The sequence below is a fragment of the Peromyscus leucopus genome, chromosome 15 (genome assembly GCF_004664715.2).
Source record: "Peromyscus leucopus breed LL Stock chromosome 15, UCI_PerLeu_2.1, whole genome shotgun sequence".
Lineage (NCBI taxonomy): Eukaryota > Metazoa > Chordata > Mammalia > Rodentia > Cricetidae > Peromyscus > Peromyscus leucopus.
Genome location: NC_051076.1, coordinates 69,065,879 through 69,354,236, shown reverse-complemented (window position 1 = coordinate 69,354,236; position 288,358 = coordinate 69,065,879). Strand labels below are relative to the sequence as shown.

The 288,358-nt window shown below is 48.4% G+C and overlaps 4 protein-coding genes, 2 long non-coding RNA genes and 3 other non-coding genes across 16 annotated transcripts; 3 read left to right on the top strand and 6 right to left on the bottom strand.

Moving 5' to 3' along the window:
* The first annotated feature begins 24,389 nt into the window (after positions 1 to 24,389).
* On the top strand, positions 24,390 to 24,461 carry Trnag-ucc. The gene has a single exon. It is a non-coding gene; the product is annotated as a tRNA-Gly (tRNA).
* A 1,077-nt stretch (positions 24,462 to 25,538) lies between these two features.
* On the bottom strand, positions 25,539 to 31,156 carry Inhbb (inhibin subunit beta B). The gene is given in 3 exon segments (XM_028879812.2): positions 25,539 to 28,172; positions 30,674 to 31,012; positions 31,015 to 31,156. Coding segments are annotated over 3 exon segments (1,236 nt in total). The 5' UTR covers positions 31,136 to 31,156; the 3' UTR covers positions 25,539 to 27,396.
* A 52,408-nt stretch (positions 31,157 to 83,564) lies between these two features.
* Positions 83,565 to 121,634, bottom strand: Ralb (RAS like proto-oncogene B). Of its 2 annotated transcripts, none has more exons than XM_028879810.2 (5): positions 121,449 to 121,634; positions 97,281 to 97,443; positions 91,094 to 91,302; positions 88,231 to 88,408; positions 83,565 to 84,121 (listed from the first exon to the last, which is right to left on the bottom strand). In XM_028879810.2, the coding sequence occupies exons 2-5, from the start codon at positions 97,392 to 97,394 to the stop codon at positions 84,002 to 84,004; spliced, it is 621 nt and encodes a 206-aa protein (XP_028735643.1). In that variant the 5' UTR covers positions 97,395 to 97,443; positions 121,449 to 121,634; the 3' UTR covers positions 83,565 to 84,001. The 2 variants fall into 2 exon arrangements, with proteins under 2 accessions (XP_028735643.1, XP_028735644.1); XM_028879811.2 differs by lacking the exon at positions 121,449 to 121,634 and adding an exon at positions 121,068 to 121,163.
* Positions 121,635 to 123,010: 1,376 nt separating this feature from the next.
* On the bottom strand, positions 123,011 to 123,874 carry LOC119089122. Its single transcript, XR_005092954.1, has 3 exons — positions 123,615 to 123,874; positions 123,383 to 123,503; positions 123,011 to 123,043 (listed from the first exon to the last, which is right to left on the bottom strand). It is a non-coding gene; the product is annotated as an uncharacterized LOC119089122 (long non-coding RNA).
* A 16,729-nt stretch (positions 123,875 to 140,603) lies between these two features.
* Tmem185b (transmembrane protein 185B) lies at positions 140,604 to 142,500 on the top strand. The gene is given in 2 exon segments (XM_028879809.2): positions 140,604 to 140,978; positions 140,981 to 142,500. Coding segments are annotated over 2 exon segments (1,050 nt in total). The 5' UTR covers positions 140,604 to 140,761; the 3' UTR covers positions 141,814 to 142,500.
* A 21,736-nt stretch (positions 142,501 to 164,236) lies between these two features.
* On the bottom strand, positions 164,237 to 165,785 carry LOC119089169. The gene is made up of 2 exons (XR_005093041.1): positions 164,742 to 165,785; positions 164,237 to 164,692 (listed from the first exon to the last, which is right to left on the bottom strand). It is a non-coding gene; the product is annotated as an uncharacterized LOC119089169 (long non-coding RNA).
* A 116-nt stretch (positions 165,786 to 165,901) lies between these two features.
* Epb41l5 (erythrocyte membrane protein band 4.1 like 5) lies at positions 165,902 to 287,300 on the bottom strand. 7 transcript variants are annotated; one of them, XM_028879804.2, is made up of 25 exons: positions 287,094 to 287,299; positions 281,487 to 281,668; positions 272,759 to 272,863; positions 260,000 to 260,042; positions 257,747 to 257,825; positions 255,742 to 255,786; positions 255,275 to 255,327; positions 252,249 to 252,369; positions 252,035 to 252,122; positions 250,754 to 250,842; positions 249,677 to 249,746; positions 241,865 to 242,034; positions 240,577 to 240,683; positions 238,657 to 238,684; positions 231,474 to 231,513; positions 230,983 to 231,098; positions 205,478 to 205,641; positions 194,462 to 194,559; positions 191,429 to 191,557; positions 186,870 to 186,931; positions 177,268 to 177,358; positions 175,255 to 175,329; positions 170,194 to 170,235; positions 169,371 to 169,504; positions 165,903 to 168,628 (listed from the first exon to the last, which is right to left on the bottom strand). In XM_028879804.2, the coding sequence occupies exons 2-25, from the start codon at positions 281,664 to 281,666 to the stop codon at positions 168,565 to 168,567; spliced, it is 2,193 nt and encodes a 730-aa protein (XP_028735637.1). In that variant the 5' UTR covers positions 281,667 to 281,668; positions 287,094 to 287,299; the 3' UTR covers positions 165,903 to 168,564. The 7 variants fall into 7 exon arrangements, with proteins under 7 accessions (XP_037067377.1, XP_028735637.1, XP_028735638.1 ...); XM_028879805.2 differs by having other exon boundaries at positions 169,371 to 169,501; XM_037211481.1 differs by having other exon boundaries at positions 205,484 to 205,641.
* Positions 240,843 to 240,949, bottom strand: LOC114700246. Its single transcript, XR_003735647.1, has one exon. It is a non-coding gene; the product is annotated as a U6 spliceosomal RNA (small nuclear RNA).
* LOC114700247 lies at positions 259,330 to 259,454 on the top strand. Its single transcript, XR_003735648.1, has one exon. It is a non-coding gene; the product is annotated as a small nucleolar RNA SNORA51 (small nucleolar RNA).
* Positions 287,301 to 288,358: the final 1,058 nt, after the last annotated feature.

Below are 288,358 nucleotides of genomic sequence, written 5' to 3'. Positions count from 1 at the left end.
ATCCCAGGCCCACCCCAGGATCTAATTCTTCCAATCTGGTGTGTCCTGGTGTTAGGAGAGGCTTTCTGCAGGACCCTCTCCCGCTACCACTCTGACAGCAGTCAAGGTCATTCGGAGCTGGTGGATTTTATTATTGAGACAGGTTCTTATGTAGCCTAGGCTGGCCTCAAACTTCCTATGTAGCTGAAAATAACCTCCAACTCCTGACTCTCCTGCCTCCTCCTCCCCCCACCCCCCCCCACCCCCACACCCCCCTGAGCGCTGGGTTTACAGGTATGTGCCACCATGCCTAATTATGTTGTCCTGGGGATGGAAACCAGGACTTCATGTCAGGCAATAATCTCCCCCGTTTACCTGTGTTCCTGGCCCCAAGCTCGTAGAATTTTTAAAACTTGTAAGATTCTCTCTGGCATTTGTGAGAAGCCAGGTCAGGGCTTTCAGAAGCCAGAGGGCACAATTAAGCCGTAATTGTCCTCTGATTGTTCAGAGTTCACCAGCCTTCTCTCTTCTAGGCTGTAATTGTTCCTTGTCCAGGGTTGGTGTCTGGATGAAAGCCAAGAGCCTGCTCCCTGGTGGAAGCTGTTCTCGGCCCTGGCCTCGGGCAAGGGTTCCCACCCAGGTCTCTTCCATCTGTCCCCGCAGTAGAGCCAGGCTCTCGGCCAGGCCCACAGGTAGCCTGGTCCTTCTCCTGAGACCTCCTGTGACAGCTGTTTCCGCCATTACTCAATCAGGCCTAATAGGCAGTGGATGATAGAGAGGAGGGGCCCAAGACTCAGAAATCCCAGCAGCTCACTATGACCACCCGCCCAGGAAGAGAGCAGCCTTAGAAGGGCTTCCAAGCGTTTCCTCTGTGGATACATGAAAGAGCACTCTGAGAATCTATGGGACAGCCAGGGCTCAGGGTCATTAGATAGCTGTGACCCAGCAGACTCAAGCCCTCGGGGCACTTGGCCAGAGCCCGCCAATGGGTCCAGCTCTCCTTCCTGAGTCACTGAAGGATTCCAGGGATGTAAGGATGTGGGTGGAACCTCCGGAGAGCCTGGCTTGCTTGCACCTGAGGTTTCTGAAGCACTCCACCTCCAGGGCTCCGGCGGCTCAGTGCCAACCTTGTTTTCCACACCTGTGAAATGGGCAGATCGCCTGTGACTCATTCTACCCTGTGGGGGATCTCAAAGGCCTAGGAGGTTTGTGGGGGTGATGTCCAAAGCTGCATAGCACTCATGGGTTTCCTATGGGTAGAGGGTGCTCAGTCCCAGGCATGGAGGGACAAACTCTTGGCCAACTTCCCAGAGATCACATGAAGGTGGAAGCGGATGTGTTGTTGAAGAGGGTGGGAAATCATTAAATATACATTGTATAACAATATGAAACTCTCAAGGGGTATATTTGTAAAGGATTGTTTTATTTTTAACTGTGTGTGTGTCTGCATGTGCATGTGGGTACTCTCAGAGACCAGAAGGGGGTGCTGGATCCCTTGGAGCTGGAGTTACAGATGGTTTTGGAGCTGCCCAGCAGGAACTGAGCCATAACAGAGCCGTCTTTCCCACTCAATAATTAAGTTTTTAGAAGCCATTCACGCACACATACACTGGGAACATCACATATATGTGCATGAGGAAACAGCAGCCAAAGATGTCCTTTGGCCTCTCCATGCCCACCGACACACAGACACCAAAAGTGGCTGCGTCACAGCTCCCAGGCTCTCCCAAAGTGTGGTCATGAAGGTCTAGGGTTTCCCAGGGATTCAGCACTTGGGACGCAGAGGCAGAAAGATCAGAAGGTCAAAGTCACCCTCAGCTGCACTTAGAGTTCAAGGCCAGCCGGATTACATGAGAATGTTAATATTCTGATCCGCCCCTTGAAGTCCCACCCCTTGGCACCGCCCTCTGTCCCGATGTAGAAGCCTCGTTCTAAGGAAAAACCCTCCCCTTCCTCTCTCTCTCTTCCGCTTTTCCTCCCATGAGGTGTGCACCCTCAACCTCTCTCCCCCTCTCTCCCCTCTCTGTCTCTCTCTTTCCTATCTTTCTCTTCATCTCTCTATTATAATAAACTCTCCACTAGGATGCAGCATCTGGGTTGTGAATTACTGGCTGCTGCCGCCGCCATGCCCAAGTGGCGTCCATTTGCCCAGCCCGCCGCTGCACCTGCCCCGCATATTTCCCTGCACTTGAGGGATACCCTCAGGGGTCCCCCCCCCAATGCAATAATTCATAACAGAGACCTGGTCTCAAAAAAAAAAAAAAGTGGGAGAATGCACTGTAAAAATGGCTCAAATGTTAGTACGGCTGCCTTGCAGAGGACTGGGGTTTGGTTCTCAGCACCCACAAGGTGGCTCGACCCTCTGTAACTCCAGTTCCAGGCGATCTCACACGTCCTCTGACCTCCATGTGGGCACCAAGCACAAAACAGGGGCCTAGAGCACAAGGACAGGGTGAGGAGAGGACCAGAGCGCCAGGATCCTAAAACTGCCCTGCTGTTGGTTGTTTTTACTCTTTTTTTTTTTTTTTTTTTTTTTTTTTTTTTGTTTTCCAAGACAGGATTTCCTGGAACGCACAAACTCACAAAGATCCACCTGGCTCTGCCTCCCGAGTGCTGGGATTAAAGGCGCGCACCACCACCGCCCAGCTTGTTTTTATTCTTTACTCTCTGGGGGAACCGCCACCCAGCTCCCAAATAAATACATACAGAGGCTTATTCTTTCTTATAAATGCCCAACTTTAGCTTGGCTTGTTTCTAGCCAGCTTTCCCTAACTTTAAATTATCCTGTTAATCTTTTGCCTCTTGGCTTTGATCTTTCTCTATTTCTGTATACCTTTCTTTACTTCTCTCTGTGTAGCTTGCTATGTAGCAGCTGGGTGGCTGACGCCTGGAATCCTCCTCCTTCTCAGGCTACTACTTCTTTTTCTTCCTTTCCTCCCAGATTTCTCCTTCTATTTATTCTCTCAGCCTACCAGCTCTGCCTATCCTTTCTCCTGCCTTGCTATTGGCCATTCGGTTCTTTACTAGACCAATCAGGTGTTTTGGACAGGCACAGTAACACAGCTTCACAGAGTTAAACAAATGCAACACAAAAGAATGCAACACACCTTTGCATCATTGACCAAATGTAGCACATCTTAAAGTAATATTCTACAACACTGAACCCTTTGGGACTGGAGGGCAAATTCTCCCTCAGACTCACACAAGGGGCCTTCCCACCCTCATCTTGCAGCCCCCCTCAGCCTAGTGCTGCCCCACAGCGCCTCACCTCTGCCCTTCCCCTGAGCATGCACCTCCAGGCTGTCCCAGGGGGAGCTCCGTGTTGTTGTCCAGATTCAATTGCAAGACCATCCTTGTGGACAGTGAGCGGTGTAACCTGGGCCAAGTTCTTTGACATCTCTGATCCTTGCTTTCCCCAGATGAGAGTGTGGTAAAGATTTCTCCTGCTCAGACAGTGCCTGGGGACCATGAATGTGAAGAGTTGCTATTTCCTTCTGCTCTTCCTTACACTTCCACGGGCTGAGCATTGAAGGTCAAGGTCACTCGGGCTGGCTGCCCCTCAAACCAGAGCTTGTGCCTATACCAGGGGATTTGGTGGTTTTGTCTTTTTCACGTGTGTGTGTTTGGGGCGCACTTGTGTGCGTGTGAGGGCCAGAAGACGACCTCAGATGCCATCTTCAGCAATCTGCCTTCTTTGAAACGGGGCCTCCTACTGGCCTTTAGTTCACCAAATAAGGCTAGCCTGGCCAGCCAGCAAGCTCTACAGCTCCTCCTGTCTCCACCTCCCCCGTGCCAGGACTACAGGCACACACCATTGTGCCCAGCAGTTTTATATGGGTGCTGGGGATGGAAACCAGGTCTCCCTTTATGGACCAACTCCTCTCTCCAGGACCCGCGGATTTTCACTCTTCCTATTTTGACCAAGCCGTGTTTACTCCAGCTTGGACCCTCGCTGACCCTGCTCTAGCCCTTGGGTCACCCACAACTGCCCTCTTCGTAGGAAGTGGGTCCTGATACGTTCTGGGCCAGGAAGGCTCCGTGGCTGTCGGTTGGCACACCCACGGTCCGTTCTTTGGCTGCCTCCCTGACGGAAATCCTGGCTGCCACTTGGCACGTGCATCAGTTGAATGGACCTCTCCAGCTCCGAGCACCACCCAGGGCAGACCATCCTCTCCACAAGTGCATCCACGTCTGAGAGGCTGCCTTGCTTGATCCCACAGCCGTTCGAACAAGGGCCCCTTAGCCCATTTTACAGGCAGTGGCAAGATGGCCCAGGCAGTGGCAAGATGGCCCGTGGGTCTGCAGGAGAGTGCCCAGATGGTTGGCCGCTGTGCCCCAGGTCATGAAAACAGCTCTGGCTTCCAGCCTGAGACCCTTGGGTGGCCAAGAGTGCACCCCAATGGGAACAGAAAACAGCTCTTTCGGCAGGGCCGGGGATGGCCCCCAGGGCCTGGTGTGTACTAGCCGAGCACTAGTCCACTGAGCCATCTTTTCACCTTCAGTTTTGAGACAGAATCTCACAAGCTGCCCATGCAAGGCCTTGAACTTGCCATGGTCCTCCTGCCTCAGCCTCGGGATTAGCTAAAGTTGTAAGCATGAACCATCATGCTGGGCTCCAGACTAGGCTGCTGCCCAGCCTAGGACTATTCATGTCTCAGTCTCTGCCATGAGAGACTCAGTTGCTCTGCCTGTAAATGGGGAGAGGCAGTATACTCCAGGCCACACCAGAGGAGAGTGATTCTGTGGAGAACTCAGGATCCATTGGTACCCAGCAGCACTGGGGACAGGAAGAAAGAGAGATGTATGAAGCCAGGGTCTGGAGAGAGACAAAGGCACCTGTCACACGGCTCCTGTTTATAGAGTGCTGCTTGTTAAGCCGGTCCATCACATGAGGACGGGGGTCCTGGAGAGAGGGGGAGGTGAGCCATGGAGAAGGACTTGCACACAGTAAGCAAAGTGCTGGGCAGAGAGGGAGCTCCAGAGGTATGCCACCCCATCACCCATGCCCGCCACCCTGAGGCCACACGCTCTGTTCCTCCCTGCCCAGTCTCAGTAGCCACCAGAATGGAAAGAAGCTCCTGTGTCCCTGGATGAGAACAATGGAAGGCAGGGGACTTGAGCAGGCTGGATGTGGGACAGACTGTCAGAGATGAGAAGAGAAGGGTCCTGGGTACAACTCCCCACATCAGGGGTACCCTGAGGGTATGGGTGACCCTGCAGGGCCTGATCTTGGAGGAAGATATCCTGGGGTGGCATTCCCTTCCCCACACTTCCAGAACAAATAGGCATCATGTCCAAGTGGTTCAACCACAGAGAAAGAACATTCACAGAACAGAGAACACAACAGGCACTGTGCTGTACATCATCCCATCTCTTCAAGGGGGAGAGGAGGTACCAGTTGGGTTCAGTGTCTTGATGTAACCTAGAGTCACCTGGGAAGAGAGACCCTCAGCTGAGGGATTGACCAGGTTAGGCTGGCCTGAGCGAGTCTGTGTCCGTGAGAGACTGGCTTGATTGATGGTTGGTATGGGAGGGTTCAGCCTACTGTAGGTGGCACCATCCCTAGGCAGGTGGGCCAGGGCTGTGTAAGCAAGCACACTGAGCGTTAGCTAGAGAGTGAGCCAGTGAGCAGCGTTCCTCCACGGTTTCTGCTCCAGATTCCTGCCTTGAGTTCCTGCCCTGACTTCCCTCAGTGATGGATTGTGACCTGGAAGTGTAATCCAAACAAACCTGGTGTTTATCACAGCCACAGAGAGGAAGCTGAGACAGGGCTGGGGCCCGGCAGAGATACATGCTCTGCGCGTGTGTCTGAGGGTGTCCTTGTCTGCATGGCTGTGCATGTGTGTTTGTGGGTGTGCTTGTGAATGAGCGGGAAGGAAGGCCAGAGACTGGCATCAGGGTGCTGTCGTCCTCAATCACTTCTCCACCATGTATTTTTGAGGTGAGGTCTCTCACTGAACCTGCAGCTCACTATTTTGGCTCGAATGGCTAGCTATCAAATCCTCCTGCAACGCAGCCCGACCCCTAAGATCTCTCACCTCAGTCTCCACACCCCAGCACTGAGGTCATAGGTGCCCATCACTATGATGAGCTTTTTTCTTTTTACTGTGTATTTATAGTGTATGTTTGTTTATGAAGCGTGTGTGTGTGTGTGTGTGTGTGTGTGTGTGTGTGTGTGTGTGTGTGTGTAATATGGGTGTGAGCATGCCACAGCACAAATGTGACATTCAGAGGACAATGTGTGGAAGTTGTGTCTCTCCTCCACCGTGTAGGTCCTGGGATCGACTCAGGCTATCGGGCTTGGTAGCAAGCACTTCACCAACAGATCCCAAGGCATTTTTTTGTTTTTTTACGTGGGTGCTGAGGATGTGAGCACAGCTCCTGATGCTTGTGCAGCCAGCCGAAGTCCGCTGTCCAGTCTTTGAACCAGCCCATTTTACAGATGAAGGAACTGAGACTTAACAAGCAGGCTGAAGGGGAGCCATGATCAGCTCCGTGGCTGTGATCAGGCCAGGGTGGGAGACTGCTTTGAATACGACTCCCGTCAGCTTTGGGTTAGGACATTATTTAACACGGTTGACTCAGTTTCCAAACCTGGAAACTGGAACCACAAACACTTCCTCTTTCTCTGGGTGACTGTGCTGAGCTCAAGAGATCACTGGAGTTCAGTTTGATGATTCAGCCGGAGCCCGGCCTTGGCACCAGCCGCAGCCAAACCCACAGCTCACACTTTGTCTAGGCTGAAGGGCCTATGGCAGTGGCGGCACCCGCGCCTCCTCCTTCTTCAGATTTATTACGTCGTGTGTGAGAGTGTTTTTCCTGCATGTGTGTATGCGCACCACGTGTGTCTGGTTCCTATGGAGGTCAGAAGACGGTGTCAGACCTCTTGGAACTAGAGTCATGGATGGTTGTGAGCTACCAGGTGGGTGCTGGGAACCAAACAGAGGTCCTCTGCAAGATCAGCAAGTGCTCTTGACTTCTGAGCCATCTCTACAGTTCATCTATCTGCTAGCCCGTCCTCTTCTTTTGAGAAAAGGTCTCAGGCCGGGAGTGGTGGTGGTGCATGCCTTTAAACCCAGCACTCAGGAGCCAGAGGCAGGCGGATCTCTGTGAGTTCAAAGCCAGCCTGGTCTACAGAGTGAATTCCAGGACACAGGGAAACCTTGTCTCGAAAACCAAAAAGAAAGAGAGAGAGAGAGACACAGAGAGAGACAGAGAGAGAGAGAGACAGAGACACAGAGAGAGACAGAGAGAGAAGAGGAAAAAGAAACAGGGTCTCGTGTAGCCCAGGCTAGCCTCGAACTCTCTTGGTAGCCAAGGATGACCTTGAGCTTCTGCTCCTCTGTTCCCACCTACCAGATGCTAGGATACACGGCTGGTTTATGCAGAGCTGTGGGTGGAACCCGGGGCTCTATGCACGAGAGGCAAGTTCTCTACCAACCCAGCCGCATCTCCTGCCGCTGTGCCCAGTCTGTCTGTAGACCAGTGGATGATTTATAACTCGCTGAGGCTGAACTAGGATTGCATGGAGTCTGACATGGCGGGGAGGGGGAAAGGAATGAGGAAGGAGTCCCCCAGGCAGTGGACAGGGCGCTAGGGAGGCCTGAGTGAGAGAGGAGATTACTAACCAAAGGAGGAAGGAATGCCAAGGTCACTGAGTCCGCTGACTAGGGCCACCAGGATGAGCACGCACTCACGCTTATGAGCATCCTGTCAGACCCCGGCCACCACTTACGAGCTGAGTTACTCGGAGGTCCAACTGTGAAGGGGGGCCCCAACTCCCCAGCCCTACCAGAGAGTGACCACCTTATAACCAGCCCACCTGGGAGCGATCTCCGGTCACATGGCAGCTTAGATTCAGGAGACCCAGAAGGCTGTCCTGATACAATATGAATCCCAGACCTGTGCTCTCCGGGGCTATAGTCCTAAAGAGAGCGGTTAGTTTGGGATCTGGGTCCAAACAGGACAAACTTAGGTCGTCCGTCCCCATACACAGAACTCAACGCCCAGCATTCACCATCTACCCTTAACATGGCCCTAGACATTTCTCTCGGCTTTTGGGTGACTCCTGAGGGCACAGTGGAGGGCCAGGAAAGGGGGTCCTGGTCACAGCTGGGGCAGAGGGAGATGAACAAAACCAGCTTGTTTTATTTTGAGACAAAGTCTCGTGAAACCTAGCAGTAGGCTGGGCCTAGCAGTATGCAGGCAAGGATGGCCTTGAACGTCTTATCCTTCATTTCCACCTCTCACACTAGGAAATGACTTCCTCCATCACTCCCAGCTTATGCTCTGCTGGCCGGTGAGCCTAGTGAGGTGCGCGCTCTAGCAGCGGAACTCCGGCCTTATCCTGAGAAGTAACTTTAAACATCAAGTGCAGCCGCCTGACCTTCTCATTTCTCGGAGCCGGAGCTCCTAGCTGAAGCCAGCCAAGTGGACAAGGCCTGGATGAGGGGATGTTGCCTGGGACCCCATAGCTAGGCAGCCACAAAGGTGTCTTCCTCTGGGTCTCCAAGTGCCTGACCTGTGTACCATACTGGCCCGGCCTGGCCTGGTTGATTGCAGAAGCGATCTGGGGTCCTCCAAACCCCAGTGATGGCTGGACAAGATGGTGGCCAGCACCAAGGATACCCAAACCTGCACACCAACCCCAAACAGTGACAGGCCTCAGAATGCTCCCGGGGACAGGGGCCCACAGCGTCCTGGGTTCCCACTGCAGAATTCCATCACACAGCCAGCCCACCTGGGAGAGGCCTCGGGTCACGTGGTGCACCGGCCAGCTTCCATTGAGGAGACCCAGCGGGCTGACTTGGTACAATATGGGTGCCAGTCTGCCAGCCCTCAGGCTTCTGGGAATGCCCAAGTCTGTGCCAGTTTGGAAAATCAGGAGTGCGCTAGCAGCCCTGGGCCAGCAGGGGCCTTGGGAGCAAGGACCCAGGGCAAAGGGGAGCCCACAGCTGCCTTGGCCAGCCCCAGCCCTGCTATAGATTAAGAAAGCCCCCCAGGCAGCCACAAGACACAACAGAGATAAAGGACTATCTCATCACAGATGGAGCAAGGGAAAGCGGCCAGGGCAGGCTCGCTCCAGACTGCCAGCGGTCCCCTTGGGGAGACAGGAATGCCCCCCCTCCTTAGGAGTCCTTAATGCTCCAAGATGTAGAGCCACAGAAGTGACCCAGACACTTACTCGGCCTTATCCAAATTCTGTGCTCACTAAACCCTGAGCTCCTTAGACATGGGACAGGCGGGCGTCTTGGGTGAGGGAGTGAACTGCCCAGTCCAAGAAGACGCAGCATTAACTCTGCCCTCAACCTAGTTAATGGCTACAGAAATGGCTACAGTGTGCCTCGGGCACTGAACCCTAGGAAGGAGTGGCACCTCCCCAGATCTCCTAGGGAAGCCAGCAACTGGGGTTGACATGGTTTACATGAACTCAGGACTCTGCCACCGAGTCACACTCCTAACCTGGTGGCTTGATCTCAACACCCCAATCTTTGCCCCTGCTGTGTGCCGCCCAGAAACTCCCTCCTTCCTTCAGGTCTCAGTCCAAGAGTCCTCTCCCCAGAGAGTCCCCCTGACTTCCTCTTTCTTCCCGCTCCTGCACTCCCCTCCTTCTGGGAAGCGCTTTCTTCCACCATCAAAAGGGACCGGTTTCCCTGCAGGCCCCTCTCTCCCGAGAGCCCTGAGGGCAGAGGTCTCCTTCAGGTCTCTGGTCAGGGAAGGCTGGCCAAAGATCAGGTCCCAGAAAACAGGCCCTTGGGCTAAATCTGAATATGGAAGTCCGCTTTCCTTGCACTATTCCTGTCTGGAGGAAGAGTCCCTTTCTCTTTCAAGAAAAAAAAAGAGGAAAGTTGGAGCCAGGTGTGGTAGCTTCCTATTGTAATTCTACCACCACCAGGAAGGTAGAGATAGGAAGACCCAGAGTTCAAGGTCATCTTTGGCCACACAGAGAGAGCAAGACAAGTGGGGAAGAGAAGAGAGAAAGAAGCTGGCTCCCCACCCCACCCCCCACTCCCCTACTCCCCCACCCCTGGCTGTGTGGGGTCTGAGGGCAGGGCCCTTGAAAGGTTCATTTCCAGGAGATTTCAGCCACCTCCGTGCTTAGGTTCTTCCATAGAATAATGTGACTGCAACTTTATTTGCAATAAAATGAATTACAGTCTGGGTGTGAAGGTGCACGTCTTTAATCCCAGCCCTCCGGAGACAGAGGCTGGTGGATTTCTGGTTCCAGAAAGTGACTCAGGGTAATGGCTCTTGCCACCAAGCCTGACCCAAGTCCCACCCCTGGTGAAAGGAGAGAATCAAGTTATCCTCGGGCCTGGCCACACCTGCCATGGCACACATGCACCCACGTGCATACACACACATACGTAAATGTTTATAAACTCCAGCAGTACATAATACAAGCAAAGGCTCTGAGAAGTCCTGAGCCAGAGTTTATTCAGCTTTCCTTAACCCAGGATGACGCAAGCACCATAGGCCTGGAATGTTCCTTCCAGTCCGTACTGAAGTGGTCAATTCTCAGATTAAAAAAAAAAGGCTAAACCGGGCAGTGGTGATGCACGCCTTTAATCCCAGCACTTGGGAGGCAGAGGCAGGCGGATCTCTGTGAGTTCGAGGCCAACCTAGTCTACAAGTCAAGTTCCAGGACAGCCAGAACTGTTACACAGAGAAACCCTGTCTTGAAAAAAGAAGGAGGAGGAGGAGGAGGAGGAAAAAGAAAAAGCTGGTAATGTAGCTTAGTTGGTGGTATACTTACCTAACATTCAGGAAGCCCTGGGTTCAATTCCCAGTACTGCGTAGACAAGGATGGAGATGCAGGCCTGAGGCTGGCACCCTGGAGACAAGCAGCAAGATTGGTTCTCAGAAAAGGGGTAGAATTCTCATAGTTTTTCTTTCTTTTTAATATCCGTTCATCTATTTTTGTGTACGTGTATGCACATATTTTGTTACTGTTTTGATACAGTCTCTCTACATAGCCCTGGTTGTCCTGGAACTCTCTATGTAGACCAGGTTGGCCTTGAACTCACAGAGAGAGATTCACCTGCCTGGGCCTCCCAAGTGCTGAGATTAGAGGTGTGCGCCACTTCAGCCCACTATGTGTGTGCATTTTGTGCATCGGGGTGCACATACGTGTGGAGCTCAGAGGGCAGTCCAGCTTTTACAGTCCGGGGCTTCTCAGGCCATTGGGCTCATGCAGCAAATCCCTTCCAATGCCTTTATATACTGGACTACCTCACGGCCTTCACCTTCTTCCTTCGTGTGTGTGTGTGTGTGTGTGTGTGTGTGTGTGTGTGTGTGTGTGCAAGAGGTCAGTCTCGGGCGTCCCAACTCAGGCACTGTCCACCACTGCTGTTTCCCTTGATCACTCTCCATCTCATTTGGGGTGGGGGAGGGGTGGGGTCTCTCACTGAACTTGGAGCTCACTGATTAGCTGGACTGGCAGCTGGTTCCTCAGCCCAAGGGATCAGCAAGCGCTTTGCCGACAGGACCATCTCCCCAACCCAGAAGCCTGTCTTTAAATGCTCTCCTTCGTGTTCATTTTCCCCTGCGAGGCTCCTAGAAAATTGATCCGATTTTCTGGAGACATTGCTAGAAACCTCCGCACAGCAGCAGTTCCTGGGTCTGGTCTATGAAGAGTTGGGCTGCCTCGTTTGCGCTCAGGTGGGAGAGGCCATTTCTCCTGGAGAACCTTCAGGATTCCGAGTCCCTCCCAGCTCCTGCCAACCACCCTTCTCCTGGCGGCAGCCCTTTTAAAGACGAGGTGCTTCGCGGTACTGCCCCCACCCCCCAGGAAAGAGAGTCCTTGTGGCCCCAGGCACAGGGAGCCCACTTTCACTGGGCTCGTCATCAAGTCAAGACAGGACACCAATGGGTAGAATGCCATTGGAAGCCAGGGCCAGGTTGGACCGAGAGAGGGGCATTGCAGAGGGCAGAAGGAACAGGATCTGGGACCGCAGAGGGCAGTGCTGGAGTCCTACGTGAGGGGGCGTCAGTCAGTGCAGGTCAGTGGTGGTGGGAATGAGGTAAAGTCAGAGGCTAGTGAGGGGGGGGGGGGTGAGGAGAGGGAGGAGAGAGGAGAGGATGAATGCCTGCCTCTCTGTGTGTGAGAATAGAGCTGGAGTTTCCCAGGTATACGGAAGCAGAGCAGGGTGGCCCAAGACTCTGAACAGATGGAGGAACCCCCCCTTCCTGTACAGAAGCAGATGCCCTGGAGGCCTGAGCCAGGGAACCGAGGCTGCAGAAGGAAGCCGAGGAGCCAAGCTTGGAAAGGAAAAAGTAAAGCTATCTCCACTTGCAGATGACATGATCTTGCACACAGAAAATCCCGAGGAAGCCACCCAGCAGCTATTGGAAGTGGTCGGTTAGTCAAGCGCAGACTCAGAATACAAGGTCTCTATATGAAAGTTCAAGGTCACAATGTAAAAGTTGCTTGACCCTGGCCTTGATCCCCTGGACCACATAAACCAAGCATGATTGCTCAGGGCTCTAATGTCAGCACTAAGGAGGGGCAGGCAGGAGGATCAGAAGAAGTTCAAGGGCAGCCTCTGCTACATGCTGAGCTTGAGACTAGCCTGGGCTATGTGAGATTTCCCCACACATACCTCCCAAAAAAGACGAAAACAGATAAACTTAGAATAACCCAGAAATGCTACGCAGGGGTATGAAAGTCAGAAGACAGCTTTGAGAACCTGCCCTCTCCTTCTATCATGTGGGTTCTGAGGGTTGAACTCAGATCACCAGGTTTGGCACACTGTCCCCCAAATACACAATAAATAAATAGTAAATAAATAAAAGAAACAACAACAAATTGGAGCTGGGGAGAAGAGCTTGCCACAAAAGCAACAGTAATCTGCATCCCTTTTCCAGAACCCACATAAAAAAGTCGGGCCCGAGATCTCTGTAAACCCAGTGCAGAGAGGCAGCCAGGCAGATTCCTGGGAGGCTCCCTGGCCAGCAAGCCTCGCTGAATCTGTGAGCTCCAGGTTCAGTGAGAGAGCTTGTCTCAGAATATAAGGTAGAGAAACAAATGAAGATGTCCTGATGTCGGCCTCTGGCCTTGCACACACACACATACACACAAACTAACAAAGAATTTGACACCTTAGATAAGCAAATTGCTAGGTTTGCTGGGTATAGGAATTAGGCCTCAATCACACCCCTATAATTGGCAAAGTGAGCCTTTAATCTCAGCACTTGGGAGGCAGAGACAATTGGATCTCTGTGAGTTCAAGCTCAGCCTGCTCTACAGAGCAAGATCCAGACCAGCCAGGGCTACATAGTGAGACCTTGTCTCAAAACACAAAAACAAACAAACAAAAAATTGACAAAAAATTGGCAAAAAATAAAACGTGTGCCTGGGGTCTCAAGAACGGCTCAGCAGTCAAGAGCATTTGCTCTTCTAGAGGACCCAGGTTCAAGTCCCATCACTCACATGGTGGCTCACAACCATCCATAATTCCAGTTCCCAGAGATTGGATGGCCCCTTCTGGCTTCCACAAGCACAGACGCGTATACATGCAGGTAAAACACTCACACACATAAAATAAATCTAAAACATTGTTATAGTAGTCTTAAGTCCACACAAACTCAGCCGTGTTTGGGGTGGAGGCAGGAGGCAGACCCCATAGCTAGCATGGCCCCCTTCCTAGCTGCTGAACTCACCCGTGCTCAGTCTTCCGGAGAGTCTTACCTGTCTTCCCCTCTCCTCCACTTCCCAGACTCCCGACCTCTGGTCCACATGGCTCCACATCAGAGCAGAGAGTGTGGGCTCAGGTCTCTCTCCTGAGCTCTTGGTACCAGACCCATGGCTACCTCTTCTAATGCCATGACAATAATAATGACCGTGAAGTTGGGGGGGGTAATATTTGATGTGTAATTATTACTTATAAAGTGCTTTATAGGCATCTTTACATTTAATTTATTAATTTATATGTATGAGCGTTTTGCCTGCATGTATGTATGCACCAAGTGCATGCCGAGTGCCCACAGAGGCCAGAAGATGGGGTTTGGATCCCCAGGAAGTGGAGTTATGGGTGGTTGTCTGCCATGTGGGTGCTGGGAACCCAGGCAGGTCCTCTAGAAGATCAGCAAGTTCTCTTAACTGCTGAGGCATTTCTGCAGCCCCTTTTTTCCCCCTTTCAATTATATTTATTCATTTATGGTGGGGACTATGAGGCAGGGTACGTGTGGCGGTCAGGGGACAGCTTTAGGGAGTGGGTCCTTTCCTCCCACCATCCGAGCCGTAAGTTAGGTCGCCAGCCTTGGCAACCGGCACTTTTATGGCCCGGGCCATCTTGGGGCGCTATAGGCATTGTTTCATGGTGGCGAGGGTGTGTTTGCTTGCTTGCTGAGGCAGGCTCTGCTGGAGCTCAAGCTAGCTTAACACTCCTAGGTAGCAGCTGAGTAAGACCTTGAGTTTCTGACCTTCCTGCTTCTGCCTCCGGAGTGATGCGATTACAGGCCTTGGCCACATCACTGAGCCCGGTTTTATGTGATGCTGGAGACGAGTCCAGGACTCCCTTCATGATGTTAGGGAGCTCTAACAACCGAGCTCCGTTCCCAGTCAGATGTTGTTCTAAGTCTCACTGTAATTTGATGAAGATAGCATTGTTATTCTCCCCATTTGCAGAGGAGAAAACTGAGGCTCAAAGAAGAGCTTTGCTGAAAAACAAAACAAAAAGAACAAGAGCGGCGGATGCGAAAAATGGAAATGTAGTCTTTTGGCTGATTGGAGTTTGTCCTGAGAAATCCTCACGATCCTTTCTACCAGCTTACCCACCCAGCCCCCGCCTGGTGTGGCACCTCCTCCAGGTTGCCTACCTGCGTGTGCCCTGCTCTCCCCTCTCTAGCCCTCATACCCCTTGTCTGGTCTCTCAGGGGAAGGACAGCACTGAGATGACTTCCGGCGCCTCCAGGTTTCTCGGGCAGGAGGGTCCAAAGAAGAAATGACTCAGGCCCACGAAGGGAGGGTCCCCAGCTGTGTCCCAGGAAGAGAGCAGCATTCTAAAAGGAGGTGAGTCAGGGTCCAGATGAGTAAGGCACACGTTCAGACAGACAGACAGACAGACAGGCAGACAGGCAGGCAGGCAGAAGGCAGGCAAGCAAGCAGAACTTGGTGCTAGAGCCTCGGCCTTCGGGCTGAGGTGCTTTGGGCTCTCTGCAGGGCCTGTCTGAATGCTTACACTGTGGAATGAGGCTCCGTGGACAAGCCCCACCCCTGCCTTTAGGCCTCCAGAGTATCCAAAGGACAACCCCGTACTCCCCGCCTGCTTGCTGAGGGCTCAGGTATTTTCTGTGCCAACCACAACCCTTCCCCAGGGCTCTGTGATCTACTTTCCTACCTCCTGCCTTAGAAATAGCTCATCACAGCCATTTCCCCACACGCCCTCCTGAGGGCGATCCCCCCCCTAACACCACTTTCTCACAGCCTAGGAATTCCTGAGGGCACAGCTGGCCTTGGATGATGTTCAAATACATTTTTCTTGAGTGACAGGAAGGAAGGAAAGAGCACAGGAGGAAGGAAAGAGGGAGGAGAGGCTCCAGGGCCTTGGTCCAGCTTGTCCTTGAATTTGCTAAGTTTACTCTTCTTGTCTTCCAGCTGCTGTGTGACCTTGAGCGAGCCGAGCAATGTCTCTGAGCCTCCCTCACCAGCAGCCAGGAGAAAGGTTAGATAAAGTGAGATAAGGACCTTGCAAGCAGAGTCCAGCCACAGGATGGATGCAAGGCCAGCTTGGCTGCATCTCGCCAGCCTATACTTGAAGCCTCTAGAAGGTGCTAGGGAAGGAGGCAGCAGTAAGTTCAACCTGGTGGTGCATGCTAGAGACAGAACCCTGGACCCTCTGGGGAGGAGCTTGGAAAATGCCACTCAGGCCCCCATGTCGCTGGCCATGTGCTCCCTCAGAGATTGCTTGTCTGGGGAGTCCTGCATCTGAGACGATCGAGAACACTTGGTTGGGCCTGGCTGGCTCTCAGCCTGTCGACATGCAGGAGCCCCTAGACTTAACATGCATGTACCTAGACAACATGCAGAGTTTCTATGAACCTGACATCTTTTGGGCTCATGCGCCACCCACCCCCACTGCCCCATCGGACATCTATGTCACTTGAGTATTGAAATCATTGAAGGATCTGCAAAAGCTTGTTCTTTAAATTTAATGTACTTATTTCCTAATGCAATTAATTAATTTTTAAAAACATTCTCATGTAGCCCAGGCTAGTCTCCAGTGCACCTAAGGATGATCTTGAACTTCTGATGACAGACATGTGCCACGATACACAGTTTATGTGGTCCTGGGGATTTGAACTCAGGGCCTCATGCACATTAGGCATGCACTCTACCAATTGAGCTGCTGCCCCAGCCTCTGGATTAAGGATACCTGCGGGAAGGCCTTAGAGCATTAGGAGAACCCAGGGAGTGGTTGCTGTTATTACCTCATTTAATGGGAACCAGCACAGGACATGAACATCATGTTTAGTGCCATTATATGAAGACGGAATCTAGGCACAGAAAGGTTGTGTAACCAGCCGTAGGACACACAGCTAGGGCAGGGTGGAGTGGCATTCTGGAAAGCCATGCTTACTCTCCCGAAGGATTCATCCTCTTAGTTTGGCCTACCTACACTCTTGGAAAACTCCTTGCACAGGAAGGCTAGAGGCAGGAGGAGCTGGCAAGTCAGCATCCCACACTACCTCCTCCCGGACATGCTCTCCCCCACGCCACCCTTCCCCCCTCTGAGCCTATGCTTGCCCGGGAGAGCTACGTGCATAACTGTCACGGTGGCATTTGGGGGTTCAGCCTCTGCTTAGCAGGGGCCCTGCAGCCAGGCGCGCAGCAAACCCTTGAGAAGTAGCTGGGGCTACTGCATCAAGTGCCGTTTTCTGTGAGGCCTCAGGAAGTTACGGCCCCTCAATGGGCCTCAGTTTCCCCATCTGGAGAATGACGCAGAACTTCTTGACCTTCCTGAAACCTCAACAGTGTCCTCTCCCGGACCTCTCAAAGCACTAAGCCTCCAAGGCCTGCCTCCCAGGCACAACCGCTGGATGACAGTGTGGGAGATTTGGTCTGTGACTGTGTCCCCCCAGAGCAGCCCCTGACAAACAGCGCACCCAGCTAGCCGTGCCAGCCACTTCTCTGCCCGTGGTGCACAAACTGTTGGCTTTCGTGGATGGAGGTTCTTCCAGACTGGCTCCGAAGAGGCGTTCTGTCCTTCCACTGCGCCCAGAGTCACCACCAACGGCCACCAAGGCCACAGAACAATCCCTCAAGGGATGCACTCCTGGGGCTCCAGCTAGAACCTGAAGATGACTTGAAGCCACCCCCAAAAGTCTAAAGTCCACCCCGCTTCTCTCACAGTCACAGTGTGGGCAACTGTCCCCAAAGGAACAGGGTCGTCTGCCTTTGTGTGGGGACTGAGAGGCCTGAGCACAGAAGAGGAGGTCTCTGAGCTGCGGCCATGGCACAGCAGTGGAAAGGACTTCCTGTTCTTCCCGAAGATCAGAGTTTGGTTCCCAGGTCCCACGTAAGGCGGCTTACAACCACCTATAACTCCAGCTCCCAGGGGAGCAGGGAGTCGGGGATCCAAAGTCTCTGGCCTCCAAGGCACTCGTACTCATGTAAACATAGACACATAATTTAAAAAAAAATTAAGTGATACTCAACAGACAGGGATACAAATGAATGAGCATGCACGAACCAGCTGATTCCCAAATGGGCTAGGGAATTATCTGAGGTTAAGAAACTATGGGGCGAGCCAGGCAGCGGTGGTGCACGCCTTTAATTCCAGCACTCAGGAGGCAGAGGCAGGCGGATCTCTGTGAGTTCGAGGCCAGCCTGGGCTACAGAGCGAGATCCAGGACAGGCACCAAAACTACACAGAGAAACCCTGTCTCGGACAAAAAAAGAAAAAGAAAAAGAAAAAAGGAAAGAAACTCTGGGGTGATGGGTCCAGGTGGGATAAGGATGACAATCAGCAAGTATTAAGCACTGGCTGCATGCATGGCCACTCCCAGCACTCAATTCAGCAGTGTGCGAGCAAGCCTAGCCCCAGCCCTCATACGACGTAGCTTTGTTCCTATTCCGGGGCCCACCTAGTTCCCCTGGTCTCGACACCTTTCTCATCCTTGGTAGCAAAGACCCAGAGCTCAGAGCCTCAGACAAGAGAGCAGCAGCCTGGGTGTCTGGCTGGCTCTCAGAGCTGATTTGAGTCCTGTGTGCCTTCTTCTCCTTCCCAGGCACGGTTGGAGATTAATTATTAATGCTGAAATAATTGGCATTCATTACTGTGCCAGTCATCCACGGGGGAGTGGGCCCCACATTAACCAATTCATCGCTTGGTGATTGATTAATTAAAGCCGAGCTTTTACAACACACCCTCGGGTGACGAACCACACTCTCCCTAGGGTGGAATACAAGAGCAGGAAGAGGCACCTTCTCCTGGGTGCCAGAGAGGAGCCAAGAATCTAGTGCAGATCTTTATTTATTGGTGCCCTGGCCCCAGGTGACACCCGTGTGGATGGGCCTGGCACCTGCCGGCGGCGGCGACGGCAGCAGAAGCTCGTGTGTGAAGCTGAGCGTTGAGACAAATTGCAGGCTCTGAGTATGTTGTTCTATGAATCATCTGTGGGGCACAGGGTGCTCTTAAAAGCAAGAAAATAACAAAGGTGTGGTCAGCAGCACTGTCTGTCTGAGCCGGAGCTTACTGGCTCCCTTAGCCTCAGTTGCTGCAGCGCTCACATACACACACACACACACACACACACACACACACACACACACGAGAGAGAGAGAGAGAGAGAGAGAGAGAGAGAGAGAGAGAGAGAGAGAGAGAGAGAGAGACCTGAGATTAGCAGTAGTGTTAGTTTTGAGCTGGACATGGTGGTGCAGGACTGTAATCCCAGTACTCAGGAGGCTGAGGCAGGAGCATCATGAGTTTGAGACCCGTCAAGATACACAGTGAGTTTCAGGCCAGCCAACCTAGGCTAGAGATTTGAGATTCCCGTCTCATAAAAGAAACAGGAGTGGTTTGCTTTGGTTTGATGTGTTCTGAGATAGTCTTGTGTAGCCCAGGCTGGCCTCCAAACTGGCTATGCAGCCAAGGACCTTACGCTTCTGATTTTCCTGCCCCACCCCCACCCCGGTGGTGGGATTGTAAGTATGTGCTACCACACCTGTGCAGGGATCGAACTCAGGCTCTGCGCATGCCAGACCAGGTAAGCACTTTATCGTTGAGCTGATCTCCAGACCCCAGAATTGGGTCTTGAGTACCTATTATGTCCCAGCTGCAGGAGAGGGCAACCTTGAGTCACAGGGACACCCAGCACCCCTAAAATCAAGCCCTTTGGCCTCTCAGGATAGTGGGAAAGCAGAGGAGCCCAGGAGAGGGCTTCATGTTCTCTAAGAATCTGGCTCCCATCCAAATCTCCCTAGGGTGAAGCCTAATCAGCTAGGCCACGCAAGTCGGGAGGGCCGTGAGATGCCAATGGACCAGAAGCTCGGGCAGGGGGGCCTGCCCGCTCTAGCGGGTAAGGAGTGCAACACTGGAGACCCCTAACTTCCTGCCAGGGCTACAGGAGTGCCAGTCACTCACTTGAGTGCCTCAAGGACCAACCAGGCTTAGAAAGTCTCCTAGTCCGCTGTGTGACTGTCCGGCCTGCAGGGGTGGGCATGGTCTTCCGGGAGGGCCTGGCTCACCTCATTGGTTCTTGGCTGAGTGAGTGACGTCTCAGAGTGAGGCCCCACCCCAACCCCAAAGAACAGCTTTTTCTGACCTCAGGCCGGCAACAAGCAAGGTGAGGCCTGAATGGGCTTGTCTGTGCTCAGAGGGTTGCCTGGCTGCCTGCGAAGGACAGGCCAGCAAGCCCTGCCCCCAACCGCGAAGGTGGACAGCCCCAGAGAGTAGCGGCAAGGACTCCCTGGCCCAGGGTTGCTGTCCCAATAGCCCCCTCTACCTACAGGCTTCTAAGGGAAGGACTGACTCTGGCGGCCCCAGCACAAGGGCTGACAACCCTAGAACCATTCCCAAGGGCTCAGAGAGGCCCCGGATTGTTTCCATGGGGCCAGGGCCCCTGAGTCATAGAGATATCCCCTGGGGTCACACACAGCTACCTGTGGTGGCCAGAAAGTTCTCTGTTTCCCGTGGGATGCTGGATTCCCCAAGACAAGACCATTTTTACTCTACCCCCAGGCCGTCCAGTAAACAGAGTGGGGAAAAAACTAACCCCATCCTTCATTCCACAGAAGGGCTAGATTGGTCCCAGAGACCCACCCTCACCCTCCATGTCACTGGCAGAAGCTGGCAAGGCAAGAAACAGAGGTGGGGGATGGGCAGGGGGCAAAAGGAGAGAGCAGGAACCCTCCTGCCGGGAGGTGAGCTACCAGCTGCCTGGCAGAGTGGACTGTCAGGCCTCTGTGAGCTGACCCAGGGCTCCCTGATTTTGCAGCCCCTGCATGGACCTAAGGCCACCCTGCATTCCCACCCCAGGGAACAGAGAGAGGGCGCGGAAGGTTCCTGCCACCCCTCTCCGGCCCCTCTGTTTTTTGGCCTCGCTACCCTGTGGGAACTTTGCCCAAGGAGTCTGGAAGCTTTCTTTGAAATCCCAGTTGGGGGCTGGGGATGTCGCTCCATCCATCCGTCCGTCCCGTGGTGTGCTTTGCCTGGCAGGCACACAGCCCTGTGTCCTATCTATAGCACAGCATGAAACAGGTATGCCAGGTGGATTACCTGCCCGGAATCCCAGCGTTTGGGAGCGGGAGGCAGGAGGACCACAAGTTCAGAGCCATCCTGGCCCATCTCGAAGGGAAAAGAAAAGAGAAGGAAAAAAATCCCAGTTGGAAGTGCCCTCGGTGTGTTCAGTCTGTGACCCTCCACAGCCCTCAGCCCCGACTGACCCCCACCCACCCACCCCCGGCCTGCCATGGCCAAAGAGAGAGCCTGTTCCTGCTCACAGATGGGCCCTTCATCCTCCAGGATGAACACCGCAGCCTCAAGAACTCCAGGTTCCTAAAGCTCAAGGACTCCTGGGCCCCTAGGGAATATGGAAGGGGGACAGCATGAGGAAGGGCCCCTGGCTCCTCTTGAATAGCCCACCTCCAAAACCTCAGCTTCCCCATCTGTCAAATGGGCTCCACCCTCCCCCTCACCAGGCTGTAAAGATAAATGAGCGGCAGAGTATCCGATTTAGAGGAGATGGTCAGGTTGGGAGGGAAGTACCCAATAAATGTTCCTCTGACGGGACCCAGGCTCCCTGCTGATGGTCAGCAAGTGCCGGACAGATGCAGAAAAAAAGGTGTGTGCTTCAGAGGTACTGACCTGACGTTGGTAGAGGGCTCACCTAGTACGTCTGGGGTTCCAATCCCAGCATCACCTAAACTTCATGTCATGGCATACCCCAGTCATGCAGTGTCCAGCATTCAGGAAGTGGAGGCAAGTCAGGATAAGGAGTTCAAGGTCATCCTCCACTACCCAGAGAGTTCAAGGCCAGGCTAGGCCACGTGAAACCCTATCTTAAAACAAAACAAAAACCTGGGGGGGCAGAGAGACGGCCCCGTGGGTGAAGGTGCGTGCTGCCAACCCAGTTCAGTTCCCAGGAACCACATGGAGAGACCCACCTGAAAGCCGTCCTCAGAATCCCACGTGATACCATGGTGCCAGCCTGCACAGAACCCTGCCCTGGCAGGCCCCTGAAGTAGGCACTCTTAGCGTCTCATTTCATTAAAGAAGACTCTAAAAGGTAGAGCAGACTGGAGTCCACTGGCCAACCTGCTGGACAGCTAGCCAAGCTCTCAGTGACTACTGCTGGAGTGGTCCTGGCTACCTCCTCCTCACCACCACAGAGCCAGAGGCTAGGCCAGCGATGGCCTCCCTGCTCAGCCTCACCCTGTCCGAAGCTTGCCTCCCCTCAGCCCACCCTGGCCCAGCAGCCTTTTATCTCACAGCTGGCCCGGAAAGGAGCAGGGCACGTATGGCTGTTCCCACTGCTGGGCCCAGAAATGGCAGTGTGCAGTTTATGCCACTGCCTGGGCTGGGGTCCAGGCCATAGCGGGCTACTTCATAAGAACACCGAAGACACTGCTCCCCAGCCTCTCGCTGGTAGGCCCCAGAACAACCGCCTGGTCCCTTAGCCCACTTGGACAGCCCAGTGTCTATAAGAGACTCTGGAAATGACTGTAAGTTCCTGCTCTTCTATTGGAGCTAAGCTCCCTTGAGTGAAGTTGCTCTGCTCCTTGCTCTGGCCTCAGTGTTGCCATCTATATAATGGGGTGAATGGCAACCTGCTGTCTTCCACACCCAGGTTGAGAGAACTAAATTGAGATAATATATGGATGTCATAGAAAGCTGGCACTCAGTAAATGTTCCTTAAGTGAATAAATAACCAGATGAAAGCTCCACTTTAAAAGCATTCTGTCTTTGGGTTTACAGAGACGTCAAGATAATGCCTTGGCACTCATTGGTCTGAGAAAGGCGGCAGGGGCTAAGATGCCACATTAAGGACACCTACCTAGACCACAGAGTGGTGCCCGTCCACCCCCGCCCAGCCTGCCTCGCTGCGGCAGGTGAGTGACTGGAGCTCCTGGCTGTCAACAGTGGCTCGAAGTGCAAGGCCAGAAGTGCCACCCATCTGAGAAAGACAACGGAAATGGCCGGGCGGGCTCGGGTGTGGCTCAGTCAGTGGTGAGGGCTGGGCTTAGCAAAAGTGACATCCTGGGCTCGATCTGCATGCCTGGTGGCACATGCCAGCAATCCCGGCAGTAGGATAGTAGACACAGGAGAGTAAGTTCAAGGTCATCCTCAGCTATGTAGCCAGTTTGAGGTCAGAACGGGTAAATGAAGCCCTTTCAGGGGGAAAAAAATAGCAAAGGCATACCATCTTCGGCATCCTGATTGGTGGTCTGTGATCTCCTAGGCCTCCCCTCCTTCTTCTCACTCTCCCCACGCCCCCCCAATCCAGTTTCCAGTCAAGTATCCTCAGATTGGCAGGATTCTCTAAGCCCCACACATGTCCATGGACACCCCCAACAATGTTCCTGCCAGGGACCAGTACAGAGCCTGGCATGCTGAGGCTATCCTGGGCTATCCTGAGCTCCAGGAGCCTTGCCACAGACCAAAGCTGCCCAAGTCCCTCTCCCAGGACTTCCCCTGGAGCTGGGGTAGGAACCCTTGTAATAGTAGCATACTGTCACGGGGGCAAAGCGCCGGCTGTGAGCTGAGCTGCGGGGCCCCTCGATGTCCCATTCTGAGCCAGCCCAGAGGACCTTGAAGAAAACACAAACCAAGGACAACCTGGGGCTCTAACACTGATCTTCCCCTGCCTGCCTGGGCTGTGTGGGAGAGGGGAGGTAGGGTCGGGCCAGTCTTCCCCTCCCCCACAGCCCTCACACTCATGGCCTTGAGCTCCCCGGAGTCATCCGGGTATCTTTGAAGGTCAGCTGAGAATGAACTCCACGTGGTGGCTACAGGGCACGGCAGAGGATAGAAGGGACCACTTGGGAGGACTGGGGATAGCCGCCTTCTGCCTCTGTCTGTCCCACTGGTCCCAGACAGGGCTGGGATGAATGTGAGAGGTAAGAGCCTAGAAGCCAGGAGACCACAGGGAAAGGGAGGATCTCTCACAGGCCAGAGGCACTGGTTCAGCAATGCTTCTGGAACTGGCAGTGTGATGCTCCAAGGCCATCTGCAGGAAACCTGGGTCGCTTGGGCCAGGACCTCCTGGGAAGAATCGGGGTGCAGAAGAAAGAAAGATGTAGACTGGGAAATGAAAGCCATGGGGCAAAAGCTGTAGCTGTTAGTGGAGTGCTCACCTGACATGCACAAAGCCCCGGGTTCGATTCCCAGAACCCCATAAACCATGCAAGATGACACACGCCTGTAATCCCAGACTGGGGAGGTGGAGGCAGAAGAAGCTGGGATTCCAGGTCATCTTTGGCTACATAGTAAGTTTGAGGCAAACCTGAGGTACCTGAGAGAGAGAGAGAAAAAAAAAAAAAAAAAAAACCAAGCCAGCCCAGACCCACAGAGGTACCTGGCCTCACTGTACCTGCTAGCCATGGTAAGCGTGTGGGCTGGGCCCACGGGAACACAGAGCAGGGCCGGGGAGCTCAGTGGCTGTCGGCCCTCTAGCCCCAGCCCCTTCACATGTCCTTCTCCCTCTGGTCACCTTTATTCTTCCACCTGCAAAAACCGTCCCAGAGCAGAGCTGGAAGACTCGGTCAGTAATGTGCTTGTCACATAAGCATGGGGACCTGAGTTCAGGTCCCCAGAACCCATGGGAAAGCCAGGCATGTACCTACAACCCAGTGCTGGGGAACTGCAGACAGGGGAATTCTCCAGCACTTGCTGGCCGGCTAGTCTAGCCACATCAGTGAGCTTACACACAACATTAAAAAAATAAAATAAAAAGCCCACCGGGGCATTGCGTTGGTGGTATAGTGGTGAGCATAGCTGCCTTCCAAGCAGTTGACCGGGGTTCAATTCCCAGCCAACGCATGTCTGCTTTTGGTTTGTCGGGCGGTGGTGGCGCACACCTTTAATCCCAGAATTCGGGAGGCAGAGCCAGGCGGATCTCTGTGAGTTCAAGGCCAACTTGGGCTACCAAGTGAGTTCCAGGAAAGGTGCAAAGCTACACGGAGAAACCCTGTCTCGAAGAAGAAGAGAAAAAAGAAAAGCCCACAGTGCCTGCAGGGCTCAGATAAAGGCAGTTTATAAGCCTCCAATCCTCACAAACCAGTGGGTCACCTGTGACCAGGGACCCTGTCTTGGTGGGGTGACCTTGGGTAGGGTGGATCTGGGCTCTCAGCTCACCTCCCACTCTTTGGGAAGCAAAGATGCGCAATGCAAGGTCTGAGACGGCAGGACTGAGCAGGTCTCTAAATCCTACCTGGTGGTTGCTGAGCTGCTGTGATTACTAAGGCCAGCCACCGCCTCCTTCTACTGGATAGACTGCCATGGCAAAGGGTGATTAGCATACTCACAGTCCTGCCTGCTTACCCTCTAATGACAGGATCTGAACCCTATTCCCTCCCAGTCACCTACATCAGAACCTGGAGGTGAGCACAGAGGCCCGGGATGTTGGAGAAGGAACTCACCTTCCAGGCTGCACACTCCCTTTGTGGCCTGGAGCCTTAACCGGCACCTTCAAATTTTTCATTTACCCGCCACCCCATTTGTATGTGTGTTATGTACAGCCTGTGTGTGGAAGACCAGAGGACAATTCAGAGGAGCCAGATCTCTCTTTCCACTATGCGGGACTCTGGGCTCGAACTCAGGTCACCAAGGTTGGCACCAAGTGCCATGGTACTTTTGAAAAGCAAAGCGATCCAGCTTTGACAGAACAGAAGTAGTTGGGGACGGGGATGGTAAACAAATGTGTAATTCGTTAATTTGCTAATTGCCTCCCGGCTGGTGTCCCACCACCTCTTCCAGCTTCTGTGTGACATATGTGTCAGGCAAGGGCCCTGGGGGTGTCAGGGCACGCCGTGGGGGCCGCTGGCATCGGAGCCGGACACCTGGACCAACCCCTTCCTCCCAGCTGCCCGCTGCCCCAGACATCACACAAGGCAGGAAGCCCATGGCACTCCGTCTTTTATTTTCTTAAACTGTACATGAACGTAAAATACTTAGACAGTCAGTGTGTGGGGGGAAGTTGTTTGGTTTTAAGTTATTATGAAACAGAAACTAAGGAGGGCTTCATTAAATAAACTAAAGATGAGAACTTACAGATACACACCTGCATTCTACCATCATTTTTAATTCTACTTTCTGGGTGTGTAAGAACAGAAGAGACACGTCAACTGAATAAAAAAAAAAAAAATTCATTTATACCCTGAAACTCTGGCAGGCCACTCAAGGGGTTGTTTAGAACCTCTACCTCATAGAAGATGGCCTTACCATCTAATAAAAATTAAAACTGATCCGCTGGCCTCTTTGGTTCCAAAATTATGTATAATACATTTAACTGTATTCATTTTTTTTCTGCTGCTATAAAAATAACTTTTTTTCAAATGGCAGTTTCTGACTAACCATGCAGCTAAATCAGTGCAAACATCGAAAGCGATCATTCGCTTAGAAAAGAAGCAAAGGATTTCATTTCAAGTATAAAAATATAAAAGAGACGTACGAGTCCAGTTTCGCCTAGTGTGGGTCAACCCTTTAAATTGCATAGTTCACGTGGCCCTTGGACATCCACCAGGACAGCAGCCACGGCGGCTCTTGCCCCGGGGCCACTTCTGGACACACGTAGGCCTGCAAGTGCCACTGTCCTGTGCGCTCACGCAGGACCGCAACTGCTTCGTGGGGCAAGCGGGTGGGCGAGTGAGGCGGGCAGGAGCCATGTCCACGGACAACCCTGGAGCCAGGGCCCGCCCACGGGGTGGGGGACAACTTCTGCAAAGCAACTGAAAGCTTTCCCGTCTCTCCAAGACCAGTTAAGCAACTCACCAGAACACCTCCGCTCTACCACGGCCTCCCCTGGGCTCTTCCCCTGGCCTGGTGGCCATCCATCCCTGTCCCCGCTCCCGCAGCAGCCCTAGGAGGACGTCCCCAGCAAGGTGATGGCAACACTTTTTCCCTTCTCATTTAGAATCCACTTCAAAGGTCATCGCTCATAGGCTCTCTTTTCAACTCTGGCACAAATGACCTGTCAGTTGTTGGAGACCAGATTAAAGCATAAAATTAAGACCCTTCTCCTCTCCCCCCACCCCACCCCAACCCCTGAAAACAAACACACACACACACATAAGTCACACCAGGGATCCAAGCGACAGACAGTCAAAGGGTCACTGTCCCTGCTCCATGGTCTCTGTGACAGGCGAGGCCCTCCTGGGCTATCTGCCCTCTCCAAGAACAGGGTGGCACAGCTCTGCTGGCCTCAAAGCATGAAGGATGCCAGGCGGGGAGTGAGCAGGCAGGACAGCGCCAGGCGCTGCGGCGAAGAGCCTGGGACAAGCCAGGGGCACACGGCCCTCCACCCGCCTGTGCTCCCAGCCTGCTTTTCCTCTCGGTGGCTCTCTGGCTCACTCTCTCTGTGTCCTGTCTTTGTGCTTTTATGTGTGCTCAGAAGGCGCGATTCAGAGTGCCCGGCCAGCTGGTGGGAATGGTAGCTGCTCACCCCATTCTCTCCCTCCGACTGACAGGCATTGGTAGCTAAAGCTGCCATTTGTCACCGCATCCGTTTGCTGGTATCCTGGAGGCTGCTGTGTGGGTGGCGGGGTGAGCCTGGCTACATGTGTCTATGCGTGCGGTTAGGAGTCTCTCGTGGCACAGGAGGGTTCTCCCTCTGGTTCTGACTGGTTTTCTACGAAGTAGGAGAACAATTATTTCAGGCCTCACCCTGGCACTCCCCACAGCCCAACGGAACCACCACACTCAGCTCTCCTGCTCCCTCCAAGCCCCGCGGGCCTGGGCTGCGCACACACTGCCGCGGTCAGGCACAGCCACACTCCTCCACGATCATGTTGGGCACGTCCCGCTTGACAATGTTGTACTCGTCATCAAAGTAGAGCATGGACATGGAGCTCAGCTTGGTGGGGATGCAGCAAGAGTTCACGGGCCCTGGGTTCAGGCCCCGCATGCGGTACTGGTTCACCACAGCGGTGTGGAAGGAGGAGGCTGAGCCAGGGACTCCAGCCAGGTAGGCCGGGCAGCTGCCCTCACAGTAGTTCCCGTAGTAGCCAGTGGGTGCAATGATCCAATCGTTCCAGCCGATGAGCCGAAAGTCGATGAAGAACTGTTGCCGGCAACAGAGGCTGGTCCGCCCATCACACTCTAGGCCCCGTTTGCGGATCCGATGTCTGCTGTCACCTAGGCGGGCCTGCACCACCACAAAGGGCCTGTGCGACTCCTCACCGGGGTCCACAAACACGGGCACCACGGCCAGCTCCTGGCAGCTGTCACACTGTACATCCAGGTTAAGGCGTCTCTCACCCCGCTCAAATAAGGCCTGGATGGCCTCTGTGATGGGGAAGGTATGCCAGCCGCTCCGCTTCAGGTCCACCTTCTTCTCTACCACATTCCACCTGTCACCGTGACCCTGTTCCTGGAAGTACACCTTGACCCGTACCTTCCTCCGGCTGCCCTTCTCCAGGACGTAGGGGAGGAGTTTGAGGTACAGCCACAGGCTGGCCTGCACCACAAAGAGGTTCTGGTTGCCTTCATTAGAGACGAAGAAGTACAGGCGGACCCGGGAGGAGGCGAGGCCATCTGTGGAGACGGGGAAGAACGGGCCAAGTTAATTCCACGAGAACACAAGGCAACAGGGAATGGACTCTGCTGTGTGATGTCGGGAATGAACAGCTGGAAAGCGTTACTGACCAGAAATACCATTCCTGGGGCCCGAGCCTCTGCCCTACCCTGCCAGAGGCAGAAGACTCACTTCCCATTGAGAAAACAGGATCGGGTGGAGCCAGAGGGTCCAGACCTATAAAAACCCTGCCTCACCTATCCCAGGCCAGGGCTCCCTGGAGAAAAGACTGTCGGGCCTCAAAGCTCAACAGAATGACTTGTCAGGAGCCCAAGATCTTAACAAGTTGTTATGGGTCTCTGAAAACAAAACTGAGATCGCAGGGAGGATTTGGGTAGGTTGTTTTAAATGGGCTCTCCCCCCCCCCCCCCCGCCGCCCCACACCCCTACACCCCCGTCTTCTTTCTGGTTAACTTAGGGCATTGCAAAATCAAGCTCAGCCACCTCCAGCCTCTTTGCAGTGTTTACCTAAGCAAGATCTGATCCAACCCCAGCGGACCTCCACTGCAAACAAGCAAATCGTGCTCAGGTTTCTGACACAGAAGTGTGTGTCCTGTAAGCTGCAAAGTGCAGCCCTGGTTTCCAAGGAGTTCCAAGGGACAGGACAGCAGCCTGGAAAACTCGAGGTCCCATCCTTGGGCCAGACCCTGGCTCGAAGAACATGGCAGTTTGAGATCTCAGGGTGGGGGGTTGCTAGTCATCTCGATAATGCATTACAGCCAGAAGAATAGCTACGCCAGACAAGGGACGATGTCCCTCTCGCAGTACATTTCGTCAGCCCTTCCCTCTGACAGTCTCTGCAGACGTGGCTCTGGTGCTATCCAACCTCCCACTAAGACCCCCCCACCCCGCCCCCAGCCCCTTCCTCAGTTCTCACTGGCTCCTCTAATAACACTGACGTCTGACTTTGAAATAGGGGAAACTGCAGCCTTAAAAGCTGGTCTTGGCCGAGCTGCCTGTGACCTGAATCTGTTATTTATAAGTCAAAGAGCTGGCTCCGTGAATCGGACCAGAAATATAACAGCCCCTGCTGTCATTTTGTGCCACCAGGACCAAAAGGCCTCTCGACCTTCCCGAATCACATTTCTACTCTGGGCCCCAAAGCACCTTTTAATCCAAGCCCTCTAATTGCCTGTCGAGCTTTCCCTGACTCTGGCGGACAGCTAAAACGGCAATGTATTTCTTTCTAAGCACAAACCAGCCTCGATTGTCTCCGCCTTTCTCCACACTCGCCCATGCAAAACTTTTCATCCCTTTTTATCCCCCGGCAGCAGCACAGGCAGAGTCTGCCTGGTGCCTGGGAGAGTAGGGGGGCATCTGCAGCCAGAGGCATAGCTGATTCCCCCTCCTCTTCCCAGGCTCCCTGCCTGTCCCCCACCCTGACTACATCTACATCGGGCTTCCCCCTCTGAGACCTTCTCTGGAGTCCCCTCAGCACAAATGGGGCTGAGCTCTCGGCACAAAAGCCAGCCTGGCTCATTCAAGTCCTGAAAAGGACAGCGATATCTAAAGCACTTACACCGTTTCTGCCCAGGAAATTTTCCTTCTTCTTTTTAAATGTCCTGAAGGTATTTTTCTCCCCTCCCCTTTCTCTGATTTCTAATATTTAGAGAGTGGACAGAGATTTGCAGCGCGGGGGCCAAGGACGACCCTGCAGAAAGGAGTCCCACTCTTTGTTAACTACAAACTCTGCCCCTCTCTCCCGGACTAGAGAGGGCTGCCGCGGCTGCCAGGCAAGCCGAAAGGCATGGGCTGTGCCTGAGCCTCGTCTCTGCGTAAATGATGGACCTGTTGAGAAGCTGCCTTCCGCCGACTCTGGTGCCCACACAATCGGAAGGGAGGTTGCCTAGCTCTCCCCACCGATGCTTCAGCAATCCTGGCAAGCCTATGCCACCGGGCGATGGAAGCGGCCCCAGGGGCCTCTCATGCAGGCTCTGGCTGGCTCTCTCTCTCTCTCTCTCTCTCTCTCTCTCTCTCTCTCTCTCTCTCTCTCTCTCTCTCTCTCCTCTCTCTTCCTCTCCTCTCCGGCCCACGTATATCAACAAGCACACACATCTCCATCTACACTGTTAAGCCTACACTCGGATCGTGGGAAACAAAAACATTAAGCAATCACCAAGCAAGTGCCCGCAGAGCCAGGGCTGCGCGCATCTGCCGGGAGGGGGACGCGCGCCCAGAGGCGCTGGGGCCCAATTCCCGAAAGCAGGGATGAAGGGCAGGGTGCTTTCCGGGTGCTTCAGGGAAAGAGAAGCAGCAAAGGGTCTATGGTCTGGGTGCAGAGGGTAGGAGAGGTCCGCCACCCTGAGACAAGCGCAAGGCCACCGCAGAATGGCCCAGCTCGGAGCCTAAATGCCCTCGGGGCGTGCGGGCTGCAGAGGCGGCGAAGGCAGCAGGAGCTTCCTAGGAGAGGGAAGAAGGGAGGGATCGCGGCCGCCGCTGGCTTCCCCAAGCCCAAACCCACCTGTCTCGGCAAAGCTGATGATCTCGGAGACGCGCTCCTGGCCGTCGGCGCCCGGGCTGGCGTGGCCGTCGAGGTGCGGGATCTCCACGCGGCCATCCTCGCGCACCTTGCCGGCGTGCAGCTTGCGCAAGGCCGTGACCATGGCGGCCTTGGGCACAGCGTGCGTGATGTTGGGCCGGCCCCGCAACTGCAGGCGGCTCAAGATGTGTCTCTTCACCGCCTCCAGGAAGTCACCGTCCACCCGGCCCAGCTCCTCCGGTCGCCGGAAGCCGCCGCCGCCGCCGCCGCCGCACGACGTACAGGTGTCCTGCGAGCCACCCGGAGCTCCGGGTGGCGGGGCGGGGGCGGTGCAGCGGGCGACGGCGGGGGTGTGGGGGAGCCCCAGGCCTCGGGTCCCAACCAGCTGGCCGCCAAGAGCAGAAGGCAGGCGGCCCCCAACGCCCGACCGGGCAGCCCGTCCATGGTGCGCCGCTGGCGACGAGGGCGCCCGCCGCGAGGCGAGGCGAAGCGAGCTCAGGGCCGGGCTCCGGGCTCCGGGCGCACCGCCCCGCCCCGCCCCCGCCCGGGCCTCCGCCCGCCCGCCTGCCGGGAGCGCTGCCGCCGGCTCGCAGGGGGAGGGGGCCGGCCGGGCCGCGGGGGTTCCCGCGCGGCCGAGAAGGGGCGCCGCGGGGACCAGAGGGGCTCGCGGGCTTTTTGCGGGAGGGGGGGGGTGGGCGACCGCCGGGTCACTGGCGTGCGGGCGTCTCGGGGCGCCTAGGCATCTGCAGCTTGCCCATCCTCTCCGCGTCGAGGGCCACCGCAGCCCCCCAGGTCGGGTGAAGCGAAAGCGATGAGCGGCAGCAGTGGCGCTGGCGCGGTGGTTTGGCTCGCCTGGGCTGGAAAGGTGGAGAGAAGCACCAGCGGACGCAACTCGCTCTGGAGACGGAAGCGAAGGTGCCGGAGCCCCCCGGGCGCGGCGCTGCGGAGGGCGCTGCGGCTGGGGCCCCGCGACCGCACCTGAGCGCCTCGCCCTGTCGCTGCTCGGAGCGAGGACAGGGCCGCCCGAGGCGGCGGCGATGATGGGCAGGTCGTCCCCCCTGCTCCGGGCCGGCGGGAGGAGCGAGCGCGGTGCGGGGGAGCGCCGCCGCGCGGGCCCCTCTTACAGGCGGCGCCGAGCCCTCCTGGGCCGCGGGCCCTGCGGTCCTCCCGGCGCGTCACCCGGCAAAGTTGTCTCCAGGCTCCCCCGGGCGCTGCATCCACGGGCGGGCGGGCCGCGGCGCGCTTCTCCGGGGCCTCTGCTCCTCCTTGCTTCCCTGAGCCTGGCTGCCTGCACGGGCCGGCCGGGGCGGCGGAGGAGGGAGAGGCGGTGGCAGGGCCCTTCTCGCTGCTGTCTCTTCTGCCTGCCGCGGCAGTGGCGGCCAAAAGTCTCTCTGTGTCCCCGGGATCGAGTGCCCTGGTTCGCGCTCCCACTGGCACACGCCGCAAGGCCGGGGAGAGAGCGAGGCGGCGGTGGCGGTGGCAGCAGCGTCCCCGCGCCCAGCCGTGGCTCGGAGTGCAGAGCGCGCCCGAGGAGGAGTTCTTCGCTTTGCCTTCTCTTCCTTTCCACTCCCTGTTCTTTTTTCCCGAGGGGTAAAAAAGCGGCACAATCTCCGTATGTGCGCGCGCGTTGAGATAGACGTTGGCAGGAAAAAAAAAAAAAGAAGGGGGGAGTGTCGTCCGGGCCGTGCGGGAGGAGACGGTCCGCGCCTCCCTGCTCGGGCTTCCCGGGGGCGGAGGGGGAGGCGGATTCTGCAGGTCGGTGCTGCCTGATCCTCCTCCCACCCCCTCTTCCCTCCGCTCTTTCTCTTTCTGCCTTGGCGAGGAGGGGCGAGGAGATTCTTTCCTCCTCCCCCCCCACCCCCGCCCAGTGATGCCAGGCCAGGCCACTTTTGCTACCTCGAAACTTTCCCACCACGTGAGTGCCCAGGACCCTCGCCCCATGGGACGATGGATAAATGGCACCGACGCTCCAGGAGTAGGGTCCGGGCGCTTCTGGACGCCCCTTATTCAGGGCCGTTGCAGGCCTTGCCCCTGTCCCAAGCTGTCGCCCTTCACAACCAGGACAGGCGATCCTCACTCGCCGCATGCGCCCCAGACCCTCCAAGAAGCGATCCTTCGCTGTCCAGCCTGGGGGTGGGGTGGGGGCAAGCTCTAATGCAGCAGAGAAGCGGTGCGGGTGGATGCCACTCCCAGACTGCAGCGCCCCCTTCTAGCGTCCCAGGCCACCGTCCCAATGCGCGACGGATTAGCCCCCTGGGCTAGAAGAGCAGAGAGGCGGCTGGCGCTGGAGGCTGGGCCAACTCTGCCATAGTCGGCCAGAGGGTCTGCCTGCATTGTCCCATCTTTGAGGACCCAAAGCCTCTGGAGTCCCAGGGCTTGCCGGAGTGATGGGGTGTCCACTCTCCCATTCCAGTCTCGGCACACTTGGCCTCAGACAAACCCAGATTCTAGTGAGGGGGTCAGGCACTACCGGCTTTGAATCTAGCCCACCGTGTCCAGCCTCTTTCTCGTCTGGAAAAGGGGCTCTGTGATACCTGCATCACACTGGCTCTTTGGGCCGTCCAGACTAAGCCAACCTCGCAGAAGCGTATAAAAAGACGGTTCTGGGGTGTCTTTTTTCTGGCTGCCAGTGGTGAAGGAGAGTCTGACTCCCAGCCCTGACTAGGAACCCCAAGTGTAACCCGTTTTTTCTGTCCCTTCTCCCGACCCTACCTGGGTCTGAAACAACAATGCTCGTAGGACACAGTTCCCAGAGACCAGAAAGCACCGCCTGCCCCTCCCCCGCGCCGCCCCTTTGCTCTCCAGGACCCTTGCCCACAGCAGGTTCACCCAGCCACAAGTAAGACTGCGAGGTAGAAGTAAGTGTACGGTTTTTGTTTTCCTCGGCATCGGGACGACCCTGCCTAAAGAGACCTGGGACTTGGGGAGGGGAGTCGTTCCACCCAAAAACACCCATTGCGAACTTCCCAAGCCAGCCCTACGCTGTGGACCTTCGCCAGAGCTGCAGTTCCGCGGAAGCACGAAAGTCTGGGAGCAGAGCGCCCCCTCTCTCCCAGTACGAGGAACCGACCAGAAGTCTGCGGGGCAAAACTAGGGCGTGTCTGACTTTGCCAACTCGAGTCTGAAGCAGGGGGCCCAGCAGAATCCTGAAGATACGAGCCCTTCTGCCCTCACCGGACTCATTCTTTGTTGTTCCCATCCTGCGTCCTCCCCGCGCCCTACCAGGGGCCCAGTGAGCCTTTGGGCAGGAAAGAGATTTTCCTGGCACCTGGGACAGCCCATCCTTGAAGATGGTCCTGAGCCCACCTGGCCGGTCTCGGTTTTTTGTGTGCATCTTCTCACCAGGCACCACACACACTCCGGTCCTCTGGTTCTTTCCGTAACCAGAACCACCCACCCACCATTTGGCAAATTTGCTCTCAGTCTTTAAAACATAGCCCAGTCTTTCCTCCTGGGTGAAGCCCTCCCTGGCCCTCTGTGCCCCCGAGGAAGTGATTTATTTGATTAGGTGCCCAGTGCCTGGCTGGCCGCCTCATTGCCTGACTTAGCTCCAGCACAGAGGCTAGGCCTCATGGGCCCTGTCTAGTGCCAGACCTGACAGATGATCAGGGAGGGCTTATGAAGGAACCACTGATGAATGAACGGGAGAGGTCATTAAGCCAATGAGAGGTTTAATGCCCCCCTCCCCTCCCCCAGCACCCGCCCTGGAGGACACTCCTGGCCTCCCCTCCTCGCCAGCCTCAGTTGGGCTGGACAGGACTGGGAAACAGGAAGGAGAGCAGGAGACCTGCGCTTTGCCTTCAGGAACTTGAAGCAATCTGCCGGTTGACCTGGCACCGAAGAGGCAAAAGCCACCCTGTGCTTGCGGGTGGGAGGAGGGTCCGTGCTTCCAGCCCCGCTGCCTGTCAACTGTAGGAAGGTAACTGGGTCAATCGTAGTCAGAAACCATCTGCTGGAGAAGCTGGGATTATCCTGCCCTCTGCTGATCCCCCCGCCCACGGGAGCCGAGGGTGTAAATTGAGTTCTTCCAGATCACCTTGTATTTTAGCGGGCGGGGAGGGGGCCACCCATCCCCTCTAAAGGGAAAGGACTGGGTTCCTGTGGCTTCGAAGGCGGGGTTAGCACCGGCCTCGGTGTTCCTTCTGCCGGTGACTCCAGCCTTTCCGTCTTGGCCAGGGATATGACTGCGCCTGTCGATTTTGAATACAATAATGCCTATCGATGCTGTAACCAACGCCCTGCAAGAGGGCTGTACAACCAGGCCACCCCACATAGGGTTCTGGCTTCTTGCCACTATCAAGGAACTCACGCTCCATGGCAAAAGAGAAAGAAAAAAAAAACCGTGGCAACACTGGATGTGGGCACACAGTAGGTGGAGGAGATGTCATCTAGGAGCCCAGAGCATTTCCTCTCATGCCAGATTATTGTTATTTTTCGCAATCCACGCTAAGCATCAGCGTAGGACTGACAAAACCTTCAAAGAAACAAGATGGACCGTAAGAAAAAAACAAGCCTAGGCGCCGGGGAGAAGTCCCAGCTTGGGCCTGTGGTGCATGCATGAGGGACCTGAGCTTGATCGCCAGACTCCATGTCAAAGAGCTGATCATGGGCTAGGGCTAAACAGAGCTTAGAGGGTGAGGTGCTTACTTGCCTATAAAGAAGCCCTGGATTCCACCCCAGCCATCCTTAAACTGGGCATAGTCGTGCACACCTATCATCCCAGCCCAGGGAGGTAGAGGCAGAAGGACCAGAAGTTCAAGGTCACTTCAGCTCTACAAGGAGTTTGAGGCGAGCTGGGGCTACATGAGACCCTGTCTCAAAAACAAGCAAAACAAACAAACAAACACCAGGGTGTGGTAGAACGTGCCTTGTCATCCCAGCTGGGGAGGTAGACAGGTGGATCCCTGGAGCTCAGTGGCCGGCCAGCCTAGCCTACTCAACCAGTTCCAGGCCAGTGAGAGATGCTGTCCTGTCCAGGAAGAGGAGGAGGTGGAGAGTGTCAGAGGAAAGACACCCAACGTTGGCTTCTGGCTTATACACAGACATACACACACACGTATACGCATGCACAAACGCATACACACTACGCCTTATGGCTCATTTACAAATATTATTGAGACCCCTGGTGCAGTGCTTGGCCACACAGCCCCTGCAGGGTATGGGGGGAAACACAAGACCCTTGGCGAGAGGATGGGTTTGGCAGAGCTGGGCTCAGGGACCTGGCGTTCCCTTTCCAAGCACTGGCAGAGAAGCCCCTGTTGTTATTAGACAGCCCCATCCTCCATCATGATTCTTTAGGACAGCTCTGGCTGCATGGAAGGAGCTGCGTGCTGGCCCGGGGCACAGGCCTGCAACAGCTGTAGCAGGACCACCAAGGGGCAAGGAGCCAAGGCTGTCGTATGTGTCGTGGTGTGTGTGTGTGTGTGTGCGTGCTGGTTGGTAAGAGTGAACATACAAGGCAGTGTGTAAGTCCGAAGACAGCACAGACTATTATTCATCCCTTAGGTACTTTCCACCTTTTGTTGGCAATAGGGTCTCTGATTGGCCTGCAACATCACCAAGGAAGCCAGACTAACTGGCCCACGAGCCTCCAGGGACCTGCCTGTCTCCACCCTTCCCTTCCTGCCGCTCTTTTACAGGGTCTAGATATCTGGACTCAGGACCTCACACTTGAAAAGCTGTGAACCCAGGATGCAGGCTGACTGAACTGCTCTCTAGCCTCAGGGAAAGAGAACCATGGGGACTTGCTTTAAAAGCCCTTGTAAGAGGCCGGAGATCTGGCTCAGTGACTAATGGCTGCGGCTCTTCCTTTCCATTCACACACACACACACACACACACACACACACACACATACACACAAAATCATCTCATTAAAGCCCAGACACCCCAGGCTGTCCCCTATGTTCCCGCCAGGGCAGATGGCCAGCTCACATTTCCTAAGGCCCCAGAGGTCCTGCTTCTTGGGTTCACAGTCTGGTGACACACACGCGTAAGAACTGGACCCTCTGGAGTATCCACCTGGAGCTTCCCAGTGCCCAGCTCAGATCCTGTCCTAGTCCATGCTTCATTTCAGCTGACGAGCTGTGGGGCCCACATGGGCTTGGTTGGCATTCTCTACGGCAGCAATCTGAGTCTCCCACACATCCGCTGGGTTCATTCACATCGCCACGGAAGACCGCCACACATCAGCTTCAAGCCCCTCCTCAGGCACACAAGTGTGGTAGGCACCGCACACCTCCTTCTGTGCCTCGTTCTGCTGCCTGTGTAGGAATTTGTTTTTAGGATGGGTCTCATGTAGCCCAAGCTAGCCTTGAATTCAAAAGGGAGCTTTGAATTTTTGATCTTTCTGCTTTCACATCTCAAGTGCTGGGGATCCAGGAATGCACCGTCATTCCCAGTCTATGGGACGCTGGGGATCAAACCCAAGGCTTCCTGGACTACAATGGAGCACACTACTGAGATCTTTCCACTGCCCTGCCTAGACAGACCTTTTCTGAGACAGAGTCTCACTATGTCATATGTAGCCCAGGCTGGCCTGGAACTTACTAGACCAGGCTGGCCTCAAACTCGCAGAGATCTGCCTGCCTTGGCCTCCCGAGTGCTGTGACGAAAGCCATTTGCCTGACTCGACAGGCATTTTAACACTTGTCATCTACAATGTCGCTCTTGGGTTTTCTTCCTCGGCTCCTGGACCCGAGCCCCATCATTTTGTTATCACGAACCACCCCCAAGGCTCTGTGCTCGGCCCTGCTCTCGGGGAGGGTCCAGAGCTGCGAAGGAGTCGGCTTGGAGAGAACACTCCTTGGCTTTCCCTAACAGCATCAGGTTGGGTGCAAATAGGATTTAACATGCTTTGAACACTCGGGAAATATTTCAACAGCAGGCCCCTGGGGATGGCTGTCCAAGTCGATATATTTTCTACATTAAAAAAAAAAAAAAAGAGGCGCTAAATACAGCAGTTGGTTAGTGGCCCACTTCAAATTGCTAATCACAAACTCTTCCTAGCACAGAACTCCTCTCTGATCATTCAATAAATATTATGAAATAGCCAGGTATGGTGACACACGCCTGTAATCACGGCGCTCGAATGGTAGAGGCAGGAGGGTCAGACATCCGAGGCGATCCAAGTCACATGACACCCTGCCACTATAAGCAAACAAATAAGGAAAGGATGCCCAAGATGGCTCAGTGGGTACAAGCACTTGCTGCACAAGCTTGAGGACCTGAGTTCAAATCCCACCACCCACATACAAAGCTGGACATGGCCACAACCTCAGTTCTAGAGTGAGGAGGAAGGTAGAGACTGGAGACTCCTGGAGGCTCGCTAACCAGCTGGTCGAGCTGAAATAGCAAGCTCTTGTTTCAGTGAGGGACCCTGTCTCAAAAGAGAGCAATAGAAGAAGATACCAGAGTCGGGCTTCGTCCTCTATACTTACGTACACAGGAGAACATGTACATATACATTAACACACACACACACACACACAGAGAGAGAGAGAGAGAGAGAGAGAGAGAGAGAGAGAGAGAGAGAGAGAGAGGCAGAGGCAGAGGCAGAGGCAGAGGCAGAGGCAGAGACAGAGGGGGGATGGATGAGCTAGTGGCTAGGAATACAGCATTGCATAATTCATCACCCCTGACACCCCCATTCCCACTCCCAGCTCCAGGCGCAAACTGTCCATCTCCTGTGTCCTGGACCAGCATGCAGCTCCTTCCCTGCAGCCAGAGCTGTCCTAGGCTGGTGCTGCTTTCTAACAGCAGCGGCTTCTCTGCCAGGACTTGGAAATGAAAGCCAGGTCCCTGAGCCCAACTCTGCCAAACCCACCTTCTAGCGAAGGACCTTGTGTCCCACACCCAATGGGGGCTGTGTGGCCAAGCATTGTACTTGGTTCTCAACCATATTTGCACATGAGCCCTAAGACTCTGTGTGTGTGTGTGTGTGTGTGTGTGTGTGTGTGTGTGTGTGTGTACCTGCAATGCAGTCACCTTTCCATCTTATTTTACTCCATTAGAATTGGCTCAGGCTTCATCTCCCCAGCCCAGCCTCCTGATTGGTGCTCAGAACTGTTAGTTTCAGTTCCTGTCCTTTGGTGGCTTTTGCTCTAGCTGGCCACTAGGCAGGCGTCTCCTTCACCCATTTACCCTCTTCCTTCCCTCTCAGGCTCAGAGCCCAGAAACAAGGAACTCCAACTTTCCTCTCGCCTAGGGCATAGAATTCTCGGTGCCTCTTCCTTCCTATGGGTCAGAATGTGGGTTACAGAGAAGGGGAAAGATGGAGGCTTGAAGAACCAGACTTTTCTTGATAATTGAATGTGTTTATATCTAACCAGACATTTCCTGCTTGGTGAGGAGGGTAGTGTTTCAGTTCTGGGCCATTGAGGATGAACATGGATTTTGAGTTGCTATCTGCATTGGTAAAAGATTCTCAGAGTCAAATAAGTGTGGCCAGGGCAGATACGATGGCTCAGCATGTAAAGGTGTTTGCAAAGCAAGCCTAGAGACCTGAGTTCAACCCCCGGGACCCCCACGGTGGAAGGAGAGAACTGACTCTCACAAATAGTTCTCAGCACACACACACACACACACACACACACACACACACACACCAAATGAAATAATGAATGAATAAATGAATGGACATAATTTTACATCTTTTTAAGTGTTAAGCTAAAGTGTGGTGGTGCATTCTTTTCATCCCAGCACCTATGAGGCCGAGGCAGGCTGATCTCCCTGAGCTCCAGGCCAGCCTGGCCTACATAGTGAAATTGTGTCTCAAAACTAAATAATTAAATAGGGTGACAGAGAGATCGTGTGATGGGTAGGAGCCCTGGCTGCTCTTCCAGAGAATCTGGGTTCTATTTCCAGCACCCCCATGGCAGCTCACAACCATCTGTAACTCCAGTCCGGGGGATCTGATGCCCCCTTCTGGCTGTGTGATGCACAGACACACATGCAAGCAAAATACCCACACACATAAAATAAAAAATTCAAAATTAATGAATAAACTGACTTAAATAAAAAGTGTAGGCAGAGCTCAGGCTCCCAGCATCCTCAATACCCCACTGGCTCATAGGCCCATGTTAGCAGTCCTGTCTGCCCAGAGGTTCTCTGCAAATGCCAAGGAGTTGAGGTCTTGCCTTTATACACCTTTCCAGAAGAAGGAGAGGTGGATGTTTGTCTAACATGCACCAGGTCCTCAGTACAAAATAAGGTGGCCACAGTGGTATACGCCTATAATCACGGCACTTGGGAAGTAAAGGCAGGCAGATAAGGAGTTCATGGTTATCCTTGACTATATAGTGAGTTGGAGGCCAGCCTGGGCTACATGAGATCCTGTCTTTAAAAAAAAAAAAAGATACAGAACATTAAACACGAATTTTACTCTTGTCTCCCTTAGCTTGCCTAAGCCTTCTCATACAACTTTCTGCTGGTCCAAAAATAACCGTGCAGAGTATAGAACTGCACTCAATTTCAACACAAGGGCCTGCCAGGGCATTGGTTTTCATCAGATCCAAGGCCCCAAACTGCTTCAGCAACATTCTCTCAATGATCCAAAGAAGGCAGCCCCCCTGTTACCACCCAATCCTGTTACGATGGGTGCAGAACGTGCTGTTTGAGACTGGAGCTCAGGAGCCATTTGGTGATTAAATCCAGGTCCACTCAGACATACATACTGGTGATCACTCACTGTCTCCTCCATGAGGACATGATCTGACTTCTGGGCCCTCAGCATGACTCAGCTCATTCTGCAGAACCCTCCATCTTCCCCATCACCCACCCATGTTTTGTGTGCACAGGTGTGCATGAATGTGCAAAGCCCAGATTCCAACTTCGGGGGGCGTTTGTCAGGTATCCCCCACCTTGGTTTTTGAGACAGTACCTGCTGCTGGCCAGGAACTTGCCGAGCAGGCCAGGCTGTCTCATCATGAGTCCCAGGGTTCCTTGCTCTACTGCGATGCCTAGCTTTTTCACACAGATTCTGAGGATCAAGCTCAGGTCTTTGTGCTTGCAAGGCAGGAGCTTAGCCCCCTGAGCTAGGTACCCAGCCCCCAACCTTGTCTGTTTGCTTGCTTGACACAGACTCTTCTTATATAGCCCAAACTGGACTTAAGCTCATAATTCCCGTGTCTCAGCTTCCTGAGTGCTGGGATCACAGACCCAGCTCCAAACCATACTCTTTGACTCATTATACACTTGTGAGAAGGGCCCGGCTTCCGGGTAATGAGTACTATACCCAACAGTGACAGGCCAGGGTCCTGCCCTGCCTCAAGCGCAGGTACCAGACAGGCAGGCATTGGGTCACTCTGAAGGTCCAGACACGGAGATGTCTTGGTACTGTGGGGTATGCAGAGGGTGAAGGAGAGGAACTGGGCTGTGGGAAGAGATTCCTGGGGCACGCTGAGGGTTGGAGTGACCCCGGAGGAGGTAGAACCCAGCCAGTCAGGGTCAGGAGGGATGTCTGGCAGGGTCTCGCAGACAGCACACTTCTACAGGGCAGAGTAGGGTCGTGGCGACTTCTCAGGGCTTCCTGGCCAGCCTGGGCCACTGGTTCCCCTCCCTCCGGTGATTACTCCTGTCATTCGGAATTTTCCACTCCAGGCAGCCAAAGTCTGGCTTCAGATACTTCAAGGAGACCTCAAGCGGAGGGTGAGGGGGGAAAGTGCCCCGTTAGGGAGCAGGAGGGGCAGAGAATTGGGACTTGGGGGGGGACAGGCAGGAAGGGGGGTGGAAAATGATGACAAGGTAGGGTCACACAGTCAGAGTAGGTCTCAAGCACCCGTGTAGCACAGCAGAGTTCCTGAAGGAACCCGGGGGCCGCCTCCACAAATGTCAGTGAGGATCTTTTAATTCCCTTCTGGTCAGGGCCAGTGAAGGCTTGGGATGGACACGGCACACTCACTGCCTTGGCGAGTCTCTGCACCTCAGGATTACATGCCTGCCTTCTTACATCGGAAGTCAGAGTCTGGGGTTGTGAGGTGGGAGACCCATGTCCCTTCTTCCTTTCCATCACGGATGCTGGCGCGTAATTACAGGACAGTTGCCGGAAAAAGGCCCAAGCCGTAGAAACAAGGAACACACGACAGAGCAAAGCTTTGCATCCTCTGGGTCGAGATGAACCCTAAAAAGGGCAAACCTAGTGGCCCTGCCCAGGTACACAGAGGCATTTAGTGGGGGACTGTGCTGGTTCCAGTAAAACAAGAGGACAATCAGAAAGTAAGAAAGACAGAATGAGAGCCTCCGAGGTGGTTCAGTGGGTAAAGGCGCTTGCCACCAAGCCTGACAACCTGAGTTCAATGCCCCAGGACCACAGGGTGGGAGAAGATCCAACTTCTGAGCAAGCTGCCTTCCGACCCCCAGTCACATGCCATGGCATCACTCACCCTCATCTCCACCCGCCCCCACACACAAACAACAACAAAATTTTATTGGAAAAATAAACAAACCTAAACAAGCCGGGTAGGCGCAAAGCATGGAAAGGAGCCTGAGTTTCGTTCTGCGGGTCATGGGAAGGTGGTCAAGACCTTGTCAAGGGCTTCCGTGCTCTGATTTGCCCAATGAGATCACTCTGGCTGCAGGTGGGGACGGAAGGGAGGGAGGGTGCTGATCTAGGTGCTGTTGCAACAATCCCGATCCGGTGAGAGACGAGGGGGTTCGGCCAACGCCTCGAAACGGGGTGATGAGAAGCAGCTGGATTTGGCCCCTGCTTGGGGGCTGTGCTGATGGGACTTGATGACAGATTGGCTGTGGTGGAAAGGAACCCAGAGGAAGCAGGTGGATCCACGGGGCATGGTGGAGCACCTGCAACCTCAGCGTCTGGGAGGGCCGAGGCAGAGAACTTCTCGTTCCAGGTCCGCAGAAGCTATGTCGGGAGACCCTGGCTACCCGCAGGGAGAAGAAGTGAGGGCTAGAGGAGGCAAGATGCTTCAGCGGGTCAAGGAGCTTGCCGAGCAAGCCTGGAGACCCAAGGTGGATTCAGAAGCCATGTAAGGGGAGAGAGAGAGCGAGAGCCGGCTTCACAAAGCTGCCCTTCAACACCTCCTATCTGGGTGTCACGCCACGTGTGCCACGCGCCACACTAGCTAGGTTGGTGGAATGCTTCCTGAACACGTGGGACATCCCGGGTTTGAGCCCCAACACGGCATAAATGTGTGGTGGTCCACGCCTGTACTCGAGGAGGTAAAGGGAGGAGGATCAGACACCCAAGGTCACCCTCGGCTACACAGATATTTCAAGGCCAGCCTGGGCTAGAGACCTTGCCTCCAAAGAGGGAAGGGAGGGCACTTGAGACGGCTCAGTGGGTACAGGTGCTCTGCTGCCCAGCATGACGGTCTGAGTTTGATCTGTGGGTCCCACATAGTGGAAGGAGGGAACTAACTCACAAGTTGTCCTCTGACCTCCACATGCACACACACACACACACACACACACACACACTAAATTTCTTAAATGTAATTTAAAAAAATTTTTAAGACTGGCTGGCCTCGAACTCACAGAGCTTCTGCCTCCCAAGTGCTGGGATTCAAGGTGAGTGCCATTGTACCTGGCAAAATGTAATTAAAAAAAAAAAGTTTCAGTCGGGAGGTGGTGTCGCACGCCTTTAATCCCAGCACTGGGGAGGCAGAGGCAGGAGGATCTCTGTGAGTTAGAGGCCAGCCTGGGCTACAGAGTGAGTTCCAGGAAAGGTGCAAAGCTACACAGAGAAACCCTGTCTCAAAAAACCAAAAAAAAAAAAAAAAAGTTTCTTTAAAAGGGAAAGGAAAAGGAAGGACTGAGAACAGGGCTGAGGCCATCGCCAGGTAGGATGTCTCTGAGAAAGTTGGGTGGAGGGCACAACGGAAGTTCAAGTAGATTGGCCTGAACTTGGCATCACCAGGCACTATGCTGGCTGCAGAACAAGGAAGCGGGTGTTGAAGTTTGGGATTTGGGGCGGAGGTCAAACAAACGAGGCAGCTGCCAGCACCTAGAGTGGTCTCAAAAGCTGGGAGCAGGATGAGTTCACCAGCATGAGCTGTGGACGAGGAAAGATGAAGACCACCGAGCCTGGCCCCGGGTACTTGAGCCTGCAGAGACTGGAGTGCCACAGGGGAGGGAGAATGTCCCGACCAGGGTGTTGAGAGGGAAGCAGGGCCAGGCTGGGGCGGCGACTGCCAGAGAACTGGGTAGCCGAGATTGTGGAATGTGATGAGGGAGCCTGTGGGTCCACGAGGGGACTCCCAGCAAGGGTCAGAGCTAAGGAGGGTGTGTGGCCAGATGGGTTCCCCCACTGTCAACCTCAAGTACCCCAGGCATCCCCCAAAAAAGGCTGTTCCACTCCTGCTCAACAAGATTCCCTGAGAGGGTAAGGGAAGAATGGGGGACCTGGGGTGGTTCTCCAGGCTTGCGGCGTCACTTTAGAGCCAAGTGCCTCCCGAAGGAAGTCTCTGCACCAGAAACACATGAGTACATCACCCAGTAGCCAGCCAGGGCTGCTGCTCCCTGTCAGGGTCAGACACCCTGTGTCTGAGCAGAGGTCTGAATCACACTCTCTGAACACTCTGTGTCAGAGTAGGTGCTGGTGGGTCAGTCCTACATCTCTGCGTCTTGTCTACACTCCACTGCTTGAGTAACCTGGTTGTCCCCTCCCTAGGCATGAGAGGATGAAAAGGAGAAAGGCTAGAATCACTGAGGGGTAAGTCCTTTGTTGGAACTCCCTCAACACAGTCAAGAGTAGAGAGAACAGTGTGTGGGCTTCCTCAGGAAGAGAGCAGCCACGTGTTCCTAGAGGTCATTTCTGGAGATAAGTTGTGTGTGTGTGTGTGTGTGTGTGTGTGTGTGTGTGTGTGTGTGTGTACTCAAAGGCCAGAAGGGGGCGTCAGTGTCCTCTATCATTACCATTCTCCACCTACTCCTTTGAGGCAGGGTCTTTCCTTGAACCTGGGGTTCAAGTTTTCTCAGGTAGGCTGGAAGCCAGCAAGTTCCTGTAATCCTCCTGTCTCTGCTCTACCCCACTTCTGCTGTGTTCCAGGCAAATGGGAGACACACTGTTTGTTCTGTGGGTGCTGGGATCCAAAGTCTGGTCCTCTTGTCTGCATAGCAAGCCCTTTTAACCTCTGAGTCAGCTTCCCAGCTCCTAGTATTTTTTTGTTGGTTTTGTTCCTGCTGTTGTTTTTGAAACAAACAGGCTTTCACATAACCCAGGCTGGCCACAAAGTAGCTACATAGCCAAGCATAACCTTGATCATCCTGCTTCTTTTGCTTGGGGCAAAAAGCATGTGCCACTGGGCCTGACTTCCGTGGTACTGCAGACGGAACCCAGGACCTAGTGAACGTTTTATCAACCAAACTAGCCTGTGCCCTGAAGTTGGTTTTGCTAGCTGTCCACAGCGAGATTTCCCACACTGCAAGTTATCAGATAAGACTGCCTTTTGAGGGACTGGAGAGATGGCTCAGCAGTTAAGAGCACTGGCTGCTCTTCCAAGGGACCTGGGTTCAGTTCCCAGCACCCACATGGCAGCTCACAACTGTCTGTAACTCCAGTTCCAGGGGATCTGACACCCTCACAAAGGTACACATGCAGGCAAAATACCAATGCACACAAAATAAATAAAGGTTTTTTTAAAAAAAAAAAAACAAAAACAAAAACAAAAACAAAAACAAAATCAAAAAAACTGCTTTTGAGCCCCAATTTCTTGGCTCGGGATACTCACTTAAAATTCGGTAAAACCTAATGGACTAGAAAATAACTTAAAGGCAAACAGTCTTGTGTAAGATTGTGTTTCAACAATGGTGGTGTCCATATTTATGTCTGTATGTGTGTGTGTGTGTTCTAAGTGGCCATGTCCAATGGGTTTGACAAAGGAGTTTAAAAGCTGGTGGCCTCTTGTCCTCTCCTTGTGCCCCACCCACGGAGGAGTGTCCACACAACAAGTGGATGGGGCCTGCCACCCACTGGCCGACCAGTTATTCTGGACTAGTGACGGTCTTGCTTCATGGAGACAAAATGGACATGGACGAAAAGCATAGCCAGTTGTGTTTCCCCTACACCTGCCCTTCTCAGGAATCACGTGACACCCTGCGTGCGGGTGGTGGTCATGGAGCTGTCTGTCACCTTCCCCATAGCAGCCGTGACGACTTGCAAGGGACCCCTGAGATCGGGCCTGTTGACAGTTGATGCTCCCTCATAGAAGAAGGGCGAGGGCTGGTCATTGGTCCCTCATTGCACATGGCCTCATGGTCCCAGAGGGATCAGAGTGTTCAGAGGGTGGGAGGTTAACTAAAGAGGGGAAATCATCTGTGCAGCTGTAGGGGAGTCGCCGTCCATGCTGGGGTAACTTGTCAGAGCTATAGCTACTCCATGGCAGTAGCTGTGGAAGAGATCCCCGGGCTGTGGCAGAGTTCCAAGCAGGCTGCTTGTGCCTCCGGCAAGGCCTTGGAGGTCCAGCCGTGGGTCCAGGAAGCTCATTTCTTCATATTTGACCTTGGTGGAATCATACTTTGGTCTGCTACGAGAACCCTCTGAGGAGGAAACATTTGTCTGTGTCTCCGGGGGGAACGAGTTCCCTCGGCGCTGGTACACAGCAGTGCGGTGGTTACAGAGGGATGGGGATGGTGTGGTGTGGTACGGTGGGGTACAGCAGCCATGCCGGTGGTGCAGTGGGGTACGGCAGCCATGCAGGTGGTGCAGTGGGGTACAGCAGCCATGCAGGTGGTGCAGTGGGGTACAGCAGCCATGCAGGTGGTGCAGTGGCAGTGCGGTGAGTACAGCAGCCATGCACGGTGATGCAGTGGGGTACAGCAGCCATGCCGGTGGTGCAGTGGGGTACAGCAGCCATGCTGGTGATGCAGTGGGGTACAGCAGCCATGCTGGTGGTGCAGTGGGGTACAGCAGCCATGCAGGTGGTGCAGTGGGGTACAGCAGCCACGCAGGTGATGCAGTGGGGTACAGCAGCCATGCAGGTGGCATGCGGTGTTGCACAGGACAACACAGTGCAAGTGAGCACAACCTTCTTCTTCCGACAGCCACTACTCCCACTGAGACCAGCACCCAGACCAGATCATCCATCCCCCAAGAGAATCGTGGCTGCTGGCTTGGCTCACCACAGAGGCACCCGCACACTCTGTGTACCCCAAAAGTGCCACTCCCAAAGGATCTAATGAGAAATGAAGGACTGCTGCCTGAATATGAGGAGATCTAGGCTCCTAGGTGAGTGGGGCTAGAAGTGGGAACCCCTGGCCTAGAGGGAGGCTTAGGCTCACCTCCACAGAGCTGAGTTACAGAACACTGCAGAGGGACTTCTGTACACAGTGGTGTCAGCATCCAAGCAGCAGGATCCCCTGGCTGTGGCAGAGTTCAAAGCAGGCTGCTTGTGCCTCCGGCAAGGCCTTGGAGATCCAGCCGTGGGTGTAGCCCTGCCTTCGGCCCTGAGGACCAAAGGCATTCATTCCGTTAAGGAACAACTGCCCAATGTCTCACTTCCACACAGGTACCTTCACTCAAGCTCTCCCAATTATCCTCTCCCACCTAGAGGTGACCTCGTCTTCCTGTCGGAGGGAAGTGTGGGCCCCTCCCAGTCCACCCTATGAGTCCTGCCCACCCTCCCCGTGGCCTGACCTTCATTCCTGCTTTGGTTATTTACTTCTTTAGAGGATGAAGGGCCGTGCAAAGACAGTTAGAGCCCCGTTCAGTTTATTGTCACCGCGTGGAGGAACTCCCCCTGCCCCATGCACTGGTCACCAGCTTCCACAATCACGGCGCTGTGGTCAATCCGTGTCACACCGTGTCACAGCCATCCCCACTGCATGTGCAGAAGGTCATGGAAAACTCCAGGGAAGGCTACAAGAGTGCTTGTCTGGAGACCTATGTCCTGGCCTCGGGCATGAGCAAGCCCATGTGCCTGGCTGTCATGGATGTAGGCATCTCCCCATGTGCCTGCTGTCCCATCTCCCCGTGTGCCTGGCTGTCATGGATGTAGGCATCTCCCCGTGTGCCTGGCTGTCATGGATGTAGGCATTTCCCCATGTGCCTGGCTGTCATGGATGTAGGCATTTTTCCCAGCACCTACTTCTTAAGAGAGGGGTCTTATGAAGATTTGGTCCGTCTTCTAGAAGGTTCTCGTGGGATTCTTACATCCTTACTGGGTGAAGGGTGCCTTTACTCACTCAGCACCCAGCAGGCCAGTACTGATTTACCAACCACCTTGAAAGAAAATTAAATAGCTTCTAAAAATCTGTCACCTGGGGTAAGGGCTGGGTGGATGGCTCCATTGGTAAAGTGTTTGTCTTTGACCCAGGGTTCAATCCCCAGAACCCATGTTTAAAACGTCAATGAGATCGCTGGTGCACAGCTGTAATCCTAGCTCTGAGAAGGCAGAAAGAGTCAACTAAAATCAGAGCTCTCTAGTCCAATGAGAAACTCTGTCTCAAAAAACTATGTCGGGTTGGCAAGATGGCTCGTGCCACACAAGCGTGATGACCTGAGTTCAGTCTCCAGAGCCTGAGCAAAAGTGGAAGAAGAGAACTGACTTCCAAAAATTGTCACCTGACTGCCCATGTAGAGCATGGCAACACACACACACACACGCACGCACGCACGCACGCACGCACGCACGCACGCACGCACACGCACACACACGCATACCAATCATTACATTAAAAATTTAAAAAGTAAGTTGATGTCTCCAAAAGAATGACACCCCAGGCTGACCTCTGCCCCCACATGCACACTCCCGCACATACACATGCACACCCACACAGTCCACCAACTAGAGGCGACCCTTTTGCTGTGGGGTGAACTCCATCGGGAAGTAATTTAGTTCTTGGGTGGACAGGAGAGATACAGGCAAAATGGCTCCTTTCCAACCTCAATGGCTTTGTCCGGGTTTTGCTCAATCTCCTGGCTAACGGCTAAACCATCTGAACTCTCAACCAAAATAAATACACCTCTGAAGCTGAACAATGTTATTACATCAAGGCTGATGTAATGGTTCCGAACCATGAGAAAATCGTACTCCTGCATAATGGACCCCTCTGTTCAGCCGGGGGAAAGGCTGGGCTGCTGGCGGCCGCTCAAAAGGAGTTTGGCATTTTCCGTCATTGTTAAGCTGGGTGTGTGTATGTGTGCGTTTGTGTGTGTGTGTGTTCATGTGAGTGTGTGTGTGAAACCCCATTAATGATGTTGCAGTCACTGTGGTGTGGAAGTGTACAGAGAGAGAGTATGCTATAATTCAAGGGTGCAGAGCAGGTCCCTAGGCCAACCCAAAGAAGAGTTCTGGAGTGATCAGCCTCTGCCTCGTCAGCCCCCAGATCCTTCCTTCACTCAGATATTCACAGGGTGGCACCTCAGAGTTTAGTGGCTGTCTACGAAGTGACTTAAGGTCATGTGGCTCAAAGATTACTTCACCATAGAGGGCAAATTTGAAGTAGAAGTTGGAACTCATCTCTGACCCCAAGAACACCTAGGCAGGTGTCCCTGGCCCCCCTGGGGGGTGGGATGTGCAGACAAGCAAGCCGTTTATTCCGGAAGCCAGCCTGAGCTGAGGAGGGGTCCCTTGGGTATTCTTCATACCCATTACTTAGCACACAACCCCAAGCCGCCACTGGTCCCCCCTGGTCCTGAGAACTCCAGCAGCTTTGGCTCTTCAACAGGACCTACCTGGAAGACAGTGTCTGGAAGACATGCCTTCTGAGTCCCACCAAGTCAGGACCAGTCAGAGGGTGCCGTCGACATAAAAACACAGGACACACGCTGACACAGGAACAGGACGGTTGGACCCACTGAGTAAAGTGGTTGCCTTGCGAGAGTGAGGACCTGAGTTCAATCCTCCAGAACTAATCAGTGAAAAAAGACAAGCGTGGTGGCCTGTGTCTGCAGTCCCAGAGCTGGGGAAGTGGAGACAGAGCGATTCACAGAACCTGCTGCTCGTCCTGCCCAGCTGAAACAGAGAGCTCCATCTTCAACAAGAGACTCCTTCCGTAATAAGGTGGCGCGTCACTGGGGAAAACACACAGTGTCAACCTCTGATCTACACACACACACACACACGCACACACACACGCACGCACGCACTCACGCATGCACGCACACATGCACGCCATGAGAAATCTGCTGCCCAGTGGGATCTGAGCCCTCCAAATCTAGGCTCTATGGAGAAGGCAAGTGATGTTTTGGTTTTGGATTTTTTACATATGAACACCAACTGTCCATGCATAGAACTCAAGGTTAGCCTCTGCCCAGGGTCCTTGTGCACATCTTAACAAGAGACTCTGGAGACTCAGGACCTGAGCAGCAGTTCACAGAGTCTGAAGGCACTGACCACATCCATAGCACAGGAAGACAATCACCCACACAAGTGACTGGTTGTCACTTAAGCTGAACTATGGCTTAGATACAGGTTTGTCTCCAAAGGCCTGTATGTTCAGGGCTTGTTCCCTACTGCAACAATATTCTGTTTGTGCATGAATGTGCTTGATGTGTGTGTGTGTGTGTGTGTGTGTGTGTGTGTTTGCACACAGATGTATGGGTATGTGTGACCACATTCACACAGACCAGAGACATTAGGTGTCTTCTGCAGGACTCATCCACCTTACTCATGAGGCAGGGTCTCTCAGTGTCCCAGAATGTGTCAGTTAGAGTAAGCTGGATGGCCAGTGAGGCCTCGGGGAGTCTCCTGTGTCCACCTTCCCAGCTCAGGGCTTACAGGCTCACGTCACCACAGCGGGCTTTATTTAGACAGGTGCTTGGGATCTGAACTCAGTTCCGCACTTTAACCAGTGAGTCCTGCCACTGGGCTTTGGGGGAACCTTTAGGAGATGAAGCCCAGCAGGGGATGGCAGTGTGCCCCCAGGGGAATTGGGGGACCCTGTCTGTTCCTCTGCCCTGTCCCTGGCTGGACATGTCACACACACACACACACACACACACACACACACACACACACACATCAATGTCACCAAGCACCCTCACCAAAGACCCAAACTGAAGGCGACGTTCTCGGGCCTGGACTTGAGCCCACGGCTGTCTAGCCCTTCCTCGCCTTGTGGGGTTCCCTCTGAAATTTGCTACAGTGGCACAGAGCAGTGATAAAGACAACCACAACAAAGCACCGTGGGACGGGGGCTTTACCAACTCGGGTTCTTGTCTGACCATTCTGGAGGCTCGAATTCCAAGAATGGGGCTTTTGGGGATTTCTCCTGGGACCACTCTACTTGGCAGGCAGGGGGCTGACTTCCCCCACACATCACCACACGTGTGTGTACGGATCTTCTCTTGTAAGGACACCGGTCACGGTGAATTATGGCCCACCCAAAGGAACTCCTGTTGCCGCCATCATTTTTCTTTCTGTGCATGCCTGTGTGGAGTGTGTGCTGCGTGTGTGTGTATGTGTGTGTGTGTGTGTGTGTGTGTGTGTGTTCACATGTGTGCAGGTATAGGTACACATGCATGTGTGTGTGGAGTGTGTGCTGTATGTGTGTTTGTGTTCACATGTGTGCAGGTATAGGTACACATACATGTGTGTGGAGTGTGTGCTCATGTGTATCTGTGCTCACATGTGTGCAGGTATAGGTACACATGCATGTGTGTGGAGTGTGTGCTGTGTATGTGTGTGTGTTCACGTGTGCAGGTAGAGGTACACATGCATGTGTGTGGAGTGTGTGCTCACGTGTATCTGTGCTCACATGCGGGCAGGCGTATGTGCTCATGCATGTGTGTGGAGGCCTGAGGTTGGTTTCAGGTGTCTTCCTGCGAACCTCCGCTCACTGAGTTGCTGGTGGAGCTAGCCGGCTTGCCCCGGGGAGCCGGTCTGCCTCCCCGGCACTGGGGCTGCAGGTGCGCCACCCTGCCCAGCAGGCTTTAGATGGCTGCTGGGGTCTGGAACATCCACATCCATGTTTGCTCCGCGTGCACTTTCCACCGAGCCATGGCCGCTCCCCTTCGCTCATCTAAGATCTGTCGCTGGGTGCCTGGGGGTCGGGGTATGTGCACCTGTGGGCAGATGCTTTCAGACTCCAGAAGATGTGTTGGATCCCCTGGAGCTGGAGTTACAGGTGGTTGTGTGAGCTGCCTGACGTGGGTGCTGGGAACTGAACTTGTGTCCTCTGCAACAGCAGTGTGCGCGCTGAACCACTGAGCCATCTCCATAGCCCCATCTTTCTGTCTTAAATTATATTGTGCGTGCGTGCGTGCGTGCGTGCGTGTGTGCGTGTGTGTGTGTATGTGTGTGTGTGCGCGCGCGCTGGAAGTTCAAAGTTCTCAGGCCGTGGAGTTCAAAGACAATCTGTGATAATCATTTCTCCCCCTCCACCGTGTGGGTCCCAGGGATTGAACTCAGGTCTTCAGGCTTGGCGCAGGTGCCTTCACCCACCGCGCCATCCCAGCTGCCCTTGCTCGTTTTCCTAAAGGTGTTATCTTGGAACACAGCCAGGTTCCAGTGTAGCAGGCATAGGACTTAAATGTGTGGACCTGAGGGGACCAAGCGCAGAGGTGCTGGCAGGGTCAAAGGATGATGTCAGGTAAAGTGTCCAGCGGCTCACTGAGGGCCGGGACGGAGAACAGCTGGCTCTCAGAACCACCCCTGCACGGAAGTCTGAGGGTCCCAGGGTCTGCACGTGGACTGACAGGAGGGAGCAGCAGTGAAAGGGGCAGTTTATCGGGAAATGTCAAGAGCAGTCGTCTTCACATCCGCCGTTCTCTGTGTGGCTTTTCTCACACGCCCAACAACAAGAATGAGAATGGTGTGCTGGGCGGTGGGGGTGCACACCTTTAATCCCAGTACTCGGGAGGCAGAGGCAGGTGGATCTCTAAGTTCGAGGCCAGCCTGGTCTCCAGAGGAGTTCCAGAACAGCCAGAGCTACATAGAGAAACACTTTCTAAAAAAAAAAAAAAAAAAAAAAAGTAACCCTAGTATGGTAGGAATCACTGAGAGAGAGAGGAAAAAGAAATCACATTGGTAGAACTTCTTTGTCGAGACGAGCCTCTAGCCCAGGCTAGTCTCCGACCTGATCTGTGGCAGAGGATGGTGACCTTGAACTTCTAACCCTACTGCCCCCGCCTCCTAAGTGCTGGGGTTGTAGATGAGCAACTGGAGATCAACCCTAGAGCTCCAGGCACTCGAGGCAAGCACTCGACCCACCGAGCTGCTTCCCCGGCCCTTCAGAGAACTCTCTTATTACAGGGTGCGTTGTAACCGGCTTCTTTTACTATTGGTCATAGGTGTTGATAACTCTGAATTTTTTTATCACGTGTATTTGTTTAGTTGGGGGGCATGCACATGCTGTGGCATGTGTGTGAATATCGGAGGGCAGCTCTTTGGAGTAGGTGGGCTCTGGTGGCAGGCTTGTTACGCTGGAACTCACCGTTTGAGTCCCGAGGACACAAATCCAGCTAATCAGGCTCGGCAGCACATTTTTTACCCAATGAACCATCTCACTGGTCCGGTTGTTAACGTCTTCCTGGGCGGCATTCTGATCATGAGACTTTATCATAGTTCCGTGTAGAAGAAAGCATGGTATCACAGAGGTCAGTGTAGCCACAAAGTAGGGCATCCGCTGGAGATGTCGGAGAGGTGTCTCCCATGGAAAAGGGGGAAACGACCCTTTGTGCGATTCTGTCTGGATGGCGCCAACGTCACAGGCCCTTCTTGTGCCCTGCGACCTGGGGAAATGGCACCGGAATCGGACACTCTCTAATCTTATCTTGTCACCAGGACAAGGATGTCTTGGAGGCTGGAAAGATGGCTCAGGGGGTAAGAGCATTTGGTGCTCTTGCAAAGGACCAGAGCTCAGGTCCCAGCACACATGTGAGGTGGCTTCCAACTGCCTGCCTTCTTCTGGTCTCCGTGGGCACCAGCACTCACATTCACATACCTCCACAGAGACACATAACGAAAGATAGAGTAAATCTTTAAAAGAGAGCGCGAGTTGGCTGGATGAGAAGAGTGGGGGCCATCCCAGCAGTCTGTCTGGCTCCTCAGCTCTTCCTTGCTGATACTTGCTTTCTCCTGGGAAAGGGAGAGCTTTGGACCAAACTCACCCCGCATCTGTTGAAACAGGCATCCCACTGCAGGACTGCAGGGGTGCCAGCCAACTTGCCACAGGTGGGTGCCCCTCACGCTCTCTGCCCTCACCCCGAAAGTGGCAGGCGGATGATTTCTCAAACACGCTAGCAGATTTTCAGGAGGTGGGTATCTAAAACCTCCTTGGCAGCCTGCTAAGATAGCCCAGCAAGTAAAGGAGCTTGCCTCCAAGCCCAGAGTGCAGTATCTGGGATTCACATGGCAGAAGGAAGAAACTCCTGCAAGTTGTCCTCTGACCTGCGCACACACACGCACACACACACACACACACACACACGCACACGCACACGCATACACACACGCACACACACACACACATACACACACGCACGCGCACACACACACACATACACACACACGCGCGTGCGCACACACACACGCAGGCACACACACACACATACACGCGCACACACGCGCACACACACACACACGCACGCACGCACACACACACACACACACACACACACACACACACACACACACACTTGGGGGGGGCGAATAATAAAAAGTTCAAGCAAGGATGGTGGTTCATGCCTTTAGGCCCATCACTCAGGAGGCAGAGGCAGGTTCATCACAGCCGCTTCCTGTGACAGGCTCGTTAAACACTGGAACAAGTTACTTGGAGGAGAAAGAGACCTCAGTCTGGCTGAGCTGAGGCGTGGTCTCGCCTCCAGGCAGGAAGGAGAACTAGATGGCCTCTTTGGGCCTCTGCCTTCCCTGAGATTTCAGGCAGACATTAGCCTCTGGAGAGTGACAGTGTCTGAGATCCCAGTGGCCTGAAGCCAGCACGAACAGGGTGGCCCAGTCTGGGCAAACTACCCTGAGCTAACCACCTGGTAGACGTGCTGATGGGTGTGGCATCTGCAAGGATTTCCCATTTGACGGAGCGAGCCGCACAGAGGAGACCTGCTGAACTTCGAGGGGGCAGTGGCAAGAGCTTGAGGCCATCGTGTGTGCTCCACCACACAGAGGCACACGAAAGGCCCTCGTGCGATGGTGGTGGGAAGCCTGCCCTGCCTGGGGAGGCCTCTCCTCCAGCTCCCAGAAGCCCTAGCGAGAGCTCCAGACTCCGACCAAGAGCTGTGCACACTCTAGCGTCTGGTGTTGCCTCCCCGTGTGTTCTCAGGGATAAGAGAAGGGTAAGGCTGAAGGATGGTCGAGATCACAGACCCCAACCCAGAGGGTTTGCCCTGGGCTGCCGCAGCCCTCCCTGCACAGGGGACATTAGGAGTCGCTCCCAGCACAGCAAAAGCCTCAACCCGGGAAGCAGATTTCCCAGTGCCCTGTCCCCGCCACACTGAACAGAGCATTTCAGCTTCGCCTGGCCTGGCCAGCCTGGCTCAAAGCTCCCACTGCTACCCACGCCCCTCAGACCTTGGCCTTCTGTCCATCTCTCTGCCTGAGTCTTCTTCCATGTTTCATAGATTCCTACTCGCCAATCCCACTCCTGGTCGTCACACCTTCGCAATGGTTCTCGTTTTGGGGAGGGAGGGGTCTGTGTGTGCGCAGGCTGTCTGTGGTGTTCCTCAAGTGCCACCTACTTTTTTTTTTTCTTTTTTCTTTTTCCAGACAGGATCTCTCCCTGGCCTGCAACTCACCAAGGAAGCTGGGCTAGCTAGCTACGCAGCCACGGGATCCACTTGTCTCCACCTCCTTAGTGCTGGGATCATTCTGGGAATGGAGCTCAGCTTCCAGTGCCTTCAAGGCAAGCATTTTAATGGTGGAACCGTCTCCCCAGCCTAAGGGTTCTCCTTTCCCTCCCGCTCTTCTACGCTTCTGTGTCCCCCCCACCCTCAGCCTGGACGGCCCTCACAAGCAATGTCCCGTTCACGCGATCACGCTGGAGGCTTCCCACTGGAACATGCTTTGCATACCCAGAACCACCTTGGGAAGAAGGACCCAGGGTCTCCACCAAACAGCAGTAAGGATTCTTCTCCCTGACACCCCACTTCATCTGAAGCCTAGAGGGGGTGCCCGGGCAGGGGGTGCAGCCTCTCCACCAGTGTGTACTTTGCCTCCTGTATGTTAGAACGGACTCACCGTGAGTTCTCACTTACCTTCTTTTCTGGTTTTCTTTTCTGTTGCTGTGATGAAATACCCAGACAAAAAGCAATGGGGTGTAGGAGTGGGGGTTACTTCAGCCCACAGTCCCAGGCTACAGGCTACTGCTGTGCGGAAGCCAAGACAGGACCTTGCCACAGCGGGTCACATCACACTCACAGTCAGGAGCAGAGACAAATCACACACATGCACGCACGCACGCACGCACGCACGCACGCACGCTTGCACACGCTCACTTGCGTGCTTTCTTACGCTCAGCGCCGTTTCCCAGCTCTCATTACCGTTCCGGAACCCCTGCCTAGAGAACCGTGTGGCTAGTCTTACTTAACACGAGCTAGAATCATTTGGGGGGAGGAACCTTGCTTGAGAAGACCCACCACCACCACCAGACTGGCCTGTGGGCAAGCCTGTCGTGAATTTCCTTAAGTGATAACTGTTATGGGAGGGCCCAGCTCACTGCGGGCAAGGCCACCCCTGGGCAGGGGGCTCTAGGGTGTATAAGAAAGCTAACTGAACAAGCCACGGAGACCAAAACAGTCATCATGGCCTCTGTTCGTTTCAGTTCCGCCTCAAGTTTATTCTTCTGAGGAGAGGTTGAGATGCTGGATGAGGTGGGATCCAAGGTTACCCTGCCTCAAGTCGTCACTCGACCGTACGCTCCCTCACCCTGCAGCTCAGGCATTTGACCTTGTCTTCTGACTTCATGTAATGGACTAACAAATAAAACATAACAAACTATAAGCTGAAATAAACCCTTTCCTCCCCAAATTGCTTTTGGTCACGGTGTTTATCATAGTAATAGAAACCCTAACTATGACAGGAATGGTACCGCCCACACTGGGCTGGGACTCCCCACATTAATTAACTTAATTAAGACAATCCCCCACAAACATGCCCACAGGTCAACCCTATGGAGACAATCCTTCATTGAGACTTTCTTTCCAGATGAGTCTAGGTTACACCAAGCTGAAAGTTTAAACTAACCATCACACCTCTTCGATTTCCATCTATTTCCCCTGCATCCTCCTCAGGAGACACAGTTCTGGGGGAAGTGAGTATCCAGCTGCAGACCCGAAGGCCAGAGACACCCTGGGATATGGTGACTGTGTGCTCATCCTCATGTGGGAAGTTCTTGTTATATACAGCTCTCAAGTCCCCCCCACAGAAACCTGTTCCCCTCAGGAAAAACCCACAGGAGGCAAGCAACAGGGGTTTCCATGACGACGCCAACCTGACCCACCTTCCTTCCTCCCATGAAAGTGAAAGACAGGACCGAGAGCCGTGGCCTGCTGGAACTTGTGCTCAGAGTCATCCCGGATGGAATATTAACCACACCCACCGCCATAATTTCCCAGCTTTAAAATGTTTTCCAAAAGAATTCACATAAAAGAAAAGAATGACAGTGTGTATCTCCTCAGTGCTTCTGCAAATGTTCCAGAACCTGAAGAGGACAATGAAGCAAGAGGCCTCCTCCCTGGAAAGGCTGGCCATTTCTCAAAGTTGTGCCCCTCAACCTTAGTGGGAAGAGTGGCTGGCAGTGGCCTGGCATGAACTTGGCCACAAGTGGCATTGAACGTCACGAAGTTGTTAAGGTCTGTTATTAAACTAGGTGTGGACAACCTTAGGTCATAGCGAGTGACTTTGTCTCTGATACTGTCTGTTCTTCTAAAACCATCAGCTTGATTCTCTTTAAACCTTTCTTGCCTCCCCGCTCCAGAGGCTGGAATGAAGGCTGAAGAGATTGCCCAATGGTTAGCACCTGCTGTTCTTGCAGAGAATCAAAGTTCAGTTCTCAGCACCCATGTAGGGCGGCTCACACTCATGGCCACCTGCAACTCCAGCTCCAGGGCATTTGACACTCTTGTCTGGCCTCTGCAGGCATTCATGTAGATGTGCACATATACACACATGGACCCAACACATACACACAATAAAAATAAAATAAACAGGAGGACAGAGAGACTAATTTGGGGCTCTGTATGAGACCAGCAAGGCCCTCAAGAAAGAAGCCAACTTAAGGACCATAGGTTGTGGTAATTTCCTACATTAGTCTACAATCAGAACAGGGGGAAGGGGGACGCGAACACTGCCCGCTCTGCCCAGAAGGGTGGGAGCCATCCCTGGGCCACTGGACACCTGCCCTGTGCTACTACAAGGTTGTCGCATACCTCCTCCAATTAGGATTCACAGCCCTGTTACAGCAGGTGTTATCACATTTGACATGTACAGCCTGAGCCTCAGAAAGATTAAATCATTGCCAACATCAACAGTTCCTGGGTGGCAGGGCCAGCACAGAAATCCAGATCTGCCCCAGCCCACGCTCTTCCCATCCGAATGCTCCGTCCAGGCACGCGACACGTCCACCTGCCCACGCTCCTGGCCTCGGTCAGCCAGCTCCCACTAGGGGACGGCAGGAAAGAGAGGTGGGATGGAACGGGGTGGAGGAACAGGGAGGCGGTGGATTGGTCCCATTTAAGCCTAATAAAGTGGAGACAATGGGTGCTTGAAGCTCCAGAGAGACTCCCTAAACACAGGAGGGACTTGGCACACCCGCTGATACAACAAGGCTGCCAGCTGCCAAGTTACACTTGTCATTCCAACACCCCAAGTAGCAAGACCGGGGGGCGGGGGGGGGGGGGGGGGCACAGAACTAAGGGACACAGCATGCTGTTATCCTGCATCAAAGTAGAAGTTGAAAAATGAAGACCGTGGATTGGAAGAAGAGACCGGAGGCTGGGATACCTTTCCAATCTTTCCAACCCTGAGCCAGCAGGGTGAGAAAGGGAAGAGTCACCAGGAAGCTAGGAAATCACTGACAAGGGCCAGCCCCATCCAAAGGGAGGGCTGGGCGGGCGGAAGGTGCCTGCTGCCAGAGGGAGGCTGAGGCGTGGGAACTGCAAAGACTCTCCTGAATGGAACCACTGAGGTGGCTTCTGTACAGGTCATGAACCGAAGGCAGTGGGAAGCAAGCTGATTGCGATCTCTAAGGGAGGGAGGAGAAGAGAAGGAGGGGAAGGCTAGGAGGCTTCAAGCTTCCAGGGTGTGGTAACTCACGCCGATAATCCCAGCATTTGGGAAGCAGAGGCAGAAGGAGCACCTATGAGTTCCAGGCTAACCTGGTCTACATAGTGGATTCCAAGCCAGCCCAGGCTAGACTGTCTCAACAACTATAACAAGGCAAAGCAATATCACACACACACACACACACACACACACACACACACACACACACATATGCATATATATGCATATATATTTATGCATGTATATATACATATCTATATGAGTAACAATGTTAGGGAGGGTTTTTGTTTCTTTCTTTTAAAGAATTATTTATATTTGTACTCATGTGTCTGTGCCACTTGTGAGCATGTGTCCGGGGAGGTCAGAAGAAAGTGCTGGATCCCCTAAAGCCTGCCTTAAAGGCAGCTGTGAGCTGTCCTCATGGATACTGGGAACCAAATCCATCCCCTTGCAAGAGCAGCAAGTACTCTTCTCCTCTGAGCCTAGTGACTCTCAAGCGGTGGTGTGTGTATGTGTGTGTGTGTATGTGTGTGTGTGTGTGTGTGTGTGTGTGTGTGTGAAGACAGAGGTGGTTGGGCTGGGCTGAAAGCTCAGTTGGTATTGTGCTTGCTTTTGCAAGCATGAGGATCTGAGTTCCACCCCAGACCCATTTAAAAGGCCAAAGCTGGATGTGACTGTTCCCGTTTATAATCCTGGCACAGAGAGTGCAGGGACCAGGTCCTGAGGACTCCCTTACCAGCCAGCCTAGCACACTTGTCCCAAGCCAGTGAGAGAGTTGTCTCAAAGGGGCGGGCGGCACCTGAGGAGCACCCGACGTTGTGTGCCAGCCTCCATATGCACACATGTGCAAGCACACTCACATGTATAGGTACACAGATGCACATATGCACATATACATGGAAAGATAGGAGCAGCTGGAACATACTTGTAAGTGAGCAAGGAAGGAACCAGGGACACTTGAAGGTTCAAACTACTTGAGAGGTCAAGTAGTTCGGAGATAGAGGTGGAGGCACATAAAGTTGGGTGAGGTCGGGATCTCCAGCACAGTGCTGTAGCATCAGTGCTAAAGAAAAAGATGCTTTATCCTCTAACACAGAAGGGGGGATGAGAGGAGGGAGCTGGAAACAGAAATGCTGAAGGAAACAGCCCGAAACCCACACTGAGGACTCTGAGCAGCCATGGAAGAGATGGCTCCATGGAATCTAGGGAAGGGGCAGCCTGGGAATGTCTGGCCAGTACGTATTAGTCAGGATAACCAGGATTTGCTGCTGTAACAAACAGGCCCCCAGGGGCTTTACCTAAGTCTTCCTTTCTTCTTTCCCTTCCTCCTTCCTTCTTCCTCTTACACCCTCCCTCTTCCTTTCTTCTTTTTTCCTTTTGAGATAGAGTCTTCCTAGGTATCCCAAGCTGTCCTGAAACTCACTGTGTAGCCCAGGCTGGCTTTGAATGTGTACAAGATGCTCCTGCCTTGGCCTCCTGAGTGGTAGGATTATAGGCACAAAACACCACACCTGGCTTGAGAACTTTAAAAAAAAAAAAAAATGACAGTTCTTTGTGTAGCCTAAACTTTGAACTTAACTAAGGATGACCTTGAACTTCTGACCTTTCTGCCTAGCGCTGGGATTGTAGGTCACTACTACACCTGGTTTATGCAACATTGAAGATCAAACTCAGGGCCTTGTTCGGGCCAGACAAATGCTCCAACTGAGCTACAACCTTGGCTCTTAAGAACTTTTTTTTTTTTTTATTCTTTGAAAGTATAATGCTTCTGAAGTGGTGGTGGCACACGCCTTTAATTCCAGCACTCAGGAGGCAGAGGCAGGAGGATCTCTGTGAGTTCGAAGCCTGGTCTACAGAGGGAGTTTCAGGACAGAGAAACCCTGTCTCAAAAAACCAAAACAAACAAAAAGTGTAATGTCAGTGTTGCTGCGGAGCATAAACCTTCCACACAGTAGCAGGGTCCCAACCCCTTTGCTGTGATGGCTGCTCTACCTCCCCCCCCCCCCCCCCCCCGGAGGTGGGAACAAGAGGGAGCCATGTGAGATACTCTCTGGGCAGGCCTAGAAGCAGCACATGCTTCCACCCACATGCCAGGCGAACCACACCCAATGGGAAGCTAGCAATAATAGCCTTGTTGGGTACCTGGGAAGAAAAAGGAAAAAACCTTGATGGGGGAAAAGAAACATTTCCAGGGGCTGGGCTGTGGCTCAGTAGATAGAGCGTTGTGGAAGGGTCCTGGGTTCCATCCTCAGCACCACAGGACACTAGATGAAGTGGTGTGGGTCTTTAATCCCAGGGGTAGGAAAGGACAAGTATCGAGAGTTCAGGGTCATCCTTAACTTTCTAGCAAGTTCAAAGCCAGCCAAAGCTACATGAAGCGGTGTCTCAAAATGAGGAGGGGACAGCAAAATGGCTCAGCACATGCTACCAAATCTCATCACCCAAATTCAACCCCTGGAAGCCACACAGGGGAAAGAGAGAATCAACTCCCGAAACGTTTCTCTGCCTCAACATACGTGCATGCACTCACACAAACATTTTGGAGGGGGAGGGTCTGGAGATAGGGCAGGGGAAATGGCTATCAGTGTGGCTACCTGCCACCCAATCATGAGGACCTGAGTGTGGCTCCCCAGCATCCTCCTGAACAAGCCAGCCATGGGCACATCACATCTGTAACCCTGTTACTGATGGGGAGAGCACACAGACTGGTCCTGTGAGCTCCAGGGTCAGTGAGAGAACCCATCTCAAAAAATAAGATGAGGAGGGACTGGAGAGATGGCTCAGCTGTTAAGAGCACTGGGTGTTCTTCCAAAGGACCCGGGTTCAATTCTCAGCATCTACATCGTGGCTCATAACCATCTGTAACTCCAGTTCCAGGAGACCGGACATCCTCTTCTGCCTCCCCAGGCACCAGGCATGCATGTAGCACACATGCATATGTTAAGGCAAAGCAGCTATACACATATATAAAGTTAAAAAAATATAAGGTGGAGAAAGCTGAGGTGTGGTAGCATACACCTTTAATCCCAGCACTCGGAGGCAGAGACAGGTGGATCTCTGAGTTCGAGGCCAGCCTGGGCTACAGGACAGTCATGGCTACACAGAGAAATCTTGTCTTGAAAAACCAAAGATGAATAAAATTAAATTTAAAAATGAGGTAGGGAGAGACAGAACAGAACACAGGATGACAACCTCTGACCTCGACACACAAGTGGCACACATGATCCACCCCCCACCCACACCAAGTTGACAGTCATCTTTGTGTACGGAGACAGTTTGAGGCTGGCCTGGGTTACATGAGACACTATCTCAAAAAAATAAAGTGAGTAAGACGAGCATGATTCTCATGCCTGGCGGAGATGCTTGCCTGCCCATTCCTAACTCGCTGTGAGAACTCCCAAGTCTGGTCTGCCCAGAGGGCTAGCCTGTTGCTCACTCCCTTCCCTGGTTTTGTTCTGAGCACCTGCTGAGAACCACCGCCCTCCAAGAGAGCTAAAGCAACAGAGACGGATGGATCCACAGGACTTAGCAGAAGTGGATCCATCAGCGTATGGGCTGTGCAGATATTGCAAAATCCGTAACTGTGGGGAGGGAGGGAGGGAGGGAGGGGCGGGCAAGAGGAAGAAAACAATCCAGCCCCGGGGCATCTGGAAATGAATGCTACACTGTGTTGGGGTTGCTCAACAGTAACCTGCCTTCCCAGGGGCTGTGCCAGGGCTGCTGAGGGCTCGTTTCATCCCTGCTGGAAGGCTGCGAGGGCAGCTGCTTCAATGTTACAAGTGGCCTTGAGCGGCGATGCCCTGGCGATCTCTCCCAAGCTGGCGAGAGTGGCAAGTGTCTACCTGCACAGGTGGGTTTACAGGCGTGAAGTGAGGCCTCTGTCTCCAACACATGTGGTCAGGCTTGAGAACAGACACCCATTCATTCTCTGTTTAACCCAAAGCCTAGCCCTGCTCCTTGGGTTACTGAACTGAATAGCTACTGCTTGGCAAGGTACGCCGGCTTCTACCCCAGCCCCTTAAGGTGTGGGAGCCCTGGGATAGAGCCAAGGAGACCCCAATGCCACCCTCCCCCCCCCCCCCACACACACACTCAAAGCCAGATGTCCATCACCTGTGATACTGGTCTATAAAGTTCACCCCAAAACATCCACCGCCCACCATTCCAGTTCCCGCAGCCCACGCAAAAGCTGGCAAAGGGAGAGGTGAGGAGGCTTGGATGAGAGCTGCGGAGTCAGGCAGCCTGGCTCTTGGCAGGCCTAGGGGATCTAATGAGGCTGTAAACGGGAGGGAGACTGGAGGTGTGCAGGAAACGGCTTTGAACTCCTCAGACCCGCTCAGAAGCCGTCCCACGGGGCTGAGCCTCCTTCCGCTTCTCACTCCTTCACCGTTGTCAGAACCGGCTGCAGGGGACGCTTCCTCCCAGCCCTGCCGGGGGTATCGCCCAAGTCTGATGCCTATTCAGTGAGGACCGAGGGGAGGGCCACAAGTCCAGCTGTGCAGAAGTGGCCACACACAAGTCCAGCTGTGCAGAAGTGGCCACACCCTCAACCCTGAGGCAGACCCCAGCCTCGCCGCGCCCCTTCCAGGGCCCAGGACTCCGAGTGACTTACTTCACGGCGGCTGCCTCTTTGTTCATACATCTAAAACTATGAGCTGGGCTGGCCAAGGAGGCGTGCTGAAGCCTTACTGGGGGGACAACCCAGGGAAAGCACCCATCATGGGCTGGCAAGGCGGCTCAGGGAGTGAAGGTGCTTGCTGCCAAGTCTGAGGGCCTGAGTTCGGTTCCCAGAACGCACATGGTAGAAGAAGAGAACCAGTTCTCACAAGTTGTCTTTGGACTTCCGCATGCACTCTCCACACAAATAAAGAAAACGTCATTTTTAAAGTTTTAAAAATAAAGGAGGGGCTGAAAAAAATGGCTCCGTATTTAAGAGTACTGCTGCTCTTCCAGAGGACCCACGTTCAGTTCCCAGTGCCCACACTATGCAGTTCACAACGGCCAGTAACTCCAGCTCCAGAAGATCCAGTGCCCCTTTCTGGCCTCCCCATACACCTGAACACACACACACACACACACACACACACACACACACACACACACACACATTCACACAGAGACAAACATACATATGCTTAATTATAAAATAAAAAGTTTAAGGCATAATAAGGCATAAAAATAAAGATCACCTGTATCCAGGCACCAGGTGACGCTCCACACCCAGAATAGCAGGAAGTCCAAGTGAGTTGGGGGTTTTTGTTTTTCTGTTGTGAGTGCTGGGGGCAGGGTGCATGTATGAGTTCATGTGTGTGTGTGCTTGCATGGAAAGGCCACATGGCATCTGGTCTTGTCCTCTGTCACCCACTTTTGAGACAGGCTCTCTCACGGAACCTGGAGCTCCCATTAATTCAGCTAAGCTGGCTGGCTAGTGAACCCCGAGAGCTTCGTGTCTCCAGTCCCCCAGTACTGGGGTTGCAGGAGTGTGCTCCCAGATCCCACTGCACATGGGTGCTGGGACTCTGCAGCAGGTCCTCACGCTTGGAGAGCCTTACCCAAGCATCTGCCCAAGCCACTGCTCTCTAGCTGCCAGATCCTCCAGCCCTGTGAACTATAAGCTCACCTCTCATGCCCTCAGGACACCCGACACCTGCCTAGGGAGCAAGGGACAATCGGGGCCTGACAGTAGCTGTCTGGAGGGCTCCAAAGGACTAGGAAGCTTGTGATGAGTCACCAAGTGACTGGGAAACAGTGGGTGGCCTCTGGTCGGGAAGGGTCCTCCAGAGCCGAGATTTAGCCTTAATCTGGCCCCTGGAGAGCCTTCTTTCCTTATTAAACAGCTAATGCCTGGGGCTGGGGAAATGCCTAGCGAGCATTTGCTTCACAAACATGGGGACCTGAGTTCAAATCCTAGCACCCAGGGAAAAAAGCTGGGCACGGCTGCACATGTGTACACCTGTAACCCCAGCATTATAAGGGGTCTACCAGCCTAGCTCCAGGGTCAGTGAGAGACCCTGCCCCAAAGTTGATAGAGCAGTACACACAACACCCTCCCTGGCCTCCACATCTGGCTACAGACACAAATCTTCCCCCCCATACACAAACACACATACCACTCAAATATATACACACACCAAAAACCCCCTCCACACTGACCCATCCCCCGCCCTGTACCTGCTGGTGTCCCTCCCCAAAACTTGCATCACAAACAAGCCCGTCAATAGGCTTTGTTTTCAGGGTTCTGTTTCTACACACCCTACCCATGTGTTTGAGAACCGTTTCCCATCTCCGCTGACTTCTCAGCTGCTTTGAAGCCCAATAATAAGAAGCCGCAGGCTAGGGTGGATGGAGGGCGTGTGCCAAGAACAGGGCTTGGCACGAGGCCCACAGATTCTGAGGCTGGCCAGCCCCTGGAGGAGAAGTTAGAGGGACAGCAGGAAGAGAGAGAGGCCTTATGTCTTCTCATCCCCTCAACCCAGCTTTCCTGATGTTCGGGAACCCTGTGTGACCCTGGACTGCTCCCATGGCCCGGCATCAGACCTCCAGAACTGCCTAAGCCTGCCTCTGACACATCATAACGTATCTGCCCCTCACCACACCTGCCCCGCTGTCCCCTTTTCTGTTCCCCAGAAGTAGAGCTGTGGTTGGCTCCCCCAGGCAGAACGTATGACCAGAGTTGTTGGGGTCAGAGCTTGGCTTCCAGGAGCCTTAACAAGCCAAGCTCAGCTGTCCGTCTTCAGTAAGACCGACTGAAGAGACCAGCAATAGTGAAAAGCAGAGACCAATTTGTTCACTGTGGGGAGAGGAGGGAAGAGGCCCAGCATCCCCCGAGTCTATCTTCAGCTGAGCAGTCCTGGTTAAGGTAGGGTCCCAGCCATCACTGACCCACCACTATCCAGACTCCGGTCTCTCCAGCAAGACTGTCTGATGAACTGTCAGAACTGTGTGAGATCTTTTCCTGTGAGCTAAATTGCTCCTCTGGTCAGCACCAGGCATCCATCAGCCTTTTCCTTTGCCCAGCTTGAGACTCCTGAGGGAATCCTAATTTCCCAGGGTCCACTGTCTCAATAGCCTTAGAGACAGACAGCCAGGCAGTGGTGGCGCACGCCTTTAATCCCAGCACTCGGGAGGCAGAGCCAGGAGGATCTCTGTGAGTTCGAGGCCAGCCTGGGCTACAGATTGAGTTCCAAGAAAGGCGCAAAGCTACACAGAGAAACCCTGTCTCGAAAAAAAACAAAAAACAAAAAACAAAACAAACAAAAAAAAAAGCCTTAGAGCCAAAGGGATGGATGCAGGCGCCTCCCTCAGATTATCTTGACTTCTGCTGACTACAAGTGTACTGCAAGGGTGAGCCAGAGCAGGGCATCCACGCGAAGGGGGCCGGGGCTCCACCCTTTCCCTCAGCAAACCACTTAACATAGAGCTTGTACTTCTCATCGACTACCAGGACAAAGAACACAAGAAACAGCCGGGCTGTGTTGCTCCCGTGGCTGGCACTGAGTAGGTGGCTTAGCAGGTGGTCTCACTTAGACCTCTGTGACAGAATGCTGTCTGCTCTGACAGGGTCATCGCAGGTCAGTTTCAGCCCCACAAAGGAAGCAGAAGAAACGGTGTCTCCCTTGTTAGAGCACATGGGGAAGATATGTAGTGATGGGGAAGGAAGGACCGTTTTCCTCAGTGGTCACCTCTCAGGTTGACAGGCTGGGATGGTAAGCGCCTGAGGATCTTTGCATCACAAGGGTAGAAGAAATGGGACCGTGGACCAGCCTAGTCTCTTGTTTTTGAGACAGCATCTCATACAGCTTAGGCTGCCCTTGAACTCAATATACAGCTGAGGATGCCTTTGAATGTATAAGCCGCGTCCTCCTCTGCCTCCCAAGTCCTAGGATCACAGCTACGCTCTAGCACACCCGACTCCTGCTGGAGTTTAAGATGCATCTTTTAACAGAGACGGAAGAGGATGCCCATCTAGGCATTGACCAAGAAGTCTCTGGAGGCGGGGAGAGGGGAGGAGGAGAGAGGGGAAACTGTGGTCAGGATGTAAAATCAATGAATAAATTTAATTAAAAAAAAAGAAGAAGTCTCTAAAAACACGTGTTGAACCGAATGTGAAGGGAATAGGGGAGGGAGAGTGGAGCCAGAGCCAGGTTTGTGTGTGTGTGTGTGTGTGTGTGTGTGTGTGTGTGTGTGAGAGAGAGAGAGAGAGAGAGAGAGAGAGAGAGAGAGAGAGTCGAGTCTGTGCCCGTACCGTAGAAGGTGTATGGTGACCAGAGGGTAACCTCCAATGTGTGTTCTTGCCTTGCACTTGTTAGACACAGGATTTCTTTTTTTTTTTTTTTTTCCTTCTTTCTTTTTTTGGTTGTCTGAGACAGGGTTTCTTTACACAGCCCTGGCTATCCTGGAACTCACCTTATAGACCAGGCTGGCCTCAAACTCAAAGAAATCCACCTGCCTCTGTGTCCTGGGTGCTGGATTAAAGGCGTGCGCCGCCATGCTCAGTTTGAGCCAGGATTTCGTGTTCTCTGCTGCACACACCAGATTAGCTGGCCCACTTCCGGGGATTCTTCTCTTCTCTTCTCCCATCTCTCTGTAGGCGAGCACCATGTTTGCAGTACAAGCACTTTATCCTCTAAGCCATCTCCCCCCCCTCCTCTCTTTCTGGAGATGGGGTCTCTCACTGGCCTGAACTTAGCAAGCTGGCTGGGCTAGCTTGCCAGCATGCTGCCCCCAGCTGCCATGCCTTGTCTCCCAGCGTCAGGATACCAAGCGCATGCCACAAGCCGGACTCCTCTGCCTGGGTCCCCTGGATCGAACTCAGGTCCTTGTGCTTGCAAAGCAACATGCGTTACTAACTGAACCGTTTCCCCATCCCGTGAGACGGTCAGTGATTCTGCAAAACAGTTGGGAAGGCACAATACCCAGCCCAGTGACTGACAGAGCCGGCGACCACCACAGGCCCCTGAAACAACTCGGCATTGGGTCAGTCCAGTTCCTGGCTGCTTCTGCAGAGGATGCTCCCTGGTCCCCAGGCTGCCATCCACAGTGCCATAGACCTCTGTGTCTATAACAGGATGCAGGCTGGACAGAGCACACAGTTGGGTGGTGTGTGCCAATGGTCAAAGCTATGTTCCTTCCCATCCCATCATAACATGCTTCATCCAGCCACCCCCTGTGTTTCCCAGGTAAACCCAAACAGAGGTAGGCCAGCATCCCTAACTGTCCCTTGGGATTGGCCCCTGGCTCATGCTCCCTCAGCCCTCGGTGGTCCCAGCCTCCTTGTGTGGAAGTCAGCGACTATGGGTCACTGGAGGTCCGTAAAGCTGGCGGTCCAGCTGGGCCCATGGAAATAGAATAGAACACACTTGAGAGATGGCAAGAAAGGCCCATGTTGGTGACTAACCGCCATGGGCCTGGCCAAGGTTAGAGTACGGACCCTGTAGCATCTGTTCTAGAGGGCCAGGCTCACCAACCATGGGAGGACACCCTCAGTCCAGCCCGTGAGAGTCCATTGCAGAAGGCAGTATGGGGAGGGGGTAGAAATGGATTATTCACAAATTCTCTCGGGGGAAGTGGGCGGCGCAAAGGGGGCTGCAAGTTGGCCCATTGGTAAAGACACTGGCCACCAGGGCTAATGACCCGAGTTTGATCCCCAAGACCCACAGAGTAGGAGAGAACTGACGCCTGGAAGCTGTCCTCTGACTTCCACGTGCCTTCTGCCCTGCGTCCAGGTGCACACACAAACCCACAAACACAATGCAATTAAAATGAAGAGAACCAGGACGGAGACCCACAAGGTACAGCAGCAGCCAGGGCCATCGAATCCCACAAGTCACCTCGGAGCACAGAGCGAATACGGTCCAAGACGGGGGTGGGGGGTGGGGGTTAGGGGGTGGGGAGAAAGCCCGGGGCTAGGAAGGCCCAGCGCAAACCAGCCATTAAGGACGGAGAAAGCTAGAAAAACACTGCCCTAGGTCACGCGCCTCCTCCATGGCACAGGTATTCCGCAGGGCTGGGAGCTGGCAGGAAGCCCCAGCATCGCTCATTAGGTTAGCCGCACCGACTCTCAGGGTTTTATGGCCTCTGCGTTGCCTCCGAAGAGCTCAGCCCCATCTGGCTGTGGCTGTTAAAAATGTGCTTGGCTTTCTTCTTTAAAATAAAACCCCAATCAAGGGATAAAAGAAAGTGCTCTGGAGCCCCGCCAGGGATCCGCTGGCTGCTTACAGGTGGGGAGAGACGGAGGCTGGGGAGGAACCGGCGTGGAGGGAGCGAGCCCCTGACACAGCACCTGTGCTGGTGAACAGCAGAAGCTAAGAGATGGGTTTTTTTTTTTTAATGCTTAGACTCAAGGAGGATGGGTAATTTAGGGAGCATGGAACAAATGATCCAGGACAAGGGAGAAGAGGTGTGAACGCGAGGCAAGAAGCGCACAGCTACTTTTAGCTAGGTAACATGAAACTGCTATTAAAAGTCTGCTTTGAAACCGAACGCAACATATGGTCACAATCCCATCACACGCAAGCCGCTTCCCCCGCCAGCTATGGCCTGAACCTCGGAAGGCGAGGCTGAGTTGCAGGGCTTCAAGGTGAGCCTGTTTCCCAGGGCTACACCCCCCCACCCCACCCTACCCCCACCGGCTACTGTGGGACAGTTACCACAGCTCTAACACACACACACACACACACACACACACACACACACACACACACACACACACACACACACGGGGCCCGGGGGTTGCAAAAGAATAAGACATGCCTGAGGCAAGATAGTTTGTCATGACCTGCCACCCACCCAAGTAGAATGGGCTCCAAGTGCCCCGTGGTACGTGTGGTCACGGTCAACAGTCAGCCCAGCCTGCCTGCCGACGGGAGCACCGAGTCCACCGGGCTGGCTGGGCCTGGCCTCCGAAGTCAGCTTGTTTGGGCTAAAAGAGAGCAGTCCTTGAAGCAAAGGCTATCTCCAGAGACGGCAGCCAAAAGGACGGCATCGACTCCAGGGACCGATGCCCCCGAGGGAATGTGTCTTCAAAACCAAGGTCTGGGTGCTCTTGCGGGGAGGGGGGGGGTGCTGTCCGTGACTAGGATGGTTCTCCAAGGCCTTTCTGTGTGCCCCCGCCCGGTGGCTCGCAGCCCACTTGCATTTCATGGGGAAAGGGGCTGCCGGGATAGCAGGGAGGACTGGGGCTCCCCTCTTCCTTTCCCAGTCCCTCTCAGTAAACAAAACTCACTGTGGGAACAGTCTCCCTATGTTCTGCAACACAAATTGATTAATGCAATAAAAATTCGAGTGAAACCACCAGCCCTCACAGACAGTGGGCTTATGTTGTCTGTCCGACTCTGCCACCGTGTTTTTCCTTAAGAGTTTGTGTATTGTTCATGCTTTGGCTTGGCACACACACAAAACCCAAAGCCCATAATAACGCAGGTCATTAAACCCAACAACTATGTTTGGACCCTTTTCAAGGGAGTGATTCAGGCAGGCGCTGCTCAGGAATCAGCTTCCAGGGAGTTAGTTACCAACGCTTCCCTCACTAAGCAGGGGCAAGGACCAGCTTGAAGAGCTCTCCCAGGCACACGGACCCTCCTGCCGCCACTAGGTGGCGCTAGGTGTTTGCAAATAGCTCAGGATAAGACTGGTGAGATAAAGAAACGACGTGTGTGTGTGTGTGTGTGTGTTGTGTGTGTGTGTGTGTGTGTGTGTGTGTGTGTGTGTGTGTGTAACACACTGTCCAAATAAAAATGAATGGGGCACTGGGAACTGGGGATGTGGCTCAGGTGATGGTGCTTGCCTGGGATGCGTGAATTCCTGAGTTCCACCCTCAACGCCACACACACCAGGTGTGGTAGCAAGTGCATATAACTCTAGCTCAGAAGGACCAGAGTTCAAAGGCATTCTCAACCATATTGTGAGTTTGAGGCCAGTCCAAATTACACAGGATCTTATTTTCAAAAAAGAGTAAGTTGAGCTGGGGTTGGATGTGGTAGTTCATGCCCATGGTTCATGGGGAGTCTGAGGCAGGGGGATTGACTAACCCAGGCTAGACTACATAGTGAATGTGTAGTGGTTTGGATAAAATGGCCCCCAAAGCCCATAAGGAGTGGCACTATTGGGAGGTGTGGCCTTTTTGGAGTAGGTGTGGCCTTTTTGGAGTAGGTGTGGCCTTTTGGAGAAGGTGTGTCACTAGGGGGTGGGCTTTAAGGTCTCAGAAGCTCAAGCCAGGGCTAGTGGCTCAGTCTTTTCCTGCTGCCTGTGGATCCCGGTGTAGAAATCTCAGCTCCTTCTTCAGCACCATGTCTGCTTGCACACCACTATGCTTCTCACCACAGGATAATGAAGTAAACCTCTGAACTGTAAGCCAGCCCCAATTAAATGTTTTCTTTTATAGGAGTTGCTATGGTCATGGTGTCTCTTCACAGCAATAAAACCCTAACTAAGACAGAAGTGCCACACTAGTGTGGCTCACATAAAGAATTAGAGGTGTGTGTGGAGAGAGAGACAGAGAGACAGAGAGGGAGAGAACACAGGCTCTGAGTGGTGCCATCTAACGTGAAGTGTTTTGTGAATGTGAACACGTGTCTTAAAAAAAAAAAAAGGGAAAAAAGCCAAGTGGCATTTCTGAAAGCTAGCACCAACTGAATGGACCCCTTGGCTGGTGTTGACCAGGAGTCTGGTTGTGGGACCAATGACTTCCTGACACTGAACAAAGAAACACTGGGAGAGTGTGTGTGTGTGTGTGTGTGTGTGTGTGTGTGTGTGTTATAGAAAGATTCTCTTGTCACCAGGCTGGCCTTGAACTCAATAAGCAGCAGAAGATGACCTTGAACTTCTGGTCTTCCTGTCTCTACCTCCTGAGTACTGGGAACACAGACATGCATGTGGGGCACCAGAGATTACCCCAGGCTTCCTCCTGCTAAGCTAGTGTTCTACACCCCAGCCGTGGAGTTCAGTGGAAATTGGAGGAATGAGACAAGGATATGATCAACTCCACAAAGACACGGCAGAGTCTGCAGGTTCCACACCGAGTGCAGAGTCGGGAGTTCACAGGCTCCAATTTAGTTACAGAACCGTGGCCGCAAGCTAGCCAGGCTTAGGGCTTAATCAGTGTGTTGGAATCTCTTCCTACAAAGTAGGCTTCCTCCCTTCCTTCCTCCCTTCCTTCCTTCCTTCCTTCCTTCCTTCCTTCCTTCCTTCCTTCCTTCCTTCCTTCCTCCCTCCCTCCCTCTCTCCCTCCCTCTCTCCTTCCCTCCCTCCCTTCCTCCCTCCCTTTCTTCCTTCCTTCCCTCAGTCTCCTGTGTCCTCGGCTGGCCTCACATTGACTTCCTGCCCCCACCTCTCTCTTCAGGGCTTGGATTACAGACATGTATCATCATGCCTGTGTATGCCATGCTGGGAATGGAGCCCATGTTAGGGGAGTACCCTGCTGACTGAGCTTTGTTCCAGCCTATGTAGAACAAGCCTCTGAGCAGCCATGCCGAAATAGAAGCTTACAAAACAAGTGAATTTGAAATCCTGGAGAAGATGTGATACTTCAAAGGGGCTGTGGATTAGGGGTGGCTGACGAGCCGAGCTGAGTCTGATCCCCACGACCCACAGGTGGGAGGAGAGAACCAACTCCTACTGTTGACTTCTGACCTCCACGGGGGGCCGAGACAGGCAGATGCCCACCCCTGGAAAGAAAGAAAGAAAATGTGAAAAAAAAAAAAAAAAGTAGCTAAAGCAGAGCAAAGGGATCCTGCCGTGTCCAGGCTGGGGCCACCTTCTTTCTCCTTTGCTCCTCATGAGCCCAGGGTGGGCAGCCAGGATGTCAGTCAGGGAGGAAGCTTACTGCCTTCTTTCCCTCCTCTATGGATGATATCATCAAGTGCAACACACACACACACACACACACACACACACACACACACACACAATCATATGGTTGTTCCCCCAAATTAGAAAGACAATGTTCCCACACAGAGTGAACTATTTTTTGTATCAAACCATTCTCTTTTTTGCCCCCTCTCTGTGTAGCCCTGGCTGTCCTGGTTCTCACTCTGTAGACCAGGCTGGCCTCGAACTCACAGAGATCCGCCTGCCTCTGCCTCCCGAGTGCTGGGATTCAAAGGCGTGCGCCACCACTATCACCGCCGCCGCCGCTGCCCAGTTTATCAGTTTCTCAAACCATTCTTAATCATGCATCAAAGCTCTGGGTAAGAAACTCAGACTGGTGAGTGTCTGTGAAGAAGGAGAAAGCAGCTACTGAAAACTTGGTTGACTGGACGTGTGGTGCTGGGGATATGCCTCGCCTGGCACAGTGCTTGTCCAGCAAACACAACGCCCTGGGTTCCACCCCAGGACTGCACACGGGGTGGTGTGACACATGCCTGTCATCCCAGCAAGCAGGGGACTGAAAGGAGCCAGGAGATCGGAGGTTCAAGGTCATTTCTAACTATGTAGTGAGTTCAAGGCCAGCCTGGGATACTGGAGACTTTGTCTAAACATTATTTTTTAAATATCCAAAAGATCACTGAGGTGTCTCAGCTGGTAGAAGTATTTGCTGCCAAGCCCAGTGGCCTGAGCTCAGGCCTCAGGACCTACATGGTGGAAGGAACTGACTCCTGAAAGCTGTTCTCTGACCTCTAGGAGAGTGCCGTGAGTGAGCCCACACACTACATCATACACGAACACACAACCACGTGTGTGGAGGTCAGAGGACAGGGTTCAGGACTAAGTTCTCTCTTTCCATCTTACAGGTCCCGGGGATGATCTCAGGTTGTCAAGGTTGGCCTCAAGTGCGGTACCTAGCCATCCCGACGGCCAATGTCAGCGTGTCTTTAAATCACTTGTACGTCCTCCCTACTCTTTGTCACCAGAAAAAAAAAAAAAAAAAAAAAAAAACAAACAAAAAAAAAAAAAAACAAAGAGTGAAAAAACACTATTGCTTTGCAGCAAGAGATTGTGAAACTAAAATCTAAACGCAGACTCCTGTTCGACAAAGACCGCACAAGAACTCCGCAGCAAGGCTCCCCTCTAGACGGGAGTCTCAGACGACCAGCCCCACCCGTCTCCACCTCGCTCCTCCGGGTATGGTGTGGACCACTTATTTTTCTGAGGTACAGAGAGAAATGGAAAAACGGAGGTTGGGGATGTAGCTTCGCTTGCCCAGCATGCCTGGGTCCCATCCCATGAGCCCTGGGTCCCATCCCATGAGCCCTGGGTCCCATCCCATGAGCCCTGGGTCCCATCCCAGCACCACATAAAACAGGGCTGGTGGCCAACACCTGGCATCCCAGCACTCCGGAGGTAGAGGTGGGAAGAACGGAAGAGTTCAAGGTCATCCTCGGCTACCCATGGGATCCTTAGGCCAACCTGGGCTACATGAGACCTTGTCTCCAAAAGGGAGGTGTGGAGCAATCCCATTTGCTAAGTAGAAAGTTTACCAGAGTCACTGTCTCGTGGCATTACCCAAAGGTGAATCCCAGTTGCCTTCATGGTAACACTCAGCCATGAGTGCCCCTCCTGCGACTGTGGGGACAGTGCTGTTAAGACCAGAGCTCCAGAAACACCCAAAAGGCCCTCTTCCCCGGCACAGAGCACTCGTGTTCCAGTAACTCCCCTGCTTGGTGCAAACCGGCCCAAGTTAGAATCCCAGTCCCGCCAAATATGCAGCCCTGGGAAGATGCTGTGACCCTTCCACAGTCGTACGGAGGCCGCCCTCTCAATCTGTGCTTCCAGAGTCCTCCGGAGCCTACCAACCAGCAGGTCAGCAGGCCGGGGGTAACACATGATTTCTCCAGGTTCTCGTGATGGGCAGCTTTCACGTGAAGACGAGTGCTCCTTCGGCATCTCAAGCTGCCTCTGCTTCACAAACCTTGCGTACACAGCCCTCTGCTGGTGTGTTCTTGTGATGAGACAAGTTCGTCTTCCACATACTTCAGACAGCACTTGAAATGTCCCCTGTGAGATGGCTGAGAGAGGGTGGCCCGGTCGGTGGGTGAAAACACTGGTTGGACAAGGATTAGACCTCCCCAGCCAAGCTCAGGTCCCCAGAGCTGACACAAAGCTTCGGTGGGGCCCCGCAGGAGCCCGGAATCCCAGTGCTGGGAGGGTGGGGACAGGGGAATGACTGGGTTTGCTGGCTGCCAGCCTAACTCCAGGTTCAGTGGGAGCCCTTCTCAGGAGGGTAAGACAGAGAGTGACAGAGCAGGGCACTCACTGTCTTATTCTAGCACACGCATTCACACACACACACACACACACACACACACACACACACACACACGAATAATACTTTTTTAAAGAAAAGGAAAGAAATATCGCTGTTTAAAGCTGATAGCCGGCCAGACAGTGGTGGCTCACACTTTAATCCCAGCACTCAGGAGGCAGAGCCAAGTGGATCTCTGTGAGTTCGAGGCCAACCTGGTCTACAGAGCGAGATTCAGGAAAAGCGCAAAGCTACACAGAGAAACCCTGTCTCAAAAAACCAAAATAAATAAGTAAATAAATAAATAAATAAAGCTGTCAGCTACAGCAAACTAGTCGATCTGGAAGATAAAGATCTTCCACAAAACAGGAAAGGAGAAAAGGGAGGGAGAGAGAGAGACAGGGAGGGAGGGAAGTGAGGGAGGGATGTGGGCCATTGTGATGGCTCAGAGCCGGTGAAGACACTTGCAGCCACCTGACAGTCTGCTCAGTCTCATATCTACAATAAAAGCCTTCCCCTTACCACACCACGGAGGGTCCTGCCACCAGTTTACACATCCTGCGGGTTCCGGGGAAAGAGCCCATCCCAGAAGGATGGCTCAGGGCTAAGAGAACTGGCTGTTCTTCCTGAAGACTCCTTTTCATTTCCTGCGCCCACATGTGGGCTCACAACCCTAACTCCAGCTCCAGGGAATCCGAAGCCCTCTTCTGGCCTCTGCCAGCATTGCGTTCCGGGGGTGCACAGACGTGCACAGCGGCAAAACCCCGTTCATAGGAAATAGAAAAAGGAAAGGGGGTGTCTCAGGTGCTTGCTGCCAAGCCAGACCACCTGAGTTGGACCCCTGGAACCCACATGGTGGAGGAGGAAACCATCTCTGTGGAGTAGTCTTCTGACCCTCCAAAGGCATACCATAGCACAAGCCTCTCCCCCAGTACATACATCAACGTAATTTTAAAACATTAAAAATAAAACAAGGTGGCGGCAGACAGACAGCATTCACCTCTGGCGTCTGCCTGCAGGAAGACATTCGTGCTTAGGCACCCACCCACCCACCCAGGGCGGGGGCTGGAGGCTGGCAAGAAGCTGGTGGTAGAGAACGGCTCACACTAGAAGGGACAGTCAGATTTAAGCACATATCAAAAGTAATGTTGTCTTTCTTTAAAAAAATTTAAGCCAGTCATAGTGGCACATACCTTTAATCCCAGCACTCAGGGCTAGCCTGGTCTACAGAGCAAGTTCCAGGACAGCCAGAGCTACATAGTGAGACCCTATCTCATTAAATAAAAAATTTGGTTGTATTGTGTGTGTGTGTGTGTGTGTGTGTGTGTGTGTGTGTGTGTGTTGCATACATGTAGGTGTGCAGGTTTTTGTGCTGTACACACACACACACACACACACACACACACACACACACACACACACACACACGCGCAAGGCCAGAGGATGATGCTGGATGTCACCGTCTATTGTTATCTGCCTCATTCTTATCAGGGTCTCTGGCTGAGCCAGAGGGTCATGATTTTGGCTAGGCTGGCCAGCCCACAGGCTCTTGGATCCTCTGATTCCCACCCCAATGCTGCAGTTACGGACAGTCATAGCCATGCTCTGCTTTTTCCGTGTGTGCTCAGGACTTGAACTCAGGTCCCCACACTTGCACAGCAAGCCCTTTACCTGCCCTGTCGTCTGCCTAGCTCTCCAGAACTGACCTGCACAGGACAGGATGCCCGATACATTTGGAGGGATTGCTGGCATAATTACTTCGATGGTAAACCTGAGGGAATCGAGAATCACCATGGAAGCAAACCTCTGGGCATGTCTGTAAGGGGTTGTGTAGACTAGGTGACTGAGCTGAGAACACGGGCCAGCATCCATCTCTCTGCTGCCTGACTGTGGATGCGGTGTGAGCAGCCGCCCCCTGGTCCTGCCGCCATGACTTCCCGCCATGATGGACTGCACCCTCCACCTGTGAGCCAGACTGGCCCTTCCTTCCCTAGGCTACTGATGTCCGGTGTTTATCACAGGACAAAAGTCACCAACAGAGCTGGAGTCAAGCCACGTAGCAGTCTTGGCTACCATCCTGGGACATGAAGACACTCCACTGTGAATCCCTGCGGCTGGGATCCAGGGCCCAGCGTCTCCCACACCCGCCTGTCTCCCTCTCCTGTTCGCCTTTATGCAGAAGTGAAGGTGTGCCATGGGCCAAGACGTCATCCGGCTCCAAATTCCCACCCGAACCGAGGTGTGATCAGAGAGAGGAAGCAGCCGTCTGCTATGTTTGTACTACGAGTTTAAAATGATAATGTTCTGTTCTGTTTATTTTATCTGAGTAAATCAGATTTTAGGAAAGTATGTCTCGCTGTAAGTACTGAAAATATGTAAGAATGACTTGGCAAGATGGGAATGTGGGAGAGTGCTTGCCCAGGGTGCGGGAAGCCCCGTTTCCATCCCCAACACGGCACACCCCCAGCAGAATGGTGCACATCACAGCAGAATGGTGGACATCATACTTGTCACCCGTGGGTGGTGAGGCAGGAGGATCAGGAATTCAAAGTCATCTTCAGCTACTTACAGAATTTGAAGCCAGCTGGGCATGGCACCACACGCCTTTACTCTCAACCCTTAGGAGACAGAGGCAGGTGAATCTCTTGAGTTTGAGGCCAGCCTGGGCTATATGAGGCCATCTCAGAGAGGAGGTCACTAGCAGGTACTGCAGCTGGGTAATCAAAGAAGGGACAAATGAACACAGCCTCAGGGAACCCAAGTCATCCTCACTTGAAGTTGATATCAAGACAACTGCCAAGGGTTGCCATGGTGCCCTTGGTCAAAATAAGCACACCTGGGGGCCAGTCCGTGGGTCCCTCCACTTGGATCTGCCAAGAGGAGACAGTGTCTGGGAAAATGAAACCCGGACAAAATGCAAGAGTGAGCGCCGATATGTCTCCAACTAAACATTAAAAAGCTGGGTGGTGGTGGTGCACACCTTTAATCCCAGCACTCAGGAGACAGAGACAGGCAGATCTCTGTGAGTTCGAGGCCAGCCTGGTGTACAAAGCGAGTTCCAGGATAGCCAAGAGCCACACAGAAACCTTCTCTCAAAACAAGAAAACCAAAAGAGAAGACTTAAGAAGAAGTGGCAGAGGCATGCTAAACCCAAAATAAGATCTATTTCCTGTTCTGACACTGGGAGAAAAATGTGACGAAGAATAGGAGCACGCAAGAGCCGGAAGTTATGGAAAGGAACTTTGAAATGTCATCTTCTGCTTAAGACACAGCCCCTGCAATCTGGAACTCAAGATGGCGGCGGCTGCTGCTGCTGCTGCTGCTGCTGCTGCTGCTGCTGCTGCTGCCGCCGCCGCCGCCTGTGCAGTCTGCACAAAGATGGGCCTCGCAACAGTCAGGCTGTGGTGGCGCACGCCTTTAATCCCAGATCCTGAGAGGCAGAGGCAGGTGGATCTCTGAACACAGTAAGTTCCAGGCCAGCCAGGGCTACGGCAGTGAGACCCGGACCCCACCCAACACCCCTAAAAATGTCATCAGGCAGAGGCAGTGGAGGAGGGGGTTGAGGGAGGGTGGGTGAGCTCACCTTTGCCACCCAACTATTTGTTACTAGTAGATGCAGGAGAGGGGAGTCTTTCCCTCCAGTTGTGTAGCCACTGGGGACCCCACCAGGCTCCAATGGGCAGTTCCAACCCAGTGCTCACACAGATGGTCACAACAGGTCCCAAAACCAAGCCAAAGTCCTGAATCTGAGCAAAGGACAGGTCGTGGGGGAGTGGAGGTTGACTGGGATGAGAGTGACGAGGGTCGGGGAGAGCGGAAGCAGAATGGAGTCTAGGCATGTATGGAATAGTCAAGGACAGGGAAAAGGCCCGAAGGGAGAGGAGCGTGGAGAGAGCACCTAGCTGGTGTGTGATGAGTGCATTGCTGAATCTGCAGGGGAGGTGGAGAGGCAGGGAGGACCATGGTGCAGGAAGGAGCAGACAGAGCAGAGAAGTGGAGCAGGCCCGAGGACAGAGGCTCACAGCCTGTTAGGAATCAGGCCAACCACCACAGGCCACAGACAATGCTGCCGCTCTTCTTCTTCTTCTTTTTTTTTTTTTTTTTTTTTTTTTTTTTTCTTCTTCTTCTCCTCCTCCTCCTCCTCCTCCTCCTTCTTCTTCTTCTAAGATTTTTATTTATTATGCATACAGTGTTCTGCTAGCATGTATGCCTACATGCCAGAAGAGGGCATCATATCTTATTACAGATGGTTCTGAGCCACCATGTGGTTGCTGGGAATTGAACTCAGGACCTCTGGAAGAGCATCCAGTGCTCTTAACCTCTGAGCCATCTCTCCAGCCCGCCACTGTTCTTCTTACAGAAAGTATCTGGGGAGCTAGTTGGGCCCTCAGGCCCATCTTCTCCCCACGAGGCCTTAGGGGTCTTTAGCAACAGTGGCTGAATTTTACTCATTCATCCCCCAGTATCTTGAAAGCTCCACTGAGGTGCCCTGAGCTCCTAACTGATTCTCTTCCCTCCTGAGAGCATGGCTGCCCACTGGAGACCACTGGATACTTGAGTGAAACTCATAGCTTAAACAAGAATCAAGGACCAAAACAAACAAACAAAAAACCCAAAGCAAAAGTAAGTAAGATCAAATTTGGAGGGGGCTGGAAGATGGCTCAGTGGTTCAGAGCACTGGCTGTTCTTCCAGAGGTCCCGGGTTCAATTCCCAGCAACGACTTGGTGGCTCACAACTGTCTGCAGTGAGATCTGATGCCCTCTGCTGGCCCGCAGGCAAACATGCAGGCAGAACACTGTATACATGACAAATACACAAAATCTTTTTCTAAAAAATCAAATCTGGAAACAGCTTTCAAAGGCTTGAGTGTTGGGCAGGAGGCAATCAAGTGGGTGTTGTACTTGACACATGAGTGTGAGGGCCTGAGGCAGATCTCCGAAGCCATGGAGAGCCGTGCACATCTGTAATCGCAGTATGCCTATGCAGAGGTGGGAGGTGGAGGCAGGAGATGCCCTGAAGCGGCTGGGCTGCTAACCTGTGGTGAGCAGCAGCAGCAGCAGCAGCAGCAGCAGCAGCAAGGCCCAGTCCCTGAGGGTGACCTCTGACCTCCACACGCATGAGGTCATACCTGCACACACATACGTGCATTCACACATGTACACATACATTCCCACATCATACACGAAGATTTTAAAGATGTCTAACATCCTTGGAAAGTCAACATATTGGGTAACATGTTAAAAAAAAGAGCTAAAGACAAAGCTTTTGTACGCAGGCAAGCATGCACACACAGAGAGAGAGAGAGAGAGAGAGAGAGAGAGAGAGAGAGAGAGGCATGCACACACACATGCACACATCACATGAGCACACATGCACACTCCCTCTGTTATCCTCACCACCAGAGTCTGAGGGTGAAATCAGGACACAGTGCCCTAAGACTGTTACCCTAGCGCCCTGGGACCCGTCACGGGCTGCCGTTCCAGCACTTCTCGATGGCCAGAAGAGACTCTGATGTCCACAAGTTTAAAAAGTCAAACTACCAACGTTTGGGTCAGCATGATGGCTCAGTGTGGGGAGGCGTTTGTCACCAAGCCCGACGGCCTGAACTCGACCCTGGGACCCACATGGTGGAGAACTGGCTGCCTCAACTGTCCCTTGACCTCTCCACATGAACGCACGCCTGTGAGCACACACAGAGAATTAAAAAGTAAAAAACGTAATTTTAAAAAATCAGGTTTGCTGTAATTAACATGCTAGTGTTTGCCACAGTTCCTACCTACAATATTATTTACTGGGGGCTGGTGAGATGACTCATCAGTCAGGAGCCCTGGCTGCTCTTCCACAAGACCGGAGTTCGACTCCCAGCACCCACACCAGGTGGCTCTCAACCACCCGTAACTCCAGAAGACCAGCGCCCTCTTCTGGCCACTGCGGGCGCCTGCCCTCCTGTGCATATAAGCCACATACATGCACCACAAAAAGTCCTGAAATACTTACTAATGTGTGCATGCCCGTGACTGCAACAGAGGGCAACTTCAGGGATCTGTTCTTCCTTCCACACGGGCTCCAGGGGCAGAATTCAGGTCATCGGGCTTGTGTGGCAAATGCTAGTTACACACGCTAAGCGTCTATGGTGCGTATTAGAGTGCAGCTCCTATATCAGCACAGGAACTGTGTATTTCAGGGATCGTCGTCGTCGTTTCCCTCAAATTTATTCACTTAACACTTATTTTCTTTTATTAGTGTGTGTGTGTGTGTGTGTGTGTGTGTGTGTGTGCGCGTGTGTGTGCACATGCACACCACAGCACATGTGTAGAGGGTCAGAGGGCAACTTGCAGAATCAGTTCTGTTCTTCATGCATGTGGATCTCAGCGTCTGAACCCAGGCTGACAGGTTTGGCGGCAGTCTCCTTTACTCAGTGAGCCATCTTGCCAGGCCGGATTAAATTTGGTTTTGGCCAATGAGATGGTTTGGTATGCAAAAGTGCTTGCCAAAGAAGCCTGGTGGCCCAAGTTTGATCCCCAGAACCCGTGACCAGGTGGAAGGAGAGAACCGACCCTACAAACTGTCTGTCCTTTGACCTCCCTATGTACACTGTGGCGTTGGTGCCCACACATACCTATCACGTACACACAGACACACACGTGAAATAAATTTACATGCCACAATTCATCTAGCTTAATAAGTACATTTCCGTCAGTAAAACCAAGATGGATTCATCTACTAGGCAGTGTAATTACCTTGATGCTTTACATGTGTAGTATAGTACATGTATGTGGCATGTGTGTGCAACTATGTTCACAAGAACAGAGACCAGAGGAAGAAGTGTGTGTCCTGCTCTATCATCCTCCACCTCATCCCTTTGAGACAGGATCTCCACTGGACCAGGTGATGGCTAGTAACCATCAGCAAGCCCAGACATCCTCCTGTCTCCACTCCCACGGCACTGTGGTTACAGACCTGGCTTTTTCTATCTGTGTAGGAATTCAAACCCAGGTCATGCTTTCATAGCATGTGCTCTTAATTTTTTAAAAATGATTTACTTATTCTCACTTTATGTGCACTGGTATCTTGCCTGCATGTACGTCTGTGTGAGGGTGTCAGATCCCTTGGAACTGGAGTTACAGACAGCTGTGAGCTGCCACGTGGGTGCTGGGAATTGAACCCGGGTCCTCTGGAAGAACAGCCAGTGCTCTTAACTGCTGAGCCATCTCTCCAGCCCCTCAGCAGGGCTCTTACTCACTGAGGCCCCTCTCGGGCCTCACGTGCATGTTTTTATGTCAGCGAAATCTTTAAATGACGGGGCTGTTAGCACTCGACTGTAATCATCTTCAAGGCTTTATATTTTAAGGAGGATGGAGATGTCTCCCGAAGGAGAGGTGAAGTTAGTTATTGCTTGTGTTTATGGTTGAGTTTCCCAGCCCGTGGGATTCACTGAAGTCTGATACCATGGCACATCTGTTAAAAATGACGACTACCCGCTAATTCCTCTCCATGAGCATTCCATGTGGCGGCGGCACCCAGGCAAAAGGGCAAAATCCTGAAAAGTGTATTTTGCATTTTTTTTTTATTTAAAAAAGCCCATGATTCTTTGGAAGTGACACAAGATCGGTTTCCAGGGATCAGACCTTCGTTCCCACATCTGAAAATCACCCAAGCGAAGGGCTCCTGCTCTCCCCACCCAGATTCACGGTCGGCACCTAGACATGAAATGTTCACTTCTGAAAAACGGGAGGAGTGTGTGTGTGCTCAGTGGCAGCCCGCTGTCCAGTGTCCCCTTCCCCCTGACCAGAGAGTGGGCTTGAGCCTGTAGGCCTGGCTCATCTCAGTGTCATCTCTGCGCCATCAGAACCAGCTGCTGGTGACGCCCTCTGGGCCTTCCCCTCCCCTACTTGTGAATTGGGAGTGACCCGGTGTCCACAGAGGGAGCAGACGGGCCAGGGCTGGCACTCGCTTTATGTTCTGGGACATAATTCGAACTGGTCACATTTTTCAGAAGAAAGAAAAAGAACAAAAGAATAGGACTGCCTGTTCTCTGCTGGCGGAGCGGAGCGGAACCCAGGGATAAGGCTGGTGTGGGAGGGGAACGGAAGATATGAACACGACCCAGTCAGAAAAAGCAAGTCCGCTATGAATACAGGCCTACATCCCCCGCAAAGAAAGGTCCCTCACTACACAGGGTGCTGAGGAGAGAAAGCCCGGCCAGCACCTGGCTGGCATTTAAATACGAAGAGAACAACACCCCACTTTCCCTTCAAACGCCAGGAAGCTTGATGCAGCCTATCTGGCTCAAGTGACCAGGTTCATCTTTCTAATTCTGCTTCCAAGCCACCGAGGTTTATCTTTACAAAAAAAAAAAAAAAAGGAAGAAGAAGAAGGAAGGAAGGAAGGAAGGAAGGAAGGAAGGAAGGAAGAAAGGAAGAAAGAAAAGAAAAGAATCCTTTTGTTTTTTCAGTATTACCAGAGCTTAGATTTTTTCTGTGTACTTCTAAACTGATAAGAACTGACAAGGGGTCTTACCAGAGACCTAAGAAAATAAGACATAATTTTTTTTTTCTTTTAGAGACAGGCTCTTGCTAAGTAGCCCAGGCTGGCCTTGAACTCAGGCTACCCTCCCTGCCTTACCCTGCCTCACTGCACCACCACGCCCAGCTAACATGAGGCGTTTTCATTTTCAAACAAAAGATGGCCGCGTCCTAACACTAGGGAGAATGCGATACTGTGACGATACTTTTGGCACCCCAACTCAGCTGTCTGGGATCTCCAGGTCCCAGAGCGGGTGGCTGTCATGGTTGGGGGGGGGGGGGATTCTCAAAGCTCCTGCCGAAGTTAGCAGATCTACCACACAAAGGTGACTCCTCCACCAGCCGCTGACACACAGACATCTGTCCCACGTGAAGAAGTGACGGTGAACGCAGCTGTGGAGAGCGAGCCAGGCTGGAGCCACCCCTGGCCCCACGCTCCGCAGCGGCGGCTCTGCGCCGCTCGTCGGGCTCACAGCAAGCAGCACCGCTCTCGGAAACTCTTCTTGCTCTTGCTGCTCTTCCTGCCGTTCTTGTCCTTGTTTTCCGACATCTTCTTTGCTCGGATTTCTCTCATCAGATCAAAGAAGACCTGGGGGCGGGGGGAGGAAGGAGAAGGAGAAGAGGGGAGCTATTAGTCACTGACAAGCAGCTCAGTTGGCAGGTTACGTACTCGGGTCTTATCGCACAAAGCCCAAATAGACATTCATTCATTCATTGATTCATCATTCATTCATTCATTCATTCATTTGAGGTAGAGGCTCCTGTAGCTCAAGCTGGCCTCCAGTTGACTGTGCGTGGCCAGGAGCTCCTGGTCCTCCCTGGGTTGGGTCACGTGGCACTGGCGATGGTTCCCAGGGCAACTGAGTCCCCACGCCCCAGCTCCCAAGCTTACTTTTATGAGCCCGGCCCAATGAAAAACAAAGTATCAACGATAAATAAACTAACAAAGTAGCGTTAGAGAAACAGCCCTCCTTCTCCCAAGGGCAGTGGGCACCTGGGAGTCTACACTTCCCATTTCCAGAAAAGCCAACGGGCAGGCGAGGTGGCTCAGGGGGTAGAGCCCTCCCCATCCAGCCTGATGACTTGAGTTCAGTAGTTGAGACACTCATGGTGACGGAAGGTCCTGGCTCCCACAAGTTGTCCTCTGACCTCCACACATAGGTGACTGTATGAACATGTACACACATGCACACACACTCACACCACACACATTCACACACACACACCACACATCCACACACACACACACACACACACCACACATATGCACACACACCACACATATACACACATCCACACACACCACACATATGCGCGCGCGCACACACACACACACACACACCACAAATGAACAAAAAGAAAAAAGAAACAAGTCGAGTCTCCGCTTTGCTCTCCACACCTCATTCGACCACAAGGGCCAGGGCGCCACTGTCAGTGACTCAGGATTTGGCCCCTGCCCAAACCCTACTTCCAAAGCCTGCAGAGGCAAATCTGGGAAAGCAAGGGATGGGAAGCAGGGAGGCAGGTTCCTGTGCTGGAAAGCTGTAGAGCAGAGGGAAAGAAGGTCTTGTCACGGCATTCCTCTTCACCTACATTCTGCCCCACACCTCCCTGCCCCCACCCTGCCCCTTCACCCCCAACCCCATTCCACTGCCAAGAGGAATTTTATCAAGAAAGACAGGCCACTGTACTATCTAGACAGGCGTTATCATTTGTCAATGAGGTTTGGGTTTTACCCTCTGCGAACAGCAATTACCAAAGGGCTGATTACCCTCCAGCAGACAAAATATGCTAGCTGCAAAGACACACTGGAGATTCCCCACAGAAGCTGGAAGGGTGACAAGGAACACAGGCTTTTTTATCGCTCCCAGCTCTGAGATCTGATGCTCAGACACAGACCAAGGTGAAAAGTGAGTCTGCGGGCTGGCGATGTGGTTCAGTCGACGGAGCACCTGCCGAGCGTGAGCAAGACCCTGGGGAAGGATCCCCAGCATGGCGGTGCACACCTACAATCCCAGCACGCAGGAGGCAGAGCAGGCGGACCAGAAGTTCAAGGTCCTTCTCAGCTACAGACTGAGCTGGAGGCTAGCCTAGGGTAGATGAGACCCCGTCATTTTTTTTTTTTTTAAATAAAGAAAATTTTAAAAAAACAAACAAGAAAGAAAAATACAAGTCATGTGTGATGCCACAGATCTGGAAAGGTTCAAAATTCAAAGTCATCCTAGACCATATAACAAATTGGAGGCCAGCCTGGGCTATGTGAATTGCTGCTTCAAAAACAAAGCAGGGCAACCCGCTCTTCTGGTGTGTACCTTCTGGTGTGTACCACATGAGCGAACCCCGAGCCCCAGGCACAGGGAAGGGAATCCCAAGTGCCTCAGGCTGACCTCTACACCCCTGTTGCCAGCCACAGCCATAGGTCAAAAGTGACGAACTTGTTTCATCCTGTGCTAAAAGGCAGGGGGGAGATGTGTGGGTGCATTCCACTGAAAATGGTACCCACATTGTTCCTGGGCTGAGCTGAAAGTGTTTCCCCAAGAAAACAGTGCTGCCCACCTGTTAGAAGTTGCTGCTGGGTCTTGCCTGGCAGGTGAGAGTTTGTCCAGGGAGATGATGATGTGTAACACCCCCACCACAAGAGACCCCAGAGACTCGAGTCCCACCCCTCCAAGGCAGCATCAGCATTTTCATGTTGAGAAAGTCTCTGCTTTGTGTTGTTGTTGGTCTTTAGACAAGGTCTCCTTATGTGGACCAGGCTGATCTCGAACTCACAGAGATCTACCTGCTTCTGCCTTCTGAGAACTGGGATCAAAGGCCTGTGCTACCATCATCAGACAGTCTTCTTGGGCTTTAAAAGATAAAAGGCGTGGGAGGCAGAGGCAGCCAGGATTACACTGGGCGGCCATGTCTCAAATGTGTCCCCACCTCCTCATCCAGAGAAGATGAAGGCTACCCAGATGCCCCAGTGTTTCCCTCAGCTAGGATCTGACAGGAAGAGAAGAATGGAAGTCTGAGCACCACAGGATGAGAGTTCAGATGAGAATGTAAAGAAAACACCATCTACCATACGCGGAGCCCTGGGTTCCACTCTGACACCCCATAAATCAAGTGTAATACGCCACACCTGTAATCCTAGTACTTGTTACATGGAGTGGTTGGTCTGGACTATAAGAGACCCTATCTCTAGATAGATAGATAGATAGATAGATAGATAGATAGATAGATAGATAGATAGATAGATAGACAGACAGATAGATGAGAGACAGACAGACAGACAGAGATAGACTGACCGACCGACAGACAAGAGGCCAGGGAGATGGCTCAGTGGGTAAGGTACTTGCTGCCAAGCCTAGCAACTTGAGTTCAATTCCCTGGGACTCACATGATGAAAGGAGAGAGCCCATAGGTTGTCCTCTGACCTCCACATGTGTGCTGTGGCATGTGAGTTCAGAGCTGCACATATGCACCCCCCCCCATATACACACACAAAGAAACAATATAATTTTAAAAATAAATAAATTAGCTAACTAAGACAACCAAAAAGCAGCTGATGATGGAACACAATCCACATGGTAGCCCAGGCTATGGAGAGATGTGTGATCAACACTGACCCCTGCTTAAAGCTAAGCCCTCCTAATGGAGAGCACTCAGCCATCCTCCGGAACTAACTGGTCACACAGCCCCCCTGGGAGGGCACAAAGCAAGGAGGAATGACATCCCACAGCACTAGCCTGGGCTATGGCGTGAACTGAGAAGAAGAGATGGAGAGAGATCTGTGGCTAAGCTGGGTGCAGACACGGCCCTTCTGCCTGTCGTAACTGCACTGAATTCACAAGACCAGGATATGAAGTAAGAACCCACACCACAGCACGTGGAAAGAGAGAAAAGTTCAGCTGTGAGGGGCTGACTTCTGCTCTGAGGCAGCACCTTGAACTCTGACGTAAAAGGAAAACAGGCTGGCGTGTGCTTGTGTGAAGCCCTGGGTTCTACTCCCAGCACTGTGTAAACAGGGTACAGTGGTACAAGCCTGTCATCCCAGCAAAGGGGCGTGCACAGGGTGGAGGCTGGAAGGCCAGAAGGTCAAGGTCTTCTTTAGCTACATATGGAGCTCTAGGCTAGCCTGGGTGGACTTTGTCAAAAGGAAAAAAGAAAGAAAAACAGAAAACGGCAGAGCACTGCGGTGATACACACCAGGAAGGCCAGCGCCTGGAGATGGAGGCCGGCGGATCAGAACTTCAGGTTCACCCCAGTTACATCACCAAGCTGGAGGCCGGACCCAGGCATTATGGGACCCTGTCAAAGAGGAAAAAGAGGAGGAGGCAGAGGAGAAGAAAGAGGAGGAGGAAGAAGAGGAGGCAGAGTGGTGGTGGCAGCAGCTGGGGCAGCTGGAGAGGCGGCTCAGTGGTCAAGAACACGACCACTTCTGCAGGACCTGAATTCAGTTCCCAGTACCCACGTCAGACAGTTCACAACCACCTGCAACTTCAGTTCCAGGGCCTTCCGTGATCTCTTCTGGCCTCACTGGGGACCTACACTCACATGTGAGTATCATCACACAGATACAGCTACACACACAACACACACACACACACACACACACACACACTCTTAAAATAAAATTAGACCCAAGCGAGTGAGACAACTGGGTCTTGAGACAGCAAAAGCCAGTTTCCAAGAGACCTCCAGAACTCACGCTACCTTATCCACATTGGCACGGGTCTTCGCTGAGGTCTCCACGTACTGCACACCCCACTCTTCCGCTTTGCCCCGGGCCTCATCCACCGGCACCTGCCTCCGCTCCTCCAGGTCAGACTTGTTGCCCACGACCAACAGTGGGATTTTATCTTCCTCGGCCTTAACTCGGAGGATCTGCTCCCTATGGGTGAGACATCAAGAATAGTGTGTTTAAGAAAAGCTGAAGAGGAGCCAGGGAGGCGGCTCAGCAGATAAGGGCACTGGCTTCCCAGGATGACTTGAGTTGGACCCACGAGGTGAGTGGTGAACGACTCCTGCAAGTTATCCGCCAACCTCCACACCACAGGGTGTGTGACAACCTCCACAGCATGGGTGTGTGACAACCTCCACAGCATGGCATGTGTGACAACCTCCACAGCATGGGTGTGTGACAACCTCCACAGCATGGGTGTGTGACAACCTCCACAGCATGGGTGTGTGACAACCTCCACAGCATGGATGAGTGACAACCTCCACAGCATGGATGAGTGACAACCTCCACAGCATGGGTGTGTGACAACCTCCACACCATGGCATGTGTGACAACCTCCACACCACCGGGTGTGTGACAACCTCCACAGCATGGGTGTGTGACAACCTCCACAGCATGGGTGTGTGACAACCTCCACAGCATGGGTGTGTGACAACCTCCACAGCATGGGTGTGTAACAACTTCCACACCATTCGTGTATGACAACCTCCACACCATGGCATGTGTGACAGTGCCCATACACAAACACACAAATAAATAAAGTGGCTTTGTTTTTGTTTTGTTTTGTTTTAAAGCTGGCATAAGCATAAGAACTCAGCTTTACAAGTAGCTGGTAGTGTGCCTTGGTGTTTACAGCATATCTAAAAAGCCTGGCAAGGAACAAGAGAAATCGCTCCATTTGGGGAGTATTTCAAAATGAGTCTCTACTGGCACGGGATTTCCAAGGCTAGCCCTCAGCTTCCCCCCACCATGATCATCTGGTCTCTCTCCATCTGCAGACTTCTCTAGCCCACACTCCTACAAAAGAAATGTCCACACAGGAGGCCAGGAGTCTGCATCCCAACAGGGTTAACAATTTATGGGGAAAAAGAAAAAGGTGAACAGGGAGAGGAGAAGGAAGGGAGGGAATCCTCTGGGAATCCCAGGAATTAAAACAAATTCAAAGGGGCTGGAGATGTGGCCCACGGCAGGGTGCTTGCCTTCAGGCACAGAGCCCAGGTTCCGTCTCCAGCCCTCTCTAGATGGGGCATGATGGTACATGCCTGTAATCCCAGGACTCAGTAGAACCAGAAGTTTCAGGGTCATCTTGGCTCTACATAGTAAGCTTAAGGCTAACCTGGGCTACATGAGACGTTGCCTAAAAAAAAAAAAGGCAAAAGAAAACAAAACAAAAAACCAGGGTCTGAGAGATGGTTCAGTGGTTAAGAGCAACCTGGTTTGATTCCCAGCACCCACATGGTAGCTCACAACTGTTTGTAACTCCAGTTCCAGGGTTCTGATGCCCTCTTCTGGATTCTGCAGGCTCTGCATGTACATGCTGCACAGACATACGTGCAGGCAAAACACCCATGCACATAAAATAAATGAAACAAAAACTTCATCAAACTCAAAGCAATAGCTCACAAAAACGCTTAATAATTCCAATATAGGAATTGGAGAGTAAAAAGGCAGTGTGCACGTGTACTCTGTCTCATCTTCAAAGGCCTCAAAATCAGATTGTGAAGAGGACACAGTTGTGATCACAAGAGTACTGTCCACATAGAAACTTTCTGATAAGAAAGTTTCTACAAACAGAGGCAACTGTTCACACTGAGACCTCTCTGTCCATCGGTCTCCTCCATATACACACTACAGTTGCAGAAAACCAGACCTTCAGCTCTCTGGAGATCTGAGACCACAAGCACTAGAGGTCCACCTTATCATCTGCCTGCTCTACCAGATTGGCTGAGCTCAGCCCCTGATGCCTCCCCGGCTCCCCGAGGCCACCCTCAACCTCGTGGGAAACGTTCAGCTGACTCTCTTTACCTTTGGTGGGCCATCTGATTTTGTAACAAGAAAGAACTTGTTGAAGCCTGGTCTGGGAGCTTTGGCAATGACTCAGCCAGAAGGGGGCTGGGCACCGAGCCTGACTGCCCGAGTTCGATCCCTGGAACCCACCCACATGGTAAGAGAGAACCCACTTCAGGCTTCTCCTGACCTCCACACACTCCCTGTAGCACACACACACATGTCTGTGCTCCCCTGTACTCTGACACACTCACACAGTGGTTGGAGAGATGGCTCAGTAGTCAAGAGCACTGACTGCCCTTCTAGAGGACCCAGGTTCAATTCCCAGCACCCACATGGTAGCTCACAACCTTCTGTAACTCCAGTCCCAGGGGATCCAATGCCCTCTTCTGGCTTCCACAGACATCAGGCATGGATGTGGTACACAGATATACATGCAGCAAAACACTCATACACATAAAATAAATAAAAATAAAAGTAAGCCAGGTGTGGTGGCACACACCTTTAATCCTAACACTCTGGAGGCAGGAGCAAGCAGATCTCTGAGTTCAAGGCCAGCCAGGTCTACACAGAGGCCCTGTCTCAAAAAAACCAAAATAAATAAATGAGTAAATCCTTCAAAAAAGATATGTACAGAAATCCTAAAACATGGATGCACAAAGAGATGGACGCAATGGTGGATCAAAGTGTACCAAGATTCAGAAAACACTGTGGCTGAGTTCTTCCTCATCACGGGCCCGAACATCTCCATTCTGCTCCACCCAGATCCCTCAAAGCCTCGGCCCCCCTGGCAGGGAGTCAGGGACCCGTTGTCCCCGTCAAACACACCTGAACTCGGCTGTGGCAGTGAAGGACTCGTGCTCTGTGATGGAGAACACAAGCAGGAAGCCCTCCCCGCTGCGGAAGTAATTGTCTCGGATGGCCGCATAGTCCTCCTGGCCGGCTGTGTCCAGAATGTCTATCTGGACCTCTTCTCCGTCGAGGACCACCTTCTTTCTGTAACTGTCGGCTTTGGTGGGCTCATAGTCTTCTACAAACTGGAAAACACAGAATTAAGGATTACAGCAGCCCCCTGCTTCTACATCTGAATGCTTTAAGACCAGCCTTGCACTGGCTGAGAGCCGGGAGTCAGTACACCTTGGAGGACTGAAGAATACAAACCATCCATCCATCCATCCATCCTTCTTCCTCCCTCCCTCCCTCCCTCCCCTTCTGAGACAAGGTCACACTATGTAGCTCGGGCTGGTTTTGAACTCCTGAGCCTTCCAAATGCTGGAGTTCCAGGTAACCCCTCCATGCTTGAGAACCCTAGCTCTGAGTTCTTTTTTCTTCTTTTAAGGCTTTCAACAATTGAGGCAGTACAAACAAGGAAAAGGGGAGAGGTGGGAGCCTGTATTCATAATGAAGAGAAGTATAAAAATCATATCGAAAGAATTTGGCGAGAGGAACCAGAAGCTTAGAGTAAAACCAGCAGGGGGCTGGGAGATGGTTCAGTGGGTAACGTGCTGACGAGCAAGCATGAGGACCCGAGTTCAATCCCCACATACTACATTTAAAAACAACAACAAGAAAAGTCGGGGTTGGGGGTTTAGCTCAGTGATAGAGCGCTTGCCTAGCAAGCGAAAGGCCCTGGGTTCGGTCCTCAGCTCTGAAAAAAAGAAAAAGAAAAAGTCAGAGGCCAGAGTGATGGCTCAGCAGTTACATACTGGCCGGGCAGTGGTGGCGCACGCCTTTAATCCCAGCACTCGGAAGGCAGAGCCAGGCGGATCTCTGTGAGTTCGAGGCCAGCCTGGTCTCCAAAGTGAGTTCCAGGAAAGGCGCAAAGCTACACAGAGAAACCCTGTCTCAGGAAAAAAAAAAAAAAAAGAGTACATACCGCTCGCCTAGAGGACCCAAGTTCAGTTCCCAGCACCCTCAAGTGGCTCAGAATTGTCTGTAACTCCAGCTCCAGGGGTGTCCAATGTCTGTATGATCACGTGCACTCACATGCACATACCCACCCAGTTACACATGGGTACACATAATTAAAAATAATAAAGATAAATCTTAAAAAATAATAAAAATAAATCTTAAAAAAACATGGGAGTTAGTGCGTGTCTACAAGCCCTCTACCAGGAGGTGAAGACAGGCGGATACTGGAGCTCACTGGCCAGCCAAGCCCAGACTACTCAGTGAGCCCCAGGCAACGAGAGATCTTGTCTCAAAACACACAGTGGGCCATGACTGGGGAACATTACCTGGGGTGTTCTCTGACCTCCAGAGGCACATAAGCACCTATACACACATGCATGCACACACCCCACACACATGCATCTGCATACATGAACATGCACGTACACATGTAAATTATGAAATAAACAAATCCAGTCTGGCACTGAAAGTGGACCTGGGGAGGCCCTTATTACCTTGAAGTAGAGAAGGCCTTTTTAAACTATAACTCAAAGTCCAGAAGCCATGTAAAAAGAAATTGATAAATTAGATTCCCAAGAATGAAAGACAAGAGAGCCCAGCAAACACAAGCGCTGACAGAATGAGATGAGGACCACGGTGTGGAGCATTCTCCTCCCTAACATCCTCGGGCCGGGGAGGCATCACCATCCAACAGAGAACCTCAGGACCACACAGATGGAGAGAGGAACCCCTCACTAGCTCAAAAGGAAGCGGGGAGAGGAGAGAGGGAGGAGGGAGGGAGGGAGGAGGGAGGGGGGAGGGAGGGAGGAGGGAGGGGGGAGGGAGGGAGGGAGGGAAGAGAGCAGGAGAAAGGGAGACAGCTATTCTGAGACACAGGCTTAAGGGGAGACATTTTTGTTCTCTGTGGGACAGGGACAGGACCATCCCACAGAGAAGGATTTGTCAACATCCGGTAAAATGAGTACTTTCTCCTCTGTTCCACCCACCCCCCACGCTGCTTCTAGGAATACAATCTCAGAAATGCTGGCCCCAAAATCGTGGAAGTCACCGTGGCACCAAGTGGCATCACGGAAGACGGTCTATTCAAATGCTCAGCAAAAGTGGGCGACACAGCAAAATGCTATACTACTGCAAAAAAGAAAACAGGAACTATCCACAGGCATGAGAAAAACCTAGACTACAGCGCGTCCTGCAGAGGGTCACTGGGAGAGGAGAGATTGGTAAGGATGTATCCACAAAGACAACAAATTCAAAAGCTGCTCAAAAGAAGATAGAAGCAAATTAGCCTTCCTAAATGTTTATTTGGTAATGAAGACACACAGAAAAAATGAACCAATTCATGAGACTTTAACAAACTGTGTGTGCGTGTGTGTGCGTGCGCGCGCGTGTGTGTGTGTGTGTGTGTGCGCGCATGTGTGTGCGCGTGTGCGCGCGCGTGGTGTGTGTGTGAGTGTGTGTGTGTGTGGTGTGTGTGTGTGTGTGTGTGTGTGTGTGTGTGTGTGTGTCTCTCTCTTTCTTTTACTTGCCACTGTGGTGCACACACAGGGCTGGCTGGCCCAGGAGCTTCTGGAGTCTCCCACCTGCACCGCTGACCTTTCCACAGAAGTACTGCAGTTAGAGATGCCAGTGCAGCCAGCTTTTACACAGGCTCTAGGGTTCGAGCTTGCATGGTGGTTCCTGACACCTGCACGGTGACTGCCCACACCCGCACGGTGACTGCCCACGCCCGCACGGTGACTGCCCACGCCCGCACGGTGACTGCCCACGCCTGCACAGTGTCTGCCCACGCCCGCACAGTGTCTGCCCACGCTTGCACGTGATTCCCGACACGTGCATGGTGACCGCCTTACCCACTGAGCTGTCTCAGCCAGGCCCAGCACGCGAGAGCTGAGGCAGGAGGACTGCAAGCTTTGGGCTAGCCTGAACAACCTAATGAGACTGTGCCTCAAAATACACCCCCATGATGCTCATGCCAGCCCCCTAACTGAACCCAGTGGGTCACACAAAATAGACATGAAAATAGATGGGAGACTTTCTAGGACTAAGAAGTGAGAGCAGGAAGTGGGGTAAGAGACAGTAATGAGGAATGTATAATAATGTATGATAAGAGACAGTGATAGGTAGTGAATATGATCCAAATAGATTATACACATGTATGAAACTGTCAAGGAACAAATTTGAAATATTAAAAAAAAAAATGAGGGATAGAAGCTGGCCAGTGGTGGTACACACCTTTAATCCCAGGGGCAGGCAGATCTCTGAGAGCCAGCCTGGGCTACAGAGTGAGTTCCAGGACAGCTAAGGCTACACACAGAGCTTGTCTCAGAAAACCAAACAGGTCTGGAGAGATGGTTGAGTGACCAAGAGGACTTCCTGCTTTTGCACATCTCTTCCAAGAGATGCGACGCCTGCATCTGGCCTCCATGGTGTCCAGGCACACAGGCAAAATACTCAAATACATGAAATAAGACCACATTAAACATAGATAAATTAATTTTATTTTTTATTATATGCATGTGTGTCTGTGTGTGTGTGCGCGCGTGTGCACATGAGTGCTGGTGTCTGGAAAGGCCAAAAGGGATGTCAGATCCCCTTGAGCTGGAGCTGTAAGCCACCATGAGGGGGCCGGGAATTGAACCCAAGTCCTCTGGAAGAGCAGCCAGTACTCATAACTACCGAGCCATCTCTCCAGTCCAAGTAAATAAATTAGCCAAATAACTAAAAATAAGAAGTTACAGATTTGAAAATGGCTGGGCATATATACAGCTCAGTGTCACAGTGCTACCCTGGCATGTGTGAGCCTTAGGTTTAATAACTAGTACCTCCCCACCCCCCAAAAAAAGAGAAGAAAAAGGAGCTTCTGAAAAGGAGAGAGACGACGGCCCGGCAGGAAAGAGCACTCACTGCTCTTCCGGACGGTCTGAGTTTGGTTCCCAGCACCCACCCGAGGGGCCTGGCTCACCACCACCCGGAACTCCAGCTGCACGCCTGAAGCCGCTCCGGCTCTCAAAGGCATGTGTACCCACGTCACATACCCAAACACAGATACACGTAAATGTCATATACCCAAACACAGATACATGTAAATGTCATATACCCAAACACAGATACACGTAGATGTCACATATCCAAACAGATACACGTAAATGTCACATACCCAAACAGATACATGTAAATGTCACATACCCGAACAGATACACGTAAATGTCACATACCCGAATAGATACACGTAAATGTCACATACCCAAACACAGATATATGTAAATGTCATATACACAAACACAGATACATGTAAATGTCACATACCTGAACACAGATACACGTAAATGTCACATACCCAAACACAGATACACGTAAATGTCACATACCCAAACAGATACACGTAAATGTCACATACCCAAACACAGATACACGTAAATGTCACATACCCAAACACAGATACACATGTCACATACCCAAACACAGATACACATGTCACATACCCGAACACAGATACACGTCAATAAATAAATCTTTTTTTTTTTTTTTTTCACAAAAAGGAAAGAAAAAATAACAGCTAAGCAGATGAGACGAACTGGAGAACACGAAAGAGGGTATAACTGGACTTCTTATGCGGTGCATGTAAAACGTAAGGACTAACTCAAAACAGCCATGATTTAGATATGACCTAAAATGGAAACTCAGGACACACGGGAGCAACCCTTCGCGAGCCCGGCCCTGGTGATGGATGCTCAGGCCTGGCACCAGAGCACAAGTAACAAAGGAGAAATAAACTGGGGGCCGGGAGACAGCGGTGCTCGCCACTAAACCCGACACCCTAACTCTGTCCCTGCGGCTCCCACACTGGAGGAAGAGAGCTGAGTCCTGCAAGTTGTCTTCTGGTCTCCACACGCACTTCCACCAAGGCAAACACACACACACACACACAGAATTAATGAAAGAGAAAGGATTCACTTTGGCTCATGGTTTTAGAGATTTTGCTCCACACTTCTTAGGGGCCTGTGGTGAGGCAGATGATGGTGACGCATCTGCCTCACCACACAGCAGAAACCAGGAAGCAGAGAAAAAACCAGGATGGGGCTGGGATGCCAATGCCTCTTTCTAAGGACACTTCCAGTGACCTGACTTCCTCTGGCTGAACTCTGCTTCCTAAGGTGCTGTAGGCTGAGGCTAAGTTCTTCAGCACAGGACCCCTTAGGAGACACTCAAGGCCCAAACCACAGCACCTGAGGCCGGGGAGTAGCTCAGCTGGTAGAGCTCACCTCTCACACACAAAGCCCCTCCATCCCCAGAGCCGCACAAACCAGGTAAAAGGTGGCACACCTCTATCAACCCAGCAGGGGAGGTGGGAGGATCAGAAGTTCAAGGTCATCCTTGGCTACACAGGGAGTTCCAAGCCAGCCTGGGCCATTTGAGACTTTGTCTTTGAAAAATTAGAGTTGGGCCGGGCGGAGGCGGTGCACGCCTTTAATTGCAGCACTCGGGAGCCACAGCCAGGCGGATCTCTGTGAGTTCAAGGCCAGCCTGGTCTACAGAGCGAGATCCAGGACAGGCTCCAAAACTACACAGAGAAACCCTGTCTCAGGGGGAAAAAAAAATTAGAGTTGGAGTTGGAGAGATGGCCCAGTGCCGAGTACCTGCTGCCCTTGGAGCTAACAGGAGTTTGGTTCCCAGAACCCACACTGAGCAACTCACAACTGCCTATAACTTCAGACATCTGACGCCCTCCTCTGGCCTCTGAAGGTAACTACACTCTTCTACACACCCCACACATACTCATTTTTCCCACATACACATAAATTAAAATAATAAAAACTTAAGCTCTAGCACCTATACAGAGACCTCTCTCTTCCCATGCTCCCATCACAAAGAAAGCACCCAGAACACTGATAACACAGTGTGTGGAGAGGCGCCTCCCATTCCCACCTCAGCTAAAATCACCGCTGTATCAGCAGCTGGAATCTTCTGCTGAGACTCCTCCCCCGAAGCTATTTGAAAACTCCAAGGACAAATGGGGAAGTGGACGCAGAACACAGCCAAAGCGGCCCCACACGATGACGCAGCGGGCACAGTCCCTCGGGAGGGCGCGCGCGGTATCTCTTACCTCGTCATACATGAACTGAAGCGTCAGCGCCGACTTGCCGACCCCTCCACTGCCAACCATGATGACCTTGTGAAGTGCCAGGGAGCCCTGGCTCTTGCCCTTGTTGGCGGCCATCCTGCGGGTCTGAGGCGATGACACACGGACAGGCGGCCCGGATGCAGAGCTACAGGGGACAGAGACAGGAACGGAAAGGTGGTGGGCCTTCTATCCATCCAGTGGAAATCAAATGACATCTGCCATTGCTACACTTTCACATTCACTTTTAAATTACGTGCATGTGTGTGTGCCTAGGTGGGGTTTGTGCACCAGTGTAGAACCCTCAGAGACCAGAAGAGGACGTCAGATTCTCTGGGGCTGGTGGGAGGGGCGGTCAGTCCTCTCAGCCCCAAGCCATTTCTCCAGCCCTGCCCTGCACTTTAGAAACACTCAGCCTGGAGAGGACGGCTGGGATGTCTACAACTCTGAAGTCACTTACCCACGGGGAGCCAGGAGAGGGCAATGCTGAGAAAGGAGAGTGGAGGCGGACACCCCAAGCCCGCACCTCTAGGGAGGGGGGCCTGGGCTCAGGCCTTTCCTCCCAGCACTCAGGAGGCAGAGACCCTCGAGGTCTCAGCACCCGATGCGGGGCGGCAGGCGAATGCCTGGGGCTCGGTGGCCTGGTAGTCTAGTCTACTGTGTGAAGTTCCAGACAATGAGACTGCCTAAAGGTAGAGGGCGCCTGAGGAATGACACTCAAGGCTGTCTTCCGGCCTCCCCATCTCATCTCCCACCTCCCATCTCCCCCCTCCTACCTCCCCATCTCCCCACCTCATCTCCCACCTCCCATCTCCCACCTCCCCATCTCCCACCTCTCACCTCCCACCTCCCATCTCCCACCTCCCCATCTCCCCCTCCCCATCTCCCCCTCCAGTTTTAAAACGACAACAGCCCCCACGGAGCTTCCTGAAGGTGAAGCAGGTGAACTGTTCAAGTTTTTATTCCCGAGTCAAACAGGCGCCCCGGGGACAGTCCGGGGACTTCAATCTGCAGCTCTGTACTCTCACCTCTCTCCTTACTCACGTGCCTCTGCTCCCTACCACCAACACACACACACACACACACACATACACACACACACACACGGGTGTGTGTGCACACATACACAGGTGTGCGTGCACACGTGACTATCCAAGGAAGACTCAGAAGTGAGGCAACCTCTCATTTGGGAAACCGAGACTCTAAAGGAGCCATCTTTAAGTAAAGAGCGGATTGGAGGGCTGGTGACATGGTTTAGCAGATAACAACGCTTGTCACCAAGCAAGACAATGTGAGCTCAGTCCCCAGGACCTGCACAGTTGAAGGAGACAGCCAATTCCCACAAGTTGTTTTCTGATGTCTGCACACGTGCTGTGGCATGGGCATACCCTCGATACACAAAATAAGCCTTTTTTTTTTTTTTTTTTAGAGAATAGATTAAGGGGCTGGAGAGACGGCTCAGTGGTTAAGAGCACTGGCTGCTCTTCCAAAGGTCCTGAGTTCAATTCCCAGCAACCACATGGCAGCTCACAACCATCTGTAATGAGATCTGGTGCCCTTTTCTGGCCTGAAGGACACATGCAGGCAGAACACTGTATACATAATAAATAAATAAATCTGAGAGAGAGACAGAGAGAGAGAGAATAGATTGAAAGAGTCAGGTCTGGTGGTGCATGCCTTTAATCTCAATACTTTCTAAATTTCAGACTAGCCTTGTTTACAAAGTGAGCTCCAGGCCATCCATAGTGAGAACCTGTCTCCCGAAGTAACGGAGTGGGGAGGGGAAGGGGGAGGGAGACACAGGGACGGGACTGGACTGGACTGGAGAGATGGCTCAGCAGTTAAAAGCACTGGCTGATCTTCTGGCAGACCTGGGTTTGATTCCCAGCACCTACAAGGGGGCGCACAGCTGTCTGTAACTCTGGTTCCAGGGGATCTGATGGCCTCTACAGGCACCAGGCAAGCACACAGTACACAGACGCACAAGCAGGCAAAACATCCACATGCATAAAACAAATTAAAAAAAAATTCTTTTTAGGCAGAGCCAGGCGGATCTCTATGAGTTCGAGGCCAGCCTGGTCTACAGAGTGAGATCCAGGAAAGGCACAAAGCTACACAGAGAAACCCTGTCTCAAAAAACCAAAAAAAAAAAAAAAAAAAAAAAAAAAAAAACAACCAAGAGGCTTCTTGATCACCAGAGCCCCAGCTGCAGGGGAGTTTTCCCTAAAAAGCTGCAGCCACAGCCAAGCAACTACCACACAAAGCGTGCTATGGCCTGAGACCCACGGAAAGCTGCAGAACCTCTCTGCGAAGGGGGCTAAGCTCACGGCTGGAGTCAGCACACACTCGCCATCCCCGCCTCCAGCACCAGGGAACCAACAGAAGTCAGCACACACCCACAGAGGGCTTCTCGGACACGTGTCATAGAACATGGTCTGATCACCTTAGAGACAAAAACAATCCCTGAGGAAACCGACGTCATTGAAAGACCTGATGGACGAAGCAGGAGTAATAATCCCAGCACACCAGAGGGCAGAGGAAAAAACCTTCAGCATGTAAACCCTCCAAGGCTAGCCTGGGGTACATATGACCCTGTCTCAAACTTAAGAAAAAGAAATTAAAGTCAGGTGGACTTTAAAAAGAATTACTCAGAATGCCTAAAACACTGTGTATGCATGTATAGTGTGAGTGTATGTGTGTATGTGTGCATATGTGTGTGCATGTGTAAGAACAGTATGTGTTTACATGTGTATATCTGTGTGTATAGCATGTCTCTGTATGTATAGTGTGTGCATGAGTGTATGTATAGTGTGTATGTGTGCATGTGTATATGCATATGTATGTATGCAAGTACATGTATATAGTGTGTTCGTGTGTATAGTGTGTGCATGTGTGTATGTGTTTGAGTGCATGTGAATGTATGTATATGCATGTATATGTGTGTTGTGGTATAGTATATGTGGATATATATAGTATGTGTGGTGTATGTACAATATGGGTAGTGTGTTTGTGTGTATATAGTATGTGTATGCATGTATTGTAATATGTGCATATGTATGTATAATATGTGTATATATAGTATATGTATAGTGTGTATATGTATTATAGTGTATGTATAGTGTCTGCGGGAGTTTGTATATGTATGTACACGTGTGTGATAGAGCGTGTGTGTGTGTGTGTGTGTGTGTGTGTGTGTGTGTGTGTGTGTGTGTAGTGTGTGTGCACAGTATGTGGAGGCCAGAGGTTGACATCAGGTATTTCTGTAGTTCTCCATCATGTTTTTTTAAATTATGTGTATGTATGTGTGTGTCTATATTATGTATGCCACAAATATGTGGGTGCCCTCAGAGACCAGAAGAGGGCATCTGATCCCCCAGAGCTGGAGTTTGGGGCAGTTGTGAGCCGCCCCACCTGGTGTGGGAACTGAGTGAGGGCCTCTGGGACAGCAGCAGGCGTTCCTAACTGCGGAGCCAGCTCCTTGGCTCCTCAGCCTTTTTAAAAAATATTTTTACATTTTTCAGACAGGGTCTCACTCTGTAGCCCTGACTGGCGTGGAACCATTATGTAGACCTGGCTGGCCTTGAACTCACAGAGATCCCCCTGCCTCTGCGTCTGTCTTAGTTACTTCTCTATTGCTGTGATAAACACAATGACCAAGGCAATGTATAGAATGAAGGGTTTATTTGTCTCACGGTCCTGAGGGATGAGAGTCCTTCATGGCAGGAAGCAGAGCACGAGCTGGGACAGGGGCTGGGACAGAAGGTGTGGCTCACGGCCTGAACGACAAGAGGAGGCAGACAGTGTGAACTGGAAAGGGCGCACGCTTATGTTTGTTTGTGTTTCAAGACAGGATTTCTCTGTGTAGCCCTGGCTGTCTTGGAACTTGCTCTGTAGATCAGGCTGGCCTTGAACTCACAGAGATCCATCTGCCTCTGGCTCCTGGGATTAAAGGCTGAGTCCCCACACCTGGCTATGCATCTTCATCTTTTGAGACAGGGTCTCTCACTGAACCTGGAGCTCACTGTTTCTACTAAGCTGGCTGACCAGAAAGCTCAAGGGAGCCGTCTCCACCACGCAAGCATTAGCCAGCCACGTGGCCACTGTGCCTAGCTCTTTTTTTTTTTTTTTTTTTTTTTTTGGTTTTTCGAGACAGGGTTTCTCTGTGTAGCTTTGTGCCTTTCCTGGAGCTCACTTGGTAGCCCAGGCTGGCCTCGAACTCACAGAGATCCACCTGGCTCTGCCTCCCGAGTGCTGGGATTAAAGGCGTGCGCCACCAACGCCCGGCCTGTGCCTAGCTCTTACAAGTGTTCTAGAATCAAAATGCCGGCCGGCCTTCACCCCTGCACAGAAATCCTATCTAACTGAGCCAGCTCCCAAGCTGTGTTCTTTGTGGGCATTGTTTTGTTTGCTGGAGCGATGTTGGTTTTTGTATTCTTTTGTGACAGGGCTTCACTGTGTCACTCAGGCTGGCCTGGAACTCAGGATTCTCCCCCTCAGCCTCCTGAGTGCTGGATTACAGGCATGCGCCACCACACCTGGCCTGGTAGTCACGGCTAACTGCGTGTTTCTGGCTAGTATCTCCATCTACACATTCTTGTGTGTAGAGCCTTTGAGGTCGCATGCCTAGTTTTGCGAGCTATTTTCCAGGTTCTTGAAAATCTGTTTTTGAAACCAGGCAGCCTGAACATAGCTTGTTTTCTTGATGACTTGGGGTCCCCGGGCATTGGTGTTGGCTCCAGACAGGGCCTTGGGCTGCTCAAAGTCAAGGCGCAGACATGTTCGCTCCTTCTTCTCCCCCTGCACTTCTCCGGGCTCCTGCCCACACCAGGCATCTCCCTACTCCCCCTGCGCTAATTATGTGCTTTTTAATGAGTGAGCTAAGCAATTAACTAGATAATTAAGCACATCTGAGCGGGGATAGAAATAGAAGGGATGGGGGTACAGGCGCCCCACAAGGCTGAGATTCAGGAACTTGAAGATACCATTGGCCTCGTTTACAGCCATCAACCGTTTCTGGCAGAGCTGAGGCTGGCAAATGGGGCTGGAGCTCCCACACCACCTAAGTGTCCAATACTTCTCGGTCAACCTTATTTCTGTGAACTTGATGGAAATGAGCCAACATGTGTCCGGGCTGGGGTGAGGGCAGGGTCCTTTCAAACACCCACAGACACCAAGTTATGCACTACATATATGCACTTAGTATGCATGTGTGGTGTGTGTGTGTGTGTGTGTGTGTGTGTGTGTGTGTGTGTGTGTGTATGTATGCGCGCGCACATGTGTTGTACTTCTTAGTGTGGGGTGTGCACAGACACACATGCATAGGTCTGTGAAGGTGAGAAGTGAACATCGGGTCTCTTTCCTCAGCCATCTGCCACCTTTACTTTTAATTTTTTTCTAGTTACAGAAATACCTTCTCTGTGTGTGCACATGTGTGGAGATGAGAGGGCAGCTCGTGGGAGTTGACTCTCTCCTTCCAGCATGCAGGTTCCAGAATCTGGGAGGCAAGCTTGGCAGGAAGCCATCTCACCAGCCCCGCCTTAGTTTTTGGGCAGGGTTTCCTGGTGAACTTGAAACGAACGTCAGGACCCTGTGTCTGCGTGCCCCAGTTCTGGGGTCACAGGTGCACCCAGCCACGCCTGCCTCCCGCTGTGAGTCTGGAGATCTGACTCAGGTCCTCCAGTGCATGGCAGACACTTACCGATGAGAATTTCCCTAACACCCCTCACCCCTGGGTTTTGTCTGTTTGTTTTTGTTTTGTTTTAAGTAAAGTCAATTTCTGTAGGAAATAATCACCAATGAAGTCTTTTCTGCAATCACTGGAGACTGAACGAAGCCTTTGCTCCAAGTCTGGGATGCGGCTCAGTCCACGCAGAGCCGGCCTGGCAGTCCGGGTTTGGTCCCCGCACCACATAAACTTGTGTGGAGGCACACACCTAATAATCCTAGCGCTCTGGGGTGGGAGCTGAAGTTCACACCTACCTCAGCTGCACAGGCAGTGTGAAGCAGAGTGAGATGCATGAGATGCATGAGATCCGGTCTTTTCCCCTCCCACCTCTTAAATCATGTGGGAGCACATGCATACGAGTGTTGGTGTCCACAGCAGCCAGGGGCACCAGATCCCCTGAGCCGGAGTTACAGGCAGTGTGAGCCACCGTGTGGGCGCCGAGAAGACGTGCCGCCAGCCTCCTCCTCATCCCTCCGGATCTAGTTTGTGTTGCTTACTTGCAAACTTACTTGTGGCCAAATGTCTGTCACTCCTGACACATCCACCTCCTGGCCTGGCTCTAAGGAAAAGAAGCGGTTCCCTGTTTAAATCACACACAGTCCATTTACTGTGGCTGGTTTTGCCTTTATTTTTGTAGGTAACCCTTCCAGAAACACAACCTTTGCCTTTAAAACAAAACACCATCATCTGACCATTCAAATGAGCCCCGAAATGACTAGAGAACGTAAGAATAGGTATCTAAGAACACACACACACACACACACACACACACACACACACACACACACACTAAAGAAACTGAAAAAGAAAAGACTAGTTCAAGAAAGAACCAACATTGCTGGCTGCTAAACCTACAGACAGAATGAAGGAGGAGGAGGAGGGGGAGGGGAGGAGGAGGAGGAGGAGGGAGAGGAGGAGGAGGAGGAGGACTGGGGGCCTGGTGAGGGCAGCACTTGCTGCTCTTCCAGAGTTCGGTTCCCAGCACTCACACCAGTCAGGCAGCTGTGAGCTCAGGGAAGCCAGCATCCTCTTCTGGACCCCAGGGCACCTGCACACACGTCATCTACTCCCCCACAAGTATACATGAATAAAAATCTTTTCAAATAATAACAAATAACATTTAAAAATAAAAGATACCTGCATGGTATCAGCTATCCTAAGCCTATGGTATATCTCACAGAATCACTTTCTTAAAAACCATCACATTTGTTTTACTGTGGTAGGGTGGTAAGGCCTATGAGCATGTGTGTGCCATGGAGTCAGAGAACAACTTGCAAGAGATGGTTCTTTCCTCCCCCAGGAGGGACTTACGGATCAAACTCAGGTCTGTTTTTGGTTGGTTGGTTGGTTTTCTGAGACAAGGTTTCTCAGTGTAACCCTGGCTGTCCTGGAATCACTATGCAGACCAGACTGGCCTCAAACTCACAGAGATCCACCTGCCTCTGCCTTCCCAGTGCTAGAATTAAAGGTGTGTGCCACCACCACCCAGCACCCTTTAGTTCTCGATTATAGAGAATAAAGTTAGTAAGCATGGGATGGCAAAGTTGGATAATACTTTGATTAGCAGATCAAAATTAGCATGACCAGTGCAGGGCTGGCGGGCACCTGGAGCCTCCGCCATGTTCTGAGAAGGACATTTAACCATAAGGACACATCAAAGAAGCCCTGCTTTAAAAACGCTGCCGGTTCTACAGAACTGAAAATGTTCCAGTTAAAGCGAACGGAAGAGACTTTTGGCTGAAGGCAAAGCATGATCCTAGACTCACGTGACAAGAAGCAAGTCCTGCAACCTGCCTCGCGTGTGGTGCTCACCTGCAGCCTCAGCGTACAACACTGGACAGAGAGGGTGCTGAAGTGTGCAGGAAGCACAGCCCGCCCTCCGACAGCCCCTAAAGCGACTGCTCCGGCAGCTTTGTCCACGAGAGCGTGGTCCTCTTCAAAGGCCCAAGGAGCCAGCTCTGCCACGATCACCGGAGCAAAATCACAGGACGGGAGGGACAGCGTTTAAAAGCAAGAACTAGGGGCTGATGGCCGACCAGTCAAGCGCCTGCGCACAAGCAGAGGCATCTAAGTTCAGATCCCCAGGACCCACATAAAGCTGAGTGCAGCAGCCCACACTGGTCACCCCAACACTCCATGTGAGATGGGAGGCAATGGGAGGGGAATCCCCAGCAGCGCACAGGCTGGCTAGCCTGGAGTATGCAGCAGCGAACAAGACCCTGCCCTGCCTCAAACACAGTGGAGGGGGAGAGCTGGCACCCAAGGGGTCCAGTGACTTCTCAGACACCGTGGCACATGCCCAAATGAACACATGCGGTCTACACACTCACACTCTCTCTCTCTCTCTCTCTCTCTCTCTCTCTCTCTCTCTCTCTCTCTCTCTCACACACACACACACACACACACACACGTATGGAGAAATGGAACTACTAGCAAAGATAAATCCCACATGCTGAGATGTAAGTGTGCAAGAAAGTGATTTTTTTTGTTTTGTTTACATACAATGCAATAATCTGGAAAAGATCCACTAACTGGAAATACTTGTATAAATCATGAAAGAGCCAATGTTTAGAGTATACAGCTATTACAGAGAAAGGAAGATCCCTACCTACTGTCCTGGGAAACGTCCAGGATGTACCACTAAGTGAGAGGTGGGGGTGGGAAGCAAGCTGCAGGAAACATAAGCTGTGATGTCATTGTTTGAAAAAATCTGGGGGCTGGGGAAACGGCTCCGCAGTTGAGAGCACTTACTGCTCCGCACGCTGGAGTTCAGTGCCCGGAACCCACCTTGAGCTGCTTACAACCACTTACAACACTCGTTCCAGGGCATCTAACAGCCCCTCCTGGCCTCCTTGGGCACCTGGACACACATGCACACACACACACACACCACACAAACGTGCAGAATTAAAACTAAACCTATTTTCAAAGGTCTGTCTGTGGGGGCTGGAGAGACGTGTTCAGTCAGTAAAACGCTAACCATGCAAGTGTGAGACCCCGAGTTTGGTCCCCAGCACCTGAGAGAAAACTCCGACTTGGTGGTGCGTACCTGTAATTCCAGCACTGGGTGGGAGTGAAGACAGAAGGACTCTGGGGTTCCCCGGCCGGCCAGCCTACCTCCTCAGCAAGCCCTTGGTCTCACTGAGACCTTCTCTCAAAACACAAGGTGGGTGACCCCTGAGGGACACCAGAGATTGACCTCTGGCCTCCACACACATATGCTCTTGCACACACAAGTGCACACACACAAAAATGTGCGTAAACACACACACAGAAGGAAATATGAAAAGTCTGCATAAGTGTGCAAGGCCTGAGCTGGAATCCCCAGAAGCTGTGTAGAAAGCTGGGTGTAAGCGGGGTGGCAGTGGTGCACGACTTTAATCCCAGCAGAGGCAGGCGGATCTCTGTGAGTTCGAGGCCAGCCTGGTCTACCAAGTGAGTTCCAGGACATGCTCCAAAGCTACACAGAGAAACCCTGTCAAAGAAAAGAAAGAGAGAGAGAGCGAGAGAGAGAGAGAGAGAGAGAGAGAGAGAGAGAGAGAGAGAGAGAGAAAGGAAGAAAGAAAGAAAAGAAAGGAAGGAAGGAAGGAAGGAAGAAAGGAAGGAAAGAAAGAAAGAAAGAAAGAAAGAAAGAAAGAAAGAAAGAAAGAAAGAAAGAAAGAAAGAAAGAAAGAAAGAAAGAAAGAAAGAAAGAAGAAAAAGAAAGAAAGAGGAAGAAGAAGAAAGAAAGAAGGAAAGAAAGGAGGAGGGAGAGAGGGAGGGAGGGGAGGAGGGGAGGAGGAAGGAGAGAGGGAGGGAGGAAGAAAGGAAGAGAGAGAGAGAGAGAGAGAGAGAGAGAGAGAGAGAGAGAAACAAACCAAGCAACCAAGCAACCAAGCAACCAAGCTGGGTGTGCAGCATGAGCACCTCTAATCCCAGCCGCCCTATGGGGAGTTGCAAGGCAAAGGGGGAAATCTCCCAGCTCCCGGGACAGCTAACTTGAGCGCACAGCGGGGAAACAGCAGAGAATGTGGAGGGTGAGGGCCGGCGCCCAGGCTGTCCTCTGGCTCCCTTCCACATGCGTGCTGCACTCACACAAAAACACACGGTACTGAATTTCAAGCAACCCTGTGGTAAGTGAATGCCAAGGCAAATTCCATGTCCATGCTGGCTGGTCGATGTCAACTTGACACGAGCTGGAGTCACCTGAGAGGAGGGAGCCCTCCACTGAGGAAACGTCTGTGAGGTCAGGCGGCAGACAAGCAGAGAAGCCTACCGGGCATTTTCTTAATTAGTGATTCATGGGGGAGCGCCCAGCCCATGGTGGGGCCATCCCTGGGCTGCTGGTCCTGGGTTCTATTAGAAAACAGGCTGAGCAAACCATGGGGAGCAAGCCAGTAAGCAGCACCCCTCCACGGCCTCTGCATCAGCCCTGCCTCGGCTTCCCTCAATGGACTGTGATTCAGGGCACATAACGCTGTCCTCCCCAAGCTGCTTCTGGTCGTGGTGTTTCATCACAGCCATAGTCACCCTAACTGTGACAGTTTTTAAGTTTTATTAGACCACTTCCTGCTGCAACCAAATTATGACCATCTCAACTGGAGTGAGTCTCACGGATGAGTCTCTCTCTCCTCAAACAGCCTGCTCCGACAGGAAATAGTAAGACTGTTTTACCCCAAGTGACACTGCATAACTCGAACTCGGGGCTGGGGAGAAGGCTCTGCCGTGCATGAGAACCTGAACTCAGATCCCCGGCAACTCCGCTCCAACAACACATTCCGTGGCCCCAGCACTGGGAGGGTGTAGGCAGGCGACCCCCAGAGCCAGCCTAGCTGAACTGGGGAGCCCCAGCTTCTATGACAGACCTTAACTCAAAAACTTAGATGGAGAGCAACAGGAGACATCCACTTTGGCCTCTGACCTCCACACGGGCATGCACAGGCACGCACATCCAGACACACACACACACACACACACACACACACACACGATTAAAAGATAATGTTTTACAAGCACTCTGTTCATTACCTTGAAGGAAACAACTCACTATTTTAGAAACTCGGGACTCAGAAGGTGGTAAAGGAGCAGGAGTTCCAGGCCAGCCTTGGAAACTTACCGAGGTCCTGTCCCCAAACAGAAAGGAAGACAGGAGGAGAGAGAGAGGGAGGGAAGAGGGACATGAGGGGGGACGGAGGGAAAGGGGAGCGGGGAAGGAAAGCAGGTTGGCTCGCTCATCAGGAACATGCCCGAGTTCAGTTCCCAGCATGCATGTTGGGTCGCCTGTAACTCCAGCTCCAGAAGCTCCAAAACCATTCTCTGGACTCCACTGGCACCTGTACACACACACACACACACACACATTAAAAATAACCCCCTTTTTGTTTTAAAGGAAGGAAACATAAAGTGGATGTGTCTGGAGCCACCCTGGGGAATTCATAAGGAAACACTAAGATCTGAAGGAGACACCACCCCCGGGAAGGCAGCCGAGGCATCCGCGGGGTATCACCGCTGTGCGGGGTATCACCGCTGCGCGGGATCACAGTTGCGCGGTTACTCCGGCAGCTGAGCCAGGCCCTGGCCTCGCCTCCGCTCTGTCTCCCTCACCATGCTGACTCTGCCTCTCGGCCTCACTTGAAGCGCCTGTGATTTACAGCTGCCAGTCTGTGGACCCTGGTGGCCTGGGAGCACGCTGCCTCTTCGGTGTCTTCCAAACATTCCATTTTGTGTTTGTTTTTTAAAGACGTTTACCGCTAATTATGTGTATATGTGAAGAAGGGGGTGAACATGGGAGCGCAGGTGCCCACAGCGGCCAGAAGAGGGCGTCGGGTGTCCTAGAGCTGGAGTTCCAGGTGGCTGTGAGCCGCTCAGTGTGGGTGCTGGGAACTGAACGCAGGCCCTCTGTCAGAGCAGTACAGGCTTGGAACACTGAGCCACCTCCCCAGACCTCAAACATTTAATTACTAACGTCGGTTTTTGTTTGTTTGTTTGTTTGTTTGTTTGTTTGTTTTTCGGTTTTTCAAGACAGGGTTTCTCTGTGTAGCTTTGCGCCTTTCCTGGAACTCACTTTGTAGACCAGGCTGGCCTCGAACTCACAGAGATCCGCCTGCCTCTGCCTCCCGAGTGCTGGGATTAAAGGCGTGTGCCACCATGGCCTGGTAATTACTAACTGGAGGTGGCGCCTTTCTCAGCATTTATGGAATATTCTAGTGAAATCGTAAATGCTGAGAAAGGCGCCATCTCCAGGCCAGTGCCATGTGAAGGCAGGTCAGGGTCCTGGTTCTTAAAGGAAGTGGCTGTCTCTCCCTCCCTAGCCCGCCACACCTAGCCATCTTACATGTGTGCTGGGACTCAAATCCAGGCCCTCGTGTTGGCCCAGCAAGCAGTTTACTGAATGAACCACACCCTCAACGCTTGCCTATGTCGAATGCCTGGACGTACTTATGGGACTCCACATGCATGCAGTGCCTGCAGAGGCCAGAAGGGGGCATCAGGTCCCTTGAACTGGAGTTACAGGAAGTTGTGAGGAGCCCCGTGGGAGCTGGGAATGGAATCCGGGGTCTCTGTGGGAGCAGGAAACATTCAACCTGGGAGCCACCTCTCTATCCCCCCCACCCTATTTGCTTTGAGATAAGGTCTCATCATGTTGCCCAAGCTGGCCTCCAACTCTGAGGCTTACAAGATTCTCCTGTCTCAGCCTCCTGAGTACCAACCAGTCACACACACCTCAGTACTCAGCTGCCAAGGATCAATATTTCATAACTCTCCCTACCTCCTACAACTTTTATGCAGAGGAATGCGAATCTTTTCATCTCCCCCACCTTGTAATACTTTTGTTTATCCGCCCCACTGCCTTACGCATTCCCAGAAGTTGATGGCCCAGGGCGCTGACTCCTGACGCCTGTCCTCCATTTACTTAGAGCTGCCTTCTGCATGAGCCAACTGGGAGCGGACGGCGAGGCCGAACCACAGCCAGGGAGGAACGGCCAAGCTCCCCCTTGCCATGGGGGTAAAACAGGAGCCATCCTGGCCGTGTTAGCGGCTTGCTCTCCTGGCTTGGGTGATGACATGCCCTTTTTGCAAAAATAGGAACTGCCTGGGGCTCAGTGGTTAAGGACACAGACTGCTCTTTCAGAGGACCCAGGTTCGATTCCCAGAACCCACCTGGTGACTCACAGTTGCCTGTAACTCTGGCCCCAGAGGATCCGACACCCTCTTCTAACTTCTGTGGGTACTGTATGCACACAGGTAAAACAACCATAACCATAAAAATAAACGAAAGGGGAAAAAGGAAGAAACGGCCTTGCTGGGTCACCTTCTCTTCCTTTTTAACACGGAGAATATTCCCACCCCGAACAAGTGGATGGGCATTTGGGGTTGCCTGTCCTGGTTGCACCCTCAGCTCTGACTACTCTAAAGGTAATGTCTTTCCTCTTCCTGCCTGGGCCGTGCACCAGCAAGAGGAGCTGCCTCCTCTGAGAGGGCTTGGGGGGCGGGAGGGGGGGGGCAGTGCTGGACCGGGACTCCCCCGCTGGGCCAGCACACCCTGAGCATACCTCTGCCTCCTCCGGGACCCCACACTCCCCCACGACCAGGTCTCTCAGCTCAACACTGCATCCACCTTGGCAACGACTGGCCCACTGTTCCCAAGCTCCCCGTGAAAGAATCAAAAAGGAAAGCGCAGCGGGGCCCTGGCGGCAGAGGCTGGCAAGGGGTTTATTGGAGGAGGGGGAGAGTGAACAGCAGAAGGTTGCGTCGGAGTGGGGACATGAGAGGCAGGCAGGCAGACAGACAGACAGACGGACAGACAGAACAGGGAAGAGACGGGAGGAAGAGAGACAGGAGGGCGAGCTTGGCTGGCGGGCACTTTTAAGGGGTGCGCGTGTCCCATGGCTGACGGAGGAAAGGCCCCTGGCGACAGGTGATGATGTCACCGCTTTGACGGCAGAGGCAGGCTGCTGTGTGGTGGAAACAGTGGGGACACCAGCAGGGTGTAGATCTTCTAGTCTAAGAATGTTCCTCTACAGGCTTGTCCTTCAGGACTCCACAACCTGGGCCCGGCGGTGGTGGTGGTGGTGGTGGTGGTGGTGGTGGTGGTGGTGGTGGTGGCGCACACCTTTAATCCAGCACTTGGGGAGGCAGAGCCAGGCGCATCTCTGTGAGTTCGAGGCCAGCCTGGTCTACAGAGCGAGATCCAGGATGGGCTCCAAAACTACAGGGAGAAACCCTGTCTCGAAAAACTGAAGAAAAAAAAAAAAAAAAAGGACATATGATGTTGGCCTCCCCAGCCCTGTGTGCCCAGGCAGATTAGTGTCCTTGCTCCTCCCCCTCCCTCCCCCTCCCCCCAGCCACTTCCTGTTCACTTTCCTTAGTAGCCTCCTTGTTGCGAAATTCCCATATGGCTAAGGCCTAGCCTCCCATTGTAACGTCCTGTGCTGTGCCTGTCACAGCCAGACCTCCTTCCTGCCGGTGTTCTCATGGACAGAGGACACTAATTCTAATTCTGCTTCTGACGTCATCGTCCTCAGGAACCACCCTGTTCATGCAGGTGCAGGGGGGAATGAGAATATTCTAAGAGGGACATGTGCCTCTTTGGCTCTGAGAATAGTCGGACAATGACCCCATGAAACTGGCATTTCCCCAGGAATATGGAGCTGCGTGAGTAGACGGAGGCCTCGGTGCCAGGCAGGGGGTGGAGGGCTTGTCTCCAGGAAGAGACTTCACACAGTGCTGACAGGCCGTCAGCACCTCCCAGCAGAGACTGGAGCCCAGACAATGCCGGGTCGGTGACGGGCAGGACCACACCTTGACCAGGACTGTTTGGCTTTGCACACCTCTTGATCTCTATTTAAGCCTGAACATCCAGCCGGTACCCCGAAGATGGACGTACAGGGGTCACTGGACCTCTTTGCTCTTCCCAATGTGGCCACATTGACTAAATCTCCTTTATCTACTTCTCACTGTCACTGGTCTGTTTAATTGGCATGCTGACCACGGGCTGCTGAGCCCAGGCTCTGACTCGAACAGCCCTAGGAATACTAAGTTCCAGGCGTCTTCTCTGGCACCCTCACACAACCCCACACCCCCATGCCATGAACCTGAACCTGACCTGACCCGGGTTCTCCACTCCACCTCCGTCCTTCACATCAGCCAGGGCCACACCAGGTAGTCAAGCTCTCTCATTGACTTCTCTTCCCAGATTCCTGCTCTCTCACCTCCCGCCCTCACAGCTGACCCTGCACACAGACCCCAAGGTAACAGCAGTCAGAGGCGGCCTAGGCTCGAGCATGCGCTGTGATGACCAATCACACAGTATGTAGAGAGTCTTCCCCTTCCTCTAAAATGCGTAAGAAGGGACCCTCACTTTGCCGTGTGTACCTGATCTCACTTCAGAGGCCTGATATGCTGCGGTCTGTCTGTCTGTCCATCTACAGCATTAAGCAACTCTTTTAGTAAATCACTTACCTTTAAAAAAAAAAAAAAAGAAGGAAAGACATTCTGACTCAGTGTCCCCTCTGAGTCCTGTATTAGTTACTTTTCCGTTGCTGTGATAAAACACCATGACCAACTTATGTAAGAAAGAGTTAATTTGGGGTTATGGTTCTAGAGGGTTCGAGTCCACGGCAGTGGGCATGCTCGGCAGCGATCGTGGGCATGGTGATTGGAGCAGCGACTGAGAGCTCACATTTTGAATTACAAGCACAAAGCTAAGAGAGCAAACTGGAAATGGGTGAGTCTTTAGCTCAAAAGGCTTTCAAAGGCCTTCTCCAACAGGCTGTACCCCACCCCTAGACCTCCCCAGACAGCACCCCCAAACTGGGGACCAGAGGCTCAAAAACACCTGTGGGGGACATCACATCCAAACACCACAGCCCAAACCTGCCATCTGTCTGTCCACTCACTCGCTCAAATTCCACCTGCCCTCCTGACACCTCGAAGCGCTGACCCAGCACATTCTTTCCGGGCTCCGCTGCTGCCCCAGGCTTAGGTGATACCTTACCAGGCCCTCGCAAAGACCCCCCCCACCTCTCACCCCCATCACCACCGTTCCCAGTACCTGTACTAGCAAGCTGGCCAGGGAAGGAATTCAAGAGAAAAAAAAAAAAGCACACAAGCAGCCTCATGTAACTTCCCGTAAAATGCAGTTTCAACCCCACACCACGAGGGGCGCCCACTCCCCAGAGGCTCTGCCAACACCCCTGTGCCCTCTTGGTAGTGCCTGTCCTTCGAGACTTCAGACTCATTTTCCCCAGGCTGATCCCTTCTCTAGGGCTTTTTCTCACTTGGGTTTTTCTACCTGGTTCTGGCTCTGGGTGCGACTCTTCTCACCCCTCCACACCCTCCCTGAGCTAAGCACACCCATCCAGGTAAAGACACTTGCTGCCGAGGCTGACAAGCTGAGTTCGATTCCTGGGATCCACATGACAGAAGGAGAGAACCTACTCCTGAAAACTGTCCTGTGAGTGTGCAAGTGCACACTCGTAAACACGCATGAATTAAATAAACAAATGCATAAATAGTATCCTAGTCAGCGCTGTCAACTTAACGTAGCCCAGAGTCACCTGAGAAGGGAGTCTCACTTGAGGGATCGATCAGATTAGAGTGGCCTGTGGGCAGGTCTGCAGAGGACTGCTGTGGGCAGGTCTGTAGAGGGCTGTTGCATTGTTAACTGATGTAGGAGGACCCAGCCCACTGTGGGTGGCTCCATTCCCTGGGCAGTTGGTCCTGGGTGATACAAGAAAGCAAGCTAATCGTGAGCCCGAGAGTCTCCAAGCGGTATGTATCCTCCACGGTTTCGGCTGCGCCTGCCCTGATGTCCCTCCATGAAGTAAGCCAAATAACTCCGTTCTTCCCTAAGCTACTTGTGGTCAGGGTGTTTATCACAACCAGGGAGGGAAACCAGAATAAGTACTCCTTCGCCACCAGCCCACCCCACAACAGCAACTCAAGCCTAGGGGCAGGACATCAGACGTCAGTCAAGCAGATCTGGGGGGCCTTCCAGACCCCCTCTTTTCTCCCTGGTTCTACTCACTAGTTCTCCCGACTCTGTCTCCAAAGGACCTTTCCCATCCACCCCACTCTTCCATTTTCTCTGCCCCAATCAGACTGCAGCAACCGGCCACAGCGGCCACAGCAACCGGCCACAGCGGCCACAGCGGCCAGGCCCCTGGTGCCACCTCAGCCCCTCTTCAAGCCACTGTCCACACAGGCCCCTGCAAGTGTGTGTGTGTGTGTGTACATATGTACACACGGGGGTCAGAGGTCAACATCAGGTGTATTCCTCAATCGTTTTCTTCCTTTATATTTTTTCCTGAGACATGATCATGTAGTCCAGGCTATCCTTGAACTCCACATAGTCAAGGACAACTGTCAACTCCAGATGCTCCTGTTTGCACCAGCTACCTCAGAGCTGGGGCTGTGAGTGTGCGTCTTCACACCTGGTTTTATGTGGTGCTGGGGATGGAACCCAGGATTCATACACTCCAGGCAGGCACTCTACCAACAGGGCCACACCCCTGTACCTCCACCTTACTTCTGAGACAGGGTCTGGCACTGGCCTGGAGTTTACTGCTTAGGCTAGACCGGCTGGACAACCCCTGAAAGCCCCTGTTCCCACCTCCTCAGCACCGGGATTACAAACTCAAGCCGCCATGCAGTTCGGTTTAGCCTTGTCTGGTTTTAGCATGGGCTCTGGGGATTAAGCTCAGGTCCTGTGTTTGCATGCCGAGCCCCGTAACAAATAAACTGACTCCCCAGCCCGTGGGAGTTTTCTAAACCAGCAAACACCAATGTGTTAGCATTGGTTCACCACTGGTAAAATCTAAACCCTCCTTCTACACAGGGTCGTTCCCCACCAGCCCTTCCTCTCCCAATCCCTATCCCAGAGCTTCCTTCCGGCTGCGAATACGGCTCAGGTTAGCAGAATGCTCGCTCGCTCCCATGCTTGAAGCCCTGGGTTCCATTTCCAGAAGCACACAAAGCTGGAGCGTGGTGTGCCTCTGTAATCGCAGCTCTTAGGAGGGGAGACAAGAGGATCAGGCTGTCCTCAGCCACACAGGGAGTTCAAGGACAGTCTTAGCTACACGAGAGCCTGTCTCAAAAAACCAGCAGCGGCAGACAGACCTCTGCAGCCGTTGTGACAGGAGACCAGAGCACAGGGCCGGGGAGATGCTTCAGTGGGCATTCAGATGCCCGGAACCCGAGTAAACAGAGTGCTGTGATGTGTCTGGACTGGACCCGAAGAGGCAGAGACAAGACAATCCTTAGGGCTCGCTGGCTGAATGGGCTAGCCCCAGGTTCAATGAGAGACCATATCTCAAAATGCACAGGTGGCTGGGCACAGTGTTGAATGCCTTTTATCCAGCATCTGGGAGGCAGAGGAGGTGGACTTCTGTTGAGTTCCAGGCCAGCCTGGTCTATATAATGACTTCCAGGCCAGCTAGGATTGCACAGTGAGCCCCTGTCTCAGAAGAGAAAACAAACCGTAAGGTAGAGGGACTGTCTAGACAGGTCAGCAGCTGACGGCCGCCAAGCCTGACAACCTGAGTCCTGGCTCTGGGATTCACATGGTTGGAAAGAGAGAATCCAAGTTGTCCTCTGACCTCCACACATACACGTGTATTCAGTCTCCACACACCAAAACAAATAAATGTCTATTAAAAACCTACACAGACCAAAAGTCATTTTAAGCTGTTCACCAAGGAGATCACTTTGTCAATGATTTTTTTTCCTCACCAACTTATTTTAGAGTTGATTTAAAAGAATCTCTGTGTTCCATTTAGTTTGGGGACCAGCAAGATTTAAATTTCTAGTTTCTAAAGCTGTTGAATATTGGGCTGATTAATTCTCAGGCCTGACAATGAACTGGAAGAAAGAAACGAGGTTCCAAGTATGATATGGAAGTTTCTAGAACAGCAGGAACTCCGGATGTATCTTTGTCCCCTACAGTACCCACAAGCTTTGGGAAGCACCATAACAAAAAATCATCTCAACAGTGTGTAGTCTAAAACTTTTAAAAAAGAAGCTAGGTGTGGCGGCACAACTTTAGTCCCAGCACTCGGGAGGCAGAGGCAGGGGGATCGCTATGACTCAGCCCATCTGGTCTACAGAGGGAGTTCCCAGAATGGCCAGGGCTACGGGAGAGACCCTGTCTCAGAACAAAAACAAACAAAAGCTTTTAAAAAAGAAAAAGAAGTGGAAGCTAGTCTTCAAGAAGTCCAGTGGCGGTCTGGACGCAACTTGTTGCAGAATGTGAGCTCAGCATGCGTGAAGTCCTGAGTTGGATCCCCAGCACCATGCAGACCGTGTACGGAGGTGGACCTACCTTTGTTAGCTCAGCACTGAGTAGGTAGAGGCAGGAGCATCAGAAGTTCACAGTTGGGACTGGAGAGATGGCTCAGGGGTTAAGAGAACTGGGTTGCTCTTCCAGAGGACCTGGGTTCAGTTCCCAGCACCCACATGGTGACTTGTATACCTTCCCAGGATCTGACAACCTGTTCTGACCTCTCTGGCTCTTGCACACACGTCAGACACATAATCTCACACAGGCATACACATACACATAAAAATGTAAAATTAAATTAAAAAAAGAAAACAAATTTCTTGCTCATTTAATAGCAAGTGCTGTTTAGAAGTAATTGGAGCCAGGATGGAGATTTAACTCAGTGAGAAAGCAGTTGCCTCCTGTACACAATGTCCTGCATTCAACTCTTAGCACAGGGGACTAAAAAATTTAAGAAAAAATAAAACCAATAAAATATAGTGGGACACAGGGCTGGGGAGATGGTCAGCAGGTAACGTACTTGCCTAGCAAGTGGAAGATCCTGAGTTCAGTCCCCAGAACTCACGTTAGAAAGCCTGGAGTAGGATACTCCTGAAATCCTAGCCTCTGAGAATGGGGAGCCGAGAGGACTGGATTCCTGGAAGTCACAGACCAGCTAGCCTGGCCCACATGGCAAAGTTCAGACAAATGACAGACCCTGTCACACTCACACTCACACACACACACACACACACACACACACACACACACACACACACACACACACCCCTCCTGTGCTAGGGGAATAGCTCAGTGGTAGAGCAGTTGCCTAACATACACAAGGTCCTGGGTTCAATCCTCAGCAGCACAGGAAGTAAGTTCTGGTATTCTGCCTTCCTGGAAACAGTTCACAGAGTTCCACCCCAATAGTTCTGGTTGTTATTACAGTGTCTCCAGCTACAAAGTCTCCAAGGATGAGATGAATCGGGGAGGGTTAGTCACAGAATCCGGAGAGGTTCACCATGATGGAACGATACAGCACAAACTCCCAGGCTTCAAACTGTGGTGATAGTGTGTTCCCCAATATATCATACACCCTAATAAACTTATCTGGGGTCAAAGAACAGAACAACCACTAGATATAGAGGCCAGAAAATGGTGGCACACACACCTTTAATCCTATCACTTGGAAGGCAGAGATCATCTGGATCTCTGTGAGTTCAAAGCCACACTGGAAACAGCCAGGCATGGTGACTCATGCCTTTAATCCCAGGAAGGATGGCACGAAGCAGAAAGGTAATAAGGAGTGAGGACCAGGAACTAGAGCTGGTTAAGGTTTTAGGCTTTTGAGCAGCAGTTCAGCTGAGATCCATTTGGATGAGGCTGCAGAGGCTTCTAGTCTGAGAAAACAGGATCAGCTGAGGAAGTGGCGAGGTGAGGTGGCTGTGGCTGGTTCTGCCTCTCTGATCTTCCAGCATTCACCCCAATACCTGGCTCCGGGTTTGATTTTACTAAAAAGACCTTCTAACAATTCGTGCTATATCGAACTTTTTATGGAGCCTTAAGTCAAGGCAGGAACCTTGAAGAACTTCAAGGCAAGAGTGAAGATTTTTTTCTTCCATTTTTTTGTGTGAGTTTACGTAGATGTGTACTATCTGCTTGTGCTGTAGGTGCTCTGCACACATGTGCACACACATGTTGAGGTCGCTCTGCACACAAGTGCACATGCATGTTGAAGCCACTCTGTACACAAGTGCACACACATGTTGAGGTCGCTCTGCACACAAGTGCACATGCATGTGTTGAATGGCCAGCTCTGATTCACACAAGTGCACATGCATGTTGAGGCCACTCTGCACACATGTACACATGCATGTTGAGGCCACTCTGCACACATGTGCACTTGCATGTTGAGGCCCAAGCTCACGTCAGGAATCACCCTCAATCTGACTCAGAGCTCACTGATTTGGTGAATCTCAGGCTCTGGCCCACTGTCTCCAAGAGCCCATCTCCCATTCCATGCTGAAGTTCAGCAGGCTGCTGTGCCCACTGGGCATTTATTTGGGCTCTGGGGATTGAAACTCCAGACCTTATTGCTTGCAAAGGAAGTGCTTTAACCACTAGGCATCTCCCTAGCCTAAGAATTAAAACTCTGAGGCTCCATCCCTAGCACCAAATCAAACACACAGACAAAACCTCTACTTCCACTGCCTACCAAGAACTCTCCAGATTCCATTTACGGTTACAACTCTCATCTTCCTATATTTTTGTTGTTGTTGTGTTTTTGTTTTGTTTTGTTTTGGAGACAGGGTTTCTCTGTGTAGCTTTACTGCCTGTCCTGGATCTCGCTCTGTAGACCAGGCTGGCCTCAAACTTGCAAAGATCCTCCTGGCTCTGCCTCCCGATTGCTGGGATTAAAGGTTTGCACCACCACCGGTTTAAATGTGGATGGCCTCAAACTTGTGATCCTCCTGCCTCTGCCTCCTTCAGCAAATCCTACCAGAGTGCGCCACCACAATGGGCTCATTTTCCTATCTTCATCTGTCTAGGTCCTATTTTCCAAAAGCTATCCAGTAACTCACACCCACACTTTTCTCACAAAGAAGCCTAGAAAAACATGTCCTCAGGCACAGTAAAACCTTGCTGGGACCTCAGATAAGAGCAGTCACTGTTTCCAGTGGGAAGTAAGTGGAAAGGAAAGGGAGGGGCCGGGTTGCCACACTGGTGGAGTGTGTGCCTGGTCGTGCACAAGGCCCTGGTCCAACTACACACACACACACACACACACACACACACACACACATACAAGTAAAGAGTGTGTGCCTGGTGCACAGGCCTGTCCAACACACACACACACACACACACACACACACACAACACACACACACACACACACACACACACACACACACACAAACACATAAAGAGTGTGCTGTGCAAGTGGTACACACACAACACAACACACACACATCACAGCACACAGATCACTCACTCCCACTACTGTTATTGGAACAGACAGACTCCACAAAAAGAAAAACACACACAACACCACACTGACCTGAGCTTGATCCCAAAAACCCACGTAAGATGGAAGGAAAGAACAGACTCCACACATGTGCACAGACCCAATAATAATAAATAACATGGTGGGGGCTGGAGAGACAGCTCCGCAGTTAGAGGTACTTGCTTCTCTCCCAGAGGACCCAAGTTTGGTTCCCAGCATCCATTTGGGGCAGCTCACAATTGTTTGTAACTCCAGCTCCAGGGATCCCATCCATGCCTTCTTCTGACTTCCAAGGGTATCTGCACACATAGGCAATCGCGTGCAGACCACACACACAGACACACCACACAAATAAAAATAAATCTAAAAAACACATACATATACATATATAGACACATACATACACACACAACGTACAAATAAAAATAAATCTAAAATACACATATGTATATACATTTCTATATAGACACATACACACATCCGCACAGACACATCACAGCTCCAGCCAGCGGCTCCCTGGCTTGCTGCTCTGGGGGCTGTAGCAAAGCAGTGTATCACGGAGGGAGTGCATGACAGCAGAAGCCGTCTACCTCTCGGTAGACAAGAAGCAAAGTCAAGAAGAGAACAGCATCTCCACCTCCCCTGTGAGGGCCCGGAGAGACTGTACCCCAGCAACTCGGACAGCTTCGCAGGTTGCTGAGCCAAACTCCAGTCCCGAGGCTCTCAAGGCGAATGTGTTAACCACTGAGCCTCCGCATGAGACTCTTGGCGGCATTTCATCAAATCCTAGCACCGCCCCCACTCCTACAGAGAGTATCTGAAACACTTCCCACTGGACGTGGCGCTGACAGTGGGGGTGGGTGACCAACGTTTCCACGGCGGCACTGATGCTGGAGCTCTGAGGAGAGAAAGGGCCTCCTCTGGACCACAGCACCAAGAAAGTTCCAGAGTCAGGCTGGGGATTTGGCTCAGTTGGTAGAATTCTTGAGCATATATAGGAAGCCCTGGGTTCCATCCCCAGTACTGCATGGCAGAGCACTGAGGGGTAGGGGCAGGAACGTCAGAAGTTCAAGGTCACTCTCATTAGCTATCAAGTTCCAGGTCAGCCTGGGCTACAAAAGACCACGTCGCACACACACAAGGTCCAGCGGCCATCCCTGGCTCAAGTCTCCTGTTCTTCCAATATTCAACGCCTCCTTTCACGGTCCCCCTGCCTCTCGCCACCTTACCACCACAAACCAGGCTTAAGAAGCACCGCTTGACGTGTTCTCAGGCTTGACATCCAAGAATCTTGCTCGTTTAAGGCAACCTTCACTTGCACATCTAAAACACATGTCCTCCCTTCCTCTCTGAGAAGCCTTGTTCATTCAGTATCCTCCAGACTTAAGAAAAGTGATTAGGGAATCGAGGCAGAGCAAGGAGTTCTCTGTCAACCGCGGTTGAAGGCAAATCAAAGAATAACTTGTCCCCTGGAAACTCCTGACGCTCTCCGAGAACACCACCCTGATATCACCAAAGTCCCAAGGTTCTAGTATTCACTTGGAAATGAACACAGTGGGAGGAAGGAAGGACGCCGCTGTGGGTGTGGCGCTCTCCGGGACTCCAGGTCGGAGCCATGCACCCGGAGCCAACACGCCCGCGCCGGGAAAACCCTTCAAGCCACCGTGCTTCCAGAAGCCACCTTCGGTGCTAGTCACGCTCCGAAAGGTATTTGGAAGATAGGATCAAAAAGTAATTCACAACCAACCAAGCTCCTTCCAAACTTCAGGAACCCAGCGCCCAGGTCACCCAAGTACAAGTTCCTACCTTTAAGAAAGAAGTTTGGGCAACATTTTATCGCTCTGAAAGGGACTGAGGAAGCGGACCAACTCAGGCGGGAGGCCCGAAAAGGCAGGAAGTGGTCATTTGTGGGAAAAGGGAAGGACAGGCGGCAAAGGAAGAGAAACTGGGGCGCCTCCCCCATGTCCTCAGCACCCCCAGATCCGGCTGGGAGGCCCTCCGGCTTTCCCAGGGGACACCTTCCAAGCCAAGCGGGGCGCGGCCCGGGGCGTTGTCCTTCTTCAGGGGACATGTCCCTCCCTCCCAACGTGGAACTAGGAGGCCCGCGATCGCGCGGGGAGCGCACCACTTCCCTATCCCAGGGCGCACCCGGCGCCTACGGTCCCCTGCGGGGCGCAGCATCCTTACCTGGGGGACCCGTCCCACCGCGGCTCTGGCCGTGCGCACACACAGACTCGCCGCTCTCACGCGCGCCCCGCCCCGTCCTGGGGCCGGACCCCAGCTGTTCCGACTCGATTTGTCATTGAGCAGTCGTGAGCTCGCGTCCCCACCCCCCGGAGCGCGTTCCCGCGGTCCGCCCGGCAACCCTGGCCTCTCCAGAGCCGGCCCTCCCTTCCGCTCCCCGAGGCCACGCCCACCTACCAATCCGAAGCGGTACCTCCAAACTTCCGCCAGTGAGGAAGCGCCTTGGGTGCAGGGGCGTGGCCCCGTGGGACGGCCCCGCCCACCCCTCCTTCCTTTTGGCTCCTCCGCGGGACGAGCGCACGTGACCGCTGCTGCAGTGGCGGAGCTTGGGAACTGGTCTGGGGACGCCGGGCGTGGGCGGGTGCACTCCCGGGGAAGCCAAAGCAAAGCCAGAGTAGTGAAAAAAAAAAAAAACCAAGAAGGAGAGAGCTGATAGACAGGATCCAATGAGGAGGACGAGGTGGCCAAGTGTGGCTTGCGCCCCGGTGTGGAAGAGGACAAGCAGTTTTGGAGACCCTTGCCCAGGAGCTGGAAACTACAGGTGGCGCGCCTCTCGCTTGGCCTGTCACATCCTATTAGTAAAGGAGTTACAGCTGCTACCTTGACCTAGGTCACATTCAAGGGCTGGAGCCATAACCCAAGCCATAGCCTGCGGCAAGAACTACAGACAAGCTGACCTGCCGTCACCCTCTTACACCCAGAAGCTTTGGAATTTTCTAATAGGATTGCGACTAGGGTTGGTTTTCCTAGCCACTTCCCACCGCCACGGTTGTGTGATACCCCACCCCACCCCCACCCCCACGCCATGGCGCATTTCACTGTACGGCAACAATTCAATGCTTGTCTCTAATCTTTAAGGAGGGAAACAGTGATAACAGTAGCCCGCACTGTGTAATGACTCTTGTTGATAATTCTAAATTAGGATACACGTTTATTGTTTCTGAGGCTTTGTGCTTTGTTTAAAGGGTTCCGTACGGACAGCTAACAGACCCAGTCCTCCCACTGACGAGGGCACAGGGAGAAGCGGGGTCTGGGGGCAAGCCAGATGGCGAGGAGAGTAAAGGCACCTGCAGCGAAGCCGAGAGCCTCAACCTGAGGTGCAACCCTGGGGTCCACATAATGGGAAGGGAAAATTGGCTCCCTCAAAGTGTCCTTTGACTTGCTCCGTCTCTGTCTCTGTCTGTCTGTCTGTCTCTCTCTCTCTCTCTCTCTCACACACACACACACACACACACTAATAGATGGATGGATGGGGATGGATGGATGGATGGATGGATGGATGGATGGATGGATGGAAATTTAAAAGATTGCTTTAAAAAGAAAGATACAAAACCAGCTGGTGCCCTACGGGGGAAGGACTAGGAAGCTGCTTTTTTAAAACAGATTTATGTGGATGGTGTTTTACCTGCATTGCATGTATGCACACCATGTGGGGGCCTGGGGCCTGCGTAGGGCAGAAGAGGGTGTAGATCGCCCGGAGCTGGAGTTACAGGTGGCTGTGAGCCATCATGTGGTGCTGGGAACTGAACCTGGGTCATCTGCAAAAGCAACAAGTGCTCTTAACCGCTGAGTCATCTCTCCAGACCCTACACCAGGCATCTTAAAACAGCGTGCAGAGTTCATAACCTGGGGGAATCATAACAAAGCCTGCTGGAGTCAGGAAGTGTAGCTAAAGGAGAATGCCTCCTTGTGAGTAGCAGTCACTCGATTAGAGTCACCAAACCTCGGGCACCGCGCCTCGGTTTCCCAGCTAGCCAGCAGGAGCACCCCACCCCCACCCCTGAGCTGTAGGTACACAGGGCTGAGGGAGGTTACACATGGAGTTGGCAGGACGGACACAGAGGTGGACTTCCACAGTGAGGGACGGCAAAGGTTACCTCCGAGGCTTCTCGTGCGTGAAATTCTTCCCCAGGCAGACCCCTTGATCAGATGACAGCTCAAACGGTAAAGCTGTCTATCCACAAGTGAGTTGAGTAGTTCAGGAGATAGAGTCAGGAGCTGGGTCACAGGTGGGCCAGAATCAGAATGGGCCAGAATTTCCCTGTGTCCTGTCCCCTGGCCGCCCACCACCCCCACCTCCACCATGTAGCCTCCCGGGCTCTGACCCACCTTTCCTAGAGTATGTGACTGCTGTTCCTTTCCCTTACAAACAGGATGCACTGGGCTGTTTGAAAGGCTGACTCATGCTCTGCCCCTAGAATGCATGGATCCCACTGGGACCCATCAGCAGAGTCATGTTGAAGGTCTAAACACACCAGGGCCACCAGAGAGGGACAGACACTGAGAAGAAGCAGGACTTGGATTAATTTAAGCTATAAGAACAGTTAGCAAGAAGCCTGCCACGGCCATACAGTTTGTATGCAATATAAGTCTCTGTGTTTACTTGGTTGGGTCTGAGCGGCTGTGGGACTGGCGGGTGAGAGAGATTTGTCCTGACTGTGGGCAAAGCAGGAAAACTCTAGCTACAGGGTGCGGGGGCGCTCACACAAGATATGTGCCCTACTGTGGAAAAGGTACTGAGATGCCTCGTGCCAGGTCTCAGGTGGCCCTTGTCCTCCATGCTGCTGCTTCAGGAACTCTTGGCAGAGCCAGGGGTCTCCACAGCAAGAATGCACGATGCCCAGGCAGACCTGTGAGGGTCCTCTAATCTGCTGATGGTGTGAAGAGAAAAGTCCACACACTCCCGCCCTCCTTCAGAAGCATCTGCTGGGCACCGTGAGCATCTTATGCGCTGTTTGGTAAGTACCAGCAGGGCGGTAGGGAAACGCTGAACTTCCTCGCTGTCTGGTTGGCTGGGGCCAACCCATGCATGGCTCCTGAGCACAAATAGCCCATCTGTCATTTCTAGAGCTGGAGCTCTACTTCAGTGGGTGGGGTGCCCCCTCTGGGGCAGGATCGGGAATGGGTCCTTCCAGGGAGGAGGAAGGGAGCTGAGCCAGTGGTGAGGGCCCTTCCCTCTGGCAACCCCAGCTCTGGGGCCTTCCCTGCTGGAAAGTGGTAGCCAGGGCGTTTGTGCCTGTGCCTTGTCTAACAGGGCTGTAGTAGTGATGTGTACAGGGACCTTTGGGCCCCTAGTTTCTTCCCAGCTATGGGTACTGGTGCTGCTGCTGCTCCAGTTCCAGTTCTGACCAAGGCTCCCCTCTTCCCTGGGAGCTCAGTTCTCTGGCCTGCCCAAAGGCAGAGGAGGTAACTGCACGCATCCCTCTCAAGGGCGGTTTCTAGAAGCCGACCTTCCCCACGACTCAGCTCGTGTAGGGGGAGGTGTGACTGAGGGAACAGGGAGAATCCATTCTGATGAAGGAGGGCTTGGAATGATCTAGAAAAGACTGGGTAGGCCCGCTGTTCCTCCCATTGAGGGGTTGTTCACTGTGCCTTTGGAGCCGCAGAGACCAGGCTGCGGCAGTGGCAGATCCCAGGGCTGGTGGCAGGGGTGGCGATGTTGGTGAAGTCCTGCCTTACAGCAGGGACGGCAGTTCAACCCTCAGAACCCACGTGTCCTTTGTAAGGCGTGGTGCAGTGGCACACATCTGTGGCTCCTGTGCTGGACACAGAGACAGGAGGATTCCTGCGGCACTAGCCAATCATCCTAGACTACTTGTGCGTTCTCGGCGTCAGTGTCTCAGGAACAAGGTGGACTGGGGCCAGAGAGATGGCTCAGAGGTTAAGAGCACATCCTGTTCTTGCAGAGGACCTGCGTTCAGTTCCCAGCACCCACATGGTGGCTCGCAGCTGCCTGTAACTCCAGTTCTGGGGGACCCAATGCTCTCTTCTGACATATTCAGGCTTTTGCGCACACACAGGGCACATATATATGTTGAAGTACACACACACACACACACACACACACACACACACACACACACACACACGGATGGTCCCTGAGGAATGACAGCCGAAGTTGTCCTCTGACTTGCACCCTCATGTGCACACACATGTATGCACATTCATGTACACACACACACATACTGACACACACATGAATGAATAAGTAAATTTAAAAAAAATAGCTCTGTCAACACATGCTGTGTGACCTCAGGCAAATCTCTTCACCTCTCTGAGCTTTATCTGTATGCTGCAGTCCAGGTCCACCTTCGGTACCACGAGAGCCCACCACCTGACTTCTATTTAGTGCAGAGAGCCTCCTCCCTCCACCCTAAGCCCGCCCTGCTTCTGAAATCACACACACACACACACACACACACACACACACACACACACACACGTCCTTTCTTTGTTTTCCAGATTCCGGGGAAACACCAGGTCCTCGGTGCTTTCCTTCCTGACTCCCCCGCCCTCCTTCCAGAAATCCCCCAACTGCTGCCAAGCTTTGACACAAAGAGAACTGCAGCCCGTGTGGTCACCTAGGCCACAAGCCCTTCCTCCCCGGAGTCAGCACATGACTCCTGGGGACACAGGAGAGGAGCAAGCGAGAACCAGGGCGGCTACTCTGAGGAGGGCTCAGTGGTCGCCATGTTAAGGATGCTTTGGGCACTGAGGCCCCTGGCCAGGCTGGGTTCCCCTGTGCATGGCACGGTGGAGCCCTACTATAAGGCCCCGGGCTTGTGCGGTGGAGGCTCCTGGAGACAGAACCTGGCACCTGACGCGCGGGCGTCTGGGAGGCAGCTCTGTCTCTCCTTGGCAGTTGTTGGGCAGTAAACGGAGTCACGCCCACCCTCCAGGCCCCAGGAGAGTGCACCTCCCGAAGGCCCTCCTCCAGCTTTGCTGAATTCAGAGGCTCGGCACCCCGGACTTACTGCCCCCAAGCTGCGAGTGGGAGACCTGCGGTGAGGGTGGGAGCTGGCCTGGGGCTGGGAGTGAGCTCAGCAGATGGGTGTCTGTGCGGCTCTCCTCAGGCTGGGGGTTCCGTCACCAGCACCTCGCGAGGGGAACTGAATTCCAACCGGGGAAGCCCAGACTTGGAGACACACAAGGAAAAGAAAGTCCTGCCCCGTCTGGGCATCTTCTCTGCCCAAAGTCAAGACAACCCGGAGAACAAGCCCGGACTTTCCACCTTCTCTCCCAGGAAGGGCTGCAGGCACAGAGGCCAGGGCAAAGACTGACTGACTCATCCTGAGTCAGAGCTGACACCTCCCAGCCAGCCCTTCTACCCTCCCTGCCTGGCCAACAAGCCCCGGCACAGGGCGCCGCTCCTTCCTCGGTGACTCCCTCAGTCCTGATAACACCTCAACCCCGCCCGCCCCAGAGCGAGGCCCTCCTCCTAAGGCTGGCTACACCACGCCTGGACCCTGGACCCTGCTGCCTCTCCTTCCCCGTCCCGTGACGCACCCCCCACCCCAGCCTTCTGTTGCCTGTGGCTGTCACTCCTGCCCTTCTAATGCAGGTAAAGTGACTGTCCAGGCAGGAATGGAGATGTTCTAAAGAGACACTCGTGCCTCGAACCCCCAGGAATTGGAATTTCTGCAGGAATCTTCTGGCGGGAGAAAGAAAAGACTGGCACCTGGCCCCAATCACTGGGGATCTCATCTCTGAGGAAGAGGTTTCACACAGTTCTGACAACTAGTCAGACCATCTTGTAGGAGAGACGGGGACCTAGACGATGATAGGCCAGTGACGGGCAGGATCACACCTTGGCCAGTACTGCTTAGTTCTGTACATTCCTGGCCCTCTATTTAAACCTAAACCCCATGCAGGCCTGGGGTGTGGGGAGGCTGGGAGGCTATCACCAGGGCACACTGAATAAATTTTTCTCTGCTTTCCATTATTTCTTGTCTCTTTCATAGACCTATTGAGGACCAGTGCTTGTTAGGGCCCCAAGGCCCAGGCTCTGACGCTACCAGCTTCAGTAACAGAAATGGACTCTCTGCGAGCCCTGTTCATCAGCGTCTTGCACCCCAGCCCTGCTTGCTCCAAGAAGACTATATCTAACCACTGTCTTCCTGGGCCTGACTGGAGCAAGAAAGGAAAGACGCCTCCATCCAGTGTCTACCGCGTCCTGGCTGAGGCACACCGTGACGTCACATGGCCCCTTTCCCAAGTCCAGAAGCGAGGCTTCCGAAGTGGAGATTCCACAGGCTTTGGTGCAGGTCACCCTCCTGGTGGGTGAAGCAGGCTGCTGGAGGTCTCCTGGGAGTGGGGGAAAGCTCACCTAACTGGGCCTGAGAAGTGAAGGGAGCAGAGGTAAGGCCGAGGCTGGGTCCTGAGACACACGGGCCCAAGGAGGGAGCCCATGGTGACTCGGCCCACAGTGGCTGCCTCGGTGGGGCTGTCTGGAGAAGAGCAAAGGGGAAATCTCAAGAACTACAGCAACAGCAGAAATCCTGGAATAACAGGAAACACTCCCCTCCCCACCTACCTTGCAGACAGGAAGCTTCGGGACGATTCCTGGAACAAATCCCTGCAGACTTCCTGTGCAGAGCGAGGTCCCGCGACCTCAGGGTCCAGAGACCAAGCCACTGTCCTCACTGCTCAGTTCTTCTCTCGGGGCTTAGTGTTTCCTTGCACAGCTCCCTGCAGCTTTGACTTCCCACAACCAGAGTGTGTGTGTCTCAATGATGAGTGTGTGTGTGTGTGAGTGTGTGTGTGTGTGAGCGTGTATGTGAGTGTGTGTGTGTGTGTGAGTGTGTATGTGAGTGTGTGTGTGTGAGTGTGTGTGTATATGTGAGTGTGTGTGTGTATGTGAGTGTGTGAGTGTGTGTGTGTGTGAGTGTGTGTATGTGAGTGTGTGTGTGTGTGAGTGTGTATGTGAGTGTGAGTATGTATGTGTGTATATGTGAGTATGTGTGTATGTGAGTGTGTGAGTGTGTGTGTATGTGAGTGTGTGTGAGTGTGTGTGTGTGTGTGCACGTGTGTGCCACAGCACACCAGGCTTACCTCTTTCCCTTGTCATCGGTACAGTGAGGCCCAGGGCACCCACTGGGATCTCCGGGTTCTTGTGTCCCAGGACAAAGAATTGTACCAGAAACACATGGTTAGAAATAGAGCTGGATGGTAGTGGGTGCACATGACTTTAATCCCAGCACTTGGAAAGCAGAGGCAGGTGGCTCTCTGTGAGTTCAAAGCCAGCCTGGTCTACAGAGTGAGTTTCAGGACAGTCAGGGTTACACAGAGAAACCCTGTTTCAGGGAGAGAAAGAAAGAAATAGAGACAGTTCTTGAGGTAAAGTGTACTGAATATGGTGGTGCATCACTTGGGAGGTAGAGGCAGGAGGTAGGGGCAGGCAGATCTCAGTGAGTTCAAGGCCACCCTGGCCAACATAACAAGTCCCAGGTCAACCAGAGCTACAAAATGAGATCTATGTGTGCATGTGTGTAGAGGCCAGAGGACAACCTCGTCTGTCAGTCCTCAGCCACCATTCACCTTTAAATTTGGGTATATATATTTGGACAGCGTCTCTCAGTGGCCTAAACCTTGCCAAGTGAGCTAGACAGCCCCTGCCTGTCTCCACTCCCCCAGCACTGGGAATACAAGCACATGCCACCACAGCTTGGCGCTTTTTTTTTTTTTTTTTTTTTTTTTGGACATAGCTTTTGGGGATCAAGTTCAGCCCTTGTGCTTACAAGGTGAGCACTTCACAGGATGAGTTATCTCCCCAACCCCCCCACCTGTTAGTTCCTGCCACATTGAATCTACCAAATTCACTCCAGCTGGAGAGCCAAGCCTTCAACATGAACTCACAGAAGACATTTCATATTCGAGCCCGAATGGTCCCTGAGGCCCTCTGTCCACTGAGGAGTCCGTGACAGAAAGCTCATCCTCCCTCTGGTCCCCAAGGCTCTGCCAGGTGGCTGGCTTTGACCTCCAGTGACACATCAGCCCTCTCCCCTTAGAGCTGACTTCATGTTCATCATGAACGTTGCTGGATGCTCAAGAAAAGGCCCCGTGGGAACATGTGGAGGACGCAGAGCTGCCAAGGGCGCCTCTTCACCCAGGATTCACTTCCCATCAACTTGGGAAGACAGAGGCTGCAGCCAGTGACCCAGGTCTCCAACCTCCGTCTTCCATCTTTTAAACCAGTGAAGACTGGCCAGACCACCCCCACCCAGCTTTCCCCCCATGGACATATGAACTATTTTGGATTCTACAACCCCGGGTGGTCAGCACAGGCCAGGGCGGTCCATAAAGGGCTTAGATGGGAAAGTAGCTCTGGGGTCTGGGTCCTGGTGCTGGGTTGGCAAGTCTCCGCACTCAGGGCAGCCTGAAGGAAAGGCACGTGGCCAGCCACTGGGCCATCATCAGCCCTGTGTGGTCAGCACCCCTGGATGGGGGAGCAGAGGGCCAGGGTCCCTACAGTCTGTCTTGCTCAGGACCTGATCCAGCTCCAACTGCCTGAGGTAGTCACAGATGTTTGTTGCCTGTCCTCTTCCTCTCTCTCCCTCTCCCCCTCCCTCCCTCCCTCTCTCTCTCTCCCCTCCCTCCTCTCTCTCCTTCACTTTCCCTGGAGGAAATCTGTTCAGCAGTTTTAATCACGTATTCCTTTACTACCCCGGAACACAGTAGGCACTCGGGATGATTAATATTATCAACTGGACAGGATCAAGAATGGCCTAGAAGAAAAACTTTTAGGCAAGTCCATGATGAACTTTCTAGATTGGATTGTATCGGGAAGACCCATTCTAAATGTGGGCAGCACTGTCCCATGGGGTAGAGTAGGGGACAGAATGGAAAGGAAGACTCGAGCCGAGCACCGGCCCCCATCTCAGCATCCTAACTGGGGATGCCATGTGACTTCCAGGTACCTGTCACGGCGGTGAGAAAAGCGACTGATCCAGTGCTCAGCGTGCCTGTGAGAGCCCACACTCCAACAGCTCAGAACCGGGATGCTGGAGCCCAGCTCCGCCACCCTAGCTGTCTGAGTCCCAGGGTCTTCATACGCATGTGTGCACAGTGACAAGCCCCACTTCCGAGCTAGGGCGTTGTCGCCTACATCAGTGATTGTACTAATTTCCTAAGGGAACAGTGGTGATCAGATGACGGGTTGGGACAAAAAGATCAAGTCCAGTTTGGGGACACGGGTTCCTCAGTTTCCCCATGACACACTGCCTGAATTGCCCTGGTGGCATTGGTGGTGTGAGTATTGGGCACAATGATGGGAAGTTTACCTGAGGCCTGCAGGGTCCAACCATAGGCTAAGGGAAGCAGTGGCGGCGGTGGCGGCAGGGGTGAAGCAAGAAGACAACCCTGCCAGGGGACAGAAGGACGTGGTCCACTCAACAGTCTGGAATAGCCATGGCAAGCCCTACTTGGGGAGTTTACTCTGGCTGACGCCAACGCCTGCTGTGGTGTTTGGAGTCAGACATCAGAACACAGGCAGGGAGTTCACCCAGCCTGGGCCTGACTCGGGCTCCATCCAGTTCTCCCACGGCATCTCCTTCCATCCCCGTGTTTGGTAGATGGAAGAGAACTCGGTCCATCCTTCTGGACTGGAACATGGGGCAGAACTGGGCCATCACCAGGTCTGCTCACCGGAAGTGTGCAAAGCCTGCTGTCCCGAGGTGCGGCTTCAGGGGCAGAAACACCGATCTCAGGCCAAAGAGGAAAAAGAATCAGGGCAGGGGCTGGAGAGAGAGATGGCTAAGTGGTTAAGAGCACTTACTGCTCTTGCAAAGGACGCGGTTCAGTCCCACAACCTCCTGTCACTCTGGTGACTTCTGGTCTCTGTGGGCTCCGGCGCGCACATGGCGCACACATACACTCACTCGGGCACTGTGGCGGTTTCAACGAAAACGGCCCTCAGAAGCAATAATTGTTTTGTCTTTCTTTCTGAGCTCCGGGTCCTCCTCAGGCAATAATTCTTTAAAAACAACTGCTAACCAAGAGTTAAAAAGAACCCTCCGAGTTCTTCTTCCGCGGGCACTCGTTAGCGCCTGCATCCATTAGTGCCAGCATCCACCTGCCTCCTGCTCTGCCCAGCTATGGAGAAAGGCTGCCAGGCCCTGGGACCAGGCTCCCGAGCGCTCCTGGCCTTAGGCCCCTCCCCTTTACCATAGATGTTTTAATTACTGTCTTAGTTACTTTCCAATTGCTGTGACAAAACACCAGAACCAAGGCAACTTAGAGAACATTGAATTTGGGGCTCACAGTCCCCGAGGGTTAGTCCATGAGCATCATGGCGGGAACATGGTGGCAGGCACGGTGCTGGAGCAGTAGGAAAATCTAACTTTAGCTATCACATCGTCCGTTTCCTTCCAGCTCCTCTGAGGGCAACACATCTCTCTCTCTTGGGCTGGTTCCACTTCCTGTCTGCAGGCTCCCTGGCAGACAGCCCACGGCACTGGCAGCTCCAGTCCCCTGGGGTCTCCAAGGCGATCCACGCTGCTTTTTTTTAACAGCTTTATGTAACGGCCTCCAGGCCTCCACTCAGGAATGCCCCTGCCACACACCTGGCCTCAGCAGCTCTCCTTAAGGTATATGAGGGAGACCCCACAAGGTGCTCACTCCTGTATCCTTCGTGACTCGAGGCCAGAACCAAGAGGAGGAAGCTGTGAAGTCTGCTGCCTGCCTGGTCCGGAACCTGGGTCCCTCTGTGAATTACATTTGTATATGTTTTGATTTATTGACGCTTTCCTTTGTAGAATAAGCTTTCCTTTGTTTTAGGAGCAGAGGATTCCCCAGGTATATCCTTTTTATAAGTTGGAAGCTTGGCTGGGTGGGGTCCTGCCCCGAGGGCACTATTCTCTCTTTCCATTTCACATCAGGCCTTTCTTTAAATGCCTCATCTCTTCCAGCAAGACTTGGCCCCAACATTAAGCTTTCCAGTGCTCTTTTTCTCCTTAGACTACATTTTGTATTTCTTTTTGCCCTGCCTGAACTTTTTCATTATAGACATGCATAAGAGTGATCATTAATAACCACAGGGCAGGGTCAACATTAGGTTGTTTTAAAATCTCCTCGGTCAATGAAATTAGTCTAAAACTCTTCAATTGCGCCCTGCACAGATTTTTAGGACAAAGGCAGCCACAGTCTTTGCAAAATACGACAAGAATGGTCTTTAGCCCAGTTGCTAATATTGCCCTCCTCTGAAACCTCTTGAGAAGGGCCTCCATAGCCCTTATTGTCTTTAGCACTATTATCTTCCAAGGTCCTAGGAGGGCTGTCCATTAAGTCACACTGCCAGCATTTATGTTAGCTAGTTTGATGTCAACTTGACACAAACTAGAGTCACTGGCGAGGAGGAGACCTCCACTGAGAAAATGTCTCCATAGGATCCTGCTGTAGCAAGCCTGAAGGGCATTTTCTTTATTAGTGATTGATGCGAGGGGGCCCAGGTCACTGTGGGTGGTGCCATCCCTAGGCAGGTGGTCTTGGGCTCTATAAGAAAGCAGGCTGAGCAAACCATGGGGAACTAGTCAGTACCCAGCATTTCTCCATGGCCTCTGCATCAGCTCCTGCCTCCAGATTCCAGACTTGCTTGAGTTCCTGTCCTGACTTCCTTCAGTGATGGACTACAACGTGGAAGTGTGAGCCAAATAAACCCTTTCCTCCCCAACTTGATTTTGGTCATGGTGTTTCATCACAGCAATAGCACCCTAACTATGACAGTGTTCAGTTGCTTTCCTTGTCTAGTCCAAAGTCCCAAAGGCTTCCACATTCCTCCAAAAGACACCGCGCTCAGCCTGCCACCCACCGCAGGCCTTCACTCCTGGTAGTAGCTTCTTTACAGACACATAGTTTACTCCTGGTACCAACTTCTGTCTTAGGGACTTTTCTATTGCTGTGACAAAACACCAGGACCAGGGCAACTTAGAAGAGAAAGTGTTTAATTTGGAACTCACAGTTCCAGAGGGTCAGTCCCTGATCATAATGGTGGCGAGCATGGCGGCAGGCAGGCAGGCAGGCACGGCACTGGACCAGCAGCTGAGGACTTACATCTGCTCTACAACGGTGTGTGTGTGTGTGGGGGGCACAAGTGCACACTAACTGAGAATGGTGTGGCCTTTTGAAACCTCAAAGCCCACCAGGCGACACCTCCTCCAGCAAGGCCACACCTCCCAATCCTTCCCAACCAGTTCCACCAACTTCAGACCAAGCAATTAAACACATGAGCCTGTGGGGGCCATTCTCATTCCAACCACCACGGCTACTTTTCTTATTGATGTAACCAAATACCTGACGGGAGCCCCTCGAGGGATGTTTATTGAGGAGCTATAGTGCGTCAGGGCAGAGAAGGCATGGTGGAATTCATTTTATGGACCAAGCAGCAGAGGCCCACCCCGAGGGACCCACCACCTCTAGCCATGCTCCACCTCTTGGTTCCCCAACCTCCCTAGAACACTCTTCTGATACCAAGTGTTCAAACCCACGAGTCCGTGGAGGATTTCACACTCTAACCACAGCCCGGGCAAACCTTGCGCATGCGCACTGTGCTCCACACGCTGAAGGGTGCTCTGCCTCCCAGGGTAGCTGTGCATCCATCTCAGCACGAAGCTCTGCGGCCTGGCGGGAACTCAGGCCACATTTCACCACACTTGCCGTCCGGGGCTTACAACTTCCCCACTTTTAATTCCATTTCACCAGAGACCTTTACAGGAGCACAGGTATATAAAATAGGCACACAAACCAAACATTCACCAATGAATCACAGAGAAATTTATTTTAAAACAATTCTTTGGCAACATAATTTAAGGATGAAAGCAAATTTACATAGCAATGAGCCGGAAGGGCTTATTTGTACATAAAGGCCTGAATACTTGATAATGCAGGATGTGGAACACCTTCATAAATCATTTTTCTTTTTTTCTTTCTTTTCTTTTTCTTTTTTCTTTCTTTTCTTTTAGATTTATTTATTATGTATACAGTGTTCTGCCTGCATGTGTCCCTGCAGGCCAGAAGAGGGCACCAAATCTCATTACAGGTGGTTGTGAGCCACCATGTGGTTGCTGGGATTTGAACTCAGCACCTTTGGAAGAGCAGTTGGTGCTCTTAACCACTGAGCCATCTCTCCAGTCCCCATAAATCATCTTTCAAAGCTGACAGCTACCTTGATTTTATAACCTGAGTGCTGAGAAATGGGCAAAAAAACATGTGCAGGGCTGTTTCAGAAACTGAGAAATTCTGTCCTTCCCTAAGCCCAAACTCACTGAGTGATGTTTTCTGAAATTTAAGTCAACAGCTCAAACAGCAATGTTAAAGTCGAACATCTAACACAATGCAGTTTGAAGATGTGCTGGAATGGAGAAATCAGCCTGCTTTCCACAATTAAACCATCATGTCTCTCAAAGAGCAGAAAACTTTGTATGCAAAATGGTAAAACCCTGCAGTTCATAACACACAACAATCTCAAATCTGAGTCCAGGGCTTCAGGCAACACTGGTTGGTGCTGTGTGGTTTAATGCACGGGCAGTAGGAAGTGTATGTGTGTGTGTGTGTGTGTGTGTGTGTGTGTGTGTGTGTGTGTTGTGTGTTGAGAACTAAGGCTGTGAGGAAGTCACAGGCTGCAACACGGGATGGGGAGAGGCACCACCAGAAACACTGGGACTCAGTACCTGTTTGATTTAGAAGTTCAAAAACCTTTTGCTACTACCAAATTATCTTCGCAGCTCCCACATTCAGGGACATGAACGCATATGGGGTCAAGATCCACAGTTTAAAAAAGCCAGGAACTTAAGGATCCTGTTGTCACTGTGAGGGACAGAGGCACAGCTCCAGAACATTCCCTGCATTAGTGCACTTACCTTGGGGACCTCCTGTCAGGTGCAACTAGCACCCATGTCTTCACCGGGGAAAAGAGTCCCAGGACAAAGCATAGTTGGAGATGAAGAAGTTGGAGACATTTTAGAGCTCATAAAATGGCTCAGCGGGCTGCCCCGGATTCCACGGTTGACGGAGTAGAGCCAGTGAGATGGTCAGCGGGCTGCCCCAGATTCCACTGTTGAAAGAAAACTGAATCCTGCAAGTTGTCCTCTAAACCTTCACACACACACACACACACACACACACACACACACACACACACACACGCCCGTACTCACACACGTGACAATAAAAGCCAAAGGTGGAGTGAGGGCAGGACACCCTGGAATGAACCACTGAAGTGGCCACTGAAGGACATCCAGTCAGGGGCCACTGAAAATTGTTCCGACCTGTGGGGTTTCATCACATTTAGGACACTGATGAACATAAGACACACCACTATGTGTTGATGCAAAACCCAGCTCTCATCCCAAAGGGAAAGAGACGGTTGACTCCTGAGCCAAATGAGTGTCCACAGCCCTCACTCGGAGCAGCGATCCGCCATGGAGGTGGATCCACCATGGAGGTGGTCACATGAGATCTTATTAGTTACACAACAAAGAAATCAAATCAAACCCACCGCTGGGAACCATAGGTGGGTGGTTACAGCAGACTTTCCATGCTCGCTGGTGACATTCTTAGCTTCGGCACTGGTGGAAGCTGGTGGCCTGCTAAGAACACACCGAAAAGGTCTTGACAGTCACAGGATGCCAGGTCACACACAGGACTATGCAATGAGTGAATTTCAAAGAGAATGAAAGGTAGCCCAGGATCACTAGCTCTGGCCTGCAACATTCTGACTCTCTAATCAGCAAGTTCAATCCTTTGACCCCTTGGGATCTTAACAGGTGTGGCTCTTCCTTCTCGGGAAATTCCACTTAGGTGTCACGGACTGTGAAAGAAGGGACATGATACCCAGGCTGGATCATTGGATAACGGCCTCTCAGACGGCATCCTTGGTGTAAGGAGAAAAATGCACAGCCTCTTCGGGGAGACAGAAAGCCAAGAAATGCATCTGGACTACCGCTCTGCAGGGCAGGGACAGAACTGTCCGAGTTCACGGCTTCTCTCATTCTACATCAAAAGTATCGGAAACGCCTCAGGCAAATTTGTCAGGGAGTTAAGTTGGCTCGAGCAGGCTGGCTGTACCTCTGTTGGAAGACTGCTGCTGGCCCAGCACACGCAAATACCCCGCGCTCTGTATAAACTGAGTGGGGTGGAGCGGAGCAGAGCAGAGCAGAGCAGAGCGGAGCACACCTGATAGCAGAGACAGGAGGAGCAGAGGTTCAAGGGTGTCCCGGGCTCCGTGCTTAGCTCTAGGCCAGCCTGGGATCCTGCCTTCAGTTGGTATGGTACCTCGGTAAACAGTCAAAGCAAACACACCTGTTCTCCCTCCACTGTGGCGAGACAGAGATGCCAAACGAAATAAGTGAGCTGTCCTGTTAATGCTATGACAACAGGAGAAGCCGACGGCAGGAGCCGCCCTTTCCAGGGCCAGAGGAGGGAACAGCGCCGTCAAATGCCCACGGCAGTCTTCCTGCAGGTGGCAAGGCTGGAAACCTTCCTCCTCCTTCGAGCAGTCGGTACTTCCGCGCTTTTCTGCTAGTGAGCACACGAGAGACGGGAGAATGAGGGCTGGAGAAATGTCTCCGCGGGTAATGGACTTACTCCGTAACAATGATGACCTGAGTTTGGGTCCTCAGGACCCACGGAAAGCTGGACAGTAGCATGCACTTGGAATCCCAGCACTCGAGTGAGAGAAGGCAGAGACAGGAGACCCCGAGAGCTCGAGCGCTGCCTCAAACAAGGTGGAGGGTGAGGACGGACACTGGGGGTTGTCCTCTGGCACAGGCACTCGGACACACGCACAGAAGAGACAGGAAAAACAATCAGGGCGCAGCGCGCGGGGAGCTGGCAACTTTAGGTGGTATGGTCAGGGAGGGCTTCTTGGAGGAGGCGACAACCACTAGAACTGGAAAGGAGCCTGCATGGGGAAGCCATGGAGGAGTTCAATGCCGCGCCCGTGTCTGGGACAGCGCTGGGTCACAGGGCAGATGTTTGGACTGTATTTGTCTAGTTAATACACAAGCTAAGGAATGAATGCATACAGGAAAAGCTGCTGGGGCCTGACACTCGGTTTCAAAGGTCCTCGTGAAGCTTGGCTCCCTGGGGGCAGTAATCTCAGATCCCAGGGGGGCCCCAGCAGAGAGCTGCAGAAGGCCCAAGCCCGGGCTGAGCAGAGCCTTCCAAGTGGGCTTCAGGTGACGTCATAATCTAAAACACAGTGCCCCGAAAGCACCTGGTCTGAATAACCCCCCAGGCCTGCAGCTTTACATGTGGGGTGCCACACTCTGCTGCTCAGCTGCGGGGATGAGGGGGATGGGGATGGGGATGAGGGGGGACGGGGGTGTCAGCCACCTCAGCCCCGCTGCTTCTTTCCAGTGTTTCCCCACACAGGCTGTGCGGGGATGAGGATGACAGGCAGCAAGGTCACAGCAGCAGGATGGCTGTGAAGTCCTAGGACAGTGGCTCTGTCCTTGGGAGAGGGGACATCTCGTTGGAGGCACAGACAGCAAGCGACAATGGCACAGTGCGGTTCTCACACACTGTTTCCTTGTCCTCACCCTGAGGAGCTTATCTCTCTGTCACAGATAGGGCAGGAGGAGGCTCGGCAGGCTGCCAGAGCACGCGGCCTCCTCGGCCTCCACTGTATGTGGAGGAGACGCAGGGAGCTGGCCCCTGCCGTCGTGGGCAGAGGTGGGAATGTGTTCTCTCTGGGGACGGGGCTGACAGGAAACACCAAGCGGGCCACGGCTTCTCCGTGACAGAGCAGATATTACTAAACCGTGTGGGTCTGAAAAGGGAACTTCCTAGGTTTGCAGAAGTAACCCAGAACACGTTCGGCGAGGGTCAGAGGCCTTGGAAGGCTCCAGACTCGAGCCCAGAGCTGGAAGCATGTCCAGGCGTCACCTGGGGGGTGGAGGCTGGGAAGAGGGCTTTGTGCTTACTGAGGGCAAATCCCAAACAGCCGCACAAGGAGCTGGGCATGGCTTCCTAGGCCTGTAACTCCAGCACTGGAGGGCAGGGGCGGGGGAGACAGGAAGGCTGGGGCCTGTTGGCCAGCCTCCCTCCAGGCCCAGAGAGAGATCTTGCTGCAAGGGACTAAGGCGAATAGTGACGTCATTCTCTGTCCTCTGCACACACACACCCTCCCCCACACAGGGTGTCAGCAGGTGACCAGGTGAGCTCAGCAGAGACTCAAGTTGGACAGAGGTTCAGACTGAGGCAGCTCAATGGGGGTGGTTGTGGGAGGACACTGGGGGCAGGCCACTTCTCAGGGCCTCACCACCCTTCAGAATACACTAGTCCCCGCCCTCTGGGCTCTCCATCCCCTAAAACCATGCACCTCAGAAAAGGCAGGCCGGAAATGGGGGCCTGGAGCAAAGCACTCCTGGAAAGGGGTCATTTCAAGCTTCAGTTTGTGTACTAGCCTCGGGGTGGCTGTGCTGGGAGGGGGGGGTGGCTCAGTAGATAAAGCATTTGCCCTGCATTGTGTGGAACAGAAGCTGGGTGACAGTGCCCTATAATCCAGTCCTTGGGAAGCAGAAACAAGGGATCCCCTGGGCAAACTGGCTAGCTAGACTAGCTAGGATTCAGGAGAAGATCTGGGTTCAGCAAGAGATCCTGACTCAATAAATACAGTGGGCCATCAAGGTTGACACCTGATGCGAATTTCAGGCCTCTATATGCGCGCACACAGGCATTTGAATGTGCAAACACATGCACACCACACACTTAGAAAACCTCATTTTCTATGGTAACATCCTTTTTGAAATGTAGGAGAACCAAAAGGCCAGTAAGCAAAACAGACTACAGCCCCCTAAGCAAAGGTCATCACTCCTATGGGGTCTGTCGACACAAGGGGCCTTGCAGACCTGTCTGTCAATTCAGAGTTGGCCCTGGGCTCCGGTGGTGGCTACTGGGCTGGGGAGACCTCTGCTGTCTGGCACTGGTCTCCTCCAGCAGCCCATATATAACTCCTCGATGCTCAACCACGCCTGAGGAAAGCTTGGGGCTGAACGGTGGCGCTCACTTTTCTCTGGGAGGGCTTAGGGCAGAGGCACTGGGGGTCCATGAAGGCACTCTGCTTCTCCCCGGGTGGCCCTTCCTCCTTATGCAGAGAATGGCAGCACCCCACCCCACTACATCCTGGTTTTCCTCTGAAGACCTAAGACGTTCGTGTCTGCGCTCTACACCCACTTCAGGGAACCTGAAGGCTAACCCTGGAGCTGAAAAGCAAAAAGAATCGTCTAGTTCGGCCCAGCAGGCCAGAGAAAATGGTGCTCCAAACTACAGACCGACAACAGCTTATCAGAGAGAGAGAGTTGGATTTGCTTCCTTTCTCAGCCGGTGGGTGGCAGCGCCTGGTTTACAACCTACATTTCTTGACCACTGGACCTTTTCCTAACACAGCTCTAAAAGAATCAGACTCATGCCAAGCCAAATAAATGAAAACGGACTCAAAGTTAGGAGTCCTGAATCCAAGTCCTAATTCCGCCGCTAACCAAGCCTTCTCCGGGTCCAGTTTCTTCACCTGCGCTCCCTCAGAGAACTGCTTCTAGCCTGGGGGGTCGGGGGTCTGACACCCTCCCAGGTCCCCACCCTCCACTTTTCGGGTGACACGGATAGAAGATGACTGTTAACCGCCTAGGCGCTCCCAGGGAATCTTTAGGGAGCAGCCTGAGAATCGCTAGTCGCCCTGCCAAGGTGGAGTTTTGCCCTGGGCACAATCCTAATCGATGTACTGCCTGCACACCCGACCTTCGCACCGGACCGGGGGTCAAAGCCACGGTTCCTCGCGCGCAAGTCCATCGGTGCTGGGCAACTGCACAGTTACCGGCGCGCTCTCACTCCCACGCCCGCCAGCCACCCGCCTTTGCTCTTGCACACCCAGACTCCCGCACCACACATCACACGGCCGCCTCTCCCCGCGCCTCGCAGGAGTCCTACTGCGCGTCCCCGGGGGTGGCCCCCCCATCCCCGTGCCCCGCCCCTGCGGTGACAGGCTCGCCCTGGCCGGAGCCTAGCGCCGCTCCCTCGGTTCTGCGACCCCGCCCTGCGCTGGGCCCCGCCCCGCCCCGCCCCGGACCCCGCCCCCAAGCCTGCCGGGAGGATGTGAGCTCATTCCCTCCTCCACGTTCCGGCCTCCTCCAGGAAGCGTCCTCCGGAGGTCTCGGCCCGCTCCCAGGCAGCGGCCCGCGGGTTGCGGAGTCCGCGGCGCGCCAGGTCCCACCTGACACCGCACGCAGCGAGGCGTCGGCCACCGTAGGTGCGGAATGAAGGCAGGCGGCGTGGGCACCCACCCAAGCTTGGGCTCCGGGGCCCGGGCAGCGCCTCCGGCGTAGGCACGGCACCGTTCCCGGCGAGCGCACGCTGTGCCCTTAGCTCGCTTCCGGCCGGGCCACGTGACTGCGCGCACGTGTTCCGGCCTCTCGCAGCGGTGGTCTGCAGCCTCCTCTGCACGCACGGCGGGCGGATGTGCATCTAGAGAGGGTGCAACCTTCGCCATGAACCCCAGGGGCCTGTTCCAGGACTTCAACCCCAGTAAGTTCCTCATCTATGCCTGCTTGCTGCTCTTCTCCGTGCTGCTGCCCCTGCGCCTGGACGGCATCATCCAGTGGAGCTACTGGGCGGTCTTCGCCCCCATCTGGCTGTGGAAGCTCCTGGTCATCGTGGGCGCCTCAGTGGGTGCGGGTGTGTGGGCACGCAACCCTCGCTACCGTACGGAGGTGAAGCCTGCGTGGAGTTCAAAGCCATGCTGATTGCCGTGGGCATCCACCTGCTGCTGCTCATGTTTGAGATCCTGGTCTGCGACAGGGTGGAGAGGGGCACGCACTTCTGGCTGCTGGTCTTCATGCCGCTCTTCTTCGTTTCCCCCGTGTCCGTGGCTGCCTGCGTCTGGGGCTTCCGACATGACAGGTCCTTGGAGCTGGAGATCCTGTGCTCCGTCAACATCCTGCAGTTCATTTTCATCGCCTTGAAGCTGGACAGGATTATCCACTGGCCGTGGCTGGTGGTGTTCGTGCCCCTGTGGATCCTCATGTCCTTCCTCTGCCTGGTGGTTCTCTACTACATCGTGTGGTCCCTCCTGTTCCTGCGGTCCCTGGATGTGGTTGCTGAGCAGCGAAGAACACATGTGACCATGGCCATCAGCTGGATCACCATCGTAGTACCCCTGCTCACCTTTGAGGTCCTGCTGGTTCACAGACTGGATGACCACAATACGTTCTCGTACATTTCCATATTCACCCCGCTTTGGCTCTCATTACTGACTTTGATGGCTACGACGTTTAGGCGGAAAGGGGGCAATCATTGGTGGTTTGGTATTCGCAGGGATTTCTGTCAGTTTCTACTTGAAGTTTTCCCATTTTTAAGAGAATATGGGAATATCTCTTACGATCTGCATCACGAGGACCGTGAAGATGCCGAAGACTCATCGGTTTCAGAAGCTCCGAAAATTGCTCCCATGTTTGGAAAGAAGGCCAGGGTAGTTATAACACAGAGTCCTGGAAAATACATTCCTCCACCTCCCAAGCTAAACATTGATATGCCAGACTAAACTCACAGGCTGGGGCCTTTAAGTGAAATAGAAACCATGTACCCATGAATTCCACTTTGCTTTTTTTCTGTGTTCATCCAGCCCTGGAATTGGAAATGGGCTCTTCTTGTTTTACACCCTCTGTGAGATGGAAACCACTTGTAATTGTCAGTGTGTACCAAGGACAAAGGAGGAGGCTGTGTTACTCGTGTGTGTGTGTGTGTGTGTGTGTGTGTGTGTGTGTGTGTGTACATGATGTGTGAGAGAAAGTGCTTTCCAGGCCGAGTCTTAAAGCTAGCCAAAGGCGGTCAATTGGATTGTTTCTAGGCCTTCAGAAGACTGAAGACAGCAGAGCTGTTTGTAAGTGCTACGTATGCTACCAAAAGTATTGTTTAAAAAGTATTTTTATACACTGTTAGTCTAAAGTATTTTAGATTGTGTCTGTTGTGACTTAATGGCAAATGAACCAAATTCTCTCCCACCACTGTTCATAAACCTCATAGTTGGTATTTCTAGTGTCCCTACTGTTCAAATAGTTGTTTTCTTTGGGCTTTGCTGAGGTAGGTCTTTAGTATTCAAATAGACGAATTTTCTAATGGAGTGAATCTGCACATGTTAGTATTTATATGAATGTTTTAGCAGTGTTCTCTGTTGAATTGTAGTTCTTGGCAATACCAATGTATTGTGGTAAAGTATTTTTTTTTTTAAGTTTCTGTGTGAAGATACATGTTTTTTGCAACTATGCTTGAAGAGTGTGCAAGATGCTGAGGTGCCCCTCAGGCGGGATGCTGTCAGTACTGGGAACGAATTCTGGTGCGCCAGAGCAATTAGTGGTGGATTTTTAAGGTTTGCCATAGTGTCCCAGAGAGAAGGGACACCACTCTGAGAATAGGTGGCATGCTCCAGTGTGGTGCCAGGCCACATAACAGTCATTTACCTCCTCAGCTTTTCCCTCACAGGTGGTATCATCTCTTAAGCGTAACCAGCACGTGGGTTGGCCATTCCTAAGGCCTGTCATAATGTAAAGCATTAATTACTGTTGGGATGCTGAGAGAGTGGCCAGCAGGATGAGGTCTACTGTAAGATCCAACCTTCTTGGTCCATCAGTAACAAGGGCACAGATGTTTAGGGTATTTTTTTTTAAAGATGAGTACAGTGTTTCTTCAGGTGCTGGAGTCACTCCAGGAAATCAAAGCCAGGCCTTCTCAGAATGAGGCTCTCATAGGGAAGAAATAAATCCTTGGAAATGGAAGTTAAACTGGATTGCTCATCTCACCGAGAAGAAGAATGGGGGGGGGTGTCTTTTTATTAGTAGCTTACTAGCAATGACTAGTTCGGGTTCCGTGGACATAAATAACTGCCCCCTTTGCTCTGGCCATGAGGTAAACCTAGCTCGAGAGAGACAGCTCAGTGAGGACAGTGTGCTGTGCAAGCTAGCCCATGTTCAGATCTTCAGCGTCCATGTGAAAGTCAGCACATGTAACATCAGCACTGGAGCAGTGGAGCCGGCTGGCTCCCTGAAGCCCTATGGCTGCCCTTTCTAAAGCGCTGAGTTCCTGGTTCTGGTGGAGTGTCCAGGGGATGGCTCAGTAGGGAAAGGTGCTGCCACTGAGTTTGACCTCTGGGACCCCATGGTGAAAAGAGAGCCACCTCAAACTGTGCCTGTCACACACACACAACATTTTAAAATAAGGTGGAGGGGTTGAGGAGGCGGCTCAGCAGTCAGGAACACTGGCTGTTCTTCTAGGGGACCACAGTTTGATTCCCAGCACTTACGTGGTGGCTCCCAACTGTAACTGCAGTTCGAGGGGATCCGATGCCCTCTTCTGGTCTGTGCAGGCAACAGGCACATGAGTGATGCACAGATGTGTGTAAGAGGAACGCCCATACACAAAAAAACGTTTAAAAGGTAGCGAGCAATAGACAAAGACACCGGACATTCACTTTGGGTTTACACATGCACACAAACAAGATGAATTCGCTGTGTTAGCATCATTCAAAAACCACATTAACGTCTGCGTAACGTGAAAAGTTACCGGGGTTCTGTGTGCCTGCACAGCTGGCGGATGCGAGAGACGTGGTGAGCAGCTGTGGGTGGAATGCTTCCTGCACGGGAAATCATTGAGAAACCGCTTTCTCCACAAAGCCTCAGGGCTCCCTGTGACACTGATGGGTGGTCTTCTGTGGGACAGAGCCAGGCGCCTGTGAGGGAGCAAGGAAGCTGAGGAGCCAGAGACAGAAGCTTGAGGGAATGCTGCTGGCTTCTGGGTGAACTTCCCCTGCGCCTCAGGCACCCGACATTCCTTCCCCCTTTCTGCACTCCACCCCCCAAAGTACCTGAAAAGCAACAGCTTGTGCCCTAGTAAGGCATAAAGGTGGGGGCCGGAGAGGTGGCTCAGAGGTTAGAGCACTGGTTGCACTCCCAGAGGACCTGGGTTCAATTCTCAGCACTCAGGTGGTGGCTCGAAGCCATCTGTAACTCCAGTTCTAAAAGATCCAACTCCCTGTTCCGGGCTCTGCAGACACCAGGCATGTATGTGGCACACAGACATATTTTCAGACAAAAATACCGATACACATAAAATAATTGTAAAAATTAAAAATTTTTAGGGATGGAAGAGCAGGTGCTGCTGCAGGATGGTTAAGAGGTTGGTGGTACTCAGTGCAAACCCTTACCGACAGCCTGCTGTCCCCCCAACAATGTGGGTGGTGTTGGGGAGCCACTGTCGGAAGCATGCTACAAAAGTCCTACCCAAATCGGCTGTGCGCAGTCAGGTCTGTTACCTCAAGACCGTCAGGTGAGTGCCAGTGGAGGACTGAGCAGCTGTTGGATTCTGGAGGCCGAAAAGACAGGGCTGTGCCTCGGAGTGATGGCCACACAGCACAGTGAGGTGCGTGTCAAGTCTGTAACAGTGGCTTCTGCTTAACAACTCGATCCCACCCCTGGGCTGGGTAACTGGCTCAGAGCACATGGCTGTGTCTGCATGAGGACCCCCACAAAAGCCAGGTGTGTAGCCGGGCGTTGGTGGCGCACACCTTTAATCCCAGCACTCGGAGCAGAGCAGGTGGATCTCTGTGAGTTCGAGGCCAGCCTGGGCTACCAAGTGAGCTCCAGGAAAGGCGCAAAGCTACACAGAGAAACCCTGTCTCGAAAAACCAAAAAAAAAAAAAAAAAGCCAGGTGTGGTGGCATGAGCTTGTACCCCCCGGGGCTTACAAGCCAGCTCATCCAAACTGGTGAGCTCTATGCCAATGAGAGACTGTCTTAAGAAACAAGCAAACCTAAGATCAAAATTAAAAAAAAAAAAAAATTTAAGATCCAGCAAGGTGGCTCAGCAGGAAAGGGTGTTGGCTACATAAGCCAGTGACCTACATGGGATCCCTGCATCACGGGATGGAGAGAGTAGACCCCTGAAAATTCTCTGCCTTTCACAAGAGTACAGTAACATTCATGCACATGTACTCACGTGAGCAGTAGTAATTTGTTGCGCACATAAACTTGCACACACAAAATCTCAATGACTTGTAACTACAAACTCCTCCCTGGAGCTGCAAGTTGGCTGTGGGTTACACTCGAGGCTGGGACCTGGTCCAGGTCTCTTGGATGTTTCCTGCTCAGGACGCCAGGCTGAAGGAGCAGCGATCTTAGACTTTGCCCTGTATGGCAGACGGAAGGAGGCCAGGCCAAAGCCTGCAAGCGCAGACAGTTCCTGCTCACACGTGACAGATGTTCAGTCCACTCCATCCCAGTGGCCCAAGCACATGGCCAAGCCTGTCGGGTGAGGCAGTATCTGTCCAAGGGACAATAATGTCGTCCACACAGGGAGCTGTCAGGCCATGAGCTGACAGTGTCACAAGATGGCTCTGAAGGCATCAAAATGTGTAGATCACGAATGATTTTCTTCTCTTACAAATGTTCTGTACTTTTCAAAAGTTGTCGCCGTTGGAAGGAACCTACTGGGGTCTGACATGAAATAGGAAGACCCTGTGTTCAGATCTCTTTGTCAACAGTGTCACAAAGGTGCCAATCTCCGCCCTCCTCGGTAGAAATAAGATCAGTTTAAGGCCAGCCTGGGATGAGATCTTGTCTCAGAAACAAAGAACAAATCAAAATAAAAACCACTTAAGTGCTGGAGTGGTGCCATGGTAATGCACTAGCCTTTAATGAGGATCCGAGATCAAGCCTGTAGCCATGTCAAAAACGCTGGGCACCATGGTGGATCCTAGTAATTGCAGCTGTGGGGGAGGAGGGAGGAGGGCCCCTGGGGCTTGCTGGCCAACAGCAGCCCGGCCAATCTGGCAAGCTCCAAAGCAATTTGAGACCCGTCTCAAAGGAGGTGACCCATGTTGTTAAGGATGACACAGAGTGACCTCACCTCCATTCCACACATGTGTCTTCATACACACTCATTAGAAAAACAAAACACTAGAGTCCAGGGGCTTCCCTGAGGGTTACTTTGGAAGAGTCAGGATGGTAGAGGAAGGCCATCCAGGTAGAGGGTACTGGGAAATGTGGAAGCCAGAGACGACAGTGGCCTGGTCAGCAGCCACCACCCCAGTCTCCAGGGCTCAGGGTTAGAAGAGCAAGCTGTTGGGCTACAGGGAGCCCACAGGTAGCAGGCAGCAGGAAGTACATGGTGGAACACTGGAAGCCATACCTGGAAACCTAGTCAAGGGGTAACTAAGTACCTCAGAGAGCCATGTGGTGAGGAGGCTGCAGCTGGAACCACAGCCACTGGCTACATGATTTTAAAGGGACTGCTAGTGTTACCCTTGTAGAAACTCCTCACCTGATATTCTGTGACAGTCTTCTCGGCCATTGAAACAGTCCATCCTGCAGGGAAGCCCCGAAAGCAAGAAAGCTTCAGGAAGTCCCTGAAACCTACAGGATTCACTAGGCCCCTCCCTACCAGAGTAAACAATGGGAACAGAGCTGCCAAGAAGATTCAGAAAAACCTAGCTGTAAATAAGACTCTCAGACCAGACAAGATGCCTGGAAGAAGCAGAAACCAGCTCAGTTGTCTGGAAGAGGTTTTAGACCAACAGACCAACAGGAGACCTGGAAAGCACTCCCTAACCTGTTGCGCTCCATGAAGGCTGTGCCCTGGGCTCCAGGCTCCCAGCTCTGTGAGCTGTCACCCATGCTGGGGTGGGCCTCGGCGATGCAGCTGTCTGTGAGTCATTTCTGCTTCTGTAAGTACGCCCTCATCCATTCTCCTGTAAGTAACCCCTCACTGATATTCCTGTAAGTAACCCCGATAAAACTCATTGGCCCACCATGTTGGGCTTTGGTGGTATCTGTACTTTGGTGGTATCAGTTGTGGGCTCCGCCTCCGGGGTGAGCAGACGTGTGTTGTTGCGTCTCCCCAGGAAAAGTCTGTCATGTGACTACCTGCTAGGATGGCTAGGAGGAGGGCAGGACTAGGCTGCCCTTGATGTAGGTTCTCTCTGTAGCCTTCAGAGCTGGAGAAATGAGGTCATGTGGCTTCCTTACCGCTAGACAATCCAAACCTTTGCCAGTCGCTGCCCCTGACTCCACCTCAGGCATCTGGGGCATCTCTTCCTCTGGTTTTGCCATTCTAAGTGCTGCAGCTCTGAGGGGAAAGGCATCCTGGCATGCAGGAGCCAAGGACTACCACAAAGCCACACCACACAACAAACCTCACACATGCTTGTGTTGGGACAAACACAAGAGGGTGGCTGCCTCTGCTCTGGCGAGAAGCAGCAGGAAACTGAGCAGGAGGCCGGCTTTATCTAGGGTTTCCTGTGGGGTGGGCAGAGCGGTATAGGGTGCGTGGGATTGGTGGGATTATTGTGGCCTGATCTTGGGGCAAGCTCAGGGACTGGTGGGATTTTTTTCTCTTGGCCCTGGTCCCGGGCTTGAGGTCAAGCCAGGAGCAAGGTGTTCTTTCTTTGGCCGTTTTACCCTGCACAGGGATTGGTGGGTTTTTGTGCCAGGGATTGGTGGATTTTTGTGCCCAGGGATTGGTGGATTTTTGTGCCCAGGGATTGGTGGATTTTTGTGCCCAGGGATTGGTGGGTTTTTGTGCCAGGGATTGGTGGGGTTTTGTGCCAGGGATTGGTGGGTTTTAGTAGGTTTTCAAACCCAGAAGTGGACTTGGGTCTTCTGCCCTATGGTCATGTCAGGACTTGTATCTTCAGGTAAGTGTGGATTAAAGACAATTGCCACATGCTCTTCAAAGAGTGGCCCAGGAGTCATATTATCCAACTATACACTTGGAGTTTGAGTCCCAGAGCTGGTATGAAAAACCAACTGAGGTGGTGTGTGTTTTTTCCAGAGCAGGCCAGGTGGAAGGAGAGCCTGGCACAGCCAGGAACTCATCACCCAGTTAGTCTAGCCTATTCAAAGAAGTTCCAGGCCACTGAGAGACTGTCTCAAACAAGAAAGTGCATGGTGTCAGGGTGACATTTGAGGTTGTCCTCTGACCTCCACACATGTATACATGTATACAGATGCCCTTAAACACACACACACACACACACACACACACACACACACACACACACATGCATGAATGGCCTTCAAAGCCTGCATGGCCACTTCTAGGAGCTGCTGAGGGAGGACAGAGGTGCCCAGGCCTCGAGAAAACCAGCAAAGGCAGAGCAGAGCACTGTCCTGCACACCAGACAAGGACCTCACTGAGGGAGGTGCAGCGGGTGGCCCAGAGCCGTGGCAGCGGGTGGCCCAGAGCCGTGGCAGGTGGCCCTGCCTCCCACTGCAGGGGGGAGGGGGAGGGTCACTGCTCCCACACCCCAGAGGCCAGTGTGACACCAGAACTTGTTCCAGCCAAGGAGCGAATGTCCAGCGCCCTGTTGGGGTAGCCTGGGCCATCATCTCCCTTCCAGAGGGACAGGCTGCTTCAACCCTAGGGTGACGCAGCTGAGGCAAGGTCTAGGCAGGCTCTGCCCCACGCCCGGGGCTCCGTCCACCCACCCCACCCCCCACCCGGGCTCCGTCCACCACCACCACCCCTTCCCGGGCTCCGTCCACGCCACCACCCCACCCCCCGCCCGGGGCTCCGTCCACCCCACGCCCGGGGCTCTGTCCACCACCACCCCCTGCCCGGGGCTCCGTCCACCCCACGCCCGGGGCTCTGTTCATCCCTTGCCCGGGGCTCTGCCCACCCCACCCCCCGCCCGGGGCTCCGTCCACCCCACGCCCGGGGCTCTGTCCACCACCACCCCCCTGCCCGGGCTCCGTCCACCCCACGCCCGGGGCTCTGTTCATCCCTTGCCCGGGCTCTGCCCACCCCACCCCCGCCCGGGGCTCCGTCCACCCCACGCCCGGGGCTCCGTCCACCCCACGCCCACGGCTCCGTCCACCCCACATCCAGGGCTCCGTCCACCCCTGCCCGGGGCTCCGTCCGTCCACCCCCTGCCCGGGGCTCCGTCCGTCCACCCCAGGGGCACAGCAGACACAAGCCGTCACGGGGCAGTCTTAGCAAGTGCTCCTTCTATCCCAGCAGCTCCATTAGGCCTGTGTCGGCCACACGCCGGGACCTGCCTACGTCCCAATGCAGGCTCCCTTCTCCTCCCTTGCTGCCTCTCTTTGTTTAAGGTGCAGCTCTGGCGGGTGGTCACATGCCCAGGAGAGACGCGGGCCAAAGGCACAGGAGCGTGGTAGCTGGGCACTTTGGCAAAGACAGCACGTGGGCAGGAAGGCCTGAGGTCCTCACCGTGAGGACGGTCTCACTCTGCTCCCGAGGCTGGAGGCCTGAACTGCCGTCACCCTCCCTGCCAAGGAAGGCATGTTAGTCCCGGTGAGGGCTGAGCCGCAGCAGTGGGAAAAGCACGTCTTCACACTGTGGAAAGGGACTTGAGAGCCTGTGATGCGTAATGTCATCTCAAAGGACCTAGCGTGGACCAGGAGGCACACTTGAGAAAGATTATCGTGGTTAGTTAGGCTGCTGAGGTGGGAAGACTCATCCTGTGTGCTGACAGCCTTCCGTGGGCCTGGGTCCTCGGCTGAACGACAAGGAGAAAGCCGGCTGGCTGAGTACCGCATCCATCTGGTTCCCGCTCCTGACAGCCAAGGTGTGTGTTTTCAGCCATTTCCTGCCTCCCTGGCTTCCCCAGATTTGGACTCTGGAACTGTGTGGCAGAACAACCCCTTCCTCCATGAAGTTGTCCCTTGTTGGGCATTTGTCAAAGCTACAGGAAAAGTCCCTAACGATGCGCCCCAGCCTGGAAAGTTCTGCTGGCTTTCCTTCTGCTCCCCTTGTCTTTACGTCCCTCCCTCGCCCTCGCACTTTTGAGACGGGGTCCCACTTGGCCCAGGCTGGCCTTGGGCTGGCCATGTAGCTGAGGATCACCTTGAACTTCTGATCCCTTTGCATCCACCTCCGGAGTGCTAGGATTACAGGTGTGCACGGCACACTCAGCTCATGTAAAGCTGGGGCTAGAACCCAGGGCCCTGTGCACACCGGGCAAGCACTGTACCTTTTGAGCCACATCTGCGGAGACTTTCTTTGGTTTCTCACCGTGTGGGGGAAGTGCGGAGGCTTCTCTGCCATCTTGCTGGCCCCACCCCTCCGCCGCTCTGAGTGGCTTGTCTCGATCTGGCCTGACCGAGCTTAGACAATGTTTCGTCTCTCTCCGGAAGAGCTAACCTCTGGCATCAGGCTTTGGTTTTGTCATTCCCCTCGATCTCCCACGGCCCCCAGAATAAAATTAGCTTTGTTCATGAAAACACCAGCTGGGTTAGAAATCCCACCCCCGGTCTGGGGATGTAGCTCAAACGGCAGTACTGGCCCAGCATGCCCAAAGCCTTGGTGCCTTCCATTCCAAGCACTGCTTGAACCAGGTGTGGCAGCACACACCTGCAACCCCACCGTGTGGGGGGAGGCAGGACAAGGAGCAGATGTCCTACTTAGTGGGTCTGAGGTAACCTGGGCTACACGAGAGTCTGCTTCTAAGCACAACAAAGGAAGCACAAACCCTGGTCCATACCTCCTAGCACCGACACTGGCTGGCTGACTGTAAGGACTTCCAAGTCGTGGCAAGGTTACAGGGCAGTGGGGGTGGTGTGTGGCCGGAGAGGTGGCTCAGCTGTTAAGAGCACTGGCTGTTCTTCCAGAGAACCTGGGTTCAAGTCCCAGCACCCACGTGACTGCTCACAACTGCATGGAATTTCAGTTTTAGGGAATCTGATGCCCTCTTCTGGCCTCCTTGGGTACCAATCACACTCGTGGTATGCAGACTTACACGCAGGTAAAATGCTCATACACATAAAATAAAATTTTAATATTAAAAAATGTGGTGCTGGGCTGTGGTGGTGCACGCCTTTAATCCCAGCACTCGGGAGGCAGAGCCAGGCGGATCTCATGAGTTAAGAGGCCAGCCTGGTCTACAGAGCGAGTTCCAGGACAGGCATCAAAACTACACAGAGAAACCCTGTCTCAGAAAAAAATATGGCAATTAAGTGTGAAGTTTCCTTCAATTTGACTAGATTGATGAGTAATTGAAAATCTCTGCTTATGAGTTGTTTTTGGCGTGTCTGTGGTTAGCAGTTTGCCCTCTGCTCACAAGGTGACATCCTGACTGTGCTCTGATAGCATCACAGTACAGGCCTAGGGGATACACTGGTTAGTTTCTGTCGTGGTTAACTTGACACAAGCTGGAGTCATTTGGGAAGAGGAACATCAGTTGAGAAATGCCTCCATCAGACTGGACTGTTGGCAAATCTGTACCACCTTTTCTTGATTAAAGACGGATGTGTGAGGGCCTACCCCATCGTGGGTGGTGCTACTCGTGCCCAGGAGGTGATCCTGGGGTGTATAAGAAAGCAGGCTGAGGAAGCCCGGGGAACAAGCCAGTAAGCAGCACTCCTCCATGGCCTCTGCTTGGTTCCTGCCTCCAGGTTCTGACCTTGGCTCCCTCTAATGATGGGTTATAAACTACAAGATGAAATAAACGCTTTTCTCCACAAGTTGCCTTTGGTCCGTATTTTATCACAGCAGTAGAAAAGCTGACTAAGACACAGATCCATGGTGATGGTCATAAACTATTAACACGCCTTACTAAATAAAGGAGGAAAATCCTCACCTGAGATCATTTTTCAGTGCCCTTGAGATGCTAGACTATATTAGAAGTAAAAGGTTAAGACTGCATTGTTGTGAGATATTTTGTTCACACCCTGACACTCTTAAGCCTGACAATAAAGTTTATTTTGAATCAGAGGGCAGAGCTAGCTACTAGCTGACCAAAATTAGCCATAGATGTTTTGGAGGACTGAGGACATATAGAGAGACACAGGAAGTAGTAGGGAGGGGCTTAGAAAGATTTTCACCATATTTTTGGATTGAGGGAGGGAGTTCACTGGTAGCTTCTCCACCACTTCTCTGATCATTCAGGTTCTTACCCCATTATCTGACTCTCCGGGTTTTTATTGATAAAGAATAATTAGATAAATGCTTCATCTAGTGCCCAGTGTGGGGCCTGAGATCAGGAGGCAGCCTCTCGACACCAGCTCTGCAGCCGATGGATGGAGTCACCACCGAGGCGGCTTTCCCTCCTTTGCCCCAGGCCTTCCTTGTGAGTCTGGGGTTTTTCCATTGCAGCCCCTCTACACTCGCCCCCTCCCCAAAGTCAGCTGGGACCCACCCCTCGCCGGCCAGCTCTGTCACTCAGGCATGTGGCTGGCTCCGTCTCCCTGTGGGTTGAGGGCTTCGCCTGGACCCCCTCCAATGCCACACCAGGTCTGCCGACTCAACACCGTCTCGGGCTTTTATTGCTGCTGTCACAGCTACACACTCTCAGCCCCCAGCTACATGTGAGTAGCTGCTACATGACCAGGCCACGCACCACCTGAGTTCTCTGCCCAGCTGTGCAGCTCAGTGACAGCCAGCCTCACACATTGCTGTCATCATCGTCGGAACTGGTGAGACACCTGGGGATTCTTAAAGGGGAACTAGTTTTTTTTTTTTTTTTTTTAAGTTTTTCCCCCACATTAAGAATGGGGGCCGGGCGGTGGTGGCACACGCCTTTAATCCCAGCACTCGGGAGGCAGAGCCAGGAGGATCTCTGTGAGTTCAAGGCCAGCCTGGGCTACCAAGTGAGTTCCAGGAAAGGTACAAAGCTACACAGAGAAACCCTGTCTTGAAAAACAAAACAAAAAACAAAAAACAAAAAACAAACAAAAAAAAAGAATGGGGAACAGCATTACAAGGCAGGGACTCAGGTCTCTGTATGGTTCCACAATGGATAGTTTGAAAATGGAAAAATTAAGTGAAGGGAGACTCAACTTAGCTGGGATTGACATAATGTAGATTATAATCATTATCAGTTTGGTAATTCATGTTTTATCCTTAAAAAAGTGGTTTGATATCAATGCCAAATACGAAAAATTTACTGATAAGATACAATCCTTAGAAAGACCTGCTGATGAAACTAAAAAAAAATATTCACACACAGAGAAATTTAGAGCAGAACCTACTACACCATGGAATTATAAAACTGAAGAGAAGGCCAAGGTTATTAGAAAACCAACCTTAATTTATCCAGTTACTATACAAGAATGACCACCAAATGACAGATACCCCCAAGGCTATACAGAAGTTCACTGGGATCCTATAGAAATGTTAGATTTGAAGAGATTTAAGGAATCAGTCATTTCATATGGTATGCATTCACCCTTTGTGAAGCAGATGTTAAATTCATGGGCAACTTGGAACAGAATTATTCCACAAGACTGGAAATATTTAACCATAGCAATTATCAGAAACTGATCCTCAGTTACAATGGAAAACATGGTGCAGAGAGGAAGCTAGAGTCATAGAACAATGGGTAGAGCTAGAGATATGGAAATTTCCCAAGATCACCTCTTCAGTGAAGGCCACTATGCTGATTTGCAAAGACAGTTTAGATTTGATGATCACACCTTGGCCCTGTGCCATATAGCAGGTTTGGATGCTTGGGACAGGGTAGAAGAATCAGGAAAGAGGTCTGAGTCATTGACTAAAATTATACAAACTGACTTCAGCTATAAATAGAATGATATCAGATCTAGAAGTTAGACAAATATTAATTGATTCTTTGGCTTTTGAAAATGCTAATTCAGAATGCAAAATGGTGATTAGGCCTTTAAAGGCAAGATAAGCACCGATAGATGAATGGATCCAAACTACAGCTGATATTGGATCTCACACTTATGATTCTTGGATAGGAGAACTGACTTCTAAAAATTTTAAGAAAAATCAAAAGGTTACTTATATGTTTTAATTGTGGTAAACTAGGTCATCTGAAAAGGAATTGTAGGCAAGATGTTCCTAGAAACAATGTTTTTTTTTCCCTAGAGATAATCCAAGCAAAAGGCCCCAGCCTTCTAGAATATGTAGAAGGTGTGGCAAACACTGGCATTGGACTAATGAATGCAGATCAACAAGAAACAGGTAAGGTTTCTCTGCCATTGAGAAATACCTTAGGGGGCTCCTTGCAGGCCCCTAAGTCAAATTTGGTTCAATCATTTCCTGTCAGCATTGGGGAAACTCTTCCATAGAGCAATGAAAAGCCTTAATGCCTGTTGTGAAAAACTGTACTGCTCTGGATGACAGATCAGCTTCATTAGATAAAATTTTCATGAAAGAAAAACAAGTATTTTAGCAAGCTTCTATAAATGATCAAAGACAAAAGATGAAAATACAAATAAATGGCATTGTGATGGAAGGTTTACTAGACACAGGTGTGGATGTAACAATAGTTTCATCAAAATCTTGGCATCCAGATTGGCCTCTTCAGGAGGGCAAATGTTCACCTTCAGGAGGCAAATATTCAGCTTCTAGGGATTGGAACTGTATCTCAGGTAAAACAAAGTACAAGGTGGGGTGAATGTACAGGGCCAGAAGGACAGGCAGGGAAATTAAAGCCTTATGTGACTAACACAGAAATGGATTTATGGGTACGTAATTTGTTACAGCAATGGAAAACCTAGATTAACATTCCTCTAATCTCAGAAACAAACTATAAACTAACATATGCTTCTGAGGAAAATATTAAAAGGTATTATCAAGAATAGTCACCGACCATTTAGATTGTACATAAATAGGGCACAACAGCTGCTGGTCTTTCAAAGGTACCAACAGCCCTACCTTTAAAATGGTTGACCGACAAACCTGTCTGGGTGATATCAGAAAACTTTCAGGCCTTAGAACAGCTAGTACAGGATCAGCTAAATTCCTAACATATTGAGGAATCAACCAGTCCTTAGAATTCTCCTGTATTTGTTATTAAAAAGAAATCTGGAAAATGGAGAATGGTAACATATCTAAGAGTTACTAATAAGGTGATCCAACCAATGGACTCTTTACAGTCTGGAATTCTCTTGCCTTCTCTATTACCTAAAGGATGGCCTATTATAGTGATTGATTTAAAAGACTGCTTTTTTACTATACCTTTACAAGAATGGGATAGAGAAAAATCTGCCTTCACAGTGTCTAATCATAATAATTCTCAGCCTGTTGAAAGATATTAGTGGAAAATTCTTCCACAAGGGTTGTTAAACAGCCCCACCTTGTGCCAATATTTTGTATGATAGCCACTGGAAATAATTCATGTACAGTTTCCTCAACTTATAATTTACTGTTATACGGATAATATCTTACTAGCCGATTCAGACTCAGATACCTTAGAAAAAAATGTTTGAAGAAGTAAAGAAAAAGTTTCCTTGTTGGAGATTAAAAATTGCTCCTGAAAAAACACAAAGAGGAGATTCTGTTAATTACCTAGGATATACAATAGGTTTACAGAAAATTCAACCACAGAAAGTACAAATCAGGAGAGATCAATTATGAACTCTTAATGATTTTCAAAAATTGCTGAGAGATATTACCTGGCTATGGCCCACAATTGGATTAACAACTCAATAGCTAAGTAATTTATTTCAAACCTTACAAGGTAATCAGGACTTAAATAATCCAAGAAAATTATTAGCTGAGGCTGTAAGAGAATTGGCTTTGGTAGAAGAGAAATTACAGGATCCACATGTAGATCAGTTGGATCCAGAGCTTCATTATAATCTGGTTGTACTACCTTCTACACATTCTCCTATAGAAATTCTTATGCAGAGAAAAGATAATATTTTAGAATGGCTATTTTTACTACACAAACAGAGTAAAAAATTAAAGACATGTGTTGTTGGATTTTCTTTTACTTTAGCCCCATGTTGGAATGTCAAAACATTGTTCAGCTTTCTACAGCCCCACGTTGGAATGTCAAAATGTAGTTACTTGTTTTTGCTCTTTTGGGGAGCCCGCCATCTAGCTCCCAAATAAATCACACATGGAGGCTTATTCTTAATTATAAATGCCTGGCCTTAGCTTGGTTTGTTTCTAGCCAGCTTTTCTTTAAAGTATCTCATCCACCTGGATTGTTTCCTTTTCTTACTTCTGTAACCTTACTTTCACTCTTACTCTGTGGCTTAATATGTAGCTGGGTGTCTGGCCCTAGTATTGTCCTCTCCTTGTTCTCTTGCTCTTCTTTTCCTCCCAGCTCTCTTGTTCCATATATTCTGTCTGCCTGCCAGCCCACCTATCCTTTCTCCTGCCTTGCTATTGGCTGTTCAGTTCTTTATCAGACCATCAGGTGTTTTAGACATTCACAATAACACACCTTCACAGAGTTAAACAAATGCAACATAAACAAAAGTAATACACCTTAAAATAATATTATACAACACACCTATATAGAAAGGTTTCTGAACTGATTCTGAAAGGAAAATTGAGACTTCATCAAATATCAGGGATAGACCCAACAAAAATTGTGGTACCTTTTACTAATGCTGAAATTGCCTTATTCAGATCAGCCCTGCACTTTCCCATCACACTGAGACTGGACAACAGCTACCTCTCCCAGGACTTGACCATTATCTCAATTTTCTCAGGGTCCCCTAAAGATGCCACCACTCACAGACAGCAGCACTAATTTTAAGAACATGATGCCCACGGTTCCAAGAGGTGGGGTGGGCTGTTTTGGTCATTCTGTGGATTATGGAAGTTTATCATCATTTAGGGGGTTGGTTGTAAGTTGTTATTGGTCATAGTCAGGGAGGAAGTTAAGCAAAGGAGATTAGATTCAAGGATCTTGTTCTGAAAAGAAAAAGGGGGATACAGGATTGATAGGATAAAAGGGTAAATTAGTGAATCTACCTTTAAACTAAAAAAAGCAACTACTAGTCTTAATTATTTTACACTGGTATGGATTTTTGTATATTGATACAAATTTAAGGTTTTTTTTTATATTGTATATATGCTTCTACTCTTGTTTAAGGTATTGTACCTATGCAGCTCATTTAAAAATGTAATGCAAAGTTCTAGTCCTTAAAGGCTATTATTACAAACTGTTCAAAATGATTAAGAAATATACACTAGCAGTCATCTATAACAATCAAATTTATGGCCTTGTTAGTTAGGTATGTTTTCAAGGTCAGATATATTTTATATAAACAGATGGTCTTGAAACATTTCAGAGACCTACAGAATGTGGCATTTAAGATGCTTTAATAACATAAGGCTTTTCATGACAGTGAGACACATCTGCTCCTGGCAGCACCAATTTAATTCATAAAAAGATGATGAGCACTGAAGAACCTCCATATGGATTTGCTTTCATTGTGGCAAAGTTAGCCCTTGCCTTGACTGCTGACTCTATGCTGTCCAAATTGGACAGGCAGGACACAGAAGAAAGTGACTGCCGAACTTTGCCAAGACAAGGTAGGACAGCCCTTCAAAATTTCTGCGTCACAGAAAAGTCTGCCAGATATTCTAGGCCAATATGCCAAGATGGATGCCCCAAACACTGCAGAACCTTGGGTGACTGTCCAGGCAGCCAGCTGTTTCTGTCCTTTCTATAGTTTTGGAAGTTGTTTACTCTGCACTCCCTGTTTTCTCAGGTAATATTATATCTTTCTCAGGTCTCTGAAGGAGTTGAAGATGAGATAGTTATAGTTACAGTTTTCCTTGTTACCAAATTCAGGAAAGAAACTCACAAAAGAGGTATAAAGTGTATAAGGTTGAGAGACATAAAAGCTTAAGTTGTTTATCTAAGAAAACGTTTGAGGTTTAAAAAGATAGTTTTGGGTTGGTAATACAAATTAGGATAGAACATGAATTAGGTTAAAAAAAAACCTTTGGACTCGCTAAGATAGGGTAGGTAATATAGTATTTCCTCCAGATCTTCCAACTACAAATGGAATAGACATCATTAATGTAATTCTTATCTGATAGTTGTTCTTATTATATATAGTTTTACTGTGTTAGAGTTAAAACTTCCTTATTTATTTAGACAAAAGGAGGAAATGTTATAGGCTATTTTGATCTCACTCTGACACTCCTGAGACTGCCAATAAAGTTTACTTTGAATCAGAGGGTGGAGCTAGCTACTTAAGCTGACCAAAGTTAGCCAGAGAGGTTTTGGAGGGCCAAGGACATACAGAAAGATACAGGAAGTAGTCAGGAGGGGCTTAGAAAGATTTCCACCCCGTTTTTGGGTTGAGGGAGGAGAAAGGAGGTAAATAGTAGCTTCTCCACCACTTCTCTGATCATGCAGGTTCAGACTCCTGAGTTTTTATTGATAAAGAATAATTAGATAAACACTTCATTCCATGGGGTGAAGTTATGCAGTGTATTCATGTATGAAATCCTCATATAAAAGAAAAGGTGAGTATAGAAAAACAATAATCCTTCAACAATGAGGTCGTACCCAGAATAAGGTGGGACTGTGATAACGAAGCTATTCTGGACACCTGTGCTAAGCGAGTCTGATGAGCTCACTGGTCTCATCAAGGCAGACTTGGGTAAAAACCGTATTTTAGTCTGTTGTTGGTGCCCGTCTGGGGTTAACTGGACTTTTGAGGACTGATGAGATGGCTCAGAGGCAAAGGCGGCTGCCACTGAGCAGATGACCTGAGTGCTCTTCTTGGAGCCACATAATAGGAGAGAACTGACTCCGCAGTTGTTCTCTGACTTTATGTGTGCTGTGGCATGCACCTGTGTACACCTCAACCACCACATACATGCACACGACACACTAGTAATTTAGAGACCTTGGAGAGATGTAGCAGGCACTGAAGACGGATCTGCAGAGGAGAGAAGGGACTAAGACGGGTCTGTGACAGGCCCCAGACCTTAACACAACTGACTCCATGATGAAAGTGCCATTCAGGCTGGGAAACTCAGCATGTAGACAGCACCTGCCCAAACTCAGAGGCCTCATCCCTCAAAGCCTGGGAAGGTCTAAATGCACTAACCTTGCTTTTTGGATTCTGCAGTTCCACTTCAGGCTAACTATTCTTGTTAACTGAAGTATGTCGACCCAGGACATAGTTTTTGTGCTTAAAAGTTCACCCTAAGAAAGGCTCAGGGCTACACTGGGATCCGGAACACCCAGTGTAGTCGCCGTCCGGCTAACAAAAACTTCCTGTTGGCTTAAACCCACGTCCCAGCCGTCTTCTCTGGTGAACACCACACAACAGTTAGTGACATCTGGGCCTCTGGGAGGCAGTGATTTTGCTGAGTTGAGTGTGAAATCGAGTTCCGGGGAAGAAGGCACACCCGTGTTAGACGTTCCACAAGGCTGACTGGTCAGTGGCAGAGAGCTGGACTGTGACAGGTGGGAGCCATTCTCTTGTGTTAGCATTGCCCCCAATAGCCATTTATTGTCCACCTCCGTGTCTGACCTAAGTCCTTGTGACTATTAGGTAGGTCCTTTGGAATGTACAAACAGATCCCTCGCTGCTTTGTCAACCCAAAGGCTAAGAATGTCACCTGATTGCACCTAATAGCAGGGACCTCTCTGTTTTGCTGTGACCTGTGTCCCTGTAGAAACGTGAATTTCAAAAATGCCTTGATTTTTTACTTTCTTTGTTCTGTTACTGTGAAAACTCATGGAACCATTACCCCGTTGGAACACGGTATTTGGGGTTATTATGATCTGTGCTCACAGGCCATGGTCTTGCATGTTTCACTATAGTATAAATTCTCATTCTCTTTGAAGTGTTGACACAAAACCGCACCTCTTGCCCCAAAGGGACAGGTTTATCCTAGAGCCAAATATGAGTGACCATGACCAGGAACACCGATTAAGGTCAACCCAAATGTTCCAATGTGGAATCAGTTTTATGAAGGTTTTCCTTTCTTTTTTTTTCTTTCCTTTCTTTTTTTCTTTTTTGCAATAGAACAAAGTCGCTTTGTGACTTTGAACAAATGGAACAAAATCAAGACACTTTTCAAACCATGGGTGGGAGCACTAAGTAGGCAGTTATGTAAAGCGGAGGAATCTCAGCTCTAGGCCTCAGATGATGTGTGTTGATTCAGTCTTTGATTAGTGAAAACTACGGTTTTGTTAGTACATCTTGGAGATTTTCTTTTGTTTCCCCCTTTCCGCTCTATCACTGAGATAAACCCTCCCACCCCGTTTTAAAACTTGAAACAGGGTCTCAGTGTCGCCCTAGCCAGCCTGGAGTTCACAAAGTAGAGGAGATCCACTTGCCTCAGCCTCCACAATGCTGGGATCAAAGGTTCATGCCACCATGCCCAGGCCAAAGGTTTTCAATCTCACAAGATGTCAGGTCCAAGAAAGAGGTGGGCCAGGAATGGCCATTTAGGTGGCTGAAAATATAGCCCAAGATGAATTGTGATTGGCTCCTGACGTATAGAACTGCAAATATTCCGCCATCATGGACGCTAAGGAGCCCTGCAGAAGGACCAGCGGAAGGTGTGGCTCCTTCAGGGAATTTGTTCACAGAAGTGAGAATGTTTTTTGTCATCTGGGATTTGCTTCAGACATTGGCAAAAGAATCATCTTGGTGTCACACCAGGGAACACATGAACTAGGCAAAAGCAGTTTGCTAAGGTGATTTTTCTGCAAAAAGGACACCAGCACCCAAACCAGGCTGTCAAACCCACTCACCACATGGCCTCTGTCTTTCATGTAGATGGTGACAGTCTCATCAGTGGAAACTCGATGTCCCAATCTAATGTAACTGGTAATCAGCACACAGGGCACCGGGAAGTTTCAGGAAACATGGGCTCTTGTCTGGCTGATTGCCTTTAACATAAAAACTGCTCCTCTGGACACTGAGTTGTTCATGTAAAACCCAAATGGGGCATCAGAGGGCGGGCAGGGGGCCATGCAGACGGGAGACCTGGATGTAGAGGCTTTGGAGCCACATGAGCTGGCTTTACCAGGTCTCAGGAGCACGGGAGTAAGGAGGAGGAGAGTGTTCAGGAAGCCACGCAGCATCAGTCAGGCAGGCAGGAGGGTCTGGTCAGTGTGGTGTGAGGTCCAGGAGGCTGTGGACAGAGCTGGTGCTCTGGCCTTGCCCCACCTTTCTCCATGCAGGCACGCCTCTGTGATTTGTTCTTCCCAGTGACAGGGATGGGTGTCACTTAGGGCAGAAATAGGACAAGTCTAAGCATTCCTTCTCAGAAGGGAGCCTGAGAACAGCAAACGCTACCACAAGGCCAGGCAAGGCTGGGCAGGGCAGCTGGAGTCAGGACACAAAGAACAATTCTCTCAAGCGTCGAGTCTGTGAGGGAGAGCTAGAAGACATTACAGGAAGAATTCAGCTTGTGCAGATCACATCAGAAATGGGTGGGAAGGAAGGTTTCAGTGCCGAAGTGAAAAAGTCCTGAGAGAAATACAGGAAAGGAGGGTTGTGGGGTGGGCCCATCAGTACCCCACTTCCGTTTCAGCAGGAAGGAACAGCAGGTGTGGATGAAGGAAGGATTGCTGAGAACATGCCTGACTGAGCGCTCGGCTTTTATCGCTGAGGTATGAGATCATGGACTTAGTGTAAGGAAACCCCGAGGGGAGAGTCCGAAGGGCAGAGAAGTGAGGTGACTCAGGCAGTTCTCTGCAGGTAAGGTCAGGCCCTCATAAATAGTGGCTGCGTCCATTCAATACTATGGAAATCACCGGGTGGGCGGGAAAACAGGGCGGTGAGGGCAGGCTAGGGGCATACCACCACCATTAACTTCCAGGGGCATACCACCACCACCATTAACTTCTAGGGACATACCATCACCACCACCATTAACTTCTAGGGACATACCATCACCACCACCATTAACTTCTAGGGACATACCATACCATCACCATTAACTTCTAGGGACATACCATCACCATCACCATCACCATCACCATTAACTTCTAGGGACATACTACCACCACCATTAACTTGTAGGGACATACCACCACCACCATTAACTTCCAGGGACATACCTCCACTACCATTAACTTCTAGGGACATACCATCATCCATCATCATCTTCTAGGGACATTCCACCATCACCATTAACTTCTAGCATCAAGTGTTCAGGGCCTTGAGATGACTCTGGAGGCAAAGGCACTGGCCACCACGCTCAGCCTGAGTTTGAGCTCTGGGACACACATGATGGATCGTGAGAGCTAACATAAGGATGCTATGGGACACTTCCTGTAAAGACATGTAATTAACATGAAATAGTTACTGTGTGGCCCTGCGTGTGTGTGTGTGTGTGTGTGTGTGTGTGTGTGTGTGTGTGTGTGTATTAGTTACTTTTCTGCTGCTGTGATAAAACACCATGACCAAGGCAACTTACAGAAGGAAGGGTTATTTGAACTTATGGTTCCAGAGAGATAAGCGGCCACCGTGGCAGGGAATCCTGGCAGCAGGAACAGCTGAGAGTTCACATCCTCAAACCACAGGCCAGAAACAGAGAGCAAACTTGAAATGGCGCCAGACTTTCAGTTCTCAAAGTCCACGCCCAAGTGACATCCTCCTCCTGCAAGGCCCACCTCCTGAGCCTCCAGGATATCTAAGGCAAATGAACTCCTCCCCAAGGCCATGGTCTTCCATCACAGGGGTAGAAACCCACACTATGACAAGCCCAGTTTCCCTTGGAAACTTCTTGAACTAGCTTCTACAGTTCACGTTGCTCTCCGCACCGTCTGTTTCTCCCTAACATCTTGCTAGCCTGGGAGCATGAGCCAGACAGCTGTCAATGTGGCCTGGGACACATGTCCTCCCTGGGTGAGACACTCTGCTCCCCCTTTCTGCTCAACCTCAGAATGGAGTTGTGGAACCTAGGTTAGGGGGATGGATGCTCCCTGAATAGACCACTCTGAGCTACTACAGTCAGGACCCATCAGGGCCCTGACCATCACCGACTCAAGATCTGCTCTGCAGCTCCTGCAGCTCCTGCAGCTCCTGCTGGCCCTGCTCATCTGGGATTATCTGGGTGTTTCATAGCTGAGTATCCGTTCCCTTTTCTTTCGGGGAAGCACAGCCTGGACAGGGGCCCCACCCTCTGACTCCTCATCGCAGACCAACACCAACACCAACACCGCTTTGTTCTGTCCTTGACCTAGCTTCCTGTGGATATGAAGACACTCACTTTTCCCATGGGCTGTCCTGCTCAAGTCAGAATGGCTTTTGTTACTTATTTCTGGCATTTTCTTTCGTTTCCAGCACGGGTGAGAGAGCCCATGTCCCCTCCCCTGTCCTTCCCCCTAGAAAAGTCACCCCTTTCTCCAGGCAAAGATGTTCCCACTTTCCCAGAAGGCTTGCTGTCTTGTGTGATGTCTTCGCCCAGCAGAAGCCTGCCAAACGGCCTGGACAGCCATGCTGGTCACAGAAAACCACACCTAGGAAGGGCCGGGAACAAGAGGACGAGGCCTGCTATCAGCAAGAGGCTGAGTCACACTGCATGTGTCCTTTCAGATGACAGTCCTGAGACTCTGCTTGGAGGCGATTTACTCTACACCTTGTGGGTAGTGAACAGTGCAGGTTCAAGTCCCAAGATGTTATCCTAAGTCCTGGAATGACACTGTGGCCTTGGCTAGGTATCACCAATGGGGTTGGTTATTTTTAGTGTAGGACAGTGTTGCTATATAGTCTATGACGGCCTTGAACACTGACTGTCCAGTTTCCCAAGTGCTGGGGTTACAGGTATGTACCATCATGCTCACTGACTAATAACTTTTAAAAAAAATTTTGTGTTGTGTGTATATATTCATTCATGTGTATGAGTGCAGGAGTATACATGTGGAGATCAGGTACAACCTCAGAGGCATATGGATTCTGGCCATCCACCTTGAGGCAGGTCTCACATGCCAGGTGAGGGGTCTGGGAATCTCAGGGATTCTCCCGTCTCTGACTCCCGTATCACTGCAGGAAGACACTGCATGTCTGGGGTGACAGACGTGTGTCACCACAGTTAGTTTTGTGTGGGCTCTGGGGACGTGAACTCAGGTCCTCACGCTTGTGAAGCACTGCTCACCGAGCCATCCCCCCAGCCACCAATGAGAGTCCTGGCCTTTGAACACCCACCCCATCTCCCACCCCCACACTGACACAAATCAGTTCACTGCGTCCGGTTATTATTAATGGTGGCTCTGACTTAACAATTCAGCCTGGCCATGCATGCTCCAGAAACAGCTGACAGAACATGAACGGTCTCGTAGAAGTTTTATTTGAATGGGTCAGGTCTAGAGTTCTTGTTCAGTGTACAGACAACTCACAGTTCAGTGTAGTGGTTCTAATACAAGCCATATACAATGAGAAGTCACTGGATATAGTGCACTTGATACAAAAATAAATTACAGTTTCAAAGCTACTGCAGAGCTTAATACAGAAAAAGTAAACACAGAATAGTTGGTGAGTCCTCAAACCATCTACTGTATCTAGATGTAAAACCAAAGAGTAAAGGGTTCCAGGAACACACACACACACACACACACACACACACACACACACACACACACACACTCCTCTGACAAGAAGAAATCCTGAGAATTAGTGGCTATCATCCCCAACAGCGCAGTAAGAGGAAGAGCTGCAGCCCCTGTAGGCAAGAACCTGTGACCACAGGGGAACCCCCTCAGACAAGCCCCCATCCCAGCAGCACCTGTGACCACAGCGGAACCCCCTCCGACAAGTCCCCACCCCGGCAGCACAGGAGTGTTTCCAGTCCATCCTAATGGTCCACAAACCCAGCTTTAATTTTTTTTCAGAAAAAAAGCACAAATGACTACAAACACACATTCGTTATCACACAGTTGTATCCCAGAGTCCAATCAACTCCACGGCCAAGAGCTGGATAAATAAAGGGATCTCAGCAAGACTCTCACAGCTGAGACCCACGATCTGCTCCTGTGGCATCACGGACAAGGACACGATGTTCTGAACTCCAGGCAGCACTCCTCTGCTCTCGGAGCTGGGGACCAGCACTTACAGTGGTCCTCAACCTGCCCAATGCCGTGACCCTTAATACAGCTCCTCATGTTGTGGGGACCCCAGCCATAAAATCATTTGCTGCTATTTCATAACTGTGAGTTTGCTGCTGATACGAACCGTACTGTAAAAACCTCATATCAGAGTACTGGATATACGACCCCAACAGGGGTGATGACCCACAGGCTGAGGACCGCTGGCTTAGCGCCTGGTTGTAAATCAGCTTTAGCGAACACAGCCATGCTCCCTGCGACAATGACCCGGGGAGTGGGAGTGCCCGCAGAACCAGGTGGGGACTTTGCTAGCTCTAGCTCTCCAGGGAACAAACGTACTGCATCGGGAACAGAGCTCCGTGGCAGAGTCAGACGAGGGTCTCACTGTGTAGCCTTGGTTTGCCTGAGCTCACGGCCATCCACCTGCCTCTGCCTGCTGAGAGCGGGGATGACAGGCGCACGCCACCGTTCTCAGCCCAAGGTCCTGGTTCTGATCCCTAGCAACTCAAAACCAAAACCCAACTAAACAAAAACCTGTCAGCACAAGTGTGTGCTGGGCTTGGTCACTCATGATAGATCCCCGCACTTGGAAAGCTGAGGCAGGAGAACTGATATGAGTTCAAGACCATCCTAGGTTATATAGTGAGGCCCTGTCTCAAAACCACAGAACAAAGTGAAACAACAAATGAGTAGACGACACTTGCTGATGAGAAGACAAGAATGGTGTTTCTTAAAACCCTTACTTAGAAAATAGCCAAGCTGCTGGGTGGCGGGGGGGGGGGGGGGGGGGGGGGGGGGGGCGGCGGGGGGCGCACGCCCTTAATCCCAGCCCTCGGGAGGCAGAGGCAGGAGGATCTCTGTGAGTTCAAGGCCAGCCTGGTCTACAGAGTGAGTTCCAGGACAGCCGGGGCTACACCAGAAACTCTGTCTCAGAAAACAACAACAACAGAAAGAAACAAACTCCCAACTTTTGTTGAGTGACCAGCCGACAAGTACTGCCTGGGCTCGGTTCAGAGAACACAGGTCCATGTTTTAGCCAGAAATGGGAAGAAGAAGGAGCAGTAGATCCTAGAAACAGCTCAGGAGGGATCTCATGCCCAGACACACCCGGGGCACCCGAGCCTGGGCAAAGCAAGTGCCTACCGACAGCCAGCAGGACTTGGAAGGAATGTTTTCACTACAGCTCTCCTCAGAGCAATGTAAGAAGCTAAGGAGTCTGCTCGTAGCTCTGTGCCGCAGGCTCCTGAGGGTGAGGAAAGACGACCAGGAGTCCTGCCTGTGGGAAAGGACTGTCTGTGCCCAGACCATTTCCATGTACAGACTCCTTTCCCAGCGCTGAGGTGGAGTCTAGGTCTGCTAACTGCAACCTTCACATCTTACTGGAAACTTCCATGCCAAGTCCCCACCCCAGCCAGGGACACAATGCCCACTTTGTCTAGATGCTCCCCTGGGCACGCAGAGGGCAGCTGCCCTTCCTAACACAGTTTTCGACTCCAGCCTCACTGCCAGCATTCCCCACTGCTTCCCACTGCCCCACCCTACCACTTCTGCAGGTGCCCGCAGGCCTGTCCTGCTAGACCGCCGCCATTTTCAGAGGAGCAGGACACATGTCCTGCACAGCACAGGACACGTATCTGACAAGTGTCTAGCCTGTCGGGGCAAATGCATCACTCAAATATCAGTTCTAAACTTACTACTTGACACCAGGACATAGGATTTCCTTTTAGTGCAGATTCAAGTGAATCCTGACAAAGTTCCTAGCAATATTGACTACAGGAATTCAGGTATCTGGAGCCACAAATGTTATGGGGTACCTGAAAGGAACAGTGCTCTATCCTAAACAGGATGGGACATTTAGGACTTCTAAGCCACCATGCCTTAGCTGCAGGACAGCTAACTGGGGAGGCTGTCCAGGACTTCCAGACACTGGAAATCTGATACCTAGTCCAGTAGGTACTGGATCAAGCCCTGGGTTCTAGGTGTCCAACTGTGAGAAATAGCTTATCCCTGAAGACTGGTAAAAATACTGCCAATGAAATGCAAGAGCTGCCTACTGGCTAAGGGGAGCCAGCCAGCAAGAAGGGCAAAAGTGGTTTCTAATCTGTGACGCTCCCCTGGGAACTGGAAGACTGAACCCCCAAGCTTCCCAGACAGGTACTAGCATGTGCCTAAGTAGATAACAGTCCCTACCACAGCATTCTAAGGACTACAGAGCAGGCAGTGTTCCTGCTGGTCCTCACCTCACCTCCTAGCTGAGGAGAACGAGTGCTCCACCACACATCGCATGACAGGCAGAACACGGAACCAACTCCGGGAGACACAGCTTAACAGCAGTGCGTGGTAACCAGGCAACGCCAAGGGCTTTACCACCGTCTGCATATCATCCCCTTCCCATGGCGACTGAGGTCCCGGTCCTCCAGCCCCCCAGTCAACGCTCCTTCAGTGTCGTTCCTGTGCTGGGGTTACAGGGCCACAGCCTACAATTCTCTAGACGAGTGTGCACTACTTTAACATCAGGGCTTCTTTTCCTACAAAGAATGGGGAATTCGAGAAAACTTGAAAAACGAAGACAAAAGCCTAATGTAAGCTGACTTCACTCACTCTACCGTGCAGAGCTTCCTGGGGGATTCAGTCCAGACTCCAGTCTCTCTCACCGCCATTCCCACTTCTGCCCAGGGGTTTCTTTTCAGCCTGAACGCCGTCAACAAACTCAGTGTATCCGGAAAGGCACTGGAGGCTGTGTCTAAACGGTCCCGCGTGGAGCACTGCTCAAATGACCTCCAAACTGGTAGCCTAGTAAGGCTGCTTTCCCCACCGGCTCAGGAAGGAGAGCACAGGCCTCCAGTTGGGGCCTCAGGTCTGTGACCAGACACCTGCTCCCTCCCACGCTGCAGTTACAGACAGGTGAATGATGCCGGTGCTATCTACAGGAAAGGGGATCTGGGGAGCACACACTTGGAGATGATTTCTCTGTAGTTCCTAACATTTCTCTCTGAAGTCAATTCGGAGCAGTAAGATCATTACCGCTCAGGACTCAAAGTGTGGAGGACATACATCCCTCTATGTTCTCGGCTTCCCGAAGAGTCCTAGTAACTATGTGAGAGCTGGCCTGAGATCTACCTCACAGTGTTTTCATCTGTCTCCTAAATTCTGACTTCCAGGTAATCGCAGGAAAATGCCATTCGCTTCTCCAGCAGGCACCGGGGTCAGGTGGATCCACCCTGACATTACAGGACACAGCAATGACCATGCCCCCAACAGCAAGCCTTGCCATAAGTTGTTATAACAGTTGCAACCGCTAGGTGGAGCCAGGAGTCTGAACTAGTGAATTTTGTTACTGGGGAACTGGCAATGCAAAAAAGTTATGGAAGAGGAGGTATCTTCAGTTATGTGGGGTAGACTTCCAGTTGGACGGAGAATGCAGCTACTTTCTTCATGGAGTAGAAGTCAAATCCAGGTAGAAGGTTTTCCCCAAGTACAGGACTCACTCACTGGATCCAGGGCTAATGGGATAGCACGGGGCCTTCCAGATACAGTGGGAGCGCGGCCGGCCTCAGAGCTCAGTAGTCAGCAAGCACTTCTGCTTCAAGGCTGACTCTTCAGCCAGAGGAGCAGAGCTGCACGGAAAAGAGGAACAGAGGGAGACTGGGTCAGGAAGGGCTCTGGCTCCACAGCCCACACGGAGATGCTGAGGAGGGAGATGACAGACCTCAGCGGTGATACAGCGGCACCTCGTGAGCAGTGATACTCTGCAGGGTGTTTTCTAGAGCTGGTGCTCCTGGTCCCTGACGGCAGTCTAACACATTGAACCATCCTTCATGAGTCCAGCTTATGAAGAGCAGGGAGAGGCTTGCCGAGCATCACAGCAGCATGTCCAGCTTCTACTGACCTTGGATTTGTTTGTCCTCTCAAGAGAGGACACTCTGGGACAACCCCAAGGACCCGTACTCACTCTGTTATCTAGTAAAAGCTACATGACGGTCCTCACCTTGGGAACATCCTACCCCTGCTCCATAATGCACCTTGTCTTAGTAATGAGAACCACCATTCATCACTATGAGAACAGGTCACAATCGTAAGAGTAAAGCAAGAAAAGACAAGTAACAACTTGATTTTAAAACAAAGATCTAAAGATAAGCCTAACATTTTTATGTAGCAAAGAAATCCTAATAATTTTGTGGAAAATTATCAAGAGCAAGAAAAAATACTATGTTAAACAATATTCAAAAACCTATACACTTTCAATCAAATTTAATTAAGACCTTACAAAAACTGTTATTTTAAATACAATCAATGTTTCTTATCATTTCTCTCCTATTAGATGCCCTGAAAACTGCAACTGAGAAGCAATTTCCTCACCTGGTCACAGCATCCACCAAGAACGGTGCTGGGGGGGAAATGAGGGAGAATCCATCTTTAGTGCCACACCCTTCTGTCCCCGACACAGATGTTCCACACCCCGGGAGCCTGTTGGAGATGGCGGCAGCACTCTGCTGTAGGAGAGGCACAGTGTTTTAACAGAGGCAACAGCACCCGTCCCGTGAGCAGCTTCACACAGAGGAGGATTTAGTGTTCTCAGCTGTTTATTTTATGTGTGGGGGTGTTTTGTCTGCATGTATGTCTGTGTGCCTGGTACCCAGAGACCAAAAGAGGGCACCAGATCCCCTAGAACTGGAGTTTCAGACAGTCGTGAGCACCCATGTTCATGCTGAGAATCGAATCTTGGTCCTCTGGAAGAGCAGCCAGGGCTCTTACCCACTGGGCTATCGCTCCAGCCCCCAAACTGCTTATTTTAATTTTATGTGTATGAGTATTTTGCTTACATGTATGTCTGTGTACCACATGTGTGTCTGGTGCCTGTGGAGTCTGGAAGATGGAGCCAGATCCCTGGAACTGATGGTTATGAGCTGCCATGTGGGTGCTGGGAACCAAACCCAGACCCTCTAGAATAACACTCTAAACCAACCACTCAGCCACCTCTCCAGCCCCTTTCACCTCCAATTTTTACTTTTAATCTGAATCATTCAGCATTTACAGAAAAGTTGAGCCATAAATCTGAAGCCATTAAATTAACAGATCTTTGAAAATGGCCCCAATATTTTCAGGAAAAACAAGAACTTGAGAATCCTTTAAGTTTCTGAAATTGTAACCAAAAGAAGAATCATAAATAGTATGAACTTACTGGAATAATCCACCGGGGTGTTATCATGGATGATGAAGACACCTAAAACAAATTTCATAGGCACTTACTTTTAGGGAAGACTGACTTATTTTCATAATTACACTCATAATATTTTCTACTGTGAAAAACGCTGCAAGCTGCAAGAATATATTATAGAGATTCAGCTGTACATAATAAAGCTGTACCTAGAAAGGTTAAGGAATCTTTCTAGAGGGAAGCCATATATCAGGGAATATTTGGTGTTATTCAGCTTTTAATATATCAGCTGTCTTCTGCTGTGAATTTCTTGTGTGTTCATACACTACTAGGCTTTAATGGCAAACAGTATAAGCTTCTCAGACCTCCTGCTGATCTGAACTAAGTAGGAGACAGGTGGATTGCAGATGCATAGCTTTGTTTCTTGTGCAAATGAAGCTCAGACCATCCCTTTCCTTCAGGCCTTGTGGCATTCCAGAACTACTGTCTCAGGACAAAAGGGCTTTTTGCATAACCAAGTGCAGTGAAGGCTGGCGCAGAATTCCTGGTCTGGGCAGGGTCAAGTGGCCGAGAAGGGAGAACAGGGTAGAGTTTTTGGATGAGTAGGGATTTGGTCAGATCAGGAGAAAAGGAAGGAAAGATGGAGGACAAAGGGAGGATGAGGATGAGGTTGAGAGCATAAGAGCTTAGTTACTACTAGGGCTATGAGAGGACAGAAAAAGAAGGGACAGAGAGGAGCTGAGCATGAGGGCAGAAAGAAAGGTGCATAGCGAGAGAACTGACTCGGAAGAGTAAAATGTATGGACTAAGAGTTTTGTGTACTTAGATTCATTTAATAATGTCAACGATTAGATTATCAGCTGGTTGTCGATTCTTCCCAGACCCTGGGAGTGGGCTCTTGAGGGGCTGGACCTCACATAGTCTGTGACAGAAAAATACTACAGGGAAGGCAGTTCCCAGAGTCTCCTGAGCTAACAAAACTTCCATCCCCAGGCTTTCATGGCATACACCCTACTCAAGGGACTGCTAGGACTTTGAGGACTTCCATTACAGGGAAGATTACAACTCAAGTACACTACTCCTGCTGTTTCTTCCTTTACCCCTCCCTCCTTCCCTCCAAGACAGGGTTTCTCTGTGTAGTCCTGGCTGTCCTGGACCTGGCTCTGTAGACCAGGCTGGCCTTGAACTCAGAGACCCGCCTGCCTCTGCCTCCTGAGTGCTGGGATTAAAGGCGTGCACTACTGCTACCTGGCTCATTCCTTATTTTTAAAATCTTTTAAATTATATTTATTTATTTGTGTGTGTGAGTGTGCACACACACAAAAAGCACAGGAGCTGCCAGCAGATACTGGGACATTAGAAGGACATATGGTCTCTACTCTTGCTGACTTCCAGGCACTGGAGTTTGGTTATCACAGGAGCATCTGAATGTGGCTTGACTGTAAATGAGGGGAGGACTAAGATGGCGTTGGATGCACAAGGTCCAGAGATTAGTAGCATCACTACTAAGACCCTAACAGTTCCACCCTAGGCTTACTAAAGTACAGAGATCCAGATGTACAGCTGTTCACCAAGAGGATAGTGTTTTTTGGTGTGGTCAGAGATCCAGGTGTACAGCTGTTCACTGAGGTGGGGTGGTGTGGTCAGAGATCAGGTGTACAGCTGTTCACTGAGATGGGGTAGGTCTGGTGTGGTCAGAGATCCAGGTGTACAGCTGTTCACTGAGGTGGGGTAGGTCTGGTGTGGTCAGAGATCCAGGTGCACAGCTGTTCACTGAGATGGGGTAGGTCTGGTGTGGTCAGAGATCCAGGTGCACAGTTGTTCACTGAGGGCGGAGTATGTCTTGTGTGGTCAGAGATCCAGGTGCACAGCTGTTCACTGAGATGGGGTAGGTCTGGTGTGGGCTTAGTCTGATTTTACAGACTTTATAAAGCAACGGAGACATGAGTAGAATCATCAGGAATGTACAAAGAGCAGCAGGAAGAGGATGAGAACCCTTTAAATCTGCTCACCTCAGGGGGCTGTGATTGTTCTACTTAGCATGTCAGGCACTCACACAAAGACTTGGCCATTTCTTTTGTTTTATACTATTAATTATTTTAATTTTGGTTATACTTTCACACTGGGTGCTTTGTACCATGCAGGTGGCAAATTTAACCACTTTTTTTTTTTTTTTTTTTTTTTTTTTTTTTTTTTTTTAACAATAAAAAAACCTGTTAAGGCCAGTTGAGGGTCTGGTCCTCAGAGGCCACTGGTTTAGAGGAGATTCTGGCTTCTTGAGACAAGTCAAGGGCCTTGCTTGACCACGGCTTTGCTTAGAAGTACGCAGGCTATTTCTCCTCTGTGTAGAGGGGATAGAGTCTACCCGGGGGGAGATAACCTCAACCTGCCATCTAAACTCCAGCTCTTGACATGAGTGTGAACAAAGAGAACCAATGACAGACAGCAGGAAAACCCTACTGAGGGGTGGTAATCCAATAGAACTATGTCACTGAGACAAACTCATTAGACAAAATTAGACAGTCAGACATGGTAAGTGAGATAGCTCATGGAATTAAGGCACTTTTGGGTAAGCCTGAGCACCTGAGGGTGGATACCTGGGACACACATGATCCGAGGAAAGAATTACTCCCGAAAGTTTTTCTCCGACTCCACATACACAGTGGCATGCATACCCACAATACACAAACACATACAATACATAAACAAATGCCCAAAATGTAAAAGTCAGACAATCCAGGTGTGATGGAGACTCACACCTGTAAGCAACACTTGGGAGGTGAAGGCAGAAACCGTAAGTTACTCCTTAGGCTTAGGCTACAGGAATTGAACCCAAGGCAAACAGTGCATTGACTACATCCCCACCCCTGGAAACACCCAAGAGTAGGTGCTGTAATCTAGACAAAACAATAAATAAGAATTTACTTTCAAGGCAAGCATGCTATTGCTGATCCAATTCTCAGTCCTTTATTTTGATCTGTTTAATTAATTGATTTATGTGCGTGTCCGAGTGACTTCCTGTACTCATGCATGCAGAAGCCGGTGGAGTCTGGAAGAGAGTGGTAGATCCACCTGCCTATGCCTCCCAAGTGCTGGACTAACAGTGTGGACTGCCTTGCCACACTACTTTTTGGTTTTGTAAAGCTCACCTCCCCATGAAGACAAAGAGCAAACAGACTGTAAATGTTCTCAATTACGCTCTTAGGGACTATGTCTCTCTGGATGTCAGGGTATTTTGGCATTAATTTTAGAGGCTATATCTTGTCTATTTCAAGATTTATTATGGTTCAAGATCAAATTTGGGATTATTTCTCCTCCTTTGGTAATGTTTTCTTATTTATTGATCTAAATTGGTAGTCTATATCACTGGAAACATGTTTGGAAATGAAAATTTTGGGGTCTTCCCAAGATATACCTAATTTGAAACTAAGATGAAGCCCAACAATCTGTTTAGTACACCTTCTGGGTAATTCTGTGTGGTGATATGTTGTGTTCCCCAATATAAAACTTATCTGGGGTCAGAGAACAGAGCCAGCCACTAGATTAGACACAGAGGTCAGGCAGTGGTGGCACACACCTTTAATCCCAGGACTTGAGATCTCATGTCTTGCTTGGGAAAGACACATGCCTTTTAATCCCAGGAAGTGATGGCAGGAAGCAGAAAGGTACGTAAGTTATGAGGACCAGGAACTAGAGACTTTTAAGCTTTTAGGCTTTTAAGCAGTTCAGCTGAGATCCATTCAGATAAGGACTTAGAGGCTTCCTGTCTGAGGAAACAGAATCGGCTGAGGAGTTGGCAAGGTGAGGTTGGCTGTGGCTTGTTCTGTCTCTCAGATCTCTCAGCTATCACTCCAATATCTGGCTCTGGGTATTTTATTAATAAGACCTTTTAAGATTTGTCTTACAATTCTGATACACACTCAAGTTTGTTCATTAATGATTTACACAAGCAACCTATACCACAGACAGTGCCATCTGTACCCCGACTCCTCAGAGGCATGTGACCCCCAGTAGTTCTTGTCCTACAGTTAATAGTCACTGAAGTAGTTCTGTGTCTCTAACTAGACTGCAAGTCCAGCTGAAGAAAGGACTGTGTCTTGTCTGCTTTATGGCAATAGTCCTGGGTACACCACCTCCCAGGTTAAACAGGGCTGAGATTTCAATGCTACTCAGTAATCGTACTCCCACTTTTTTTAACACTTAGTTTAGACAGGCTTTTGCTGTAGCCCTGGCTGGCCTGGCCATGTTTTGTGGATCAGACCTTGGACTTGCAGCAGTCTTCCTGAATGCTGGGATTACAGACATGAACCACCAAGCCCAGATTACTGTCTTAACTCTGAAATAACTTCGTATTTTACTTTGTGTGTCTGAATGTTTTGCCCATACGTATGTAAGGACATTATAAGTGTTCAAGGAATACTGAGGCCAGAAGAGGGCAATGGATCCTCTGGAACCCGAGTGAACTGGTGCTGCAGCCACTCCATGGGGGCCAGGAACAGAACCCAGGTCCTCTGCAAGAGCAGCAGGAGCTCTTAACCACGAGCTCACTGTCATAACTCTTTGATGTAGGCCCCAGGTTTTCTCTCGTGTTATTTAACATGGTGTTGAACTATGAATGGGTTTATAGAGACATGTGATTTCCATAGGGTGAAATGCAATTCAAAGCAGCAGAATTTGAGTACAGAAAGGCAACGCTAAAGAAGCAAACACAAGCTCTTTGTGTCTCTGGGGGTGTGTCCATGCCACACCGCACACGTGGAGGTCTTCGGTGTTTGTCTGTTTGAGGCAGGGTTTCTTATGCGCCACCATGTACGCCCGGCTACCAGGTCTGAGAGTTTCTGGCAATTCTATTTATGCCTCCTCTTATGTGCACTACTGTGTCCAGATTTATCTGAGTTTTGGAGATCCAAACTGAGGTTCTCACGAGTGTGCAGCAAGTGCTTTATCCAGTGAGCCATATTCCCAGTCCCCAAAACTCTTATTAAATGAAAAGTTTTACTAAATTACTAAGTAAGAAAAAACCTGGAACCTAGCAGGAATATTTTCAAAACCAGTCTCTACCTTGCTGTTATGAGGCACATTTACCTGGGGTGTGACTGTGTGGTCCATCAAATTCTCAGTTAGAGAAAGAAGTAAGGCGTCCAATTCATCTGCAGCATCCTGCAGAAGACAAGGCACCAAGGATCCATGAGTGATTCGGCATTGCTCTGAACTTTCCCACAGTCTCTGAATTTCTCACAGTGACTTGGGCCTAGCTAGTGTTGACCGTTTAAGCAGAGAGGAAATGATCTCTCAACAACTCCTCTTCAAGGAGAATCTACACTAGAATCAGAACCAGGAAGAGAAGTGCTCTGTAAAAACATTCATGTAGCGACTCCATGTACACAAAGGCCAACTATCCAGGTTCTCTGTCCTGTGCAGGACAGTCACAGTGTCCCAGCGGAACTCTTCTCCTAAGATGAGAAGAGAAAGAACACCCAGGTGGTGGTGCTGACTTGCAGGCTGGTTAACAGGAAGGGCAGCAAGCTAAAGCCCATTCAGAGGAGAATGTGATCATGTGAGAAGAAAAGAACTTAAGTGTTCGACTGGCGGGACTGGTTGACAAGGCAGAGCTCAAGGAAAGCATAGACTTTCTTTTTTCTTTTTTTTTTTTGGTTTTTTGAGACAGGGTTTCTCTGTGTAGCTTTGGAGTCTGTCCTGGATCTCGCTCTGTAGACCAGGCTGGCCTCAAACTCACAGAGATCCACCTGCCTCTGCCTCCCAAGTGCTGGGATTAAAGGTGTGTGCCACCACTGCCCGGCGGAAAGCATATACTTTTGATACGGTTTTGAGGCATCTACGAAACAAACTGATGTTTACCAAAGTGCTATCTGTTCAATTCTAGATGAAGCTATGGGCTATAATAGCACCATCATTGCATAAACAAAACAATTATTTATCAAGTTGATGAAGTTTAAAATATATGTATTTGGTTTTGATTTAATACTAAAAATAAAAAATCTTAACAGATATGGCCACACTGGAGGGCCCAGTCCATCGTGGGTGGTGCCATCCCTGGCTGGTGGTCCTGGGTTCTGTAAGAAAGAAGACTAAGCAAGCCATGAAGAGCAAGCCACTAAGCAACATTCCTCCATGGCTTCTGCTTCAGTTCCTGCCCCGACTTCCCTCAGTGACAGATTATAATGTGAAAGTGTAAGCTAACCTTCCCAAGTTGCTTTTGGTCATAGTGTTTTTTCACAGCAATAGAAACCCAAACTAAGATCAGCTCTAACTGAAATACAGTACACATAAACATCAACTGTGTGTTGTCTTTGCACAGCAGGACTCAGGGTGATTTACAGTCTTCCCTTTTGTGAAATACCTGGGAAATTTCTACAACAAAAGTGCAGTATGTAACAAGAAGGTTGTTCAATCAGAAAAAGCCTGGGTCTCTGTGATCTCTGCACCGGCTAGGGGAGACACAGCATGTGGACACTTAAAGGCAGAACTTGGGACAAGCTGGTGATGCTGTAATACAGTCAGTGAGAGGTGCCTATTACTTGTCATCTGCTGTCAGAGACAGTAGGGATACAGCAATGAACAACACAGCTGATCCAGGAATGCTGGCATGCTACTGGAATCCTAGCCTGGGAAGTGAAGCAGAAGGTCTGAGGGTCAAGGCCAGCCTGGGCTACATAGCAAGGCCGTGACAAAATAGAAATCAGCCCCCTCACACAGCTTGTTTTCCTAGGGAAATCAGACTATAAATTTCAGCAAAATCATAGATGTACTGGATACACATAGCCTTGACTCTTCCATCTAATACACACTTTATACGTGTCTGTCTGTCTGTCTGTCTGTCTGTAACAGTGTGTCTGAGAGGACAAGTCAAAGCACCCAAGACTGTCCCAAACTAAAGCCGTGACACGAGCGGACAGACACGGAGCAGAGTCTAGCGCCTCTCGGGAGTGGGCAGAGCAGCCCCAGGGTCTTCCCTAGGGAGGAGGCTCAGCAGCTCCTTCCACCTCAAGTCCCAGTGCCAACGGGAAGTCACCTGCCACCCACGAGACGTCCCTGGTCACATGAGAGGTTCAACTCAATGGAAAGCAATCTTCTCACCTTTAGTACAGATCCACTGTCTGCACCTGTGGCGTGCATCAGGGGGAGGGCGTCTTTGCAGAGGGGCACATTATTTTCATCTAATACAGTCCTGGAAGGAAAAACAACAGATCATGAGGACTTGTACAGAGGTGGCACTGCTGGAGAACCCTTCAGGAAGAGTGTGGAGGCCACGGAGAGGGAGAAGACAGGGCAGCTGGAGAAGACATTCCGCTTTGACAGCCAATTCAGAGTCTTTTGCTACTAGATCCAAACAGCACACTAGCTTTCTTCCTTCCCCAAAAAGAAGATTTGTCTTTAGTACAAAATAAAACAAAACCACTAATTCAGAGTGCCTCAAAGTACTAAGAGTTGCCAGTGTTGTTTAAAATCTTCAGAAAATTCAGAATGATACACTTTAGAAAAGAATGGTTATAGCTTCAAATCCAGAGAAATTATGTAAAAAATAGGAAGTGAGCAACATCTATTGACTGGCTTTTTTTCTTTTTCTTTCTTTTTTCCTTTGTTATCCTTCTTGAGACAGAGTCTCATTATTTGCTCTGGCTGTGTGGAACTCACTGTGTAGACCAACTAGCCTTGAACTAACAGAGATCCACCAGTTTCTGCCTCCCAATGCTGGGACTAAAAATGTGGGGCCACCATCCTGGGCCCCATTGGCTCCCCCCGCCCAATCTATGATAAACTATATGAATGAGAAAGCTCAGTGGATCACAAATGTAATACATAGCTAAGACAAAAAAGAAGAGTGAGGAACCAGGAGCCATGTGAGGGCACAGGCTGGAGAGCTGCTGTAGAAGGCAGACGCCACGTCCAGGATGCTCTAGATACTGCATAAGATGAGAGGATGCTGGAGTACCCATGGCCTGCAGGCCTGGCCTATGACAGGGGCTCTTACCTCCTGATGAGAGTAACAAGAATGTTCTATACACAGCTTCAGTCCAGGAAAGGAAAGGGGGGGGCCACAGCTGGTTATCTATCAAGTTATCACCACAGCTGGAAATCCGACTCTCATTATCACTGCAAATGTGCCAACATCAGCATCTGCCCTCATGTATCCCACAAGACGGAGAAAAATGAAGGACAAGGTCTACACTGTAGAACTCAAGACACTACACTGAATGGAAGTGATTCCTCTTGTCCTTTGTAAATACAAAGAAATAAATATAGGAAAGAAAAGTTATGAGACCCGAAAGTGATTAAAATGTCCCAAGCAATGAATACTGAATATTCACCATCGAAAGTCTTACCACTTCTTAGAACCCACCTTGAGTATTAACAATAAAAGTCAGCCTATACTAAGCCTAGGCATAATGCAAATGCAGAAAGTCAGCAGCAGAAAAAGTCAGTTTGTGCTTCTGAACAAGGAAATGACTCAGAAAAGGATTCAACCAAGCACCGAATTTTAAAGTAGGGATTGTGTTTTAAAAAGGCTTCTCGAACTCTCCAGGGAAGTGGACTCCCGTGGAGCATGCAGTGCTGCCCACAGGGGAAGCAGATGAAGGCCTCCCAGCCACCAGCACCCACCGGCACGGGTGCCAGCCCAGCAGCCCACCTAAGCAGTCCGCACACGCTCTGTGTGGGGAAGATCACGGTGAAGAACGAACAGCCGTGGCATATGCAATGGCAGGGAGAATGAAGAAACAAAAGGTAAGTTTTTAAACTTCAGAAATAGAAAAACACAAAACTGAATGGCACATATATTTTATTTTACTGATGCAAACTTTAAAAGCCATGCAAACCAAGATACTGTTTGTAAAAATTTATGTATATAATGAAGGTACTAAAAAAATCATACAAGAACCTGAAAAAAGGATCTGGGGAAAAGGCCCGGTGGTTAAGAGTGCTTGCTGACTGAACACACACAAAGATCTGAGTTCAAATGCCCAGAAGCCATGCAAAGATGTTTGCTGTGGCCATACAAGTACCTGTACCCCAACCCTGCAGGTGGCAGAGACAGGAGGGTCACTTGGGCTTGATGGCTGAAGTACAGCAGCAGACTCAGCGACAGACTTGTCTCAAGGAAGCAGAGAGCCAGCGGACACGGGAAGTTCTCCTCTGGCCTGCTCCACAGCGTCTCGCAGGCTGGGATTACAGGCTTGGACTCACTCTCTTTCACTCTGCCCAGGAATTTCCTACAACACATGCACTCTGTCTAACTCAGAACTCAGAGATGACCCTACAAAGATGTTCCTAGGAAACACACTGTAAGCCACCTACTGCTCAGGCAAAGCGAACAAACCGAGAAACCCAACAAACAAGACAATCCCCCCCCCCAAAAAAAAAAAAACCCAGCCAGAAAACAAAAACCAACCAACCAACCAAACATCAACAAACCCAACACAATGGAAACACAGAGGCTGAGGCAAAGCCACAGAGCAAGAAATTTTGGGGGGAAAAAACCCAACCTTTGAGAGCCCACATGAAGCGGAGGAATAGAATGGCAGGACTCTGGGTCTCCTGATAAGAGCAGACTGGAGCTCGGGCCGGGCAGTGAGGCAGCACACGACCACCAAGCTGCAGCCTGGCCCTGGCAATCTTCCAAGTGCTGCAAACCACCCCAACACACAGCCAACTGTAAAGACCTTTTGAGAGCATTTTCCTCTATTAAGAAAACACTTTATTATTATTAATTTACCGTGTGTGTGTGTGTGTGTGTGTGTGTGTGTGTGTGTGTGTGTGTGCTATTGTGCCAAGGCACAGGTGCGTGTGTGGTGGGTAGAGGACAATTTGAGGGAGTTGGTTCTCTCCTCCTACCATGTGGGCCTGGGGACTGAACTCAGGTTGTCAGGCTTGGCAACAAGCGCCTCTACCCACTGAGTCACCTCCCTGGCCCCTATATTTTTATTTATGTGTGTTAGTATTTTGACTGCATACACATACATACAACCTGATGCCCACACAGGCCAGAAGAGGGTGTTGGGTCTCTTGAAAGTACAGTTATGCTGGGCAATGGTGGCTCACCCTTTGATCCTAGCACTTAGGAGGCAGAGGCAGTTGGATCTCAGAGTTCAAGGCCAATCTGTCTACAGAGTGAGTTCCAGGACAGCCAGAGCTCCACAGAGAAATGCTGTCTTGAAAAACAAAATAAAAGACCAACACCGCCCCCCCCCCAAAAAAAAGAAAAAAAAAGAAAGAAAGAAGCTATAGTTATAACTGGTTATGAGCTGCCTTGTGGGTGCTGGGAATGAACCCAGGTCCTCTGAAAAGTAGAGTGCTCTTAACTGACGGGCCAGCTCTCCAGCCCCATTTCCTCTATTTTTTTCTTTTCTTTCCCTCTAATGTCTTGGCTCCGGTCCTGGCATCTCTGTCAAATCACCAGCTGAGCTGTAAATAGGGCAGCAGGCATCGGAGACTGCAGCTCACAAAGACGTCTCCAAACGTCACTTGGAACATCACCAGCGGTTATATAACCACGCGGCAAGCACCACTAAGAAAGCCTAAGGGAGGGAAGGCGGTTGCTGAGAATTACATCATCAAGGTCAAAATGTCCACTCTTCAAATTCAATGTGACGGAGAGTGACTCATTCACAACAAGACTGTGGCAGAAGCTCCCCGAGAACGCATAGACCACCGCACTTCCCAGGCAAAGGGCTCTCCTGTGTCAAATCCTCTCGGAAAGCAAGAACCACAGGAGATCGGGACAAAGTGACAACAGGCAGAGAACTGACCAAATGGAAGACTTAGAGCCAGAAAGCAGGACTTTTTAATTAAAAATTTGCTACAGGATTTCAACAGCAGATTTAGTAAGATTTTGGAGAAGAATCGGTGAGCTTAAAGAGACCAACGGAGTTTATGTAAGATCAGGAGCAGAGCCCAACAAGGAAGAAGCCAACAGCAGAAGGAACTCTATACATGTATCGTCTATCTGCAAGTCTAGGAGAGAAGCGTGCAGAAGAAATAACCAAATAAACAAAAGCTGAAAACTATTAGGTAAGAGAACTGAATAAGCTCAAGGAACTCTCCAAGATGAACTCAAAGAGATCTCTGCCATTGTATTAACTACACAGCACTGAAATACAGAGACAGGGACTCTTGAGAAATGACTCCTCCTATCTAATGGATCATCCTAAGGATAAAGCCAGCTTTTCATTAGAAAGCTTCTACCTGTTACCCCAGCAACTGAGAGAATGAGGTAGAAGCAGTTCATGGAGAGCTGTTCTCAACAAAACAAAACATTCCCTGGGGATTCCACCTCCTGATGTGTACCCAGCTTAGCATCTTCCCTTCTAGGCACATCTACTCCTTCATGTCAGCCGCCAATATCCACAGACTTTCTACCAGGGATCCACAGTGGCCATACTGGGCTGGGACACAGGTAGTGATTTTCACTATCCATCCTTTCTTCCTCCATTCCGATCTCTCTGCCCCCCGCCCCCAGCTCTGTAGCAGCCTGCTTACAGGTGCCCCTCTTCCCACCCCAACTCCATTTACTGAAGCTGACTCTTAGTACAGACCCAGGCTCTCCCATCACACCTCCACTCCCTGGGTACCCACCTTTTGGTGTGGACTAGATCCCCCTACCTTCCACAGGCCCTCTTGGCTATTTCTCCTAGCTCATCTCTATTTCTCTCTGCTAATCACTGACTGGCACAACTTTCTACTTAGGGACCTCACAGCTACCACACTTGCCTGAGATCATGGGAGGGCAAGAGTAATCAAAGAATGGATTACCTACCCAAAGATAAGACCAGATATCAGAACTTAGAAACACCTCAATCATAATTCAGATGTCTAGACCTCAATGCAAAATAGACATGAACAGCCAAGACAATAGGCCTCCATGAAAACCTAGTAACTTTACTGCAGCAGCCCTGAGAAATGCAATACAACTGAAGCCCAAGACAAGGACTTCAAAATAGCAAGTAGGACTGTGTTTGAGGATCTTAAAGAGGATATGAATAAACTACATAGAGAAACCCTGTCTTGAAACTCCCCCCCTAAAAACAAGAGGATATGAATAAATCCATTAATGAAGTCTATGGAAACACAAAGAAACAGAGTAATGAAATGAAGAAAACAGTTAAGACATGAAAGTAGAAATAGAATCACTAAAGAAAAACACACAAGCCGGGCGGTGGTGGTGCATACCTTTAATCCCAGCACTCGGGAGGCAGAGGCAGGCGGATCTCTGTGAGTTCCAGGAAAGGCGCAAAGCTACACAGAGAAACCCTGTCTTGAAAAACCAAAAAAGAAAAAAAAAAAAAAACACACAAAACTGAAAAAAGCTGGAAATGACAAATTTAGGATGTCAAACAAAAACTTCAGAGTCAAGCCTCACTAACGTAGTATTAGACATGGAAAAGAGAATCTCAGGTGCTGAAGGCAAGGTAAAAAGATGGATAACTCAGTAAAAGTTAAAAAAACAAACAAACAAAAACAAAACCCAGGAACAAAACATCAAGGATACTACAAAAAGACCACATCTACAAAAAACCAGGTCAAGGGCACAGTAAAAATTTTCAACAAAATCATAGAAGAAAATGTCCCCAACCTAAAGAAAAAAATGCCTATCAAGGTATTAGACACATAAAGAACACCAAATAGACAAGGCCAGGAAAGAATTCCCAATGATACAGAATCACCAGAATAGCAGACACAGAGAATGAAGAAAGGATATAAAAGCCACAGGGCAAAGACCAAGGAACCTAGAAAGGCAGGCCCATTATTATAAGACATGATTCTCAATGGAGACCCTGAAAGCCAGAAGGCCTGGACGAATGTTCTACAAACTCTACGAGACCACAAATGCCAGTTCAGACTATTATATCCAGCAAAACTATCAATCACAAGTGACTGAGAAAGAAAAACATTCCACAATAAAACCAATTTAAGCAGTATGAAGCTACAAATCAAGCCCTACAGAAGGCACGAGAAGGAAAAATTCAGTCTGAAGAGGTTAACCACACACCCAAGAAGATACAATGGATAAATAATCTCAGAACACATCAAAAGAAGGGGGGGGAATAAATGAATAAAATGACAGGAATCAATAAACACTGCTCATTGATAACTCTCAATAGTCTCAATCACCAAGTAATATGACACTAACAGATTGGATTAGAAAACAGGGTCCAAGAAACACACCTCATCATCAAGAACAGACACCTCCTCAGGGCAAAAGGACGGAAAACAGTAATCCAAGCAAACGGACCTGAGAAACAGGCAGGTGCAGTGAGTTTTAGCAAAACCAATCAGAAGAGATAGGGAAGGACACTGCACAGCCACAAAGGAAAAATCCACATTGTTTAGAGGACATTGCAACTCCAAACATCGGCACACCACACACAAGGACACCCATGTTCATAAAAGAAACACATTGACCCTCACACAGTGACAGCGGGTGACTTCAGTCCCCAGATGAAACACAGATGCTGAGAAACACTTAATGGAATGTTCAACATCCGCAGGTAACAGGGAAATGCAAATCAAAACTACTTTGAGGTTTCATCTTACACTGGTCAGAATGGCCAAGGTCAATAAAACAAATTACAGCTCATCATGATGAAGATGTGGAGGAAAGAGAACACTTATTCACTGTTGGTGGGAATGCAAACTCATGCATCCACTATGGAAATCAGTGTGGTGGTTCCTCAGGAAGCTAGAATCGATCTACCTCAACATTCACCTAGACCACTCTTGGGCATCTACCCAAAGGATTCTACAACCTACTACAGAGACACTTACTCAACCATGTTCATTGCTGCTCTATTCACAATAGCCAGAAATTCATTAACTGATGAACAGATAATGAAAATGTGGTATATTTACACAATGGAATACTATTTACCTGCTAAAAATGAAATTATGAAATTCGCAGGCAAGTGGATAGGGTTAGAAAAAAAAATCATCCTGAGTGAGGTAGCCCAGACCCCAAAATACAAATATTGTATGTTTTTACTTATATAGGGATTTTTTTAATGATTTACTTCTTTTTATTTTATGTGCATTGGTGTTTTGCTTGCACATATGAAGGAGTTACAGACAGTTGTGAGCTGCCATGTGGGTGTTGAGAATTGAACCAGGTCCTCTGGAAGGGCAGTCAGTGCTCTTCACTACTGAGCCATTCTCCAGCCCCATGGATGTTGATTTTTAAGCCTTTGATATGCATGCTATGACCTGTATTAACATAAAGGTGAGGTACCTAGTGAGGGACTGGGGGGGGTAAATAGAATACATTGTTATGAAGACGTGGGGGCAGGGCTTGGTGTGGGGGGACTAGTAGGGGAGAAGGATGGGAAGGAGGGAAAAGGAGGGGATATGGGCAAGGACAACTAACACTGAGGGCCATCTGAAAACCTACTACTGTAGAAGCTTCCTAAACTACATACATGTATGAAAGAAATCTAAATGAAAGAGTCAGCAAACAGGGGAGGACAATGCCCTTCCTAGACACCTTTCACCAGTGAACCTCCCGTGGCAGGCACGAGTGTGTTGCATCTGATTCAGTCTTTAGCCAGAGGGGCACTAAGGAAAGCCCCAAACACCCAAGGCCAAGGTCACTGGTTGGTCTTCCCAATGAGGGTAAGGCCCTGTTGCTGAAGACAAACAACACTGACAGAATCTCATCAAACATGGAGAAGTCAAGCTGGGGCGTAATTAGAGGCGTTAGTACTACCGGCTAGCGCTCATGGTACCGGAAGGAACTCTGCACACTAGCAGAGGAGAAAGGGGACCGTCAGGCCAGCCTGCAGCCCTGTGATCCGGACCAGTGGTCTTGCCTGCAAGACATGCTGGTGCACCAGGAGCACTGATGTTGTGAGAAGAACCAGCTCCTCTGATTAGATTTAAGGTCTACTCCAGGAGCGAAAGCTCATACCTGACACCACTTGGGTGGCCAGGAACCAAACACGACAGCTCTGCTAAAGAAACATAGCAAGAAAATGACCCTCGTGACATTCTGCTATACCTACAGATCAACGCCATGCTCAGCCATCATCAGAGAAGCTTCTTGCAGCACATGGGCACTAACACAGAGACCCACAGCTGGACAATATACAGAGTCAGAGACTTTGGAGCACTTCATCCTAAATGGGATGTCTTCATCAAACCTTCCCTCAGGGCTTAGGGGGCTATGCTGAAAGAAAGGTGGAAAGATTGTAAGAGCCAGAGGGGACGGATGACTCCCAGACACAATAGGACCGATGCACATATGAACTCACACGGACTTTGGCAATATACACAGGGCTGTACAGGTCTAAGCCAGACAGGGTCTCCTTACCGAGAGGGGAAGTGGACACAGAACACAGGCTCTAACCAAGAAGCCATCTGCAGCTGACACCTGCTCGCAAATGAGAACTCAGTTTTCCCATCAGTCTCTCATTGGGAGTACGAACCAAAGGGCAGGCCTCAGGAGTAGAAGGCCAACCCCAAGGGAACTTCAGTTGTGCTGACTTTTTGTCTCAAATTGCTTTGTTTGGGCATCTTTTTGTCTTATTAGTCTTTTGCTTATATATTTTGTTTTCTGACTCTGTGTGTGTGTGTGTGTGTGTGTGTGTGTGTGTGTGTGTGTGTGTGTTCTCAGTGACAGAGAGAGAGAGATTTTTCCTTTGGTTTGGTGTTTCTTGTGTTTTAAAGAGAGAGAAGAGGTGTGGGGTGTGGAGTGGCAGGGTGGGGAGGATCTGGGACAAGTTGGGGGAGGGAAAAGCATGATTAGAAGACAGTGTATGAAAAACGCTTTTTCAATTAAAAAAATTAAAATTGCCAAATATCCAGCATCATTAACAACAACAACAACGACAACCCCCAAACAAAATGACCCGAGTGGAAAGCTCAAGGTGAGACAGCACTGTACACAGCATTTGAAAGTGTTACTAGAAAAGGAGGAAACGTCAACTCATCCTACGTCCAAGGGAGCTCTCCTCAAGAACAACACCTTGAATCCCAGCACTCGGGAGGCAGAGGCAGGCGGATCTCTGTGAGTTCGAGGCCAGCCTGGGCTATGGATCGAGATCTAGGACAGCCAGGGCTGTTACACAGATAAACCCTGTCTCGAAAATAAAAACAAAAACCCAAGAATGTAGGTGAAATGAAGATACTCTCAGACAAACGAAAGCTGGGTGGGTCTGTCACCAGAACTATGTCCAACAGAAAGGCCAAGGGAGTCAGTCGGTCCACTACCACTAATTGAAACTCGGAAGGACAACAGACAGCAGGCCAAGGACCAGCTGGCCGGATACAGCGATGGGCAAACACTGAGGTAAGGCGAGGGCTAACCCCACACCACAGCCCAGGCGACGGCTCACTAAGGAGAGAAGCGCCGAGAGAAGGAGGGCAGCGAGGCGTCTGTCAGGTCTGTCAGTCCTGGCGTTCAGGGAACTGGGGTCGGAAGACAGCCAAGCGTCACGCACACACTAACTAGATACGGGTCTGCCCTACAGTTTGGATCACTTACAGCGAAGTGCGAATGCGGACGGCCTGGGACTATCTCCAGACAATCTAACACCAGACTCTACACTAGACAGTAGCAGGCTCTCCGATGGACAGCAGACAGTGAATCCAGCTGTCCTTCAAACAGACACAGTGGGACCTTTGCTGTACAAAGAAGAGGTAGCAGGAAAAAAAAGATAAGAAAATCAACCGAGTTCACTTTCCCAGGATTGTACCTGTTTGTGGCAGCATCTTGAACGCTGACATTTTTATGAGTTAAACTATCTTCTCTTGCAGCCTAAGAAAATACAATAACAAAAACACTGAATCTTTGATTGAAAGGATTCCTGTAAAAACATAAAAATTAACTTGCTTCAGTTCCAATAAGATGTAATTGTAACTTATCAGTACCGTATCTAGTACAGCCCTACCCTACAGCCAGATCAATAATCTAAGACTCAAGTTCAGAGTGCTGAATACACTTGGCACATCTTCTTACCACACAGTTATTAATTACGAGACACTACAGAGTGTTACCCAATACAAAATTCACAAAGATTCAATGCCAGTAGTTTTTAAATTTACATGATAAAAAGAACATGGTTAGCTATATATTGGGCTCCTGTTTCTTTTCTTTTTTAAAGATTTATTTATTTATTATGTATACAATGTTTCATTATAGATGGTTGTAAGCTACCATGTGGTTGCTGGGAATTGAACTCAGAACCTCTGGAAGAACAGCCACTGCTCCCAACCTCTGAGCCATCTCTCCAGCCCCCCGCACCCCCCCCTTTTTTTTTGGTGTTTTGAGACAGGGTTTCTCTGTGTAGTTTTGGTGTCTGTCCTGGATCTCACTCTGTAGACCAGGCTGGCCTTGAACTCATAAAGATCTGCCTGGCTCTGCCTCCCAAGTGCTGGGATTAAAGGTGAGCGCCACCACCGCCCGCTGGCTCCTGTTTCTTAAATGCAATGAGTATTTTAAGAAGGAAATCCAAAAGTTTTTCTAAAGAGCTCAGTTTTATCCAGCATCACTGAGGTAATGTTTAACACATAAATGCACTCACGTCAAATGTCTGAGGAACGCTGAAAAATACTCACGGGTGCATAACGAACATGTAACATTTCACTCTTCCCCGTCTGAAAACATTTCTACAATTTCATACAAGCTGTGAGCCTATCATGGCCACCTTAGTCTCTATTTCTATAGAGCAGCATGATTTTCTTCACACTGCTCTATCTGTAAACATGTGTGGGCATGCAAGTGTCGCCGCACAAGCACGGGGGTCAGAGGGCACCTTGTGGGAATCAGTTCTACCCTTCCTTCTACCGTGGGGGTCTCAGGGACTGAACTGAGGCTGTCAGACCTGGCCACAAGCACCTTTATTTGCTAAATCATTTCTCTGGCCCTGGGTACGGGTTAGTTTTTTATCAACTTCAAGCTAAGAGTCATCTGAGAAGAGGGAACTTCAACTGAGAAAATGTCCCTATTGGAATGGCCTGTAGACAAGACTGCGGGGGCATTTTCCGGATTAATGATTAATGTGGGAGGGCGCAGACCACTGTGGGTGGTGCCAGTCCTGGGCAGGTGCCTCTGAGTACAAAAAAGAAAGCTGGGCAAGCCATGAGGAGCAAGCCAGTGAGCAGCACTCCTCCATGGCTTCTCTTCCGTTCCTTTTCTCCCCAGATTGCTTCTGGTCGTGGCGTCTATCACAGCAACAGAAACCTGAGACAGACGTGAATACCAGGTTCACAGACTTACTGAAACAGACCTGACCGTGCTTTGGGCCAGATTACAGAATGACTTTGGAACGTTGGGCTGGAAGAGCTGTTGTGGGAACCCAGAAGATAGAGCTGGGGACAATGCAGATACTGGGTCTGGTTTGTAAAGTGTCAGAGGAAGTGAAGGCCCCACTGGGGCCATGTGTATGCTACTTTATATCGAGACTCGGTGGTTCTGGTCAGCTGGGCTAAGATTCAGCTGTGACTAAGAGACCAGTCCACTGGAGTGAACCTTGGCTTTACTGGAATAACTGACACTGTTTAGCTGAGACTGAGCAATCTGCTGTGATTAAGAGACCAGCATCACCGAGGTGAAATCTTCTGAGAAGTATTTCTTCAAGGTCAGCACGCAGAAGCTGTGGTCCAGAGTGGGCCGAGGCTGTACCCTATGCTGGCCGCCAAACTTGGTAATGTGTAGGAGTTTGTACAGGGTTGGAAGGTCATGGAGAGCAGCTGAGGCTTGGAACTGTGTGGCAGAGTTGGAGCCTGAAGAGAGGCCAGGAGAGACGGTTGGTGAAGGCACAGCCTTAGTTACAGTGTACAGGCCAGCATTTAGGCCATACCAGTACCATGGACCACCCATCAAGGACAGTGGTAGGGATTGTGTGGAGCTCCTGAACCTAGGAGGAGACAAGCCATGTGTTCTGCAGAGGGCAGAGCCTGAGAAGTGAAGCTCTGGAGCCTAGAGAACTGGGAAGGAGCAGATTCCAGAAGTCAATCACTAAACTTGTACACTGATGATTCTTGGTTTTGTTTTGATTTGACTGTGTGCCCTGATTTTTTTTTTGTTTTGTTTTGTTTTTTTTTTTTTTCCAAAACAGGGTTTCTCTGTGTATCCCAGGCTGTCCTGGAACTCACTTTGTAGACCAGGATGGCCTCGACCTCAGAGATCCGCCTGCCTCTGCCTCTGGGGTGCTGGGACTAAAGGTGTACGCCACCACTGCCTGGCATGATTCTTTCTTTTTGAAGTGAAGAAAATACGTAACATAGGAGATTAAATGAGACCCATTTTATTCCTACTGTACTGGGAACTTTTAACATGACCGAGTACTGGATGTTGTGAAATGCCTTTTCTATACGCAATGAGATTATCTGACTTCTCTGTGGAGGAGAAGAAGCAGGGTCTCACTATGTAGCCCTTTTTTAAAATCACAGAGATCCACCTGCTTCTGATCCCATGTGCTGGGATTAAAGGCGTGTATCACCACTCCTGGCCTAACTGTACATATTTTTAAATATATAAACTATATGGATTTGAGTGATAAACCAAATTGTCTCATGACACACACCCTTGTGATGATGAAGAATAACTGTACTTCTACACTGTCCATCAGACCTTTCAAAGAACTTTTCTACCCCTGTTTGAGAGGATTACTGGTTTGGAACCTTTTTCTTGTAATACTTTGCCCTAGTTTTGGTATGGGGAGAACATTAATAGTGTAAATTATGAAAATCTCTTTCCTGTCTTATTTTCTGAAAGAGTTTGTATAGAATTTCTATTGCTTCTTTTTAAAATACTGTGTAGAGTCAGACAAGGTGATGCACACCTTTAATCATAGCATTTGGGAGGCAAGCAGAACTCAATGAGTTCAAGGCCAGCCTGGTCGACATAGTGAGTTCCAGGACGGTCAGAGCCACACAATAGAGATCCTGCCTCAAAACAGACAACAAACAAACAAACAAATAATATCGGGTAGATTTTTACCATGGAGGTATGTGCTTCTGGAATTGTCTTTATGAGGAGGCCTTTCACTATAAAATAAAATCCTTGTAATTTAAAGTTATTAAAATGATTTCTCATTTTATTCAATCAAAAACAAAGAACTGAAATGTAAGGTCATGCTCTCTTGGTCCATTCAGACTACTGTAAGATGCCAGGATCCAGAAAGCATACAAATAACAAGCATCTGTGTTGCACTGTGGCAGAGGTTGGGAAGTCTGAGGTCAAGAGAGCGGCCTCACAGGAGACGAGCCAGTTCCTTGACACTGTTCCAAGAGCTTTAAAAAATTCAGATTATATGTTATTACTATCAGCTGTGACAGTGGCTGCCACTATCGGGGCCATGATTTTTATTTATTTATTTATTTATTTATTTATTTATTTATTTAAAATATGGTCTCGGGGTTGGGGATTTAGCTCAGTGGTAGAGCGCTTGCCTAACAAGCACAAGGCCCTGGGTTCAGTTCTCAGCTCCAGAAAATTAAAAAAAGGTCTCACTATGTAACCTTGGCTGGCCTGGGACTCAAGAGATCCATCTGCCTCTGCCTCCTGAGACTGGGATTAAAGGTGTGTGCCACCATGCCCAACTGGGCTATACTTTTTAATGTTTATTATGTTTCAAGCAGTATTCTTTGTCCTTTGCATTTATTACTTTATTTTATTCTTTCAATGCATCTTAAGGAAAGCATTACCATTATCTTATTGAAAACAGAAAACAAGCTTGAGAAATATACTAATTTGCCCCAAACACAAAATTTGAAGGGGCCAGACTAGAAATGAGATTCTAAAGCCTGTACTTTTCATATCTTATATTATTCATCTGTGATAACAGTATGTCTTGTGTGTGTGTGTGTGTGGTGTCATGCCCTAGTCAGGGTGACTATTGCTATGATGAAACACCATGACCAAAGCAACTCGGGAAGGAAAGGGTTTATTTGGCTCACACTTCCACATCACTGTTCATCACTGAAGGAAGTCAGGACAGAATTCAAGCAGGGCGGGAACCTGAGGCAGGAGCTGATGCAGAGGCCATGGAGGGTGCTGCTTACTGGCTTGTTCTTCATGGCTTGTTTAGTCTGCTTTCTTACAGAACCCAGGACCACCAGCCCAAGGCTGGCCTCATCCACCATGGGCTGGGCCCTCCCCCACCAATTAAGGAAACGCTCAACAGGCTTGCCTACAGTCTAATCTTTCAGAGGTATGCTTTCAATTTCCTTTCTGATTCCCACAGCTCGTGTCAAGCTGACATAAAACTGGCCAGCACACACCAGGGCAGAGCCATGCAAGGAAGCTTACCTTATGCACTGCTTCTACTTGAGCCTTCAAAATATTGCTCTTGAAGTCAGGAGGAACCCTCACTGCGTTCAATCCTGGGCTCTCAATGGCGTTATTAAGACATTTCTCGGTCAACTTTACCACTTCTTCCTGAGTGTTTAAAAATATAACACTCTTGATAGGCCATAGTTATGTGGAAACAGGAATGTTGAGAGTTCATATTCAGACAACCAGGAACTCATACGCCTCAGGCAGCTTATCTCCTGTCCCCGACACTCACTCCTGTGGCCATCTACTGCAGATAAAGAGCTCCAAAATGAAGGGGACTGACCCCTAGAGTGTCTAATCTGGAATCCACTGGGATAGATGTCACTAAGTGTCACATGTCCTCCAGGAATGTTTTAATTCAATCATTTCAGTAACTCAGTTGCTTAAAGATAGGAATTAGGTCCTGACCATTCATATTTCGTGTTACTAACTCTGGAGCTGTCACCAGGAAAGGAGGTGACTTTTTGGAACAAATTATATGTAACCATTAATGTAACAAATATATAAACATTCTCAAAGACACTGATGAAAACAACAAATAACAAACCACTCAGTAAACACCGTAATTAAATGGAGGTAGACTAATACATTTAAAAGAAAAGTAACCAGTTTGAACTACATTGAATACTTTGCTTAACTTAAATAGTAACTAACGACAGGACAGCTGCTGGGCCTAGGACTGCATATCATACCACTGTCTACAGTCTGAACAAACTTGATGTCCTTATTCCAATTCTGATGTTTCTCAATGTGTCTATTTCAGTCTCTAGGCAGCACCCTAAAATCTGAACTTAAAAATTTTGTTTTTTGAGAGTCTCCTTATGTATCTCAGAGTGGTCTTGAGCCAGTAATCTGTGGCCTCAGCATCCCAAAGGCTGAGACTGGAATGTACCAGCAGGCCTGGCTCTAAATCTGAATTTTTTTTTTTTTTTTTGTTTTTCGAGACAGGTTTCTCTGTGTAGTTTTGCGCCTTTCTGGAACTCACTTGTAGCCAGCTGGCTCGAACTCACAAAGATCGCCTGCCTCTGCTTCCCGAGTGCTGGGATTAAAGGCGTGCGCCACCACCGCCCGGCTAAATCTGAATTTTTAACAAGCTTTCCTATGTAATTCTGATATAAAAGAGTATTTGAGACCTTTTTAAGATTTGATCTTGCCTGTGACCTATCTGTTAGCAGAAGTCTGTGTGTGTGTGTGTGTGTGTGTGTGTGTGTGTGTGTGTGTGTGTGTGTGTGTGTGTGTTTCTGGGGACTGAACCTAGGACCTTGTGCATCCCCTTCTCCGTTTGGCTTTAATTTAGAGGCAGGCTCTCACCAGGCTGTCCAGGCTGATGCTGAAATCACTGTGCCCTTGGCAGGACTTGAACTTATGGTTCTTCGGCTTTAGCTTTCCAGCTATCTGGATCATAGCCCTGAACCACCAAGCTCAGCTCCCAGTAATTCTACGTTCTTTTACAATCATGGCTCATTCAAATGTCCTGACATTTCCCCTTCCCTGAACTCCATTGTGGCAGAGTTGAGGACTTCTTAATCATTTGCACGTGACAACCATCCTCATTTCAAAGCCTCAGAAACACACGACATTAAAATGAAAAAAAAAATATACAACCACTTAACCTATGACTTTCAGTCAGGCCAATGATGTTTTTCACCATGCTTATTTAGTTTTTAAATTATGTGTACAGATGTGACTGCATGTGCATGTAAGCGCAGTGCCCACAGTGGTCAGAAGAGGGCATCAGATACTCTGGGACTGCAGTGACAGATGATCATGAGCTACTACATGGGTGAGCCTCCATGTGGGTGCTGGGAATCGAACCCAGGTCTATGGGAAAGCTGCCAGTGCTCTTAACTACTGACTATCTCTTTAGTTCCTCAGTGTCTCTTTAAAAAACCACCATGAGCTGGGCGGTCCCAGCACTTAGGAGGCAGAGGCAGGCGGACCTCTGAGTTTGAGGCCAGCCTGGTCTGCAGAGTGAGTTACATGACAGCCAGGGCTACACAGAGAAACCCTGTCTCAAAAACAAACGAACAAACAAATGACACCAATCAACCAAACAGACAAACAAATGTTCATCATGAGAGACTTTAAATTTTATTTGTTTTTAAGACAGTGTCTCACTAGGTATCTCTGGCAGGCCTGAAACTCACTATTTTAAAGCAGGCTGGCCTTGACTCACTGAGATATGTCTGCTTCTGACCTTACAATGATTTCTTTCTGTGTTTATTTTTTATTTTATGAGTGTTTTGCCTGCATGCATGTCTGTGCACCACATGTGTGTCCAGTGCCTGCAAGTTTAGAAGAGGGTGTCTAAAACTGGGAGTTACAGACGGTAGCTAGCTGCCATACGGGTGCAGGGAATCAAACCTGGGTCCTTTGCAAAAGCAGCAAATGCTCTTGGCTACTGAGCCGCCTCTCAACAGCACCCACTGATCCCAGTCCTCTTTAGCCCCATTAAAATTCTTAATGTTGCCAGTGCAAGTTTCCTCCTTCTTGCCTACATATTGACAGATTTCACCTTTTAAAATGGGAACACAGGTCTATTAGAGCTCAACAGACTTCCCACCAAAAATGAGACAGTACTGTCGTGCTGGTTAGTTTTTGGCCAACCTGACACAAGCTAGGGTTTTCTGAGAAGAGGGGATCTCCACAGACAAGACTCCCTCAGACTGGCCTGATGGCCACCTGTGGGCAGTTTTAATGACTGACGTGGTAGAGGCCAGCCCACCGGAGGGGGGCTGCCCCTGGGTTGTAGGACTGTAAGCCAGTAAGCAGCATCCTTCTAAGGCGTTCGCTTTACTTCCTGCCGTGAGTTCCAGCCCTCACTTCTTTCATGAAGGACAGTAAGCTGTAGGATGAAGTGAATCCACCGCTCTCCTAGTTGTTTTTGGTCACAGCCTTTACGACAGTAAAAGAAAGCAAATTAAGACAACTGTCTTGGAAAGTAAGTCTTTCTGGGAACTATGATGCTGTATAGTAAGTAGACACACAAGAGATCCCAATACTCACCTGGCTGTTGACATTAATGTCAATGGGAAGTCGTGGAGACGGCAAGATATTCTGCTCCATTTCCAGCTGTTTGAGCTTCTCTGTGTCATCTTTTAACACTGGGGGGAAAAAAAGCAAACCTTCTCATTAGTCTCCCGCTCTGACAGTTACATGAGGGTGTACACTGAAGTCTGTTTTTCCTTCATTCAAAGTGGAATAAGCTGGACAGTGGTGGCGCACACCTTTAATCCCACCACTTGGGAGGCAAAGGCAGGTGAATCTCTGAGTTTGAGGCCAGCCTGGTCTACAATTCGAGTTCCAGGACAGCCAGAGCTACAGAGAGAAACCCTGTCTTGGGGGGGAAAAAAAACTAGAGGAAGGGGGTATTATGAAATCATGTCCTTTGGGTCAAAGGGCTCTTCTGAAAATGCCTGTCAATAAAAACTAGTGGCTTCTTTGTCTGGCTGCACATTAGAACCATATATATCTAGGGCCTTCAAGAAATTCTGAATTCCTAGACTGGCCCTAGAGTAATCTTTTAGAAATCTTTGCTTTTGGTGCGTGCGTGCGTGCGTGTATGACAGGTTCCTTGTGTCCTTTTAATTCTTCCTCGCCACCATGGGTTCTGCAGATGAACTCAGGCCTCCAGGCTTAACTTAGCAAGCACTTTTGCCCACAGAACCATCTCATTGGTCAGGAATAGCTGTACCAGACTCTGGAACAGTGGTTCTCCACCTTCCTAATGCTGCAGGCAGACCCTTTATTACGGCTCCTCATGTGTGGTGATCTCTTCAACCTTCAATTATTTTTGCTGCTACTTCATAACTGTTATTTTGCTACTACTATGAACTGTAATATAAGTGCCAGATACGTAGGATATCTGTATGCAACTCCTGTGAAAGGGTCATTTGATCCCAAAGGGTCATGTGCTGTGGGACAGTCTGTATGTCAAATTGCTCTGATTGGTCATAATAAAAACTGTTGCAAGTGGCAGAATAGTGACAAGAAGAGAATTCTGGAAGTGAAGCTGACGCAGAGAGTCCTGCAGCAGCCCATGACCAGCAGCATGTGAAAGCCACCACCACTGCATATAGATGTAAAATATTAATTAAGCTATAAGAAAGTTAGCAAGAAGCTGCAGCATAAGTTTGTATGCTATTTCTGTTTTACTTGTTGTCTGAGCGTGAGGACTGGCGGGTGACAGAGATTTGTCTGACTGTGGGTAAAGCAGAAAAACTCTAGCTACAGTCATGACCCCCAGGTTGAGAACAACGCTCTAGACGAAAGACTCTGATTCTTTAAACTCTCCTGGAGCTCTTAATGCACAGAGCTAAAAGTCACTAATTCAATACTGGTCTTTCCCAAATCCTCCTTACCCATTTACTTATTTCTGGCTTTGTTATGCTCTAAATTATTGACTACACTTAGCCTGATGCTGACACTACACATGTTTTAGCTTGCAGTGATAAACTAATATTTTCTTGTTTTTGAACTACAGCTGCTTGGCTGACATATTCTGAGACACAGAACAAATGAGCAAAACCAAACAAAAACCTAGCTATTACTTATACCTACTCTTTCCATGAGAAAAGCTCTTTTCTTTCTGAGATGAGTAGCCCACCAAGGACCAGCATTCCCTCTTGTGAAATTCTGGATCCACTCCTGTTAGGTAATTCCTGGAATGCAGACCCAAGACTCGACTCTATCACACCCTTTCCCTTCAAAGCACTGATTAGGAATTAGCCCATCACGTTAGCCTGTAAGGTGCAGCTCCCACCTCAGGGTGACACACTAAACTCCCCAACCGGGTCTGCCCGCCTGCCCGCCTGCCTGCCTGATTTGGTGGCTAAGCACCCTTTTGCATCTGCCTTTCTGGGTTACTTTTACTTTGTGTTTCTCTCTATGTGACTAGAGGAATATTCTTTTACAATTTGGGGACTCATCCTGGATTTCAAATCCATCTGGGAGTATTTCGATCTCCTCCCTTGGGAAGACCCTGTCCACAGCCCCCACGTTCCCAGGGAATGATGTCCTTAGATCAGTAACCATCCCAGGATGTAAAATTTCTCAGCAATGTGGGGAAGGGCCCAGGAGAGCTCTGCAGTGACCAGGTAACTCTGTGCACAGAACAAGGAAGAAAAATGATAACTGCTTGGCATTCGGGACACCCTGGCTACATTGTGCTCTGAGCATGAAGGGAATGTGGAGCCCGATTCACAGCTGCACCGGTGTTCAGGTGACCTCATGACTTATCAGCAGTCTCTCAGATCTAGCCAGGGGTTTCTATCAACCTGACAAGGGGTGGCAAAGAGGCCGACTGAGCACAAGAAGTCTCTACTCCTGGGAACAGGAACTCAGTCTCTAAGAGACTCCCACATTCAGAATTCAGGGTAGGAAATAGCAAAAATAAAAAGAGCTCTAGGAAAAATGAAAGTAAGAATACAATTCTCTCTGACAGTTCACGGGAAGGGTAATGAGAAAACTAAAAAGAAAAAATAAAACGAAACTCACAGATGATAAAGAGCTGTTGTTTCATGTGGACCCAGGGCCTATCTGTAAGCTGTTAGTCTTCTGGATGGAATTCAAGGGTCCCATGAGAACTGAGTCTACCAACTCCTAACCTACCCTGTTGGCAACAAGAATCTCATTGCTCAGGAAAAGACTGAAGTGCTGATTTGAATAGGAATGGCCTCCATAGCTGGGTGGTGGTGGCACACGCCTTTAATCCCAGCACTCGGGAGGGGGAGGCAGGCGATCTCTGTGAGTTCAAGGCCAGCCTGGTTTACAGAGCAAGATCAAGGACAGGCACCAAAACTACACAGAGAAACCCTATCTCAAAAAAAAGAATGGCCTCCATAGGCTCATGTGTTTGAATGCCTAGTTACCAGGGATAGATACTACTTGAGAAGGAGTAGGAGGTGTTTCCTTGTTGGAGGAGGTGTGTCACTGGGGGTGGGTTTCCAGGTATCAAAAGCCCAAGCAGGCCCAGTGGCTCTCTTTTTTCCTGCTGCCTGCAGATTGGGACGTAGACCTCTCAGCTCCGTCTCCAGCACCATGTCTGCCTGTGTGCCACCATGCTTCCATCATGGTTGTAAGGATTTTGTCCTTAATTACGTCATCAGCCTTCGACGGCGTCCCAGCCTAAAAAGCGGGTGGGCCCTCTGTGCCCTTTCTCCCTCTCCTTTCTGCTCCTTCCTTCCTCCCTCCGTCGTCCTGCCCCCCCAATAAAGCTCTAAAAAGGTAACCATGGCAGTGATTCTTTCAATCAGCACGCTCCTCCGCCAGCATGGCCGCCAGGCAACCAGCCACGGCTCCAGGGCGTAACCAACAATGGTGATATCGGACTAAACCTCTGAACTGTAAGCCAGCCCCAATCAAATGCTTTCTTTTATAAGAGTTGCCTTGGTCATAGTGTCTTCACAGTAAGAGAACAATGACTAAGACACCAGACTATATTCTCTGTTGGAAAAGGGACTCAGTCCTTTATCTGACGGAAATGGAGATGAAAGAAATCTAACATGAAAGGGATCTTCAAGACCTCCCTTCCCCCTTCTACGAGAAACCCTCAGGTCTTATCCCCTCAGGCTTCTGTGCCTGACTGATGGCCGTGTGGTGGAAACTAAATGTTAAGGTTAGCTCCTTAACTTTTCTGTCTGGACACAGGACTTTCTTCTCCATTATGACTCCTCCAGAGAACCTGGGAAACTCTGGATCAGGCTTGGGAAAAGGGAGGGCAGATAACCACCTGGAGTGGTAGATCTGTCACTGCCTTAAGACCATGTGGTCCCCAGGCAGCTGTTTTTCTTACTAAGTAAAAGCACCACACAAAGCTGCTAAGCTTTTAAATCAGGATGAACTATTTTTCACAAGTTGGTTCTGAGGGTCTTAAATTATGTCAACACGGATCAGAATCCCTGATGCCTGATCTCGGCCATCACTATGCTGAGGTGGGACCAAACGGTGCCAAGGTAACTTTCTCCTTCCCGGTTTCTCCAGGTGCTCTCAGAGCCACAGTGCTACATACGGGCACAAAGCACATTTCCCCATTCCTTCTGCTTCATTGACAGGCTCCTGGGCCAGCAACAGTGTGTACCTGGAGCTGTGCAGAGATCAAAATGAGATCAAGATGACACTGTTCGGTGTTCACAATTACAAGATACACGGACTCCCCTTCCTCAGGGTAAGAACATGGAATGACTGTCGTCTTCCCTGAGTCTTTGCTTTGCTTTTCAGGGACTACACACCTAGGCCACATAGACTGTCTCCTGCTCTGTCCATGTTAACCTAACATAGGTGGGTTTTTTTTTTGATTTTAAAGAAAAGGAGGTAAGAGTCTCCACTTAGTCTGTGGAATGTGTAGGTCCCACACAGACTTGAGCCCAATGAGAGATGGGCTCATTTTTTTCATAGACTGAACTCACCACAGTAGAAAGTAACCACACGGCTTTGTCACCGTCAAGATAGAGGCAATGTTACCATCTTGACCAAGATTGTGAAGGTCATACAACTTTACCACAATCTTGGTTAATGCAACCACTGGGAAACCACAATGGTAGCACCTCTAAACCCTCCCAGTACCATTGGACATTGCCCCGATTCCATAACGGCACTTAGGGTATATGCATGAAAGAATAATGAGACCAGGAGGAACAAACAGGCTAGACAGTCTAGAGTAAGAATATGCCCCTCTCCAGGTAACCAGTTTCTTGGCTGAAAGCCAGAAATGTTTCTGGGCTCCTAGTAGCTTCATCCTTTCCAGAGACTAGTGATGCCAGATATGTTTGGCATCTAGTCTGGTTTCTAAATAATTCAGGGTTACCTCTTCAGAGAGGATAATGTTAGAAAAGGTAAATGCTCATTAAAAGAAAACTTCTAGGCCGGGCGGCGGTGGCGCATGCCTTTAATCCAGCACTCGGGAGGCAGAGGCAGGTGGATCTCTGTGAGTTCGAGGCCAGCCAGGTCTCCAAAGCGAGTTCCAGGAAAGGCGCAAAGCTACACAGAGAAACCCTGTCTGAAAAAACCAAAAAAAAAAAAAAAAAAAAAAAAAAAAAAAAAAAAAAAAAAGAAAACTTCTAGTCAAAATAATATGATATAATCTCTGACCTAACATTCAAGTTGGTCCAGGTCAATTCCGTGGCCAAGGACCACTCTTAGGAAGGTGGCTTACCTTAAGCCCTGCTAACAAATCCCTTGTGTGTTAGGGACTTTGTCCAGAAATTCATCAGACTACTCTCAGCCAACATTTCCCAGTCATTTTTAACAATAATTTGTTGCTAGAGACTTCAGAGGGTCAGTGTATGCTGGCTGAGTTTAAAAAATGAAGAAAAAAAAAGTACAATGGGGGTGTATGTCAGAAAGTCTTTTCTTTCAAAGACAGGTAACCACCCAGAGCCGGTATTTTACAAACCTCCTCCACCTTGTGAAACTCTTGCATCCATGCCTGTTAACCTGACCCCTGGATGCCAAACATTCCTGAGACTTGACTATCACACCACTTCCTTAAACAGCATTAGGAATTAGCCAACAGTGTCAGTCTCTAAGGGCGAGCTTCCACCAGTGGGGTGACACAGTGACCACACTGTGATGGGATGGAGACTAAGTGACCTCCCACCTGGTGTGCGTTCTCCTGGGTTGAGCACTCTGAAAAAGCCCTATTCCTGAGCTAGGCTGTCTTGCTCATGTGTCTCTCTGTGTGATGCCAGGAGTATTCTTTTCCAAATTACTTCACGTAATTCTTCATTTTCATACAATAACCATTATAAAATACAGAGTACATGGGCAGGAAGACAGAGAATATCAAGTTGGGCACAGGAATATATGCTTGCATTCCAAGACCTTGGGAGGCTGGGGCAAGTGGATCACTCCAAGTGACCCCAACGCCAGCCTAAAATCCATAGCATGTTCTAGGCAAGCCTGGGCTACATACTGAGACCTTGTGTCAAAACAAAACAAGACCAAATAGACTTTGGCTCTCTGAACCATTTTGAACGTGTGTATGGTGTAAGTGCATGTATGTGTTTGTGTGTATGAGAGGATGTGTAGTACAGAGACCAGAGGTCAATGTTAGGTGTCTTCCTCTAACACTTTTCTTTTAATTGGAGGCAGGGTTTCTCTCTGGAGCTCATCAATTTAGCTAGCTTGGCTTGCCATGAGCTCAGGGGATCCTCTTGTCTCTGCCTTCCCCCTGCCCTGCTCGGGTCATAGACATGTGCTGCCATGCCTGGATTGTAGGTGGGTGCTGGGCATCTGAACTTCAGACTCTCATGATTCTGTGGCATGCACTTTACCAGTGGGGCCATCTCCCCAACCCCAGGACTTCCGCTCTTAATATGAAAGTGCTCTAACTAGTCTCACTGACTGACTGCGGAAATGGTATGAATAGGAACTAAGTTACATTAATGAATGAGATTCCTATGCTTCTACCACCACTTCTATAGCACTCAAGCCCTTCTTGAATCCTTTATAGAATGAGAAACACACTAACTCTTAGGTAGCTATATCTAGGGCATAGAAGAAGGAACTTAAAATATTTTCCTTATAACTGATACAAAATTTGCTTCGCTACATTTGTAAACTGCTCCTCTAAGATTCAACAGTAAAGCACTACAAATAAATAACTTCATATATGACTTCAAAGTATACAGAGAACTACCATATCTTAACCTTTTGAAAACAGATTTATTTTTATTATTGTATGTACATGATGTGTGTAGGGGAAAGTATGTGCATGCCACCCTGGCTGTGTGGAGGTCAAGGGGACAGTTCTGGTGAGTTTGTTCTCCTCTTCACCTTCATGTGAGTTCCTGGAATCAAACTCTATCAGATTTGTGAGGAGGGATTAGATTGTGTTCACATCTCCCCCAGGAGGAATTCTCCTAACAGCAGGCTATTTTTATTCTGATCCTAGAAGTACTTTGCTTTAAAGCAGTCCTGCCTCTGGCAGGATCTAGATCTGATGGCTTTGGTTTGTTATCTTGTATCTTTTTTAAGTTAAGGAAAAACAACCATTTCTAACAGAAGATAGAGTTCAGGGCAAGGCCATCAAAATTTAAATATATAGAAGAAATTATGACAGAGGAAACACTAATATCTGATAAACAGAAATGGAGAATATTTTTTTAAAGATTTGTTTTTAATTATGTGTATGGGAATGTTTGTGTGTGGGTAGATGCGTATACATGCAGATTGCCTCTGGAGGCAGAGTTGATATAGGCCCCTGGAGCTAGGATTACAGGCTACTGTGAGCCTCGCAATGTGGGTGCTGAGAACCAAAGTCAGATTCTCTGCAAGAGAATCTGTGCACGTGACCTCTGAGCCATCTCTCTCCAGCTTTGTAAAGAATGTCCAATGACTTACTGCCTTTAGAAAAACTAAATGATATTGAAAGAGAAAAAATCAGTAGCCGTCTTGAGAGATACCCCCTCCCCCCCACTCTAAAGGTATTTGCTGACCAGCAGTTTTAGAACTGACCAGAAGTTGAACTTATAAGGCTGGGACAATAAATCTATGTATCCTGGACTTGGCAAAACAAGATATGAGGAGTGATGGGCTCAACTGACCGGAAGTTGACCTTAGAGGAGAATAGGACTGCAACAATAAATCTGAATATATCTATCCTGGGTTCAACAAAAGCAGGGCATGGGAGTAAAAATTTATGTCTCTGTAGATACCCTGAATCCTGTTAGCATCAGTAACCTCATGCTTAGAGTTCAGCCAGTAACTTCAAAGAACTGCCTTACCTTTAGCCCCCTCGTCCAATCCCAAGCTGCATGTAAACCTTTCCTATATAAACCCCTTCAAGTGAGTGCTCGGGGCGTTCTTCTCTACCTGCTGTGTCCGATGTTGGACCAAGCCCAGCTTGCTTGCTATCAGTAAACCCCTTTGTGTTCTGCATCGGATATTGGCTCTGTGGGGGTCTTGCTTGGGGGTCTTGTGATGCTGGCACAACAATATTACTTCAAAATTACCGACATGATAATTGAGTTACCTCTCGTTGCACAGTTTACACAATATCACAGCGGCGTGCTGAAAGGGCTGCCTGGCAGGCTGTCTGCAGTGCCTGTCTAGGATCTCACCTGCACCACCAGTGTACTTTAGCATGCTCTCTCTGTGAACCAGGGCCCTCATCTTTCACTCATTCTCACTGACTAGATGTCACCGTCATGCTCTAAAGACTTCAGGTGGCAGAGCACTCACACTTTCTGTGAGTTCCTCAAAGATGGCATCTAATTTTACCTATAACACAACTAAAACTGGCAAGAACCATAACACATAACCATAAACACAGCTGCCTGAAAATGAACCCTATTACGCTGAGCTGCAACAGGAAACTCCTGTTTAAAACAATTTAAGCTTTCCAACCAAACCAAGCTTGCAAATAAAGCAAGCAGCTTACTTTTTCCTTTGCAGCCCCTGGGGGAAAAAAAAAAGGAAAGCAGCATTGATTCTGCAGTCTTTCTTCTCAGCAACTATGCAGTAAAAGCAAAATGTCTTCTATGAGCTGAAAGATGCCGAAGACAAAACATCCCTCAACCTTGGACCCCAGGAGATCTTTAAGGATTTTCAGAGACAGGGTCTTGTTATTTACAACTAGGCTGGCCTGAAACTCATGATCCTTGTAGCCCATTATCTTCTTAATTTGTACTCAAAGAACAAGTAAAAACCCAAAATGAACAATTGTAAATTTATAATCACTCATGACATTATAAATGTTATATTATCTTGACTTGGAGCACAGCTGATAATATCAGGTCATGTTATCTTAAACTTTCCCAGGCGTTCTCCTTAAATCAAAAGGCAAGAGGATGAAAGTATTCTCAACTAAGCTATTAGGTACAACATTTTTGGAGGAAGTGGTTTAAATATCTTGCTTTAAAAGGAGATGTAAGCTGTTTCCAGGATCTGGCTATTATGAACAAGGCTGCTATGCACATAGCCGAGCAAGTGTCCTTGTGGTATGATGGCACATCCTTTGGGTATATGCCCAAGAATAGTATAGCTGGGTCTTGGGGCAGATCGAGTCCCACTTTTCTAAGAAACTACCATATTGATTTCCAAAGTGGCTTTACAAGTCTGCACCCCCAGCAATATTGGAGGAATGTTCCCCTTGCTCCATAGCCTCTCCAGCATGAGCTGTCACTTGTGGTTTTGATCTTAGCTTTTCTGACAGGTATAAGATGGAATCTCAGAGTCGTTTTGATTTGCATTTTCCTGATTGCTAAGGATGCTGAACATTTCTTTAAGTGTTTCTCAGCCATTTGAGATTCTTCTGTTGAGGATTCTGTTTAGATCTGTACTCCATTTTTAATTGGGTTATTTGGTATTTTGATGCCTAGTTTCTTGAGTTCTTTATATATTTTGGATATCAGCCCTCTGTCAAATGTGGAGTTGGTAAAGATCTTTTCCCATTCTGTAGGCTGCCATTTTGTCCTATTGATGATGTCCTTTGCTTTACAGAAGCTTTTGAGTTTCACGAGGTCCCATTTATTAATTGTCATAATAGCCAGAAGCTGGAAACAACTTAGATGTCCCTCAACTGAAGAATGGATAAAGGAAATGTGGTACATTTATACAATGTAGTAGACTCAGATGTTAAAAAAAATGACATCATGAAATTTGCAGGCAAATAAACAGAACTAGAAAAAAAATCATCCTGAGTGAGGTAACGCAGACCCAGAAAGACAAACATGGTATGTACTCACTTATAAGTGGATATTAGCTGTAAAGGATAACCAGACTACAGTCCACAGACCAAGAGAGTCTAGGTAACAAGGAGGACTCAAGGAGGGATGCCCAGATCTCCCTGGGAAGGGGAAATAGAAAAGAGGGATCAGGTATGGGTGGGGAGAGTACTGAAAAAGATGACTGGAAAGGGGGGGCATTTCGGGGTGAGATAGAAACCCATGCAAGGGAAACTCCCAAGAATCTACAAGGATGACCCCAGCTAAGACTCCTAGCAATAAGAGTTGCCTGGCCATCTCCAGTGACCAGACAAGACTTCCAGTGCAGGGATTGGGACACCAACCCAGCTACACAACCTTCAACCTACATTCTCCCTCTGCCTATGGGATCTGCTGGGTAAGGATGGCACAGAGATTGTGGGAGTGGCCAACTAACTAGTTCAGCCTCAGACCCATGCCATGAGAGTTAGCCCACCCCTGACACTGCCTGGAGCACCATGACCCAGAGGCTGGATGGCCCAGAGACCTACGATAGAACCAAATACAACCCAAGGGGAAAAAAGTCAATGTAATGATGCCTAACGATATTCTGCTGTACTCAGAGATTGGTGCCTGAGCCCGAGTGTCAGCAGAGCAGCTTCAGCCAGCAACTGATGGAAATAGACGCAGACCCACAGACAGACATTAGGCTGAGCTTGGGAATCCTGCTAAAGAAAGGGAAGAAGGATTGTAGGAGCCAGAGGGGTCAAGGACATCACAAGAAAACCCACAGAATCAACTAATCTGGGCACATAGGAGCTCACAGAGATTGAACTGACAACCAAGGAGACTGCATGGGAATGACTTAATGCCTCTGCATATGTGTAACAATTGTGTAGCTTGGTCCTCTTGTGGGACTCCTAACAGCAGGAGCAGAGGCTGTCTCCAACTCATTTACAGGCTTTTGGGACCCTACTCCTCCTACTGGGTTACCTTGCCCAGCCTTAATACACGGGGAGGTGCTTAGTCTTATTGCAACAATAGAAACTGAGGGTGAATGGATTGGGGGTGGGGCGGAGGGGAGGGGGGACTGGGAGGAGAGGAGGGAGGGAAACTGCCATCAAGATGAAAAGTAAATAAAAAGGAGATGTAATCAAAAGGTGTGGGGATTGGAGTTAGCTCATCAGGTAAGGGTGCTGGATTTGAACCTGAGGATGCGGACCTGAGTGGTCCTGGTACTCACATGGTGGAAGGAGAGAAGCGGCCCTCAAAGCGGCCTCCAATCTCCACATGCACAACGTGGTACACCCACCAAATAAATACACGAGAAATAGAAGTGTTTTAAAAGTCACTGGTAAACTACACAACAGGTACTTACACTCACATTCAACTTTGGGCTCCTCCAATTCATTTGGCCTGGTGGCCACATTACTGTCATCTGGTGCTGCGGATGTTTCCCAAGTATCTGATGTCCTTGTTACATCACCAGTGGTTGTTTCTAGTAAGTCTGGGCTATTTAGCAAATCAACATTCAGGGGCAAGCTGTAAAAGTAACAGAAAGTTTACTTAAACTAGGAAGTTTATCAGTAAAGTAAATTAAAATACAAACAAAAACAAGGTTGGAAAAAATTAATCAACAAGTTTTATTGAACTGTCTTTATTCACTTTTCAAAAATCTTTGGATATACTTTTTCCAGTCAAGATGGAGCAAAAGGGAATGGATTAGCTTCCAACCGCAGATAACCTGAAGGGGGTAAACTATTCTCAAGACAATAGACAACAACAATAACAATAACAACAACAGTGGGTAACAAAGGAGAATGATTCCGAGTCAAGAAACAAGAGGTGAACGTCTTGAGGACCAGCACTGAAGCTGTCCTTGACCACTCCCACAGAAATGTGCACAGATGAAAAAACATCACATGAAAACGGAAGGAGAAAGCCATCTCAGCACTGGCAGTCACCTCTGTTCCTTGGTCAGCCACCATTGCCATCATGCTTTCGCCAGAGGATGGACCGTATTCCTCTGAACTGGATACCCAAATAAATTCTTTCCCCTTAATTTGCTTCTGTCACAAAAAGGAAAAAGTAGCTGATACAAGATCAAAGGCCGAGTGCCATTGGAGCAAAGAGGACAGAGTCCTGGAGGTAAGCAGGGTCATGAGTGCTAATAAAGGTGGCTTTTGCTAGAAAACCACCCTCAAGGCCTGGGAAAGAACTACTTGAAGGCATGAGAGGGAAGTCATGGTACTTGACACTGTTTCTACTGACACAGTGAAAACATAATTCACAGAGCACTGAGTATTCAGGAGCACGTTGTCTTTGTAGTGGAAAGCACTGACCCACAGAAGCCACAGAAGCCACAGAAGCACTGTGTGTGACAGAGCCACCTAAGAAATCACAGAAATGAGCTCTGAGAGGCTCAAACTACTACCAGGTAAACTAGGTTTGAAAACAAGACTTCAAGGACAGCCAAACGATGTAGTAAGCAACAAAGAAGGACTCAGTCAGACTACTCGAAGGGGTCCAGCTATGCAGAGAAGCAGCAGAAAGCAAACGACCCGAGAATAGACAATTACCACCTCAACTGAGTGCCACTTTTAGGCTTTGAGTTTATCACAACTGAAAACTTACTACAGTGCAACAGTGATCAAGACAGCGTAGTATCCGTGCAAGGGCAGTGCCAAGATTAATCTGGATTTTTACATGCTTGAACCAAAGCACTTAGGAGATGAACTGAAAATGTGCACAGACCACTGAAGAGGGAGCCTGGCCTGAGTGAGCAGGTCACTGGGGACAGTCCTGAAGGAAGGATCTTGTCCCGACCCTTACTGCTCCTGGCGGGGAGGGTGCGAACTGCTCTGCTCTCCCCAGAACAATGAACTCATGAATAAAGCACATCTTTCCTTTTAAGTTATTCCAAGAGTTCTGCCACAGCTGCAGAAAGCTTGGGAAACTCCAGAATTCCTTTTATTCATAGCTCATTTTTGCCAAGACAAATCAATGGGAAAAAAATAGTTTTTTTTTTTCAGCAAACTGGACAAGCATACCATCTTGGCTTAAAAACAATGGTGTGTGCATACGCATGTTTGAGTTTGTGCAGACATGTTCCAAACTGTGAGTAGCATGCATAGGTGTACGATTCTCACCGGAGGGCAGGTGACCTTGGGTGCCAGCCTTCACTTTCTACCTTGTTGTGACAGGGTCCCGGTTGTCTGCTACTGTAAAGGCCAGGCTAGCTGGCTCATGGGTGTCCAGTGCGAGTCTCCTGTTAGAGCCTCCCATCCGCCATCAGAGTGCTGGGATCACAGAATACACGCCACTGTGTCCAGCTTTATGTGCATTCTGAACTCGGGTTCTCACGCTTGTGGGGCAAGTACTTTACTCACACTAAACTATCTCCCCAGCTCTATCTGGCCTTTCTTTAATAAAAGACTTATTTATTTTTGTTTTATAAGTGTTTGCCTACAGGTATGTATATGTACCATGTGTATGTCTGGTGTTCATGGAGGACAAAACAGGGAGTCGGATCCCCTGGAACTGGAGTTACAGACAGGGCTTCCATGTGTGGTGCTAGGAACCAAAACTGGATTCTCTGCTCTGAACCACTGGGCCGTCTCTTCAGAGGCCCCAGCCTGCTTTCCAAATTGTCTTCTGCGACAACCAAAGGAGCGGCAAGGAAAAGGTGGACGGCACTGTGGTCTCTCCGTGGTAACTCCTACGAGCTTTGATTTTGACTTGGCGGGCGGATTTAATTCACAGAATTTCATGTCTAAGCCACTTGGAAACCACCAGTGGGAAAGAATTTCAGGTCCATTCTATTTCTACACACACGGCAACGATCTAGAGATGCAAAGTACCATCAGTCCACCTCATGCCTTCTCCTACTGACCCAACTGTTAACTCCCCTGACCTAAGTGTGATTCAACATCACTCATGAGGATCATTTTAAAAGGTAAAGGAAACAAAAATAAAAAAAGAAAAAAGAAAAAAGAGCTGGTGGTGGGAAATGAAACAAAGGGTAGATGATTGACATTTGTTGAAGCTGGAACATTAGCCTATTGGGGCTCATATACCCTAACATACATTTTTGATATTTCCAACACAAATCTTTAAAAATGAAATGGATATAAATATTTTGGACAAAAGGATATAAAAATTAGTGGAAGTTCATCTCCTACGTCTTTAGCATGAACACATGACAATTTTCTTTTCTTTCTTTCTTTCTTTTCTTTTCTTTTCTTTTTTTTCGAGACAGTGTTTCTCTGTGTAGCTTTGTGCCTTTCCTGGAACTCACTCTGTAGACCAGGCTGGCCTTGAACTCACAGAGATCCTCCTGCCTCTGCCTCCCGAGGGCTGGGATTAAAGGCATGCGCCACCACCACCTGGTGACAAAAATATTTTAAAGTACATACAAAACCACAACACCCATAAGGAACAAGAGGGGAGAGTGATATACATTTTTTGAAAGAGTGAAGCAGGTAAATAGTAAATAAGGGACCACTGACTTTCTAGACTACACAACTGTAAACCTAACTGGGTACGGTGGCCCACACCTTTAGTCCCAGCACTCAGGAGACAGAAGTGGGCAGATAGATCTCTGTGAGTTTGAGACCAGCCTTGTCTATACTGTGAATCTGAAACTGTAGCCAGGGCTACAAAGTGAGATCTCCATCTCAAAAACAATACAAACCAATTTAAAATCCAATCTAATGGTAGGGGTAACTTAGGGAGAAACTGTCATCCCACAGAACTTTCTCTTTCTTTGCTTCTCCCTCAACTGTTTTGTCTCTGTTGTTGAGACAAGTCAGCACTCTACAGGCCAGACTGGCCTCACACCCACTGATCTTTCTGCCTCAGCCTGCCAAGTGCTGGGCTTACAGGCCAGATCCCTGGTGCCTGGCCTTCCCACTGCTCAGGGTGCCCACCGAAGCACAAAGAGCTGAGTGGATCGACTCTTCCACTTACCCATCTTTTATCACACGCTCTTTTTTTTTATTCTTAGATTTATATATTTTATTTGATATATGTATATTTATTTTTATTTTTTACCAAATACTGTTTATTGAAGGAGGGAGGAGGTCTTAAATACAGGCTTACAGCACAATGGGAGAACCCCAGAGGGCAGAAGTTCGCTACCAAAGTTTTACAGTCTTGCATCTAAACTGTTAAGGCCTATTATGCAGGATACACAGACAAGGAACTTCCCTTAAGCATTCAGGAGGGTGGAACCCGGCAGGGAATTAGCATAGGGAGGATATCAAGGTCAAGGTCAGCAAGCAAGGCAACAGTTACCCAAAACGGGGGCCAGGACCCTACAGGTCCCCCTTTTACTAGAAAATGAGCTTCTGACTTAGGTTGCGTCACACACTCTTTTGAATGCTGTGTCTAAAGACCTTTGCTCAGCCCATCGTCACAAGTATTATACCTATTTTCTAGCTATGTTAAACTTAGGTCTGTTATTCAATTGCAACTCATTTTTTGGTATTATTTAAAAGAACGGTCTAATTTCACTATGTGTGTGGGCATACATGTGAATGCACGTTTGTGTAGAGGCTGGAGGTTAATGTTTATCCCCTTCCACTTAGTTTATTAAGACAGGGTCTCTCACTAACCCAGGACCTCCCCAATTTGGTGAGACTGGCTAGCTGGTGAGCTGTAGGAAGGATCCACCACTTCCCCCAACCCAGCCCCTCACAAAGCCATACCCACCCACCCAGTGCCAGGGTCACAGATTCACACCAACATGCTCAGCTTTCCTGAGTTCCGAGGGCTGAAGTCACAGACACTGAGCCACCTCCCCGCTGCAGTTTCAGTCTCTGTGGATGGCTCGTTGACTCAACACCATGAACTCCACAAAAGCAAAGTCAATGGGAGACTGGTGACATCCACCTGCAATCCCACTCCTCGGGAGGCCAAGGCTGGAAGACCGCACAGTGAGAGGCCAGCTTGGGTCACATACACAGAGAGACTGTCAAGAGACTGGAGCAGAAGGTCAGGAAAGGTTAACAAGCAGGCCCGACGGTGCACACCTGTGATCCTAGTGCTTGGGAAGTGGAGACAAGAGAACTGGGAACTGAGCCAGTCAGAGCTGCATGTCCCTCCACAACTAAACAACAATAAGAAAAACAACTAAATGAGCAGAAATTATTAAAGAGAAGGACAGATCAGCTTCTTGATATGAAAATAAAAATTTCGTATTAAAAAAACAAAATAAAATAATGAACTGAAAATATATTTGTAAATTATAACATATACAGAAAAAAACCACTTAAAAACAGAGAAGAAAAAGGCTATCAGGCTGGTTGTTAAGGGGGGGAAGACTGTAAACAAGAAGAGACAGTTTAGAGGAAAAACGCAAGTAGTTCATGAAGGAGACTTAATCGTTAACTGCGTTGAAGACATCCACACTGACTCTTCATTGTGGTGTTAGCATCACAGCTGATTTAATGTCCAAGTTCCTAGGTCACTGTCTGGGGTGGAAGAACTCGGGACTGAGCTCCACCTCCAGGCAAACTAACTGTACTTCACTGTACACCTAGTGCAGCTCAATAAAACTGTAGGGAAAATTAAAACATCCCTTCTTAATGCTCACAGCAGCAAGACCTCAACATCTGATGATGCCGTTAGGTCTGTAAGGGGCCAGACTCTGCTGCTCACATGTAGAATCCAATGAAGCTGATTCCTGCACTATCTTAGTGTATGCTGCAAGACAAGTCTCTGCCCACAGCGGGTGGGCAGAGAAGCCAGCAAGATGGACACCCTTGATACAGACGAATTAAAATGCTTTTACTATCAAACCAATACTAGACTCACAGTTAGAAAACACCCAGACCTGATGGAAGTGTATGTGAAACAGTGCTTGCTTATCTCAGCCCACAAAAGGAGTCCTGGCTGGAAACCAATGGGGCTGTGAGGTGCAAAGTGGTATGCAGTGCAGCAATTCTGAAGTTAACATATGCGTCCAAGTGGAAAAGATGGAAGTCCCGAGACTGGTGGGAGCTAGAATCTCACCAAGAAAGAAGGGACCAGGAAGAAAAATCCGGGAAACCAAGAACCCCAAGGACTGGCTTTAGATTTGTCAGCAGGAGTTTGTGACTGCTGACTGAGTCCAGATGCAGTACTGTCCACAGCAGTAATGAATAGACAGACCTACTGGTCAGACTGTGGTGTCTTAGAGAATGGCTGATGTCACAGCTAAGTGCAGAAGCTCTGGTAAGAAAGCACTAAAAAAATCTAGGGGACAGGTTAAGTGTGGCACAGGTGCAGTCTGACCGGGTTCCCCCAAACTAAACATGGAACAGTCTGCCATGGTAACTGCTGGGACCAACCAACAGGTTGAATAAAGGAGTCCATGAAGTCATGCAAAAGTTGTAAAAGTTCTTACTGTAGAATATCAACTTACCAGTTTAGAATGATACTTAGTCAATCATGATTTTGTCACCATCACAAATGATACCTTATTTTTACCATTAGGTTATATTAAAATTTTTTATCTTTTAAAATTAATCTTTAATTGATTTATTGTGTGTGCCATGGAGCAGGTGTGGAGGTCAGAGAAGAACCTGTGTGGTACTCAGTTCCCTCCTTCCCCCATTTGGATCCTGGGGACTGAACTCAGGCTGTCGGGCTTGGCAGCATGTGCCCTTACTGCATGATCTGGCTGGCCCTAGGTTATATTTTTTAGGGAGAGAGAATAATACAATTCACATGGTAAATTTATTACAAACACAGGTAACTTGAGGACATAAAACTTGACAGATACAAGCTGGGGAGATGGCTCAGTGGTTAGAACACTTGTTGCTCTTGCAGAGGATCTGGGTTCAATTCCCAGCATGCCCATGGTGGCTCATGACCATCAATCAGTAACTCCAGTTCTAGGGGCTCTGACACTCTTCTGATTCTTCAGGCACCAGGCATGCACCTGGTGCACATACATGCACACTCATACACATAAAATCTTAAAAAAGAATGCCAAATGTCTTTAAATAAAAACTTGATATATATTACTTTTAACTATTATAATCAAGTAATCAAACATCAGTAATGAGACAAAACTGACATCAAGTGTTCTCTGGTCTGAAGAATTATAAACATATAGTTCTTATCAATAATGTATAACCTGGATTGAACAATGAAGAAACAATCAGGTTAATCTAAACTATTCTGTGAAACAAACATACTATTTCAGAACACAAGTGTTAAAAAAGGCATGGTTAAGGAACCTTTAATAGATTACTAGAACCTTTAATAGATTAATAGACCCAAGAAACACAATAAACTTCTAAATATAATCTGGCATAGATCAAAGATATTGATACAAATAAAAGCATTGGGAAAAACAAGAAATCAGAATGTGGAAGTGACTATTATGTAACAGTAGTTTCCTTTTATTATATGTTTTGAATTTACTTTAAATTATGTGTATGTACATCTGCGAACAGATATGTGCATGTAAGTGTAGGTGCCCTCTGAGGCTAGAAGTGTTGGATTCCCTGGGACCAGATACAGGCAATTGTGACTCACCTGATCTGGGGCTTAGATCAAGCTCACGTCCTCTGCAAGACTGGTACTCACTCTTAACCGCTGAGCCATCTCTCTAGCCCCTTCATTTTCTGAATCTATGCAGGAACTGCCTCATAGATATGAACAAGATACTGTGTTTTCTCCTAAACATACCCACTGAAGAATCTACAAGTTAAAGCTAATAAGATCTGCAAATTACTGTCAACGAATTCAGGGAGGGAATTGACTACAAGCTCCCATGAAGCCGACTCTCCCCTGCATTAGCTCCTTCAGAACTCTTCTACACCATTGTCCTCTTTGAGTAAGCACTTCTCACCAGTTTTCATCCTGTCCTTCACTTTCCTCTCAATCTCAGAGGCCTCGGAACTAACTGTTACTTTGCCTGCAATACTCTTTTCTGTGGCTCACTCCTCATCTCAACTGAACTGTCTCTTGCAATTCCACCTCTCACCCTGCAGTCACTCACAGACATTACCTTGTCTGCAAAGCTCCAACTTAAAATCACTGCCTATCTGTCTACTGGTCCATTAGCAGTCTTCTGCGAGAATGTACCATTATGGTAGCAACTGTCAGGTCACTGTTCTAATTTTAGAATCTAGGATAGTACACATACAAAAAATGTACGTAACAAGAAGCCACTGAATTCCCCGATTCCTGAGGACTGAACCTCGAGCCTTACGCATGCTAGGGAAAGTACTCTACCGTTAGGCTATATTCCCAGTACTCTTTTTACTTTTTGAGACAGGATTTTGCTCAGCAGGCCATGAACTTGCATCCTCCTGTCTCAGCCTCCCAAATAGATCAGATTACAAGCCCAAGCCACCAGACTCAGTTATGAGTTACTAATTTTGATAGGTAATTAAATGGAAATACTACATCGGCATGAGAAATACCCTGGTGAGATCTCAAAGGCTCGTTTCAGAATTACTAGAAATAGTACATTAAAAGCTTAGTGCTGGGGATGAAAAAAGTTCTGGGACTATGGCCGGAGACATCACTCCTGGCTAGGACTTCTAAGGCTGCTACGACAGTTCATTAATAGGCTTTTTATGTATAAATGTGTCTTCTATTCTCTTGGTTATTGGTATATAGGGTGTAGATGACCAAATTAAATGTAACATTTACCATCTTCAAGAACTGACAAATCCAGTGGCTCCCTGGCTGTGTAGCCTAGTCCACTGGGCAAGTTCCAGGGTGGGGACATTTTATGTATACAAATAACATGGCTTGGTTAAATTTTTTAAAAGCTGGGACCATATCTTAGATACTTAACTGCTGCTTCCTGCCTCATCCTCCCAAGTACAGGGATGACAGGAATACACCACCAAGCTTGGCTTCTAAGTGGTTTTGTGTGTGTGTGTGTGTGTGTGTGTGTGTGTGTGTTAGCATGAGGAAGGAGGGGGAAGGGGAGAGACAGGGAGAGAGAATCCCTTGTTCCTGCTGCTGTGCTGGGATTCTCCTGTCTCCACCTCCCATCTCATAGTGGAAGTGCTCAGGTTACAAATCAATGCCAGCGCTTGTGGCTTTTTGGGAGGGTTCTAGGACCAGAACTCAGGCTCTCAGGCTGGTGTGCTGGCACTTTTATGATGGAGCTCTCTCCTCCATCTTGCACTTGTTTTTAACGTGCCACATGCAACATGGATGCAGCATATTTATCATGCAGTCTTTCTACAGCCAACTTTCTAGAGCAGCACTTCTACTCCATTCCTTTCTCCTTTTCACTCAGGCCCCACCCAGGCTGGCATGTACACAAACTGTCTGGACTCTCAGACTACCCAAATTCAACTCTCTAAGCTGTCTTTGGATGGATGACACATGTATTCTGCACTTTAATTTCTTTACCAACCAAAGTATCTTAGAACACTCGAAGAACCGAATGTTTTGAAGTAAATATGTATGCTGTACCTCTAGAACAATGCCAGGCCCAGAAGCATCATCACTCAACTATGATTCTCATTCCTCAATTATATACACCTTATATTTTGCTACTTTAAAATTCCTTGTGCCAGAGAAACAAAGTTGTAAGAATTTATTTCTCTTGCTATAGACCTCTGTCTGGGTTGACTTCAGAGCTTTCTTAACTTCAAGCTCTTTTTTTCCTAAGGCTTTGTTTTCCTAATGGCATGTTTGTATCAGGCATTTGGAAAGCTGCCTGTTCCCAGCCTGTCAATTCCTTGAAATAAAGAACAAAAGCTTGAGTATATTTCACATGGCATTCATTGATTCAAATAATATGTACAAAGTTTATATTCTCATGATGAGTGAATATTTTCCTTTGAAGGAACTGTCAATCTACTGAACACAGATAGTAGATCTATAATCATACTATATAAGATGAAGTGAGGAGAGAAAAAGGGTGAAGCGACTGGAGAATGTCCAGATTCAGGGTATACACAGTCATTTTAGGACTACGGCAGAGAAACTTGAAGATGACAGGGGTTATTAAATAGAAGTCTCGGTGCTTGGTGTGGGATATCCTCCTATGGAGTTATTACTCAGGGAGGTGCCAGAGACTCCCAAACAATGCAGACTTTTGCTATTGCTCTTGGTCATTGTAGTGGTCTGAAAGAAAACGGCTCCCAAAGGGAGTGGCACTACAATTAGGCGTTGCCTTGTTGGAGGATGTGTGTCACTGTGGGGGCAGGCTGGAGGTCTCCTATGCTCAAGCCACCCAGTGTCACAGTTCACTTCCGGTTACCTGCAGATCAAGCTGTAGAACGCTCCAGCACCATGGCTATCTGCATGCCACTATGTCGCACCATGATGATAATGGATAGACCTCTGAAACTGTAAGCCATGCCAATTCAATGTTTCTCTTTATAAGAGTTGCCATGGTCATGGTGTCTCTTCACCGCAATAGAAACCTAATTAAGACAGAAGTTGGTACCAGGGACGGGGCATTGCTGTGATAGGCTGGCCCATACTTTTGTTTGAAGGAATATGGACATTAGGACTGTGGATTAGAAAAGCAACTGAATGTTTTAAGTGCTGCTTAATGGCCATTCCAGTAGGAGCATGGAAGACAGTGGTTCTGAGTATGAGCTGATGAACTATGGGGTCCTGACTCAAGGTTTCAGAGAATTTTAGTATGTTGCTCAGAGAGTGTTCTTGATATTTTAGGAAAGAATGCGGACACTTTTTGCCCTTCTCTGAAGAGTCTGCCTGAGACTAAAGTGATGAGTTTTGGATTAATTCTGTTGGCAGAGGAAATCTCAAAAACAGTCTAGTACAGACTCTTTTGTGTGGTGTCTAATGTTAATGCTAATGAAATTTTATAATGATGAGAAGCAATCTGAGCAAGGAAAAATACAAAATGTATAATTTGAGAAGAAAAGAACACCCAGAACTGGAATGGAAAGAAGTCCTGTGTTCAAGGTGATAAACAGATTAAAAATAGAATAAAGGGAGTGGTGACCTCAGAGCAAGACCTCATCCAGCTAAGTTTCCAATTGTGAAAAGGAATTAAAGAGCTGGGAGCCAGGTGTGGTGGTGCATGCCTTTAATCCCAGCAATCCAGAAGCAGAGAGAGGTGGACCTCTTGAGTTTGAGGCCAGCCTGGTTTACAGATTGTTTCAGGACAACCAAGCTTAGGCAGTGAAAGGAAACCATGGGCAACAGAAAGCTGGTGAAGATGTAATTGTACAAGGAGGCCATGTTCCAGCCCCAGCAAGCAGCAGAACTTGGCAGCTTCAGGCATGTGGTTCTGGCTGTAGAGTCAAGGATAGAAGAAAGGGGATATAGAATCTCCCTCTAAGGCTAAGGAAAGTCACTGAGGCGATGTCAGGGGTGTTATGCAAAGTCATTATGTGGAGCTGTGAAGTTGAAGCCTGGATTGCCTTAGAAACCCCAAGATATTGGAGATGTCAGAGCTATGGGATACCTGCTGAGGAGATCTGCTAACAGGAAGTGGAACCAGCCCAAGAGAAAGAAGTGTCTTTCAGTCAACAAAGCTGAATGGAGTTGGAGATCTAAAGGCATTTTTGACATCAGACATGGAGATTTAATTTGGAGTATGCCCAGCTGGTTTTTGGTCTTGCTTTGGTCCAGTATTTCCTCACTATTTTCCCTTTCCTATGTTTTGGAATGGTAATGTATATCCTGTCCCATTTGTATATTGGAAGTATGTGGTCTGCTTTTTGATTTTGACTTTATAGAGGGATTACAGTTAAGAGATTGCCATGAGTCTCAGAAGAAACTTTGGACTTTGAAACAAGTTGAAGACTTTTGAAGTTGGGCTGAACGCATTTTTGTATTATGATATAGCAACAAGCCTTTGGGGGCCAGGGAGTGGGGTGTGGTGGTTTGGAAGAAAATGGCCCCAAAGGGAGTGGTACTACTAGGAGGTATGGCCTTTTTGGAGGATGTGTGACACAGTAGGGGTAGGCTTTGAGGTCTCCTATGCCCAAGCTAAGCCCAGTGTCACAGTTCACGTCCTGCTACCTGTAGATCAAGACATAGAACCCTCAGTTCCTCCTCCAGCACCATGTCTGTCTGCATGCTGCCATGCTTCTGGCTATGATGATAATGGACTAAACCTCTGAAACTGTAAGCCAGCCCCAGTTATATGTTTTCCTTTATAAGAGTTGCTGTGGGGGGTTGGGGATTTAGCTCAGTGGTAGAGCCCTGGGTTCGGTCCTCAGCCCTAAAAAAAAAAAAAAAGAAAAGAAAAGAAAAGAAAAAGAAAGAAAGAAAGAAATTGTAGGCCAGATAGATGGCTCAGAGGTTAGAAGCACTGACTGCTCTTCCAGAGGTCCTGAGTTCAATTCCCAGCAACCACATGGTGGCTCACAACCATCTGTGATGAGGTCTGGCACCCTCTTCTGTATACATAATAAATCTTAAAAAAAAAAAAAAGAAACCCTAACTAAGACAGTTATTCAGCAGAATTAGATGGTAAGAGCCCATTGCTGAACACACCACACACTCAAGATACCACCCACTCAGGTTGCAGGGTTTTGAGAACTCAAGCTGGCACTGCCCTGGGATCTTTGTGTTTCTGCTGGCTAGCTTGCATGGTGCCAGAGGTGCTAGTTTTACCCAGTGGCAGACCCTGCATGCTAAAATACTGACCCTGTACATAAGGTATGCCCACTAGTGCAGCAGTGGTATGGGTGTTTGGGGTAACCAACCTCTTTTGGATTCAATTTGAGGGCTGCTCCACCGAAGGATTCCATGACTGCTATTGTAAACACAGTCAGAAGCCCATAGCTGATGTATCACAGACCCAGAGGAGAACCTACTTACCGTTAGTTTGTTAAATGGACATACTGCCAAACTGCCTTCTAAATATTTGCATTTAATTATATCCATAGATTAATGCTGCTTTCAACCTTGGTCAGCACAGCTTATTTTTGTAGTGGGTGGTGGTTAAAACAAAGATTCATAATTGATCGAAGTAATAAGATTAAGTGACTGTTGATTGTATGGCCCTAAGCAGAACATCTATATAAATCCCCCATCCCACCCAAGGCTCAGGCAACACTGTCTAGAAGCAGGCAGAGAGAAAGTAGACCCAGAGGATGGAGAACAGTGATGTAATGCTGTTTTCTAGACACCACACAGCTGCTGAACTCATGAACTCACAGGAGCTGTGGTTGCTCATCAGCAAAAGCACGGCTTCTTGGAACTGATCTCATGCCTTCATGCTTGCAAGGCAAACAATACCAACTGATTTCTCCAATCCATTAGGAAAAACAAAAATGAGGGCTGTGTGAGCCCTCAGCAAGATCCTTGCAACTGCTCAGTAAGTCTAACATTATTTCCAAAGACTTTTTAAATGTAGAGGCCAGAGGTCAACATCAGGTATTTTCCTCAGTCACTGTTCACTTTATAGTCTCTGAGACAGGATCTCACTAACCAGAGCTTACCTTTTGGCTAGGTTATCTGAGATCCTCCTGTCTGTCTTCACTTCTCTAGCACTGGGGTTTGAGACACTGGGCTCTGATTGTATGTGGCTGTGGGGATCCACACTCAGGCTCTCTTGTCTGGCCAGCAGCACTTTACCCAGTGAACCATCGTCTTCTTAGGCCACAGATGGCCTTTACTATCCTAACACTGGATGAAATTACCCACAGTGAACTGAGCCAAGAAAAGTCCTAAAACAGTTTACAGGGTTAGGCAGAGGAGGCCTAGCAAAGACAACTAAAACTATCCGGGAAGTCAGGAGACAACAGAGACAAACTAAAACTATTAGGGAAGACAGCAATCGGCATGAATGCTAAGCATTCACTGTAAACTGACTGTGGCTGGAGAAATATGGAGGTCACCTGTGAACCAGCCAAAGCAATTTGGCAGAGGTGGCATTAATATGCACTTCCTAAAGACAGAGTCCTATCTCTTACAAAACGTAGACTACAGTGATCAAGACAGCACTGTCTACTGGAAGGCCACGGCCAAACATATGTGAATTTCCTCTTCAGTGTTGTACTCTTGTGCAGTATGCAACCTTCTGTGTCAGAGACAAAGTCTGACTGGGCTTAAAAGACGAGAGAATGTACTGAGCACAGACAATCCTCTAGAGGCAAAGAATTTTCCTTATTAGTGGAACAAAGAAATGAGGCAATAGACAAGAGTCAAGGGAAATTCCTTTTTAAATGACCTAACAGGGTATTTTTGTGCTGATGAGAATATGGCAGTTGAGAAAAAACTGATAACACAGAAGAGAAAGTTGAATGGTTAGCACACAGTAGGGAAGATTCATGGGGTACTGACAGGAAAAGCAAAAGAGAGATGCTCTAACAGGCATTTGGGGTTATCCAACACCCACGGATAAGAGAGTGTGAGTGCACAGAAGATCCGACTGCTTACTTTCTCAGTACAACAGTAAGGAAGAGCAGCACCCCTTCAGTTAAAGGGGAGGCTATCACAGACTGAGGGTGATGCTGCCCCAGCACAGTGAAGAACCACTTTAGGAAATGTGACTGGGCTAGCAGGCAACAGTGAACTCTGTGGCCACACTTACAGTAACTCCATTCACAATGCCCTGTTCATTTCACATTCACCATCCAGAGGCACAGCTGGATTTAACCAGAGGTGAACAGACAAAGGCCAAGAAATTTTAGGACATAAAAAAAAAAAAAAAAAAAGAAAAAGAAAAAAAGAAAAAGAAAAAAAGAAAAAGAAAAAAAAGAGTATGCATAAAGATGGGAGAATCAAAGATGTATCTTGATTGACATTTAAATAAGGACAGAGATGGCCCAACAGGGAAATCACTGCCTTGCAAGCCTGATGACCTAGGTTCACCCCTGGAAGCCATATGAAGGAATAAGGAGAGAACCAACTCCCAAAAGCTGTCCTCTAACTTCCCACATGTGTATCATGGAAGGAAGGTATTCCCAAACTTGCACACAAGAATTTTTTGTTTATTTGTTTCTATTTTTTGGAGACAGGGTTTCTCTGTGTAGCTTTGGAGCCTGTCCTGGAACTCACTCTGTAGACCGCCTGGCAAGAATATTTTTTAAAAGGTATCAAGAACTTGGCATGGTGGTGCATGTCTTTAATCCCAGCACTTAGGAGGTAGAGGCAGGTGGATCTCTGAGTTCAAGGCCAGCTTGCTCTACATCAGTGGTTCTCAGCTTTTCTAATGCTGCAACCCTTTAATACAGTTCCTCATGTTGTGGTGACTCCCCCAAGCAGAAATTTTATTGCTACTTCAAAACTGTAATTTTGCTACTGTTACAAATCATAATGTAAATATCTGATATGCAGGCTATCTGATAGTGAGCCCTGTGAAAAGGTTTGAGCCCCCAAAGGAGTCATGACCCACAGGTTGTGAACCACTGCTCTACGTTGTGCTCCAGCAGGGACAGGACTAAAAAAAGATTATAACTTCTAAATATTTTTTCACTTAAAAACTTAAAATTAGTCAATCAATTAATTTTTTCTGGGTCAACAGTCACCTTTCCAATTCACTCAAATACTTTTGTTTATTTTTGAGGCACGGTCTCATGTAGCTCAGACTAGCCTTGAACTAACTCACCATGTAGCAGAAGATAACCTGGAACTCTAGATCTTAAGGCCATGCATCAACCATAATTCCAACTGTTAACTGCATCAGTATGACTGATAAACTGGATACACATAATTATCTAAATCTTCTCAGGTCTTTCCAAAGACTCCCCCAGGGTTTTGCTAATGTATCCCAAGGAAGAATTAATGTAATTTATTAAACCTGTTTCTTTAAACTCTAGAGCCTACAATTAAATATGATGCCCCAAAGCTCAATGGCTGGACTAGAAGCAAACCTATGCTATGTGAACAAGCCCATTTTTGAATGACACATTACATACACTCTGAGGGGCTTTGCATAATCCCTCTTAGTGCAACCGCATTAGCTCCACAGATGAGGCAAGCTAGCAATTACCCTCCAACTAACCCCGATTTTATAAACAATGATTAGCTCCTGTAGCAAGATATTTCTTAAAGACTATGCAATTTGTTGCAATTCCTAGCCATAAACTAATGTATTTACATATTCTTCATTAAAGTGAGTCAAAACAAAAACACCCCCCCCCCCCCGCCCCCGCCCCAGACAGGGTTTCTCTGTGTTATAGCTCTGGCTATCCTGGAGCTCACTCTGTAGACCAGGCTGGCCTCGAACTTACAGAGATCCGCCTGCTTGTGCCTCCTGAGTGCTGGGATTAAAGGCATGGGCCACCACCACCCGGCTCCAAAACCAAACTTTTTTTGCCCAATAACAGCAACAAATAGAATTATTACTGTTGAATCTATTTTTTAAAGAGGAGGTGAAAGTTTATTACAACACTCAAGAAGTCTTCAGTCCCAATCCTTGGAGGATGTTATGCTGTGGGATGTTCTGTATGTCCTGTGGGAGCCTGTTCTTGGGTTCCTCGTGGCTTTACCCAGCAGGTCCGCATAGAGGATGATTAGGACCACAGGCCTGAGTGCAGGTGTCTGAGATGATCTGCACTTGGCTGTGCTGGGGGATGGTCTGTATGTCAAGTTGCTCTGATTGGTCAATAAATAAAACACTGATTGGCCCGTGGCTAGGCAGGAAGTATAGGCGGGACTAACAGAGAGGAGAAATAAAAGAACAGGAAGGCAGGAGTCACTGCCTGGAGCTGCCGCCAGGACAAGGAAGATGTAAAGTACCGGTAAGCCATGAGCCACGTGGCAAGGTATAGATTTATGGAAATGGATTAATTTAAGCTATAAGAACAGCTATCAAGAAGCCTGCCACGGCCATACAGTTTGTAAGCAATATAAGTCTCTGTGTTTACTTGGTTGGGTCTGAGGGCTGTGGGACTGGCGGGTGACAGAGATTTGTCCTGACTGTGGGCAAGGCAGGAAAACTCTAGCTACAACGTTACTCTCCAGGTTAGGTTATCTTTTTCCTGCCACTATAAACACAGTGCTGGCCAGCTGTCAGGAACACACTGTAAAAAGCTCACTCATGCTCAGCCACTTCCAACTGAGGCCACAGCTAGCTGCTTCTTGGGAACACAACCTTAGGTAATCAGTTAGTTAAAAAAAAATCCTGAGAACAAGAATGAGTTCTACACTCCCAGCAATAAGGTCACAGACTGCTTTCATCAATCAATCTTGAAACACATTCTACTGCTCAAAGTTCAAGTACTAATTAGCAACAGACAGGAATTAGTGAAAAATGATGTTTAACATATTTTACATGGAAACTGATGTGCTTCATGTGCTCGTTTATTTTTATTTTTTGAAATTACTTTGTGTACACGTGTGTGTTCCATGCCACCATGTGGAGATCAGAAGACAACCAGTGAGAGTTAGTCCCAGGGATCAAACTCAGGTCACTAGGCTTAAGAACCTTTAACCTGCCTATCTTTCTGGCCATGATGTCATAATTTCTATACCACCAAGATTAATGTTTCAAAGTGAAGCTTTTACGTCAAAGTATTCTACATGTGAGTGTTCATAACAATTCTGACAGGAAGACGTAATTAATGCTGTGGTATAATTTATATTAAAATATAAAAAAGATTGGCAAGACAGCTCAGCAGGTAAAAGAACTTGCCTTGCAAGCCTGGTAAGCTGAGTTCAATTCTAGAAACCACATAAAAGTAGGAGGAAATGACTCCACAGAGTTGCTCTCTGACCTTCACATGCACCATGGAATGGACACACAGTAACAGCAAAAATAAAACTAAAACGTAAGAGAAACACCAAGTGGTACTGGCACCAATGTTTTATTTTTGCAAACTCATATTATTAAGAATAAAATAAATTTATGCAATGTGGTATTATTTTCAAACCCAATGTCACCAAACTTACCATTAAGGGCACTGGAAATCTAGGTAGGAAAGAAGAGCTTGCTGAGGGAAAGGCCTGAGCATCCCCGTTTGAGCCTATCCACTGCCTCCCTGTCAGGGCTGGATCAACAGAGAACCACCAGTTCCCAACCTCTTTAACCTCTTTGGTTCACGTTTAGGAATACAAAGGGGGATGGAGTGATACCAAGCTGAGGATGAGTCATGAGCCCGGGAAGCCAGGTTCCTCCACAGTAGGTACCCTTCTTTGGCCTTCAAGTCAAGACTCAGGACTCTCCTAACCTCCCACAGCTACTAATTTGGCAAAATGGAAAGATAAAATTGTGTCATAGTGAAAATACAAAAGTCACCTAGCACTGTTAACAAATCAAAATCATTACCACATCAATCAAATGTCAAGTAAATGTCTATGTACTAAAGCAGAGAAATAAACAAGCTGGGGATGTGGCTCAGTGAGAGTACTTACCATGTACAAGGCCCTGAGTTCAATCCCTAGCACGGGGAGTGGGGATGGGAGGGGGCTGCAATGAACTGTATTAGCCTAAAAAATAAGCTATCTCACTCTCCTTCATTAGTATAATATTTTTATGTCATACAGTTCTATATATGTTATGTTTCTATATCCTGATATATTTACATAGTAACATTTACATCCCAGGTAATGTTAGCAACTAACAAGCTCCACTCAAGAGTTTAACATTTTGTGGCTGGTCTAACACTTGTGTACGTGTGCACGTGGGGTGCATGTCTGTAGGTCACTTCCTTGCAAAAAAAATGTTTTTACTTTTGTTTACTGTCTGGCCTGGAATTTGCTATGTAACTGCGCTGGCCTTGCACTCTTGCTCTTGACTAAGTACTGGGATTAGAGGCGTGTGCTAACACTCTCAAATCACTATTTGAAGTAAGCTGATACAGTATTAAAATGTTGGTATGTTAGCTGCTCTAAAGAACAGGTGCATTGGTTTATCCTCAATGTCTACAGCCCTGGTGTCTGACTACAGGAGACCCGAGAGCCCTCCCTCTCAGTGCATTCTTTCTCGTGGCCTTCTTCATGATGTAAGCATTTAATGCTTCCTGGTTGTAATGAGTAGCATGCAGATAAGAATTTAACTGGTTGTTCTTGAATTTCTTCCATAATAAATAAATTTTTTATAATCTTCAAATTAAAAAAATAAAAAGAGACAGATAATACTTATGTAACTTCATTTAAAATGTACAAATGATTAGCATTTCAAGATCAGAAAAAAATGAGATCGTACTTATAGATAGGTAAAAACCTATGAATTTTGTTTTTTGAGGGTCTAATACTCGTGGCAATCCTCCTGCCTCACCCTCTTCATGCATGAATTACCATGCCCAGCAGAATGTTTTTACCATAAAAGAATGATCACCAGCTCATTTATGAAGCTTTTCTGTCACAACCATCCCATCTATAAAAACCCAACAGAAGACAACCAATATAACTCAAATGTTGCAGTTATATTCACCAGAACTAGCCAAACACTACTCAGTACGTGAACATGGAGTTCTGTGCTGACGATTCCCTTTGATCAAAAGGACATGCCACAGCACGGTGCTTCTGGAAGAAAGATTTCTCTAGTCTAGATTACTTATTTATTCTGTTTCATTGAGACAGGGGTTTCACTATGTTGCTCAGGTTGGTTTCAAATGCCCAGGCATGAAAGAGCCTTCTATTTCAGCCTTCTAAACATCTGGAAGTATAGGTGCAGGTTAGCTTCAAACACTGATTTTTTAAAAAGATCTCTTTTATTTGCATGTGTACACACACAGCTGACAGAAAGCAACTAGGGTAGCTCCTTCTCTCCTTCTCACATATGGGTTCCAGGGTGAAACTCCGGTCATCAGGCTTAATGGTAAGTGCTTTTACCTTCTGCATTATCTCACTCTCTACCTTCAAGCCTAGGACTTTGATCACTGAACAAATGGTACCATAAGAGCAGAAATATATCACAGACATTTATTTATTTAGGCTGAACTACTTGTAAATCCCTCACTGCTACAGAAACATGTATTGCCATCTTGAGACTACCAGTCACAAGAGCAAAAATTTATAATACAGGCTGGATATCCCCTATCCAAAATTCTTGGAACTAGAAATGTTTTCCATTTCAGTTTAGATTTTCAAATATTTGTGCATGCGTGCACACGCACGCACATAAAGTACTTATGGGATGGCACCTAAGTCATCTATGTTTTCCTATACATGGCCCAACAGTCAAATAGATGTAATACTCTTGGTCTGCTTGCTGAGGGCTCTAAAGTGCAACCTGTAACAGGTGAGAAACTGTTAGCATATCAGTTATCTGGAGACTTAAGATTTAGACTAGGGATGCTCCATATGAGAGCCTAAAGCACATAGGACACTTGGGAGACATGATTCTACTGCCCTCTGTCTTTTATTGTATAACTTTTTTTCCCCATTAGAAGTTTAATAATAAATTATTTCATAACTAAGTTTCAAAGAAAGAAAACCCATGACGAGATTCTGCACCATTCAGATCAAACACTATTGGCTATCTCAAATTCTAAGAATAAAGATGACTGCCTCCAATATAAACTGAAATATGACTCTTTGGTTACAGCCTTTCAGACTTCTAAAAGTCAATTTGCTAGGATATACAGGAGGCGCTCATTGTACCAGTGTCAGACCTAAGACTTCAGGATTTGAGTTATGTGATACTGAGCCATGAGGCTTCGTAAAAAAAAGGGCAAGTCTTTTACTCATTGTGACTCAATTGTATTATGGAAATCCTAGTGCCTTTCATTACATTCATATCTACTAAGTCTTTTCATAGCATAAAGCAGAGCTTCTGGGCTTAGAATGTTACGATCTAAGTACTTTCAAGAAAAAAAAAAAGGCTAGAGCGATGGTTTTGGCATTAAGAGCACTTGTTACAGCCGGGTGGTGGTGGCGCACGCCTTTAGTCTGAGCACTTGGGAGGCACAGGTAGGTGGATCTCTGTGAGTTCGAGGCCAGCCTGGTCTATAGAGTGAGTTCCAGGACAGACAGGGCTAAACAGAGAAACCCTGTTTCCAAAAAAGAAAAAAAAAAAAAAAGCACTGGTTGCTCTTCCAGAGGACACAGGTTCAATTTCCTGCACCCACATGTCAGCTAACAAGTATCCACAACTCCTGTTCCAGGGGATCCAATACCTCATCAGGCCTCCAAAGGCACCACACTAATGTGGTATACAGATACACAGATATACAAGCAGGTGAAACATCCATTCATACAAAATAAACAAGAATAAACAAGTCTTAAAACTAAAAAGAAAAAAAAAAAGCACCATAGAGAATATTTAGTAACTATAATCTAAGCAAAACCAAACAAACAAAGACAAAACAAAACAAAATAAACCTCAGAGGATCATACATTAGTGCCTTTTAAAAGCACACTAGATGGTGATTGTCTAAAAGGTTAGGGTAGGTAAGATATGCATCTGCTTTATTCAGGATATGTTAATATTTTGGACACCCATCCTGTATCTATCTATAGTAAATTTAGGCAATGATCCCCTTATATGATGATAAAGCAGATCAAGACTTGCCTACGAATTCCATGCTCTAAATTGTTTTGGGTTACACATCTGTTTCCTACCAACAAGCCCCATTCTATCTGCACCAGGAGTCGACTATCAAAGCCCTCTGAAGTCATCTTCATCCCCAGCAGAGAGAACCTGCAAGATGAAGCCAACCTCAGCTTCACAGGACCAGTTAAACAATACGCTGTTTATAAAAAAGCTTATTTCAAAGCATCAACAGTTCTTAATATAAACCTTCAAATTTCTTCTTAAAGCTCAGAAAGTTTTCTAAAGTTTAAAATAATTGTGAGAGGAAATATTGCTTCTTCTTAGTAGTGTCTCAATCATCCGAAATGTACTTTACCAGCTAATTTGCCTCCAATGAATTAAATAAAAAAGCTTAAATTAACTATCTGGCAAAGTTCAAAAAGGACTAAAAGTGTGAAATATATGCAACCCATCTCAAAATGGTACCATTTTCACTTCAGAACTTTATTTTCAAGGCTGGATAAGGCCAGATTATGAAGGTGTTACAAACCTGAGTGATCTGTCAAGGATTTTCAATGTGAAAGAAAGAAGGAATGAGCAAAGAAAGCTTTCATTTTGCATTTGGTATATCCATCTGCTAATAAGGTAACCATTCAGTCTTATCTCTCTACATGAATCATACTGTTAGTGCAATTTCTAGTCCTGTGGTAACAAATGTTTATTAAAAAATAAAGCACAGTAAATGTGTACTAGAACCACAGGTACGCAGCTGGAATGACGGCACGGTCACTTTAGAAAGCAGTGTGTGAGGACAGTATTATTACAGCACCATGACTGGACACGGTACCTTTAAACTCCGTCTACTAGATGCCATGTGGAAGATGACAACTGACTGTTTATCATAAACAGGACCATCCTAAGAGATGCACTGAGGGATGTGTTAAATGCTAGTGTTATGAAAACCCTTCCCAGGCCACAGTGGTATGCACACCCTTCAACACAGCAACACCCGCCACTGTGAGTGACAGCTTACAGCTTCTTCAGATCCTCTTCCCTTCCACAGAAGAAGTCAGTCACAGCACTGCGTAACTAGTGACTCAGAATGAAATAGGTTCTCTCCAATACTTCTAATGGAATCAACCTCTATAAACGCCACAAAATACATTATCGACTTGGATGACAGAGTTCCATGGCCTAAAAGGCGTAACAACTCATATCTCGGTCATGCCTGCAGGGCCAGAAAAGTGAGCATCATGATGGGCTCCTGCATTCTTCACATTGTGCTCATGGACAAAGTCAGTGTAGTTTCTGTGTGCAGTCTGGGGTGGGGGCAGGGCCCTTGTGTTCCACTGGTTTCCACCACGTTGACAGCAGTCACTGGTAGCAGAGAGCCTAGATGGTTGAGGAGTGGGAGTACAGTTAGTCAACAGGAACAGAGAACATGGATGTGTGAAGGAGAAGGGCAATGTGACCAGCATGCACCACTATGGTGAGCAGTTCCCATGCAGTGCTAACAGTCAAGAAGAGCAGGGGAGAAATCCAGTTACATGGTTCAGGTAACGGAAAACACCAATATGAAAACACATGTAACTAGAATTAGTTAAGGAAATTAATTAATGAAGGAAAGTCAAAGAGGGCAAAACATGTTATCTATCTGTCCCTGCTGCTGCTGGGACATTCCAAGGTAGAAATGTTGTTTGGAATTCTAGTGAAATAAAGAAAAAATCTAAGCAGAGTTTATGCAAATATTAGAATACTAGATTCTACTGAAAGACAGAGACATTTATGGAAAGGGCAATTATAAAAATGATTTCCAAACTTACATGATTTAAAAAAAATATAATCCAGGAAACAAAATTCAGGAGTATTAAAAAACCCTGCTTGGGCTGGAGAGATGGCTCAGAGGTTAAGAGCACTGGCTGCTCTTCCAAAGGTCCTGAGTTCATTTCCCAGCACCCACATGATGTCTCACAACCATCTATAACGAGATCTGGTGCCCTCTTCTGGCCTGCAGGCATGTATGCAGGCAGGACACTTTATACATAATAAATAAATAAATCTTAAAAAAACAAAACAAAAAAAAACCCCTGCTCATAGCTATGAAGCAAGTTCGCATCAGTGCTCCAAATTAACGGTAAGGATTGTACTTTCTGAATTCGGAGTTCACAGGAGCACAGACTGAGATGCGACAGGCGCAGATGGAGTGCAGGAAGTGTGCAGCACGGGGGTGGGGGTGGGAGTGGGGGAGGTTTAGAGGGCAGACATTCACAGACATGGACGTGTATCTGGACAGAGTCCCAAGAGTCCTCCAGTAGAAATAAACACCCGCCCTGGCTCAAAACCAAGCTTTTGTGATGGGACAAGGGCAGCACACACTTCATATAACTATCAAGGGAAAAGATTATTCAAATACAAAAAGCACCTAAAATCTAGATTTTTTTAAAAAAGTATTTTTCAAATTCAATAAAATATTAACTTAATTTTTCATCATTTTATTCCCTTCTACTGAAATTCAACTTGTTCATCAGACCTAACAAGCAAAATTCATGACTCTTGATTTAGAATCTCTAAAAATTTAGAAAATCGATTCGGTTTATGTTCTGGTTTATAGATGCGAGATTTCCTAAGTTCTACTTTTTTGTGTTTTTGATAGGGCTAGGTCTTACTACACAGGCTATCCTGGGCTAGCCTGGGATCACAGTCTACCTGTGCCTTCTGCTCAAGCGCTGAGACTACAGGCATGCTTTATTTTGTTTTGAGATATGGCTACTTGTTGCTCAGGCTGGACTCAAATCCCAGGACGCAATAGACTCTTAGTCTCAGCCTCTCAAGCACTGTCATCTGGCTTCTTGTTAATAAACAATTTATGTGATATGAAATAGCTTAACAAATTCTCATACTGACATTAAATCATTCACCTAGTTAATGGTTTCATTAAAGATATCGGGGAAACAAGCTGAAGACGTCAACAGGAGATGGGTTAAAATTCAATTGGCTCCAAATCATCTGCCAGAAGCAGGATGTTCCACATTTTGTGCTGCCGCCCAGTCATCAGTCTCCAAACTTTGTTCCCACTTCTACAGGAGGACTGTTTCAGACCTGAAATCCAAGCATGCAGAAACAGAGGCAGACTGCACGCACTGCAATGAAGGCTGGAGAGTCACTAGCTCTAAGCCATATCAGCTGCACGTTCAGTTCCGTGCCCTGCTGACAGACTCGGAGGCTCCTCAGGTGTTCAGGGTTGTCTCTACTCCACTCCATCAAAGGAGGTGTCAGCACAACCATGTGTAGAAAGAGGACACACAGCTCCAAGTTTGTTCATTTCTCTTGAAACTCAAATTCAATATTCTCTCTAAAGGCTAAACCAAAGGAACTGGTAGTGCCTAACAAATCAAATTAAACAGATTGAAATATGCACTCATTAAAATGGAATTCAATAAAGACAGAGTCATAACAGGATGTAAACTAATCAGGTTCTCACTTGGTATTAAAGAAAGACATGTGTCCATTATGACAGTTCTTCTGCAGTTGAAGTCTGGTTACTGTCTTCGTGTGACAATGGACTTCAGTGGCACATTCAAGAGATGGTGCACAGCTGCTTGCTGGCCTCTTATCTTCAAGAAATGGAAACTTACAATGTCCTAAAGACTAAAACCGGACATTTGTAGGCCTCATCTGTCACCCTTTTGGTATGTACATATGCATACGTACCTAAATACACTATATCATATTCCCATATATATATATATATACTTACTACAAAAGGACAAAACAAGGGAGAAAATCCTCCTCAATTTTAACTGCATGTTATCTGGGACTGAAATAAAATACATCCAACCATCACAGCAAAGCAACCTGCCGTTAGTTAAGCCAACAATACCAGTGAAAGGAGTGCATAGCACAGACCAGAGACAGTCACCAACCACTGCTGACCCACCACCATGAAGGAAGAACCGGCTGCACAGAAAGCTGACCCAAACCTTGAGATCACCACAGACACTCATCAAGTTCCAGCTATTAACAAATTAAGAGCAAGAGAAAGAGAGAAATACCATGAATCATCCAAGTGCATCCAATAAACAGACAGAAAGCTTGAACAGATGATACATCCATAGGACCACTGGGCCCAAATAATTTCCAACGAGCCCTCCCCAAGCCACAGAGCTTTCTAGGAAAGCACAAACCCAACTGATTAAATCCAACAAGCCACAAAGTATCCATATTTGTGTATTTACCATTTACATAAATAGCTTTACTTTCATTGAATTATTTCTCTAGTTCCCCAAACTGGAATATTTTTCTTTTTTTTTTTTTTTTCAGGCTTTAATCAATCACTCCAGATCACATTAATGAAAGTAAAGCTGTCTTATCTTCTGCCTCTAGACAACTGTCCTCCCTTCTCATCTACAAACCTTATGCTCACCATCCCTGACTGCTCAGTCTAGCTCCTTTTCAGTTCACAAATATGAATAATTTGTTTTCAATCAATTAAAGTGATTCAAGATTATAGCTTAAAAGTTCAGAATATAATTATGCAAGAAAGATTTTGGTTTAGGAAGTTAACAAACCATTTTCTGTCGTGTTGGTTTACTGCAGAATTCGGTGGAAGGTTCTCTATCTCCACCAGCACCGAACCAGAAGATGAGGAAGAAGTCACAGGCACAGGAGACCTCATACTCCAAGCCTTGGGGCAAAAATTATAAAAGTCATTTGTTTTGCCTATAAGTAAGGTCAAATATTAACAAACAGAAATACTAATGCCAAGAAATACAACATTAAAATGGAGTGCCATCTATATAGTACATAAATATAATATAATTAAATGTTTGAATTTTAATACACTAATTTTAGATAGTAAATAAACATTCACAACGTACTGATGCCCCAGAGTTATAGGGACAGAAAATACAAACCATCAGTATCTTAGTAAAACAAGAGAAGTGTTGGGGGTAAGAAATGTACAAAACTTGTAATATCATACACTACAAAAATCCCATTAATACATGACAGTCAAATTAACTATGTGCTCTGGTGTCTTAGGAACTCACTATTGTCTTACCTGTTGGGAGTCATTATTCTGGGTTGAAGCATTATGAACACTATAATGAAAAAAAAAAAAAACCCTATTAAAAAAACCTATATGTAAGGATTTGGAGGGAAGAAAGAGGAGCAATGCAATTAAAATACAACCTTAAAAAAAAAAAGCTAACCAAACGAACATGTATATAGACCCAAATCGGAACAGAATTGATTATAAACTGTTTCCTTAAAATGTATGTAAAGGGGCTGGAGAGACAGCTCGGGGTTGGCTGCTCTTCTGGAGGACACGGGTTTAATTCCCAGCATCCACATGACAGCTCGCAACTGTATGAAACTCCAGTTCCAGGGAATCTGACACCTTCACACCAATGCACATAAAATAAAATTTTAAAAAATGTATTTAAAGTAAGCTCAACAAAGTTTAAAAATACATATCTAACTTGTACATTAAAGTTTGAAATAGTTTGCATAGTTTGAAATTTTTTCATGGAATCAACACCAGTGATATCTTGTGTTTATGAATTCATCCATATAAATATCTTAGATATCTTTAAGGTATTAATCCATGTTTAGAAATTGAATTGTTGTATCATTGAGAAAATGAAATCCCAAAGCATAATTTTGATAAGTTTGACATATGTATACACACACATAAAGTTTGCCTGTTATTTTACATTAACTTTTATTTTTAATGTTGTATATGCATAATTATAATTTGTCTTTTTATTACTACCAATAAAATAAAGCATTATAGGTTTTAAAAAACCCTACATATAAAATTCTAGATTATTACTTTCTAATTTTTTGTCTTTTTGAAATAGGGTCTCATTACATAATTCTGGCTGATCTGGAAATTGATATGTAGACCAGTCTGGCCTCAAACTCAGATCTATCTGCCACTGCCTTTGGAGTGCTGAGATCAGAGACATGTGACAAGATGCTTTACTTTCTAAGATTACATATACACCATTCAAAGCAGCACCAACATTGTTACTGTTTTGTTTCCAGCTAAATTGTTTTGATGCTTCCTCAAGCTGCAGTTGTCATAGTTACTATCAAACACCTGCTTTTCTATGGCTGTTTATATTTTCCATATATACACCTTTTAATTGACCTTACATTACTAGTAATCTCAACACGTGCCTATGAGGTGCCTTGAGCCAAACAGGGCATTGAGCATTCCCATCCTAGTATCATTTATATTTAGAACCTTCAAATTTCTCTTCTAGATCTTCATGAAGAGTTTTAGAAGGTTTATATAACCTAACTCAGTCATTCTCAACCTCCCTAATGCTGTGGCCCTTTAATACAGTTCCTCATGTTGTAGTGACCCCAACCATAAATTTATTTTGTTGCTACTTCTTAACTGTAATTTTGCTACTGTTATGAATCATAATGTAAATATCTGATATACAACCCCTGTGAAAGGGTCATTTGACCCCCAAAGGAGTTGTGACGCACAGGTTGAGAACCTAACTGGAAGAACCTAATTGGTCTTCCTTCCCATATCTGATTTTTTTGTTTTGTTTTTTTGAGACAGGATTTCTCTGTGTAGTTTTGGTGCCTGTCCTAGAACTCACTCCATAGACCAGGCTGGCCTCCAACTCACAGAGATCCACCTGCCTCTACTTCCCAAGTGCTGGGATTAAAGGCGTGCACCACCACCGCCTGACCCATATCTGATTTTTAATGTTATTTCATTTATTTATTTATGTATATATGTATGTATGTATGTATGTATGTATGTATGTATCTATCTATCTATCTATCTATCTATCTATCTATCTATCTATCTATCTATCTATTTTTGGTTTTTCAAGACAAGGTTTTTCTCTGTAGCCTCGGCTGTCCTGGAACTTGCTCTGTAGACCATGCTTGCCTCATACTCACAGACACATACCCGTGTCTGCATCTTAAGTGTTGGGATTAAAGGTGTGTGCCATCCCCGCCTGTCTAGTTTTTAAATTAATAATTCTGTCACTGTTTGTGAAGTACTCAGTTTTATATAATTCGTGCGAACTGTTCTACTTAGCACAGGAGAGACGGTAATGGGACTCAACTTTGTCACAAGCATCGCACCTTTGCAGAACATCCCTTTATTCAAAATCACATGAAGGTAGGAAGGTTTAAACGTTCACTTTGTTTGGAGGTCAGGACAACTGGCCGGAGGTTCTCCCCCTCCACCACATGGGTCCTGAGGACTGAACTCAGGGCATCAGGCTCTGGGGCAGGTACCTTTATCCACTGACTTATCTCATCATCCCTCACTTAAAAAACAATTCATTCTACTTCTATTTGTGTGTTGTGTGTGTGTGTGTGTGTGTGTGTGTGTGTGTGAGAGAGAGAGAGAGAGAGTGTGTGTGTGTATCCATGTGTGCACACATGTATGAGGGTACCTGAAGAGGCCAGAGAAGCCTTGGATCCCTTGGGCCTGGAGTTACAGGCAGTTGTGAGTTGTCCAATGAGGAAGTTGGGAATCAAACGAATTCTCTGGAGAACAGCCAGCATGCTTAATCACTGAATCTCAATTATTCTTTTATTACTGACTTTTAAGTGCTGAATTTCCAGGAGACTCGAGTCTGATTCCCAGCTCCCTCTTCCCAGACTATAGCATTCTGGTGAAAGTGACCTCCTAGTCCGCACATTAAATCTCACCAAGCCTCCTTGGAGCAGCAATTAGCCTCAATGAATCTATGGTTCCTTTGTTACTTTTAAACATTTCTTTCATCTGTGAATAACTTCAGTAACAACAACAAATTCAAACAATTTAAACTTGAGAAAAATATCTCTCATAATAAGCCATATTAACTAAATCAAAGCTTCCTGTTTAGAATAATATGAAATGTAAAAAACATTACTTTTCTCATAACTTCTTAATAATTAAAAAGTAGGGCTGGTATGTAGCTCACTGGCAGAATGCTTGTCTAGCATCCAGGAGGCCCTGGGTTTGATGTTTAATACTACAAAGACAGAAATCAACAAATAAAGCATCATTAACGAAGAGACAATTGAAGTTAATTCAAGACATTTGATGAAGGGACCAGTATTCGGCACAAGACACCGAGAGACCAAGTTCCCAGCACTAAGGAGATTTATTCGCCCCAGAGGGACGAAGTGCAGGGAATAAGAGACAAAGACAGGAGCTAGAGGACAAGGAAGAAGGGAAAGTAACAAAGGAGAGGGGAAGGGGTGTCTGTCTCGGCGGGGACATAGAGCTGCTTCTACATACAGGGGAGACGGACGCGGTACACAGGAAAATGGCGGTTCAGAAAGGGAAAGGGAAAGAAACCCTGTGTTAGGATGAGGTGTTTAGTTTTAATTGGGCATGTTAATTAGGGCAGCCAAAGGGGGCTTTGGATGCTGGACTTCAATGCTTTGATAGTCAGTCTCAGGAGGAGGAAGGAGCCAAATAAGGGAACAGACCCTGTGGCTGGCTTCAGGAGTGTAACGTAGCAGCTTTTAGCAAGGCAGGGGGACTGGGGAGAAGGGCAAGGCCCTCCAGAGCCATGCTTGTCATGCTCTGGCTGGCTGGGTTCCCTTGCACTTGATTTGTGAACTTGATCAGAAATGTATGTTCTATTCGGAGCATCTTGGAGAAGGGCTTTGTAAAGGGCCACAGGCAGTAACTGACCCTTTTCACTCATATATAGCCTCTGCTTAATTTCCTTCCTCTGTTCTGGCTCTACGCTGCTTTAACCCAGGTATGACAGCATATGCCTACAGTCCCACCGCTCAGTTAGAAGGACGCTCAGGGAGGAGAGTGTCTTGAGTTCAGGCGGTCGGGCTAGCCTGTGCAGCATACCAAGGCCTCTTCATTTAGAAAAAGAAAACATATTAGTGACTATGAACATCAACTATCCTTTAAAACACTACCTTTTCTTCATGGACTTCTAGTCCATGCTCACAAGGAGAGACTGACACCAGCAATTTACAAACCTGTTATTCAAACTGGTATATTTTATGAAACAGCAAAGTACAAGGTCGAGAAATGTTTTTGGTCAAATAGACCCTATTAAAAAAGGCACTGTTCTCCAGTCCACTGGAGCAAAACCATCCATGCGAACAGAACGGCAAGGGTAAGAGCGAAGGGCATGCATGCCAGTCCAAACTCAGGTTGTCCTGAGATTGTATGAAAGAAAGAGAGGTACCTAGTAACCTTCAGGGCAGGGTGGTGGTGGTGGGGGTGTGGGGGGGGTGGGAGAGGGGGGGCTGTCTCACCATTTAACTTCTGAAAGCCTATTACAAACACACCACATACACGTAAGTGTATGTGTCCTTGGAGGCCAACTCAGATCATCTGGAGCTGTGAGCCACTCAACTTAGTCTTTTATAATCTTTGAGATTATAATTATACCATTTCTCCCTCCAAAGGGCCATCATTTCTTCAGTAGCCTGTTTCTGTGGTCTTCTAGAGTCAGAAGCATCACTAATGAAGAGACATTTACCCACTGAAGTAAAACTGACTCCAATTCTGGAAAAGAGACCATGCTTATACTTACTACGCTCTGATTAGAAACTTGTATTTCAGAACATCTTAGAGAAAGGACTTTGCAAAGAAAAACCTTAATTGTTCAACATCATATCACTGCTTAAATAGTTTCTTTATTTCTACTACTTTCACGGCATATCTTTAAGGTGAAATGTCATGTCCTAGTCTGTTCCAAGAAAGCAAGACACGATCTACTAAATAAACAAACACCATTTAAAAAAACAGAGAGCTAATATGCCTCGTCAATTTCCTCGTAAGAACAGTTTCTAAATAATTCAAAAGAAAAACAAAAAAAATCTAAAGCACAGCGCCAAGAAAGGCACAAAAATGCACTTTTTAATCTGAAGTTTTCAGTAGAAACCCTCGCTTCCTCCCAACTCCTTACTCATTTTAGTCTTAACAGCATCAAGAGTCCTTGTTCCCAGCAGCCACGTGTTTCTGTAATGGGTCACTAATCACAAGCCGGCTCTAGTTTTAAGTGAAGAAAACCGAACAGGAAAATTCCGAGGCTGGAAAGACGGCTCAGCAGGTCAAGGCACTTGCTGCCAAGACCGACACCTGTCAGCAGGACTGCAATCCCTAGAACCCATGAGGTGCAGCTCTTCTAAGCTGTCCTCTACCCTCCACACGGGTACTGGGGTACATGCACAACTAAACATGCACTGCTACAACTAAACCCACCAAATAAATAAACAAATGTAATAAACATTTCTTTTACGGTATAGTTGACTACTCAGTATCTGAAAAATAACAAACCTCTTTTGATTGAAGAATTTCTAATTCAGACAGACAGACAGACCTATCCACCCCCACCCCACACAAAGGTATATTTGCATGTATATTCTGAATCTGATTTTATTACAGTAATAATTATATTTATATAATATATAAAAATTCACAACACGTATAGAATTACAATATAATTTATAAATTATATAAGATTTAATAAGGATAATAATGACAGTTGTTGTTATTACTATGTCTTTTTTGAGACAAGGTCTTACTCAAGTAGACCAGGCTGGCCTCAGACTCATCCAGATCCAAATCTGCCTGCGTCTGCCTCCTAAGTGCTGAGATTAAAGGCGTGTGTAATAAGCATTCTGGGAGACACTAATACGTACTACTAAAATGAATGGAGCCACCAGGATCAAGTCTTAACACATTTAAAGGAACTAAAATAATCTACAACACACTTTGTAACCAAAAAAAAAAAAAAAAAAATAGAAAATTTAAGATATTCACACGTATGGGGAAATTAGGCAATATATTCCTGAGTAACCAACATGGATTAAAAAACAATGTGGGATGAACCAAAAAATGTAAACGCAACACACCAAGATTTACAGGATGCAATTAAATGTGCTCAAGGGGAACTTTACAGCTGGAAGCTTATGGCAGATGTGGTTAGTTCAGGCCAGCAATCTCAGCAGTAGGAAGGCTGGAGCACCAGGATCTGGAGTTCAAATTTAGTCAGGGTACACAGCAAGCTTGAGATCAGCCTGGCCCGATGAGACCATCTCAAAAACATGAAAAATAAACAAAAGTCTCAAGTGGCCCAACCCCACCCTAAGATAACATAAAGAATAAGAAATTGGGTGTGTTGGTGCATCCTTCTAAACCCCAGCACTCTGAAGGTAAAGCAGAAAGACCCCAAGTGTAAGGCTAGTGTGGGTCCTCTTAAGATCTTGTTTCAAACAACTAAGAAACAGGCTAGGCCTGGTGGGCAAGCTGAGAGTTCCAGGCCAGCCAGAGCTGCAAAGTGAGACTGTCTCAGACACAAACTGAAAACAGGACAAAGAAGCAATCCCAGGATGTAGCTCTCTCTGTGGGAGAGCACCTGCCCATATAGCACACATAAGGTCCTGGGGGACAAAAAAACAAGAAGGAAGGCAGGCAGAAGTAGCCAGACCAAACGACATCTTAAGTAAGAAGAAGAAACAGGTATTAGAGCATGAATTAATGAAAGGCTAACAAACAGACCAATACTCAGCTGGACTAAGAAAAAAGGAAGAAATCAGTTAAAATGAGAAAGGAATCAGGTATAACACAATTAATTGATCTTATAGAAAAAAGACTGGAAAAATACGAACTACATTCCCAGGAATTAAGATAGCCTAAAACATGTCTACAAGAGGTGACTGAATTAAGAATTTAAAAATCAGACTAGAGATAATCCAGGTTAGATGGCTTTGATGAATACTGTCACAGTATTAAGAAAGAGTTCCTATCAATTCCTTACAAACTCTTCTTAAAAAACAGGAGAGGAAGGACTATTTACCAACTTATTCTGTGAGATCATGAATCGCTCTCATACCAAAACTGGAAAAGGAGTCTAAGAAATGCATGGACAGACACCTCTGATGAATATAGACACAGAGATCAACAAATACTAGCAAGCCAGAGCCAGTAACATGGAAGTGAGAGTCATATACCATGACTGAGTGCAATTCATCCCAGAAGCAAATTGCTTTTGCCATTCTCCATATAACATAGCTACTCCCACCCTACTACTCTACTCCTGTAAGCAGCTTAACTGTTCTGAATGTCACTTTTATTGGTGTTTATTTGTTCCCTATTCTCCTCCCAATGCCTATGAAAAACCTGACATTTGGCAAGGTTTTCAACAAATATTTGTTTAACTAATTATAGCAGCTATATAAATTGCACAACTAGGAAAATTGTCTCAGTTCCTACATTGCAAGGCATTACTCACCCAAGATCTTCAGGTTTTGTTGTGCTTGCTGACAAGAGAAAAGATAACATCTTATTAGTCCACCCCGCATGACAAATTGCTGCACTATTCAAAGTAAATCCGTGACTAACTGTGAAAACACACACAGGCTGTGCTGCAGGTCAGACCAGTAAGGCCAGCAGCAGCTACTTCTGTTTTTCAATAAAACACTGTGTGCATCTATTCTTTTCTTTCCCAGGCTTTCACTTTTGTTTATGTGGACCTGAATGTGTCTGTGTGGCTGGCTATGTGCACAAGACCACAGGTTCCCCTGGAGCTCAGAAGAGAGCTGGGGTTACGGGTCCTTTGAGCCACTTGATGTGGGAGCCGGGACCAAACTTGGGTCTTCTGCAAGGGCAGTACACTCTCTTAACTGCTGAGTCATCTCTCCAGCTCAACATCATTCATTTAAAAGTTCCATTAAAAATGTATTGTTGTGTGCATGTCAGTACCACAGAGCATGCATAAGAGCAAGGACAATTCATGGGAGTCCATTCTCTCTTTTTGAAACAATGTGGGTCCTGGGGATCAAACGCAGGTCATCAGGCATAGCGACCAGCAACTTGACTCATGAGCCAAACTGCTGGTTCACATCTGTTCCTTTAAACTAATTTCTTATAAGCCTCCTGGATGAAGGAACTGATTCTGAATTGTGACAGTTGAAAAGACGAGGTAACAGGGCTCTGAGCCATCCCGGAACTATTCGAATCTATAGCTATATACTTGACTCTATGAGCACACAGAGTGAGTATGGACCAGTCAGAAGAACCAGGCAACAGCAGCACGGCTGCCCTCAGACCGCGGCGTGTTTTGTACAACACTGACCCAGCAGCAGACACGCCCACCCAACTGTGTTTTAGAAGTTCAAGTCTGGAACCTAACACAAGCTTTAGTTTACTTTTTTCAAGGAAACTATGCTTTCCTTACATAGGTGAAGGATCTTAAGTGGCAGATAACATTTATGAATTTGTAAACATCTATAAATATCTATGCATGACAGATACCGATAATTAAAAATTTAAATTTGATTTAGTAGAATTTCTAACAGTAAATTACAATATGGAACAGTATCATTCACTCATTTTTATACTGTTTTCCTGAGTGTCTCTGGGTGGGAAGTGTGGGGGTCAGCAGATAACTTTGTGGAGTCTGTTTTCTTTCACTATGTGGTCCTGGAGACTGAACTTAGGTCAGTCCCACTGGGCAGCAAGCACCTTAAAAAGTGCCTTTATCTCATCAGCCTAATATGAATAATTTTTGCTGAAAAATTCTTTGGGGGCTGGAATGATGACTCAGAGGTATTTGCTGCTCTTCCAGAGGACCTGGTTCAAGTCTCAGCAGCCACATGGTGGCTCACAACTGTCTCTAACTCCAGTTCCAGGGCACTGGTCTTCACATGGTTCATAAAATGGCACACAGGCACACATGCATGCACACACCCTCTCCCCTACAAAATAATCAATCTAATTTACTCATTACATGCTAATATTAAAAACCATTCAAGCTGGGGTGGTGGTGACGCACACCTTTAATCCCAGCACTCGGGAGGCAGAGGCAGGTGGATCTCTGTGAGTTCGAGGCCAGCCTGGTCTGCAGAGCGAGATCCAGGAAAGGCGCAAAGCTACACAGAGAAACCCTGTCTCAAAAAACCAAAAAACTGCTCTAGTACAGACATACTAAAAAGAAAAACTAAGTGCAAACAAAAACACTGCTCCTGTCATCTGAACTGGGCTACTATCAAGTTTAATCCCAGCTAGATACAGAAGCCGTCATAATGAACAGTTTTAATAAACTGAAAACGACTTAAGAAGACTCAGGCGGCTTCCTCTCCAGCAAACAAGGAGTGCTAGCACATGAAGACGGGCAGGAAGGACAGGCCTTTGGAACAGGGCTGCACGTCACCTTTCATTTGGAGGGTCCGCCGGGAGTATCGCTTACTGGGCCTTCTTTCAAAGGAGGTTGATCTTCTTGCTTTGTTAGTTTTTGTGGTCTGATATTCTGTTTTTCCACTAAAATAAAGGAGGCAAGTCAACAGTAAGACAATCTAAGGCAACCAGCACAGGGGTAAGATGTCTGCACTCAGATTATCCTGCGAAGAAGCATCCAGAAGGGAACTACTACCCATAGTTCTGCTTTTTCTCTTTACCAAAAAAAAAAAATTTTTTTTTTTTAATATGGAACGCTTCACGAATTTGTGTGTCATCCTTGCGCAGAGGCCATGCTAATCTTCTCTGTATCATTCCAATTTTAGTATATGTGCTGCCGAAGCAAGCACCCAAATATTTTTTTTTTAATTCCCCAGGCTTTGGTAAAATATGTAACATTAATAATAGAGGATTTCTCCTAAGCATGTGTATCACCTACAAACATATTAAACCATGAGAGAATGCCCAAGCTCTCAGGGAAGCAACCTCTAATTTCCTAACCACATGAATCAATGCAAAATGTGTAATCCAAAACAAGATTTCTAGTTACTTCTCCTTCTGTGGTCCTGTGGATTTAACTGCAGGCCTTATACATGGCAGCAGGCACTCTACCAACGGGCTATGTCCTCAGCCCTAACTCCAGTTACTTTTTCTGTATTTCCACAAAAATTGTCCAGAAACGTTTACAAACTGCTATTGTACTTCTTAGAAGGACACCTCAGCATTCTGACATGGGTAGAACAGGAATTCTCAGGAAGTTCCCTGTGACTGACGTGCTCCATGCCGGGCCCCCTCAGCCCTTCTTTAAATGAGTCCACAGACATGCTGCAGACTCACCCTGACCAGCTACGCAGACGTAACATGAACTGCAACATTTCAAATTCATGACAAAGGAGCCAGTAAGAGCAACTGGTCTTTAGGTTTATAGAGAACCAAAGGATTATTCATACTAATATCCCATACATTTTTCTGTATGAGAGCAACCTGTTAGATGGAAAATTCACCTTGTTATATAAATTTAAAATGTGGCTTGATTACTATATATAAAATGTGTCAATATATAAATCAATAATATGACTTATTTCCCATCTACTCAAGAAATAATTATCAATAATATTACATCTTTATAAATTTTGGCCAATAAATATCTTTGGCAACATACTTTATTTCTCTGTCTTGATTTCTGCCTCAGTAAAATTAGTGTTGGCTTAACTTTTCTGGCCTGTATGCAAGAGAGGGTGATGTCCAAACTTAGGGAAATTAACCTGTATCGAAACCGCGATCCTAGGCGAATGAATCCTGACCGATGAGCACTCTTTTGGACAGGTCCTCGGAGACGGAAGAAGGCATGGTGCTCCACGGCGCATTTCCATAAGTGTTTGCAGGCCTTTGGATGTTCTAGTCTAAAGACAAAGGTATGCTCTTGTTCTTTACCCTGGAAGAGACAAAGTGCTGTTTATGAAGTCAGTCATGTCTCCCATTTCAGCAATACAAATACAACCATACCAATACCAAAAGGCAGCCACGAGCGTAGTGAATGCCTATAATCCCAGCAACCGGGAGGAATGCCACCAGGTCAGGCCAGCATGGCATACACAGTAAGTGCCAGGCCAGCTGGACTACAGAGTGAGATGAGACTTTGTCTTGAAATAAAACAGTGCAGAAAAGTAATAACAAAGGTCCTAGAGAGATGGCTCGGTGGTTGAGAGTAGGCAAAGCTCTTTCAGGACACATTTGGCTCCCAGCACCCACAGACAGCTCACAACAGCCTATAAATCCAGCTCTACAAGATCTCATGTCTTCAAGGTCATCTGCACTAACCACCCACCCACACCCTATACACATAATTACAAATGAAATAAACCGCCAGGTGGTGGTGGCGGCGGCGGCTGCGGCGGCGGCGGGGCGGCGGGCTGCGGCGGCGGCTGCGGCGGCGGCGGCGGCGGCGGCAGCAGCAGCAGCAGCAGCAGCAGCAGCGGCGGCCGCCTTTAATCCCAGCATTCGGGAGGCAGAGCCAGGCGGATCTCTGTGAGTTCGAGGCCAGCCTGGGCTACAGAGTGAGTTCCAAGAAAGGTGCAAAGCTACACAGAGAAACCCTGTCTTGAAAAAACCAAATGAAATAAACTTAAAAATAAAAATAAATAAATAAAATAAAATAAAATAAACCTTAAAAAATAAAAAAGCATCTAATTTGCTCTCTGAAACCTTTTGGGGATGGGCAAGTATGGTGCTGGCCACCTAGTCTTGTCCAATAGGTGAGTTTCAGGTTCAGTAGAGACCCTGTTCCAAAACATTAGGGTGGAGAGTAATCAGTACCCAATATCTGGCCCCATAAACACATACACACGTTCACCTCCGTGCACACTTCCATATGGGCAAGTATATACAACACTCATGAAAAGCCCAGAAGCCATTAAAAAAAAAAACATGTGCTATGATGGGTGTGGCAGCAATATGCCTTTGGTCCAAGCACTTGGGAGGCAGAGGAAGGCAAATCTCTTGGAGTTCAAAGCCAGCCTTGTCTACACAGAGAAACTCTGTCTCAGAAAATAAAACAAAAACAAACAACAACAACAACAACAAAAAAAAAACAAAACAAAAACCCCCAGACAAAACCCAACTCTTTCAGCTGTAGTGAGTGTGGTGCCATATGCTTGGAATGCCAGCACTGAGAAGGCTGAGGGAAGAAAGGGGCGTTCAGGAACAAGAATAGAGAGCAGACAGTGACCCAGAAAGGCAAACACGGTTTGTGCTCACTACAAGTGGGTATTAGCTGGAAAGTAAAGGATAATCACACTACAATCCACAGACCCAGAGAGGCTAGGTAACAAGGAGGGCTGGGGGGGACGGGGGACGGGGGACGGACACATGAATCTCCCTGGGAAGGCAAAATAGAATTGATTTTGCAGGTGGACCAGGGGCAGTCAGGATGGTAACAGGAGGGATGGGGTAGGGGTTGGAGGGAGAGAGTACTGGGAGAGATGACTGGAACTGGGGGGCATTTGGGGAGCAAGGTAGAAACCTACTGCAATGGAAACACCCTGAAATCTACGAGGAAGACCCTAACAAAGACTCCTAGTAATGATCTTTTGTTATGTCTTCTGTAACCAGGGAAGACTTCCAGTGCAGGGATTGGGACCAACCCAGGCACAAAATCTTTGACCAGTTACAATTTGTCCACCTACAAGATGTGCTAGGGTAAAGTGGTGTAGAACTTGTGGGAGTGGCCAACCAATGATCGATCCAACTTGAAACCCATGCCAGAGAGGGAGCCCACAAATGACACTGCCTGGAGGGCTAGGAACCAGAGGCTAGATAGCCCAGAGACCTGGGACAGAATCAAACCATAACTGGCGGGAAAAAAGAGATTCCTAATGTTATTCTGCTAATGATATTCTGCTCTACTTGTAGACTGGAGCCTCACATAATCATCATCAGAGTCACTTCATCAGCAATTGATGAAAACAGATGCAGAGACCACAGCCAAACATTAGCTCAGGGAATCCTGAGGAAGAGGAGGAGGAAGGATTGTAGGACCCAGAGGGGTCAAGGACACCACAAGAACATAGCCCACAGAATCAACTAACATGGGCTCAAAGGGGCTCACAGAGACTGAACTGACAATCAGGGTAGCCTGTATAAGTCTGACCTAGATCCTCTGCATGTATGTTATGATTCTTACGGGACTCCTAACAAGCAGGAATAGGGGCATCTGACTTTTTTGCACTTCTTCAGGGTTCTTTTCCTCCTACTGGTTGCTTTGTCTAGCCTTGTTATGAGAATATGTGCCTAGTGTTATTGTAACTTGTTATGCCATGTTCAGTTGATATCCCTGGGAGGCCTGCTCTCTTCTGAAGGGGAATAGGGGGAGCTGATCTGCAGGACAGGGGAGGTGTGGAAGACGGACTGGGAGGAGAGAAGGGAGGGAAAACTGGTCAGGATGTAATGTATGAGAAAAGAAAAAATGAAAAAAAAAAAAAAAAAAAAAGGGAGGGGGGCATTAGAGTATAATTTGACCCAGAGCCTTAAATACTTAATGTCTGTATTCATTTACTTTATATATAATATATATTTCAACTTCATAAAATTGAATTTAGGGTACTGTGGTAGTTTAAATGTAACTGACCACCAAAGGGAGTGGCACTATTAGGAGGTGTGGCTTTGATGGAATAGGTATTGCCTTGTTGGAAGAAGTGTGTCATGGGGAGGGTAGGCTTTGAAGTCTCTTCCTTAAGCTTTGCTCAGTATGACACTCAGTCGACTTCCTGTTCCCTGCAAGTTGTAGGAGTCTTAGCTACTACTACAGCACCACGTCTGCCTGTACACTTCCATGCTTCCTATCATGATGATACTGGACTGAACCTCTGAAACTGTAAGTGAGCCACCCCAATTAAATGTTTTCTTTATAAGAGTTGCTGTGGTCATTGTGTCTCTTCACAGCAAGAGAAACCATAACTAAGACAGGTATGCTTTAAAAAAAAAAAAGAAAGAAAAATAGAATACAGGGTCAGGGCAGCTGGAGAGATGGCTCAGAGGTTAAGAGCACTGGCTGCTCTTCTAGAAGACCCAGGTTCAATTATCATTACCCACATGGCAGCTTACAATTGTTTGTTAACTTCAGCTCCAAGTGATTCAACATCCTCATACATGCACATGTGCAGACAAAACACCAATGCATATAAAATAAAAATAAATAAATCATTTAAAAAATTGCTGGACAGTGGTGGTGCACACCTTTAATCCAAGCATTTGGGAGGCAGAGGCAGGTGGTTCTCTCAAGTTCAAGGCCAGCCTGGTCTACAGATCAAGTTCTAAGACAGCCAGGGCTACCCAGAGAAACACTATCTCAGAAAAACAAACAAACAAAACAAAACAAAGAATACTAGAAGAAAGTATAGATAGTGATCCACAAAGATATAGGTGTAGGAAATTATTTGCTAGACTGGACCCCATTAACTGAGTAATTATAGCCAACAATTGACAAAAGGGAACTCATTAAACTAAAAGCTTCTGTATAACAAAGGAAACAATCAGATGTATGAAGAGGAAGTCCAGAGTGGGAGATGGTATTTGCCAGCTACACTTCTGACAGAGAATTAGTACTCAGAATATATAAAGAATTCAAAACAAAAACAAGAACAAAGCCCACCAGATTCAAGAAATCAAGCAACCAACTAAAAGCCACCTAAAGATCTGAACAGAGTTCACAAAAGAAGAAATTAAAATGGCTAAGAAGTATTTTAAAAAGTATTCAACATCCCTAGCAATCAAGGAAATGCAAAGAAAGTCAAAGAACAAGCAGCAACAAATGACTGCAAGGATGTGGAGATGAAAACCCTTCCTACTTCACTGTTGGTGTAACTGCAAACTGATGCAGCCACTCTGGAAACCAGTTTGAAAATTCTAAAACAAAACCAACCAAACAAAAACAACTAACTAAAAATAAATCTATTACAGGATCTAACTACAGCATTCTTTGATCCATGTCCAAAGGACTTGCCCTCCTACTCCACAGATACTTGCTCAGTCATGTTCATTATCACTCGTTTACAATAGCTAGGAAGTGGAAACAACCTAAATGCCCAATGAAAATGTGGTCATATACACTGTAGAATACTATTCAGCTGTAAAAAAATAAATAAAAATGAAATTTTCGAGTAAAAAGTTGAACAAGAAAATATTATACTGAGTGAGTATCCCAGACCCAGAAAGACAACTGTTGTGTGTTCTCTCATGTTTATGGATTCTAGCACCAAGTCTTTAGAGGTTAGAGTATACAACCTGGAGTAACCACAGAAACCAGGTTAAGTAGAAAGGAACCATGGCGGGGGCAGGAGCACTAGAGAGAATAGTAACACTCTGTTGCTAGGAAGGGGAGAGAGGAGGAGGAGGGCAAATAACACAAAGGATGTTAGAAAAAGCCATCAGGAACTATTACATTGTTTTTGTAATACATACCCAGAGAAACACTATCTCAGAAAAACAAACAAACAAACAAAACAAAACAAAGAATACTAGAAGAAAGTATAGATAGTGATAAAATTAAAATTCTCTACACACACACACACACACAGTTTAAGTTAGGCCACTTGGGCTCACAATGTTCCTCTCCTCCGAAACCATATACTACCTAAAAAGAAAACCTGGTACCAGACATGAAAAACCTCCTTTCAAGTTGTTTCAAGTCAAGAGACTCTCCTACGTCAAACAATGTAGGCTATTGCTGTTACCCTTAGTGCCTTCCTGAAAAAGAAAGTAATTCTGTATTACTCTGGACACAGGACTTGGAGGAATCAACTTGGATCTGACCTGGAAGCCTCCTTTCTGAGGTCTAGCTCTCATAGTATTGGAAGGAGCCATAAACGCTGCCAGGGAAGAAAAGCAGTAAGTAGTCCTATCTGGCTATAATGCCTACAAATGACAACAATGACCAGCACAGCAAGCTATTCATTCCTAAAGGTGCAATAGTGGCACTCACATCTGGGCAGGAACCAACAGTCATTTAACTGTATGAAGGCCTGCTTACTAAAAGGAATCTGGCCTTGTAAACTCAGCCAAATACCTGCGGCTGGTGAGGCCACAGATTCTAGAGAACCTACTACAGCCACATTTGACACACCTGGTCAAAATGCGAAGATCAAACTGGCCATGGGATGCTGGACCCCAATTAATATATTTATAATAGAACACCTCCAGTTTAAAGCTCAGAGAACACTGCAGGAGGGTGAGGTATTTAAGAGCCAGAGGATCTGGACATTTGCTGATGGTGGGGCAGGGCGAAGATGATCCTAATAGCCTAGGCTACATACCAAGACACTGCCTCAACACTGAAAACCAAACAACTACCACCACCCTGCTGCTTTCTACCTCTAGTTTACAGAGAGCAAAGAACTTATTTGTGTTGTTTGCTTTTGTTTGCTGAAACAGACTCATTGTAGTTGAAACAGCCATTGAACTCCGGTTCCTTTTGCCTCTACCTCCAAAGCTCTGCCATTAGCAGTATAGACTCCATGCTCAACAAGAACACGTGACGTAAAAGAAAAAAAGAGAGCCTAGCCAAGTGGTGGTGGCGCACGCCTTTAACCCCAGCACTTGGAAGGCAGAGGCAGTCGGATCTGTAAGTTCGAGGTCAGCCTGGTCTACAGGGTGAGTTACAGGGGGAAAAAAACTTAGTTGTTTTTTTTTTTTTTTTTTTTTTTTTTTTTTTTTTTTTTTGTGTGTGTGTGTGTGTGTGTGTACGTGTGTACATGCTTGTGTGCCATGGCATAAACATGGAGGTCAGAGGATAGTTTGAGTTGGTTTTTGCCTTCCATCATGGGGGTCCCAAGGATCAAAGTCAGGTCACTAGGCTTCGAGCAAGTGCCTTTAACCACTGAGCCATCTCTTTGGCCCAAACTATGAGCTTTGGTAAGAAAGTTTGAAAATCAAACTTCACCAAGATACAAAGGTAGTTCTGTAAATTCCTAGGAACTAAGCAAAATACAAATCTAAAATACCAGTCAAAAAACAACAAAATAGAACTCGGGACCTTTGTATCTTCTGTTTTTTGTTTTATGAAACACATCTAGCTAGGGAAATGTAAACAGGGGGAATAAAATCAAAATCATCCAAAATGAAAACTACCTCACACAACAGATACAGTAGTTTGAAATACTATCAAAACAAATAAAAAATCGAGGAATGGGAGAACCAGTGGGGAGGCAAGGAGGGGCGGATTTGATGAAAACATGCATACACAGATAGGAAAGTCTCAAATACAAAATTTCTTTTTAAAAACTCACACATAAAACTGTTACCATATCAACAATTCACTTATTGTATCATAAAGTTCTTTCATATCAATTCTGTTTTTTTCGGTTATGTATCATTTTTATGCATGAAATGATGTCATGAGCTAAGTGTCTATTCTGCAGCCTTGCCAAGATCGTGTAATCCTATATTACCACTAATCAACAACACTATTAAAAGAACTTCTCCACTAGGCAATCCGCTGCACTCAAACTCCCCCAAGAATATGGATGTTTCTCTTTCATTCCATGAAGTAAAAACCATCACACTATATCAGCCACAAAAATTCCTTTTCTGTTTGATAAATGAACAGGTTTAGTTGTAACAAGAAAAGATAATCAAAAGTGCACTGATTAAAAAGCAATGCTTCCCATTAACCGATTTTCTGATAAACTATCATTTCACTTATCTAAGACCAAAAAACTCAGAGACGGTTTTATAAAAGTGACCTGTCTAATGCCCATATTAAAAAATTTAAAAAAGTATAGCCATCTAGGGCCTCACCTTAAGCTATAGTCTTACTCTTTTGGCTAGTTACTATATTTAATCAGGTCTACATATATCCTCAATAACTACAGAGAAATGGAAGAAGGTTACTATTACAATACAATATACTACTTATCTGGTCTCCAACTTAAAACAGTAAGAATCTATAAAATCTAATATCCGCAAAACTTCAGAAAAAGTGATACAACTTGACTGTTGCCTACTGCTTATCACATCTATAAATACAACCAAAAAGTCAATTAAAAGCTGAATGGGAACATGAAAATATGCCTGAATATGATAAAAGCTAAGATAAATACATAAAAATCATCTTTAAATGGGAACCACACTGAAATTATATTAAAAAATTGACAAAAAAACTCAAATCACATTTTATTGTAAAAAATAATCACCAGGTGGATTTTTTTGTTTGTTTCTTTGAGACAAGGTCTCACTGGCCAGCATTATACAGACCAGGCTGGCCGAGAGATTCACCTGTCCCTGCCTCCAAAGCGTTCCGATAAAAGGCAACTGCTTGTTCTTTTAACTCTTATCAGGAATTAAGGAATCAAGTCACTTAAATGTAACCTTTGTACACTACAGATACATGATCAACAAGAAATAACAGATGATAAGCTTTTATATTATCTTTAAGATTAATGGCACAAAAGTACATTTTTAGGATGGTCTGACCTGAATGAGGAACTTACTTCAAAGTATATGCTGAGTTTTTGTTCTATGAGGTACATCCCCATTTCTTACCAAGCAACTACTATTATTAAGTAATATAGTACAATTCCTACCTGATCATCATCTTCCACAACCACTAGAGTTAGTTTATTCTTCTTAAAATCCAATCTGGTTATCTTGGGCCTGTAATAATATGAGATCAACAGGCATATTAGGGGAACATCCTTTCCTATATCAAAGATGTCTCCTTATCTCCAAACACAGGTAAGAAGGTTAAGGCAGCCAGCACTGCCCGTCAAAGTCTCTAAAGGGAAGGCAAACATATACTTCAAAAGCAACCAACTAACAAACTGATGGTGCCCATATGTCAGACATTAAAAATATGAAGGAAACGAGAAATACATGTATTTTGCACACCCCTAATGTGGCACAATGAATTCTGTAGCCCTAAAGAAAATTTTCAGGGCTAAACAGCACAGGTATTAAATATAACAACAAGTCATTAAGTGTTTTTAAAGGGTATAAAAGAAAACATTACTGATTAGGGTCTCCTACTCTATTTTTATCAGTAACACCTGGATGTGAATTTGAGTTTGGGTAGGAAGGCTGAAGCCAACAGTCTTGGCATGTCACAAGAGCCATGTGTCACATGGGCCATCTTTAGCTCCTGTCTGTAACATATGCCTAAATGCTGCATTCGTTCTAACAAAAATGTAATAATGCAAACAGTTGCCCATTCTACGCTTCAGAGTCATGAAATCTGTGCACCATCTCTAAGTGCGGAAACAGAAGCTGGGAAACAGGGGGAGTCAAGCTTGACAGCAGGAGGAACAGAAGCACCAGCATCTCCCTCCTCTTTCTGTTGCAGATAGGGCGGCCTTGGGAAATCCCAACAGTGAGAACCACATGGTGGGGTCACCGTGGGAAAGAACATTTCAAAAGTACACAAACGCAAGATAAGCACACTGAGACACACACTGACACTTTTGACACCACTGGTTGGTTCACAGAGCTAGAGGACTCTGAACGTCTCTGTCTCTGCGAGAGAGACTGCAGAGAAATACCAGAATAGCAAACAACTTCACCTGCAAACTTCTCATGATTCGATTGCCAAACATTTTCATTCATTAACAGCATAAACGCCTTTGCTCATTAAACACCAGAGTACCTCTGATATTCACACTGCTTACCAGAAAAACAAGCCGATTTTGGTTTCTCCTTCAAAAACAAGGACTCCAGTGGGAGTTAGTCCCAAGCTATAGTCATTCCCATCTCTAGCCTAGTTTAAGAAGAGAATATAAAGTGCATTATATTTGTACACAAGAAACAGATTTCAAGTTTTCACACAACTGGTTCTTTTTTGCAATTAAATAGTATATATAGGCTAATATTTATATTCAAGATGTTTCCAGCAAATAATTCTCTTCAAGCTACAAAGTATTAATCTTGCTTCCAGAACTATTTCTGTAGCAAAGTCTACTCAATAGTAAGCTTCAGTGATACAAAATAGTAAATAAGAAAAAGTGACCTAAATGCTAGTAAAAATAGTTTCTCAGCTTAAAAATCAACATCTTACAAGCATCCGTGTACATTTCTAGAATTTTAGTTTTCTGTCTTTCATAATGAATTTTTCTATAGATTTGAGTCTTTTGTTTTGTTGTGGTTTTCAGTTTTTTGAGACAGGGTCTTTCTCTACACATCCCTGGCTGTCCTAGAACTTGCTCTGTAGACCAGGCTGGCCTTGAACTCAGTGAGATCCACCTGCCTCTGCATTCCAGTGCTGGGATCAAAGGTGTGAGCCACCACACCCAGCTTATTCTAGTCTTTCAATATCTAATTTCAATATCTAATCTCAACCACTTCCTCTACCTATCAGACATCAAAAATACTCAGAGGCATTTTATACAAACTCCGTGCCTTCTTTCATACTACAAAATTCATAGTTGCATTAAAAAACACAAATGAGCCAGGCAGTGGAGGCAAAGGGATAGGGCAGCCTTGGAAAATCCTAACAGTGAGAACCACATGGTGGGGTCACCGTGGAAAGAATATTTCAAAAGTACACAAATGTAAGATAAGCACATTTATCACTGTGAGTTCAAGGTTAGCCTGGTCTACAGAGCGAGTTCCAGGACAGCTAGGGCTGTTACAGAAAAACCCTGTCTTGGAAAAAAAAAAAAAAAAAAAGAATAAAAATTGCAAAGAATGAATCAATTTTTTAAAAAGGACTTATTTTTTATTATTTTTAAATTATGTGTATGGACACATTGAGTACAAACACCTGCTGGGTCCAGAAGAGAGGCATCAGATCGCCTGGAGACACAGTTATAGGTATTTGTGTGTACCTTGACACAGATGCTGGGAACCAACCTCAGGACTTGTACAAGAACAGCACTTGCTCCTAACTGCTGAGCCATCCCTCTAGTCCCAGGAATACATTTTTAATAACGGCACCACAAAACAGAGCTTACCTTGACCACATGCATATCAACTCCATACATTTCTAGCCATTTGGCTTTATTCAGATAATTGGTCTCAGCTTGTGCTGGTGTCTGACCTCTGAAATTTAAAATAGAGTAATTATAAGTCTAAAGTGATTTTTAGTGAAAAATAGAAACAAAAGAAAATAAATACAAAATAATGGCGGTGGTGATTTTTAAAAAATGTGATCAAATTATGAGTTACCTGTATTCCTTCCATTTCTCAAAAATAGCCAGTTCCATCTCTTCAGTCTGAATGGGCACAAACCTGAACTCAGAGACAAGTTCAGGACTGTGTTCAGCCAGATCATAGTCGCCAAGTTCAGCTACAAATACAAGTTAACAAAGTTAGGCTGTGTTAATAATACTAAGAAAATCCCAGATGGGCAGTGGTGGAGCACACCTTAAACCAGCACTCGGGAAGCAGAGGCAGGTGGATCTCTGTGAGTTAGAGGCCAGCCTGGTCTACAGAGCGAGTTCCAGGACAGCCAGGACTACACAGGGAAAACCTGTAAGAAAATCCTTTTTAAAAAACATGTTTTGCAAATAAAGATGAAGAGGATTAGTAACATTCTTTCTTAAGCTACCAGCCACTCACCATGCCTGGACCATGCCCCAGTAAGCCTGGTCTAGTGCTAGGACTTGGGCTGCACACAAACGCAGTGGTTTCAATGAGAATGGGCGCCCACGGGCTCATATATCCGAATGCTTGGGCCAACGCTGGCGGAAAGGATTGGGCGGTGGCCTTCTTGGAGGTATGTTAGTTGGGGTGGGCTTTGAGGGCTGAAACTCCCATGCCATTCCCAGTTACCCTCTTTCTGCCTCATACTTGGGATTAGATGTGAGGTCTCTGCTAGCGCTCCAACGCCATGCCTGCCTGCCTGTTGTCCTGCTCCCTGCCATGATAGTCAAGGAATCTAATCTTCTGGAACTCTGAGTGCCAAATTAAATGCTTCCTTTATAAGCTGCCTTGGTAATGATATTTTGTCATAGCAATAGAAGAAGAGTAAGACAACATAAATCACATTTGTTGGTGGCATATTTTTAATTACACCTTTCTCCTCATTTATTCATATACTAATACTTAGCTTTTGAAAATAAATTCCTGTATTTCCACAGAGGAAAAATACATCTTTGACCTTATAATTCTTAAGGCAATCAGATGCCAGCTATAAAAATCAACCCAAGATGCACAGTATATAGCATCATATTATGAGATACAATACTTGCCTGGAATGCAAAATCATTAATACTAAAAAAAAATTTTTTTTTGAAAAAAAAATACAAGGAGAAATTATTTTACCATAATGAATAATAATGGTAACCACTCAGTTGGAGTTCCTATCCCCTTGAGACTAATGTTTTGAGTACTAGTGAGTCAAATGTGTTAAAATAAAATATATACATATATATATACACACATATATGTATACATACATACATATATATGTATGTATGTATTTATTTATATAAATAAATAAATCCTGTGTGTGTGTGTGTGTGTGTGTGTGTGTGTAATTAAGTGTTTAAGGGCACATACTTCTGCCTGCTGTGGTGATATATTGTTTGTAATCTAAGAAATAAAGCTTGCCTGAAGATCAGAGGACAGAGCCCAGCCATGGAGTTAGCCACAGAGGTCAGGCAGTGGTGGCACACACCCTTAATTCCAGCACTAGGGAGGTGGAGACAGGAAATGATATGGCTGGCCGGAGAGAGAAATATAAGGCAGGAGGAGACAGGAGCTCAGTCTTTCAAACTGAGGAGTTGGTGAGGTGAGAGGCTGGCTACTCTGCTTCTCGGATCTTTCCGCTTTCACCCTAATGTCTGGCTCAGGGTTTTTATTAAGACCATTTAGGAGTCATGCAACAGCCTGTGCATGCAGAGGCCAGAAGAGGACGGCAGGTGTCTCCTGCATTGCTCCTGACTCGCTGCCTTAAACCCATTGTCCCACCATTGTGAATGGCTGTCAGGTTCTTGCATCGGCCTGTCTCAGCTCCAAAATTCTAGGAGCTTTTACCAGATCTTTATATGGGTGCCAGGGACTGGTATCTCTATGTGCAGATCAAGACCTCTCATTCACCATTCAAGTCATCCCCCCAGTCCCATACAAACCCCATTTTAAAGCATGTACTTGGGCTGGCAGGAGGGACAAACAATGCAGACAGCATTTTCAAACTAATGCCTCCCCTTCATTATGCAGATAGAAAACAAGTTTTAATTTGGAGACAGATAAGAACAGTGAAAAAAAAATATAAAAAAAGCAAAGGTACTAGGTTTACTATAAAACATGCAAATTTAGTTTTGTTATCTACACAGTGACAAATACTACTGATCTTAGAACAAAAGTACCACGAAGAAGGCAAAAACCTAAAGTCCTGAGCATTGTTAAATATAACTCTAATTACAGTGTATACAGAGATATTCCAGAAAAATGTTTCCTTTCAATGGGTGAACAAGGGCTGGAATTATAGTTTTCCTTTAAAATGTCAACTTTAGGAGACATTTAGTATTTAAGGAGAAAATACTTAAATAGAAGTATTTGGGTAAGTTTCCCAGTAACCTCATTTATTAAAAAACACCTCAAAGTGACCAGCAGGCTCTTTTAACTGTGCACTGGCCTGCTCTTGTTTCGGTGTGCTCTGACTCCTCATGAACTCATTTTCAGAGTGAAGTTCAAGCCATGAACAGCCACGATAAGTTACTCTCATGCCGCTGCAGTCTCTCTGTGAAAACAGCCAGCTCAGGGTCCACCCTGAACATGTGTTCCGTTACCAGGCAGGCTGCAAACTGCCTCACAGTACTACCGATGGGAAGAGAGCAGGAGCTGGTCAGTCGGGAACACTGGCTGCTCCCCAGAGGACCTGGGTCTGACTCCCAGCACCCACACGGCAGCTCACAACTGCCTGTAATTCTAGTTTCAGGGGATCTGACACCCTCACACAGATATGAAGGCAAAACCACCAATGCATAACATAAAAATAAATAAATAAATTTTTAAAAAATTTAAAAGAGAATTAAAAGAGCAAAGAATTGCGAAGGGAAGGCAGTAAAAACAGTAACTTTTTAAAGAAGTCTTTTAAATCAAAGCAGATGTCAAGAGTTGGACATGGCACAATTTTACACAAACACAAGTGTTGTCTTCTCTAGCCTGCTGTCTGATGTTATTTTATTCCTTAGACAGGCATCACACAAAAGCATTATGCTCCAGTCTTAAGCACAGGAACTACTTACCTTGCAGATTATAAGCTGCCAACTGAACGGCTGTATCAAAAGGACACTCTAATCTGAGATCAAAATACAAATTGGCTGAGTCAATTCCATAATCTTTAAGATAAATAATAATATACATTGCACCTTGACAATTTGCTTTACACAACTCTAGACTTATGTGTGTATATATATGTAAGTACACTTGCCTGAGTGTGAGCATGTGGAGGCCCGAGGGCCATGTCCAGAACCATCCTCTGCTCCTTCCCACCTTACTATTTTGGCTCCGGTGGCTGGCCAGCGACGAGCCCCAGCACTGGGGTTACACACGCCACCATGCTCTTGGGTTTGACATGGGTGCTGGGGTGCAGATTCAGGTCCTATACTTACTGAGCTATTATCTCCCCAGCCTTGCAGTGAACTTATTCTCTAAGTTACTTTTCTACTACTCGAAAATTCTGAAGTTATGTACTGAATAATTTAATACTCACTTCCCACTGAGAATATCTTGTTTTAACTGCAGAACAAATAAATACCTAAGGAAAATAAAAGACACAAAATAACTAAATAGAACAATTTAATATGGAAAAAAAAATGATATCATTTTAACTTGAGAATACCCTTTTCTTTTTTTAAGACAGGATTTCACCCATGCAGCCTGGATGGCCAGAACTCAGAGATCCCCCATGCCTTTGCCTCCCAAGTGTTGGAATTAAAGGTGTGCACAACCACACCCTGAGAGAACATTTTTAATTACAGAATTTTACCACAAGAAAATATGTAAGGAAAAACAACAAGAAAAGAGCTCTGAGAGGTGGAAGAAAACACAGCTGAAAGTAAGAGAGAGAGAAAAACAACAAGAAAAGAGCTCTGAGAGGTGGAAGAAAACACAGCTGAAAGTAAGAGAGAGAGAAGAGCAGGCCAGAGTGTAGCGGAGCAGAGTAACTGCAGAGAAAATGTCAGAAGATCCATCCTGACTTTATACATGTAAAGGAGCCCTGTGTCCATCCTGACTTTATACATGTAAAGGAGCCCTGTGACCCATCCTGACTTTATACATGTAAAGGAGCCCTGTGACCCATCCTGACTTTATACATGTAAAGGAGCCCTGTGACCATTCCTGACTTTATACATGTAAAGGAGCCCTGTGACCAGTCCTGACTTTATACATGTAAAGGAGCCCTGTGACCATTCCTGACTTTATACATGTAAAGGAGCCCTGTGACCCATCCTGACTTTATACATGTAAAGGAGCCCTGTGACCATCCTGACTTTATACATGTAAACGAGCCCTGTGACCCATCCTGACTTTATACATGTAAAGGAGCCCTGTGACCCATCCTGACTTTATACATGTAAAGGAGCCCTGTGACCCATCCTGACTTTATACATGTAAAGGAGCCCTGTGACCCATCCTGACTTTATACATGTAAACGAGCCCTGTGACCCATCCTGACTTTATACATGTAAAGGAGCCCTGTGACCCATCCTGACTTTATACATGTAAACGAGCCCTGTGACCCATCCTGACTTTATACATGTAAACGAGCCCTGTGACCCATCCTGACTTTATACATGTAAAGGAGCCCTGTGACCCATCCTGACTTTATACATGTAAAGGAGCCTTGAGACCCATCCTAACTTTATACATGTAAACGAGACCTGTGACCAGTCCTAACTTTATACATGTAAAGGAGCCCTGTGACCATCCTAACTTTATACATGTAAATGAGCCTTGTGACCCATCCTGACTTTGACAATACACTCACTTTTACATGAAAGATGTAAGGCTAACAGCAACTCACTGCCCGGGAATTCAAAAGGAAATCTTTCCAAAGGTATTCTAACAACTCAGCCTCATCACCCTAACAAGGACTGAGTACAAGAAGCAATTCGGATGCCATACGGAGGCAGGGTAAAATAAGGAAATGGATACAACTTGAAGCTTTATTCAGAATTACTCAAATCAGGATCTAATATTATCACTACTCAATGGCACTTATAAGTAAAAAAGTCAGGAGCCAACCTACATGAAGTTGCTAACAAAAGACAGATCATAGTGGATGTTAATAAGTATAAGATTGTAATTTGTCAAAACATTACCAGTTCTGTTTAAAATCTAGGAACTGACTCACCAGTCACATCTACTGGATGCATGAAAATCAACTCTTTTTTTTTGTTTGTTTGTAAAAGAATCATACACTTTATTTTAGTTATTTTAATATTTTGAGACAAGGTCTATCTCACACTGTAGCTCAGGCTAGCCTGAAACTCACTATGGGGCCCAGGCTGGCCTTGAATCCACAGTAATCCTCCTGCCTTAGTTTCCTGAGTGCTGAGATTATAGGCATGAGCTATTTTACCTGACTAGAATCTGACATTTTAAACATCTTGTTCTAGAATTAAAAACTCACCTAAGACCTTATTGCTAGGCTGAGGAATCCCAGGAGTGGCCTTCTAAGTCTTAACCCTGACCCAACCTTAGTGTAGGCTTACCGGGTCAGCTCCTCCCGAAGATTGTTTGGTTCCGAGGAATAGAACTTAACTCGAAGATGAAGACAATAAGGAGAGCCAACTGCCGTTAAAAAAGAAAAGAGCTTTCGTTTGTAATGATTTACTAAGAGCTGTCAGTCGGCAAATTTGCTGACAATTACTGAAGTATGAAAGAAAAGAACAGATTATTGTAGCATTATTTCAAATAGAACATGGGCAGAAGTGTGACACAAAGTTTTCAAGTGTACCGGCCACAGCACAGCATCATCACATTCATCCCTCACCTCAGGACAGGGAGCCCGACATTAATTCTAACAGTTCGGGGTCAAATGCATCATCTTAAGGGCACAATCAAGCAACCTGGAAAACCTGAGCTACACTTTTAGCGAATGCGATGTCATTTAGGAATGCGATGTCAGTAACTGCTCAAGGCCAGGCACCCGCACTTTCACACCCAGTCCAGTGCACTCACTCACTGTGTGTTCTCAGCAACCCTGTCCCAGGACTTCATAAGGACAAGAGTTAAACTGCCCTGAAATCTGACACGACAGGGACAAGCCAGGCGTGGGGACTGGACACTGGCATTTTCAAGTTCTGCCCAGTTAAGAATACTCCATTTTATGTGGGTTACTTCATTTCATTATTTTTAAGTTTTAATTTGATGTACACTGGTGTTTTGCCTACAAATGAAAGTCTGTGTGAGACTGTCAGATCTTGGAGATACAGTTGTGAGCTGCCATGTGGGTACTGGGATTTGAACCTGGGTCCTCTGGAAGAACAGTTAGTGCTCTTAACCACTGAGCCATCTCTCCAGCCCCATCATTTCATTATTTTTAAGATTTAGTTTTAATTATGTGCATGTAGGGGTGGTGGGGTATTATGTACATGTGTGGATGCAAGCGTCCACAGAATCCAGAAGAAAGTGTCGGATCCCCTGCAGTTGGAGCTACAAGCAATTGTGAGGCACTGATGCAGGTGCTGGGAACTGAGTGAGGGTCCTCTACAGGACCAGTGTGTGCTCTCAACCACTGAGCCATCTCCTCAGCACTGGTTCCTCCTCCTCCTCCTCCCTCCTCCTCCTCCTCCTCCACCTCCTCCTCCGCCTCTTCCACCTCCCTTCTCCCTCTCTCTTACCCTCTCCTTCTTCTTTTGTTTGTTTTTTTTCCTTTTTGGGGGAGGTTTTTTTGAGACAGGGTTTCTCTGTGTAGCTTTGGAGCCTGTCCTGGATCTCGCTCTGTAGCCCAGGCTGGCCTCAAACTCACAGAGATCTGCCTGCCTCTGTTACCAGAGTGCTGGGATAAAGGCATGCGCCACCATTGCCCAACTTCATTATTCTTCTTTTAAAAGAAACGTAAGTAAAGGCTGGAAAGATGGCTCAGTTGTTGCTCTTGGAAAGGACCTGGCTTTGATTCCCAGCACCCGTGTGGTTCACAATTGTCTGTAATTCCAGTTTCCAGGGATCCAATGACCTTTTGTGACCTATGAGGGCACTAGGCACACACATGGTTCACATACATGCATGCAGGCACAACACTCTTACACCCAAAATAAATGATTTTTGAGGAAAACTTTGAAAAAGAATGACAAGTCTCTAGTGCTTGCCCTAGGCTGTTAGCTGACTGCACAGACAGGGAGACGGAGTATATCTACCACACATTTCTTAGCCTAGGCCACCGTGCATAGTCTGTATCATGAAACTCTGGAAAGACAAGGGAAAAAAATGGATGCAGCCTTAAGGTCTTGAAACATCTTCTAGAGGCAGGCAGAACCTCCGAAAACAAAAACAGTCAAACAAAAAAAGAGTGGGGAAGCCCAACAAAATATCAACCTAAGTAATTACCTAAAGAGATGTTAGGTATTTCATAAGAATGCAATCCAATCTGTAAGGTGCAAATATTCCTCCTATAAGCTCAAGTTACAAGACTCTTGAGTCTAGATTACTGTTAACCCTCTATAAACTGGGCACTGACGAGGGACATAACAAAGGAACAAGGCTTAGAAAGCAGACATGGGTCAGGCACCGCAGAACACCAGCATTCCTAGCACTGAGGAGGCCAGGAAGGCTTCTGAGCTGCAGGCCAACCTAAGCCGTACCTTGTATCTTGAGACTGACTGACATAAACCCCAGCCCACCCTGCAAAAGCAGATGGCAAAGAAACTCATAGGAAACATGATTTTTTAATGTCCTTACTATTAAGAATTAGTGTTTCTGATATATTTGATTTGCACTATTTCACAAATGATTTCAACACTTACTTTTTACTTGCTTTTTAATGCTTTTCGTACTGTCCAACCAATGCTGCAAAAGGAAAAATAAAGTTGAGTACTTATGCAAGTGGCAGAATTTAATGTTTAACAAGAGTTATTGCTTATTACAACTTTGTTGACAACCATTATGCAGTATTTCACAAAGGAAAAAGCAGAGGGCCTGAATTCTTTCAAATTCTCTTTCAAGGTGGCTCTTCTTCCCCCGCCTCCCCCCTCGAGACAGAGTTTCTCTGTATAGCTTTGGTGTCTGTCCTGAATCTGTCTCTGTAGACCAGGCTGGCCTCGAACTCACGGAGATCCTCCTGGCTCTGCCTCCCAAGTGCTGAGATTAAAGGCATGTGCCACCACCACTCAGCTCAAGGTGGCTCTTATGGCTTTGTTATACCTGAAGTTCCCAATAACTGGCTCTCCTGAAACCGTTAAACCAGAGAGAAGAGGCTGGAGAGCGCTCCGCTCGCTTGAGAGCACTTACCAGCACCGCTATAATAAGTGCATGAGCGAAACTTGAGAGAAAAATCCCATTCCTTTACAAGATTCACTGGCAGAACCAAACACTGAGCAGAGGAATGCTATCTGAATTTTTGCAAAACAGTGACTATTCAGTACTCGTTGAAGGAGCCTGCGGGCTTAAAAATGAGACTCACCCCAAATGTCTATCAAACAAGCAGTCGTTGTCCCTCTGCCTTATAAAAATGTTTACACTTGGGCTGGGCATGGTGGCACACACCTTTAGTCCCCACACTCGGGAGGGAGGCAGAGGCAGTGGATCTCTGTGAGTTCAAAGCCAGCCTGGTACAGAGTGCGTTCCAGGACAGCTAGGGCTGTAACACAGAGAAACCCTGTCTCAAAAAACCAAAATAAATAATTTTAGGAATGTTTACACTTGACAAGCAGTTCTGCTTTCAATAGTAACAGTCTCGTGTGTGTGTGTGTGTGTGTGTGTGTGTGTGTGTGTGTGTGTGTGCTGTTTTATTGTGTGCTACATAGCAAGTCTACATAAAATAGTTAAGCCTTGTCAAAAACAAATCCATGAAAATAAAGAGAAGTTGATGCTAAGGATGACAAGTAGAAGATTGTATATTATGGCATGTGTTATAGAGAAACTTTTGTACAGATTCAAATTTAGTTCTCTTGAATATCCACTGGTTCCTGAAAAGTGGTTTGAAGACCCTCAGGATACATGACTACACAAGGAGCAGACTTTCTGGGTCTGCAGGGATTTGAACTTGAAGACACTGCAGTCAGCAGAGGGTCCTGTTGATCAGTCTGCACCACAACTGTTTGAAGCCGGCAGCTGCCTGAGACTCCTTTCCACGGTGGAGACCAGGCTGCTGAACCACCTTCTTCATGGTGGCCACACTAGAAGACCCAACATGGCCATGCTCAGGACAGCCGTGCTGCCCAGTCAGGCCGAGTGAGCCAGTAACAGCCTTTTCGTTTCTGTAGCCTCTGCACTGGAAATGCTCCTAACAGGAACAAACCTGACAATTCCATGCCTTTCCACTGACAAAGCATTCCCAGCTCATTACAAACCCCTTACGTCAGGCCCTCACAGTGACAGGCCGCATTGGTCCAACTACGATACACACGGGTGAGCTCGCTTCAGCATGCTTTCAATTCCAAGCACCAAGGAAGGGAGGGCTCTCGTGTTAAGAGTCCACAGAGCCAAGGACTCACTTTCAGCCACCTCGCTGGGCAAAGATAAACAAGGCTGCCGCGCTACCAGTGCCGGCTGCTTTCTTTCCCTGCTATTTGCCTAGCCTCTTCTTTCCTTCTTCCTCAGGGTCCCGAAGAGGGGCTCACAGAGCTCTTCCTGCGCCAGCAGCAGAGTGCCCTTCTACCCTTGAGTAGATGTTCTGTAAACATCTCAGGCAGAGACTGAACAGAACTTTCTGTCTCAGTTCTGGTGGTGGGGGAGACTGAACCAGGGCCTCAGATAAGCTGGACAAGAATCCTGCAGCTGAGCCACGACCCGGTCCTGTGCTATGTTTCCTCTGGATTCCAAGTTGTGGAGGCTACTTGGCCATCTCATCTAATACATTATTGGCCATCCCCCTCTTAAATACATTTCAGCATGGCAAATGTTCAGCTGTATAAATCCTACTGGCAGGCAGAAAACAGATCTATTAGGAATGATTTCAACCTGGGGCAGCAAATAATGCTTTCATCTTGGCCCAGAAACCCAATATTCAACTATCCCAGACTCCAAGTGGCCTAATGCCATTACATACTGAGCATGAAATAAAAATAGCTTTGTGTCCACAATGTTTTCTTTTAGAACCACAGACCTGGAAGTTGCTCAGGTTTTCTCTCTCTTACTGTAGTTGGGGTGGGAGGACAAAAAAAAAAAAAAAAAGAATAAAAAACCTACAAACCCAATGGCTAGTATTGTCTCAGGTGGCCCTGTGGTGCATGGCAGTGAGCACAAATGAGCACACCCCTCCAGGCAGCAATCTTACTAGTGGACAGTAGTGAATGCCTCAAGAACCCATGTCCGACTCAGAAACACTGTACTGAGAATTCCCTACAAGGAATTCCAGGAGAAAACTACAAGACAACCACCCAGTAATGGACTGGTTAAAACCTAGGACAAAGGCACAATGGAGCCATTAAGAAACGAAAGCAGATCCTTAAAGACTGAAACAGATACTGCTATTTGGGGAAATGTGGGGGTGGTTGACTCGGGGTCTCTACATAGCCCTAGCTGCCCTGCAACTCTGAAGACCAGGCTGGCCTTCAACTTCTGCCTCTTCCTTCTGAGTGCTGAGATTAAAGATATGTGCCACCATGCCTGGCCATCCCGCTATATGCCAGAGGACTCACTGAAGTATTCCAAATGGTTTCATCAACATGTACAAATGTGTACACACAAAATGTATATTCTTTTAGACCAAGGTAGTAATTAATAATAAAATAGTAATTGACATTACTGGCGAGGGGCTGGAGAGATGGCTCAGCGGTTAAGAGCGCTGGCTGTTGCTCTTACAGGGGACCTGGGTTCAATTCCCAGCACCCACAAAGCAGCTCACAACCATATGAAACTAGTTCTAGAGGATATGATGACTTCTTCCACTCTTTATGGGCACTGTAACACATGGTGCACAGACATCCATGCAGTCAAAACACTCACACACAGAAAAGAAAAATAAAATTGCAAAAAATACTTAAAAGAAGATTACTAGTGTTATGAACACAATTTGTTGCTAAGAATAATAGCTCCTTTATTATGACATTTGATATAGATAATTACAGATTTGGGGGGAGTAATATTACAAAGCAGGGGCTAGAGTTATGATCATATCTTACAAGTTACGAGCACTTGCTTCTCTTTCAGAGAATCTGCGTTCAGTTCCCAGCACCCAAGCCAGGTGGCTCACCTGCTACCTCCAGCTCCAGGGACTCCAATGCCCTCTTCCGGCCTCCAGGGGCACCTGCACACATATATCCTACACACATACATAGAAAAAAAAAGTACACAGCCAACAGTCTCACACCCCCAAGATCTATCCCCTGTAAACTACATGCATTTCCCCAAGATACGAATGGTTGCTCTTGACTCCTCCTCAACTTCCCTCAAACTGGAGGAAAGAGAGAATTTCTCTTTGATGTGCCTGTATTTGAAGAACAATTAACAGTACACTGAAAAATCAATGGGCTAATTATAACCATCCCCACCCCCACCCACTTCGCAATAGGATCTCACTGTGTAGCCCTGGCTGGTCTGGAACTCGCTCTGTAGACCAGGCTAGCCTACATCTCACAGAGCCTCCTGCCACTGTCTCCTGAGTGCTGGGATTCAAGGTGTGCACCATCACACTTGCCAATTAATTATAAATTTTGAGGCAATAGAAGAAGGAAACAGATCACTTACTAAAATCAGTCCCAGTTGTTAAGAAATCTGTTCCTAGTTGGATCTATTCAAGACTAGTTTCGGGACCATTAAGATGGCTCAGCAGGGAAGGGTACTTGCCGCCAAGTCTGGTGACTTCGACCTCTGGGACCACAGTGGAACAGAACAGACTCCCCCAAGTTGTCCTTGAGTTCCACACATGTATCATATGTAGGCACACACATGATCACAAAATAAAGTGTAAAATAAATATGATGTAAAAACAAGACCCCAAAGACTATTATTCCCATGATTACACTTTTCCACTCTTAACCATGCCCTAGCATTAAACACAAAGGTTTCCCAGCAGAAAAAGGGCTACAGGCGTACACCAAGCAGTAATTTCAGTCTTCTCTAAGGAGTCTAGTATCTCCGCTCCAATAAGACAACCAAATAAACACATTTTAAAGTGCGATTTGGGAGCTGGGGGAGTCCTGAGTCACCGTTCTTATGAAAAAGGTCTGAGTTCATGCTTGTGGATTCTCAAGTCTGTTTTCTTTTATCTCCTCCACATTCCAAGAGCAGGGACTGGAAAATTCAGAGCTCAGAAAAGGCGCTGGTGCACTTCCTAGAACCAGGGTCTCTTGGGTTCCTAATGTAAAACTGAAACAGTTTACACCTTAAAAAGAAAACAAATTCCCCTGACTTCCGTTTTTAAAGTTTAGTTGACAAAGTTAAGATAGTAAAAAAATGCAGAAAGCTGTATTTCCTTTCACCCCCAGCAGCTAGCTATGGAAGAACAATTTATGCATGTGTCTTAAACATGTGTCTTAAAAGACAGTAATACATAACCACAAACATAACTGACATAACTAAACCAAACAATCACCTAGGAAGCTTCTAAAACACACACACACACACACACACACACACACACACACACACACACATGCGCACACGCACCCTCGGCCCAGGCCCTCCAGTGTGCAAACAGCCCTTCGGTGAGCCCCGCCTCTGAACATCCACCCAGCTCCCTGGAGAAACACCAGCACTGCTCAAAGGGCAAAGAGCCTAAGGCATGAATGTGCTAACTACCCTCCAAAACAGTCGCTACAAGAAATACCTCTGTGAGCAGAGGCATTTTTAACATTTTAAACTATTTTAGAAAATGTTAAAAAATACATGCTAAGAAAACAGGAGTGACTGATGGACATTTCTGTTTAGTCTAAATGCTAACTCTTACCGAGTGTCTGCTTTCCTTAGTTAACAGTCTGTCATAGTCATTTCAAAAGAAGACTTAGACCAGACATCACAAAATATTTTCCAAGTTACTTTTGTTCATATTTTTTAAAATGTCAAATTCATGACTGATATTTGGTGAACTAAGTATGTAAATCACTCTTTTTTTTTTAATTTTTTTATTTCATGTGCATTGGTGTTGGGTCTCCTGGAATTGGAATTACAGACAGTTGTGAGCTGCCATGTGGGTGCTGGGAATTAAACCCAGGTCCTCTGGAAGAGCAGTCAATGTTCTTAACCACTGAACCACTCTCCAGTCCCCCGTAAATCACTCCTAAAGTTTACTCGTTTTGTATTTCTGTCTTGCATATATGTATGTGTACCATGTGCATGCCTGGTACCTGTGGAGGTCAGAGAGGGTGAGTTGCTTTTCTAAGGTATTTTGTCACAGCAACAAGAACAGTAACTGATACCGTGCATATACCGGGGTAGAGACGGTTCAGGTGCCAAGTCAGCTTCCTGCTCCATCAGGACTACGCTCCAGTTCCCAGCACCCACAGAAGGTAACTCCAGTTCCAGGGGATCTGAGGCCCTCTTCTGGACTCCAGGGGCCTGAGGCACACATGCAGCACACACACACGTAAATGCAGGCACTCATATACATAAAATGAAAATAAATAAATCTTTAAAGCAAGTGTTTACATTAGGAGTTTAGAGAGATAAATGACCTCAAGGAACACCTCAAGGTCTGAAAAAAGCCAACCTTATACTCAAAAGATGGAAGAAATTACATAACACAGATGAGAGCTGAGATAAATGAAATAGTAATCAAAGAATAATATAAAATATCAACATAACAAAGAGATGGCTCTTTGAAAAGATAAACAATTTTGGTGAGCCACAGGCCAAAATAATAATAATAATGATGATGATGATGATGATGATAATAATAATAAAAGGACAACTTATATTCATAAAACCAGAGACAAAGAAATTACAATAAATACTAATTACATCCAGATGATTATGAGGGACCATTTTGAAAACTTATAAGTTGGAAAAAAAAACAACCAAACAAACCTGAATAAACACTTATACATATGACCTACCAAAATTAAATCAAGAGACTTAACAAGAATAATATTGAGGGGCTGGAGGGGTGGCTCAGTGGTTAAGAGCACTAGTTGCTTTTCCAGAGGACTGGGGTTCAATTGCCAGCGTCCACATGGCAACTAACATCTATCTCATCTAGCTATAACTAGTTACAGGGATCTGATGTCTTGGCCTCTGTAGGCAATGCACACTTGTAGTGCACAGACCTACATTCAGGCAAAACACCCACACACATCAAATAAAATGCATCTTAAAAACAACATTGAAGGTATGATAAAGAAATTCTCAACTAGGAAAAGCCCAGAACCAGACATATTCACTGCCTTTAAAGAAAACCTATCTACCTTTAACAATAACCAACATCAATGTTCCTTAAAGTATTACATAATGTAGAAGGGGACGGAATGCTTCCAAACTCTCTGCTATAAAGCCAGTATTACCATGTTAATAAAACCAGGTAAGGACTCAACAGAAGAAAAAAAACCAAAAACAAAAGACCATGGAAGAAGTTCTTTGATGAGCATGGATGCAAAACCTCTCAGTACTTGCGACTAGAATACAGTAACACGTTAAAGAGAACATACATGGGGCCAGGGAGATGGCTCAGGAGGTACAAATGCTTTCTACACAAACCTGGGGACCTGAGTATGATCCTTGGAACCCAGACTAAAAACACCCAGTACAGGGGTCTGCATCTGTAACACCAGCACTTATATGGGGAAATTCGAGGTGGGGACAAAAAATGGGCTGGAAACGCAAAAGCCAACCAGCACAAAGTGTGTCTGCCTGCCGTGCAGTGGCACAAACAAAAGAAATGCCACCGCAACGAAGTGGAATTCAAGAACCAACTCCCAAACTGTCCTCTGAACTCCATGCACGCTCCATGTCATGGACCTGCCAGTGTGTACACGCACACACACTCTAAATACATAGGACTAAGAGTTTCTATAAAGTGAAAGCAGTCAAGAGACAGTCTAAAGAATGGCAGGCATCTTGCCAGCTATCTATCTCCAAGAGGAACAACATCTAGAAGATAAAAGATTAAACACCCAAGAATACACAAATGGGCAAACGAACTGAGAATGCGCGTTTCAAATCAAGTACGGCTGGCCAATAAATAACTGAAAAGCCAACCTCTTTAGGCTCATCAGGAAAGGGCAAATCAAAGCTACAAGTGAGATCCTGTCTCACCTCAGTCAGAATGGCTGTCATAAAGAAAGAAAAAACAAATGCTGATGAAGATGTGGGGGGATGGGGTGAGAAAGAAACCCTTCTACATTGCCGTGGGAAAGTGAACTAGTGTAGCCACTATGGAACACTGTGATCTAATGCACTGCTTGGGGGTTGCAGAATGGTGTATCTGCTGTAGGAACGTTTGAGCCATCTACAAAATGTCATCAGTTACCAGATAACTCCATTCCCTTTCTAGGGGCATAACCCTGATAACTGAAATGTGCCCTAAAGTACGAAGATGTTCAGAGCAGCACCCATAACAGTTAAATAGAACCAAACAAAATGCCCATCAATTGCTGAATAAACAAAATGTGGTATAGTCATATGTTATTCAGTCACAGAAAGGAGTCAAATACTGAAAAATTTACAAACAACAAATATTAGCTTTGAAAACATTTTGAGGGCTGGAGAGATGGCTCAGTGGTTAAGAGCACTGGCTGCTCTTCCAGAGGACCCAGGTTCAATTCCCAGAACTACATGGCAGCTCACAACTGTCTGTAATTCCAGTTCCAGGGGATCGCTCACCATCACACAGACATGCAGGTGAAGCACCAATACACGTAAAATAAAAATAATAAATAAATCATTAAAAAAAAGAAAACATATTGACAAGAAAGGCTGTAACTAGATGATCATTTATATAAAATTTTCAAAATAGGCAAATCAAAATGAATAGAAGTGCAGTACTCAATCAGAGTATCGTGTTGGAGGGGTTAATGAGGACAAAGTGGTAATAATATCCAGGGCTCCTTTCAAGGATGACAATGTGTTCTGAAATTAATGACAGTTGTGCAATTCTGAATGTCCTAAAAGCAAATTATACAATCTAAAGCGGCAAATTTTATAATACAAAAAACGTATCTCATTATTTCAAAGTGGCCCAGTTTGACCTAACAATGCCACAGCTTTCCTAGCTGAAATCAACAGTTTTCCTCAAGCATGCCTTCTCTCTGCTCTATAATTCCCCCGTCAAACCACATCTCCAGAGTAGACGACTTCAAGAGTTCTTTATACCGTTGTGCAGTATGTAAGATAACAGAACACTACAGTTTCATACACCCTACCTCCTCCCAAATAAAACAGCCCAGGAATAATTCAGTGGCTTAAACACAGTCAGCATCTGCACAGGAGAAACGGAGGGACTGATCAGGGGCAGTCAGACCTCCACAGTTTTTGGGTTTACAATAGTGTGAAAGCAACACACATTTATCAGAAACCACTGTCTTTGATCTTTCCCCAGACTAATGACAGCAGGAGCGTTATCTTCTGTGATGAGAGACAGTGGCAGTGAGTCATGGCTTCCAGTAAGTCCTCAGAATTGTTTATCGTGTGAGAAACAACCAAGACTCTACATTAACTGCAGTGCACAGCTACGCTATTCAGTAGATATATGGGGTTTGAACTTACAGCACTTTCAACTTACAACAGATTTATTCAGACATAACCTCATCTTAGGTCAAGGAATACTGACAGGCATATCTGTAGATGAGAAGTATTACTACAAATATGAGAAGGTGAAAACATTGTAATAACCTTTGTAGTATCAGATTCAAGTTGAACTTAATAGAGGTTGCATGCCATCCACTATCTATATAGATATAGATATATAGATATAGATAGAGAGATAACTATAATCTTATACTCTCAAATCTTATCACAAAGCTTGCTAAATAACTTGCTAATTCCAGGCCTGAGATGGAAACACCAGATAAGCCTGGAGCATTTTCTTGGGCAGACAGGAGGTTAAAGCACAAAGAATGATACATTCGGGTTAAACGAACATGAAGGCATTTTGAAGCAGCTTACATTGGCCAAACTTGGGAAAATGTGAGCATCAAAATAAACAACAGTAACAACACACTGAATAAAACAGGAATCAATGTATTTATAAATAGCTTGATGGAGAACAGTCTCAGAGAAACTGTTAGCAAAACAATTAATTACAAAGGGAAAAAGGAAAATCAGGACATGATGGTACACATTAAGGCCAGATCAGCTACATGGTGAGTTTGGGATATATGAAAAAAAATTCAACAGGGAAAGAGGACAACTTAGAAATGAGGCTTGGAAAACACTATGTCATCAAGTGACAAAGTCAGTGTCACTGGTTATCGAGCACAATGACACTACATGACAGCCTGGGGACAGTGGACACAGGAACACAATGACACTACATGACAGCCTGTGGACAGACTGGGACACAGGAACACAATGACACTACATGACAGCCTGTGCACAGTGGACACAGGAACACAATGACACTACATGACAGCCTGTGGACAGTGGGACACAGGAACACAATGACACTACATGACAGCCTGTGGACAGTGGACACAGGAACACAATGACACTACATGACAGCCTGTGGACAGTGGACACAGGAACACAATGACACTACATGACAGCCTGTGGACAGTGGACACAGGAACACAATGACACTACATGACAGCCTGTGGACAGTGGACACAGGAACACAATGACACTACATGACAGCCTGTGGACAGTGGACACAGGAACACAATGACACTACATGACAGCCTGTGCACAGTGGACACAGGAACACAATGACACTACATGACAGCCTGTGGACAGACTGGGACACAGGAACACAATGACACTACATGACAGCCTGTGGACAGTGGGACACAGGAACACAATGACACTACATGACAGCCTGTGCACAGTGGACACAGGAACACAATGACACTACATGACAGCCTGTGCACAGTGGACACAGGAACACAATGACACTACATGACAGCCTGTGGACAGTGGGACACAGGAACACAATGACACTACATGACAGCCTGTGGACAGTGGGGCACGGGAACACAATGACACTACATGACAGCCTGTGCACAGACTGGGACACAGGAACACAATGACACTACATGACAGCCTGTGGACAGTGGGACACAGGAACACAATGACACTACATGACAGCCTGTGGACAGTGGGACACAGGAACACAATGACACTACATGACAGCCTGTGCACAGTGGGACACAGGAACACAATGACACTACATGACAGCCTGTGGACAGACTGGGACACAGGAACACAATGACACTACATGACAGCCTGTGGACAGTGGACACAGGAACACAATGACACTACATGACAGCCTGTGCACAGTGGGACACAGGAACACAATGACACTACATGACAGCCTGTGGACAGACTGGGACACAGGAACACAATGACACTACATGACAGCCTGTGGACAGTGGGACACAGGAAGACAATGACACTACATGACAGCCTGTGCACAGACTGGGACACAGGAACACAATGACACTACATGACAGCCTGTGGACAGTGGGACACAGGAACACAATGACACTACATGACAGCCTGTGCACAGACTGGGACACAGGAACACAATGACACTACATGACAGCCTGTGCACAGTGGGACACAGGAACACAATGACACTACATGACAGCCTGGGGACAGTGGACACAGGAACACAATGACACTACATGACAGCCTGTGCACAGACTGGGACACAGGAACACAATGACACTACATGACAGCCTGTGCACAGTGGGACACAGGAACACAATGACACTACATGACAGCCTGTGGACAGTGGGACACAGGAACACAATGACACTACATGACAGCCTGTGCACAGACTGGGACACAGGAACACAATGACACTACATGACAGCCTGTGGACAGTGGGACACAGGAACACAATGACACTACATGACAGCCTGTGGACAGTGGGACACAGGAACACAATGACACTACATGACAGCCTGTGGACAGACTGGGACACAGGAACACAATGACACTACATGACAGCCTGGGGACAGTGGACACAGGAACACAATGACACTACATGACAGTCTGTGGACAGTGGACACAGGAACACAATGACACTACATGACAGCCTGTGCACAGACTGGGACACAGGAACACAATGACACTACATGACAGCCTGTGGACAGTGGGACACAGGAACACAATGACACTACATGACAGCCTGTGGACAGTGGACACAGGAACACAATGACACTACATGACAGCCTGTGCACAGTGGACACAGGAACACAATGACACTACATGACAGCCTATGGACAGTGGACACAGGATTACCTGCATTCTAAATTGAACCTACGTCAGGAGGTGACAACAACCCACAAAAAGGGACACCACACAAAGTGACCGTCCGGCTTCTTCACAAGTTTCAGTCACGAGAATAACAACACGGCAGAACCCCAACGTCTCAGATTAAAGGCAACCACAGAGACACGACATTGAGCAAAGCAGGATTCCGAACTGGACCTTGGTGGCTACCGAGGACACTGTAGGGACAACTCTACTCAACTAAAATAACATATGCTTTTAATCCTGACACTTAGGGGACAGAGGCAGACATGTGAGTGGTAGGGATTAAACATGAGTCCTCTGGAAGAGCAGCTAGTCAGTGCCCTTAACTGTGAACTATCTCTTCTTGACTCTAGTCTAACTTCTAAATAATCCTGTATCGGATTTCTCCATACAATGTTCTGAAAGAAGGGCTGGAGAAGTGTCTCCGTGGTTAAGAGCATCGGCTGCTCTTGCAGAAGAGCGGGGTTGATTTCCAGCACCCACACGGTGACTCAGTACCGTCTGTAACTCCAGTCCCAGCAGATCAGATGCCCTCTTGACTTCAGACATACATGTAGAAAAATACTCACATACACACAAAATAATAAAATAAACAACAATAATAAAAAAAGCTGGGTGGTGGGGCGCACGCCTTTAATCTCAGCACTCAGGAGGCAGAGGCAGGTGGATGTTTCAGTCTGAGACCAGCCTGGTCTACAGAGCAAGTTCCAAGACAGCCAGGGCTACACAAAGAAACCCTGTCTTGGAAAACCAAAAAAAGAAGAAAGAAAGAAAGATTATTACTACGTAACAATTTTGCTATTCAGTTTTGAGGATAACCACAAATCTATCCCAACCCTACCATCTATCATGAAATCTCAATACAGCTCTCAGTTCCATGACTAGCTTCCAACTTTCCACCCTGTTACACACTGTTCTTTCATCTGAAATGCACAGAGAATAGTTTTTATGAGCACAGACTCGCAGATCTAAGAGGAACCTTCGAGATATGCTGGTCTACTTACTTTATAAATTAACAGCATTTACCTAAGGGCGTATATATACAACTCGAGTGTTAGCAGTCTTTCTCTCACACAGTGCTGCGCAACACCCTAGATAGTATTTGTTAAAAACAGATTTCCAAACCCTACCTTCAAAAACGTTGCTCTAGTAATCCAGGATAGGACCAGAGCACTTAGGCCATGATGTGAAAATTGCCTCCAAAAGATACTCACAGCTACTTGAGCTGAATCCATGAATCTCAGACCAAAATAGTCACTTTCAATCAAGTCCAGGTGGTACATAATTTGATCAAACAGCTCTTGTCCTTTGGCTTTTTTCTGAAACAACAAGAAGATGATTAGTAAGTGGCTTAAGCAGAGTCACTGTCCCAATTCCTGATCTTAGGGAGAAAAAGGCACTTTAGTCTTTCACTTATTTCTTAAGTTGGTTTTCTTTTTTTCTTTTTTTGTTTTTTTGAGACAGGGTTTCACTGTGTAGATTTGGAGCCTGTCCTGGATCTCACTCTGTGGACCAGGCTGGCCTCGAACTCAGAGATCCACCTGCCTCTGTCTCCTGAGTGCTGGGATTAAAGGTGTGCGCCACCACCGCCACCAGGCAACAAACAATTCCTAAGGACAGCAAGTCATTCCGGCTCCTAGAAGAGATACAGATTTAACTGTGACTCACTACAGTTCAGTAGGGAAGGAAATCATCTAGGTAAGGGGATTCTAGGAGTGGGAATTCTAGAGGCAGAGACTGATTGACATGAATGCTCCAAGGTACGGCTGAGTGGAATATGTATGGGAGAGTGCGGCCAGAGATCGGCATCTGGACAGTATAGAGCAGAGACAGACAGCAGTGGACTGAACGTGGCCTAAGAGAGGTGAGGGGGGCGGGGAGAGAGAGAGACAAGTGCAGGCAAAGGAGACCTAGAGCCATAGCTGAAGTAGAAAGGTTAGAAGGGAATGAGAAGCTGGGGGAGGGGAAGCCTAGGGACTCTAACAGGCTCTGAAACAGAGGGAGCCTGGAGGCCAGCATGCCTTTGGTATGCTAATAGATACCACAGGCAGCCATTTGTCCCAAGCTTCTTTAGGAACTGACAAGAGAACATTTTAGGCAGTAGCACTAGGGTTTATTCTTACAGACACTTAGACCCAATGCAAGAGTCACTGCTACCACACCACTCAGAGAGTACATACATGCTCAAGACCATGGTGTGTGTGTGTGTGTGTGTGTGTGTGTGTGTGTGTGTGTGTGTGAGAGAGAGAGAGAGAGAGAGAGAGAGAGAGAGAGAGAGAGAGAGAGAGAGAGAGAGAGAGAGCGCACACCACTCAGAGGGCACATACATGCTCAAGACCATGGTGTGTGTGTGTGTGTGTGTGTGAGACCATACCACGCAGAGGGCATGTACATGATCAAGACCACAAGGCGGGTGGTGGAAGACTGAGAACAAGACCTGTATTTAAATTTCTTTTTCCTCAATTATCTTTCTTTCCATAGACACTCCAGTCTGCAGCCAGGATAATCCCACATCCATTCCAAGAGGAGGGGAGGGGAAAGAGAGAGAGAGAGAGACAAGAGACAGAGACAGACAGAGACAGAGAAGGGGGAGAGATGTGAGTTGAATCAAAACTCTTGTTAATTTTCCCATTTGTTTCCTAGGTTTCATGGGCTAGTCTTAAGGCAGGGAATCAGAAATTCCTTTTTTGTCCCAAAATAGTGGAAAGTCTCATTAAAGAATTTGGGTTTGAGAATGATTTTAACTTCATCTAGGGACGAATCTATTCTATATTAAAGATCTATTTCAAATACTGTTCTTGATTTCTTTGATTTATTTAACAAATAAACAATACAGCATTTATAAATATGCTATGTGCTGCTCTAGGCAACTACAAAGGAAAACCAAGGAAGGCACTTGTCTTCCAAAGGCTTACATTCTAACAAGAAAATAGATGTAACAATGTGAAAGGATACAAGGAACAAGATGAAGAATAATAGGAGACAGTATTCAAATAGGAAGACTTTTTTAAGCAAGGCACATTTCAATGAAATATGAGTAAAGTAAGCAACTGTCTACAGAAATGCAGTGTCTCAACAGTGGGAGAAAGGGGTTTCAGCATAGCAGGAAGAAGTCCTGCCAGGCTGAAGAGCAGGGTGAAGAAGAGGAAGAATGGTAAGTGTCAGATTCCTTAGTTTACTGGGCATGACAAAAACGGTCGGTTTTAAATCATACTTATGGTTTAAAAAGAAAACAGAACTGCTAACAAACTTTAAAAAGTTTTAAGAGCTATTTTTTAATTGTGTGTGGGGTAGGTATGTTCAAGTAAGTGCAGGTGTGTGTGGAGAGAAATTGGATCTCTCTGGTGCTGGGGTTACAAGCTGTTGTGAGCTCTCTGATGTGGGTGCTGAGAATCGACTTGGGTCCTCTACAACAACAATACACACTCTTAACCATTGAGCCATCCTCCTCTGGCCCCACTGTTAACAAATTTAAAACGGAACAATTATGCTCATGTTGCTAGGTGCCATCATCAAAAAGGGAACACAAAACATTTTTGACCTCCTGATGCCCTCTCTACCTCCCAATGCACCAAAGTGTCCAACTCCTATCACATTAATTCTAAGGTACACTTCTATATATAATTTCACATTCCACCAACATTCTGTATTTGTTTCAAAAACTAAAGAATATGGCCTGTAACATGACATTCCACCTCCTTCTGTCCAAGCGTCATTCACAGCCTTTTGGAATATGGTACCTGTGTTCTAGATGAGAGAACAGGCTTCTGCAAGGTGGAGGGAGCAACAGCCTTTCAAGGTTATGTATTTGACCTTCTTTAAGAAGAAGCTGATCTAAGCCATCCAATAGTGAACACATGGCATTTTCAAATTCCTCAAGTTAGTGATGCCCAATCTAAAAAAAGATTCTGTACATCTAAAAGAGAATTTATTTTCTCTTTTTTCTTTCTTTTCTCTTTTTTAGTTTCTTGAGACAGGGTTTCTCTGTGTAACCGCCATGGCTGCCCTCATACTCATGGAGATCCGCCTGCCTCTGCCTCCTAAGAGCTGGCATTAAGGGCATGTGCCACCACAGCCCAGTCTAAAAGAGAATTTCTTTAAATAATCTGGCCACAGGAATAGCATGGATAATCTAAAAACTTTCATTGATAATCAAGTCTGCAAGAAAAAACTGGTTCATAACAATATATCAGAGTAATCGCAATTGTCTTTGCTAAGAAGTGCAGTTTAAACCTAACAAATGAGCTACAAGAAAGGACTGCAGTTTGTTAGTTCTGCCTGAAAGTACCGAGACAGCCTCAGGGGTTTTATGTTTCCAACTGAGCCTAAGAGAAAAAAGGCCGCTCTGCCAGCCTATGTAAAAACAAAACACAGGCAGGAAGAAGGTCCTGACAGTCTTTGGTGGCATGGGGACAAGAAACGGACTGGAGACAAGCAGGAGTCAGAGGACTAAGTGGCAGAGCTGCCCACGGGATGCAGAATTATTAAATGGAATTACCGTCCTGTTCTTCAAAATCCCTTCTTGGTCATTAGTTACAGATTAAAGTACAGACTGGAATAAAAAATCCTCCTCCATACGCCTTGCTTACCCTCCCAACTGTGTCTCTGTCACAGAGGGCTGTCCATATTTGGCCAGGATGTTACCTCTGGCCACAGACAACGCGCTTCTTCCTCTTACAATGTCCTGTTTGAATCTCATCAACTCTTGGTTCTGCCCACTCAGAAATCAATGCATTCGTGCTGGTTGTTAGTTTTCGTCAACCTGACACAAACGTAGACACAGCCGAGAGGAGAAAATGCCTCCTACAGGCAAGGCTGCAGGGCTTTCTTCTCTTTTGGATCTCTTGATTACATTTGATCTTCTTTAGCTTTCATACACTATGTTTTGATCATGTTTTCCCCTCCTCCATCTCCTTCCCAGACCTTCCCCACCCAATTGTTTGTTTGCTATCTCACAAAAAACACTACAAAAATGAAAGCAAAACAAACAAAAAACCAGTAAGACAGATATGCCAAAATGAAAAGACAAAAAGCCAATGGAGTTTGCTTATGTTGACCCACGACTCCTAGACGTGGGGTCTCCCGTCGAGTGCAGCTAATACGTCCAATGAGAATCCATTGAAAACATGATTTTCTCCTTGTTGGCCGTCTGCAGTTGCCACCAGCTTCTTGCTTGGGGTGTGGCCTCACATCCACTTGCCCTCTCGTTGCTGGGACCCTGTGGCTTGACCCAGTGCAGGACTTAGGAATGCAGCCAGTCTCTGAGTTCATTTGTAAATCCCACACGAGTGCTGCTGCGTCTTGAAGATACTGTCTGGAGTCATCCGCTACCTCTTTTCCTGCAGAGATCCCTGAACCTTGAGGGAGGGGTCTGGTGAAGCCATCCCACTCAGGACTAAGGGCTCCAAGGCTTTCCCTCTCTGCACACCATCCAGTTGTAGGTCTCCTTGTTGATATCAATCTACTGCAAGAAACTTCTCTGCTGAGGGCTGAACAAGGCCTGATCCTTCAAATTAATGATTACCATGGAAGCCCAGTCCACCGTGGACAGGTGTTCTGGGTCGTATTTGTATAAGAAAGCAAGCTGAGAAGGCCAGGGAGAGGGCAAGTCAGTCAGCAGGATCCCGCTGCAGTTTCTGCTTCCAGGTTCCTGCCTTGAGTGTCCCTGATGAAGACTGGAGGTGGTAAGGCAAGGGAACCCTTTCCTCCCCCAGTCGCTGTTGGTCACGCTGTTTTACCACAGCAACAGAAAACGCACGCTAACACCCAGCACAAAGGGTGGAAACAGACTGCCGGGGCTAGCTGCCTCTACCCCAGGACCTGCTCCTTAGTTTCTTTCGCCAACAGCGGACTCCAGGTTACGATCTCAGCGCGGTCCCCTCCACATTCTGGTCCATGAAGGTCAGGCCATCAGCACACTATTCCATAAGCCTTTCTTTTCCTCACAAGGTATTTCTCCCAGAATGTTCTTCCTCTGCCTGTGTATGAAAAGCCAATTCTGGAGGAACATTTTCCTCCCCTTGAAGCAAGCTTCAGGTCTCCCTACTCAGCCATTTTCCAGCCGCTGTGGTCCTTTCCCTTCCAAACTTCACGGAAACCTTTCATCTTCTCTTCATGGACTTGCTCAAACAACTAGTGAGTTAAGAGCAGCTACTGCGTTCAAGGGACTAGAGAGAAATCAAAATAACTTCCCTCCCACTGAGAACTCCTCTACTTTCTAAAGCCTGACTACCGACACGCTTGCCTTCCCGTGGACGACTTTTCTCCTCCTCCCTTATTTGCCCTCTGTGACAGCTGACTGTTCTCACAATTTTCCACACCATGAATGCGACCCTGTCCAACAGTGTGCTCATTACTCATCCCTGTTCCTTCCCGCACCATATTCGTGTGCCAAATAGTCCCTTTTCTGCAATCTCACATCCCCTTGTACCTACATTGCTTTAGTGGTTTCTAGTCCCGTCCTTCCCCCTCCCCGTCCAATCCAAGTCTATCATCGTAATTACCACTAAATGTCATTTTGAACATATTCTCTGGCTACAAAAACAACAAATAACCCAAAACCTATATGCAGTAAAACAGACATATACACAAAAATGCTGTATTCTTTTCTGAGGGGTGGAAGTTAAAAACAAACAAGCTTAATTGAAGTGTAACTCATATCCAGTCACCCATTGCAAGTATGTGGTTTAGGCAGGGTGTGGTGGTACAGACCTTTACTCTCAGCATCTGAGAGGCAGACGCGGGCAATGTCTGTGAGTTTGAGGCGAGGCTGGTCTATTTAATGAGTTTCAGGTCAGCTAGTTCTACATAGTGAGATACTGTCTCAAAAACAACACGAATATGTAATTCAATGGATTTTACAAACACAGGTGTGTATAACCATCAGAGTTGATTTCAGAATATTCTCATTGCCCCTGAAAGACATTCCACATCCTCTAGCTATTAGTGTCTACCACCTCTCTGCCAGCTCCTAAGTAACCACTAATCTACCTTCCCGTTTCTTCAGCTCGCCCTGTTGTAGGCTTTCATAAAACAGAATCACAATGTGTGGTTCTTGGTGACTGGTTTCTTTCGCTAGCACAGTACTTTCAACAGCCATCCATGTTGTTACGGAGTATCAGTTCCGTGTCTACTGTGGCTACTGACTTGATGTTCCCTATGTAGCCTGATGTCCTCTCGGTGGTCCCACCTTTTTGCTATTATAAACAATGCTGCTGTGAACAGCTATACATTTGTGTGCAAGCATGTTAATTCTCTTGGACAGATCTTGAAAAGTGGACACACCCAGTCACAATGTAACAATGTTCTATCATTTGAATAGCTATGGGGTTGTTTTCCAAAGCAGCCACTCCACATTTCCCAATCTCAATGTTTCTCATGTTTCTCCAATTGCTATTATCTGACTTTTGAGCCCTCTTACTGGAATGTGAAGTAGTATTTATTGCATTTATGGTTTTGGTGCTCGGGTTAAAGCCTAGGCCTCACACATGTATTGTAAGGAGCACACTTGGCCACTAAACCATAACACACCTGACTCTGACTTCTCATGTATTTTGTATGTCCTAACTAAACAATGTCTACTTAGCCAGGGGGGAGTGACGCACACCTTTAATCCCAGCACTAAGGAGGCATAGGCAGGCAAATCTGAGTTTAAGGCCAGCCGGTACTCAGGGCAGGTTTCTGACAGCTAGGGCTACAAAGAGAAAGCCTGTCTCGAAAACCAAAAATAAACAAACAAAAAGTCTACTTAGATCTTTTGCTTATTTTTCAATTGGGTTGTCTTTTGATTGGGTTGTAACAGTTCTTTATATGTTCTAGACACAAGTTCTTTGTCAGATATATAATTTTGAAGTACTTTCTGTTATTATGTTGTACAGTCTTTTCTCTTTCTAGGTGGTACCTTTTGAAGGACACACATTTTAAAATTCTGATTAAGTCCAATTTGCCTGACTTTTCTTTTTTGTTACTCATTATATTGATGTCATTATCTAAGAAAAATGAATATTCTTACATTTTCTTCTAAAGATTTTACAGTTTTAGTTGTTTTGTTTTTTTTTGTTTGTTTGTTTTTTGTTTTTTTTTTTTTTTTTTTTTTTTTGTGAGACAGGGTTTCCCTGTGTAGCTTTGCGCCTTTCCTGGAACTCACTTGGTAGCCCAGGCTGGCCTCGAACTCACAGAGATCCACCTGGCTCTGCCTCCCGAGTGCTGGGACTAAAGGCATGCGCCACCGCCGCCCGGCCAATTTTAGTTCTTATGTTTATGTCTTTGAGCTATCTTAATTTTTATATGTAGTATGAGGAAAAAGTTCAACTTTATTCTTTTGCATGTAGATATCATCATTTGTTGGGGAGAAAAACCCTATTCTGTTGAACAGTCTTGGTACCCTTATCAAGACTCAACTGACCACAAAGGTAAGGAAAAATAAATACATCTGGTTAGAGAGGTGCCCAGGGGTTAAGAGTGACTGCTGCTCTTCTGGAGGACCTCAGTAGAGCCCCAGCACCACAAACTAATCCCAGCTACAGTGGATATAACGCCCTCTTCTGGCCTTGATGAGCAGTTGCACTCATGTGCACACAGACACTCAAGAAGACATATCAAAAAACAAAATAAAGAGATTTTAAAAATGAATATAAATTTTCTGAAGGCCATGGTTTTGCTCTAGAAGAGTTCAAATCTAAAACTGTGGCTGTTTTAGACCCAACAAGGCATCACCATTCTAGGCCGGCCACTAAACACTCGCTCTATCTACTACAGTTAAAGCTGATACCTTTGTTCCTCCACACCACACTGCCCTTTAAAAAGGCTTCTCTACAAATTCTTCGTATCAGCCTACCCATCAACAACCCTAAGACTTCATACTTCAAACATTAGGTAATAAATTTTTTCCCAGGTTCTCACACAGCAATCTCATGTTTTTCACTACATAGCTAATAATAAATGGACTCACAAAACTCTTCAAGATTCTTATCAAATAAAAACTAAATATTAGAACTATCCTTACTAAGTATCTCATGTTGGAATAGCTCACAAACCCTCAACAAGCCCTCACAGGAAGAAAATTTAGACACCTTAAAGTGTACAGAATCAAAAACTCTAAAAATGTGCAGTGCAATGTGCATTTAGATAACACACACAATGAGGATTTGCAAACACTTCCAGAGAGCTGGGCATGGTGAGTACACCTGTAATCCGGTACCCAGGAGGTTGAGGCAGGAAGAGCATGAGTTTCATGAAAGTCTGGGCTGCATACTGAGACCTCATCTCAAAAAAGAAAGAAAGAAAGAAAACAAACCACTACCACCAATGAAAAGCAAGAAAGCCTGAACCTGAACACACTACACAATTCTTCAATTTCGACTTCTGAAGTTAAGGCTTTTCAGAATTCACTCAACTACATATCACAGTCCCACCGAGACATCGACTTTCTAAATAGACTTTAACAGTCTATAGGGACGGCAGACATCAAGAGACATTCAATGAAGCTTATGTCAAAAATCACACAATATAGAGTGTTTTGTGAAGTCTCTGAAACGGAACAAAGACATAAGAGATTCAGTATCTGTAAATAGTTCTAAAACTCACGCCTGGCATGGCACACGCCTGTCCTCCCACACTTGGTGGCTGAGGCAGGGTGATCACAAGTAAAGGCCAACCTGAGCTACACAGTGAGATCCTGTCTGTAAACACACGAGTGTGAGTACATGCACAGACAGGCACAGAGCTAACTCACACTAACTAACTGCCCAATCACTCTATGTTTCTTCCAACTGCCACTGAGTCCAGGTCCTCGTGGCTTACAGGTACTACTAGTCCATGTCCCTGGGTACTTCAGAGTCTGAGCCATACTCACCCTACCTTACTTAACCCCCAGGAAGACAGCATAGACAGTAGTGATCTCACACACAACTGGAGGCTGGGAAACTGAAAAGGCCTACTTACCGGCAAGTCCACACTCACATCGGTGCCATCCAGGAGGGACACCCTGCACGTGATGATGGACTTGGCGTCTCCCGCTGCAGGGATGTGTGTGGCAGCACGCTGCGCCTCCCGGAGTCGCTCCTTCTCAGCATGTTTGCGCATAGACCGGCGGCCAAGCGTTCTTCTCAGGAAGCTCAGCATTTCTGCCACCACAAAACCAGCAGTGAAAACGACAGCCAGGAGGAAGACTCCCGACAACTTAAGTACAATTAACGGTGGTATTTAGTAAAGCCCTCTGGAGATAAATTTGAAAATGCTGAAACATTACTTTTTATACATATTTCAAAGCATGTTGCATACAATACAATTTTCATTTCAAAATAATTTTTTAAAGCTAGATTTGAACATAAAGTTAAAAAAAGAAGAGCAACGACTGCAGCTTTTAGACTTACTGTCTTCTTTTATAAGGAGCTGATCGAGCAGGAGAAAGCAGTCATTCATGACGTTCAACAAGTGTTTGGGATCAGTAAGTGGTACCTAGGGCAGATGTACCCTGCAGACATTACACAACAGTGCCAGACACCACGGAGGCAGACTGAGTGGGGTTTTTAACTGAACATTCAAAACACAAGTAATTATCTACTTCAGCGGAGTACAAATAAATTTAAACTCCCAAATTTTATCAGGTAGTCTACTGATTAATGTTCTAAGAACACTAAAGTTAAAGTTAAAATAGTTACTAGTTATTTACAATATTGCACATTATAACTGAAAACACTAAATAGATACAGAAACACAAACAATGCGAATGCCATATAGTTCCTTCGTAAACCTGGTGTCTTTAGTTTTACACCTAAGAGACTCGGAGAAAAGTAATCACTACCGCGTACACAGAAAGACAAGGACTAATTCCAGGGAAAAGGTGTAGAAAAGGAAACCAGCCACAGCACCCACAGGACTCCACAGCAAATGGCTGCAGCTGTCAGAACGCTGCCTGCCGCGGCTCTAAGTATCCACCCCAGGAGAGGCGCCGCCAGAGGCAGAGGGTAAAGAGGGTAAGGTCTGGAGGTAGAGGGCTCTTCTCAGACAGCTTCACCAGTGAGGAAGCCACTGCCTGGGAGAGCAGGCGCAGACTTCCAGGCAGAGCTACTTTTTTAAAGCCTCTAAATTAAATGACTAGTTCAACTAGCCGGTGGCCATCGACCTGCTTTTTAAAAGGGTAAACTTTAAGATCATACTGCTATATTAACATTTAAATACCCATGAACTGAAGATTACCAAATACATTTTATAATAGTGTTTACGTGTATTTCAGATTTTAACCCAAGCAAAGAACTAAAATTGGGGACAGCCGACCAGCCTACAAGGCCCCATACCCACCAGCTGTGTGTCCCCCAGTCTCCTTTCCTCGTAGACCCCAAACTTCTAAAGCTGTTTTAATGACCCCCTACTTCTTCCTTTTAACCCAGCTCCATCATACAGACCCACAGAAACACATTCTGATAGCTATGTTAGTCGTCATAATCACACTTCCACTGAGCCTTTTGTTATAATTCGATAATTATTCTTTTACTCTTTATTGTAAGCGACTTGAGAGCATAATCCTTATTTTTCTTTTGGTATTTATGTATCGTCATTTTTTTTTTTTTGGTCACAGAAGTCTTTTATAAGAAAAAATTCAAAACACATTATAAATTTATTTCCTAAGAAACTATAAAACTACTTTTCTAACTTTTACCTTATCTTGACATACAGCTACTACTGTAAGTTATCTAATTAAAGAAAAACATCTTGGGGGGAGGAGAAAAACATCTTTCTGTTAGATTGCTGTTATTTGAACAATAAAAGCCAATACTGTGAAGAACAGCAAGTTATTTTCACAGAAACATAACACAGCACTAAATAACATACACGTTTCAAGCAAAAAATGAGAAAGTACTAGACGGAAATAGAATAACTGAGTAAAGGACTTTTAAACAGTTTCTGAAAAAGGTATTATGAAGGATCACTATGTAGTTTAACAGTATAAATCATCTCTACAGAGATACAGCTCGGTGGTAGAGTGCTTGCCTACCATACACAGGCCCTAGATTAGATGCCCAGAAAGCAAAAACAAACAAATTAACTAGATAAACAACCCACTAGAAGAAAATGGGTGACATGAAAAAGGACATCCCAAATGAGAATAATTAGGAAGCCTCTTAAATAATTCTAGCACTTAGAAGGCTAAAACAGGAGAGTTCTGAGTTCTAGGCTAACCTGGTCTATATACATGCCAATTCCAGGCTAGCTTGAGCTACATATGGAGGTCCTGTATCAAAACAGACAGACAGACAGAAAGCTAAGACGGCTGGTGAGATGGCTCAGTTGGTAAAGGTCCTTGACGCAAAGCCTGGCATCTGAATTTGACCCCCAGAATGCCCAGAAAGGTGGAAGGACAGACGGAACTCTGCAAATGGCATGCAAGAGTCCAGCTGCAGCCAGGAAGACCTGAACTAAACAATTAGAGAAGCCAGGCATGAGGGCACACCCTGTAACCCCAACAGTGGGGAGGTGGAGGCAGGGGAAGCAAGATCATCCCTGGCCACTTAGCAAGTTCTAGGCCAACCTGGGCAGCATGGACTCTGTCTCCGATTGAAAACAAACAAACAAAAAAGTAAAAACAAGGAGTTGGGGGTTTAGCTCAGTGGTAGAGCGCTTGCCTAGCAAGCGCAAGGCCCTGGGTTCAGTCCTCAGCTTTAAAAAAAAAAAAGTAAAAACAAAAAGTCAGGAGTGGGATGCACCTGACCTGTCTAGCTCTGCACAAACCAAGTCCAGAAAAGACGCCTGTCCCTGCATGCCTGCGGTCTCCAGTGCTTGAGAGGCTCCATGGTGGAAGGCGAGAACAGCTCCTTCAGGTTGTCTCTGACACCCTCACACATACGTGCTCACACACACACATCAGCGTCAAAAATAAACAAAAGACTGCCGTGGGCGAGGTCCATGTAGCAGGGACGAGGAGGGAGGGTGCTTTTATACATTTTCATACACTATCCTATTGAGACAAGTTATTAAATTGCATAGCCTATATGGAGCAATTCTAAGTTGCAGGAACAAAACTTTTTCTTGGCCTAACACATAAGAAATTCACATATTTATGGTGATGCAGAGGTAAGTGAGCCATGGAATAAACAATGGTATAATATACAGTTGTTTCTTTGATCCCCACACTTGAGAGCCAGAGGCAGGTGGACCTCTATGAGCCGGAAGTCAGCCTGGACCACGTAGACTTCCAGGCCAGCCAAAGTGACAAAGTGATACCTTGTCTTAAACAAACAAACCAAACCTGTCTTAGACTAAATTTATGAGGGAAAAATCAAATTAATTAAAAAATGAAAACTGTATTATAATACTTTGAGATATAATCCACACACACCCTCACAGGTATACATAGAAACTGCAAAATGTAGATGATTTAGGGGAAGTTCTCTCTGTAGAGAGTTAATCCAGAGGTCATGAGAATATGTGTGGCTTAAATTAAAAAAAAAAAAAAAATAAGGGTTAGGCAAAATAAATAATTAAATAAAAATAGAGTGCCCCCATATTCTGTTCCCTCATCCCACATGCCCTCAATCCCGTTCTCAGTGCTACAGCTGCTGGATCGGTGGATTATCAGCCACCACAAATCTGTTTCCTTTTTAAATCTTCAACAGCTCTGGCTCCTCCTTCTGAACCTCTCAGCGCCCTACCTAGCCTGTCTCCACTCCAGTGCTTTGCTCAGCTCAAGTATCTAAGTCCAGAACTTTCTTCCTTAGTGCTTCCACCTTTCTGTGACCATCTGTCCACTCATCTCCCATTCTTCTCCCTCATCGGAGAGTTAAAGCTCTATTTACACCCGAAATGCTTTTTCCTCAGAAAAGCACTCCCAGATTCTCAGGCTGGATTAGAACACCCTGTTACTACACGGGCTTTCTAAATAACATGGAAAGAAACTGTAATTAAATATTTAATTGACTTTTTTTACTGGCTAGCCTCCCCCAACCCCCTCCCCCCAGTGTTCTCCCACAAGGGCAGGGACCTCGTCTGACTTGTTTACTGTAATGGATCATCAAACTGCTTGCAATGATACGTATTACATACTAGACAATCAATAAAAAACTAATGGGATAGAGTAAAATGATACATTAGAAAGCGGTGCTATTTGAAGAAGCACATCCTAAAAGAGGGTAATTAAGAGACTAACAGAATACCCCCACCCTGGGAAGACAGAAGCAGAACTCTAGGTCCCAAGCCAACCTGGGCTGTACATATTAGCAAATTCCAAGCTAGCACTTGTCTCTAAAAACAAACTGAAAATACGGGGTCAGGAGTTACGGGGTTTCTAGTAAATAAGTCTCCTTTACAATCACAGAAATGAAAACTGAAGTAATCAATTTCCGACTTAACCAATAGCCGCTTTACCCCCCTCCCCACCCAGCCCCCAGTGCGTCGTGAAATGTGTATGTGCACACATTACTGAAGGCCAACTGCACCTCCTCCCCGTTTGGGTCTTCTTTTTGCAGTGCTGGGGATCGAACCCTGGACACTCAACACGACACCCCTTAGTGGTAAAGCACATAAATCTCGGGCCGAGCCACTGATTTTTTTTTTTTTTTTTTACACAGTAATATTTATTGCCAACATACAGAAAATGTCCTAAAGTTACCAGTATTTTTCGTCCCAGTTATCTCCCGCAAAAGAAAATGTAACTGAGAAACTAAACGCAGGAGAATTCCGCACACCGCTTCCCAAACAAGTTATCGTACCAAAACAAAAAAACATGTTTGAGGATTTAGCTCAGCCTGGCGCGCTCCAGAACTCGAGTTAGATTCCCAGTATCGAAAGAAAAGAGGGCGGGGGGAGCAAGGAAGGAGGGGGCGGGTTAAAAAAAACGACCCTGAAGCCAAGCAAAAACACACACAAGCAACCCACTAAGGTAAGTGGTGCTCAGCCTCAGTTTATGCTGCAACTGAGGCTAGCGCAGTTGTAAATTATGTTAAGAATTTATTGGTGGTTTATCTCTAATTCTAAAAAAGAAAAAGAAAAAAAAAACTACTAGCAATTTTAAACTATTGCCAAACAACTTCGGAGACTGGGGTCTTCTCGCTCTTAAAGCAGAGATGGCAGTAACCACACGGAGACAGACAGAATTATCTTCTACCCACCCGCGGACCCATCATTACCCGATGCGCGCCACGCGTGGGAGCGGGAAGCGCCCTGGGCCTTGGCGGTTCCCGGGAACGCACCTGCCTCACACGATTCCAAGTTTCACTCGATCGCGGGCGAGCTTGCACGTCCCGTCGGGTGTGCGTCTGCCCACGATCCTGACGAGGTGACCCTCGAGGAGACCTTCCCCTAAACCCACGGCTACACGGAGGCCAGGGGGGACCGGAGACCCTCCCACGACGCCCGGGACCCCAGCTACGCGCCCGGCCCTCGGCGGCCACCGCTCGGTATCGCCTGAAACTCAGCGCCCGGCCCCATTGGCCGCGGCCGCCACTCCCCTCCCAGCCCGCGGCGTCGCCCAGGGAGCCGGGCCGCCCACCCGGCGCGGCCGAGAGGCTCCGCTCGGTGAGCGGCGCGAACTGGACACGGGGGCCACACTCTTACCTTGACCGGGGGGGGGGTAAAGACCGTGCAGCCACCGAGACCACGACGACAGGCGCGCACGACCCTCGGGGAGAGACGCCCAGCCGGCCCGAGAGGAGGACGGGTCTCCGAAGACGCAGGGAAATGGCGGCGCACGGGGCGAGCCCACCCTGCGCTAATCCCCGGAGGACCCCGGCCGCCCGCCCGCTCGCCCGCCCGCCGCCCGCGGGCACGCCCCTTCAAACCCGCCTCAAGCCCCGCCCCGAAGGACGGGGTGCTCGGCTCTTAAAGGGGCGATGACGCCGCCCCGGAAATCAGCCTCCCGAGACCGAATTTAAGCCGGCAACGCCTGTCAGTGGGGCTGACAGGAACAAGAAGCTACAGTTTAAGAGGCACCTGTTGCGCTTGTCCAAAATTTAAGTCTTATCCTGAGAGCGCTATTAGATGTGTGGAAACCTGGCCGCTACACGGATTCATTTGTTCATTAATTTAAAAAAAAAAATAAACAAAACAACAAAGGCGGGGGGAGTAAACCTGGCTTGCTGATGCACATCTTTAATCCCAGAATTTGGGAGGCAAGAGGCAGGAGGATCTCTGGTGGAGTCCAGGGCAGCCTGGTCTACTTAGTGAGTTCCAAGACGGCTAGGACTACACAGTGAAACCCTGTTTTAAAAGAAAAAGTTACATTTATTTGTCTATGTGTGTATTTGTGTGAGGCGAGTAAGGAAGGGTTTCATGTTTGCCACAGTTCAAGGGTAGAGGGGGGTGGTTCTGAGGATCTCTCTCTCTCTCTCTCTCTCTCTCTCTCTCTCTCTCTCTCTCTCTCTCTCTCTCTCTCTCTCTCTGTCTCTCTCGTTTTTCGAGACAGGGTTTCTCTGTGTAGCCCTGGCCATCATGGAAGTCGCGCTGTAGACAAGGCTGACCTTGAACTCAGAGATCCGCCTCCGGAGTGCTGGGATTAAAGGCAAGTGCCACCACTTTCCAGCGAATTTTCACTTTCTTGATTATATAATTTAAAATCAAACGTTGAGTTTGGGATACAGTTCAGTGGTAGGGTGTTAAGACTAGTACAAGACCCTGGATCCAATCCTTAGCACAGCAAAAATAACCCGGATGTTTCTATTTTTAATGTAGTCTGGTATATCTATTTTTCTCTCTTAGAGAGAGAGAGAGAGAGAGAGAGAGAGAGAGAGAGAGAGAGAGAGAGAGAGAGAGAGTAAACAAATATGTGTCAAGTGGTGATAAGTGTCCTGGAGAAAAACAGAGCTAGGAAAGGGAAATAACAG

Bases quoted from the DNA above. Each gene is read 5' to 3' on its own strand.
- Epb41l5 (XM_028879804.2), bottom strand. From the start codon at position 281,666: ATGCTGAGCTTCCTGAGAAGAACGCTTGGCCGCCGGTCTATGCGCAAA. The intron at 260,043-272,758 runs GTGAGTATCTTT...TTCCTTTTGCAG, and splicing joins TGGATTCAGCTCAAGTAGCT to CATTGGTTGGACAGTACGAA. The intron at 242,035-249,676 runs GTAGGAATTGTA...TGTCTCTTCCAG, and splicing joins TTGTGGAAGATGATGATCAG to GGTAAAGAACAAGAGCATAC.
- Ralb (XM_028879810.2), bottom strand. From the start codon at position 97,394: ATGGCCGCCAACAAGGGCAAGAGCCAGGGCTCCCTGGCACTTCACAAG. The intron at 91,303-97,280 runs GTAAGAGATACC...TGTGTTTTCCAG, and splicing joins TTCAGTTCATGTATGACGAG to TTTGTAGAAGACTATGAGCC. The intron at 84,122-88,230 runs GTAGCGTGAGTT...CCCCGCCCCCAG, and splicing joins CCCGTGCCAATGTGGATAAG to GTCTTCTTTGATCTGATGAG.